The 245,263-nt window shown below is 37.5% G+C and overlaps 2 protein-coding genes, 1 non-coding gene and 1 pseudogene across 19 annotated transcripts; 3 read left to right on the top strand and 1 right to left on the bottom strand.

Annotated features, from left to right (window-relative positions):
• The first annotated feature begins 40,929 nt into the window (after nucleotides 1-40,929).
• VPS54 (VPS54 subunit of GARP complex) lies at nucleotides 40,930-145,641 on the top strand. Of its 14 annotated transcripts, XM_036262673.1 has the most exons (24): nucleotides 44,824-45,022; nucleotides 48,916-48,996; nucleotides 71,243-71,398; nucleotides 72,730-72,971; nucleotides 80,173-80,251; nucleotides 83,040-83,074; nucleotides 85,260-85,391; nucleotides 88,652-89,037; nucleotides 101,128-101,254; nucleotides 102,486-102,593; nucleotides 108,314-108,369; nucleotides 111,521-111,617; nucleotides 115,218-115,558; nucleotides 123,012-123,141; nucleotides 123,775-123,956; nucleotides 124,544-124,656; nucleotides 129,216-129,279; nucleotides 130,932-131,037; nucleotides 131,951-132,038; nucleotides 132,572-132,693; nucleotides 132,808-132,888; nucleotides 137,906-138,013; nucleotides 140,456-140,550; nucleotides 145,003-145,641. In XM_036262673.1, exons 3-24 carry the CDS (start codon nucleotides 71,263-71,265, stop codon nucleotides 145,106-145,108), a joined length of 2,934 nt encoding a protein of 977 aa, XP_036118566.1. In that variant the 5' UTR covers nucleotides 44,824-45,022; nucleotides 48,916-48,996; nucleotides 71,243-71,262; the 3' UTR covers nucleotides 145,109-145,641. The 14 variants fall into 14 exon arrangements, 12 of the variants coding, with proteins under 12 accessions (XP_036118575.1, XP_036118574.1, XP_036118566.1 ...); XM_036262682.1 differs by lacking the exons at nucleotides 44,824-45,022; nucleotides 48,916-48,996 and adding an exon at nucleotides 40,930-41,064 and having other exon boundaries at nucleotides 72,766-72,971; XM_036262681.1 differs by lacking the exons at nucleotides 44,824-45,022; nucleotides 48,916-48,996 and adding an exon at nucleotides 41,046-41,064.
• A 1,595-nt stretch (nucleotides 145,642-147,236) lies between these two features.
• UGP2 (UDP-glucose pyrophosphorylase 2) lies at nucleotides 147,237-209,881 on the bottom strand. 4 transcript variants are annotated; one of them, XM_036262874.1, is made up of 10 exons: nucleotides 209,696-209,881; nucleotides 194,385-194,512; nucleotides 193,434-193,541; nucleotides 156,951-157,136; nucleotides 155,570-155,703; nucleotides 154,167-154,464; nucleotides 152,635-152,832; nucleotides 151,884-152,126; nucleotides 148,811-148,915; nucleotides 147,237-147,689 (listed from the first exon to the last, which is right to left on the bottom strand). In XM_036262874.1, the coding sequence occupies exons 2-10, from the start codon at nucleotides 194,496-194,498 to the stop codon at nucleotides 147,582-147,584; spliced, it is 1,494 nt and encodes a 497-aa protein (XP_036118767.1). In that variant the 5' UTR covers nucleotides 194,499-194,512; nucleotides 209,696-209,881; the 3' UTR covers nucleotides 147,237-147,581. The 4 variants fall into 4 exon arrangements, with proteins under 4 accessions (XP_036118767.1, XP_036118766.1, XP_036118769.1 ...); XM_036262873.1 differs by lacking the exon at nucleotides 209,696-209,881 and adding an exon at nucleotides 208,692-209,031; XM_036262876.1 differs by lacking the exon at nucleotides 209,696-209,881 and adding an exon at nucleotides 208,457-208,504.
• Nucleotides 174,895-175,000, top strand: LOC118631345. Its single transcript, XR_004959815.1, has one exon. It is a non-coding gene; the product is annotated as a U6 spliceosomal RNA (small nuclear RNA).
• A 21,371-nt stretch (nucleotides 209,882-231,252) lies between the features above and the next one.
• On the top strand, nucleotides 231,253-232,044 carry LOC118631228 (annotated as a pseudogene).
• Nucleotides 232,045-245,263: the final 13,219 nt, after the last annotated feature.

The following is a 245,263-nucleotide window of genomic DNA, read 5'->3' as shown; positions in this document are numbered from 1 at the left end:
GCCAAATATAGTTTATGAGTGGTGACTCTTGGATTTCAATATGTAGGCTGTAGTTGTAGATATGTAATATTTATGTCAGCAAAATTACTACAGTGGTTTTTCTAACATATGACCTATTTGCTAAAATTTGTGAATTAATAACAAAAATAACTTGTTAATTTAATTATAAGGAAATCTTGGTTAAAAGCATTTTAAAATTAACATGGTGTTAACTTTCACATGACATATGGACCAGAAATTTTGTCCATTAAATCCAAAGTCCGTTAAATCAAAGTCCATAAAATTGAAGGTTTACTGTATTGTTAAAAGGTGTTTAAGTAAAGACAGAAGAAAGCCAATAAAGATTAGGAAGGTCTATTCATTTTTGTGCAGGTACCCATTCACCCCACTGTGGCTTATGTACTTCAGGGAAAAGTGAACCCCCAGCTTCAGGAAAAGAGGGGGCAGTTGCCTGTTGGTCTAAGCTGGTATTTCTTGGCAGGGGCACTATTAGCATTTGGGGAAGCCAGTTCATCGTTGTACAAGACTGTGCGTTGTAAGACTTTCTAAGCTCCTAGTTCCTACCCACTAAAGACGAATGGCACCCTTGGTCACAACATTTCCAAATATTCCAAGGAGGCATTACTGCTTACAGCTGAGAACCACTGGTCTAAATTAATCATGGTAATTCCATCTCCCTTTCCCTGTTACTGGATTAAGGGTGGACAATTTAGAGCTGAGTGAATTAGCACATGGCAATCTCCTAGTCATCAAGGACACAGAGTCCTTGGTAACTCTGAACTGCAAGCAACCTCAAGGACCTTGCCACTGCTGAATTTTCAGTTATTTGAGTCAATAAATTCCCTTAATATTTAAACCAGCAAGATTTGAGTTGTCTGTTACTTGCAAATGAAAACATATTATTAAAAAGAGGGAAGCAGAGGAAGGTTGAGTCAAGGGATTGAAAATATAGGGAAGGATGTAAATGAGAGTAAGGGATATGATAGATGAATGGAGGGACTCATGTCTTGGGTAGAAACCAAGGAAAGCAGGAAGAAGAGGTATGTGAGTTTGGCCAGATACAAGATTTTATAAAAATTCATCTCTGTTCTCTTGGACTGGGGGTTGGGGGTAATCAGAACAGTTCTAGCATTGTGCTAGGATAACCCAGTGAGATTTGTATTAGCTCCAATGTGTGGAAGAAAAACTTGAGACTCACCCAAGGACTCAGAGATAGCAGCTGGGAGAGATAAGTGCTAGTGAGTTTGCCTGCAGTGCCCAAGTTCTTTCCACTACTTCCCCATTGCTACTCGGTGCCAAAGGGGTAAAAATAACCAGAGTGGGGACAAATACCCCTCATCGATCCTTTCCACACCTCGCTCTAGGATGAAGACAAGACCAACTGGATCAGTAGGATTGTTTTCCCCTGTAGAAGGGACAGCCTACCTACAAGAGGTGTGGTACTATGTATGGGGTACAAACCAAAGGGGGGCCATGGGCTAGCTGGCGAGGCAAGATAGCTTACAAAACCAGTACAAATGAAAGGAACAACCATGGGGTGCACGGAGGAGAAGAAATGGCTCAACAACTCTTATGAGAGAAAATGTATTTAATGTTAACTGTCAAGTGTTAAATATCAGATTCTGTGCATCTACTTTTTTCATTTTAGAAATTTATTTTTTGAATAGTTAATGCTAACACATGGTACAAATGCAAAAGATAAAAGGTGTACAGTGAAGAATATGTCTTTCTCTCTCCTTTGTCCCCCAATTACTCTCCCTGGAGGCAACCAGTGTTGACAGAATCAATCCCTGCCCTCCCCTTTCCTCCCTCCCCCTTCTTTATTATTGGCTGAGGTACATCAAGCAGAGTTCTCTTCATTCAGCAATGATACTGACCTTTCTAATGTAGGTCTGAAATATACACACTAAAAAAATCAGATATACAAATAAATATATATATGAATTTTATTGTCTATAATGACTGCTTATTAAAAAGTACCCATTTCTGCCCTGGCCAGTTTGGCTCAGCGGTTAGAGCATCGGCCTGCGGTCCGGAGAGACCCGGGTTCGGTTCCCGCTAAGGGCATGTACCTCGGTTGCAGTTTGTCCCCGGCCCTGGTCGGTCGTGTGGGTGGCAGCCACTTGATGTGTTCCTTTCATATCGATGTTTCTCTCTCTCTCTGTTCCTCTCTCTCCCTCCCACTCTACCTGAACAAAAAATAGAAAAATGTCCTCAGGTGAGGATAAAAAAAAAAAAAAAAGTACCCATTTCTGCTCTGGCCAGTTGGCTCAGCCATTAGAGTGTTGCCTGCAAACCAGAGAGTCCAGGGTTTGGTTCCCGCTAAGGGCATATACCTTGGCTGCAGTTTGTCCCCGGCCCTGGTTGGGGTTGTATGGGTGGCAACCACTCGATGTGTCTCTCTCACATTGATGTTTCTCTCTCTCTCTCTTTCTCTCTCTCTCTCTCTCTCTCTCTCTCTCTCTCTCTCCCTCTCTCCCTCCCTCTCTGCCTCCCTCCCTTTCTCCCTCCTGCTCTATCTGAAGATAAATGCAAAAAAAAAAAGTACCCATTTCTGAAAACACTTGATCTTGCTGATAAAATTTTCTTAATTGCTTTAGGTTTAAACAGTCTCCCTTAGAAAATCATTCAGTCTTTCAGGATTTCTCCTTTATCCCAGAACTCTCCTTTCCCCCTTCCCTTTCCCAAAATGTGGCCCATGTGGAAGGGGAGCAACAGGGGAGTTACAGGGAAAGTCAGTCAACCTCCAGGCCTTCCCAGCCTCCCTTGATGAAGAAATTGTTCAATTATTCTCTCTGGCCTTTGGGCCTACATTGATTCCAGCTACTGACAGCCACCGTCCTTGCCACCATGCTCAGTGGTCAAGGCCACATGCCTTGTACTTTCTTGACCTCTTCCAGCCCATTCATCCTGTCAGCCTTCATCATTCTTCCACTGGATCCCCTACACAGCGACTGGAAGCACTGTATCAATCACCCCACTTCCTGCCTGCTGCTTCCTTTACAGTCATGAGAAAATGGCTCTGACATCATGTCCTTTGTTCTTTCTGGCACTATCTAAGATCTGTTCAGGGGCAGTCCTCCAAGCTCTGTCTCATTGGTGTATACAAATACATCTTTTTCTTTCAACAAAGTCTGCCTTTTGCTAATCAAAAGCACTTGACTTCAAACTCTTCTCTTGCTATGAATTTTTAAAAATTCTATTTTGAAATTCAAAGCTAAATGATGACTAACTTGTTTTTGGCTGGGTTTTTATTTTCTCCCCATGACTCAATGCATGCCATTGACTCAATGGGTGGGGAGCCAGTGACAAGAGTTTACTGAGAAGGCAAATTGTTGGTTGAATATCTTACAACTATTGTCTCCATTACATCAACATAAGGTTTCCAGGACAGGCTGAAGGAAAGCCAATGTCAGTGTGGTAAATGTTACTGAGTTTTTATGTTGTGATACAGGTACACCCACATCATATGAAAAATTCATGGTCCTCAAAGTGAACATGCTGAAAACTGAACTATTGATTCCACCACTATCCACACAATTATTCAGGTGCAAACTTGAGTCATTGGATTCCTCTCTTTTCCTCACACCCCACATTTAATCCATCTGCTCCTAGGGCCACCAAAGGGAAGGGGGAGACAGTTTCTAATTTTCACAAAAGCACTGTATGGGCCAGCAGTGGCCTCATCGCTAAACCTCTAGGCCAAGCACCGGTGTCTGTCACTGGACTTCTGCCATGGTCTCCTTTCTGGTCTCCCCATTTCTATGTTTGACCTCCTACAATCCATTCTCCACAAAGTAGCCAAACTGGTCTTTTTAAAATATAAAAGAGATTGTATACTTCCCGCTTCCCTTCTTTTTAAACCCTTCAGTAGCTTCCCATTATTCTTTGACCTGGCTCTGCCTCCCTCTTCAGCCTCATCGCATCTTCCTCCCAAGCCTCCCCTCTTACTCTGTTTCAGCCACACTGCCCATATTTTTGCCTTTACACACACCAGGCTCATTTCTACCCCTGGTTTCCTTGCTAGCAGAGCTCTTCCCTAGATGGTTACACTGTTGCCTCCCTCTCAGCCTTCAGGTCTCAACTCAGATGTCACCAAGGAGCCACCATACACCCCGGGTACCATATACCATATTACCGTACTTTATCTTCCTCATATCGCTTTGTTCCTAGAATTCTATTATGTATTTGTTTACATATTTATTACCTATCTCTCCCTCACTTGGAATGCCATCTCCTTGGACAGGGACTTGGGTTCCCTTCTTCAGTACTGTATTTTTTGCATTAAACAGTGCCTGGCACATAGTAAACATTCAGTAAATATTTGTGGTTTGACGTCGACTAATTTCAATCAGAGAGGGAAAGGAAGAAGACTATTTTTTTTTAACTCCACAAGTTCTAGTGGGTACCTTTTTATTACTTTGCCATTTAGAAGAAACCATCTAATTCTACCAGCTTCTTTGTAAGAGAATCATAAGATTAATACGGCTTTCTAGTAAGAAAGTTGGCTGCAGGATGGAACTATCATCTATATTTATGCCACAGAAAAGCAGCTTTTTCAAATAATCAAGTCAGATCAAAGTATAAATTGTTAGTTGTATTTGCCAGGTACAGAATTTGAATGATTGCGTGTGTGTTGGTGTGTGCTTTACCTGCTCCAGATCATCTGCTATTTTAGGGTCCCTGATTGCTAAAATTGTTTACTTGATTTCTTCCATTTTAAGTGTGGCTGAAGAGGCAGAGCTGATTCTAGGTAAAATGTAGAAAGATGCAATGTTAATGATTTTTCAGGCACACTATGAATCAATTACCAACAATCTTTAGGTATTTCATGTACTTTCAAAACTGAAAATGAAGCTCTCCTTGATATATGCTTTAAAAAAATTGAATAACTAATACACTGAAAGTCTGAACAGCTGTACAAACACTGAAGCATGAACTTTTAAACTCTGTTCTAGGTGACATGTTTGAGAACAAAGATGCAGGAAAACTGGGCCTCATTTTGGTCAGAATAGATGAGGTCAAACATTCTTCTCCTTCCTGAAATTTCTACCATTAGCACTTCATTTTTTTTTCATCCTGGAGTTCTCTTTTAAAATGCATGCATTCCTGGAAATATATTTGACTAATTCATTAAGATTGAAACTAATTAGATCCATGTTCCTTCCACTGGGAGAGATTATCAGTAAGAGAGCCCTGAAAGAGAATCAGAAAGATGCATCCGGGGAGACTAGAAACACTAACTATAGTTTTTCTGTACCTAGAATGGACCCAGTATAGTACAGCAGTTGTTGAATGACTTTAGACAATAATAGTGTGGGGCAAATGATTAAAGAGTAAGTTTTGGGATGTCAGTTACTTAATTTGAGAAAATGGAGTTGTTGTTTTTTTTAACTTCAAGTGTTGCTATGCAATATGAATTTTAATGGATTTTTTCCAGTTGGGGTCCCAACAGGAAACAGATGGCATACTTAAATTAGGATAATTTGATGAGAGTTTTTTCAAAGAGATTATTTTCAAAGGGATTGGTGGGGTGTAATGGAAACCAAAGGGATAGTCTAGAACTATGGGTTAGAAGCAGCACATGGATGACTCCCTTAGGCCCTGAGAGAGTGATTATCAGAACTGGGCAAGGGAGGGTTTTGGGATCATTGAGAGGAGCAATGACTGATACAGCCAACCAGAGGCAACCTCACTGGAAAAAAGCCAAGGGTATGAATACCTTGACCTCTTCTCCCTTCCTCTGATCTTCTGCAAGGGCTCCCCATTGGCCTCACCCAACTGGAAGTAAAAGGGGAAAGCAATGCATCCATAAAAGTTCAGCCTCCCTGGCAAAGAGGAATGCAGGAAAGGGTGAAGAGTGGAAGATGGAGCAGAGGGAAGATGTCCAGCATAATGACACTCCCATTCGCTTGACAAGAAGTCCTAAGGAAGAGCCATCCACCATGCCTTCTCCTTCCCACTGCCAGCTCTCAGAATAAAGCCGTTTGGGACTGGAAGAGTAAAGGATGTGTCCTAAAATCAGATTTGGGGTTTTGATTAATATCTTGTACTAATCTAATTTCTGCATCAAGACTGTGTTTACAAATGAAATTGATAATCTTTGATGCCAGAGTGTCTGGAAAATTTAAGGGCCTGTCAGAATTTTCATCCCAAAACAAAGAGAAAGATGAACTTGCCCCACCACCACCACATGTATACCCTACATATATATGTGTGTGTGTGTGTGTGTATGAATAAATGAATAAGGTTGCATTTTTATTAGATCAGAGAACTGTGCTTATTCAGCATACCACTTACATAATCTTTACCAACTTTCTCACTTTGCAAGTAACAAAACTGAATTCCAGAGAGCTTAATTCACGTGCTCCATTTCAGCAAGCCATTTCACACCCAAACCCAAATGAGCAGTATGAATGGAGACATCTATAGGATATGCAGCTATAGGCTTACATAGTAGTTAGCACTGGGGCAGATTTCAAACAGGGTGACAGACATTGATTAGCAGCCATTCTCCTTAGGTGACATTGTAAATGGTGAGTGGGAAGTCTCACTGGCCAGCTTTGTGCCTCTGCTCTGAGGTTTAGACCTGAGCTTTGTGGTTCAGAAACTCAATTTTAGTTATCCACCCAAGAACAACCAGGTCCTGATGAAGTCATGTATTTGTCAACCTCTCAACAGATTCACTAGTAAATCAAAATGTCCTTTGAATTACCCTCAGAAATGTTATTGTCAAAAATACAAGCCTGGTGTCAGCAGGTCAACATTGTATTGACTGAAGTGTTTGGAGAAAGAATATAGACGAATCAGACATTCACTTTTATTATCAAGAAATTAACTCAAAGTATAAGTCCCATTGATAGCAGGTCAAAGGCATAAAAATCACATGTAAATGACAACATAGTCTATTATTATAGTGCTTTCCTGACAGTATGCCCTGAATTTTTACAAATTCCTAGGTAGTTTTGATGTGTATATTCTACAATGTGGTAAAACCTCGGTATCATAAAACTTTAATTCGCCACAACTTAATTAGAACCCTTAAAATAATTTCTTTTGAGCCCTGGCCGGTTTGGCTCAGCAGTTGGAGCATCAGCTTGTGGACCAGAGAGTCCTGGGTTCGGTTCCCACTAAGGGCACGTACCTCAGTTGCAATTTGTCCCTGACCCTGGTTGGGGTCATGTGGGTGGCAACCAGTAGATGTGTCTCTCTCACGTCGATGTTTCTCTCCCCCCTTCCCCCACTGTATCTGGAGATAAATGCAAAAAAATGTCCTCGGGTGAGGATAAAAAAAAAAAGAATTTCTTTTGACACATGTTCCAATTATCAGTTTATTTCTTCTCAGCTCCAAATCCACCCTCCACTGCCTTGCTTTGTGATGCTGGGGCTGATCCCTGCAAACATGTCTCCTCTGTAGCTGGCAGGATGCTTTGCCAATTTGGCTCAGCAGTTAGAGAGTCTACCCTCAGACCAAAGGGTTGCAGGTTCGATTTCCCATTAAGGGCACATACCTGGGTTGCAGGTTTGACCTCCGGCCCTGATCAGGGTCGTGCTCACATCAATGTTTCTCTCTCTCCCTCTCTCTCTCTACTCCCCCGACTCCTCCTTCCCCAAATCTCTCCCTCTCTTTCACTCTGTCTAAAAATCAATGGAAAAATATCCTTGGGTGAGGATCAAAAAACAAACAAACAAAAAACAACTCAGAGCTTTGTGCATATCCAAGTGTGTATCAAATGCCATTAGAATGGCTGCAGATAAAACAAAACAAGAAAACAATAAAGTAACATAAAATAAGACCTCACATAGATGATCATGTGAGGAGGGTGATTAACTCAAGTCTTTGCACTTAAAAGTCCAAACGAAAAAAATAAAAAAGAAAGATTTAAATCTGATCTTTCTTAAAGTGTTTCAATCCATAAATGAGATGCAATGCCTGCTTTTTAAGATAATGTAAACAGCTCTATGAGTAGCTTATCCATGTAGCCAGTTCTTCCAGGTCTCAGGACACTTGAGCAAAGCACACACCCAGGAAAAGCCAGAGGGTGGGAATAAAAGAAACTGGAGGAGCCCTGACCAATTTGGCTCAGTAGCAGCAGTTCTCAACCTGTGGGTCACGACCCCTTTGGGGGTTGAATGACTCTTTCACGGGGGTCGCCTAAGACATAACAGTAGCAAAATTACAGTTATGAAGTAGCAATGAAAATAATTTTATGGTTGGGGGTCACCACAACACGAGGAACTGTATTAAAGGGTCACGGCATTAGGAAGGTTGAGAACCACTGAATAGCATCAGCCTGCAGACCAAAGAGTCAGGGATTTGATTCTGGTCAAGAGCACGTACCTTGGTTGCAGTTTGGTCCCCATCCCTGGTCAGGGTCATGCAGGAGGCAACCAATCGCTGTGTCTCTTTCACATCGATGTTTCTCTCGCGCACTCCCTCCCACTCTGTCTGAAAATAAATGGAAAAATATCCTCGGGTGAGGATTTTAAAGAGAGAGGGGGGGGGGATACACCTGTAAACTGAACTCTAGAAACCAAAGCCTCAGAGCAGCTTTCTTTATGAAACTGGAAGTGCAGTGTGAGACCAACAACAAACATACCATGGTATCAGATGAGTGACCCTGGTTTGGTTATTTCCATGAAGCAAAAAGAAAAGTTATTTGAAATATTTTTTAACTATGAAAAGCAGAATAGTGGGACAAACAGGTAGCCCCAAGACATTTGCAAAAACAATTTAGTAGGCAAAGGTGGATTATTTGGCATCACTGGGCAATATAAAACGCATCTATCCATGTGTGTGAGTGTATACACATGTATACATTTTTTAAAGTGAATTGATCGCAGGATTCTGTTTGCTTCAAAATGCCTGCAAACAGGAAACACAACTCCTGGTTTGATTCCAGGACTCTTTCTTTTTAAGGCTGCCAGGTCTGTCCCCTTGCATGGGCTGAGAGCGAACAAGGCTGAATATTTCTCTGTGTTTCTGAGAAGGGCTTGTCTCCCCGTCCTTGCAGCTGCAAACACCACCTGTGGAATGAATCTGATGCCCCTTTTCAGTTCATTCTTTCCCATCTGCAACTGCTTGCCTAGACAGATGATTGCTGGGAATTCGCCTGTCTTTTGTTTTTCACGAGCTTTAAAACTATAGCCACCTAATTTAAATTACTCTCCAAAGTTAGCAAAAACCACTTTTAAATGGAAGCCTAAGAGGTAGGGACGTAAGGGAATGAGGACTGTATTCTTTATTCTTTGTGACTACATTTTCACTTGATCCTTCTTCTGAGTTATCTTTTGTAATTTAACATCCCTTTATATGACCATTGAAGTGAATGAGTCTATAAACTGTATTCGATCAGGACACTAATTTGAAAACATTTGGAGCTACCATTTTATTTGGCTATTATTTCATAGTAGACTCACCTTCAGGTTTAACTCAAAATATATCAAGCCCTGGCCAGTGTGGCTCATTTGGTTGGAGCATCATCCTGTACACCAAAAGGTGGTGGGTTAGATTCCCAGTTGGGGCAAGTCAATGTTTCTCTCTCACATCAATGTTTTCTTCTCCCTCTTTCCCTTCCTCTCTTCAGAATCAATAAAAATAAAAATAAATAAAAATATATCAAGCTATCCTGTAGTAGCACACCAAATATTATTTATTTTTAATTAAAGGAAACTATTAAATGTATATACACTGAAAAAAATATAACTTTTTATAAGTATATAAAGACATACTACCAAAGTAAAACCATCGCAAAGTCTTAGAATTTTATAGAGGAAAAGAACCTTACTTAACACTTACCACTTCTCAACCTTTTTATTTTTTTCTGCCTCCATTCCCCCACACTCAGTAACATCGCTCCTACATAGTGAGTCTTTCCTGGGAAAGACAAATGTGGTGTAGTTTGAAAAGATACCCCTTTTCCTTTCCCACACCAAGTTTATTCATTTTTAGAGACCACTGGGTGCTAATGGATGATGAAAGTAATACAGGATTACCTCGTTTTATTGCGCTTCACAAATGTTGCATTTTTTTACAAATGGAAGGTGAGACCCTCCACCAGCAAAGATTGCAACTGGCTTTATCTCCATACTCACTTATCACTGTGGTCTGGCAGCAACCCCACAATTTTGCCTACAGTGTGATTCATAGACTTTTCGTTTTATCGACCACACTGTGCTTCATTTAGAAGTGGATGACCTAAGATAGTCATCTACAGAACCATGAACTGAGTCTCCATCTGCAGAGAACCAGTGAGTACCTGGACATTGTTCAGTGCCCTTTTAACCTTATAATTAAATTCCACATTTTCTCTGCTATTGACTGAAATATTTAACATTCAATTTTATATTGGCTATTAGTATTAAAGTATTTGCTATATCATCAAAAGCCTAAAATTTGGTTAATCAACTAGCAATTTTTACAATGCAGTATCCAGGCTTTGATTTTTAAAATTTTATTACACATATGCATGTAGAGAAGCTATAAAATACAGCTGAACAAAAAGAAAAAAACAATTTTTTTTTACAATCTTACCACCTAAAGAAAGCAGCATTTTTCCATATGTACTTCTAGTCTTCATTTTCATCTTAAACAAGTATATTTTACTTCAAAATTTTAACCCCAATAGACTTGTTTCTACAAAGGTGAACTTCTGAGAAACTAATGTCCTTTGTGCAGACAGCAGATTTTGCTTTCGGGGGAAGGAAGTGGCTCACATCCTGGCTAACAGGGGCTCATTGTTACTCTGTCAGAATTGGTATAAAGCCTTCTTCAGCCAGAAAGATAATTATGTGACAGAGAACCCAAGATTTGGGCCTGTCTTAGGAGAAAATGGCTTAAAAGCAAATTTAACTCACACAGAGTGTGGTGGGCATTTTCCACGTCTTCTCTCTAATTATTGCAACCCAGAAAAATGTGTGTTTGAATCTCTGCTGAACCTTTTAAGCTAGGTAACCATGGATAAATTTACAAAGCCCCTGTCTGCCACAGTTCCCTCACCTGTTAAACTGTAGCAATAACAGTACCAACCTCACTGGGTCCTTGAAAAGTTATTACAACAGAGTCCTTAGTGCCTGGCCTGCAATAAGGGTTCCAAAAATGCCGGAAGCTGTATTGTTATGGCCATGGATTGTCATGAGGATTAAATGAAATACTCCATCTGAAACTCCTGCCACACTTAGGAATTATTATTACAATACTTAGTATTATTACAGGGAGGGTTTGTTCTCACCCACCCACCTTTTCATTTAGCAGTGCTCCTGAGTTTTTTCCTCCAGTTCAATGTTATTCAGTAGGACTTTCTGTAATCACAGAAATGGGCAATAATCTGTGCTGTTCGACATGGTAAACACTTGCCATATTGAGTTTAAAATGTCACTAGTACAACTGAGGAATTTAACTCTTAGTTTTAATTTTGTTTAATTTTTATTAACTCAAATAGTCACAGCTAGTCCCTTGATTTCTGTCTGTTCCTATCCCTGTCTCATTACCCTAGTTGCCTTTAGGTACAAAGCAAATCCATCTGTAGGAACTTTAGTAAATGTCTCCTCATTCAAACTGTTTTGAATAACATCATTTTCTGCATAGTACCTTCTTCATAAATGATAAAGTACAATCCTACCGTTTAGAAAGTAGAAACAAATTGGGTATATTTCCAGTACCAAGCTTCTCTACCAAGACTGGCTTTCCACTAAGCACTTTGCAAACTTGAATAGAAGAACTTAATAACCTTTTCAAAAACATTTGGCAGATTAGTTTTAAAGGCTGCTTTACAAATCTGGAATGAAAAGGGGGTATGTCTGCTGTCAAACACCCTCCCTCACAATACACAGCAGGATAATTCTTGCTCTGCTTCCATTCTGTGTTTTGGGGTAAATTCTGCCTGTCCCTGTGGACCCTTGCTCAGCACCCCTTCTGAGCCTCAAGGCCCACCACTCTTGGTGCTGAGTCTGAGTTTCACCAGGCTCCCTGAGGGCAGCCACTGAAAGCAGCCAGTGACTATGGGGTTGGGTCCAGGAAGTGAGCTCACACCCCCTTTTCCAGGCTCCAGGGTCCCTGCTCCTCTTCCCTCTGTTATTAAGCTAGTATTAACTTCGAGTACTAGACAAATCAACTGACATACCAAAGAAAAGCTATAAAACCAAAAACAATTTTTCATTAGGTAAGACTAGCTCTTCTCTCCTGAGGAAAGGCTGCCACCTGCTGTAACACATTAGCATTGGGCTTTTCCAAGGTCACTGAACAAGCACTTCCTTCATGCAAAATTAATCTATGCACAACCCCGCCTGCCTTCGCCTCTGTGTCAGGAGTGTAAAGAGGAGGGCAAACCAGGGGGTATTCCTGTTAATTCCTTAATGTAGGGCAAAGAAATAGACTCGTCCATATAAATAGTGTCCAGAGGAACTGGCATCACTCTAACTCTGAATATGAGTATCCTTTCTTCACCACTCAGCAGCGCTGTTCATAAAATCTCTGCTAAGAGGCTTATTATATCCTCAATGCTTCAAATTTTCTGAATCTTTATCTATTCTTCACAGCCCTGGCAAGTCTTTGGTAGGTAAAGGATGAGAGAAGAATAAAGATTGATCATGTCAGGGCAGCATTCCTGTACCTTGCACTCTGATTTCCTGCAAAAATCCCCAAACTCTCTTCCCCTTTCTTCACTCTCCACCCCCATCCTGCTGCCATTTATCATCCACCAGCTGCTGTGGTCAACTCCCGCACACACACAACTAGTAGTTGGTTTTGCTCACCATTATCTTCCCAGCAAAATGTGCTCACCACTCCCAACCTCTTTCCCTAAATTATGCCTTTGTATCTGGGAACTTATCAAACTTAAAGAATTGCTTAGGGATTCCATTGTTGAGTAAACTCAAATAAAAACAAGCTGACATTTACAACTAAAAATCCAACATCCAAAACATTGGCCATATGAAAAATAGAGAGACAGGAACTGATAACTTTTAAGCAAAAATAGTTGAAAGAATACGTGATCTTAGCTTTCTAGAATTCATGACATTGACATGATTGATACAGATATAAATGTCTGCATAATAATTGCCAGCCTCTTCAGGAAACTATTATTTTCCTCACTGGATAGCTTTAGATTACCACCTAACATCTCTTGCCTGCGTTTACAGGCAGGAAAAAGCAGGCTTTGGAGGCAGGAAAGGACAGAGATGTTTTTGTTGCTGTAATTGAAGGCCTAAATAAGGTTGCATTGATAGCCAAAGAAATGAACCCTTATAGCATCTAATGTTTCTAGATATTTGTGTGGGTTTGTATGGTATTTTTAAAATAAGTTTTTCAGGCAATATTTTATTTATTATGATATTATGACAATACTAAATGTTTAAAATTTTACTTCCCTAGTTTTATTTTATTTTATTTTTGCTTCTACTGTTTTTTTCCAGCTGCATTCCTTTTACATAGAAATTAGTAGTTTATATAGAATGTTTAATGTCTTGAACTATTTCTGCTTTATCAAAACTTACATAATTATTCCCCAGTTAGTGAAGATTTAGTTTCCAAATTTTTCCCATTTTATTTAATTCTGAAACATCTTAGTAGAAAATGCTCTTTTCCTTCACCACCCATTCCAGTGAGGGGGCCTGGAGTAAATTCTCAGCCAGTGTTTGTTCTTTAATTAAATTATTGATAATAAATTATTAAGAATGAGAATAGAAGGGTCAAACATTAAAACAGTTCTGGTGTATACAAACTTAGTGTTTCTTTTTTCCACAAGGTAGTTTTATGTTCTTGCAGCACAAACTTAATGTCTCTTGATATTGATTACTACACAACTTTCAAAAGAATTTTACTTATTTACTTAATACCAGATTAAGTATTCAACATATCACTTCTATCAATACATCTTTTTTAATCTTGTTAATTAACAAGAGCTCAAGTTATGAGTAACACTGCTGAAATCAAAGAGCATAATAGTTTGAATCAATATGGAGAGTGTAGACCTCATTTTTAAATTTTTTTTAAGTCTATACTTGAACATAGTTTAATTTTTCATTTCTTCAAGTCCCCACTCTAACTTGCAAGGCAGAACACGTAATGGATCAATTAACCTCCCAGATTTGAACATCTTAGACAGTTTGGAGTTATTGACTTTAACCCAAAGCACTAAAGTGAGACAGAATTTGTTATAGGGTGAAGTATGGGCAGGAGAGGAAGGACAAGAGGCCCTAGAACTTGGCTCCTCAGACTAGAGTCTGCAGACCAGCTGCATCAGCAACACCTGGGAAGTTGGAAATGCAGAAACCCCAATCTACTGAATCCAAATCTGTCTTTTTAACAAGCGCTCCAGGTGATTCTTCTGTAAATTGCTGCTGCCAGTGGTCTATGGACTTTCAAAGAAAAGAGATCCCACCATGAATATTAAGAACATAAATCTAAAGACAGCAAAGAGCCCTCTGCAATTTTAATTTGAGTGGTTCTTTTTTTTAAAAAAAACAAACAAACTTATTTTTATTGTTGAATTTATTACAGATATTCCTCCTTATTTCCCCCATCGACCCCCTCCTCTCCACTCTTATCCCCTCCTGCCTTCCCCATACTATTGTCTGTGTTCATTGGTTATGCATATAAGTTCTTTGGTTTATCTCTTCCTGACTCCCTCCCTCTTTCCCTTTGAGGTTCTTTTTTTTTTTATCCTCACCCGAGGATATTTTTCCATTTTTTGTACAGATAGAGTGGGAGGGAGAGAGAGGAAGGGAGAGAGAGAAAGAAACATCGACGTGAAGGGACACATCGAGTGGCTGCCACCCGCACGACCAACCAGGGCCGGGGACAAACTACAACCGAAGTACGTGCCCTTAGCGGGAACCGAACCCGGGTCTCTCTGGACCGCAGGCCGACGCTCTAACCGCTGAGCCAAACTGGCCAGGGCGCCTTTGAGGTTCTTGAGGTTCATCACTCTAACACCCAATTTGTACTTCTTAATCTCTTCATCATTTTTGCCCATGCCCTCAACCGACCTCCTATCGGGCAACCAAAAAAGTTATCTGTATCTATGAATCTGTTTCTGTTCTGCTTGTGCATTTAGTTTGTAGATTCAATTATTGATAGATATGTATTTATTGTTTATATTTTTGTTCTTCTTCAAGAACATCCTCCAGTATTTCATATAATACTGGTTTGGTGGTGATGAACTCCTTTAGCCTTTTCTTTTCAGGGAAACTCCTATATGTCCATCGATTCTAAATGACAGCTTTGCAGGATAGAGTCATCTTGGTTGTAGGTCCTTGCTTTTCATCACTTTGAATATTTCTTGCCACTCCCTTCTGGCCCACAAAGTTTCTTTTGAGATATCTGCTGACAGTTCTTATGGGAGCTCTTTTGGAGGTAACTGACTGCTTTTCTCTTGCTGCTTTTAAGATTCTCTCTTTGCCCTGGCCGGTTTGGCACAGCAGTTAGAGCATCGTCCTGCGGTCCAGAGAGACCCAGGTTCAGTTCCCGCTAAGGGCACATACCTCGGTTGCAGTTTGTCCCTGGCCCTGGTTGGGTAGTGCGGTGGCAACCAATCGATGTGTCCCTTTCACATGGATGTTTCTCTCTCTCTCTCTCCCTCCCATTCTATCTGAACAAAAAAATGGAAAAATGTCCTCTGGTGAGGATAAAAAAAAAGATTCTCTCTTTGTCTTTAACCTCTGGCATTTTAATGATGATGTGTCTTGGTATGAGTATAACGGTATGTGTCTTGTTTGGGACTTTCTGTGCTTCCTGGACTTATATGTCTGTTTCCTTCACCAAGTTAGGGAAGTTTTCTGTCATTATTTTTTCAAACAGGTTTTCAATTTCTTACTCTCTCTCTTCTCCTTCTGGCACCCCCATGATGCGAATGTTGGTATGCTTGAAGTTGTCCCAGAGACTCTCCTTACACTATCCTCATTTTTTTTTAAAAATTTTTTTTCCTGTTCTAATTGGGTATTTTCTGCTTTCTTATATTCCAAATCGATGGTTTGCTTCTTGGCTTCACTTACTCTACTTTGATTCCCTATAAATTATTCAATTATTCTTTATTTCAGTTAGTGCATCCTTCATTTCTGACGAGTCCTTTTTTTATGCTCTTGAGGTCTTCACTAAGTTCCTTGAAGTTCTCACTAAGTTCCTTGACCATCCTTATAACCAGTGTTTGGAATTCTGCATCTGATTGATTGCTTATCTCCATTTTGTTTAGTTCTTTTCCTTGAGTTTTACTCTGTTCTTTCATTTGGGACATGTTTCTTTGTTTCCTCATTTTGGCTGCCTCCCTGTGTTTGTTTCTATGTATTAGGAAGAGTTTCTATGTCTCCTAGGCTTTGTAGGGTGGCCTATTATAGTAGGTTTCTTGTAGGATCCTGTGGCACAGCCTCCCTCTTCACCCCAGCGGGGTCGCGAGGTGTACCCCTCGTGTGGACTATACACCTTTTGTTGTAATTGAGTCTTGGTTGCTTTTGGCACCTCAATGGGAGGGATTTACTCAGGCTGATCAGCTGCAAGAACTGGCTGTGCTCACTGACCACTGACCTCTGACCACCTTGGAGGATCAGCTGTGCAAGGGCCCACCACACAGAGCAAAGTTTACTTAAGCAAGGCTCTGGTACCCACTGAGTCCATTCCTTGAGTGTGTTGCTTGTGGAGGTGGTTGGGTGGTGGTTCTTCGATGTGGTCTGAAGCTGTCCACTGGGTGTGCTGGCTCTGGGGCAAGGTCAACCACTGCCTGTGTTCTACCTGGAGCCACCAGGTCTAAGCAACAAAGCAATGTACAGATGGATGCTTCTTGTGCTGGGCTTGGAGATGCCCAGGCAAAGCCAAGCTGTGAACCAAGGCTGGCTGCTTCTAGTGCCAGGCCTGGGGCCACTTAGTGAGAGTTATGGGGCTCGCTGAGGCTAGATACTGTTTGAGAGAATTTTGGAAAATCTGAAGCAGGAGCCAAGACAGGCCAATTCTACAGTAAAGCCACTGGAAACAGTTTAGGTGGGCCAGAAGGTTGGGCGGGACAGGGCCTCAAGGAATCACCAGGGTGGGGCAAACAGTGTGAGCCAGGTTGTTGGAGTCTCAGATATGGTGATGGTCTGCTGGCCTCATGGGAAGGGGCTCACCAAAGGAACAATGGCCTCCGCCAGCATGTCTATCCAGGAGAAAGCTGCCTCTCCAGCTCTCACCCTGATGCCAAACAACTTAGGTCATCCCCATATTTTTCTGGTGCCTTTCAAGCTGCTTCCCCCACGCTGGAGCCTGGTGGGAGCAAGTCCGAGTAAGTCCATGTCCGGGCCTTTTAAGAGGAGCTGCCTGGAACTCCAGAAGCCTCAGCCTCCCTCAGCCTCAGTTCCCACTGCTTTTACAGCCAGAAGTGATGGGGACTTCTATTCCTGGCACTGGAACCCTGAGGTGGGCACTAGGTGTAGGACGGGGACCCCCCTGCACCTCAGGGAGAACTTTCCCAGCTGAGGTGTCCCTCCTGTTTTTTATCTGCCACACGTGGGTGTGGGATCAGCCCATCTGCGCCTCTGCCCCTCCTTTCAGTCTTGATGTGACTGCTTCTTTAATTTTGTACTTATAGGACTTCCATTCAGTTTGATTTCAGGCGGTTCTGAATGATGGTTGTTCTGTAGTTTTGTTGTAATTTTCATGTGGTTGTGGGAGGAGGCGATACCACATTTACCTATGCCACCTTATTGACCACAAGTTTTGGAAACAAGAAAAATATTCATGAGATTCTGAGTGGTTCTTTTGAAAACATTCTTGATAGTATAGCCTGGCTTTTTAAAAAATCAAATATTTTATGGAGAGCTTTAAATATAAGCTTACTTACTGTCTCACAGCAACTCAGACTTCTTCAAGTACAGATTTTATTTAAATCATTCTAGGAGATAACAGACTATCTGATTTCTAAAATCCTCTAGAGGTAATTTTTCAGCACTTGTTGCTGCTGCCAATTAAAATAACTTCCTTCTCTGTGAGATTTAAGTTCCTTGAAAGCAAGGAATTGGTTTACTTATATCAGAGATTGTCATAGTTTGCTCTTTGATTCACTTGTACCAGAATCATCTATCCTTGAGTGACTGTTTTAAAAAATGCAAAGATTTGGACCTTAATTCAGTCTTCTGAATTAAAATCTCTGGGTCTGCGACTTAAGCATCTGCATTTTAAACAGGCTGACCAGTTGATTCTAATGTACAACAAAGTTTGAGGACCATCATCTTTCAGGTTTTAGCAGAAAGCTGAACACCTAAGCAGTGGTTCTTAAACTTGGGTGGACAATGGAATTACTTGGAATACTTTAAAGAAATACTGATAGCTGGGTCCCAGTCCCAAAAATTTTTATTTAATTGGCCTGGGGTAAATAGCCTGGGCATTGAGAACCACTCACTGACTAGGTGCTTTAATAAATATTTGTCTTATTGTACTTGTCATCCACTTTGTATGGAAAGAGAAATGGCCAGAGGTTAGAATATACATAGTGTCATGAGCAGTGGCAAAGGTCTTAGTCAACTGGTCAGGGCCTGGAAGAAGAGAGATTGGAAGATCAGGGATGAGGAGATCTGGAGTGGGTCAGCCATATGGGAGTGGGTTATAAAGTAGGTGGGAAGATTACGTGTTAACACCCACTGGAGAGCGTCTACCACAGAAGGGACATTAAACAAACAACAGACAAAATGACTCAGCTGGTTGACTTCAGTCAGCCTCCACCATTAGCTTCTAGTGATAATATAATAGACATATAAACAGAGCAGCCAAGGCAGCAGGGTGGAGGCCATGCAAGGGCCCAAAAGCCTGGGCTCTCTGTGGGGTTAGCTGAAGCAGCTGAAATTGTACCAGAGCCTCACTTCTCCCTCTGTCCAGTCCTGCCTTCTCTGTTTCCCTTCTTCACATATTGATCCCAAGAACTCCTCCTAATAAAATTCCTGCAAGATAATCTCCTCAGAGTCTACTCCCCAGGGAACTCAACTTGCAACAACTGACAATGCCAAGTGTTGATGATGCTGTGAAACAATTGTAATTCTTTTTTTTTTTTTTTTTTTTATCCTCACCGGAGGATATTTTTTCTTTTTTTTTGTACAGATAGAGTGGGAGGGAGAGAGAGGAAGGGAGAGAGAGAGAGAAACATCGATGTGAAGGGACACATCGAGTGGCTGCCACCCGCACGACCAACCAGGGCCGGGGACAAACTGCAACCGAAGTACGTGCCCTTAGCGGGAACCGAACCCGGGTCTCTCCGGACCGCAGGCCGACGCTCTAACCGCTGAGCCAAACTGGCCAGGGCACAATTGTAATTCTTATACACTACTTGTGGGAGTGTAACTTGGTACAGACATTTTAGAAAACTGAGAGAATCTACTGAAACTGAACATAATCACACCCTATCATTCAGTGATGCTACTCCTAGGTATATACTCAAGAGAAATACAGACGTATGTGCAGCAAAAGACTTGTATAAGAATGATCATAACAGCACTATTTGCAATAGCTAAAAGTTGGAAACACCCCAAATATCCACCAATAGAATGATTAAAAACCAAAGGAATTTTCACACACAATGAAATGCTCTATAGTGATGAAACCAAACAAACTACTTCCTCACATGACATGGATAAATCTTACAAGCATAACATTCAATGAAGTAAGCCAGACACCAAACGATATGCTGCCATTTACATATATAAAGTTTGTAATGTAATTCTATGTTCTCAAAGTTCAAAAACAGGCAAAACTAATTGAAGTTGGTAGTGGTTAACTTTGAGAGTAGGGTAGGGTAGTGATGGAGTTTAGGACACTTACCGCAAAACATAGCACCTTGGCATATTGAATATTTTAAGCTGAGTGTGTTTGAGAAAACAGTAAAAAGGTCACTCTGACCTTCCCCACCTCAGTCACTCCACCTTTCTTCTCTGAAACAGGTCATAAAACACTCCTTCAAGAGATGCCCTCTCTACACCCAGAGGAAAGATCCATTTTTATCTTGGAAGATAAAGGGGTGCCAAGAAGAATACTAACAAACAGACCTTGCTAAGTTTATTTCTGTTTACTATAATTACCTCATACTCTAACCTCTCCTATTCCTCCATGACTGTCCACTCTTTATCAGATGTAGTCTAAATACTCAGGTTTGTTTCTTTGGGTCTTACCTTCCCTATGAAAACCCCATGTCATATGAAACTTACATTAAATAGCCCTAGTCGGTTTGGCTCAGCGGTTAGAGTGTCGCCCTGTGGTCTGGAGAGACCACGGTTCGGTTCCTGCTAAGGGCATGTACCTCGGTTGCAGTTTGTCCCTGGCCCTGGTTGGGTCGTGAGGGTGGCGACCACTCCATGTGCCCCTTTCATGTCGATGTTTCTCTCTCTCTCTTCCTCTCTCCCCCTCCCACTCTATATGAACAAAGAATGGAAAAATGTCCTCTGGTGAAGATAAAAAAAATAATAATAATAAATAAATACATTTGTATTCTTTTCTCCTAATAATCTGTCTTTGTCAATTTAAATTTGAGACCCAGCCAGGGACCCTAAGAGGGTGGTGGAAAACATTTTCCTCCCTTACAGTAGTAACCTGAAGAGGAAAAAAGGGGGCTCTTCAAGTATTGGTAATGTTCTATTTCTTGATATGAGCTGTAGTTACAGGAGTGTTTTCATTTTGTGAAAATTAACTGAACTATAAACTTTAATGTATATATGTTATACATCAATAAATAGTCCTTAATTGTTAGAGAAACATACTAATGTATTCATAATAATATGATACTTGAGTTTTTCTTTTTTTGAAAACTTCTCAAAGAAATGTTTAGGTATGGGACAGATGAAACAAAAATATAGAATGTTAATAATTTTAAGCTGTATGATAGATACATGGAAGTTCACTATTCTATCCTCCTTATTTTTGTGTATTTTAACACTTTTAGAATAAAGAGCTTTTAAAAATCATGGGTGAAATTTTAATCTTAGGTTAGAGAAAGACATAAAACCCAAACAACATAAATGAAAAATATGATTATGCCTTCGACATCCATTCTAGCCCCCTTCAAACTGCCTTCAATTGTAAAGGCTGTAAAGTAAAATGCTGGCTTTGCTAGTCCTCTGGCACTGAGCCTGTCTATGTGACCTAATGCTGGTTATTGAGGGGTAGGCAGAAATCATGCATTAGCTACATGCATAAGCAATACAAATCAAAATATCCATGAGATGTCATCTATTTTTCACCTAGTAGATTGATAAAGATTTTAAAAAATGCTTACTACCAAATGTTGATGACTGTTTGAGGACACAGTTGTTCCCCTATACTGTTGGTGGAAATATAAATTCATATAAAATTTTTTGGAAGAGTAATTTGGAAATATCTATCAAAATTCTCCTAAAAAAAAAAAAAAGCAATATTTGAATGGCAAGAATGGGGATAGAAAGGAGGTGAAAGGTATAAGAGACTAAAGTCAATTGTAGTCATGCCGGGCAGAATGATGGGGATACATTCCAACAAATGTATCATCTTTAGGCTAACATCACAAAGTTAGCACTTACACCAACCTAGATGGGATAGCCTCTTAGACACTTGTCTAAATAATGTAGCCTATTGCTTCTAAGCTACAAGCCTGTACAGCACATTACTGAACAAAAATAACATGAGATTAAATCAATCACAAGAGAAAATGATGCAATGAAGAGACGGTAAACATAAGATGTATGAGTCTGCTGCTGGTGTAACATAGCATACTGCTTTACAGTGAACTTTTTTTCATAAGTAGAAAGAGCATATTCTAAAAGAACAATAAAAAGTATAGTATAGCAAATACATAAACCAGTAATAGTTGTTTATCATCATTATCAAGTATTATGTACTGTCTGTAAATGTATGTGCTATGCTTTTATATGACTGGCAGAGTAATAGGTTTGTTTATACTGGCAACACCATAAACATGTGAGGAATGTGTTGCACCATGACATTATGACAGCTACAATGTCACTAGGTGATAGGAATTTCTCAGCTCTACTATAATCCTATGAGACCACTGTAGTACATGCAGTCCCTTGTTGATTGAAATGTTGTTATGTAGCGCATGACTGTAATTCCATGGCTGACTAAATGTGGAGAAAAGGATTCAAAATTATTAGGGAACCAAAATGTTATTATGCAGCATGTGACTGTAATTATAAGACTGATTAAATGTGGAAGGAAAGGTTCAAAATTATTAGGGACATTAATAGAAATAGGGAGTAATTTTTTCTTCTTCTTCTTCTTTTTTTTGGTACAAATAATGAGGAAGTAGCTGTGAACGTACCAGCTATCATCATTATCAGAACAGATTTGACATATTGACCACTTTGGTCACCATGCTAATTTGCTTCCAACCTTACTTATTATAATAGCTATTATCGTGTTCTTCCAGCAGAGTCTTCAGTGTTAACTCGAAAGTTCTTGGGTTCTAATCACCTGAAATTAAATTTTTGTTGACTTTGTCATTAAATGCTAATATGCATGATTACTCAGTTAAGAATATGTCTTATTTTAGTCTTTTTCTACATGCCCCTCTTTATTATTGTGAATAGTGCCCCTTTTTAAGTGCTGCATGAAATCATACTTACTTTTCTGGTATTTCCATTAATATTAAACTTTATTTTAAATTATCTTGTTCCTGTATTGTTCAACCAGATTACAAGGAGGAACAGATAAATTTTCACTTGCCCTCTGTAACTGCAATTTTCAGTACCTCAATCATGTCCCTTTATAGTCTTTTCTCTTTTGCAAGCAAGCTCAGTAATCACTTGGAGTCAGTAGCTGAGGTGAAATTTGAGACCTGATCATTGGAGAACCCTGCAATTTAGCAGAAAACAGGGCACACACTTCTGCTCCAGCTGCACATTGAGGGTTCTGGCCTTTTTTTGTTTTAATGCCCTTACATTTCTAGTTAGTTTAGTTGCTCTAATTCTTTCCGTAAACAAATGTGCTCTAATTCTTTCCTTAAACAAGTGTGCAAAGTTGTCTTTTAAGGAATAGTATAGTTATCCCCAACTCCTAGGCAGCTCACTATAGTCTTATGATATATCATTACTTTTTTTTTTTTTTTTTTTATCCTCACCCGAGGACATTTTTCCATTTTTTGTTCAGGTAGAGTGGGAAGGAGAGAGAGGAACAGAGAGAGAGAGAGAAACATCGACGTGAAAGGAACACATCGAGTGGCTGCCACCCACACAACCGACCAGGGCCGGGGACAAACTGCAACCGAGGCACGCGCCCTCAGCGGGAACCGAACCCGAGTCTCTCAGGACCACAGGCCGACGCTCCAACCGCTGAGCCAAACCAGCCAGGGCGATATATCACTGCTTTACACAATTTGTGGAGAATGATAAGTGCTAGTTAAATGAAATTTCTGGTTAAGGCATTTATCTTTCAATCTCATTGCCTAATTTGAATTTTGAGTTCCTTCATTTCTGGAAATGATGCTGTTATTGAGAGGAGGACACATGCTGCTTGTTGCTGTTTTGAATGCACCCTAATAATATTGTTTTGTTGTTGTCATTTGTCTCTTTCTACTAAAAGCAAATTCTCTCTCTCTCTCTCTCTCTCTCTCTCTCTCTCTCTCTCTCTCGTGTGTGTGTGTGTGTGTGTGTGTAATTGGAGGTGCCAATTAATACCAGTTAATTGGGTTCTGGTTAATTTGAGCTTTTACTGTTAGCAGACCAAATTACCTTAGCTTTAGAAACACCCAGAATAAATTTTCTTACTTTTCTTCTTGTCCTTTTATACTAAAACATATTATTCACAAGCCTTATTTTCAAACTATTTGTGAAACCAAGCTATCAAAAGACCCTTCTATACTTCAGTTTTCCAAACTGATAGCTGATAGTTCTGAATACATAAGATCCTTTCGAGTATTTAGAGAGAACATAGATTATGGGATCTGAGGAGGATATGGGATATGAGGGCAGATTTAATAATGACTTGCACAGCCCTAAGCCCTAGACAGCGATGGAAATGGGTGACATACCAAAAAGGCACCATTACCATCATTAATTCATCCAGCTATTTTTTTAAGTCTACCATGTGCAAGTCACTGTACTAGGGGCCATGGAGAGGACAAGCCATGGTGAAGTAGTCTAATATGGAAACAAAGTCTACTGATATCTTGAACAGGAGCTAGTGTGTAAAAAATGTCATGTCCATGGTTCGGGAAATAAATGATATGAAATTTTAGAGGCTGTAGACGATGTCACTTCTGGCTAAATGATAAGGGAAATTTTTGTAAAAAAGATGACATCTGGGCTTACCCTTAAAAAAGGGATAAGATTTTAGGAGGCAGAGTTGGCAGAACCTAGCATAAACAAGAGGCAGGAAAACCCAAGTCTGTTCAGGAAAGGTGCCTGAATGTGAATAATGAAGAAAGGCTTACAAAGGCAGGTAGAATCCACTTAGGGAAAACTTTTGCAAGCTAGAATTTGAACCTTATTCCAAGTAAATAAACATTTTTGACCAAGGTAGTGGCTAAGAGCCCAGACTTTGGCACCAGATAGATTCAAGCTCAAATCCTGGTTCTACTTAGTATATACGATCTTGAGCAGGTCATTTACTTCTCCAAGTGGCAGATTAATAACCTCTATCTCATGGGGCTATTATCAGAATTAAATGCAATTGGGATATGAAGCACTCAGTCATTCAGAAAACACTTATTAACCCTCTACCACATATGCCCCAGACAATGAGCTTTGTACTGGTGATATAAAGTCTGAAAGAAGGCATGAAACAATGGGAAAGACAGGCGAGTAAACAGAAAATTACAATACAGTGTAAGTGAGCTCAGACTCAGAGGAGCTCAGTAACTCAGATCAGGAAAGGGGATGGTAAAGAAAGCTTACTAGAGGAGGCAGCCCCTGAGCCACCTGAGAGGAGCCTCTACAGGTGGGTAAAAATAGAACTTATTTTCCAAGGTCTGATCATTTTTATTAATCTTCTTGTTACATTGTAACTTCTAACAGAAACAAGCACTTAAAATTCTAAGATTTTTGTTGTTGTTTGGTAGGTTGATTGTTTTGACTTATTTCAAATCCAGAGAAACAGAGAGGGTGTGGGGGAGAGTGCCCTGTTGCTCAGCTGATTCCATTTGCAGTCACCTGAACAGTGAAAGAAGCAAGCCAAATAACTGAAATGCCTGTGGTAAAATGAAAGCCATTATGGGGCAGTTGACCTAATTTGAAGCAACAAATCTGGGTTGTTGTTTTCAGGAGATGGTTGTGAACATTTGTTGGATTTTCAGCCCACATTTATTTCCTCTTCTGAAATGGAGTCCCAGTTGTTGTTGTTTTCCCTGGAAAATCACATCTTTCCTCATTCTTATTTTATGTTCTATGTGTTCTGGTGAAGTTGACTCCATTGCATTCTGGTTTCAGGGTTGGTTGTGGTTCAGTCCTGATTAATTAGAGCCTCACACTGGCCTCAGTGACTGGGATGGGTGCATCACCCAAATAGAACCAGAGAGAGACAATCTGAGACTTCTGCTGAGCCTGTAAGCATGCCTTGGCTACTGGTTTGAACATGGGAATTTGTAGACTAAGAGCTACTGACAGCCATTTTCCTACCATTTTCTAACACTTGAAGCCTAAAATTGAAGGCAGCCAGCATGGAGGAGAGCAGGGATCCTCACAGTAGACTATGAAGTCCATTAGGCAAGAAGTTTGGCTTTATTTTTAAATCATTTTTTATTAATTTATCCCTCACATACATAAAAAGTACACAAAAGAAATGTTTGAATAAAAAATTATTGCAAAGTTAATACACATACTTAACTACCACCCAAATCAAGAAATCTAATATTACTCTCTCCTCATACTCCTTTTAATCACTAGCTCCTCTCTCCTCTTAGGTATTAACACCATAATTTTTAGTTTTTATATTTTATATAACTGGAGTTATATAGTATGCATTTTTGTGTGTGACTGGCTTCTGTCACTCAAATTTATTGTAAGAGTGTTTGCTAAACATACACATGCATTTCTATTGGATATATTCCTAAGAGTAGAATTGCTAGATCATAGAGTGTACACACACTCAACTTTAGAAGATATTGCCAAATTATATTCCAAAGATATTGTACCAAATTACTTTTCTACTCTGGATATACCTGATGCTCCACATTCTAAGCAACACAGTATTTTCAGTCTTTTAAGTGTGGATATGTAGTATATCATATTGCACATGAGACTGAATACCTTTTCATGTGGCTTATTGAATATTCTTTTCTATGAAGTGCCTATTCAAGTGTCTGGCCCATTTTTCTATTTAATTACCTATCTTTTCTGTTTTGATTTATTTTTTTTAAAATCTTTAGCTGCTACACTAATATCATACTATATTACATTGTAGTTTTATAATAAACCTTGGTAACTGGTAGACTGTATCCTCCTACCTTCTTCTTTTTATGAGTGTTTTGGCTATTCTAAGCACTTTACATTTCCATATACAGTTGACCCTTGAACAGTGTGGGGGTTAGAGTTGACCCTGTGCAGTTAAAAATCTATAAACTTTGACTCCCCCAAAACTTAGCTACCCCCAGTTGTCCCTCAGTATCTGCAAGGGATTGGTTCCAGGAACCTCAGAGATACCAAAATCTGAGGTTGCCCAAGTCCTCTATAGAAAATTTTGGAGATCAATGCATAAAGTCAGCCCTCTGCATCCATGGACTCCCAAACACAGATCAAAAATATATTTAGAGGGCCCTGGCCAGTTTTTCCTAGTGGTTAGAGCATTGGCCTGCAGTCCAGAGAGACCCAGGTTCAGTTCCCGCTAAGGGCATGTACCTCGGTTGCAGTTTGCCCCCGGCCCTGGTTGGGTCATGCAGGTGGCAGCCACTCGATGTGTCCCTTTCACATCTATGTTTCTCTCTTTCTCTTCCTCTCTCTCCCTCCCACTCTATCTGAACAAAAAAAGTCCTCGGGTGTGGTGTTTGCATATAAGTCAAACACCACACAGTTCAAACCTATGGTCTCCAAGGGTAAACTGTACATTTTAGGGTCAGGTTGCTCTTTTACACATATAAACCTGTTGGATTTTCATTGGGATTGCACTTAATCTATAATTAATTTGAGAGACTGATATTGAAATGTCTAATCCATATGGAAAAATGCATAATCCTAATGGAATAATGCATATATTTATATTAGGTTATCTTCAATTTCTTTCAATAAAATGCTATAGTTTTCTGTATAGAGCAGTCTTGCATTCTTTTATTAGATTTATTCCTCTGCATTTGATATTTTTGTGCAATTGTAAATAGTAACAATTTTAAGATTTTTCTTTTTGTTGCTGATATATAGAAAAACACTTGAATTTTTGTATATTGACCTTATATATTGGTTTTCTATTGCTGTATAACACATTGTCACAATCTTACCATCTTTAAAAACAAAATTATTATCTCATAGTCCCATGAGTCAGTAGTCTGGATACAAGTTAGCTGGGTCATCCACTCAGAGTCTCATGAGGTTAAAATCAAGGTGTCAGCCAGGCCTATGATCTCATCTAAGGCTGTGGGTCCTTTTCCAAGCTCTCTGGTTATTGGTGTAATTCAGTTCCTTGCAATTATAGGGCTGAGGTTCACTTTTCATTCTGGTTGTCATCCAACAGCCACTCTCAGCTACTAGAGGCCACTACAATTTCCTGTTATGTAGCCTTCTTTGAAATATGGCATTTGTTTCTTCAAGACCAGTAGGAAACCATTTATCTTGCTTCAAATATTCTGATTTCCGATATCTCTGACCTCTAAACTCTTTTTTAAAGGGGCTTACCTGATTAGGTAGGGCCACTAATATGATCTTCCTTTTAATTAACTCAGGTTTAACTGGTCTTAATTACATCTGCAAAATTCCTTCACCTTTGCCATATACCATAACCTAATCATGTGAGTGAAATCTCATAGTCACAAGTCCACCCACACTTAAGTGAGAGAGAGGATTACATAGAGCATGTATAGCAAGGGACTGGAATCTTGGGAGGCAACTTAAAATTCAGAATTCTACCTACCACACCTTGTACCCAGCAATCTTAGTAGTTAATTAATTCTAGTAATCTATAGATTCCTTGAGATTTCCTAAATATAGTTATGTTATTAAATATAGTAATAGTTTTATTTCTTCCCAATTCTTTTATTGTTTAAATTTCTTTTTCTTAACTTATTGCACTGGCTAGAAACTCCAATACAGTGTTGAAAGTAGAGAATGTGGGCATGATTTGTATTTCCAATACTTTTCAATAAATATTATTAAATGAATAAATAGATGACAGCAAAGTTGAAAGATGAGGAAATTGGTTCCTGCTTGATCATTTGATTTCAATCAAAAGTTTTAAATAATATTAGATCTCCTGACCCACACAATAACACAAGTGAACAAATATTTAGAAGAAAATTAATTATTATGCCTAGTGAAGTTACTTATTTTTCTTTTTGGAAAACACTGAAAATTCAAACATGTTCAAATATCTACCATATTAGGAAAACCCTCCCCCACATCCACTCCCACCTACCACTCCATTTGGCTCCTCTTTTTTTTAAACAACTAAGTGTCTAAATAGTTTAGTCATCCCTTGTTTTTCTCCATAAAACTGCCCTCAATTCACCACTGTATGCTTTCAATTCTAATATCTACTAAATTTGTCTTGCTAGGATCAGTAGTGACCTTCATGCTGATAAACTTAGTGGACAACACACATCTTATTTGCTATAGTTGGCCACTCCTTGCTGCTACCAAAAAATTATTTCCTTTGTTTCTGGGACCCCAGCAGTCTCCTGGCTTTCCTGTTATTTCTCTGCCACCTCTTTCTAGGCTCCCCAGATTGCTTTTCCTCCTCTCAGGACCTACTCCATTAGCCAGAAGGACATGGAGACCACCTGGAATCAGAGCAGTACTTACTAGTATATATCAGCAAGTCAGTTTAATTATAAAAGCAAAGCCATTTATACAAACATTTTGTTTGCTCATTGATTTGCTATATGTTGATATTTGCTTATTGTATGGATCTGTGGCTAGTCATATGTCCTCTTCCCTTTTCTATTCCTTTCCTTTCCCTTCCCTTCACTTCATTTCTTATCTCTCTATACTCTCTCTCTTCTCTCATAAATCTCACACACATCATCCTTCCAATTATTAACTATATGTTGACAACTTCTGAATTTATATTTTCATTCAAGTCTCTCTTCTAAGTTCCAGATCCATATATCTAACTGCCTCTGTAATATTTCCATGTAGCTATTAAAAATATACCAAATTGGACATGTTCATTATTAAACTTGTGCCAAATCTTTTTTCCCCCATTGTTTCCTGCCTCACTAAATGGTTCCACCATCTTCCCAGTTGTTCATGTCAGGAAACTAGGAATCATTCTATTTTTTAAAATTTTTAATCCTTACCTGAGGATATACTTCCATTGATTCTTTTATTTTTTATTTATTTATTTACTTTTTATCCTCACCCGAGGATAATTTTCCATTCATCTTCAGACAGATTAGGAGGGAGGGAGAGAAACATGATGTGAGAGAGACACATCAATTAGGTTGCCTCCTGCACAACCCTGACTAGGTCCAGGGATCAAATCTGAAACTGAAGTATATGCCCTGGACTGGGAATTGAACCCACAACTCTTTGTTTGGTCCATGGGTCAATGCTCTAACCACTGAGCTAAATTATTCTTAAGTTCAGCCTATTTCCTAGTTCCTTCATGCAATCAATCAAGTACTGACAACTCTGCCTCCTAGAATACCTTTCAAATATTGGACACTGTCTTAGCTCGGACTCCTATAACAGAATACCATAGACTGAGCAATTTAAATAACAAACATTTATTTCTTGTAGTTATGGAATCTGGGAATTTCAAGATCAAGTGCTAGTAAATTCAGTTCCTGGTGGGAGCCCTTTTCCTGGCTTACAGACAGGTACCTTTTTGCCATGTCCTCATATGGTGAAGAGAAAGCAACCTTTCTCTCCTTATAAAGACACTAATCCCATCATGGGGATTTCACCCTCCTGGCCTCATCTAAACCTAATTACCTCATAAGGGTCCAATCTCCAACTATGAGCACACTGGAGGTTAAGGCTACAACATATTAAAGTGGAATGGGTGGGGGTGGTGGATTCAAACATTCAGTCTATAACAGATACCCTTCTAACTGTTGGTGCCACACCTTCTCTTGGTTACCTCTACTAACTCATTCTCCACAGAGTAGTCAAACTGATCTTTTAAAAACATGCTTGTTTTATCTACTTGCCCAAAGTCCTATCATACCTCACAATAAAGTTCAAACTCCAACATGACCTATAACTCCCTGTATGGTCTGACTCGGGCCCATTTCTATCTCATTTCACGCCAGCCACATTGCCTTTTCTGTTTTCTCTGCTTACCTACATCCTTCATGCCTCAGAGCTTCTTTCTGCTGGCTGTTTCCACTGCCTGGGACTCTTCAGTACCACTATTTCCCTTCTGTGGCTAGCTCCTATTCATTTTTCAGTTTAAATGCTGATTTCTTGGGCAACGATTTTCTGTTCACCTACATTAAATTACACTCATCTTTCTTTTCTTCTTTTCTTCTCAATCCCTCAACCACCACCCCTGCCACCCAACCTTCCCCACCCCAACAGCTGCCAGCCTGCTCTCTGTCTATGAATCTGTCTCTAAACCTGTATAATTTTGTTGACCAGTGTCACCCCAATAAATTCAATTCAAAAAGAAAAAATAAATTATACTCATCTTAACAAGCTCTCATAGCTATTTTTTTTTTGCCTTTCCATGACACATATCAATCTGTTGTTGAGCAATTTCTATAATTATTTGTGTAATATCTCTCTTCTGTACTCCTCCACCCCCCCCCCAGATTGTGAGTGATATGAAAGCATGAACTAAATTAGTCTTGCTGATTTCTAGCATCTTGGACCCAGAAACATCTTTGATAAATATTCATTGAGTGTGAATGGATGTCTGGATGTCTACTCGAGAATGAGGGTACATTTAGGAGGTTAGAGAATATTGGTGCAGGAACATTTTGTCTACCTCTTCATTATAACAAGAGATTTAGAATCAGAATATAGGTTCTACCATTAAGAGGAATCACAAGTTTGACAAAAATTAACCTCATTTTGGGGCCAAATAGTGAGTAACTGAGGGAGCCTCTAACATACTGGAGCAAAATGCAGGCAGCTCAGGTAGACAGTGAAGAGGCAGACAGAGAGGAGAGCAATTTCTCTCTAGATACCATTAACCAGAGAGATATGCTGACCACCTGGAACTGGAGCAGCACTCACTGGCATGCATCATTGAGCTGGATTAATCATCAAAACAAAGCCATTTATACAAGCTTTTTGTTTGCACACTTATTTGATATATGCTTGTTGTAGGGTTCTGTGGGGAAAAAACTATCAGGAGTTTGACTTTCAATTTGTAATAGACAAAAAATACTTATATTTTGCAAATATGTCCTGTATGCTCACTTTACCATTTCTTTTGCTGTGCATACTGAACTGCACAGTAAAGTTAAGATAAACTTAGAAGAATGAAAATAGGCTTTTGCAACAGGAGGACTACATTAAAATAAACCACACGTTTTTTAAAAGACTGCATTCTTGCAACCAAATATGGGAGCTGTCTCTTGGATTTGAAAACTGCTAAAGAGTACTTAAGATAATACATTAATCTACATTGATTATTTCCAAAGTTATTAAATAGTTATTACCAAGAAAAATCTTCCCTATAAGATTTTTTTTTCCTTATAAGTAATGAGAAACTTCATATTTCATACTTTAGAGAGAGTCTTACCTTTAGAGAAAAGGGGAAATCTGATATATATTTTAATTCACATAACAAGTAATTACACTTAACAAAATTCTTTACTTTTTTGGTAATTTGTTGCTGTAGCATTCCCACAGGATAGTGAGGCGACAAAGTGCATGGGGCTGGAAAAACTTAAACCTGGTGTCTGATTGGAAATAGGCTGTCACCACTGGAGGTTATCTGGCTCAGCCTTTTGATCTCCATTTCCTCGAGGCCTGTTCTATTTCAAAAGTCTTTGATTCCAACAATGTTTTCTTTCTTTTGAGTTTATTATTTTTATCTGATATAGATCCTTAAAAGCTAATAATTAAAATGATGGAAGGGAAAAATACTGTTCTAAACTTAAAGTTAGATTTTTGGAAATAGAACTACTAGATTGAAATCAGATTCTGATTGAGAGCTTTTTTTCATTAACACTCAGGAGTTCACAGAAGTAAAGAGAATAGGGGAGAAAACAGCAATTTCACTTTCTGGTAGAATGGGACCCAAAGTGACCAGACAGTGGCATGAGAATTAAACGACCTTTCTAATGCATTTTGGTATTCAAGGAAAGTCCATTCTATAATTGCAATGCATTGTTATATTAATCTTTTACTTTGCATCATGTTGTGAAATTGTCCTGGTTTCATGATACCCAGTGTTATTGTTTTGTTGTTGTTGTTGTTTGTTTCTGTTTATTTTGCTTGTAAAATATTTCCTCACTGTTTGATTTTATTTTCTATCTAAAAATATTACATAGTGGTCTTGCCCTGGCCAGTTTGGCTCAGCGGTTAGAGCGTTGGCCTGCGGTCCGGAGAGACCCGGGTTCGGTTCCCGCTAAGGGCACGTACTTCGGTTGCAGTTTGTCCCCGGCCCTGGCTGGTCGTGCGGGTGGCAGCCACTCGATGTGTCCCTTCACGTCGATGTTTCTCTCTCTCTCTCCCTTCCTCTCTCTCCCTCCCACTCTATCTGTCCAAAAAAAAAAATGGAAAAATATCCTCGGGTGAGGATGATAAAAATATTACATAGTGGTCTAAGAATTTATATTCCTGCTGCTTAGAGGGTTCTCTCTCAGTGATGGCTGGTGTTGAGTCATGTACCCAGTTGATATAGAAGTGGTTCTGAGGAAGTCCCTGGAGAGGCCAACTACGGTTTCTGTTTCTCTGGAAATGTATGGTTTCTAAATTGCCCATAATTTTAAATAAAATTTCTCTTTTTCCTAGAAAAGTTTTAAATGATTTTTCCCTAATAAATGTTTAACAATTCTGTCCTTATAGTTCTACTTCATTATAGAATTACATATTTAAAAACTAATTTCATATAATTACTTAAAATACTCCTATTGTTAAAAAAAAAAAAAAAAAGCCAAGAATATCATCTTTATCATAAATGTGATAAATGTGTAGTGAGTGGCTTACAAAAATATTGAGCCCTATAAGATCAGTGGCAAATTGTTTTAAAGACATTGGACTAACTGGATACTCATGGTTCTTAGTGTATAGAAGAAAGTGGTTTGTGTTTATAAGCCCAGTTTGTCTTTATCTATCATTCATTATTTTAACAAATATTTATTGAACTCTCAAAATTTTCTGTCCTCATCGACTTGCATTCCTTGGGAGAAAGACAGACAACAAATAAGTAAAACATATAGGAGTTAGATAATAAAGGCTAAGGAGAAAAGGAAAGTGGAAAAGCAGATAGGGCATGATGTTACAATGAGAAATATGGGTATCATGAAATGTCTCACTGAGAAGGTAAAATTTAAATAAAGACCTGAAGGAGGTGAGGAAGTTAGTCTTTTGGATATCTGAGAGGGTGTGGTATTCCAGGCTTCCAGGCAGAAGGAAGAGCAAGTACAGATGCTGAGACAAGACTACGACTGGCATGTCCCAGGAACAGTGGGGAACCCAATATGATTAGAGTAGAGTGAGAAATGGAGGGAATAGAAGATCAAGTTAGAGAGGTAAGACTGGAATGAGACCACGTAGGTCCTTGCAAGGACTTATCTTTTACTATGAATGAGACAAAGCCACTAGAGAATTTTAAGCAAGGAAATTAAATGATCTGACTTAAATTTTAGCAGGATCAGGCTGGTTATTGTGTTGAGAATAGACTGGTGGGGGACAAAGGCTAAGAGACTCTTGCAGTAATCCAGGCAAGTAGGATGACTGCACTACACAACTCCAAGAAGCATCATTCACCCTGCAATTTCTGGAAATGGTGCTTTCTGTAATGAGCAGTGGATAACCCAATAGCTGTTGTTAGGGGTTCTGCCAGCAAGAAGGGTTGGACCAGGTTAGATACATGTGAGTGGTGAGAAGTGTTTAGTTTAGACATATCTGGAAGGTAGAACTAGTAGGATTTGCTGATACAGTAGTTTAGGGATATAAAAGAGTCAAGTATGATTTCAAGGTCATCTATTAATTTTATGAATTATTAATGTCCATATTACCAACTACTATTTACTAAGGGGATTAATTCATATTTATTTATTTATTTATTATTATTTTATTTTTTATCCTCACCCGAGAACATTTTTCCATTTTTTTCCAGATAGAGTGAGAGGGAGAGAGAGGAAGAGAGAGAGAGAGAAACATCGACGTGAAAGGGATACATCGAGTGGCTGCCACCTGCATGACCAACCAGGGCCGGGGACAAACTGCAACCAAGGTAAGTGCCCTTAATGGGAACCGAACCCAAGTCTCTCTGGACCGCAGGCCGACGCTCTAACCACTAAGCCAAACCAGCCAGGGCTCATATTTATTTTTTAATCTAACAAAAACTTATTCAAAATCTACTATGTAGTATATTGTTCCACATTCTGAAGGGATATTTTAAAAACTCTAATAGCAGCAACAACAGAAAACCCTGTCCTGGAAATATTTCTAACTTTGTTAGACAAAGCCTCCATAAATAAAAAAATAAAATGAAACAATGAGAGAACCAAAAACTGTATAAAGCAATATAAGAAAAAATATGATAATGGGACTAATAAAATGGTATATATATATATATATATATATATATATATATATACACACATATATTCCTTTATGGAAATTGTCCAATGAAAATAATTTCACATTAGTCAGGATATGCCCATATTTCTGATTGTTGTGCTTCTCTAATCTATTCAACAACTTAATCACTATTTTCTGATACTAGCATGACTTGTGTGTTTTCTATTTAAAATGCTGGACTAGATAGGCTCTGTGGTTGACTCCTGCTCCAGGAGAAAGTATATAAAGGCTTCATGTCTGAGGTAGGAATTACCTGTTTCAGGTGCTCTTCTCTGGCTGACCTCTTAGGTTGCATTCCTCACAGTTTGGTTGAGAATTCACAATATTACCTTGTTCCCTAGTTCCTATTTGTCCAGTTTCTGACTTGCGACTTTTCATACCCTCTGACCACTCATCTTACTTGCGGTCCTTTGGCTTATGATGAATTTTGAGATCTTGTGTCTTCTCATGCCTCACCTCATCCACCTTATTCATAGCCGTATCTCGCCATTTCCTGTTTTGTGGTTTTCATTAACACAGCCTTCCTAATAATAATGAGATAGTGAAGATTATAATAATGAGTTTGATAGCAACATTTTTTTGAGCACTAACTATGAGCTAGGCACTAAGCATGCTATTTAAGTATGCTTTAAATGTTATCCACTCAGTACATCTATGAAGTGGGTACTATCTTTATTCCCATAGAGAACTGAACTGTGGAGATCCAGAACCTATGAGTAGTATGATGTCATAACATGTCCTTTTGTATCACATGCATAAACATGACTCAGAGGGGAAAAAAAACCCAATCCCAACAAAGTTCCCTAAACTCTGAAAGCCTCTATGTGTAATAATTATGTTTCTAAAATTATGGATTTCTCATTTGTTAATTTTGCTTTGTTCGAGTTGGAGATAACACTTGCAATACAGTCCTATTTTTAAAGGTATTGAGACTGGAGTTTTGCATGGCCTAGACATAGGTATACACATATTGACAGACTATAGAAGTAGCAGTTGAAGGTAGAATGCTAATGGGGACTTCTATCAGACCAAGATCAAAATTAGAGGAGAAAGCTCTTCCCCGGTGCTGCCTATGGAGTTGGCTGCAGTCTTCTACTCCGCACCATGGCTGCCCTCAGACCTCTTGTGAAACCCAAGATTGTCAAAAAGAGGACCAAGAAGTTCATCCGGCACCAGTCAGACCGATATGTCAAAAGAAAAAAAAAAAAAAATGAGAGAAGAGAAAAGAAAGAAAACTAACAAGTGTTTATTGAGCGTTTCCTGTTATCAGTTACTGTGTGAAAATGCTCATTTAATTCCCAAAACTCTATTATTGTCCTCATTTTATATGTGAGAAAAGTAAAGTGTGAAGAGGTCATTGCTCTTATTTGGCAGGTGAGGAAACAAAGGATTAGAAAATGAGATCAAAATCACATTGCTTAAGAGTCACAGCCAAGTTTTTAAAAACCAGGGTTAGCTAAATTCCAAAGCCTGTGAAATTACTTCAGGTGGTAGAGAGATTCTAGAGTAGCCCCCATGATTCCCACCTCCTGGTGTTCACAACTTTGTGCAATTCCCCTCTCCTTGAGTGTGAACAAACCTTGTGACTTGCTTCTAAACCATAGAACATTGCAAAAACGATAGAATATCACTCTGACTTGCTGGCTGACTCACTGTAGAGAGTTTAGAAACACTACTTAACTAGTTTGATGAAGTAAGCAGTCATTTGGGGAAAACCTACATAGTAAGGAGCTGCAGATGTCCTCTGGGAGCTGGGAGTAGCATCCAGCCAACAAGAAGCTAGTGCTGTCAGTCCTACAACCAGAAGGAAAGGAATTCTGCCAACAACTTGACTGATCTTGGAGGCAGATTCTTCTTCAATTTCCAGTGAGAATACAGCCTGATGGATGCTCTGATTGCAGCCTTATAAGACCCTGAGCAGAAGAGCAAGCTCAACTGTGCCTGGACTCCCGCCTCACAGAAACTGTAACATAATAAAAATGTGTTATTTTTAAACTGCTAACTTTGTGGTAATTTGTACACAGCAATAGAAAACTAAAGCACACTACCTTGGGTTTCCTTATGCGTGGAGCATAGTAAAATCTTAGCAAATGGTTGTAGCTATTGTTAAGATAATCAAAATGGGAATTTAGAATATCAGAGTCAAAGAGAAATGAAACAGAGAAACTTAACAGAGTTAAATAATTGTTTCAAAGTAATCAAGCAGCTAATTTAGAAGACACAAAGAGATGATGATATATGAAAAAGTTGTATATTACATACTCCCCAAAACTACTGAGTATGCTATTATCACACGAAATATAAAATTTCTAGTGGTGCTTATACTGATATCTAGTTTAATGTCTTACACCATACTCAAAGTAAATTGGAAAGTTTTCCTACATTAACATAGTCTACATTAGATACGAATAAATATTAAAACATATTCAGATTCCAATCATATAAATCATGATTTTTAAACATTTTAACATTTTTTAATAGCTTACATATGATGGATAAAATAATTCACGACATTGGATCAAAAAACCAAACCCAGATGAAACTACTGTCAGCATAATACTTTCAGTTCTGGAGGGCACATAGATTTTGCTTACCAAAGATAAGTTACACTAAACACAAAATGTAGTTATATATATATGTAACTATAGAGCAGGTAAGATAACTTGAATGGGTTTCCATTTTACATATTTAAGGTTTGCTAATGTGGACAACAGAGGGGCTAGTGCTCATGTCTAACTAAATTGCAAAATGATTTTTTTTTATTGTTCCTTCTACTAGTGACCCCTTTCCCTTCTTTATTTATATTGGCCTGTGAATGTATAATTTCTATCAAACAAGTCATTTAGAATGGTGTTTATTGATTTTTTGATATGTTAACCTCACTACTGTCCGACAAATATGCACTGAACATATAGTAAACATAAGCATAGGGTTTTTTGGGTTTTTTTAATCCTCACCAGAGGACATTTTTCCATTTTTTGTTCAGATAGAGTGGGAGGGAGAGAGAGAGAGAGAAACATTGACGTGAAAGGGACACATCGAGTGGTTGCCACCCGAAGGGCCCAACCAGGGCCAGGGACAAACTGCAACCGAAGTAAGTGCCCTTAGAAGGAACCAAACCCGGGTCTCTCTGGACTGCAGGCCCACGCTTTAACTGCTGAGCCAAACCGGCCAGGGCGGGCTTTTTTTTTTTCTTTTTTTCTTTTTTTATAGGTGTTTCAGAATTTAAAAATTTGCCCATTCTTCCTCTAATGAGAATATATGCCCCTGATAATTATCACTATTCATAATCTTAACAGATTTAATAAATGGTATGCCAAATACAGGGTTAATAAGAAGTATTTTCTTCTTTTTAGGGAAACAATACTTTCTATCAGTTTTTCTTAATTTTCTGTTATCTGTGCTTTCTGGAAATGAACTCATAATATATCTACACATATTTCTGATTTGACTTTTCTTTCTAATACTGAAATGATTCAAAGGATAACAAATGACTATGTTAATTTGAAATTGATCTATTTAAATTAAATTACTTGTCCAGTTAACTGTTTGTTTTTTGTTAGTTTGTTTCGCTTTTGACAAACCTGATCATCAGCATTTACTTCTCTGTTTAGATTTATAATTATGATTTGTCTGTGGAAAAGTAAAAGTAAACATCATGCTGGATCCCTGAAAGAACTGAGCACAATACTGAATGTGTATTTTCTTCCTATGGTATGTTACCTACAGTTGGATAACCAGTCTGTCTTGTTCTAGTGTTTGGCAGATACCTCAAGGCTATTATTTAATCCAAATGCTCATTAGAACAACTTGGAAACTTTTTGGAACAAGGTGGGGTATAAATACAAATAGTTTTTGAAGACTTGACTTGGGGTGGTGAACATACAATGCAATATACTAATGATGTATTATAGAATTGTACACTTGAAATCCATATAATTTTATTAACCAATGTCACCCCAACAAATTAAATTGGAAAACAAACAAATATTCCCAGTTTTTAAAAGGCCAAACTGCAAAATTTTTTTTTTTTTTTTTTTAATCCTCACCTGAGGATGTGTTTTTATTGATTTTAGAGAGAGAAGAAGGGAGAAAGAGAGAGAAACATGCCTTCCAGGGATCAAACCCACAACCTAGGTATGTGCCTGACTGGGAATGGAACCCATGACCTTTTGGTGCACTGGGCAATGCTCCAGCCAACTGAGCCACCTGGCCAAGGTCAAACCACCACATTTAAGGCAGCTTTTGAAATGTTGATTTCCTGATGCAGATTCAAAATATAGGAAGTTGTTAAATCCATTTCTTAGTATAATCTATAAACTAATTCTAGATTTAAAGTGAAATTATTTTCCTCTCTGGCCTTAGATGTCATTTGGTGAATCTTTCCTTAAATTTTCATAATATAAATTCATGTTCTTTTTTTATGAGATCAGAGATTTAGGTGGATTTATTATGCTATAGCTAAATTTATTTCATATTGGGGATTGATATTCTCACTCTCTTTATTACAAAATTGTGGAGAGGCCCTGGCCAGGTAGCTCAGTTGGTTAGAGCATCTCTCTGTATCCAAGATTGTGGGTTTGATCCCCGATGGGGATCGGGGCACATACAAGAAACAACCAATGAATGCAAAAATAAGTGGAACCCATGGATGTTTCTCTCTCTCAAATCAACAAATAAAAATTTTAAAAATTTGTGTAGAATTTAATTTAGAAAAACATAATGTAAGGATTACCCCTCAACTATTTTTGTTTCTTCCTTCTCTTTTGTCCTTGCCTTCCCCCAACTGTAGGTCTTTCGTGGGTAAAATATTTCATTTTAGTTTGCAGTTTTTAAAGTGACTTCTTGGAAGTGAAACTTACATGAACTTTTTTTTTTTTCAATTCCCAACTATAAGAATTACATTTTCACTTTTGATTTGTTAAAACATACTGTCTTATAAACGCCTGAAACATTTGATATTTTTAGACAAGGAAATGGTTTCAAAATTGAAAGAAATCTTCCTAAAATTAAGACAACACGCAAATGAATGAGGGCCCTTTTTTCTCTTTTAAAAAATATTCTAGATATTCCCTCTTTTGCGGATTGTATTTTATTGTTTTAAAGATGGCAAACCCTCTGAAATCAGGCTGAATTGGATTACTGTTAAAAATCACAATGAGGGGGTATTAATAATACACACACACTTCAAGTATCTCCATCAAGTAGCAGGAATAACTGATTTCCGTGCCAGAGAAGAGTGATAGGTGTCTGGGAGGAAGGCCCGAACTAGGGGACAAAGAGGACTCAGTGGGGGGAGAGCCTCCAAATACACACCATGCAGTTTTCAGGGCCCAGTGGGTTGTTAGGAGGGGGTGTGCTCTTACCTTTCAAAGGATATTTATTAGGGAAACTCTGAACAGCGTTCACTTTGAGGGGGGTGAAAGGAGAGGTGGAAGATTGTGGAAATATCTACTGGGTCCTGGGTGATTTCGAGACTTGGAGTCGGAGGGTCCGGGGGGTGGGCGAGGGCGCAGCCCCAGGGAAGGCAGAAGGCGGCAGGCGGCACCTGGGTGCTCCTGAGAACAACTCCGGGAGGGGGAAGGGTCGAGGGGACAAGAAGAGTTCGGCGTGGGTTTCTGTCTTCGCGTGCAGGGCTATGAGAGGAGGTGCAGAGGAACCGCGCGGGGTACCTCCCGCTCCCGGGGGCCGCCGGCCGCGCCAGCGCCGCAGCCCCTCTCCCGAGGCGGCGAGCGCTCCCCCCGGCCCGGGCCGCGGCCCTCCCGCCCCGGCGGTGCCGCGCGGTGGATTGTGGGCTGGGGGCTGCGGCGGCCAGGCGGCGGCCTCCGGCGCTGTCTCCCCCGACCTAGCCGGGCCGAGGCGGGTCGGCGGGGCGAGGGGAAGCAGTGAGCAGGGAGTAGACGCGCTAAGGGCAGTGGTCGCGGCGCGGCGGCGGCTCCTCTGGAGGCTGGGGATGTGGAAGAGGCGGTGGCAGCAGCGGCGGAGGCGGCGCTGCGGACCCGGGGGAAACTGCTGGCTGACAGGACACCCGGGAGAGACGTGAGGGAGCCGCCGCTGCCGCCTCTCACCCCCGAGCGGAGTTGGGCTCAAGAGGGCGGCCCTGTGCTCCCCGGGCTGACGGGCCAGCCGGCGCGGGGCGGCGGCGGGCAGCCGGGCTCGGGCCCGGGCGGGCTGCGGGCGGCGGCGGCCGCGGAGCAGCAGTCTCGGCGCGACGTGGAGGGCTGGAGGCGGCGGCGATGCACTAGGCCTCGCTCTGGGGCGGCTGCCCGAGACCCGGAGGTAGGTCGTCGGGCCCCGCTCGGCCCCCGGCGCTTCGCGGCCCACCCTCCACCCGACCGCCCCTGTGGACAGAGGGACCCAGACCCCACCCCCTCTGTCTCCTCCCCGGCTCCAGGCCGGCAGAGTTTCGGTCCTAACTGCCCCGCGCTGCAGCTCCATTCTCCTCTCGGCCACCTCCTCTTTCTTTCACTCCCCGTCCCGGATCTGCCGGCAGCCGTGCTCGCCAGCTCCCGCCGGGGCCTCACGCGTCCTCGCCCTCTCCCGATCCCGGCTCTGGAACTTCACCACTCGCCTTACGTGCTGCCCCCAAACTTTCATTTTACAGCCGGGCCCTTAGCCCCCTTTTTGATGCTACGGGAATTATTTAAATTTAAAATATCATCTTCCTTCCTGGGGAAGGCTAACCCAAAGGATAATTCGTTGTTTTGCAGTTTGACTATTTAGCTCGCAGTATTTTGTTCAATAATTAATGTTCTTCGGTACTGCTTCTTGCCATCTCTGCTTTGATACAAAGGCAGGCCTCCCCTCGTTGGCAAGGGAACTTTTGACTGCCCATTATAAATGACCACTTGGTCTGTCCATATGCTGAGTTCAGGATGGTATATTTAGAATTTTGGCCGAGGCGGGTTGCATTTTTTAAATATTCCCCTTTAACCAGCTTTAATTTTTGGTCTTTATTGAGGCTCTCCTTACTTGAGAAGAATTAAAATGTTTGGAGTGTTTTTGTTTTTAATTGGCCCTGTTTTTGATTTGTCAAACCCCAGGGCAATCTTAATAATAAATGCTTACAAGGCAAGTGATATTATGATAGTATACTGAGAAGTGTGTTTTTGTGAAAATTGCAGATTTTTATGGACATTCAGGTTGACTTTGATAAATCTATGGAGCGTTTTAATTGGAAAAGTACTTTGAGAGCCTTAATCGTTTCTGAGCATTTATGATAGATCAGAGAGAATGATAGGATTTGTTTCACTGTATTTATATTGTAGTTTGATTTCCTAGCAATAGGTATTTACTTGATGGTTCATAGTGATCATCACTGCTCATGATAGGTTTGGGTAATGATTATCAATATGTGCAAATTTTGATAGTTGTGGTTTTGAGGATTAGATGTTTGCAATTTAATGTGATTTGGCTATTTTTAAATTATGCTCTGGTAACTTCAGAACTACTACATTACCAGGATGGACATTATAGTCTGAGGATCACTTTTAAAAGAAATGAAAACATTTTAATGGTTTTCTTTATAAAGAATGTATCACAACAAAAACTATAAAAACTGTTTATGTTTTGTTCTTGTTGTTGACCATATTCATGTATTTTGTTCTTGTAGAGGTATTGTTACAGTAGCATTTAGCTTTCTGAAATGTTTTTCATTGCTTCCAAATCATCCAAAATTTACTAGGAAAAGATGCTTAAATTTGCATATATTTGTTTTCTAGAAAAGTAAACATTTATTTTTGGATAAGTATTATGTTTTTAATAATTTCAGAATTAAAATAAAATCTGATAACTCATGAAATGGCAAAATTTGCAGAATTTCTTCTTAATCACAATTTCCTGCCAATAACAGTTGATAAACTAATTTTTCCTGCTTTTAGCTTTTTACAAACAACTTTATTGAGTAAAATTAAAGTGTAAAATCCAGTGATGTTTAGTATATTTACAAAGTTGTACAACCATTACCATAATTCTAGAACATTTTCATCACCCCAAAAAGAAAACTTCTCATCATTAGGAGTTACTCTGCATCCGACCCCCCCCCACACACACACACCAGACCTAGGCAACCGCTGATCTACTTTTCACCTCAGTATTTCACTCTGTAGTTCATTTGTAAAAATGGTTATCAGCTCTTAGCTTGAAAAGTTTTTGTTTTAAAATCAATTTACATGTTTAAAATATTTTGTTTGTGTCAGAATAAGCAACTGGTCACTGGTATTAAGCGATGTTTTAAACAATGGACACTTTGGTTGTATTCAACATAGATTAATATAACGTGTGGAGAAAGAAAAAAGTTAGCATGATTGGTTCCAGTGATATTAAGAGGTGGTCTGGTCAGCTAGGAGTCAAGAAGTAAAAGCTGAAAGAATATTTTTGTCAATAAGTAAAAGCTGAGAGTAGTAAGATACTAAGGTAGGAAAAGACCTTAAAGGTTATCAGCTTATCCCCTGCTTGCTTCACAAATAGATGGCAGGAACTAGATGAGGAAATCTGGAAAGTAGAAACTTGAATCTTCAGGATGCATGATCCAAGAACCACAATGTGGCCATGAAGGGCAAGAAATGGGGATTTGTAAGTTAGAATTGTTTAGGTTTCTTATATATGTATGCATGTATGTATGTGCTATATTTGACATTTTACTAGCAGAGGAGGAAGAGAACTGGAAATTTCCCCAATAAGGGAGGACTAATGTATACATATAGATTAGATTCATTTTACAAAATCCTCTAAAAATAGTTTAATCCAGAGAGGATGGCATATATATTATTTGGGTATCTTCGTGAACTATTACCATCTTATTTTTTAAAATTAAATTTAAAAAAATTAATTTTCAAAAATTGTAATTAACAGGGCTGGTTGGAGACCTCCTTTTTCAAAGACCCAGGGCCCTAACATCTAAATCAGTGGTTCTCAAGCAGGAGTGATTTTGCCTCCAAGGGACATTTGGCAGTGTCTAAAAACATTTTTCATTATTACAACCAAAGGTGGGGTGCTTTTGGCACCTAGCCAAGAAATGTTGATAAACATCCTGCAGTGAACAGGACCTATTCTACCTTACCCACCCAACATAGAATTATCTGACCCAAAATGTTAATGGTGTTGTTCTAAGCCTATGGTTTGCATGATTCTGCTAAGGGCCTGAGCTATTGGGAAAATACTCTTAATGGACACTGATTGGTGGATCAGATTAACCCCTTGAGTTCTCTAGCAACTTTCTTTGTAGGGGGAGGCAGTTGTGAGAAAAGTAAAAGGAAATCTATTTGTGACTCAATACAGATATTCTATTATTTTTTGTTGCTGTTAATCCTCACCCTCAGATATTTTTCCATTGATTTTTAGATAGAGTAGAAGGGAGGGAGGGTGAGAGAGAGAAACATCAATGTGAGAGTGACACATTGATTGTCTGTCTCCAACATGGTTAGGGTTGGGATTGAACCTGCAACCCTTGGATCCATGGGATGATGCTCTAACTGCTGAGCCAAACTGGCCAGGGCTCAATGCAGATATTCTTTAGTCTGTTTTGTTGTGTTTAAAGCTGAAGAAAAATATTTTTTCCATTCATTTATTTATTTGAATGTATTGGGGTGACATTGTTTAATAAAAGTGTATAGATTTCAGGTGTACAGTTCTGTAATACATCATCTGTATATTGTATTGTGTGTTCACCACTCCCAAGTCAAGTCTCCTTCTATCACCATCTATCCTCCCCTTACCCTCTTCTTCCCACTGAAGAAAAAATTATTTTCCCTGAAAATGGCAGCCTTATTTTACTGCAGATTTGAGCTACTATTTTGTTTTGAATTGCTGGTTACTGGTGCATAGGTTTTTTGAAATTGGAAACAGCCATAATATAATAGTAGATTGTTTATCTAGATTTTTTCTTTTTTAATTATGGTAGCATCAGTTGCCAAAGAAAAGAGAAGTAGGCTAAGTTTCTTAACTAACTAATTGTGTATTAATTAATGCCCACAATTTTTCAGAGCTTATACATATGCATCTCATTTTTTTTTCTTCTTTTTCTTATAGGCCCCAGTTTTGAATCTTTAATTTGTTTTTATCAGTTCAATTTGGTGGTGAAAGAAGAAAAGATTGACAATGGGGATCACTTTTGCTGTTTATCTGCTCTATGACCTTAGATAAATTATTCAGTCTTTCTGAGCCTCAATTTTCTCATCCATAAAATAGGAATAGTGATAATCCCTATATTATAAGGGTATTGTGAGAAATGAATGAGGTAATGTGTGTGAAGGTCCTATGTCAATTATAAAATATTGTTGTGTAAGAGTTGGTTACTATACCTGAAACTATTGTTGTTTTAATTGAGGTCTTAATTATATCTCAATTAAAAAAAAAGAGTTACTTGTTCAGAAGAATCAAATTAGAAAGGGAGAGAGTGCCAAAGGTAGGAATATAGATAGCAAGGCAGAGAACCATGACTGTCGATAGCCTCTCTAGGGAGAAGAGAGAAATTCTAAATACATATTGATAACAGACTAGCAAAAAAGCTAGTATTACCACAGGTACAAGCTCTTTAATATAGGGATAAACTGACTTCCTTTTCCTTTAGTAGCACCTGAGAGTATCATTATTATAGAACAGTATAAAATTGATTATTATAATGTGAAATTAAGTTATCAAGAAAGGTTACCTTGTTTTCCAGATTATTTGAAAAGTCGTGAAAATATATGGTTTCAGAATTTAATTTTGCAGAAGTTACTTATTTGTACAAAAAGTTCTAGCTTTTTTTTTTAGAGTAAGCTACAGATCAGTTATCTGGGTTAATTTCCTTGTTGGGAATAATTCTGTCTTCATTTACTATTTATGACTTCCTTTATATTTGAAGGAGTTTTCTACCACTTGTAAGTGCTCTTCAAATATGAAGATTTACCTGAACAAATAAGGGTTCTAACCCTACCCTCTATTTATAAATTTTTCTAGATTTGCTTCTTTTTCTACTATTTTTCAACATCTTTTTACACAAAAAGAGATACTTCAATTTTTTGACATGTCCAGTAGTCCATAGTTTGTTCTGTAAGTTTATTTATTTATTTATTTTTATCCTCACCTGCGAACATTTTTCTATATTTTGTTCAGATAGAGTGGGAGGGAGAGAGAGAGAGAGAAACATTGATGTGAAAGGGACACATCGAGTGGTTGCCACCCACACGACTCAACCAGGACCCAGGACAAACTGCAACTGAGGTACGTGCCCTTAGCAGGAACCGAACCCGGGTCTCTCCGGACTACAGGCCGACGCTCTAACCGCTGAGCCAAACTGGCCAGGGCTGTTCTGTAGAGTTTAAAGTTAAATGAACCAAAATACATGAAATGAATGGAGGAAAATGTTATCTCTTACAATTTTGTTAACTGGTCAATTTTTACAATCATACAAAAGTAAGACTGCAGGTAAACAGAACTGGAGCTATTCAGTGAGATTTTTCTCGGGTAGCAGGAGGGTAGAATAGTTAGAAACAATATTCAGAATAAGTCATGTGGTGAACTTGCCCTGGCCAGTGTGGCTCAGTTGGTTGGAATGTCTTCTGTCCTGTGCACCGGAAGGTTGTGGGTTCGATTCTTGGTCAGAGCACATACCTATGTTGCGGGTTTGATCCCTGGACCTGGCGCCTATAGGAGGCAACCGACCCATTTATTTCTCTCACATCTCTCTCTCTCTCTAAAATCAATACAAGTGAATAAATAAAAATATGGTGAACTTAAAAAATTGGAATATGGAGCCCGGCTGGTGTGGCTCAGTGGTTGAGCACCGCCCTATGAACCAAGAGGTCGCTGGTTCTATTCCCTGTCAGGGCACATGCCCAGATTGTGGGCCCAATTTTCAGTGGGGGACAGGTAGGAGGCGGCCAATTGATGTTCTCTCTCATTGATGTTTCTATCTCTTTCTCCCTCTCCCTTCCTCTCTTTCGAAAATAAATAAAGGGAAAAAAAATTTTTTAAATTGAAATATGGAAAGTGGAGGGAAGTTTTCAGGGCAAAAAAAAGCCACCAATTTGGAGAATTTTATATTCAAATAGTTGGCTTTTTGATTGAAGTTCAGAGACTGGGTGTTTGTGTATGAATATTGTGGTGATGCATCATATTTTATGAGGGTTTTTCCCCCCCTCTGGAGTGAATAAAGTAAAATTTGAAAATCAAAATAATTATGTCAAGAAAGTTCATGCCCTATTTTTTTGTTTGTTTTGTTTTTTTTTCTTTTCTTTCACCTTAGCTAAACTTGAAGGATAGATTGGGTTCAGGTTGTGAAGAGTTTTTAGACTTGATTGACTCGATATATACCACTACCAAAGAATACTTAAAGAGAGTGATCTAATCAGATCTGAATTTTAGAAAGATGATTCTGAAGTTGAGTGGGGTTAGGAGGCAAAGAAAGACTTTTGGTAGGAGACTCTGACAATAGTCTAATCTGCAAGTAAAATTCTGAACTAGAGCAGTGGCAGTTGGAATAGAGAACAAGACATGGATTTGTAATGAATTTTGGAGGTAGAATCCATAGGATAGTCCAAGTTAATATAGAAATTGATGAATGTAGAGAGGTTAGAGAGTCAAGAGGCTCTAGGGTTTCCAGCTTGGGAAATTACATAAATGATGTTGCCATTAATTAGCTAGAGAAGGAATACATTTTTGGCAGGGTTTAAGTTTTGGATGTATTGAATTCTAGGTATCTGTGAGACTTTTAAGGGAAAATGCCCAGTAGGCAGTTACAAATTTGGGTGTGAGACACTGAAAAGAGGTTAGGACTGCAGAAAGATCTGGAATCTGTCTAGTTTTTTCCCCATCTTTTCTACCATTATCTGAGCTCAGGCAACACTCATCTGTCACCTTGATTATTACAAGTTTACTATCTGGTCTCTTCTAGTCTTAGACTTCTCTACATTCTCTGTGCCACAATCAGTGATCTTTCTAAAGGGCAATTAAATTACTTCTGTGACTTTTATTCTCAAGATGAAATCCATATTCCTTATTCCTTTAACAGATTTATAAATTCATTTATTTTTTTTTTCATATCTGTAGCCTAAAGACTCTCCACAACTCCTTCCTTCCCCCAAATATATAATTTTTTCAGAAATATTGACTGACAGTTTCTGAAAGTAAGCTTTTTCTTCCCTCCAAGCCTTTGCACATATTCTTTCCTATTTCTGGAGTGTTCTTGTGCTGGTCCCCCCGTTCAGTTGTCTGTCTCGTTTCTACATATCTACAGTTCTTGGTAAACTTTCATTGGTTTGTTGTTGTTATTATTATTATTGAAAAACTTTAAACCCACAAAAAAGTCAAAAGGATAGTAGAGTGAAGACAGCCCCCCCCAACGCATTTTACTTTTGCTAAACCTGAAAACAGGATGTAGATATGATGCTTCACCCTTAAATGCGTAATTATGCATCTTCCCACTGTAGGGACATTTTCTTACACAGTCACAATACCATATGACACCTAAAAATAACAGCAATTGCTCAACAACATAATTCAACATATATCCATACTTAAAAATGTCATTTGTCTCAAAATTCTTTATGGCTTTTTCTCCCCTCTAATACAAGATTCAATCAAGGTTCACACATTTGATTGGTATGTCTCTTTAGTCTCCCTCAATCTGGACTAGTCCCACTGCCTCCCTCTCTTTTTTGGTTTATCTTTTGAAAAGTAAAGGCATGTATTCTCATGTATATTACATATTCTGAATTAATCTGTTTCTTCATGAGTAGATTCTGGTCAGATATTTCTGGCAAGAATACCACACAGATGATATGTATACCATTTGATCACCTCAAGAGGCACATAATGTAAGGCTGTTTGTTGATGATTCCAGCTTGATCACTTGATAAAGGTGGGAACTGATAGAACTCCCAACTGTTTAATTAAATAATTCATAGGATGATACTTTGTGTATCCTGTTTCTAACAGCCCTTTAAACCAGTAGTTTTAGCATCCATTAATGGACCTTGCTTGAATCATTTATTGCATTGGATGAATACAAATGGTGATTTTCTAATTATTTCATTTCATCTACATTTATTATTTTCATCAACTTTTGAGGGCAGTGAGGTCAGGTTAGATAAAGACTGAATATAAGCAATTGAATTTAAAAATCAGGCCATTCTTTGCCTTTTCCAGAGCCAAGTGAGTGCTGGAGATGGAAGACATTGCTAAGGAGGTAGACCAAAGAGAGAATAGAAGTTTACCAATGAAGAGGAGGTAAGAAGAAGTAGCTTAAGGAGATAGGGTTGAGGGAAAGAACTTTAATTTAGTAGTTGAACTTTTTTTTTGATGAGCCAATGAGATTCAAGATAGGAGTAAGGGAATAATTAATAGCTGGTTGGGGGATTAACACTGGAAAAAAGTAGACACCTGTACTGTACTTTAGAAAGTTAGAAGTTGTAAGTGAGAATTAGGTATGTTTGGTTATGAAGGGAAGAAGTCGTATCTGAGAACATTTTGGGGTGGAGGGTATGAAGTAAAAAGTTTACTTTTTAAGCACGGGATTGATGAAGGTAAGCTAGAGGACATGAAAGTGCTGACAGTTTATATAAATACCATGGGAACTGGGAAAGAGAAAGGTTTCACAATAAATAAGTGAAAGGACTGCTGAGCAGGGCTTCATCTGAGATTGGAATGTATAAATTTATAAGTTGCACGATTTACATAAGTTTTCTCTGGCAGTGTTATGCATCCAGGAACAAAGCAAAGACAGATTGTATTGAAGATGCATCAGGGAGGAGATAATTGAAGATATAAGAGAGACTGCTGAAATAACTGACCATGGGATCCAAACTAAGTTGTAAAGCTAGTAAGGCAGAAATGGGCTAAGAGACCCAAATAGTGGGGAGGAGTGTAGAGGTAATGTCAAGCAGCGATTACTTAAAATACTAATTTGTTGTTGGTTTGGAGTTATAGTAGTAATGAACTTCATAGTTACTGACTTTATACCTTAAGCTAACATGTAATATTTTTATTTCTGAACCCCTTTCTCACTCATTGAAGATGAGTTTCTAGCTTTTTGCTTTATTTTCTCTAAAAAGAAAATTCCTTGGAAGCATCATGTTGTTACTTAACATTCATAGAGTACTTGTTAGATTATTTGAAGACTCTGCCCTTTAGGGACCTAGATATAAAATAAAAGATAGACTGTTAACACTAGATTATTTCTATTCTGGAAAGAGGGATAGCCCAAAATAGTGGATAATCCAACTCTCATTTTTGTTCTTATGAATATATTAATACATATACAATTTTTAAAATGTTTTTATTGATTTTTTTAGAGAGAGAGGAAGGGAGAGAGAGAGAGAGAAACATTTATGTGAGAGAGAAACAGCTGTCGGCTGCCTTCTGCACGTCCCCTACTGGGAATTGAGCCTGAAACCTGGGCATGTGCCCTGACCGGGAATGGACCGGAAATGGACCGGGAATGTCTCAGTCCATGGGACAATGCTTAATCCACTGAGCCACACTGGCTGGGCCATATCCAGTTTCTTGTAGCAACTAATTCATGGTAGGGTAGATTATATAGATTTTATTTTAAATTTACTCATTTTGTAGGCATTTTAATGTGTGTAATGGTTTACGTATTTAAGACATATGTATTCTTCAATTACTCTGAATGAGTGATTTTAGGATGTATTTGCTAATCTTTGACCAAGACAAAACAAAATATTAGTGTTCTAATCTGATTCACTTTGACAAAAACATCATGAGTAATATAGTCATTAATGACGCAAAGGAGTAAAATAAAGCATCCAAGTTATATTTGGTTTTCATTGAATTTTTTACATGCTATCGACAGAGTTTTGTCACAGTACAGTTTATCAATCATTTCTAGGCCCATGACTGTTAATTTCAGTGACTGCTCTATTACGATAATAATTTAGTGTATTAAGTCTGATGAGTGCTTGGGGAAAAAAGACATTGCTTTTATTTTGAATAATATCTAGATTTAAAATACATACATATATTGTTTTTGAGGATATTTATGAAAAATTTATTCCTGATAAGGATGTCACACATGAAATATCACTTTTTTTTTTTTTAATCCTACCCGAGGATATTTTTCTATTGAAAGGATACAGTGGGAAGGACGAAGGGAGAGAGAGAAACATCGGTGGGAGAGATACACATTGATTAGTTGCCTCCCACATGGGGTCCAGGAATTGAACCTGCAGTAGAGGTACAGCAGGTGCCCTTAACTGGGATTTGAACCCTGGACTCTGGTCTGTGGGCCGACACTCTAACCCAAGGATGGGGAACAGCCGGCCCAAGGGCTACATAAGGCCCTCAAAATTGATACTGGCTAACAGGACACCCTTCACCAAATTAACCTGATCAAATATAGCAGGCTAATTTTTCTTTTTGTTTTTGGTTAATTCTTACCAGAGGATATTTTTCCATTGATTTTTAGATAGAGTGGAAGGGAAGAAGTGAGAGAGAGAGAAACATCAGTGTGAGAGAGACACATCAATTGGTTGCCTTCCCGCACCACCCCAACTGGGGCCGGGGATCAAACTCGAAACCCAGGTACCTGCCCTTGATCAGAATCAAACCCGAGACTCATTGGTCCGTGGGCCAATGCTCTAACCACGAAGCAAAAAATTTAAGTACTTTTAAAAATTGTGATTAAACTAGATTTTGTCAGGTGATAAATCTTATAACTAAATATTGTATGAGCTTATTGTTTTGTGTATGCTATATGAAAGAAGCTTATTTATACCACTTTCTAGAAATTGGCTCTTAAAATTCCAAAAGTGTTGTGGGATGTGCTTCTTAGAATATGAGCTATTTTAAATTTCTATGATTAAAAAATCTCTATTGATTTCAATTAAATCAGTGTTTGGTAGGACATTATAGTATGCTTTTTTCCCCCTTGCATATATCAGTACTTCTAAATTTGGGGGAATCAAGTTTGCCATTTTTTGTTTCCTTTAAAAAAAAAATTGCATTGAGTATTGAATTTTTCTTCTTTACTAAACTTAAATCCATTATATCAAAAAATGCTACCTCCATCCAGCTCCAGTGTAAAAATATTTCCCACTTTATCCATATCTTCTCAAATTACAAATAGATGTTATAAAAGTTCATTAATGTTATTTATTTAGAATTCCGAACACATTTCCTGTTGAAATTGCTAAAATGATGGCCCCTAGTACCATATTTATCCCACATTGCAGCATAAGAATTATCCCTTTGCTAAGAAAACGTGTTAAATTATACTGATGAAAATGTTTAGTGTACAGTAAAGAATGATTTTTCTAGCACTCCCAGTTTTATAAAATTATTTGAAACTAAAAATATTGAGTCTTAAAAAATTTGTATCACAATCAGATGTTAATTACTGCTATATTTATTTTTAACATAAGATGGACATAAATGATAATTATTAGTATAAATAATTGTTACTGGGTTAGTAATTGGTCTGATAAGGAGGAAAAGAAGAAGAAAGCACTGAAAGGTATGGGAAGCAGTAGTTATAAGTAAAATAATTATTTTTTTAATTTTAATTTTTGGAGAGGCAGTTTAGTGTAGAGACAGAGGCATGGACTTTAAAATCAGAAAATCTGAATGCAAATACCATCTTCACAGTTAACTAGTTAAATGGTCTTGAAACTGATTACTTTTGAACCTATTTATTTATCCACACAATGAGGATCTTTGATTCATTTATTCACTGATTCATTTAGAAATGTGTTTCTTACTATGTTGTTAGGAAGACCCAACAAAATAATCTAAATGAAAAAGCAATTATGAACTGTTTTTAGTCAGATATTAGTGTAATTCTGCTTACTGTCTTTCCATTGGTTCCTTCTCTCCTGTCAATCTTCTTTAATTGATAATATATTTGATAACATATTTTCAATGCACTCTTGATTTTAGGACATAACAGAAACTTTAGAATTAGTAGTGGGAGACAGGCAGTCCAGGTTTGCCCAAATTCCAGTTGATTCCCCGGCTCCTCCAAGGCAACTTTTCTGGATTAGCTTGCTTATTTCTTCACTGTTGCCTGACAAAGTCCTGTCTTTCTCAAGGTGGGGCATAGTCCCAGGTACGTCATAGTTCCTGGGTGTGATTAGTCTGTCTCTTTCTTTCTGCCTCCATCCCTCCCCTTGATCCCAACCCATTCCCATGTGTATCTAACCCCCCCCCCCCCCTCGTCTCCTGTCTCCACCACTTTTTCTTGTTCCTTTTTAATCTCATACTTTGGTTGGTTTCTTGCTGTTTGCCTACAAATATGCTCAGATTTCCCATGGCCTAAAATATTCTTGGTCAACTCTAAGTCTCTTTTCTTTCACCATCAAGGAGATGTCGATCTTGTTGCCTTTATTACTTCATCGCTTACTTAACCTCTTGTGGTATGGCTTCTGTCCCAACCACTGTGCTAAATTTATTCAAATCCAGTATCCTTTTTGAAGTTAGTAACTTCCTTTACCTCTCTCTCTGCAGCATGTTGACACTGCCATTCACCCTTCCCTCCTGGACACTTTTCCTTTGGCTCTTGTAAGGATGGTATTTCTGCTAGCTTTCCTCCTTTCCTCTTTTTTTTTTTTAATCCTCACCAGGGGTATTTTTTCATTCATCTTCAGATAGAGTAAGAGGGGTCAGAAAGAGAGAGAGAGAAACATGGATGTGAGAGAGACACATCTATTGGCTTCCTCTGGTATGCGCCCTTGAGTATGTGCCCTTGACCGCAAAGGAACCCAAGATGCTTTGGTCTGTGGGCCAGTGCTCTAACCGCTGAGCCAAAGCGGCCAGGGCTCCTCCTTTCCTCTTAAATGTATTTGCTCTACCCCCTGCTCTGAGCTCTCATTAGCCCTCTTTTCCCCGCACTTTCTCCCTTTGTAATACTTTTCTGCGACTAGAATTATTTACTCTATTATTCCTGTAAAGTAATTGAACAGAGGCAGGATTCTGTTCACTACAAGAAAGAATTTTTTTCTAAAGCAATTACAGTTGTTTTATAGCAGTAATCTGCTTTTGAAGAAGTCTATTCTTCATTATTGAAGGCTTTCAAGTGGAAGCCGAAAGACCCCATGTAAAAAGGGTTCATATATTAGGTAGAAAGTTGAGCCAGATGATCTTTTAAAGTCCCATCCAATTTAGAGATTTTAATTTTGATATCATCCATTCCAAAGGATTCAACTTTGACCTTTATTTAAATGTCTTCCAAAGCATTATTTCTAGCCTCTCTGCTTCCTCATCCCTCTTTTCTCCCACAAGCACAGTTTGTGTCATCAAAATTACTTCTTCTCTTTTTTTTTTTTTTTTTTTTTATCCTCACCCGAGGATATTTTTCCATTTTTTTTGTACAGATAGAGTGGGAGGGAGAGAGAGGAAGGGAGAGAGAGTGAGAAACATCGATGTGAAGGAACACATCGAGTGGCTGCCACCCGCACGACCAACCAGGGACCAACCAGGGACCAACCAGGGCCGGGGACAAACTGCAACCGAAGTACGTGCCCTTAGCGGGAACCAAACCCGGGTCTCTCCGGACCACAGGCCGACACTCTAACCGTTGAGCCAAACTGGCCAGGACAAATTACTTCTTTTCTAAGCTACCATGTTTTCTAGTTTTATCATCATTTTCCAGGACTCTTTTCTTTCTTTTTATTGGCATGGATTTGAGGACTACTGTTCTATGCTTGGTTAATTTTCTGATATTAAATTATATCTTCTCATATTGGTTTACTGTCTCTTTTTCTCCTCTCCCCCTAAACTAGGGGCATTCAAACAAAGGACACCTATAGAGGAGGCTTGGGATCCTAAAGCTGAAATTGATTTAAAACTTTGTATGGCATAGTCCTAATGTTAATGCTTAAGATGTTTATAATAATAAATAATAAGTGCAATTATTTATTGAATGTCTGCTCTGTACCAAGTATTGTGTCATGAACTTACATAGGTTATGTAAGTTATATTTAATTTAAATCTTACAACATTCCTATGAGGAAGATACTATTGCTGTCCCATTTTATATATGAGGAAACCAAGATTTAGGAGGGTAAGAAAAATGTCAAAGGTCACACAACTAATAAGTCAAAGAAGTCTAACTCATTTTATGGCCAGTTTTCTTAACTAGTGTTACATGCTAGAATTAGATTTTAGAAAGGCAGGTAATATTATACAAATATGATAATGTATTTTTGACTTGGGTTTTTAGATTGTTTTGAATGTGCATGAATCTATATGAGACTTCATTAATGGCTTGTGTGTTTTTACCTCTTTTTCCACGATATTCATTTGTTCATTCATTCATTGAACATTCATGCAGTTTACTGAGGGCTGACTTTGTGCTGGGTGTGGTGTAGGAAGGTGAATGAAACAAATATTAGTTTACTATGTAGTGGGGAGACAGGAAATAAGTAGGTAAATAAATAATCAGTTATAATTTGAGAAACTACTATAAAGATCACAAACTATAATGCTTAGTGGTAAAGAATAACAGGGTGTGTGTATTGAATGGAGGAAAGAGAAAGAGGAGGTTGTGCTTAAATATAGTGGTCAGGAAAGACCACTAAACAAATGTAACCACCATTAAAATTTTGTTGTGTACCTTTTCATACATTACATATAACTATGTAAAGTTTTTATATTAAAATGAAATTGTACTATATATTCTGTTTATATCTCGTAGTTGAGTCTCTTGAAATAATAGGTATTGTTTTTTAATTTCCTCACTTTCTGTTTCACTCCTACTTCTGCAGTCTGGCTCCCTCCCCCTCCCCTTCATTATTGTATGTGACATTGCTTTCTGATGTGACTGTTCTTTTTTATTATTATTTTATTTGTAAACTCTGAGCTGATATTCCTCTCCTGGTTTTTCTCCCACCTTCTATGATGTTCCTTCTTGTCTTTATCACAATCTTTCTTTTCTGTTTTCAGAAATGTTGGCATTGTCTTAGGTTCTGTACTTGGCCCTCCTTACTAATGTTCTCCTAGAGTGATGTATTCAACACCAGTGTTTTCAAGTCTATAATGACTCACCATAGTCTTATGGATTAAATCTAGACTCTTTTGTAAGGTTCCACTCACCTTAAGGAATATTCATTTTTTTTAATCTACAGAAAAAAGAAATGAACCTTTACTAATGTTTATTATGAAAATTGATACCAGCACCTTCGGTCAGTGCATATGTTAACATTTATCAGATGATCACATTTTAAATAAGTAAGCAAGCACAAGGGATTAATAGTGGTATCCTTCACTTAGTTCATCCTTGTGATATCATATAGTTTACATGAGTGGTTAATTGGCTTTACAGATAATGTTATCTAGTTTTAACTAAACCAACTCTCATAAAATGTCCAATTAACTTAAAATGATTCCTGTAGGGAAATCACATTTTGGATGAAGGATAATACTAATAATGGAATCACAAGTTAACAAAGTTCATAGCTGGGTTATTCTCTTACTTAGTACAAGCTCTTCCATAGCCATATATAAAAGAATGCAAAAGAACCCTGGCTGGTTTGGCTCAGCGGTTAGAGCGTCAGCCTGTGGTCCAGAGAGACTCGGGTTCGGTTCCTGCTAAGGGCACGTACCTCGGTTGCAGTTTGTCCCTGGCCCTGGCTGGGTCATGTGGGTGGCAACCACTCGATGTGTCCCTTTCACGTGGATGTTTCTCTCTCTCTCTCTCTCTCTCTCTCTCTCTCTCTCTCTCCCACTCTATCTGAACAAAAAAATGAAAAATGTCCTCAGGTGAGGATAAAAAAAAAAAGTATGTAAAGGAGTTGTCAAACTTAAAAATTGTTGTTCTTTTTTTAACCAAAAAAAAAGAAAAGTATTCCAAATTTGCTAATCTTTTCAGAGATGGCATGTGACTGACAATAATATTTAACCAAACAGATAATTTCACACACATACACACTCTCTTTCTCTCTGTCTTAATCTGTTCCTGAAGGGTGTTTATCTTTTTAAATAATAAGCAAGAAAGTAGTTTATTTTCTAGAAACACTCAAGCTATGGTAAATATATTTTGAAAATGGATGTTTGAAATATTCCATCATTATATGATTTTGTTAAATAGTGAACTCTTTAAAAACCCAGAATAGAGTTTTCTAACTTGCTTTAAAAACCTCAAAATAGAGAGTTCAGAAAGTATAATCAGTGATGCAGTAATGTATGTAGAACCAAATGGAAGAAATAACATTTGTGAGATACCTTTTTTTTTTAATAACAGGCATTAAAATCAGGTATAAAAATAAATTATTTAGAGACAAATCTTTGAAGCACTATTTCATAAGATGTTAAATAAAGATTATTAACAATAAAGCGTAGTCACGTTGCTATCAATTAAAAACAGTAAAAAAGTAATTTTACCATTAATTAGTAAAATAGGTTCTTTTAAAAAGTCTTTCCTTTTTATCTCACCTTTTACATTTTTATTTAGCATAGTTTTATATTACACTTATTAATATAGTGGTACCCTATATAATTTGTAAATAATGATTGATTAAAATTCTTAACTGTTGGGATACAGGATCAAAAAGGTTTGTAGACTGCTGATATAGAAAGTAAGCATCAAAGGAATGCTACTTTTCTGTGGGTTATAGTCATTAGTAAAGGTTCATAGTGAGGTAGGTATAAGGCTAAAGCTGAACTTTTGCAGTTTAATAATTGCATTATTCCTGATTAACATTGTCATAGTTAATTTTATGTCATCTTGACCAGGCTAAGGAAGGGCTCACATAGTATAAAACATTATTTCTAGGTGTGTCTTTGAGGGTGTTTCTGGAAGAAATTAGCAGCGATTCAGCACACTGAGTAAAGAGATCTGCCTTCACCAATGTAGGCATGCATCATCATCATCCAATCCTTTGAGGGCCTGAATAAAACAAAAAGGCAGTGGAAGGGGCAGTTTACTGTCTCTTCTTGAGCTGGGACATCCATCTTCTTCAGCCCTAACACATCAGATCCTTTGGAATCCTGGACCTAACACCAGCAGCCTTCTGGTTCGCAGGCCTTTGACCTTGGACTGAATTATACCATTGACTTTCCTGGTTCTCCAGCTTGCAGAAGGCAAATAGTGGGACTTCTTGGCCTCCATAACTGCATGAAAGAATTTCTTTGATAAATCTCCTTATATCCTATTGGTTTTGTTTCTCTGGAAAACCTGACTAATATACACAAAGTAATTAGATTTTATAGGAGAACATTTGGAAAATTAAAAAAGGACAAAAAAATGTTTTTGTGCCTGATCAGTGTGGCTCAGTCATTGAGCATTGACCTATGCACCAAGAGGTCACTGGTTTCCTTCCTGGTCAGGGCACATACCCAGTGAGGGGCATGTAGGAGGTGGCCAGTCGATATTCTTTTTCATTGATGTTTCCATCTCTCTCTCTGTCCTTCCCTCTCTCTCTGAAAATCAATAAAGAAAAAAATATTAAAAACAATTTTTTTTTGGTCAGTTGGAGGTAACCATTGTTAAGATTATGGTTATGTCCCTGCAGTTTTTTTTGGCAAATAATGTATATTTATTTTAAATTAGAAAGTTGGGATCATGTTGTACATGTTTTGAAAACTGTTTCTACTTAATATATGTTAAACATTTTTTTATCATCACCCGAGGACATTTTTTTATTTTTTGTTCAGATAGAGTGGGAGGGAGAGAGAGGAAGAGAGAGAGAGAGAAACATCGACGTGAAAGGTACACATCGAGTGGCTGCCACCTGCACGACCCAACCAGGGCCGGGGACAAATTGCAACCGAGGTACATGCCCTTAGCGGGAACCGCACCCGAGTCTCTCTGGACCGCAGGCCGACGCTCTAACCGCTGAGCCAAACCGGCCAGGGCTATGTTAAACATTTTTATGTCATTAAATATTCTGCAGTCCTATTAAAAGTTTTAAAAATTGTGACAAAATGCTTATAATACAAAATTTACTATCTTAATCATTTTTAAGTGTCCAGTTTAGTAGTGTTACATATATTCACATTGTTGTGCAGCCAATCTCCAGAACTTTTTCATCTTACAAAACTGAAACCCTATACCCATGAAACAACTCCCTATTTTTCCCTCCCCTAGTCCCTGACAACCACCATCCTACTTTCTGTCTCTATGAATTTGACTACAAGCATACCTCATTTTATTGCCCTTTGCTTTATTGTGCTTCACAGATGTTGCATTTTTTTATAAGTTGAAGGCAAGACCCTCCACCAGCAAAAGGATTTTGACTCGCTTTATTGTGATATTCACTTTATTGCAGTGGTCTGTAACTGAACCTGTAATATCTCCGAGGTATGCCTGTACTTAATAAAATACCTCATGTAAGTGCAGTCATACAGTATTTGTCTTTTTGTGATTGGTTTATTTCACTTATCATAATGTCCTCAACATACTTCCATGTTGTAGCATATGTCAGAATTTTCTTCCTTTTTAAGTCTGAATAATATTCCATTGTGTATGCATACAGTAGTCGCGCTTCTGACGTTCGTGGCTTCACTCTATCACTGTTTTTTCAAATATATTCATTAAAAAGTTGATTGAGACAGTGAAAATGATACAGCGCGCACTTGGTTGTCTGAGTCAATTATACACCTCTGTATTACTATTACAATTAAAATTAACATTACTGTATGTATGGACTGTAGGCCTATGTATTCAAGCACTCCTGCAAATCCTTCAATGCCAGATGCAACCACTCAACCACTCCTTGTGTGTGGGCAATGACTTTTTTCCAAAAAATCAGTTGTGGTGAAACCAAGCCAATCAGAGCATGCTGTTCTCTGATTGGCTATCCTATCCTCTTTCTATCCTGGCCACTGACTGGCTCAGCCTCAAGCAAGTTCGTTTCTCGCATACACACTTCTACATCGCTACGCATAGGAAGCATCTTTGCTCTTGTAAGTGTTTGCAATTTCTGAGAACTTTTATGTAAGCTCCAAAATGTGCTACTTCTTCTGAACCTTCTGACGATGAAACTAAGCACTGGAGGAAGATGCTTACCATCCAAGAGAAGGTGAAACTCTTGGATATGACCAGAGATGGCAAGAAAATCGTGGAGGTTGCCCGCCATACGACTTGAATAAATCTACCGTTCGCTACATCCATAAAGATGAAAAGAACATCGTGCAATGGCTATTGTCTCGTGGCGACAAGTCATAATAAGTTCATAGTGAAAATGAAGTCTGCCCTAGCCGTTTGGATCAGCGACAGCCGCAAGAAAAACATTCCATTGGATTCACTGGTCATCCAGGAGAAGGTGAGGCAGCTCTGTCAGCACTTTATGGCGGACGAACCTCAACCAGGACCCTCTTATGCAACGTTCATGGATTTCATGGTCAGCAAGGGTTGGTTCAAGAAATTCCAGGAGAGGTATCATCTGAAGAGTGTTGTTCTCCACAGAGAAGCTGCCTCTGCTGACCAGCCTGCAGCAGAGGACTACGTGAACAACACTTTCCAGAAGATCCTTAAGGAGGGCGAGTATCATCCAGAACGTGTTCAGTATGGACGAAATAGGACTGTTCTGGAAAAGAATGCCTTCCTGGACATTAATTTTCAAGGATGAGGCCAAGGTCTGTGGCTTCAAGGTGTATAAGGATCGTGTGACTACGGTTATGTGTGGAAATGCTGACGGATTTTTGCTCAAGCCTGCCCTTATCTACAAGGCCAAGAACCCTAGGGCCCTGAAAAAATAAAAACAAGAACCAGTGTATTGGATGCACAATGACAAGGGCTGAATCATGAAGCGGCTGAGTCATGAAGCAGCTATCATCGGACTGGTTCCGTGAGTGCTTCATCCCCCAATTCAAGCTGTATCTCACAGAGAAGGGACTCGAGTTTAATGTCCTCCTCCTCCTCCTCATGGACAATGCTGGAGGTCATGCACAAGATCTATCCTGTGATTGTGTGTGGATTGAATTCCTTCCTCCCAACACCTCTTCACTGATCCAGCCCATGGATCAAGGCGTTATTCGCGCGTTCAAGGCCCTCTACACATGAAACACCCTGCAGCACCTCGTCGAAGGTATGGACCTTGAGGAGAGCTTCTTGCTGAAGGAGTACTGGCAGCAGTATACCATCGCAACCTGTCTGAAGAACATCCAAACTGCGTTGAAGGACATAAAGACAGAGACTGTGAAGGCCATCTAGAAGATGTTGTGGCCTGAAATTGTCCACAACTACAGAGGATTCACCCCAGAGGATATAAGCACCTTGGCAGTGGGTAAGGCAGTTAGGCTAGCCCGGATACTGGGAGACGGTTTTGCGGATATGACCTGTGATGAAGTGGATGAGCTGCTGGAGACACAATCGGATGGATTCCTTAACTGACGAGGATCTGGTGGAGATGACTAAGTCTGTAAATGAGGAGGAAGAGCAGCCAGATGTTCCTGGGGGTCAGGAGGAAGAAGTTGGCCTTACACTTGAGTGTCTCTTGCAAGTCGTGAGAACTATTAAGATAGTACAGGACATGATTGGCAAATGGGACCCACAAATGATGCATGCATTGTGGCTCCAGATTGCACTTGATGGAGTGATAGAACCCTACAAAAGCCTCCTCACGCATATGAGGCAGCACCAGCAACTGCCTATCACAATGTTCTTCAGCCGCGCACCCAGACACCCACTGGCTACTCCTAGTACACCTTCAGCGGAAGACAACGATGCACCTGCTGAACATACTACACCACCTGAAGACTCTCCTACTGAGGTTGTGCCTTCAGAGGAACAGTAACCTTGCTTTTCTTTGCTGTGCAGTACATCCCTTCATCTTCATCACTTCATCATCGAACAAGTTGCACTATTTGCATAGGTTAGTTGTTGTGTAAGAACTGTGTGTGTGTGTGTGTGATTAAATGTACAATAATAATATGATATTTGTAACATCTAATATGTTGTATTTTCTTATTTTGTCTAATATACTTGGTAATAACGAGTGTAATGATGACTAAAGGGTGTTATTTCATGTCTAGAGGGCTCTAATAATGTTAAAAAACGTATTTAGAAGGTCATAAACAGGTTTTCTATGCTCTAACTGCGAAATATTTGATTTATAAATAAGGAATCCTACTTTGCGGAAATTCATTTATCACAGTAGAGTCTGGAACTGATTAACCGTGATAAACGAGGGCCGACTGTACTACATTTGTTTATCTATTCAACTATTAATGGATACTTAAAGTTGTTTCCACCTCTTGGATCTTATGAATAATGTTGCTATGACATGGGGTACAAATATCTCAAGACCTTACTTTCAGCTCTTTTGGGTATATACCCAGAAGTAGAATTACTATATACTATGGTAATTCTATTTTTACTTTTTTGAGGAACTGCGATATTGTTTCCATGATGGCTGTACCATTTTACATTCCCACTAACATTGCATAAGGGTTCTAGTTTCTCTACATCCTTGCCAATACCTGTTATTTTACTTTTTTCTTTTATATAACCATACTGATGGATGTGAGGTTTGCAATTCTATACAAAATTTCCCAGTTGTCTCAAGAATGTATTAGAGCCATTTTTTTTACACATTCCTTCCATATTTTATTCCATGATCTCTTTTTTTAAAACTTATCTTTATTGTTGAATGTATTACAGATGTCCCCCCTTTTTTCCCCCATTGACCTCCTCCTCCCCAGTGCTGCCCCCTCCTGCCTTCCCCACCCTATTGTTTGTGTCCATTGGTTGTGCATATATGCATAGAAGTTCTTTGGTTTATCTCTTCCTGCCCTCCCTCCTCTCTTCCCTTTGAGGATCATCAGTCTAACAACCAATTTAAACTTCTTAATTCCTTCATCTTCACCCCTCCCCCCAACCCCCTCCCATTTGGTAAGCAACAAAAAGTTCTCTGTATCTATGAGTCTGTTTCTGTTCTGCTTGCTCATTTTGTTTGTAGATTCAGTTGTTGATAGATATGTATTTATTGTTCATGTTTTTGTTCTTCTCCTTCAAGAAGATCCTTCAACATTTCATGTAATACTGGTTTGGTGGTGATGAACTCCTTTAGCTTTTTCTTGTCTAGGAAACTCTTTATGTCTATCAATTCTAAATGATAATTTTGCAGGATAGAATAATCTTGGTTACAGGTCATTGCTTTTCATCACTTTGAATATCTCTTGCCGCTCCTTTCTGGCCTGCAAAGTTTCTTTTGAGAAATTAGCTGACACTCTTATGGGAGCTGATTTGTAGGTAATGAACTGCTTTTTTCTTGCTGCTTTTAAGATTCTGTCTTTGGCTTTAACCTTTGGCATTTTGATGATGATGTGTCTCGGTGTGGAACTCTTTGGGTTCATCTTGTTTGGGACTCTTTGTGCTGGACTGGTATGTCTGTTTCCTTCACCAAGTTTGGGAAGTTTTCTGTCATTATTTTTCAGATAGGTTTTCAGGTTCTTGCTCGCTCTCTCTCTCTCTCTCTCTCTCTCTCTTCTGCTTCTGGCACCCCCATGATGCAAATGTTGGTATGCTTGAAGCTGTCCTAGAGCAGTGGTTCTCAACCTTCCCAATGCTGCAACCCTTTAATACAGTTCCTCATGTTGTGATGACCTCTAACCATAAAATTATTTTCATTGCTACTTCATAACTGTAATTTTGCTACTGTTCTACTGTTATGTCTTAGGCAACCCCTGTGAAAGGGTTGTTTGACCCCCAAAGGGGTCATGACCCACAGGTTGAGAACCGTAGTCCTAGAGGCTCCTTGCACTGTCCTCATTGTTTTGGATTTTTTTTTTCTTTTTGCTGTTCTGATTGGGTGTTTTTTGCTTTCTTATATTTCAATTCGATGGTTTGCTTCTTATCTTCATCTGCTCTACTATTGATTCCCTATAAATTATTCTTTATTTCAGTTAGTGTATCCTTCATTTCTGACTGGTCCTTTTTTATGTTGTTGATGTTCTCACTAAGTTACTTGGAGTTCTCCTAAGTTCCTTGAAGGTCTCACTAAGTTCCTTGAGCATCCTTATCACCAGTGTTTTGAACTCTGCATCTGATTGATTGCTTATCTCCATTTTGTTTAGTTCTTTTCCTGGAATTTTGTTCTGTTATTTCACTTGGGTCATGTTTCTTTGTCTCCTCATTTTGGCTGCTTCTCTGTGTTTGTTTCCATGTTTTAGGTGGAGTTGCTATGTCTCTTAGGCTTTGTAGGGTGGCCTATTGTTGTAGGTGTCCTGTAGGGTCCAGTGGCACAGCTCGCTGATCAGCCAAGCTGGACCCTCGAGGTGCACCCCTAGTGTGGACTGTACACCCTTCTGTTGTAATTGAGTCTTGATTGCTGTTGGCACATCAGTGGGAGGTCTTTATTGAGGCTGATCAGCTGTAAGGACTGGCTGTGCTTACTGACCACTGGCCTCTGTCTCCCTTGGAGGATCAGCAGTATAGGGGCCCACCACACAGACCAAGACTTACTTCAGTATGGCTCTGGTACCCACTGAGTCCGCTCATTGAATGTGTCACTTGTGGAGGTGGTTGGTTGGGTGGTAGTGTTTCGATGTGGTCTGAAGCTGTCCATTGCGTGTGCTGGCTCTGGGTCAAAGTCAGCCTCTGCTTGTGTTCTACCCGGAGCCACCCAGCATAAGCTACAAAGTGATCTGAAGATGGCTGCTTCTTATGCTGGGCTTGGAGGTGCCCAGGAAAAGCCAAGATGTGAACCAAGGCTGTCTGCTTGTAGTGTCAGGCTACTTAACAAGAGGTGTGGGGCTCACTGAGATCACATGCTGCTTGTTTAAGAGATTTTAGGAAAATCTGAAGCAGGATCAAGATAGGCCAATCCTATGGTAAAGCCACTGGAAATAGCTTGGGTGGACACGAAGGTTTGTTGGGGCAGGTCCTCAGGGAATCACCAGGATGGGGCAAATAGTGTGAGCCAGGTTGCTGGAGTCCCAGATATGGCTGGTGTTTGCTGTCCCAGGGAAGAGCTCACCAAACGAACGAAGGCATTCCACAGCAAGTCTGTCTAGGAGAAAGCTGCCCCTCTAGCTCTCGCCCCAGTGCTGAACAATTCAGTTCTGCCTCATGTGTCTCTCATGCCTTTCAAGCTGCCTCCCCTCTGAGCTTAGAGGGAGCAAGTCCGAATAAGTCTGTGTGTGGGCCCTTTAAGAGGAGCTGCGTGGGGTGCCAGCAGCCTCAGCCTCCCTCAGCCACTGTTCCTGCTGGTTTTTACAGCCAGAAGTGATGGGGACTTCTCTTCCACCTTAGGTGGGTGCCTGGTGTGGGGTGGAGACCCCTCACTCCTCAGGGAGAACCTTCACAGCTATGGTAGCCTTCCTGATTTTTATCCGCCACACATGGGTGTGGAACCAGCCCCCCTGCCCCTCTGCCCCTCTGCCCCTCCTACCAGTCTCAGTGTGGCTTCTTTAATTGTAGTTGTAGGACTTCCATTCTGCTCAATGATGGTTGTTCTGTAGTTCAGTTGTAATTTCGATGTGGTTGTGGGAGGAGGTGAGACCCTGTTTACTTATGCTGTCATCTTGATCGGAAGTCCAGTTTTGTTTTTAACCAGGATCCAATCAAGGCTTACTTATTGCTTTTAGTTGTTGTCTCTTTATTTCAATATGGATTGGTTCCCCCCCGTTTAAAGATGACATAGATCTAAGTGTCTAGACAAATTTTCTTGTATAATGTCTCATATTCTCAGTTTGTTTGTTTTTCCATGTATGGTTTAACATAACAATCCTATTTCCTGTAGACTGGAAGGTATGTTTAGAGTAGGGGTACTTAACCTTGGGTTCACAGACTCCATAGGATCTGTGAATAGATTTCAGGGAGTCTGTGAACTTTGGATGAGCAAAAAATATTCCATCATTATTTTAATAAAGTGGTTCTCAATTGGGGTGATTTTGTGCCCCCCGCCCCCCTTGATGTTTGGCTTTGGAGACATTTTTGGTTGTCATAACTGGGTGGGAGGGAGCTATTGGCACCAGTTGATAGAGGCCACAGCTGTATCTAAAGATTCTAGAGTGTACTGAGGGAGAGACCCAAATAACAAAGAATTAATGAAATCAAAATGTCATCAGTGCCATGGTTGAGAAATCGTGCTTAATAGGATTTTAACATTTCCTTTTATTATGAAAGTAGGAAACCATTCACAGGGCTATTATTAGCATTACCTATAACTTTGTCATCAACAGGAATTTCAGGTATTTTCATATCACATAAAATTGTTGCAATTATCTCAAAGTATTTATGCTCATTTATTGCTTAGAGAGATTTGTATTAATTGAGAAGCAAAAATATTATTACGTTACAATATAAAAAGATAGTTTGATAGCTATATTTTAGCATAATTGTCCATTGTAGTTTTCTGTACTTTATGAATTATAAATATTATTCTGGGGAGGGGGTCTGTAGACTTCACCAGACTACACTGGAATCCCCAGGACCAAAAAACTCAACACCTGGTCTAGAGGCTTGATTTGATTAGGTTAAATATTTTGGTGCAAATTTTTGGTGCAAATGTTTCATAGGTGATGTTTATTTTATATTATCTTTTCATGAGTCACATACTATCAAGTCATCTTACTGTTTTTAGTAATATAATACCAAGTTTAATGACTTAGTTAAGGTAGTAACAGCCAGATCTTTACATTTTTAAGACACATTTTCCCCTTTGCATTGCTAAGTAATGTGTGGGATAATACTTTTGACATCAAGTGAGTTTTGTTTCTGAAAAACTTTTCGCCTAATGGCTATAGCATACATTGATGATTTTTGCCTGAATTGGATTTTACATTGGGGGTTACAAAATGGTGACTTTCTAAGTCAGTCATTCCTTTTACATTTATTACTGGCATTCGGTAAAGAGTTTTCTTTTTCTCACCTCAGCCAACCCCCTTCTACCTCCTTTTCCTTTTCTCTTCCCTCCACTCGAAGAACACTCTGCATTGATTAATTTTTTATTTATTCAATATGTGGGCCTTCCCTCCTTCCCTCTCTCCCCCTACTCCTGCCCCTCTTACTCCATCCCTCTCTCCCTTCTTTTGTTCTTTCTTGCTCAGATCCTTTCAACTGTTAGCTTGGTCCTTTTTCCTTTTGATATACCCTATGGGTCTGAGCATTTTCTTGTTTTATGACATAACAAGTGTTCCCAGGATCCTGGTGTTTCTTTCTGTGCTATAGGTCTGGAGTCAGATTTCAAAGGACCATGATTTCTTTGTGGGCAGTGGTATTTAGAAACCAAGGTTTTAGTACTTGGTGTGTTCATTGTTTCTGTGGTAACATTGTTTCTAGGCCCTTTTAATAGAAGCTTTTAGTGACCTTTTAACATGAAAAGCTATTTGGAGCTAGAAGAAAGAAAATAAAATGTTTCTGATTTACTCATCCTTGCAGATTCTTTCTTTTAGAGTGGATGAGTCTGTTTATTCCTTTCTTTAATAGCCCAGACCCAGACCCGTGCTATTATCTACTCACTCAAGGATTATTAGTAGCTGTTGAATGTTTTCCTCTTCTGATCTGTTCTACATATCTTCCATTTTATTTATCTATAAAATATTTGTTATATCCAGTCTGTGTGCCATGAACTGGGTTAGGCATGTATAATACATAAGAAAATGGAAACATCAAGAGTTCACAGATTAATAGGGAAGACCCATATGAAAAATTTTATTATGATTGGTACAAAAATATAAAGAATAACTAAATGAGAAACTAAAGGCTTTAAGAGAAGATAGTATTTGAGTATGGTATTTATATATTATGAGAAGATTAATGTGAAGGGTAGAGTTATTTATAGATTTTCATTGTAAGTGACAACAGATGAAATATCAAATTTGTTTCTAGGTGGTAGTTACAAGTGGAAGTATTAGAAATAAGGTATTGCCTGCATTTAGTGCTTAGAACGTTCCTTTCCACCCTATTTTGTATTTTTTTAATTTATTTTTATTTTTTGGTTTGTTTTTATGTGTACTAATTTTTTGCCCAGGTAGATAAACTATACTTGTTTACACTGAAACTTTCTAAGATGCCTCATCATTTCTGTTCCTTGAAAGATGATTTATTTAGCCCTGGCTGGTTTGACTCAGCAGTTAGAGCGTCGCCCTGCAGTCTGGAGAGACCTGGGTTTGGTTCCCGCTAAGGGCACATACTTCGGTTGCAGTTTGTCCCCAGCCCTGGTTGGGTCGTGTGGGTAGCAACCACTCGATATGTCCCTTTCACGTCGATGTTTCTCGCTTTTATCTTCCTCTCTCTCCCTCCCACTCTATCTGAACAAAATATCAGAAAAAAAATGTCCTCGGGTGAGGATAAAAAAAAAAGAAAGATGGCCCTGGCCAGTTTGGTTCAGCGGTTAGAGCGTTGGCCTGTGGTCCAGAGAGATCTGGGTTTGGTTCCCACTGGGGGCACGTACTTCGGTTGTAGTTTGGCCCTGGCCCTGGTTGGGTTGTGTGGGTGGCAGCCACTTGATGTGTCCCTTTCACGTCGATGTCCCCCCCCCCCCCCCCCCCCGCTCTGTCTGAACAAAAAAAGGAAAAATGTCCTCGGGTGAGGATAAAAAAAAAAAGATGATTTATTTATATTTTTTTTGCTGAAATTAGTTTTGAGGCCATGTGAGTTTTCTGTATTTGTTTATACATCTGTGTCTTATGAATAAATTTATTATGTTTTATTAACAATGATTGCACTTACCAAGTGTTTATATCATACTTTTTATGTTGTCATTAATACAAAGTTTGATTCTTACTGTGGGGAGATCTTAATAAACTCAGGATAGTGAAGGAAATAGAGAGTCAAATGATTAGAAATTAGGACTCACCTATGTAGGCAGCCCCCTCATTTTAGTCCCTTTATAGTTAGTTGTAGATTGTTCCTCTTTTCATAAGAAGAATTAGGAGAGGTATAAGAAAGATAGAAAATCTGCATATGTTTCCTAATTCAGAATCTTTAATGAGTATATAAAGTACCCCCCACCCAGATACAAAAATAACTTATAGGAGTCTAGAACTGTTTTTCTACAAGTTCCCATCTCCCCTAGTATTTCTAGCTTCCTAATAGAGCATTTAGAATTTCTTTTTGCTGTAGACATGATGGTAAAAAGAATATATTGAAATTGTAGTGTATTATTGTTAGAATCAATATTTAATTTATCTGACATTAAGCAGTGGGTATTCAATATAAATGCATTTTCTATATATTTGTAGCTTACCACTTAAAGTGTCAAAATGTGTTTATTTTAGCCATTTTATTTGATAAAATTAACCAAATAAAACATACTTAATGTATAATTTAAAATTGTCTTTAGCAAACACTTAATGTACAGTATTCTGTTTCATACAATGTTACCTATCCTTCAGAAAGTTCTTCTCTCTTAAATATGCAAATGCTTTTATACAGAAATAACCATACACTTAATGTGTCTGGATATAAGTGCAGCAAGCCAATGATGGCTTTCAAACCAAGGCCCTGATTAATTTTTCATGATAATTTTCATGGTAGTATTCTTTTGTCCCATAGAACTCACCAGACTAACAAGTCCACAGGACAAAAAAAAATTGTGGATCCTTATTGTTTAGAGACCCAGCTATAGTCTGGCCATGCTGTGGGTGGGTGTAAATATGCTTTATTTGTTATTACTTCCCAATGTAAACATTTCACTCGAGCAGGTCAGTTTCCACATAGTTTTAAGATTATTCCATGTCCCTTAACCTTTATTCATGCTGTTGTTTGCTTTCTGTTCAGGGACCTTGAGGAAGTTATTTATCTTTGTGTATTTTCTCAGTAGCTTTTTTTCTTATCGTCTCAGTGAATGGTATGATTGGAAATGTCTTCTTTCCATTAGAAGGACTGAGACAGGTACGCAAGGAAGTCTGGGAAATGTAATTTTTAGCTTTCCACCAAACTGGAGGGGAATTAGAGTGGATAATTTTTTTGTCACTGATCTTAACCTTGTTTCTGCTTTTTATTTCTTACTTTTATTTTTCTATTCACCAGATTTCCTAAATTGGCTTTTTTTTGGTAAACTTGTTAAACCACATGTGTCTTTGTATAGCAGTCTTCCTAGGTCTTGCTATACTTATCTCCAGTGTGAGAGAATTAGACCAGGTATCTTTAAGTTTTCTTTCAGCTATAAGCTTCTGTTTATATCCATTTATATATTCTTTCATTAAAAATATTTATTGAATGCCTGCTGTTTGATAGATATGCTCCACAATATAAGATTATGTACTCTCTAATAATAAAATACTACATGTTTTTCAGTATCCAGGTTATGTACTGCTTCATTTGTAAAGTCTTAACCTGACACTGTAGCTTATATTATGTTGCCCCTAAATTCTTTTAGTACTTACTAAAGAATGTAGACATAGGTTAACTGGTGTTTGGCTTAGTGTTTTCATTACTTAACTTAATTGCTAACACCTTGAATACTTTTATAATCATTTAATATAGTGACAGTCACAGAGTGATAACAAATACAGTGATACTAACATTTATGAATACAAACTTTGAGGCAGGCTTTGTTTTAAATGCTTTACATATATCCATTTCTTTGCTACAAAATATTTAGGAGATGGGATCTCTTTTCATCCCCCCTTTTTATTTTATCCTTACTTGAGAACATTTTTGCATTTATTTTCAGATAGAGTGGAAGGGAGAAAGGGAGGAAAAGAGAGAGAGAGAGAGAAACATTGACGTGAGAGAGACACATCTAGTGGTTGCCACCTACTCCTGGGGACAAACTGTAACCAAGGCTAGGGCCCCTTTGTTTTCTTATTTCTTTTATCCTAACCTGAGGACTTTTTTTTTTTTTTTTGCATTTATCTTCAGATAGAGCAGTAGGGAGGAAGGGAGGAAGAGAGAGAGAGACACATCAATGTGAGAGAGACACATCGAGTGGCTGCCACCCACACGACCCCCAACCGGGGCTGGGGACAAACTGCAACCGAGGTATGCTTCCTTAGTGGGAACTAAACCTGGGCCTCTCTGGTCCACGGGCTGATACTCTAACTGCTGAGCCAAACCGTCCAGGGCTTCATCCCCATTTTTACAGATAAGGTAAAACACACAAAGGTTAAGTAAATTTCCTCAAGATTATACTGCTGATTCATGAAGCTAAGATATAAACCCAGGGAGTCACATTACTATATACCCAATGAATAAATGAAATGTTTTCCTTTTAAGTATTCATTGGTTACAGCTTTGATAGCTATTTGCACTTTGGATAAAAGACAACAGATAGGTCACTTTGGGGAAGAATACTTTTTAAACAAGGACAAATAACTTTCTTAGCAAATTAAATAAATATTGAGTGATTCACAATAGTGAATATTCAAAGTGTGTATACTTGGGGATTTTGAATAATGTGTCTGTTTTTGAAAGAAAGTTTGCAACATGCATAATACTTATACAGGGTAGGGCAAAAGTAGGTGTATAGTTTGTATGGGAAGACACGTAGGTTATGATTATTACAATAGCTTTATTAACTCTGTATGCCATGTACTCACAACTGTAAACCTACTTTTGCCCCACCCTGCAGATAACTTTTGATTTGTATTAAGTGTCTTGATTATTTAATTTGTTTCTTATCATTTTCAGTTGAGTGGTGATTTTATGCAATGGCTTCAAGCCACAGTTCTTCACCAGTGCCTCAAGGAAGCAGCAGTGATGTTTTTGTTAAAAAAGAGGTAGATTCAACAAAACATATTCGACCTGTGCAGTCACTGCCAGATGTGTGTCCCAAGGAACCCACAGGTAATGTTTTTTTTTTGAGGATTTGTATTATCTTTAAATGAATAGATAAATTTCATGTACTTATCTTAAAAGTAAATTTTATAATGTTAAAACTGAAGAGATAGAAATAATTTGGTAGTAAGTAGATTAGAAAACTGTAGTATAGTTTTTTTCATGCATTTTCATAAAAGAAGTACCTACATAAACTAAAAAAAAAAAAGTTTTGAAAATGTACAGATTGAAAAGCTCTTTAGTTAAACATAATACAGTCAATCCTCATTATTTGTGGTTTCCATATTTTGGCACTTTTGTGATCATTTGTAGACATGTACAGAGGAGTGAAAAATTTAAATCGCCTGATATACACGCTCCCACTTGATATTAAACAAGGCAACACTATGCCTTCTTGTTTCAACTGTCATGGTGTAAACAAGTGTCCTTTTTGTGGTCTATTTAATGCTATGTTTTTTGCATTTTTGTGTTTTTTATTGGTGAATTTGCTTTTTAAAATGTTCCTAAATGTAGTGCTGAAGTGCTTTCTAGTATTCCTAAACACAAAAAGGCTGTAAAGTGCCTTATGAAGAAAATATGCATGTTATATAAATTTCATTCAGGTATGAGTTATAGTTGTATTAGCTGTGAGTTCAATGTTAATGAATGAACAATATATATTAAATAATGTATCTTTAAGTAGAAACATGTATAAGATTCTGTATTGATCAGTTGATGAAAATGTTGTGACCAGAGACTTGTAGGACTCTAACCCTCTATTTCCACTAGGGGTTCAGTATTTGCTAATTAAGTGTTCAGTGACTTTCTAGAACAGAACTACTGTGAATAACAAGAATGAACTGTGTATTTTTCTTTCCTCTATGGTTAAGGCCACAGCAGTTTTTTTGTTTTTTTTTTAATGTTATCTAATTATAAGCCCACCCCCCAAATATTGGAACTAGTACTGTCAGCCATAGTACAATGGAAGAAAGGTCTACCTATTGGGAAAAAGTGGAATATTAAAGGATAGAAGATATTCAATAGAAGGTAGAAGAATTTCAGTGTTGAAAGATAAATTGTATAGTAGGGAAAGGAATTAATGAAAGACTTTCTTTACCACCCAATCTACCCTGTAACTACAGCCCTTAATTTTTTTACATCTTTTATCTTATACATGTTTTTTCTTCCTTTGGCAATTGATGCTGAAAGCTCAAGTTTATTTAATCAGATTGATTTTTATTAAAGCATTTGCTGTAGAAGAGAGTTTATGCTTTGTATAATGTAGGATCTAAGCATTTTTATAGTATGTACTTTCAAACATAGAACTTACTTTACAGAGTTCTCTTGTTTACTTTTTGCAGGTGATTCAAATAGTTTATGTGTTGCCCCATCTCTAGTTACAGATCAACATAGATGGACTATATATCATTCCAAAGTAAATCTCCCAGCAGCATTAAATGATCCTAGATTAGCAAAAAGAGAATCTGACTTCTTCACAAAAACATGGGGATTGGACTTTGTGGACACTGAAGTCATACCTTCATTCTACCTCCCACAGATCAGCAAGGAACATTTTACAGTATATCAACAGGAAATCTCTCAGGTAATATCTAATCTTGAAGTTCGTTATGGTCAGATCAAAGGTGATAGAAAGATTTTTAGTTTGATTTATAATGTATTTTGACCAATAGTCTTTGAAGAACCTATGATATTTTTTTGTTCATATACATTCTGTACTGAGTTGTATTTAATTCTTTGCTTAGATTTCTATAAATATATTTTTCTTACTATAGTGATTTTTCAAAATGACATATTTCTAAAAGTGCTGAGATTCAACATGAAAACTACCCTACCTACCAAGGAAAAAATGGTTTTATTGGGCCTATAAAGCCCAGAAAATTGTGAGTTTGAGAAATGAGCAGAATGGAATTATTTCTATGTACTCATTTACCACAAATAATTTAATAGAGCATCTTAGCTCTAGCAGATAGTCTTAAATATCTCTAGACATGTTGCTGTAAACTCATTTCTGAGAGCATGAACGAGTGCAGTGCAGAGTCTGAGATGGCTTATAATTCATTTTTAGAAAGTGACTTACCAATATAAATCTAGTTACCATTTAAATCTTTTTTAAAAAAGTCATTAAAGTAGTACAGAGGATATTAAAATTTTTTAAAATTTAGGTTATAATTGACATATAACATTATTAGTTTCAGGTGTACAGCATATGCTGTGATATTTGTTTATATTGTGAAATGATAATCATAAGTAGTCTATAGTTCCATCTGTCACCATATATAGATACAAAAATTCTTTTTCCTGATGATGGGACTTTTAAGATCTCTCAGTAACTTTCAAATATACAAGAGTTTATTAATTATAGTCATCATGCTTTATATTACATCCCCATGATTTATTTATAATTGGAAGTTTGTATAGGGGATATTCATTTTTAATTTTATAATCCTTTTTATACTTTTTTTTTTATGAGCAATCCTAATTTGCATTTAGCTCATTTTATTTTACTTGATTACTTTGTTTTATTTTTATGATTTGGAAATAGGCTGAATGTGGCTATATTATTAACATTAATACTATACTGTATCTGGTTTATTTTTAGTACTAATATGTTTGTACAAAAATTGTAAATATTATTTACTTTTGTATGTGTATATTGCCATATATACTCTAGGATTTTTGTGTTCTGTTTTCAATGATCACATCTAACTCTTTGGATGTGTTAAGTGGATAAGGTGTCATTTGTTTTTTTGTTAATCCTCACCTGAGCATATTTTCCCATTGATTTTTGAGCTAAATGGAAGGGAGGGAGGGAGGGAGAGAGATAGAGAGACAGAGAGACAGAGAGACAGACAGATACATCTTTTGGTTGCCTCCTGCATGACCCTGACTGGGGCCGGGGATCAAACCTGCAACCAGGTATGTGCCCTTGACCAGGAATCAAACCTGTGAGTGACCCTTTGGTCCGCTGGCCAATACTCTAACCACTGATCCAAACTGGCCAGGGCTTAAGTGGATGAGTTTTAATATGCTTTTTTGTTTTGTTAATCCTCACCTGAGGATATTTTTCCTTTTTTGTTGATTTTTAGAGAGAGTAGAAGGAGGCGAGAGGAGGGAAAGGGAAAGAGAGGGAGAGAGAGGCACTGATGTGAGATAGACACATTGATTGGTTGCCTCCCTTATGACCATGACTGGGAATCAAACCTGCAACCCAGGTACATGCCCTTGACCAGAATTGAGCCTGCAACACTTCGGTTTGAGGGCCGATGCTCTCAACCTTGACCCAAACCGGCCTGGGCTATTATGCCTTCTTTTTGATGGTTTCTAATATCACACCTCATAACATTCAGTTTGGCTTTTTTATTTATCCATTTATTTATCAAATACTTATTGAGTGCTTTCTGTGTGCCAGACACTGTTCTTTTTTTTTTTTTTTTTTTTTTTTATCCTCACCCGAGGACATTTTTCCACCTTTTGTACAGATAGAGTGGGAGGGAGAGAGAGGAACAGAGAGAGAGAGAAACATCGACGTGAAAGGAACACATCGAGTGGCTGCCACCCGCACAACCAACCAGGGCCGGGGACAAACTGCAACCGAGGTACATGCCCTTAGCGGGAACCGAACCCGGGTCTCTCTGGACCGCAGGCGGACGCTCCAACCGCTGAACCAAACCGGCCAGGGCACAGACACTGTTCTAAGCACGAGAGATATAGCAGAGACCAAAAACAGGCAAACTTACAAACTTACATTTCTAGCAGGGTTATAAGCAATAAACCCTAAAGCAACCACTAAAATAACAAAACAAAGTATTATAGCTAATAAGCCAGTGGAAGAGATAACGTACAATAAAGTAATTCTCAATCCAAACAAAGGCAGAAAAAGATTAAAAAGGGAAAAAACAATAGATGAGAAAAAAAGAAAATAAACATCAAAATGATAGACTTAAACCTAAACCTATCAACAGTTACATTAAAATGTAAATGTTTAAGCACCCCAAGTGAAAAAGAGATTGTGAGATCAGGTGAAAAGCAAGACCCAACTACATGGTGCTTATAAGAAATGCACTTGAGCCCTGGCTGGTTTGGCTCAATGGTTAGAATGTCAGCTCACGGACCAGAGAGGCTGGAGTTCAGTTCACGATGGGGCACATACCTTGGTTGCAGTTTGTCCCTGGCCCCTGTTTGGGTTGTGTGCGTGGCAACTAGTCTATGTGTCTCTCTCACGTCCATGTTTCTCTCTCTCTTCCTCCTGCTCTATCTGAAGATAAATGCAAAAATGTCCTTGGGTGAGGATTAAAAAAAAAAAAAAAAGAAAGAAATGCACTTGAAATACAAAGACACAAAACATTTAAAAGTTAAAAGGATGGAAAAAGTTTTACCAGACTTAACACTAGTCAAAGAAAGCTGGAGTGGCTATGTTAATGTCAAGCAAAGTAGATTTCAGATCAAAGACTGTTACTAGGGATAAAGAAAGTCACTCTCCGAGGAGCTCTTGATAAAGAATATAAAAACACTACAGCTAATGGTGAGAAACTAGAAGCTTTCCCTTTAAGTTCAGGAACAAGGAAGGTAAGGATGTCCCTTCATACCATTCCTTTTCGACATCATGCTGGAAGCCCTAACTAATGCAGAGAGACAAGAAAAGAAAAAAAAAAAGGTATACAGATGGGAAGGAAGAAATAGAACTATCTTTATTCACAGATGACATGATCATACAGTCATCCCTCACCACTTCGTGCTTCGACTTTGGAGGCTTCACTCTACCGCGTTTTTTAAAATACTATACTAAAACCGCGATAGAGTGAGGCTGCGAAAGTCGAAGTATGAAGTGGCAAGGGACGACTGTATAAATAAAGAATCCTACTTCACAGAAATTCATTTATCACAGTAGAGGCTGGAACTGATTAACCACGATAAACGAGGGCCTACTGTATATGTAGAAAATCTCAGAGAATCAAAACAGAAACTTTTTGGAACTAATAAGCAATTAAAGCAAGTTACAGGATACAAGATTACTGTTACAAAAGTTTGCTTTCTTTTATGCTAATGGTGTATAATTTGAATTTGAATTGAAAACACACCACCATTTATATTAGCACCAAAGAAAATGAAATACTTAGGTATAACTCTAACAAAATATGTACAATATCTGTAAGAGAACTACAAAATTCTGATGAAAGAAATCAAAGGAGAACTAAGTAAGTGGAGAGTCCCTGTACATGAATAGGAAAACTCAATATTGTCAACATGTCTGTTTTCCCAACTTAATATATACATTTAGTGCAATTTCAATTAAAATCCCAGCAATTTACTTTGTAGATATTAAGACACTGATTCCAAAGTTTATAAGGGAAGGGAAAAGAGAGTAGCTAACATATTATTGAAGGAGAAGAACAGATTTGGAGGCCTGACACTACCTGATTGCAGGACTTACTGTAAAGCTATAGTAAGTAATACAGACAGTGTGGTATTGGTTAAAGAACAGACCATACAGATAAAAGAAATAGAATAGACAGCTCAGAAATAGACCTACACAAATATGGTCAACTGATTTTTGACAAAGGTTGAAGGGCAATTCATTCAAGAAAAGAGAGTCTTTTGACTAAATGGTACTGGAACAACTAGACATCCCCATGCAAAAATAAAAAAAATCTAGAAACAGACTACCTATACCTTTCAGAGAAATTAGAGCCAAAAGGGTCATGTTCCTAAATATAAAATGCAAAACTGTAAAACTTCTAGAAGATAACATAGGAGAAATTTTATGACCTTGAGTTTGGTGATGACTTTTTAGATATGGCATCAAAAGTAATCAATGAAAGAAAAAATTGACAAATTGGACTTTGTAAAAATTACAAACTTCCAGTCTGTGAAGAAGACTGTTAAGAGAATGAAGACAAGTCAGAGACTAGAAGAAAATGTGATCAATGATAAAGGACTGGTATCCAAAATATACAGATGACTCTTAAGAAAACAAACAACCCAATTTAAAAAATGGGCAAAGGACTTGAATAAATATTTCTCTGGAGAAGATATACAAATGATCAATAAGAATGTAAAAAGGCCCTGGCTGGTTTGGCTCAGCAGTTAGAGTGTCAGCCTGCAGACCAGGGAGTCCTGGGTTCGATTCATGCCAAGGGCACATACCTAGGTTGCAGTTCATCCACAGCCCTGGTTGGGGTTGTGCAAGTGGCATCCAATTGATGTGTCTTTCTCACATTGATGTGTCCCCCCCCCGTCTGAAGATAAAGGCAAAAAAAGGAAAAAAGTCCTTGCCTTTTTGGCTCAGCAGTAGAGCATTGGCCCATGGATCAATGAGTCCTGGGTTTGATTCCAGTCAAGGGCATGTACCTTGGTTGCAGTTCATCCTCGGTCCTGGTTGGGGTCGTTTGGGAGGCAATCAATCAATGTGTCTCTTTCACATCAATGTTTCTCTGTCCCTGTCTTTTCCTCTCTCTCGACCTGAAGATAAATACAAAAACAAAAAAAGAATGTAAAAAGATGGTTAACATACCTAACAGTTTTATTTTATTATTATTTTTAATTCTCATTTGAGGATATTTTTTCATTGATTATTCAAATAGAGAGGGAGAGTGGGAGGGCGAGAGAGAGAGAGAAACATCGATGTGGGGAGAGACTCATTGATTGGTTGCCTCCTACACTACCCCGCCAAGGCCAGGATCAAACAGCAACTGAGGTACGTGCCCTTGACCAGAATTGAACTGCAACTCTTTGGCCTGCTGCTGACACTCTAACTGCTGAGCCAAACCAGCCAGGGCTTAAATGGTAAATTTTATGTTATGTAATTTTACTACTCACACACACACAATGGTCAAAAGATCTGAACAGACATCTCACCAAAGATGGCAAGTAAACATGAAAAGATGCCCATCATCATATGTCATCAGGGAATTGCAAATTAAAACAATGAGATTCACTACACATCTACTAGAATGGCAAAATCCAACACTGACTACCAGATGCTGACAAGGTGGACTTATAGGAATTCTCACTCATTGTGGGTAGGGATGCAAAATGGTACAGCCATTTTGGAAGCCAGTTCTGTAGTTTCTGACAGACTACTATCAGAACTCTGAACACTACTGGCCCAGTGTTCTTTTTCTTACTGCACTCCACCTTCCCTTGTGTCCTATTGGTGGTATCTCTGAAAAGATAACAGTGTTGTTAGTGGTTATCTAATATGAAATCAGAGTGGGATTTTTTTTTTTTTTTACTCAGAGAGTAAGCGTCAAGTAATAACTATCTTAAGTATATTGGTTTTCAAATTTTCTTTCTTTTTTTTTTATCCTCACCCGAGGACATTTTTTCATTTTTTTGTTCAGATAGAGTGGGGGAGGGGAGAGAGAGAGAAACATCGACGTGAAAGGGACACATCGAGTGGTTGCCACCCGCACCACCCAACCAAAGCCGGGGACAAACTGCAACTGAGGTATGTGCCCCTAGTGGGAACCGAATCCGAATCTCTGGACCGCAGGCCAATGCTCTAACCGCTGAACCAAAGCGGCCAGGGTTTCTTTCTTGTTTTTAAAAATTATTTTCTTAATTGATTTCTGTTATGTAAGTAAGGGTTTTTCATTCACTTTCCCACTTCATTCCAAATTTCTAGAGATATTAAGTGTCTCTCATATCCATGTTTCTCTCTCTCTTCCTTCCTCCCTCCCACTCTATCTAAAAATCAATTGAAAAGCCCTGGCCAGTTTGGCTCAGCAGTTAGAGCGTTAGCCTCTGGACCAAAGGGTCATGGGCTTGATTTCAGTCAAGGGCATGTACCTCGGTTGTGGTTCGGTCCCTGGCCCTGGTCAGGGTCTTGTGGGAGGCGGCCAATCGATGTATCTCTCTCACATGGATGTTTGTCTGTCTGTCTCCCTCCTTCCATCCCACTCTATCTGAATATAAATGGAAAAATATCCTCAGGTGAGGATTAAAAAAAAAAAATCAATGGAAAAATAACCTCAGGTGAGAATTGAAAAAAAATATTATGGCCCTGTTCGGTTTGGCTCAGTGGGTAGAAGTATGTCGGCCCATAGACCAATGAGTTGCAGATTCTGTTCTAGCCAAGGGCCTGTACCTCAGTCGTGTTTTGTCCTTGGCCCTGTTTGGGGTCATGCTGGAGGCAACCTGTCTATGTGTCCCTCTCATGTCGATGTTTCTCTTCTTCCTTTCTCCCCCCCCCCTCCCTCCCACTCTATCTGAAGATAAATAGAAAAATATCCTAGGTGAGGATTAAAGAATAAAAAAGTAGCCCTGGCTGGTTTGGCTCAGCGGTTGGAGCGTCGGCCTGCGGTACAGAGAGACCCAGGTTCGGTTCCTGCTAAGGGCACGTACCTCGGTTGCAGTTTGTCCCCGGCCCTGGTTGTTTGTGCGGGTGGCAGCCACTCGATGTGACCCTTCACGTCGATGTTTCTCTCTCTCTTCCTCTCTCCCCTCCCGCTCTATCTGAACAAAAAAAATGGAAAAATGTCCTCGGGTGAGGATAAAAAACAACAACAAACAAACAAACAAACAAAAAAAGAATAAAAAAGTAAAAAATAAAAAATTATGTAAAATGGGATGGGTGTAAGTATATAGGTGTTCGTACATGTCAGTGATATTTAATAAGCATACTTATTTGTATTTAATTTAAAAAGACTAGTGATTTCATGTTTAAAAATCATAGAACTAAGTTGATATATTCTGATATTCTGTTATGAACATTTTGATGCTTTGAATATTCATGTTGCCACATAGCACTGATTACGTTATTTATTTAATTGTCCTTTTATTAGAGAGAGAAGATTCACGAGAGATGCAAGAATATTTGTCCTCCTAAAGATACCTTTGACAGGACTCTCTTACATACTCATGGTATGAATATGTGCTATTTGTAAAGACTATGTAGATGAACATGTGCTATTTGTAGAATAGCATAAATATTAATGAACAAAATCCTAATTTGGGGACCTTGTTGGCTATCCTACCTATATTTTTTATTTTTAGTGAAATTTTATAGCTTACCTTTATAATCTTTTCTAAAAACTTTTGAGAGAAGAATCGTGGGTCTGATGGTAGTATTGTCTTCAATTCAACAAATGCTTATGTAATATCTGTGTACTTGGTACTTTGGTTATTGCTTAAAAATAGATGAATAAGAAATAATCCCTGACTTAAAGAAGCTGATGGTCTCCTGAGTAAGGTTAAATAAATAAACCCCAAATTGCAGCACTGTATATAAAGTCGTAAGATCAGCATGGTAAAATTGTATAGAGCTTCTAACTTAGTCTTAGAAGATTTCCTAGAATTGATGATGATTGCCTGTGTTTTAAACTAGCTATTGAGAAATATTTATGTGGGAAAGACATTGCAGGAAGAGGATAATTTTTACAAAGCTATAGAGTCGATAGATAAATTAGCATGTTCAAGGGACTGCAAGAATTTAGTGATTTGGCTCTACTTGGAGCAAGAAAAGAAGTTGAAGAAATAGGTGATAGTCAGATCAAGAGCCTTGTATGCCATGCTAAGGAATATTTCTTCTCTCTCTTTTTATCCTCACCCGAGGACATTTTTCGATATTTTGTTCAGATAGAGGGGGAGGGGGAGAGAGAGAGAGAGAGAAAGAGAGAGAGAGAGAGAGAGAGAGAAACATCAATGTGAAAGGGATACGTCGAGTGGTTGCCACCCACACGACCCAACCAGGGCTGGGGACAAACTGCAACTGAGGTATGGGCCCTTAGCGGAAACCGAACCCAGGTCTCTCCAGATCGCAGGCCGACACTCTAACTGCTGGGCCAAACTGGCAGGGCTATTTCTTCTCTCTTAAGCAGTACAGAGGTACAAAATATTTTAACCAGACAAAATCATATTTATGGTTATACATTTCTGTGAAAACAGTTGTGGGTAATAAATTTTTGGATAATGATTTAACTAGAGGCAAGGAGACAGTTGGAGGCTATTGCAATAATACAAGTGAAAAATCATGTGGTGCCAAATAGTAGCTATAATGAAGATGGAGAGGAAATTAGGCCTTTGAGAGATTGAGGCACAGATTTTGGGGGTCATTTAGTTGTTGGTAATGGATAAAGTTGATTCAAGAATGACTCCCAGGTTTTTTGCTTGAGCAGCTGCCTAGGTGAGGTACAATTCAGTGAGAAAGGCAGTAAAAGAGAAATTTTGGAGAAGATGGAGGCTGGTTTAATTGAAGTTTTGCAAAGAAGATGTCTGGTATGCAACCTGGAGCTCAGGAAAGAGATCTAAGCTGGAGATGTAGATACAAGTAGTCATGATCATAGACATATGCTAGATAATAGCATGGTAATTGAATCCAAGGGCATGGATGGGATCACCCAGGAAGGATGTGAATAGTGAGAAGAAAATAACTGATAATAGAACACTAGGAACCTGTCATATTTAAGGAGCAGATAGAAAATGAGGTACTTGGGAAGGAGACTATAAAGAAGTAGATTAGAGAGTCAACCAAGGGAGAATTCCACCTTTGGAATGAGAATTTTAAGGAAGTAAAAATAATTAGTCTATAGTGCCAGAATACTTCAGTTTGCACCTTGAGAAGTCTTTGTGGATTGGGTAATTTAGGAGATCTTAGGGAGAGCTTTTAAACTAGAGTCTTAGTTACAGAAACCTCAATACTATATATTAAAGTGTGAATACAAGAGAAAGAAGTAGAGACTACCAGTGTGGATGTTACATAAGGATTTGAGATACAGGGTATTTGACTACAGAAGGAACAGAGTGGGAAAATGTTTTTGCATGGCCAGACTAGATGAGGCAGGAGAGGCATTTGCATAACCCCAAGAGTGATTGCTTTTTAAATTTTTGTACCCAGGGTCCTCCCTTATCTCCATTCAGTCTGGACCCTATGTTTTCTCTCTCTCTCTTTCTTTCTTAATGGGATAGAATGGAACATACTCCTATGCAGAGAGGAAAATGCTCTTAGAAAGGAGGGAGAGGTTGAAGATACGGAGAGAGGCAGGGTAATTGAAGCGAGCTCACAGAAGAGACAGGAGGGGTTGGGGATGGGTTGCTTTTGGAAAGGAGAGTACCTTGTCTGAGATCTTATTGGTGAGATGAAGGTAAAGTAGGTTCAGTTGCAGATAAGTTTGTAGGTGATACAAACAAAGTGTATAAGAAGAAACTTACCATGGTGTTGAAAAAAATCTTTGTTCAGAAGAAATGCTGGCAGGGATGGTGGATGTTTTGAACAATTGAAAAACAGTATTCCTATTTTAAAATTTAATTCATTTTTAAAAACTACATAGCATGCCAGACTTAACCTCACCAAAACTTAGTAAGATAGCATCAAGCTTTCTGTGTAGCTAATCATTGTAGACTAATTTAATTATAGACTAATCATTCTCACTTAAAATGTATTTAGTTTTTTTATTGCTACTATACAATTGATTAAAATTATTTGAGCATATGTCTTATTCAGTGCTTTGTATACTACTAGGGGATATAGGAGATACTTAATAGATACTTGTTGAACAAAGAAACTTAAGTGGTTATTTGGTTGTGACCTAGTAGTATTGAATCTTGTCAAAGTATATTTTATGGAAGCAAAATGAAAACAAGTTTAAAAATCATATTCTCCCATTTCTTTCTTTTCTTTGTTTTTTGTTTGTTTTCTTTTTTCTTTAAATAGATAAATCCAGGACAGATCTGGAGCAAGTACCTAAGGTAACAAAGCTTAAAAAATGAGAATGCTGCTTTTTAATATTTGATCTTTAATTTTGCATTTAAGAAGCTTTCATTTAGCTGTTTTCTGACTCTTTGATCATTTTACCTCTTCTGGAACATTGTTACATCACTTTTCTCTCTCTTTTGCATCATCAATCCCTTCTTCATCACCAACACGTACAAATATGTTTAAGTCTCTTCATTCTAAAAGAAGAATTTTGTTGGTCTTATTATCCTTTCAAATTACTACAAGACATTTTTTTTGTAAGAAAAATTTTGTAGAGATGTGTAATAGATGAGTTTTTTGAGGGGGGAAAGAATCCACTGCATTCATCAGATTCTCAAAGAATCTGGTAATTGTTCTTTAGGATGAAAAGAGACAGATGAAAGGCCTAAACAAAAAGAAGAGGGCAGTCATTTTAAAGTTATTTGATTCCTATGAAATAGAATTCAAACTCTGTAATTTAAGGCCCCTTACTTATTCATTTTCATTCATAGTTACATTCCTAACTTTTGCCTCCTAATCTTTACACATCTTTTACTTCAACTAAACTCTTTTGCTGGCTCCATGCTTTGCTTGCACTAAGACTTTCACGTCATCTCCCCATATCTAATCATTTACAATCTTTTTAAATGGCAATTTTACATGAATACATTTTCCCCCAACTAAAGATAATTGGCTCTTTGCTTAATTCCCTTAGCATTTTATCTAGATCCCAGCCTTCTCTTTCAAGGCATTTGTCACTCTTTGCCTTGTAAGATATTTATGTATATATTTTATCATACCCCTTGGACTAAAGGTGCTTGAGATTAGTACCTCTGTAATAATTTATTTTTCTTCCCCTAGTGCCTAGCATAAGAAAATCAGTGACTGCTTATTGAATTAATCAATACTTTCAATAATACTAAAACAGTGATTAGAAAATATACTTATGTCCCTAGTTAGATTTTCCCTATCACATTCATAACAATTTTTGGATATAGATAAAATAAATCAGTAAATATAATAAAATATAGAAATTAATGAAGTAATTAACTGCTTAAAGCATGTTTTAGGTCTTATGGGGATACAAAGAATAATCATTATAAATTCCAGTTTTACAGGAATATATTCCAGTGGGATATATACATATTAAGTAAATAATTTTTGTGAAGTATGAGATAAAGAAGTATACATAGTATACTTGTGTTCAGAGATAAGATGGTTAATCTCTGTGTCATACAGAGACATATTTGCCCCTTGATTGGGTTGAATTCTCTAGGAAAATAGACAAGGGCATTCTAGGCCAAAAATGATACTTAAGCATAAGAGGGTATAAAATATAATTGAGTACTGCTCAAATTTAACTGTAAATAGTGGGAATGGTAAGATAGATTGGTCAGTAGGTCCCCCAAAAATAAAGGACTCTCAATGCCATTCTAAAAAGTTTGATCTGTGGGTCATAGGAATCCATCGAGCGATTTAAACAGAGAAGTTAATACAGTCATACTTGCATTTTAAAAGGATATCTGACAGCAGGGAAGGACATCATTAAGTGTCCATTTACTGTAATCCAGAGATAATGAAGAGCTGCATTGATGAAATGCTGTGGACATAGAGGAGAGAGGGAATTCAAGCAATATTTAGGAAATATAATGAGTAGGACTTAGTACCCAGATGTATGTGATATGTAAGAGAAAAGGAGTAGGCTTTTAATAAAATTGAATTTGTTTTAGTTTTAAAATTTAGTGTAAATCTAATTAAAAAAACAATTTTGAAAGAATTTTTAGCAGGAGAAAGTAGAAATATAAGTATGGAGAAATTGATATCTGGCATTTAAAAAACAACACTATTCATGGGAAATAATATGGGAATTTTAGGATAAGCATTATATCATCTTTGGTATGTGCCCAGTGGGACTGCATTAGTTCATTTGATCAAGTTGTAATGGAATGATCATCTCCACTGGTAAAAGCAAAAAAACCCACAATTTTTCTATCTTTCATGAGCATGTTTAACTTGATTAGACTTTACTTCTACATTTTTCTACAGATTTTTATGTAAACAACAACCTATTATCACTTGCTTTTGCTGTTATCTTTGAAATCCAAATTCATTATTATTTAATGGCCTTAGGATTTTAGAAGGGATAATGGATGTAAAGAAAATGTTTTTCTAATTGAGGGAATGCATTTTTTTTAATAGATTTTTATGAAACCAGATTTTGCCTTGGACGATTCTTTAACTTTTAATTCAGTTTTACCATGGTCTCATTTTAATACCGCTGGTGGAAAAGGAAATCGTGATGCAGCTTCCTCAAAGTTGCTACAAGAAAAGGTATTTTCTTTTTTACTTTTTCCACATAGAAAATTTTATTCTAGTTAAGTGGTGCTTCTTGACATGGGTTTAGTTTTAGTTATTTAGTAAGCACTACTTATATTAATTTCATTTTGTTGTTACTGGTAATTAATAAGCTTTCAAATCTTTACTGATAAAGAAATAGTCTTTTGATTCAATGGAATACAGGTTGTGCTGGTGAAAAGGAAAAGCTAATTGTTTGAGTGCTTATTATCTGTAACAGTAGTTGATAGACTTTCAATCAAAAGGATATTTTAGATAGCACACACAATTATAATTGCTTTACATTTATCCCAAATACTATATTAGCCAATTTTATATTCTTTATGATTTAAAGCACAGAAAATCTCTCTTTTTCCTCATTTACATAGTAAGGATTATTCTTTTAAAGCAAAACCATCATACCAATATTCCTATTGTATTTTTAGCTTTGCAGAGCCTGATCTTTTGCATGTTATTAGTCAGCAGTTTAAATTTTTTTATAGTGTCCCATGTTTCAGAAGTCAACATCTTGAACATTACTTAAAATGTAGAACTTTGAAAATATCTTAACTCACATCTCAAGAATCTTTTAAAATTTGGATAGGAAGTAAAGACTTTTTTGATCTTTGTTTTTTTCACACTCAGTTTATAGTTTTTCTAAAACCAACTGTGGTTCTTAAACTGAAAAGAAATCATTCTGTTTTAGTCTAATGACATCTCTTGGCCATATGAAAGCTTGTCCCAGGAAGATGATTCAATAAATTAGGTCCAGTCCTCCTCAGTAACTGAAGAAGGGACTAGCTTGGGGAAGATAGGAGAAGAAATGCCGGAAAAGAATCATGAGTATTCCTTTTCTTACAGTTATATTAGGATGATCCCTTAGTAAGTTATGTAAAGTCTAATCACTGGGGTATGTACCTGAAATTAACAAAATAGTGTATGTTAACTGTAATTGAGAAATAAAAATGATTTTTAAAAGAAAATTTACTTTTTGCTTTGGCATCATTTTCACTTATAAAAATTTTCTTTGAGTAAGGACAAATTCATAAATCTGATGAAAATGATGGGTTTATGGACATAAGCTCACTCCCAGACAACCTTTTCACATTCCAAGTATGTATCCTGCTAGAATAATAACTTAAAAGAGAACAAAAAACAAAAACCAATAAAAATCTTACTGACCCATATAGATACTTTTAGGAATACTTTAAAAATTGTTCTCTTTGTAGAATTTTAATAAGAAATGAATTGTGAAAATATTATGCCTTTGAAAAGAATAGATCAATGGAATATTGATAACTTGCTGAAATCTTTGAAATTCAAATGAAACAATTTTCTCACGCTAAATGTTTAAAGTGACTAAAGTAATGGAATTTTTTTTTGTAAGTTGCAAAATCAGGTTTACATTCTGGCTCCTCATTCTGCTCTGTTCTTAGAAAAGTAATGGAAGACAGGATTCTAAGAGAGTAATTTCAAACTGACTTTCTGATTGACATCAGCAGTTTTATCTTGCTAGCTTTAAAGAGAGGGGATGCTACAACCAGGATCAGAGAAATTTATATCCCATCGTAGTGCTACTCAAAGTGTTGGCCTGCGACGAGAGAAGGAGTTTGCACTAGAATGTAAATTACTGCACTGCTTCCTTCATTAAGAAAGTTTTTTTTTTTTGTTTTTGTTTTTTAATAATACAGTGGGCTTAGTGATAAAGTTAATTTCCTTTCCAGCAAAGTTTCTTATTTTATCATGGACCTGCTAAACAGTTCACAGACTGGCAGCAGTTTATAAACTTCCTTCTGAATTGCACTGTCCTGAAGGAGTTACCATGCTCCATTTACTATTCTGAAAATTGAGTCCATTTTAGCTTGCAATGTACCTTGGTACATTTGTCCCCATATTGTTTTTTAGGTAAATAAATGAACAGCTGTATTGAAGATGAAAAGAATAATAACAGAAGGGTATAAATGCAGGAAATTTAAACTATGGGAAAATTTCTCGTTTGTAACCTATTTTATATTGTAATAGATTACTGAAGGAGTCTTACTGAAGATATTGTGATTCTGCATGATTTTAAGGAAACAGGCTAGGTGACCAAATATTTTCTTCCAATCTTATGAGTCCTAAATGTTGAAAATTCATTAACCCTTTAATGCTATGTATTCTTCTGAGATGTTCAGAAATAATGCCTAAATTTTAAGCTATAGGTTGAAGAAACTATAAGTGAAAAAGTGGGAGAGAAGTGGAAAGGCATATGCAGTTAGAAAGGAGAAAAGACAACTCAAGCTTTAGAAGTCCATATTTGAAATTATAAAACATTATTAATATATGTTACTCTGGGAATTCATCTTGGTAGTGTTACAAAAATATATATGAACTAATTGTTTAAGACATTTGTCAACCTTTTAAGAGGTAAGTACCTTGGAAATAAACTGAGTTTTACAAATTGATAATTTTTGAAATGTAAAGTAAGCAGCCTTGAAAAAAAAGATGCCAATGAATTTTAATACTTTTTATAATTTTTGACTGGGCCACCAATCTGTATTTTATGGATGCTTTAACATTTTGAGGCAGTATGGTATAGTAGAAACAGCTTCAGCTTTTTAGTCAGCTTTTGGGTTCAAATTTTAGTTTTTGAATTCAACTTCAGCTTTTGGGTTCAAATTTTAGTTTTGCCACTTACTAGCTACATGACTTTATTGCAGCAATATAATGTCTCTGAGCCTCAGTTTCCTCATCTGTAAAATAATAATAATATTCCAAGATTGTTAAAATTAGAAAATGATGTATATAATATACCAGTGCCTGGTATATAGAAGGAGGGGGTCAATAAATAGTAACTATAATCATCTTTTAGTCAGATAAGTGATTTGTGATGGAAATGTTGTCTTGAGGTTAAGGATATCATTCTCTCTCAGATCTTAGAACTTCTGAAACTAGATTAGAATCTGAGATGACTGTGGGGTACTCTTACTTTCTAGGAAGTGGTTGGTGTATGGAGGGCAATAATGGCAGGAACAGCAGAAGAAGGTAAATCACCTTCTTCTACTGTGTGGTGTTATATTTATTAATCTTTGGGCTATACCTTTTACGTCTCTTCCATTTTGTTATGTCCAATATCAAGGATCCCATAAGCAAACAGTTCACACAATGTGGATTTTAAAATACATGTAGAAATCTTATATCATTTTCAGAAAGTATTTGGATAGTCAAGGAAGGTACACTTATAATACTCCATGATTTTTTTTTCCTTCCCTCTTAAGCTGAGCCATTATCTGGATATTGTGGAAGTTAACATTGCTCACCAGATCTCTCTACGTTCAGAAGCATTTTTTCATGCAATGACCTCTCAACACGAATTGCAGGACTACCTCAAGAAAACTTCCCAGGCTGTAAAAATGCTTCGAGATAAAATTGCACAGATTGATAAAGTAATGTGTGAAGGATCACTACACATTTTAAGACTGGCACTTAGCAGAAATAATTGTGTTAAAGTGTACAATAAACTGAAGTTAATGGCCACTGTACACCAGACTCAACCTACAGTACAGGTGTTGTTATCCGCTTCTGAATTTGTTGGAGCATTGGACTTAATAGCAACAACTCAAGAGGTTCTACAGCAGGAACTTCAGGGCATTCACAGCTTCCGGTATGTCAATTAAGTAAACCATTAAAAATAATGTTAGAAATTTTTAAAGGATATATTTTAGTGTGTAAGGATTAGCTGAAAAAATGTATGTTTAAAGTTACATGGTTATTTTTTCTTCCAGATCAATCTGCTTAGTAATGGTTATTCTGATATCTTAGTCTTAGCTAAACAAACAAAATCCATAAGGACCAGTATTTACAGGGACATTTGGATGGAGAAGCATAATTACATTTTCTAGTAGAGGAAATCAATGAAAGGCAAATCACAACTTTGAAAATAACATTTTGAAAATGTAGAGTTTTTTTTGTCAAGATAATATCAAGGTAGAGAAAGGAATATCTAAAATTAAGTTCCTTTTAAAAGCTCTTGAATAGGTTATTATTAAATAGGTTATAATTATTACATTTATCTCAGATTTTCAGTCTATTTATCACATTACAAAAATTCCACACGGTGTTGTCAAAGACCCAATTTCTCCTCAGTTTTTATTTTAAAATACCTTTAAGGTTAGGGTTTTAGTTATTTTATGTGAGATCATAGCAAAATGTTTAATATATAGATGGACTGACCCATTGCAAGCTATCAAAATTTCATTCAGGTTAATAGGCTTATAGTGTCCTGGATGTTTCTATTTGCCAGTAAATCCATCCAAACCTTACACTACTGAGTAACTACCAGGAAGTTTTATGGAAGATATGTGCTCTGTAACTTAAAGATACTTAATATGATCTGGAAAACTAGCTTCAAGTAAGTTTATTTAAATTATAAATTTTTATTGACTAAGGCTATGCAATTAGAATATTTATTTAGGAAGCATTTTAAAAATCTTGGCCCACATTTAATTTCATAAATGACTGATTGATTTGTTCATTTAAGAAATGTTTTTTGATCACCTATTACATGTCAGACAAAAGACAGAATACTGGAAATATAGCCAGGAACAAAGCAGAGATGTTCTCTATTCTCATTGTTTCTACAATTTATTTGGCAGGAGAAGGGAGACAGAATTTACTGGGTAGTTATAATATAGTGTATGATAATGAATGTACAGATAGCTATGGAGCTCTAACCATAGTGGGGGAACCTAATCATGTTTATACAAAAAGTTTGAATCATAAACCTCTTGGAGAATCTATTGAAAGCTGTGCTTGGACCTTCTTTTCATAAAAATAACCCTGTACATAAAATTTTATAAGCAGTTTGAATGGTTCATAGTACTTTGAAACCTACTTTGGATTTTCCAACATGAAAAATCACCTCTGATAGTTTAAATATTTCTCTTTTGTGAATGTATGTTAAATATATTTTTAAATAAATAATATTAACTTTTGTCACTACTTTAGAAGAATGGACTTTTATAATAACAGAAGCTGTGTTTTTTCATTTATTACTAATATATAATATCATGAAGATTAATGAATAATGGGAGCCAATTTTACAAAGTAAAGTGCTTTATCCTCTGAATAGGACAATGCTGCTGCCTGCTAAACACAAAAATCTAAAATTGTTCTAATTTTTACCCTAAAGATCATGCAGTTTTTAAAATTATGTTTTCCTTGACCCAAGTTTATGCCCAATACCACTGATGAAAAGTAAAGTTATCTAAAGCTACCTAGAAAATATTTAAGAACTGGGTTGATATTTATTCTCAGTATGTCTTATTAGAAAACAGAAGGAAACTTTTATAATCCTCTATTTATGTTGAGCCAAGGAAGAGTATACCTTAATTTTCAACCTTCTTTTTGTTTGTACCTTAATTCAAATGAAAAATGTTCTTCATAAAAAAATGTATAGTAAGTCCTCACTTAATGTTGTTTATGGGTTCTTGGAAACTGTGACTTTCAGCAAGGTGATATATAACAAAACTAATTTTACCCAAGGCTAACTGATATGAACAAGAGTTAAAGTTCCCATGGCATATTTCTGATCACAAAAACATCACTAAACTTCTAAATAAAGACCCAAAACACATCTAATAATAAACATGGAAGTAAATGTGAGCTATACCTACATTAAAGAAAAATTAATAAAAACAAGTAAGATAATTATTTTTCAACCTGCTTATTCCAGTTCAGGGTTGTAGGTGGCCTGAGCCTCCTACCAGTTCAGGGTGCAAGGTGGGAACCAACCCTGGACAGGACATTCTTCCATCTCAGGGCACCCCTTCACTCAGACTGGGACAGTTTAGACATGCCAGGTCACCTCACATGCACATCTTTGGGATGTGGGAAGAAACGAGTACCCAGAGAAAACCTACATAGACATGGGGAGAATATGCAAACTTTATACAGACAGTGGTCCCAGATGGGAATCTATTTTATTTCTCATCGACATTATAAGAAAAGGGTGTTGAACAAAAGGACATTATTCAAGGCCCTGCTGTATATAATTTTTAAAAGGATTTTCGAATATTCTGTTTATCGACATTTTGCTCAGATATTTTTTTACTATTATTTTTATTAGAACCTACACATATGTTGACAGTGTTTATTCTTCATGTAAAACATTTCTGTAAAGCTGCCTATCAAATATCAGTTCCAGTATGGTTATCACTGTATAAAAGTTTCAGAACTGTGTTGAGTTTCTAACTTCTGATAAACATCTTCATATGCAAATAATTTTCAAACATAAGAGTGCTATAAAAGAAAATGTTTTTTCTAGTGAGGAAAGAATACAGTCTTATAGTTGAAATAGTTTAAGGCTGACATATTATAACCCTGTTTTGTTTTGTATAATTACTGTTTTGTTTAAATCCAATCTGATGATTTACTTTCTACACTTTATCATTCCTTTTGCTATAAAGTTGTTAAATATCAACATTTGTTACTTTTATAGCTTCACATATATTTTTAAGGCCATTTAACTTTATTTGGAAACATAAGAATAGTTTTGGACTCTCTATTTTTATCTGATCAATTAGGATAACATGTATTTTAGGTCTCTTGATTACTTATAAGCATTAGTGGTGTAAGCTGTGATCTTAGTTTATTAACATGATTATTCTCTTGTACTTGAATTTCACACACTTTTCTCCTTATTTTCATACCAGAGAACAAAGTTTAGTTATTTTTGTGGGCATATCTTAGAAAAGCATAAGGTCTTACTTAAAATAAGAAATATTTCAGTAGAACTAAAGGACTCTATCAGATTAAGTTATTAATAGTTTTTCCATAGATTTCAGTTCAAGTTTGCTTTCGGCTATACTTTTTTATAATGCTTTTTAAAGGGAAGTTGGATAACAGAATCTTCCAATTACTACAACCATAAATCTCTATTTGTTTAAAAGGAATTTGAATATTCTTTTTTTTTTTTTAATTTCTCACCTGAGGATATTTTTCTACTTATTATGAGACAGAGTGGAAGGGAGGGAGGGAGGGAGGGGGAGAGAGAGAGAGAGAGACAGACAGACAGACAGACAGACAGACATCTATGTGATAGAGCCGCATCAACTGGTTGCTTCCTGCACGACCCCACGACTCATTGGTCCGTGGGCCAACATTCTAACCACTGAGCCAAATTGGCCAGGGCAAGAATTTGAATATTCTTATTTGTGTACAATTTTTCTGAGTACTATTAACCTAATATATATTTTTTAGTCACTAGTAGTAAGATATGGCTTATGTTTTTTCTTATTCTTTCTGTTTTTTTGGGTTTTTTTTTCTTAGAGTGGAAGGGAGGGAGAGAGAGAGAACATTGATGTGAGAGAGACACATCAATTGGTTGCCTCCCGCACAACCTCAACTGGGGCCAGGAATAGAACCTGCAACCCAGGTACATGCCCTTGACCAGGAATCGAACCCAAGATCCTCCTGTCTGCGGGTTGACACTCTAACTGCTGAGCCAACTGGCCAGGGCTCTCTGTATTTTTTCACCTTGATATTATTTTCTGCATAATTTTTTTGTGACTTCCTGAACTCCCAGAAATTTTTGTTTATACTCTGTAATGAAATTTAATAACATTCTTCCATATTTTGTCATTTGTGTTTTTTTTAAATGTTTCTAATGGGCCCTAAATGTCTTGGGGGCAAGAACTATGTCATACATATCTTAATACATATTTATGGAATCCAAATAATACAGAGTATTACCAAGTGTGTTTTTACTCTTTGTATTATTCTTTCATTTATTTCTTTTACTTTTCATAATCACTGTCCCTAATTAACCATTTGTAGTTTATATGTGACTGTAGTTCTTAATCCTGGCTGCATATTAGGACTTTTAAAAAAGCACCCACACCCCATCCAAACCAATTAAGTTAGACTTCCTAGAGGTAAGGCCTGAACACCTGTATTTTTTTTAAAGCTTTCTAGAAGACACTAAAATGCACTAGAACTGAGAAGACTGGTTTTAAATTACATTGGGTACTCTACTTTTTTAGGATTTGGAATTAGAGTGGTAACATAATTTTATTATTTTTAAAACAAATATTTCAACTAAAACATCTTCCTGTCTGTAGTCATAGAGAGCTTTATTAATATGTTGGAGTATAATGTATCAGTGTGGAAATTCGTTTGATTCCCTCTTCTGAACTTCAACAGTAATTTACATAGCGGGAAATTTGGGATCATTGACTAATTTACAATTTTTAAAATGGATCTTTTGTACATTTGTTGATATTATAATAAAAAATTTCTAAATTATTTTACTGCCAAAATTGTTGCAAAATTTAGCAGTTTAATTATTACTACATAAATATTTTTAATCATTACCCATGGAATAAAATTCTGCTATTAGCAATAAAAAAATATGGTAATCAGTGATCTACACTAATTGAACTAAAAGTGTTGTTGTGGTTAATGATATTCAGATGCTTGTTAAGCAGATGTATTACAGAAATCTCATTATAGGCCTAAGAAATATTTGTACCTTGATATCTTACAGGTTTTCATATAGAACATTTTCAGTTACCTTGAAATTCAAGGATGCAGTGTTACTTACTTTCTTTTTTTTTATCCTCACCAGAGGACATTTTTCCTTTTTTTTGTTCAGATAGAGTGGGAGGGAGAGAGAGAGAGAAAAACATCGACGTGAAAGGGACACATCGAGTGACTGCCACCCGCACGACCAACCAGGGCTGGGGACAAACTGCAACTGAGGTACGCACCCTTAGCAGAAACCGAACCCAGGTCTCTCTGGACCGCAGGCCGATGCTCCAACCGCTGAGCCAAACCGGCCAGGGCTGCTCTTTCTTATTGTAAAGATTTATATAGAAACTTTCTGTTTTCACCATTGTTAACTTTTCTTCTTGCTACTTATTACCATCATTACTGTATTACCACCACCACTCTAAAACCTGAGAACATTTTAAAATTTCTTTGGTGTTCTGTACCAGATACGGTGCTAAGTATATATTGCATGTATTATTTTATTACCCCCATTCCCCCAAAAAACCTCTATGAGATAAATAATCTTTTCCCAATTTAATATATAAGGAAACTGAGGCATAGAAAGTCTTAGATAACTTGTTCCAAGTCATAGCAAGTTATAAAATGGTAGAGTTGAGATTCAATCCAGGTCTCATCTGACCCAAGAGCTATGTATGCTTTTTAATGTATTTAATTAAGGATTTATAGGACCCTCAGATAGATTATTTGGAACATGAATACTAATTTTATAGTGTGATATATGTAAAACTGTGGGCAATTGAGTTATAAGTTTGCTGAGCTGGGACCTACTGTGTAATTGATTTTAAAATAAAAATTAATGAAACTAGCTAGTTTTCTAGTCATGAGCCTTTTTTTTTTTTTTTTTTTAAATCTCACCCGAGGACATTTTTGCATTTATCTTCAGATAGAGTGGGAGGGAGAGAGAGAAACATCGATGTGAGAAAGATACATCGAGTGGTTGCCACCCACACTACCCCCAACCATGGCCAGGGACAAACTGCAATAGAGGTACGTGCCCTTAGCGGGAACTGAACCCGGGTTTCTCTGGTCTGTGAGCTGATCCTCTTACTGCTGAGCCAAACTGGCCAGGGTGCTTCTTTCTTTCTCTCTCTCTCCCTTCCTTCCTTCCTTCCTTCCTTCCTTCCTTCCTTCCTTCCTTCCTTCCTTCCTTCCTTCCTTCCTTCCTTCCTTCCTTCCTTCCTTCCTCCTCCCTCCCTCCCTCCCTCCCTCCCTCCCTCTCTCCCTCTCTCCCCTTTCTCCCCTTCTCCCCTTCTCCCCTTCTCCCTTCTCCCCTTCATCCTTTCTTCCTTTCTTCCTTTCTTTTTCTTTCGAAAACATTCAGTTAATTACATGTGCCAGTTTATTGTGTTTTCATTGATCTGAGTTCACCTTGGGATTCCATTTAAGGAATTTTTATTATTGGAAGTACCAAAGGTATGTGACAAAGTATTGGATTCTAATATAATCTATAATTTAGATCTTCAAAACATTATGCTAAGAAAGCATCCACATTATATGCTCTGAGGTGAAGCCAAAAACCAGATTTTCTGTTTTTGATGAAACTAGTATTACTGTAGAGTTTATTGATATATAAGTTTCTCTGATAAAAGCAGCACAAAGGTCATTGTAGTGAACATACAGTTTAGTAGGAGATCTGAATTGATGTGTAAATTGAGGCATGTCAAAATGGGAAGTATTGGAGTTGTTCCAATTTATTTAACATATAAGACCATAAGTACTTTTTCAGAAAGTGATAGTTTAGTTATTTATTGTTTCAGTAAGTTTTTTCACCAATCAAAATTACTGTATGTGATTATTTGGATACATGCTTTTATAATTAACAGATTTATCTATTAAATGTTTTTGATGAGGTTAACAATGTGCAGGTCATTATTCATCTGTTGTCAAAGTAGTTAAGAATATAAAAAACAATTAGGGCAAGGATGAATACATGAATCTTATAGAACATTTTAATCCTGGAAATTTTGTTTAAGGATTTGTTTAGATAAATCTTTGTTGTATATAGTATATACCTGTGATTGTGTAATACTATTTGATGTTAGTATTCATATCTGCTCTTTTTTATTATATTTATCGGACTTTAAAAGTAGTTAAAGAACGCATAGAAATGAAACTACTTAGTTAAGGCAATATGTGGGATCAAATAGAACCTCACATATAAGTTATGCTGAAATTACAGTTTTATTATTTTGATACCCAAACATCAGTAGATACAATCCTATTGACTTCTCACTATAATTCTGTGTTGGAATTTGTTGAACACTATTCATTCGTACCTGAGTGTAACCTCTAGTGTTCCTTAAAAAGGAATCTGATTTTAATAAAAATTGAGAACCAAGCAATAGTAAAATTATGGGTAGATTTATGTCCTATCCTGTTACTGCTTTTAAAAAAAACTTAGTGAAAACACAAACATATTAAAAAATAGAGGAAATTATATGAAGAGAGTTGTATGAAGCTGGATAAGTTGTATATCACCTGTGAGTTGCATACTCATGGCTGTTTTCTCTATGCCTCTCTCCCTACTCTTAGATTGGAAGCAAATTCAAAACATCATTTCAATTCATCCATAAATATTTCATTATGTATCTTTGAAAGAAAAGATTTTAAGAAACATAGCTGTAATATTATTTATATTTTCAAATAACTAGTGAGTTCAGATTTCCCTGTTTGTATTAAATTCTTTTTTATACTGTTTGTTGAAATAAGGATCCAGATAGTATCTATACATTGCAATTGGTTGATATATTTCAAGTGTCTTGATATATAGTTCTCCCTTCTTGTGTTCTCCCTTTCAATATATTTATTGAAGAAATTGAATTATTTATCTTGTAAAGCTGCCTCACAGTCTGGATTTTGCTGACTACATCCTAATGTTTATTATGTTTTTCTTTTGTCTATATTTTCTATAAACTGGTAATTAGATTTAAAGGATTTGACCAGATTTAAGTTTTAGTTTTCATCAAGAGCACCTAATAGGTGTGTATTTCAGTCAAGAAGCGTATATCTGGTTGTCTCTCTGGTTTTTTTTTTTTTTTTGGTACGTGCCCCTAGCAGGAACCAAACCCGGGACTCTCTGGTCCACAGGCCGATGCTCCAACCACTGAACCAAACCAGCCAGGGCAGTTGTCTCTCTTTTTATTATATTAGCAGCCATTTTGATGAGCATTGCCTAGATTTATCATCTCATTATGGGTTTCAAATCATGATATTCTGATTCTATATTTCTTTATTCATTTACTAACTGGAATATTTCCTTAAAGCAGTATTTCTACATAACAATTATTTGATAACTCTGAAGGACATTTCTTTTTTCTTTTATTTTTTTATCCTTACCCGAGGAAATTTTTTCCATTTTTGTTCAGGTAGAGTGGGAGGGAGAGAGAGGAACAGAGAGAGAGAGAGAGAAACATCGATGTGAAAGGGACACATCGAGTGGCTGCCACCCGCACAACCGACCAGGGCCGGGGACAAACTGCAACCGAGGTACGTGCCCTTAGCGGGAACCGAACCCTGGTCTCTCAGGACCGCAGGCCGACGCTCCAACCGCTGAGCCAAACCGGCCAGGGCTAAAGGACATTTCTTATAAGCATAAGCAGAATAAATTCTAGATTCTTTTTCCTTATTTAGAACTTTAAAAAACAATGATTTGAAAATCTAGCATCTTCCACAGGTGACTCGTGAGTTTTAAAAATATATTTTTATAAACACATGAATTTATATTTGAAGTATTTAAATTCTTTGCTGTTTTTATTTTTATAAATGTTCAAATTGTCTTATCTTTTGTAGGAACCTCCAATTCATTCTTGAGTCCTTTTGACATGATTGCATGGGTAGTCATTGATTGTTTTCTTACTTTGTGTTGTGACAAGATATTCATATATATTTTCTGCCCCAGACTTGTAATCTGCCATTTCTCTAAAGAGCTCTAGTTTCTTTTAGTAGGAAATGGTATTTAAAAATTACAATCTGGGTACCAGAGGTAATTTGTAGTGGGAAGAGCTAGAAAAGAATTTTCCCTTTATAAAGAATAAATCTGAACTTATATGCATGTATGCATAACCAATGGACATGGACAACAAAGCTGGAGAGGGGGAGGGGTGGGGATGGGGTGGGGGTGGGGGTAGGGATGGGGTGGGGGTGGGGAGGAGGGTGTCAATGGGGTATAAAAGGAGAAACATCTATAACAAAAAAAATTAAAAATTAAAAAAAAAAGAATAAATCTGAGTTTGTATTGATAGTTTCATTTAAATTCAGGCATATACAGTTTTTATTTTTTTCAGTCTTACTCATGTATCCTTTTGAATAGGCTGAAAACTGGGATTCCTAATGATGTCAACATAATCGCTCATTTCTTTTATCCTACAATATAAATAAAATGGTCTCAGAGCTAACAATATGATTACTGCACACATAGGATTTTTTTTCCTTAAGATATATTCTTTGTGGGATGCATGGATAAATTACTGTATTTTAAAGTCAGCTGAAATAATTCCTCTGTGAGTACATTTACCATTAACTCGATACATAGTTAAGTTCATTTATTTAATTTGGTTTTGATATATAAGGATTGATCTTTCAGGATGTAATATTGTCTTATAACTATGTTAAATAGTTATGTGGTTGCAAACACAAATTCATGAAACAAATGATATTCAGAGAAATTTAACTTCTATCCTGGTCCCCTTCTTCCCTGTCTACCTCTATAAGTCACCATTTAAAAAAGTTTTAGTTTATATTTTTTCATCCATTTATTTCCTCCCTTCATCCATCTATCCATCTATCCATCTCTCTATCTGTTCCTCATCTTGGAAAAGCATTAGCATATTGTACATACTTTTTCCACATTGCTGTTTTCAACTTACAGTATACCCTGGAGATCACCCTACAGTATGCATTTTCAATGAGGGTCAGAGATATCACCTCACTGGGGCAAAATTGGATCTTGAAGGGTGAAAAGGAAATATTGGTTATTACAGTGGTATGTGGCCATGGTACATAAACAGATATGCAGTATATCCGTGATAATAAAATTTCATGGGAGGGGTGGTGGGGTTGATTAGGAATAACAATATCTAAAAAGATTTCTTAGGGTGGCAATATTGAAAAGAGGTTGAGAAACTGCTTTGTAGCAGTATGCTGTATATTAATTCATACTCAATTCTTTTAAAGGTGTGTAGTGTCTGTTATGATATATTCAACTGGCCCCCATTGGTTAACTGTTGGGTGTTTCTATTTCTTTGCAGTTAATAACAGTGCTGCAATGAATGTGTGTTCTTTCGTATTTTTACCAACGTATCTTTGAGAAAGATTTCAAGAAATGAAATTCCTAGGTCAAAGGCTAATTGCCTGGGTAATTTTGCTAGACACTGCCAAATTCCCCTTATGGCAGTGTTTTAGTTTATACTAGTAGATATGTTCTAAATTTGTTTATTGTGAGATGTTGGTGCCATTTATGAGAACCTTATTAGTCTTCTAATTAGCTGTAAGAAATGTAATTTTCATATTGCAGAATGCAAATTTATATGGTATTTTACTCATGAGATTTTTCAAAATTATCATTATACTACTTACCATATGTCATTTACAAAAGAAGAACTATGGATCTGTCTAAAACAGTGGTTCTCAACCTTCCTAATGCCACAACCATTTAATACAGTTCCTCATGTTTGTGGTGACCCCCAACCATAAAATTATTTTTGTTGCTACTTCATAACTGTAATTTTGCTACTGTTATGTCTTAGGTGACCTCTGAGAAAGGGTCGTTCGACCCCCAAAGGGGTCGCAACCCACAGGTTGAGAACTGCTGGAAAAGGTCACGTGGTTGAAACTAATTTTTTTGTTAATGTGCTATATATCAGGGCTTAGTAAAGACAATTGCCAACATGAAGGGCTTGTTTTTCAAGTATATGTAATATGTGTATGTGTGTGTTTTTCTTAGCCCTGGCTGGTGTTGCTCAGTGGTTAGAGCATTGGCCCATGCACCGAAGGGTTACAGGTTTGATTCCTGGTCAAGGGCATGTTCCTGGGTTGCAGGTTCCATCCTCAGCCCTAGTCAGAGCACATACAGGAGGCAACCAGTTTATGTGTCTCTTTCACATCCATGTTCCTCCTCCCTGCCCTCCACTCTATCTGAAAATCACTGGAAAAAATATCCCCAGGTGACGATAAACAAAAACAAAAAAAATATTTGTTTTTATTTAATTATAAATGCTTACATTTAAGATTAAGTGTAAACATTTAAATACAAGTGTTTTTTAATTGTTCCCAAAGATAGAACTTTAAAAAAATTTTTTATCATGGGGTATAGACAGATTTTTCACTTGTCTATTTCATTTAATTTTTGGAAAACTTTGGTCCAACTTGATTACCTAGGTTTCTTCAACTCATTGTTTCTGTAAAGCTATTAGGTTTTGTAGCAAATACTCCTTTGTATATGCAGAGCAGGGACTACATGGGACCATTCTTTTCATTTGGGCAGTGCATGCTCTTTCTAAAGGTTCTAAATCTCTTTAGTAATATTTGCCTTCACTACCCCCACAACTCTACAAAGATTAGAGTCCTTCTCACTTTAATTCTAACTAGTATCTGCAAATATTAGAGGTAGATTAAAAAAAAATTTTATGATAAAAAGTTTCATGAATAGATTGTAGCTCAGTTTTGTTTTTTTTAGTCTTGTGTTCTAATGACTTTCAGTTTAATGACCTGGGGGATATTCGGATTACTCAAATTGATGATGATGGAGATTGAATTGAGTCGATCTCTCCTGATAGCCCTTCAGATACTTATATGCACTCAGAACAGGACCAGGCACAAAGTAGGTGCTTGTATTTGTTGAATAGATGAATGGCTTGGGAGGTACTGGCATTGATATTTCTTAAATGGTTAATGAAGAAAGGACTCAGAATATCTGAATATTTTATCTGTAAAAGAAGACAAAAAATTAGTCATGAAATTTCTAGAACCAGGTTTCCTAAAACACATTTAACTGGGAGTTAAAGAGAAAAATAAAATTTGGGAGGTGACATGAAACTATTTGTTAAGTTAAAGGACTCCATTTTACTAAAACATGACATTATTGTACAAGTACTGCCAATTAGAAAAGTTTTGCCTACTAGTTCCCTTAAACATAGGGTGAATTTGGATTTTTAATGACTAGGAACATTTTCTTTTTCCTTCATAGGCATTTGGGATCACAGCTTTGTGAATTAGAAAAACTGATAGATAAAATGATGATTGCAGAATTTTCTACTTATTGTCACAATGACTTAAATAGACCACTGGAAGACGACTGTCAAATTTTAGAAGAGGTATGTATTTTGAGCTATGAAATGAAATTGATGCCATTACTTAGTGCTAATTTCTAACATTCTTAGTTTAAAACACATTCTTCTCAGATTATAGTGAACAAAATTACATAAATTTCAAGCTCTGTTTGACCTATAAAATCCTTTACTGTCTAGCTTTAGCATGTACCGTAATTGTTTATTATCCTGTGAAATTAGAGACTAAAATAATTTTATAGCTTAATTAGAAATTAGAGTTAAAATTAGGTCTTTATATAGCATACAAACCAAGTTTAAAATATAGATATAGGATAAATTAACATATATCCATGTGTACACATGTCTTGGAGTATGTCTCTTAAAAAAAAGTGATCATTCTTGCCCTGGACAATTTGGCTCAGCTGTTAGAGTGTCAGCGCACGATGAGTTCGAACTGGGTTCGATTTTCTGTTAAGGTCTTGTACCTAGGTTGCAGGTTCAATTCCCGGCCCCAGTTGGGGTCATGCAGGACGCAACCAATTGATGTGTCACTCTCACATGGATGTTTCTCTTTCGGTCTCCCTCCCTCCCTTCCCCTCTATCTAAAAACCAATGGAAAAATATTCTCTGCTGAGGATTAACACCAAAAAAGTGATCATTTTTATATGGTAACTCATCAGTCATTCATCAGTCATTCACATTCACTGAACACCTACTATGAACATGTTTATGCACATGCATATACAAATATATCATATCCAGGCTTTACTTATATGGTAACTTCTCATTGCTAATTACTGCCAAGAACTGGTAAAGAATCCAAAACGCCCTGATAGCAGTCAAAGTAGGTAGGAGATATTTGTTCCTGTTAGCATTGAATTCCCTACAGATAGTCCAGATCATCATTCCAGTCTTCTAGACCACTAATTAAAAAGCACATGGATCATGGGGTATTATTGATCATCAGGGTTTAAGAAGGATACTTTTTAACTACTTGAAACTAGGCCAGAATATACTCTTGTATTGTTTTGCCCCCAAACCAGCTTCATTTGATCCACTCTTGTAGAATAGTATTTACTTGTTTTAGAACCCTGACTCCAAAAATCTGATAATGAGATTGCCATGGAAGGGTTTTTTTTAGGCTTCTAGAAAATACCATATGCAGGATAGAGTTCCGAGCATCAAAAAATAAAACCCTTAATGTTTAATATTTCTACCTATGAGATTATTTGATATTTAAAGTGTGAAGTTACCTAATCTTTTTTTATTTTGATAGGAAAGACTAGTATCTCTTCTATTTGGACTTTTAAAACAAAGAAAACTTAATTTTTTAGAAATCTATAGTGAAGAAATGATTATTACTGCAAAGAATATCATTAAACAGGTAATTATACATTTTTTTGATATATTTTAGTCTAGAATCTTTTGTGAAGTTTATTTTTACATGATCCTAGAAATAATATTTATAGTATAATAGTGCTATTTTTTAATTTGTTTAACAATTGAAAATGTAGAAAAGTTGAAGAAAAACATAGCCCTATAAGCCAAAGGGTTATCATTTAAGAATATTTCTAAGTATAAAGTGTTACTGATGTTTTTATTGTTGCTGTCATACTGTATATATTATTTTGATTTGTACATATATTTCAGTTAGAAACATAAGCACTTTCTCATTATATTCGCCTTCAGAAACATCATTTTTAGTGGTTGTATTAAATTCCATCAATATTATGTTAAACCTACTTAACCTTTTCTTTATGCTGCATGTTTAGGTTGTTTTCAGTTTGGTACTGTAAAGAACACTGTGACAAATGTCTGTGGTATAACGTTTTGTTTGGTTGGTTTTACATAAGACTATTTCCTTATAACTGATTTTCGAAAGTGGAATTATTGGTCAAAGAGTGACCAATTTTTACATTGTTAAAAATTACCAATATATACTGTTACCAGCAGTAGATAAATATTCATTTCATCTTACCCTGATCTCTAAGAAATCATAATTGTAAATTGAAATCCGTGTGTTTTTTTAGTCTTCCCTGATCTTTGATTTGACTTTTTTAACTCAGATAAATCTTAGTCACTGAACTTTGTTTTTTTATTTATGAAAAAGAACAATTTAAAATGTATTTACTTGGCTTATTTGATCATCATCATTAAGTTGAATGTACATTACTGAGTTTTTAATGTTTAAATAAAACCAAATAAAAAGTTACCATCACCCCATCTTTCAAACGCTGACAGAAACACTATTAAAATTGTTAAAACCACTTTCAAAAATTGTTGGCAATATCTACTAGTGCTAAATATACACTTATATTATGACTCAGCTGTTCTACTCCAAAGTATTACCTGATAGAAATGCATACATAAGCTCACCGAAGACACAAGAATTTCATTGCAGCATTATTTATATTAAAAAACTAGAACAAAATTTTGTCATCAATAGAAAAGATAAATAGAATTGTGGTATATTTATACAGTTGAATACTATATACCAATAAGAATGAATAAATTGACTTCCAGTCAAGATGGCGGCGTAGGTAAACGCGGTATCACGTCCTCTCACAGCCACATCAAAGTTACAACTAAACTACAGAACAACCATCATTCAAAACTGCCCGAAATCAAGCTGAATGGAAGTCCTACAACTACGGATTTAAAGCAGCAGCCACATCAAGACTGGTAGGAAGGGCGGAGGCTGACAGGCTGCTCCCACACTCACGTGTGTCGGATAAAAATCAGGAGGGACACTTCGGCTGGGAAGGTCCTCCCTGAGGACTGAGGGGTCCCCGTCCCACACCAGACACCCCGCTCAGGGTTCCATTGCCAGGAAGAGAATCCCCATCACTTCTGGGTGGAAAAACCAGCGGGAACTGAGGCTCAGGGAAGCTGATGTGGCTGGAGCCCAAGGCAGCTCCTTAAAGGGCCCATGCACGGACTTATCAGACTCTCTCCCTCTAAGCTTGGAGGGGAGGCAGCACGAGGGGCACACAGGGAAGAACTGAGCTATTTGGCATTGGAGTGAGGGCTGGAGAGGGGGCTTTCTCCGGGACAAACGTGCTGTCAGAGGCCTTTGTTCCTTTGGTGAGCCCTTCTCTGGGGCGGCAGACATCCGCCATATCTGTGACTCCAGCAACCTGGCTCACACTGGTAGCCCCGCCCTGGTGACTCCCTGAGGCCCCGCCCCACCCACCTTTCAGGCCCACCCAAGCTGTTGCCAGTTGCTTAACCATAGGATTGGCCTGTATTGGATCCTGCTTCAGGTTTTTCCTAAATTCTTTCAAACAAGCAGCATCTGGTCTCAGATAGCCCCATACCTCTCATTAAGTAATACACAGAAACAAACATAGGCAGCCAAAATGAGGAGACAAAGAAACAGGTCCCAAATGAAAGAACAGAACAAAACCCCAAGAAAAGAACTAAGCAAAATGGAGATAAGCAACCTAACAGATGCTGAGTTCAAAATACTGCTTATAAGGATGCTCAGTGAACTTAGTGAGGGCCTCAAGAGCATTAAAAAGGACCAGTTAGAAATGATGGATGCACAGTCAGAAATGAAGGAGGCATTAACTGAAATAAAGAATAATTATACAGCCCTGGCCAGTTTGGCTCAGCGGTTAGAGCGTCAGCCTGCGGTCCGGAGAGACCCGGGTTCGGTTCCCGCTAAGGGCATGTACTTCGGTTGCGGTTTGTCCCCGGCCCTGGTTGGTCGTGCGGGTGGCAGCCACTCGATGTGTCCCTTCATGTCGATGTTTCTCTCTCTCTCTCTCCCTTCCTTTCTCTCCCTCCCACTCTATCTGTACAAAAAATGGAAAAATATCCTCGGGTGAGGATTAAAAAAAAAAAAAGAATAATTATACAGATTCAGTAGTAGAGTACGTAAATCCAAGAAGCAAACCAATGATTTGGAATATAAGGAAGCAAAAAACGCCCAATCAGAACAGCAGAAAGAAAAAAGAATCCAAAAAAATGAGGATAGTGTAAGGAGCCTCTGGGACAACTTCAAGCGTGCCAGCATTCACATCTTGGGGGTGCCAGAAGGAGAAGAGCGAGAACAAGAAATTGAAAACCTGTTCAAAACAATAATGGCAGAAAACTTCCCTAACTTGGTGAAGGAAACAGACATACAAGTCCAGGAAGCACAGAGAGTCCCAAACAAGATGAACCCCAAGAGGCCCACACCAAGACACATCATCATCAAAATGCAAAAGTTCAAGACAAAGAGAGAATCTTAAAAGCAGCAAGAGAAAGGCAGCTAGTTACCTACAAGGGAGTTCCCATAAGGCTGTCAGCTGATTTCTCAAAAGAAACTTTGCAGGCCAGAAGGGAGTGGCAAGAAATATTCAGAGTGATGAAAAGCAAGAACCTTACAACCAAGATTACTCTATCCTGCAAAGCTGTCATTTAGAATCAATGGCCATATAAAGAGTTTCCCAGACAAGAAAAAGTTAAAGGAGTTCATCACCACCAACCATTATTATATGAAATGATGAAGGGTCTTTTTGAAGAAAAAGATAAACTATATGAGCAAACAAAATGGCAATGAATACATATCTATCAACAATGGAATCTACAAACAAAATGAACAGGTAGAACAGAAACATTCTCATAGATACAGAAAACATTTTGTTGGTTGCCAGATGGGAGGGGGGTTGGGGGAATGGGTGAAAAAGGTGAAGGGATTAAGAAGTACAAATTCATTGCCAGACTGACAAACCTCAAAGGGAAAGGGGTTGGGGGATGGGAAGAAATAAACCAAAGAAGTTATATTTATAACCAATGTACACAGACAATAGTGTGGGAAAAGGCGGGAGGGAGGAGGGTGTGGGGAGGAGGGGGTTGATGGGGTAAAATGAGGAACATCTGTAATACATTCAACAATAAAGATTTTTTTAAAAAAGCAAATGTATATGCAAAAAAAAAAAAAAAAAAGAATGAATAAATTATGTAGAACAATGGATGAATATCACATACATAATGTGGAGCCAAAGAAACCAGACACTAATGAATATACTCTGTATGATTCCACTTATATGAATTTCATGCATCGGCAAAATTAACCTGTTGTTTTAGAAATCAGGATAATAGTGACTTTTGGGAGGAAGTAGTTACTAGGCTTATTGGCAGAGTGTTTAGTTTCATGATATGAGTTCTGGTTACACAGGTATATTTCTTTTTTTTTTAATCCTCACCCGAGGACATTTTCTTTTTTTTTTTGCATTTATCTTGAGGGAGAGAGGGAGGAAGAGAAAGAGCAAGAGAGAGAGAGAGAAAGAAACATTGACGTGAGAGAGACTCATCAAGTAGTTACCACCTACACGACCCCAACCGGGTTCGCGGGCAAACTGCAACCGAGGTACACCCCTTAGTGGGAACTGAACCCGGGCCTCTCTGGTCCATGGGCTAATGCTCTAACCACTGAGCCAAACTGGCCAGGGCACAGGTGTATTTCATTGTGAAAAATTATTGAACTATTGACATAATTTGTACATTTTCTGTATGCATATTATACTTTTAAACAATTTCTTTTAAACTGCTGTTTTAATTCCCAGACTTTTCCTGAAGTCTAAGCATTTTTTTCAACTTGAAACTGTTGCATATATTACAAGGAAATATAACTTCCAAAATAAATTTCTTTTGGAATTAAAATTTATTAGACTATGTCTAGTTGGTATACAACATTTTATTGGTTATATTAATTTCAACATTTTTATACCTTACAATGTGATCACCCCACTAATTAGAATAATCATCTGTCCCCATGCAAACTTATAGTATTATATACTGTATGCCTCTTCCCCTTTTCACTCCTCTATTAACCCCCTCCCTTCTGGTATCATTCCTTTGGTCTCTGTTTCTGTGAGTTTATTTTTGTTTTGTTTGTTCATTTGTTATTTGGGTGTTGTTTTTTTTTAGATTCCATAGGTGAAACCATATGGTATTTGTCTTATTTCACTTAGCATAATGCCCTGTAGATTCATCCGTGTTCTCGCAAATGACAAGATTTCATTCTTTTTTATTGCTGTATAATATGCCATTGTGTGTGTGTATGTGTGTGTTTATATCACATCTTCTATAGTCATTCATTTTTTGATATTTTTGATTAACAAAATTGTCAACAAAATACTAGCAAACTGAATTCAACAGTACATTAGAAAGATTATACAACATGATCAAGTGGGATTTATACCAGGGATGCAAGTGCAGTTCAACATCCAAAAAACAGTGTGATTCATCACATTAACAAAACTAAGGATAAAAATCCTGTGATTATGTCAGTAGATGATAAAATTTGAAAAATTCATTTGACAATTTTACATCCATTTATAGTAAAAACATTCAACAAAGTGGGTATAGAAGGAACTATCTCAACTTGTTAAATGAAGGTTGTATATGACAAGCCCACCACTAACATTATACTCAGTGGTGAAAAGATAAAAGCTTTGCCTCTAAGATCAGGAACAAGACAAGGATGCCAACTCTCACCACTATTATTCAACATAGTACTGGAAACCTTAGCCACAGCAATCAGACAAGAAAAAAAGGAGTAAAAGGCACCTAAATCAGAAAGGAAGAAGTAAAACTGTCACTATTTGCAGGTGACATGATACTATATATAGAAAACCCTAGAGAATCAACCAAAAAGTAATAGAATTAATAAAAGCATTCAGTAAAGTAACAGGATACCAAATCAATATACAGAATTTTGTCACATTTTATTTAAGATTTTAATATGGGGCTTATATCTTATTCCTAAGTATTATAATTCTGTGTTCTTTTATTTTTTGAACAGTTTTAAATAATAGAGGATTTTAATTAATGCAATTCAAGCTCTACTGGAATAATTATTTAATAGGGTAAAGGTAATGCTGAAGTGTTTTTAAACATCTTGAGGCATGTATAACAGACACAAGGGAAGTGGTAAGATGATTATCAGAGTCATTGAGGCCCTTTTAATTTAAGTTAATTTTTAAATGTATTTTCAAAATAACACTTAAAAATATTTATTTTACTTTCTAGCCCATTGAGGCCCTTTTAAATATACGATTGAACATCTAGTACTTAGAATTTACATTAATCACATTTTTTTCTTAAATTTTACAGTGTGTGATTAATAAAGTTTCACAAGTAGAAGAACTAGACACAGATGCTGTTACGAAGTAAGTATAAATATCAGTCACAGAACAGCTGACACAGACAAGGAAGAGAGTAGTTAATAGAATTCAGAAGAAAAAAGAAATATGTATAGTGGTTGAAAAAAAAAACATGCAGTAGTTGAAATTAATGTTCACTGGAGGGAGGCAGTTATCTGGAAGCAACCCCTCAGGGAGGGGAGATGGAATTACAATCACCTTTCCTCCTTTTGATCTTTTTTTTTTTTTTAATTGATTTTCTTTTCTTTTAGAGAGTGAGGGAGAAAGATGAAGGGAAAAAGAGAGAGAGAAACAATATGAAAGTGAAACATCCATCTGCTTCCTCCTACATGCCCCCTTCTGGGGATTGAGCCCCCAACCCAGGCACATGCCCTGACCAGTAATTGAACCAGCAACCTTTTGGTACACAGAACGACGCCCAACTAACAGCCATACCAACCAGGGCTCCTCCTTCCAGTCTTTTTAAGAGTTGTTCTTTGGCCAAGCCCAGCAAGTCAGCCTCCCAGTGCAGAAAGAGAGTAGAGATGATATACAATGTAGATATGGAGGGGGGAAGTTGAAGATAATTCATTTCAGAGGATTATGAGTATTAAATTATTTGGCCAAATAATTAAAATTCAGCTTCTAAATGGCTTTGAGAAGTTTGAGTACATAATTTTGAATTGCCCATGTCTATAACTTTTTGTTTTCACTCTTTTTAAAAAAAATTTATTTTCTTTATTGATTTTTGGAGAGGGAGAAGGAGATAGAAACATCAATGAGAGAGAATATCGACTGGCCACCTCCCGCATGCCCCCTGCTGGGGATTTGGCCCACAACCTGGGCATATGCCCCGATCAGGAACTAAACCAGTGACCTCTTGGTGCATGGGTCTACACTCAACCACTGAACCACACCGGCAGGGTGTTTTCACTCTTTTATTTTGAGAATAGCGATAAATATTTTATGACTATGGAATTCTCATTCATATAGATATGTAAACTATTTACTGGCCTAAAATGCGAATAGCAATATGGATAGCTGTGAAACTTCTCTAGGTCAGATTCATAGAATGAGGATGTGGAGTTTCAATTTCCACACTATTTCCTAGTGAAAACTCAGTTTCAGAGTTAGTTGAAGCAACCCTAATAATGTAGTAATCACTGGTACAGTAGTTGTAAAACCTAAGTTATTGGGACTCTGTTAAAAGCCCTAATAGATATGGAGAGTCAGTCATATATATATATATATATATATATATATATATATATATATATATATATATATATTTTTTTTTTTTATTTAATCCTCACCCGAGGACATTTTTCGATATTTTGTTCAGATAGAGTGAGAGGGAGAGAGAGAGAGAGAAACATCGACGTGAAAGCGACACATCGAGTGGTTGCCACCCACATGACCCAACCAGGGCTGGGGACAAACTGCAACCAAGGTACGTGCCCTTAGCGGGAACCGAACCCGGGTCTCTCCGGACCGCAGGCCGACGCTCTAACCGCTGAGCCAAACCGGCCAGGGCAGTCATATATATTTTTAAATATGTTTTTATTGATTTTAGAGAGAGAGGAAGGGGGAGAGAGAGAGAAACATCGATGAGGGAGAAACATCAATCGGCTGCCTCCTGCACATTCCCTACTGGGGATCAAGCCTGTAACCTGGACCTGAAATAGAACCTGCAGCCACTTGGTGCATGGAATGATGCTCCATCCACTGAGCCACACTGGCTGGGTGAGCCAGTTATTTTTAATTTTTTTCTTCCCTAGGGAATTTTTTCAGATAGAGAACTTCCTGTATCTAAAGTATAGGAATATCTTCAGAAAATAAACTCCTAGCTGCAGCAGCATTCATTTAAAATTTAGAGTAATGTCACTGTAGTACTATAAAATATTCTAATGGAACTATTTAGCATTATTTTTTATCTTGATGTTATCGATTGATGTCAGCTATAAAAATATTGGCTGTACTATTATATATTATACTAATATGATAGATAATAATTGCCCAGCTGGTGTGGCTCAGTGGATTGAGCGTCATCCCATAGACTGAAAGGTCCCAGTTTGATTCCAGATCAGGGCACATGCCAGGGTTTCGGGTTTGATCCCCAGTATGGGGCATGCAGGAGGCAGTCGATTGATGTTTCTCTCTCACATCGATGTTTCTATGTCTCTCTCTCTTCTCTCTCTAAAAAATCAATAAAACATGTTTAAAAATATTAGTATAGCCTGGCCGGTGTTGTTCAGTGGTTGAGCGTCGACCCATGGACTAAGAGCTCCTGGTTCGATTCCCGGTCAGGGCATGTGCCAAGGTGTGGGCCCGATCCCTAGTGAGGGGCATGCAGGAGGTGGCTGATCGATGCTGTCTCTCATTGATGTTTCTATCTCTCTCTCCCTCTCCCTTCCTCTTTCTAAAAAAATGAATAAAGAAAAAATTTTTTTAAAAAATTAGTATATATTACATCTGGTATATGTTACATATATATGTATACTAATATGATACTGGCTCATACTTACATAGCACTTTTTTATGCACCATGAATTGTTCTGTTTACTTCTTATTAAGTTATTTAATATTCATAGCAACCATATAAGGTAAGTTCTGTTACTTTCCACATGTTAAGGTGAGAAAATTAGAGCAGAGAGGGGCTAAGTCACTTATCTGGAGTCATAAAACTAGTAAATGGCAGGGCCGGAACTTGAACCAAGACAGTGTGGCCCAAGAGTTCATGCCCCTAGCCACCATGCCATATATGGAAAATTACTTTGAATTTGTAATGAGAGAAGTAGGTTATTAAGTTTATTAAGGGAGATGTTAGTTCCTACTTTATTTATTTCAGAATAAATCTTCTCTACCTTAAACCAAAATTGGTTTATTTCTCTGTGGCTTTTCATCCAATGGTCATAAATCATGCTCACATGGAATTACTATGTAAGATTCATAAGTCAGTACACTTGACTAGATTAGTCTTACAGACATTTGAACAGGGAGGTACTGTTTGGTAATTGACTTCAACTCAATTTTATGATATTAATTAGGTGTCTAGATAAAATTGTATAATTATTCTTTTACCAGATAGTATTTAGTTTCCTTTAATTTGGCAGTTTATTTCATACATCATTTGGTCCAAAGATAATCATTATTTTTGTTTGAATTTTGTTTTTTCTAGGCTTGCAGATCAGATGAGAATGTTGAATTTTCCTCAATGGTTTGATCTGCTAAAGGATATTTTCTCTAAGTTTACAGTTTTTCTACAAAGAGTTAAGGTAAGCTTATGTGATTATCATTTTATCCAGAATATCTCTAAAATTAAGTCAACTTTCTAGATTTATCAATATATGTAGGATCAAACTAGAAGAAAACAATTCCTTTGTTTTTGTAATTTTTCTAAGAGACTTGGATTTAAATAAGATGTGAAGTGTTTCAGAGTATTTTGGTACCTTTTATAATTTGGATGATTTATTTTATATTAAAAAGAAACATTTTTGTTAGCATTAAATATTGTACAATAATATTTTCTCTTATGATTTTGTGATGCTTAAATCTCTCTAAATTATCTAGAGGTCCAATGTTGTGAAACATTAAAAAATCTGTCCTAAACCACTTATATTTTCTAGAGCTTTAATGTTGATAATAATGGTATTTTAAAACATATACTCATATTTAAATTGCTTACTAATATTCTTTATTGCAGGTTTTTATTTCATTTTTCAATCTGGGATCCAAGTAAGGATCATGTATTACATTTAATTGCTTTGCCTCATTAGTCAAACCACTTTTTTTTATCTTTACCTAAGGACATTTTTGCATTCATCATCAGAGCAAGAGGGAGAGAGGGAGGAAGAGAGAGAGAGAAACAATGATGTGAGAGAGACACATCAACAGGCTGCCACCCACAAACTGCAACCAAGGGACGTACTCTTAATGGGAACCTAACCCAGGTCTCTCAGGACTGCAGGCCCATGCTCTAACTGCTAAGCCGAACTGGCCAGGGCCACTTTTATTCCACTAAATATAAGGAAAAGAACACATACCACACAGCATTTTTCAGAAGAAAATATGTCACAGACTCTAATACATATTGATTGGGATTGTGTTTTAATGAGAGAGAGTCATTAGGAATTACTGAGTATAATAGGCTATTTGTGAAAGTAGATAGTTTTTGAATTATCAGATGTCAGTATTGTTTTATATGTGCTAGTTAACATTCCTGGCATCTCCTAAGTATCATGTTAAAATGGTCTTGGGGACTTTGGAACTTATCTATGACATGACTTTTCATTATTGACATTTGAGTAATGCTAAGTCACATGCATAAGCTCTCTAATCAGAGTAGGAAAAGTTTTGTAAAGTGTTATTCACTATACTTAATTTAGACTCCTACCAAATGTTGATCCTACCCATTGACAGTGAGAGATAGCAAACCTGTATCTGTGGATTGTTCAATAACTAGGTCATGTTTTCACTTATCCTTGTATTCCCACCATGATGTCATCACATACACTTTTGTTATTTCATGTCTGGATATAGAGAACTCCCACATCGCATAGAATTGGCCAACTTTTTGCCAGTAATTTTTAAATTTCACTTTTAGGCTCTATACCAATTAAACTAAGTCAAAGTATTATAGTGTCTCTCCCTCAGCTCCCCTTCACAGTTTTGCTTTCCATGGTTTCAGTTACCAATGGTTTATCCCACCTGGGGTGTGAAGCATTCCTTGTTTAGCAGATCCATGCTGTATATGCTCCCCACTCATTAGTCATTTAGTAGCCATCTTGGTTATCAGATTGACTGTTGCACTATTGCAGTGCTATGTTCAAGTAACTTATTTTACTAAATAATGGCCCAAAAGCACAGTAGTAGTGATGCTGGCAATTTGGTAGTGCCAAAGAAAAAACATGAAGTGCTTCTTTTAAGTGAAAAGCTTCAAGCCATAGTGTCTTCAACAATTAAGAGGACTTACTAGCTTGTATAATTGAAAAATATCCAGAGGTACGTCAGCCTTTAGGTTTTTGATAGAAAAGTTGATGATGTTATCTAGTCTTGGTTTTGTTTTTCTGCAATTTCTCTCTGTTTGTCTTATATATGTATCTTCTTGAGCTTTAAGTTCAGGCCATCCATGATGGTTCCACGTGCTGATTGCAGTAACTTAGACCCTTATCCTGTCTTTGAAGACCTGAAGTTGAAATCTTCTTCCCTAGAACCATGTAGATCTTGAAAAAGAAATCAAGAGTTTTGAGAAAGGGGGTAACAAATTATGAGAATGCAACTATGAATATTAGAGTAGGCAAGTAGCTCCTTATTTCCTAATAGTTCATTAAGACTTAATTTACATAAACTTACTCTTAATTCATCTAGCCTTCAATTTTTATTAAGAACCTCTTATGTTCCTGGCACTATTCTAAGCATTAGGATTACAGCATCTCAGAACTAACATTCTAATAGAGACCTAGAATTAAAAAGTTACAAAGATAGCCCTGGCCAGCTTGGCTCCATGGTTAGAGCAACGGTCCGAAGACTGAAGATCTCAGGGTTGATTTCTGGTGAAGGGCACGTACCTGGGTTGCAGATTTGATCCCTGGCCCTGGTTGGGGTTGTGTGGGTGGCAACTAATCAATATGTCTCTCTCATATCAATATTTCTCTCTCTCTAACCTCCACTCCACTTTGTCTAAAAAAATTAATGGAAAAATATTCTCAACTGAGGATTAACAATAACAACAAAAAGTTAAAAAAATAATAACTTTTTAAAAACTGGATCATGGGATAAAGTTTCTGGGAGAAGAGTCAGAGAAGGCCTCTTTGAAGAAGTAACTGCAGGAAACTGAATGATGAGAGGAAATGCTTATGCAGAGATCAAGGTGAAGAGCATTCCAAGCAGAGGAAACAAAGGGCACTGAGATGGGAACAATAGAATTTAGAAGAGTAAAAAGAGAATCAGAATGTTTTCAGAGTGGTGAATGAATTAAAAAAGTCATGAAGTGAGGAGAGGGAGATGGATATAAGTGTAAGGCATGGTAAGAAATACAGATTTTTCTTTCTTTTTAAATGTTTTTATTGATTTTTTTTTTTTAGAGAAAGGAGGGAGAGGGAGAGATAGAAACATCTATCAGCTGCCTCCTACAGGCCCCCTACTGGGGATCGAGCCTGCAACCTGGGCACATGCTTACTGGGAATCCAACTGATGACCTCTTTCTTGGTGCATATGACGATGCTCAGTCGACTGAGCCTCACCAGCCAGGCCATAATTTTTTTTGTTTGTTTTAAGCAAGCTCATTAATGAAGATGATTCTCTGACAGGCAAATTATGTTTAGTGTAATCTATCTAAAAGGTTTGAGAAATCTGCAGTATTTTTAGAGAAATTTTTATTTATTAAATCAATTAAGCCCTGGCCAGTTTGGCTCAGCAGTTAGAGCGTTGGCCGGCGGACCAGAGAGGCCCGGGTTCAGTTACCGCTAAGGGCACGTACCTCAGTTGCAGTTTGTCCCTGGCCCTGGTTGGGGTCGTGTGGGTGGCAGCCAGTCAGTGTGTCTTCTCACATCGATGTTTCTCTCTCTCTCTTCACCCCTCTCTCCCTTCTGCTCTATCTAAAGAAATGCAAAAATGTCCTTAGGCAAGGATTAAAAAAAAATCAATTAAAATACAGAATTTTATTCCTAAGCTTTAGGGAACCCATTTCTCTTGAGCAGTTCTTTTTCACAAGTCACCTTTACAGTGTAATAAATTAAAAAATTGGTAGAAATTCTTACATGCATAACTTTGATCATTTATAAGATGTTCAAAATTATATACACAGAATTCGCTTTTGGGAACTTTAGGTGCAAGATATTTTAGATGCTTTAAAAACGTATCCTGTTTTCTTGTAGGCAACATTAAATATCATTCACAGTGTTGTTCTCTCAGTTCTTGACAAAAACCAAAGAACTAGAGAATTGGAGGAGGTTTCACAACAGAAGAATGCTGCAAAAGATAATTCACTGGACACAGAGGTGGCTTATTTAATCCACGAAGGCATATTTATAAGTGATGCATTCAGTGAGAATGAATTAACACCTATAGCAATTGACACTACCTCTCAAAGAAATGCATCTCCAAATAGTGAGCCCTGCAGCAGTGATTCAGTATCTGAACCAGAATGTACTACTGATTCTTCATCCAGCAAAGAGCAGACATCATCATCTGCTACTCCAGGAGGTGTGGACATTATGTGAGTATGGTAACTGCTGTCAACTTAACAAGATTTTGAATCATCTTATTATTCAGTTTATTGGAAAACCTTGTAAACTTTGGTCTTGGAATTTAATGTAACAAAAGTAAATTAATTTTATGAAACATATATCTTTTTGGAAATGTATGGAAGGTAGTAAGGAGGGGAACGTTGGAAGTAATTGAGAACTGCAGAATTTTAAGGCTAGAAAGGAACCATTTAATTAAATGCCCTCATTTCACGTTTAGATGACTTATTTAAAATCACTATTGGCAGAACTTGTCCTGAAACTGAGGTCAGTATTACTTTGGGTTTATGGTTATTTTTCTTCCTTCTAATATGTTACCTTTGTATTTTGTATATAGTAAAGATCTGTTTGATTTATAATTTTTTATTTTTCAAAGACACAAATTTCCAAGTGGATCACACTATCTTTTTAAACATTATTTTTTTAAACTTTTTATTTTGAAATAATCTCAAATTTATAGAAAAGTTGCCAGAAGAGTACAAAACTCTCATATATCCTTCACCTTGATTCCCCAGTTGTTAACAGTTTACCATATTGTGCTATTTTACTGGCCCTTCCTTTTTCTCACTGCTCCCTTCCTCTCTTTCCTTCTTTGTCTCTCATGTATGTATGTATGTATGTGTGTATATATATATATATATATATATATTACCTGAGGACATTTTTGATATTTTGATATTTTGTTCAGATAGAGTGTGAGGAAGAGAGAGAGAGAGAAACATCGATGTAAAAGGGACACATCGAGTGGCTGCCACCCACACGCCTTGACCCAACCAAGGCCGGGGACAAACTGCAACCGAGGTATGTGCCCCTAGTAGGAACCGAACCCGGGTCTCTCTAGACCGCAGGCCAATGCTCTAACTGCTGAGCCAAACCGGCCAGGGCTCATGTTAATATTTTTTCTGAATCATTTGACAATAGGTTGCAGACTTGATGTCCCTTTTTTCCCCAATATTTAAGTGTATATTTCCTAAATACAGTAACACTGCCTTAAATATCAATTAAAATCAAGAAAACATTGATACATTATTACCATCTAATTCACAAACTGCATTCAGAATTCACCAGTTGTCCCAATCTGTATAGAAAGAATGAAAACAGCCCTGGCCGGTTTGGCTCAGCGGTTGGAGCATCTGCCTGTGGACCATAGAGTCCCGGGTTCAGTTCCCGCTAAGCCCTAGTGGCTAGGGGCACCTACCAGAAAAAAAAGAAAAAAAGAAAGAAAAACAAATAAAGAATGAAAACAAAACAAAGCCAATAAAGTTTTTCTGGTCCAAGAATATAGTTTGGATTGAATTATTGTTAATAATAATAAGAGCTTAGTACTTCTGTTCATTTTCACATAAGTCAACTTATGGTGCAGGAGCTTAAAAAAGGTTGCATTTACAGCATAAAGTCAGCTATATCACCTCCATTCCCCACCAAAAAGAAAACTCCCCAAAACTCTGAGCTACACATTAATAAAAATATTTTTCTGTTTAGGCTAATATTTTCCAATTGACTGGTTAGGGTACAGTCTAAAACAGCTATTAAAAGAGATGTAAAAACCTCTGTAGCTTAAACAAATATGGTCCTCTCATGTAACAACTCGGAGGTAGGCAGTCCAGAACTGAGAAGGCAGCTCTCCTATCCTCATCATGTAGCTTCTGTCTTTGTCTGAGGCAGCTGCTCCAGCTTTTATCATCCTATCTGCATTCCCTAGCAGCAGGAAGGAGAGGGCAAAGAGTCAGTATACCCCCCTTACTTTTTTTTGGTTTAGCTTTTTAATTAGAGTATAATGCATACATACGGAAAGTGCATCCATTGTAAGTGTTCAGCTTAGTTAATTATCACAAAGTGAATACACTGGTGTAACCACCACCCAGGTTAAGAAATAGAACATTATCACTCTCTAGAAGCCCCTCTTGCCTTGCTACTATGCCTTCACTTCCCCAATTCTAAGACACTGTTAGTTTTTCCACTTTTTAAACTTTATAGAAATGGAACCATATTCTTTTGTTTCTAACTTAATTCATTCAACATTGTTTGTGATATTATTTTTCTAAGTTCTTACATGTAGTGGTAGTTTATTTTTATTTATGTACCAAGATTTCACTTTCTGACTATACTACAATGTATTTATTCTTTCTAGTGATGAAATTTTGGTTATTTCCATTTTGATTATTGTGAACATTTTTGTAGATGTTTTTTGTGCACATGTTAAAAGCATTTCTGGCCCTGGCCGGTTTGGCTCAGTGGTTAGAGTATCAGCCTGTGGTCCAGAGAGACCCGGGTTTGGTTCCCGCTAAGGGCACATACCTTGGTTGCAGTTTGTCCCTGGCCCTGGTTGGACCCTGGGGGAGGCAGCCACTCGATGTGTCCCTTTCACATCGATGTTTTTTTTTTTCTCTCTCTCTCTTCTCTCTCCTTCCCACTCTATCTGAACAAAAAATGGAAAAATGTCCTCAGGTGAGGATAAAAAAAAATATGCAAACCTCTTTCTTGAATCTTGTGACAGTTTCTAAAATAAAATGAATTACTTCATTAAACATAATATTTTTTTATTTTTTATCCTCACCCGAGGATATTTTTCCATTTTTTGTACAGATAGAGTGGGAGGGAGAGAGAGGAAAGGAGAGAGAGAGAGAGAAACATCGACGTGAAGGGACACATCGAGTGGCTGCCACCCGCACGACCAACCAGGGCCGGGGATAAACTGCAACCGAAGTACGTGCCCTTAGCGGGAACCGAATCCAGGTCTCTCCGGACCGCAGGCCGACGCTCTAACCGCTGAGCCAAACTGGCCAGGGCTAAACATAATTTTTTTTTTAAAAAAAGCATTTCTGTTGAATATACCTAGGAATGAATAAGATATATGAATGGTCAATTTAGCTAATGCCAGTTTCCCAAAGTGATTGTACTCATTTACAGTCCCCTCAGCAGTGTGGAAGAGTTCCTGTCAGTACAACTTCATTCACTCTTGATATGTCAGTCTTCTACATGTTAGCTATTCTGGTGGGTATGTTGCAGGGATAGTCATTTTGATTTTTATTTCCTTCATGATTGGTATGAGAGCACTTTACATATAGTCATTAGCTGTTTGAGTAGCCTCTTTTGTAAAGTGCCTATTGAAGTTCTTTACATACTTCTCTATTGGTTTGTCTATTTCTTATTGATTTATGGGAGTTCTTTATGTAGTCTCAACATAAGCCCTTTGGCAATTGTGCATATTGTAAATATCTTCTACCACTCTGTAGGTTGATTTTCACTTTTACTGGGGTCTTTAGTGAAAACAAAGTTTTTAATTTTAATACATTTCTATGATTCTTTTTCTTTATGGTTTGTGCTATTTTTGTGTCCTATTTAAGAAATAGTTCCCTACCTTAATGTAAAATGGAAAGCAACAAAGCTCTAGAAGCATGTAGATTGGCAGTCCATCTGGAAATGATTTTTGTATTATAGTATGGATATATTTCTGACCTCATACCATTTGTTGAGAAGATTATTTTGCTGCTTTAGAGTGCCATTCTTGCCTTAAATCTAATATTCATATATGTGTGGATCTGTTTCTGGACTCTGTTTTGTTCATTTGTCTCTTTGCACCAGTACCATTAAGTAAAATTGTCTTAGTTACTATAGCTTTTTCATTAGTCTCAATATGTGGTAGAGTCATTTCTTTTATTGTTCTTCCAGGATTGCTTTGATCATTCTTGGTCTGCTGCAAATTCATTTAGATTTTAGATTGAAATAGATTTGTTTATATTTCATCTATTTTTTTATTTTAAGAGCACAATCTAGATTTTTCACTTATTTCTACCCATACCCTAGTGGCCAGAATATTATCACATGACTATGTCTAGCTATAAGGGAGACTTGAGAAATAAAGTCTTTAGTTTGTTGACTATTTATCAGCTAAAACTATTATAGTGGCAGGAAAGAGATAAGATATTGAAAGATATCAAACAGTCTGCCATGCCATTTGAGATTCCTTTTTTTTTTAAAGAGAGAATGGAAGGGAGGAAGCAGGGGAGAAAGGGAGGCGGAGAGAAACATCGATGTGAGAGAAACACAATGATTGGTTGCCTCTCATAAGTTCTCTGACCCAGGCCAGGAATTGAATTAGCAACTCAGGTATGTGCCCTTGATCAGGAATCAAAACCAAGACTGTTTAGTGCTTGGGCCAATGCACTAACCACCTGGCAATACCGACCATGGCAAGAGAGTTCTTTAAATTGGGTGCAATTTCATAGTTTGTATCCCTGCCCTGCCACCTACATTGTGGCTGACTTTATACTTTGAAGCTTCTCTGGCTTTCCCCAATTATATGCTCTCACAGCATGGTAACATAGGTTCTACAGGTGGTTCCCCCTGTATTCCATAGACACATAAATGTCTGGGAACTCTGCAGCCCTCAGAGGTAATGGATTTATATCTGTGACTCTAACTACAGGTTTTGTACAAGGGCTCTGGCTATTCCTGTATCAAGTGTTTTTACATTGTATAATTGTGTCATGGATGCGGCACATGCAAAAATGATGTCTGACAGTTTATCTTTGTTAGTGGTAGATTTTCTTTCTTATTTTACATTGTCAAAATAATCTGTAATTTTGTACATATATCATAATACAGCCTGGCCGATGTGGCTCAGTGGGACTGAGCGTCGTCCCACGGACTGAGAGGTCCCAGTTCGACTCCTGGTCAGGTACATGCCTGGGGAGCTCGATCCCCAGTGGGGGATGTATAGGAGGCAGCCAATCAATATTCTCTCTAACATTGATGTTTCTATTATCTCTTCCTTCCTCTCTCGGTAAAAAATCAATAAAAACATATAAAAATGTTTTAAAAATGTATTGCAGTGCTGATACAGGCACAGAAGAGTAAATAATCTCCCAGGCAAGAAATAGGAAAGGAAAAATAATGGAAAGAATTAGAAAATTTTGTGGGTTAAAAAAAATATATATATATATTTTTTTTTTTAACTTTTTTTTTTCTATATTGAATTTTAGAGAGAGGGGAAGGAAGAGGGAGAGAGAGATAGAAACATCGATGAGAGAGCATCGATTGGCTGCCTCCTGCATGCCCCTTACTAGGGATCTGACCCACAACCTGGGCACATGCCCTGACTGGAAATCAAACAGGCGACCTGTTGGTGCATGGTTCAATGCTCAACCACTGAGGCACAACGGCCGAGCAAAAAAAAAGGTTATTTTAAATTGTGGTTTTAAAAAAAGCCACAAAATGTACCATCATAATAATTTATTTAGTATACAATCCAGTAGTAATAAGTATATTAATATTGTGCAACCTATCTCTAGAACGTTTTCATCTTGCAAAAGTGGAACTCTATATCTGACAACTCCCCATTTCTTCCTCTACCCACCTCCTAGCAACCACCCTTCTACTTTCTGTCTCCATGAATTGGACTACTCCAGGTACTTCGTATATATGGAATCCTGCAGTATTTGTCCTCTTGTTTCTGACTTATTTCACTTAGCATAATGTCTTCAAGGTTCAACCGTGTTGTAGCACATGTCAGAATTTTTTTCCTTTTTAAGGCTGAATAATATTTCATTGTATGTATAGACAACATTTTGTTCATCCATTCATCTGTCATCTATCTTGGGTTGCTCCCATCTCTTTGCGGTTGTGAATGGTGCTACTACTTGAATGTGGGTGTGCAAACTCTGAGATCCTGCTTTCACTTCTTTTGTATATATATCCAGAAACACATTTCCCCCTATATTAATATGAAAAGTATCCAATTCGACTTAAAATTAAAAATCTTTTTAAAAAGCAAAATTATGAATAATTAAATAAATGATTAAAAAAAAGAACTTCCCAGCTTTTTGAATTGTCACCTAGTTTTTAAAGACTTGAGTTGTTTTTATTTGCTATTTTCTTTTTATATCTTTGTGAATTGGTAGCATATTGCCAGAGTTCTAAATTCTTAATCATTATATTGTTATTTGGGGACAAATTTTAGAAATCCTTCAGAAAATAAAATTTTATTTTAATAGTAAATTTGAACTTTGAAATTTAAGCAGTTTGTAGGAGCTGGTATTGAAAAGCACTGGACCACCTATGTTGAAGTAAATGTTGGAGTAGAGGAAGCTTAGCAGTATAGAAATAAATAGACTAATTCTGTATTCTAGTCTCATTCTCTTCATCTTTGTGACTTTGGGTAGGTCACTTAAACTTTCACAGATTCAGTGTCTTCACGTATAAAGTATATACCTGCCTCAGAATGTGAGAACCAAACAAATTACTGTTCGTGAGAGTACTTTAAGAATATGGATCCCGCCCTGGCCGGTTTTGCTCAGCAGTTACAGCATCAGCCTGCGGTCCAGAGAGACCTGGGATCGATTCCCACTAAGGGAATGTACCGCGGTTGCAGTTTGTCCCCGGCCCTGGTTGGGTGGTGCAGGAGGCAGCCACTTGATGTGTCACTTTCACGTCGATGTTTCTCTCTCTCTCTCTCTCTCTCTCTCTCTGTCTCTCTCTGTCTCTCTCTTCCTCTCCCTCCCACTATCTGAACAAAAAATGTTCTCAGGTGAGGATTAAATAAAAAAGAATATTAATCCCTCTATCATTTTAGAGCATTAGTAAATAAATTTAGTGATACTATAATTTTGAAGGATAGTAGGAAATAAGTTTCTTTAATACCTTACTTCACCCAGTTAGAGTAGTGGTTTGCCTCAAATTAATATACATCAGAACCTTTTTATAATATATTTGAAAATAATTTCAGTTCAACTGAGAGAGAGAAAATGATGCTAAGGCACTAACTTGGTTTATGGTAAACTGAATTGTTGTCATGGAATCAGTGATCTTCACATATGCCCCAGGGGGAAAATGTATAAAAACTGAAAGTCTTATATTTACTTCTCAAAATTGGAAAAAATGCATTACATCTTATAAATATTCCCGTTCAATTTTAAGTACCCTGAGGGCAGTGACCTCCAGTGCCAGGCATTTAAACATAGTAAATGCTCAGATGTTAGTTCAGTTAAACTGAATGTTACCAATACTTCATAATTGTAAGTAAAAAGAGGGCCTGTTTGTCATAAAATAATATTCCTTCCTTTTTTCCACCTCCCAGTGTGTCATCCTCGACACCTGTGCACAACCTACTACAGCTACCACCTTGTACCTAAGCAGGATTTTTTTTTTGGCTGCAGTTTTTGCAAAATTTCCAACTAGAATCTGAACTTAATTATTAAAAATAGTAAAGAAAATTATTCTTATATAAGATTAGGATAAATATATATTTGTATTATCTTGACTTTTGAAAGTGATACTTCACCACAGAAAAGATATTTGATATGTCACAGAACTTTTCCTCAAATGTGAATTTTATAGCATTTTGTTTTTTATTGATATGTCACCTATGTAGAACAATGTGTTCACAACTTTCCCTGATTTAATGTAGTTTTTAATTGTTTTCAGGGCAAATGAAGACATGAAATTAACTGACTTAGAACTAGGAAAGCTGGCAAATAATATCCAGGAATTATTGTATAGTGCCTCAGATATATGCCATGATCGAGCTGTCAAATTTCTCATGTCAAGAGCAAAGGTTAGTTGTTTTGATAAAGCTTTAGATATTTTATACATTGTGTAATTATTTTTAAAATCTGGAATCATATCCCTGCTTATGTCCTTATGTTCCCCATGATGCACATTATATTTTTAACACTTAGTAAGGTTAACGGTATTGGTGTAGTCTATTACGAAAATGTTAAAATAATCCAAATAAGAGAAATAGGAAAACTTATTCAACTATTCTTTTTAAATAAATTATCTAATAAAAGACTTATTTTGAAATACACCTTAATAATTAATTCAAAATTAATAATGCTGTTTTATATGAATGTGTATAACTAGTCAAAAAATTTATTAATAAAATTAGTTGAACTACAATATTGTGAAATTTTTATATAATGATGTGAATTCATTTGAGCAACTGTATTTTAAATGGGTCATAATAAAATTTAGGCATCTTAAGCTTTTTATTTTCAATTTCTGGGACTAAAGTATTGGAATCATTAAAATGATTTCAAAATAATTTTTATGCATTAATATAATTATTGTATATCACAAAAATAATATAATTAGTATTGACATTTGTTAAACTGAGTGGTTTTATAGCATATCATATTTGGTATTATATTAATTCTGCATTGATTTTTGTGTTATCTTTAAAATTTAGGATGGTTTTCTTGAGAAGCTAAATTCGATGGAATTCATAACACTTTCTAGATTAATGGAAACCTTCATTTTAGACACTGAACAGATCTGTGGAAGAAAAAGCATGTCATTACTTGGAGCACTTCAAAGCCAAGCTAATAAATTTGTAAACAGGTTTCATGAAGAGAGAAAAACCAAGCTCAGGTATCATTACCATGTCCATTCTGTTCGTAATTTTTTTCCTTTTACAAAACACAATTTTATTTAAAAGAAGAAACTTAATTGGCCAACCAAAACTCCTGACACATTTTTTTCTTTTTAATTAAAGGCAGATTTGGAATCAAAATCACATTTCTTGTCTTTTCAAAATGGAGTTAGAATATTTCTTTCCATTAAAGTATTTTTCAGGAAGATCCTTAATAGATTGCCTTTTCTTTCCCACTTTAAGTGAGTTTATTAAGTTTCATCACTCTTCTTGGTTAGACTAAGAGATATAAAAGAGAGAAATATTTTCTGAAAGTATTCACACTGTTAATGAATAATTTCAATTTATTAAGGTGTTCTGCACTTTTAAGCCTTATAACAATATAGCAATATAGCTAATAGCTATTACTGTTTAAAACTCAATGTCTTGTAATGCATGAGCTGTACTTAAATTTAACTTATTTGTAGTTTTATTATTATTATTATTAAAGATATAACAAAAGTTTTATGTATTTTCTCAACTCTTTTCAACCAAGGAGGATGACATTAAAATATTAAAGTTTATCTTTTTTTTTACTTTTCAATAGCCTCCTCTTAGACAATGAGCGCTGGAAGCAAGCTGATGTTCCTGCAGAATTTCAGGAACTTGTTGATTCTCTATCAGATGGAAAAATTACTTTACCTGAAAAAAAATCAGGGGGTATGTGTGTTTTTTCACACACTCTCTTCCAATTTTATATTGTTTGTTCATTTTGTAGTAATGCTTAATGTTTCTTTAATTGACAATGCCTCTTTAAAAGCCTAGAACTAACACCCCCAGCTTAATAAGTAGTTGACTGGAAAAGTATCTGTGGTAATTTATAATAATTTCAGATATTTATTGATGGTTACTCAACAATCTTTTATGAAGATGCTATTGTTATATTGTTTAACAGTGAGGAAGTGAGGAAGCATGAAGCTTTGAAGGGGTAAGGAATTTTGTGTAAATGTGATGAGCTGGGATTTGAAACCAGCTTTCTGTAATTTCATAGCTGTGTTCTTAACCACCATACCATATTGTTTAGAGACATGTATTCATTCATTCAGCAGAAGTAAGCTGAAGAAGTGTTACATATTGAAACAGTTATAACAGTTATAGTTGTACTTTAAAAGGGTTAAGTCTAATGAAAAAATATATATATTAGCAAGTAATGTAGTATGCTACGATAAAGAAAATCAAAATGTAAAGTACCATAGAAAAAGAAAACTATGAAGGAGACTAAGAAGGAAGGGCCAGAGAGGTAGGAAGAAACCCAGAAGAACATAGAAGTAAAAAAAAGTAGAGTTTCAAGAAGAGAATTGTCATTGGTATCAAATACCAGTTGGGTTTCATATGAAAGAGATACAATGGCTAAAGTGGAGTTGTCGTGTGATAATAATGTAAACTTATGTACAACTTGTCCTGTAATACCAGATTTGAAACTATAAAGTCCTTGAAAATTTTTAATGGAGGAAGCAGTTGCATTTTCACATTTTATGCATTTAATGAATATTTAATATTTTTACATAAAAATATTTTTAAATTGTATACTTCACATTTGTACAAAATACAATTGTACTACAATAGAAAGACTGAGTAAAATATAGATTGTGATCACTAGTTTTACATGTAGATCATTTGTAATCTTATGAATTCAATTGAGTGATAGAATCCGATTGTAGTTCAGAGCTAAGTAACTTGAAAGGTGAGGAAGGGTAGATAAGTGTAGCGTATTTTTTCAACAAGTTTGGCTGTGAAAGGAAGGTCAGTGATGAAGTGACGGCTAGAGATGCAGTAAACCCTCTATTTTGTGGACCTCAATTTAATGGACTTTGGATTTAACAGACATTTCTGGTCCGTATGTCCTATGTGAAAATTAACACCCTGTTAATTTTAAAATGCTTTTAGCCAAGATTTGCTTATAATTAAATTAACAGGTTATGTTATTAATTCAATGTTGTTGTTAATAAATTTTAGCGAATAGGCCATATGTTGAAAAAAACACTAGTAATTTCACCATCATAAATAAATATTACATATACAACTATAGTCTACATTTTTAAATCCAGGAGTCACTGCTCGTAAACAATGTTCGGCAAATGATTAGCATGTTATCACACTGCATCTCTCAAGGTAATTAGTTGTTGTCGTGTGGTGTGACTTTCTGCAGCAGTGTTAAAGTGTGCCGTCTGGTGTTCAGCTTTTGTTTACTCATGGTGACTGGTGAATGCATCCATTTACTAGACCTATTCAGTATAAATTAAAAACTACTGTAATACACATAGAAAACTTTTCTGTGAAGTTAAACTTTTCATACATACTTAATTTTAATTACACAAAAGTGACTACATAAGTAAAAACAGATAAACTAATTTGTTAGTTTTTTAACATATGCATTTGGAAAACCTACTTTATTATATAATGGGCTTCTAGCTTTTTTTTCTTCTTGTGGTGGTGGTGGCAGCAGACTTTCAGCTTTAATGGACACCCCCTCTCCCGAATTAGTCCATTATATCAAGGTTTTACTGTAAGAGAGAAGTTAGAGATTGTTACCTTAATCCCCTCAGGGAGTTGGGAGAAGAATTTTGAGGTAGAAGAAGCTGAGTTATATTTTCATGTTTAACAGAAAGAGGAAGAAGGTTAATTTAGGAAAAGAATGACATAGTGATTGTGGAGCAGTTCTCCTGGAATTGAATCGAGTTCAGGAGAAAGAAAGGCTGTCTCTTCTACCACAGTGACAAGAGAAAAGGGTTAAAGACAGGTGTAAAATATAGGGCTGAGAGAGGAATGGAAGGAATAAGTAAATTTCTGTTGCCTAGTGACCATTGTTAGTAGATAACAGCAGTGTTAGGTGGTGGTCACAATTTTTTAACTGATTTTATGATAGCAAATCAAAATCATTCAAGTAGCAAAAACTGAAAGAAAAATGAAACATTCTGATCATTCTAAATTTTAAGTTTAAAATTATGAGATTTATTGCTCATCTGCTGCTCTTTTAAGCTCTATTTGATTGACTTTACATTGAGTTAGCTACTATACTAGATGGCAAAAACATGTTTTCTGTCCCTGAAACAGTTCAGTCCTTGAAATCCACTGTCATGTAAACATAATGATTTTTAATTAAATTGATATAATGTGATTGAAGTAACTGTGCATTTTTTCTGCAAAGTGAACTATTTATTTTCATTTCCTGTTTGAAGGGTGCTAACAGAAGTTTCTCTACATACTTCTTGTTCCAGTCCTTTTTTCTTTCCTCTGAGAGAGAAGAAAGTATATGCTATTAGAAATCCATTAACATTTTACTAGTTCTTATTAAGTTAAGGGTCCTTGGTTGTTATTTATCCACTTTACATTTATAGAGTTACTAGCTATTTGGCTAGGCATTGGGGAAATGAAGGTTAATGAATAGCAGTTAATATTGATGCTAGACAGTTTGTTCTAGAACAAACACTTTACATTGTTATCTCATTTACAGGTCCACAAAGTAGTCACTGTTAGTATTCTCAATGAACAGATACGTGAACTGAAGCACAAAGAGGTTAAGCAACTTGCCTAAGGTTGCATAGCTAGGAAGTGGTAAAGCTGAGATCCAGATTGAGGCAGACTAACTTTAGGGCCCTTTTTCTTAACTACTATGCTATGCCTCTTCTCTGCAATGTAGAGAATTGGTTAAGACACAGTCCCTGCCCTCAAAAAATTTAATCTGACATACAGAATGAATTGTGATTAGAAATTATATCACACTGAATTTCTTTACTTTAAAGAAACAAGAAAGTAGACATTTAATATGTCAGCATAAGGAATGTCCAAACCTGTTGAGAATTTTTATAAGAGCTTATTTGAGCCAAAGTGATGGCATTCAAGAAGCAAGATCTCAAATGCTTTAGCAAATGACAGTTTTGCACTTCTTATACATGTGGAATTAAGGAGGGAACATAAGGAAGATTACATGAAGGTAGGAGAAAGCTAAGTATAGAATAGTTAAGATTATGTGCCCTCTGGAGGTTGGTTACACTTTCAAAGGGTCTGAAAACGAGGCATTTCAAAGTTATGTTAACCAAATGTACAAGAACAGTAGACAGGTTTTACTTGACGCCAAGATGACCTTTTACTAGGAAAGTTATAGGCCTGAGACTTGACTACCCACTATGACCTGCTCAGTTTAGATTTTATGATCAGATCACACTGTGGGGTTACTTTCTGTCACTGAACTTGTGCATAGCCCCTGTATTATTCACGAATATCTTAGACTTCAAAGGGGATTTGAAGCTTAGGGAAGTATGATGACTTGCCCTTGGTAATCTAATTAATTGGGCTGATTCAGGACAAAATCCAGTCCACCTTTTTTTTCACCTCAACATGATGAATTTTGTTTTATAATAAATACCATATGCTGAAAATAAAGTAAATTCTGGATTAAAATCTTGAAAATTATTAAATGTATCCTCTCTCTGTGGAATATAGGAATTAACTTGCATTTTAAGAATTATAATAAAAGCCCTGGCCAGTTTGGCTCAGCGGTTAGAGCGTCGGCCTGTGGTCTGGAGAGACCCGGGTTCGGTTCCCGCTAAGGGCACGTACTTTGGTTGCAGTTTGTCCCCGGCCCTGGTTGGTCGTGCGGGTGGCAGCCACTCGATGTGTCCCTTCACGTCGATGTTTCTCTCTCTCTCTCCCTTCATCTCTCTCCCTCCCACTCTATCTGTACAAAAAATGAAAAAATATCCTCGGGTGAGGATAAAAAAAAAAAAGAATTATAATAAAGAAAAGACAACCAGATAAAGTGTAGTTCTGCCTTTCCAAACAAATAACATTTTTTTTTGCTTTACTACTTACTGATTATTAACCATGTGCCAGACCTAGAGAACAGACAGTTTGTAATCACTATCTTTATTATTAACAACAACCCTGAAAGATGTTATTCATGTTAAACATGTTATTCATGTTTAATCGATACAGATATTGAGATTCAAATAAGTTAATTGGCCCAACGTCATGTGTCCAGTAATTGGCAGTACTGGAACTCAAATTCAAATCTCTCTGATTTCAAATTCAGTATACTTTTCACTCTGTGCCAAATTGCTTCCTAAGAAGTAGATGTTTATTTTCAGAAATGAGACGGTTTCAGGCCCTAAATAGGAACTATCTATCTTATTCTGTTTTTTTTCTAGTTTAAATTTTTCTACAGTATTTTGTTTCATCTTGTACCTATGTCTGTCTTGTTTATTTGCTTTACTTTCTAGCTACAGAAGAAAGGAAACCAGCAGAAGTTCTCATTGTCGAGGGACAACAGTATGCTGTTGTTGGGTGAGTGACACATTTTTCTTTATTAGTTGAGTAAATTATTTAAAACACTGGTCTTCTAGTTCCCACTTGATGTGAATTGGAAAATTTGGGTTAACAACTTAAAACCCTCCAAGAGCCCTGGCTGGGTAGCTTAGTTGGTTAGAGCATCGTCCTGAAAACACCAAGGTTTCGGGTTAGATCCCCACTCAGGGCACATACAAGAAGCAACCAAAGAATGCATAAATTAGTGGAACATAAATAAGTTGTTTTTTCTCTCTCTCTTTCCCCCTTCCTCTCTTTCTCTAAAATCAATAATAATTTGTTTAAAAACACTTCCAAATAATTTTAAGTTCTCTTTTCGATTTCTCATATGTCCTGCTAATAAGCTGTTGACTTTCTCATCTTTGGCGAAACTTTTGTGACTACCAGTGTAAGAAGTGTCCAAGTCTGTAGAGAATTTTTATAAGAGTTTATTTGAGCTAAACTGATAACACATGTCAGGAAGCAAGATCTCCAATGCTCCAGAAAATAAGTTTTGCAGCTTCTTTTATGTATTTGAAATTAAGGACGGAGGTGAAGGAAGATTACATGAAGGTGTGAAAAAGCAAGGTGGGGATAGGATTACAAGATAACTAACAAGATTATGTACTCTCTTTAGGGTGGTTAGGCTTATTTCAAAGATAGTTAACCTAGATGCACAGAAATAATGGACAGGGCTTGCTTAAGGCAAAGAAACTTTTTATTAAAAAGTTATACACTTGGCCCTGGCCAGTTTGGCTCAGCGGTTAGAGCGTTGGCCTGCGGTCCTGAGAGACCCGGGTTCGGTTGCCGCTAAGGGCATGTACCTCGGTTGCAGTTTGTCCCCGGCCCTGGTTGGTTGCGCAGGTGGCAGCCACTTGATGTGTCCCTTTCACATTGATGTTTCTCTCTCTCTCTCTCTTCCTCTCTCTCCCTCCCACTCTATCTGTACAAAAAATGGAAAAATGTCCTCGGGTGAGGATAAAAAAAAAAAAAGAAAAAAAAAAAAAAGTTATACACTTGGTATGTGACTACCCACCATGACCTGTCCAGTTAGGAATTTATGATCAGATCACCCTGTGAGAATACTTTGTATAGAACCCTTGGTGTTTTTGTTTGTTTTTTGTTTTGTTTTTTATCCATATGACTTACCAATAAACATTTTAGGGAATATATTGTTCTTAGAAGCCATAGTTTTTCTTTGATCTCACTAAGAAAATCTGGACTAGGTTCCCACCATTAATTCAACAGTTATGACTGAGGACCTGCTACATAATCAGAAACACTGGGTAGGTTTTTGTCAGTGTTTCTGAATTGACCAAAGAATGGGATACCTGCTTTATAGAAGAGACTTACCTGATAAGGATGCCACACAGAGAGTCATGTGCCCACAGCACAAAATTTAAGGAGGTATTCATTCTCAATGTCATGCAGGTACTGACTCTGTAATTGCACAACCCTGAAATTGAACGCCCCCTTAATTTTGCACCCTAGTAATCTCTCTTACCTCAGCCTATTGAGTTCCTGTTCTGCTGTGCTAGTAGGTAAAACACATAATTTAGTAGTTACCAAGATCGTTGTTGATTTTTGTATGCTGAATCAGTTTGATTTGTCTTGTTTTGACTGTCTACTGGATCACCTTTGTTTTCTTTTAGAACTGTATTGTTGTTGATAAGAATTATCCTTGAATATTGCCAATGTGTGGATAATATCCCATCTGTTACTACTGACATGCTTACTCGTCTGTCAGATTTATTGAAGGTGGGTATGATTTTACTCTGTTATGGAAACATAGTTGGAAGAAGTAATTCTTTAGGGTGTGACTTATCTTCCAACTCTTAAGACATTTCAAGGTTAACTTATCTTTAAGACATTAATTTTGTGACATTTAATTATGGTTGAATCACATGTAACTGGAAGAAGGCCGTCTGCTTCCTTCTCACTCTGCACTTAGTGATTCCTCATTACACCTATAGAGTTGTTAATGACATTGGAGACAGGAGATGATTTGTTCGTTAGGTGCCGAACATGACTGAGGCCACTTAGGTCAAGAAACCTGGACTGGTTTCAAATGTGCATGGAAGGAATTCACTGAACTTTACAAAATTCATCTCACTAAGGTTAGAGATTTTTCTTGAATCATTCTTTCAGAACCATTGATGTAAAATAAAAATGTGGTGATACTTTAATTCAGCTATTTCATATTAACATATTTTTAACTGCTAACATAAAAAAAAGGTTTCATTTTTTCAACTGTCTAATCTATCAATTAATTCAGTTCTAAAATTGAGTTGTCATATTTTAGTTGAGAAAGATTTTGTTACCCTTTTGAAATGGACTATCCAGTAAAAATGACTGAGGAAAATGACTGAACTAGTTCTGTGAATGCAAATTAAAAGTTAATTTCTGCACAACTGATTTTTAGAATTTCTCAACGTTTTTTCTACCAGAAAGTAAATATTGTCATTTAGGAATACCCTTCCCCTCCCTTTCTTTTTTTTTCTTTTGGTCATCATTACATAAATAGATTCTAATTGCTCCTCCTAGAAAGTTCATTGGGTCATTAAATGAGCGGAAAGAGGAATGCATTTTTTAGAACTGTTAACACATTGCCAGAAGATGAAGAATAGTTTTTAATAAATTGTTGGATTTTTTTTTCTCCTTTCTTTGTTAGTACTTCAATTCAAGAAGTTGTCAGTTAGTTCTTGGAGCTGGTGCACTGCAAGTTGTTGGACTAAAAACAATAACTACAAAAAATTTGGGTATGGATTCTGGAATTTAATTCACTTGCTGAGGTGTTATAATTATGTTACTGTACTAATAGTGTTTTTAGAATATGTTTTTGTGACTCTAACCAAAGGCTCTAGAAGTAGTAAATGCTACTTCACTCTTTTATGTACCACCATAACTGAAAAATTAATTTCTGGGTAAATGTCATGAGGAATTTCCACTTTAACATGTATGTTATTTGGAAGTTGCCCCACTGCTTTATGTATGAAGTACTTTCGGTGAAGGGTATCTGAATGTCAGAAGAGAATCAGTTGTGCCATCAGCCAATAATGCTTACAACCTGAGTCCATTTGGAAAATCAACATGTTCTTTACATTACTCGCTACCAAATGACTTTTTAAACAAAATGAATATGTTGCTTTCTGTCTCAGTATTCTTCATTTATGAAACAAACTGGGGCCTGTATAAAATTAATTGATGTATTTTATTTAATTTGATATATACTTAAAGTAAACTAATATCCTTTTTTGTTTCTCCATGATATATCTACTACTTGGATCCTCAGCTCTTTCTTCACGTTGTTTGCAGTTAATTGTGCACTACCTTCCTGTGATCCGGGCCCATTTTGCAGCCCGGCTGCAGCCTAAGCAATATAGCATGCTTAGGCATTTTGATCATATCACTAAGGTACTTTTTCATATATTTTTCTACTAGAGTTTTATAAATTTAATTCCTGAATTGTTAAGTATATTTTACATGTATCCTAGGGGCTTTAAAATATAATGTTATTTCTCATTACAGGACTATCATGACCACATAGCTGAAATATCAGCTAAGCTTGTAGCGATAATGGATAGCTTATTTGACAAACTGTTATCTAAGGTAATGATTTATATAAATTATTTGACTTTGCTTAAATGCACTGTGACTTTTTCATAGTTGTGTAACAAATCAAATTCTTCAGGGTTTAGGAAAAAAACTCAATAAAGTCCTCATATTGCCCAAATAGTTGATATACAGAAGTAATTTTATATTAGCTGCATTGACAAATATGTACCTTCCTCAAAAACAGGTTTTAGTTAGAAAGCCTTTTAGAGATGAAATTTAGAGAACAAAGATCAAAATAGAGAAAACAGTAAATAAGTTATTTGTGATAAAATGTGTTACTTTAAAAATGCAGTCTGAGGTGCTCTATTATTTTCCTCATAGATAATCAATTTCAATGTTTGTTTTTGTTTGTTTCCCATTCCCTGTAGGTTATTAAAAGAAACAATGTTTTCCAAAGAATTCTCAATTAAACTGGGAGGATATCTTCAGGAAAATGTCATTTAATCAGCCCCAATCACTTTTGCCCTGTTACTCTTTCATTTCCCTAAGTTTTTCAGCACATACCTTAGGGAAAAAGCAGAAATTTTATAACTTGAAAGTTTGAAGGTTATACTTTTGCCAAAGAGCATGTTTAGAGTAAGCTTATAAAGCAAGGCACTTTTTTATGCTTTTCCTACTACTTGCATCCTTCAGGTTCTGAGATGGCAGGAGCAACAGGCACATAAAAATCATAGAAGGGCAAGATAAAATATTACCCATTCACACATGGAGACATGTGCAAAACCTTTGCAGGTGACAGTAAGAAAGGAGTGCTTGGAAAAAAATGATTGCATTTGTTTAATAATTCTCAGATGCTTTGGTCACAGTACCCCTTTACACACTTAAAAATAATTGACTCCAAAGAACTTTTATTTATGCAAATTGTACTTATCAGTATATACCATATTCGAAATTAAAACTAAGAAAAATTTAAAACACAAGGATATACACATTCACATTCCATTAGCCTTCAAAATGACATCATCACAATTTATCTAAAAATATCTACTATTCAATCAAGAGAGAATGAGAATGAAAAAGATAATAACATCTTAGTATTGTTATGAAAATTATATTTACCTCACGGATTCCCTGAGAGAGTCTCTGACACCCAGGTGTCCCCTTTGAGAACCTCTGGCATAGTACATAGATAACATAGATGTTTTATGCTTCTGTTTTAAAAAGCTTAAGGAATTTATAGTTATGTGCAATCATACCTATATTTTGTTAAGCCTGCTAAATTAGTTTCTAGTTTTGCAGGAAAAAATTATTATTGTTTAGAAATTCTCTATTTTCTTTATGATTGCCACGTATAAGCTAAATTCAAAAGTAGTTCTATTCCACCAATTTCCTTTTTGATACGTGGCATTCTTCCATGTACCAAAAGTTAATACATAAGGCATTGTAACTACCCTCAAGAAGTTTACCGTCCAGTATGGCAGAGGACTATAAACACTTAACAATGTATAATTAGATAAATGTTAATTAGTGGAACCAGTAATATGCTGTGGAATATAATGCAGCAAAACCAAAAAAGTGCCGCTACTCTTAAAACTCACCCTGACTTTATTCTATCATTTTGGTCATCTAAAGCTTTTGAACAAGAATTGGGACTGTGGCTAGACTTTTTCCTGTGACAACTCATATTATTTTCTTCTGGCAAAGAAAAATGAGGGTTCTTTATTGACCTTCCCATATATTTATCACTTATATTGAATAGTCATTAACATTTTGCTGCTTTTGCTAAAATATTTTATAATATATTTGAAACTTTATGATACTTTATCCCTAAATAATTGTCTTTCTAAAAACTAAGGACACTTTCTTATATAACCACTCTACCATATCACAGCTAACAAAATGAACAATATTTTATAATACCTATTTCTGTTTGAATCTTATTCATTGTACCAAAATGTCTTTTCACAATAACCTATTTAAACAAAGACTTCTAGCCCGGCTGGTATGGCTCAGTGGTTGAGCATTGACCCATGCACCAAGAGGTCGCTTGTTCGATTCCTGGTCAGGGCATATGCCCAGGTTGTGGGCCAAGTACCCAGTGTGGGGCATGCAGGAGGCAGCCAATCGATGTTCTCTCTCATCGATGTTTCTATCTCTCTCTCCCTCTTCCTTCCTCTTTCTCTTAATTCAATAAAGAAACAAACAAACAAACAAAAACCAAAGACTTCTATGTGGTCTACATACTGCATTTAGTTATTATGTCTCTTAAGTCTTTTATAAACTTCCAGTGACCCCCCCCCATATTTTATGTCTTTTTTTTTTTTTTTTTAATCCTCACCCAAGGACATTTTTTTTGTTCTTCGTTCAGGTAGAGCGGGAGGGAGAGAGAGGAACAGAGAGAGAGAGAGAGAAACATCGATGTGAAAGGGACACATCGAGTGGCTGCCACCCGCACGACCGACCAGGGCCAGGGACAAACCGCAACCGAGGTACGCGCCCTTAGCGGGAACCAAACCCGGGTCTCTCAGGACCGCAGGCCGACGCTCTAACCGCTGAGCCAAACCAGCCAGGGCTTTTATGTCTTTTTTTTAATGTCAGGAATATGCCTAGACTATTCCAACTTAGTGTTTTCTCTACTACCTTCCCCATTGATGACTTGTTACCCTAACATGTTGTGTTCTTCCCTTATTAACAAGTGTCTCTTTGCTCCTCCTTGTCATATATACTTTTTTTTTTTTTCATGGGTTGCCCAGGAGTTTGGCCCTGTTTTTAATTCATACCAAAATAACAGACAGTGGTTAGTTTGGATTAGCCTCTCACTTTTTAGCTTTTCATTTTCTTATCTGAAAATTTAATTTGGAGAAAGAAGGATAACACAATAATATAGGCCAATTCAAAGAAGCTAATTACATTGCTTGGGTAGAAATAAAACATTAACATCTAATTGTGCTACTGGCTAGACCAATGTTTTAGCCTTCATTCATTCATTCATTCATTCAGTTAAATGGTTTAGGCAACAGGGATATACAAGGGCGAAGAAGCCTTTTATCTTGTCCTCAAATAGTAAATATTTATAATTTTAGATATTAGATACTTACCTAGTAGAAAAAGTACATCAATAACTATAACAGGAGGTAGTATATATAAAGTGTCATATGTAAATAATCAATTTAGTGCTATGGGAGCTTTTAATGCTTTGGAAGAGATGGTTGCCAGCTAGGTAAGGAGACCTGGGAAAGCTTTATGGATGAGGCATGCATTATAAGGTCTGATTTTTTTTTAAATATGTTTTTGCTGATTTTAGACAGAGGAAGATAGAGGGGGAGGGGGAGAGAGACAGAATCTTCAATGAGAAACATTGATTGATTGCCTCCTGCACGCCCCCTACCGGGGATTCAGACCACAACCCAGGCATGTGCTCTGACTGGGAATCAAACCAGTGACCTCTTGGTGCATGGGATGATGCTCAATATACTGAGCCACAATGGCCCGGCATAGGTCTGCTTTGAAAGATAGGTATGATTAGGGCAAATGAAGTTGAGGTGTAGAGATACTCTGAAGTAACATCATGAGCAGACATGTTGATAAGAATCCTAAGAAGGAAGTTTAGTGTCAGGGTTTTAGAATTAGGTATACCTAAGCTCAAGTTACATGCTTGTCACATATTAGCCATTAAAGGACCTTGGGCAAATTATTAATTTCCTTAAACCTCAGTTTCTGTCTCTAAATGGGGATTATAATAGAATCTTATAAAGTTGCAGTGAGGATTAATGAGATAGTATATGTGAAGCCCTTTTCTTTTATCATGTGTCTGACTGTATCAAGTTCCAGTAAATGTTGACTGCTAATGCTTTTGTTGTTAATAACAAAGGTAAGCAATGTCATTTAGCTAATGTGTTAAAGCTGGTGAGCAGAGGAATGGGAGATACATTGGAAAGATAGTAGAGAACTTTACTAGTGAAAAGTTAAGCAATTTAAGTCACGCTTATAGAGGTATAATTTACAGTCAGAAATTCACTCTTTCTGAGTATATAGTTTGATGATTTTAACAAATGCATACAGTAGTGGAACTACCACTGTCAAGATAAAGTTCCATTACTGTTAAACATTCCCTTAGGCACTTTGCAGTCAGGCCTCTCCCCAAACCTTGACAACCACTCATCTGATTTTTATCTGTATAGTTTTACCTTTTCCAGAATATACTATAAATGGAATTACACAAAATATAGCCTGTTATCTCAGGCTCCTTTCATTTAACATATTGCTTTTGAAATTCATGGATGTTACAGCATGTGTTAGTAGTGGTCTTTCCCTTTTTATGGTAAAGTAGTATCTATTGTATGGATGTATTTGTTTATCCATTCATCAGTTATAGACCTTTGGGATGTGTCTAGTTTTTGGCTGTTATGAATAATGCTGCTGTAAACATTCATGTGCATATCTTTGTGTGGGCATGTGTTTTCATTACTTTTGTGTATATACTTTGGAATAGATTGATGGTTGTATAGAAATGTAAAACTTTAACTATAAAAAACTGCCAAATTATTTTCCAGAGTGACTAACTATACCATTTTGTCTTCCTTCTTGTGATGTATAAGATTTCTAAGTGCTTTCATCTTCACCAGTACTTTCTATTGTCTGTCTGTTTTTTAATGTTAGTCCTCTAGTAGGTCTGTGTGAAGTGATAGCGCATTGTGGTTTTAATTTACATGATGACTGATATATTGAACATCTTTTCATGTGTCAGTTTGCCATCCATATCTCTTTTTTTTTGGTCAAGTGTTCAAATTTTTTGCTCATTTAAAAAAATTGAGGTGGGCTCCCTCTGGAGCATGCTCACACCTTTCTTTTCCCTTTCTTTCTCAGGTGTGCTTTTCTGCCTCTCCCAGAGTAGATTAGGATATTTAATGAAAAGTTCTTGAGATTTACATGAGTAGCTCAGATCGTAGTTGAAGTGTGAGCTTGAGCACTATATATCAATTATATGTGTAGGGGCAGAAAACATTTGTCTGTGGGAACAGAATGCAATCCAAAGGACATTAACATAATTCTCACTATTTTTCCCCATCAGTATGAGGTGAAAGCTCCCGTTCCTTCTGCCTGTTTCAGGAATATTTGTAAGCAAATGACAAAAATGCATGAAGCTATAATTGATCTCCTTCCAGAAGAACAAACACAAGTGAGTAGTAATTCCTAAAACCACTTTTTTAATATATATATAACATAATATGTATGTAGAGATAGAGTGTTTTACATACTTTTGGCACAGTTAAGCTTAGTTTATATTCTAATATGATTATTATTTTTTTCAGTTGTTATATTGGCTTAGGGAATATGGATAAAAATTTCTGATTTCAAAGTACCCCTTACTCAGACAGGTCAGAGCAACAATGGCTTTGCTATATGGTCAGCAATTCTAAAAAATTCATTTTCCATTTGTCCCGTGAGTATCAGAGATCCCAGATTCTACTCACTTCACTTGTTACATTATTAGCTTGAATATCAGACTTGGCATTTAGATTGCTAAATATAAATATAAATATGTTACTCATAGTGATTATAATCCAGATTGGATAGGGGAGGAATTAGTGATAGAGTTAATGAGATGGCACATAAAGTAACTCAATCAGTATGTCTTATTAATATTTATCAGATCAGTGTAAGTGATCTATAATAGGCACAAACCAGATAAAAGCAAAATGGGTAGTCTTTAGCTCCTTTCACCTATGAAGTATCCACCCATTGTCCCGACTGTCTTTGTCCACAGAAGAATTATCACAGAGTTCTCTTCACTTTTGAATTTTACTTTTGTTTATCCTCACCTGAGGGTATTTTTCCCATTGATCTTTAGAGAGATTAGAAGGGAGTGAGGGAGAGAGAGAGAGAGAAAGAAAGAGAGAAACATCCATGTGAGAGAGACACATCGATTGGTTGCCTCCTGTATGTGCCCTGACTGGGGCTGGAGATCAGCCTGCAACCCAGGTACATGCACCTGACCAGGAATTGAACCTGCGACCCTTTGGTGCGCAGGCCGACACTCCAACCACTGAGTCTCACTGACCACGGTCACTTTTTTTTTAATAAGAGAAAGTTTATTTAGAAAGTCACAGAGGTAGAAGTAGTATGCTGTAGAAGAAATGGGCTCAAGAAATAAGTTACAGAGGCAAAAGAAGGGCCCTTGGAGTTTAGGAGAAAGAAAGAGGCAAGGAAAATGCACCTAGGGGAAGAAGGAGGGGAAAGGCACTGGCTTGTGGTTGTGGGCGGGGAGGGGGAGAGAGACTGTGAGGCCAAGAGACCCTCTTCACTCTTCAGTAACATTCCTGCTCCCCACTTCCCTTAGTTCCCTCTCCTAGTACTTCAAAGGTTCTAGTATTTCTTGTTTTTCCCAGGTTGTCTTGACCCACTTTAGCTTGTTCCCTCTATACCAGATATGTCATTCAAGGTAGTTTAGAGTGATACAACGTTATAATACAGTCCTAGTTGTTGTATGACATATAAACTTAACTTTCACTGGGATTTTTGCTTTTCGAACAAGTTTGTTATTTTTTTGTCTCTGATTGCATGGAAATGGTATTTGGGAGCAAAGGGTAGCTTTCTTAGTGACTCCTGCCTACTCTTGCTCCTGCAAGATGCCATCCCATCTTATATAGTTATTACTGTTCATGCTTCCCTAAGTTTTCGTTAGTCATACCGACCTCCATGATTTGGTGCTCACTGAGGACTAAGGAGGAACCATAAGATATGGAGTATCCACTAGGGTCTCTTTTTTTTCTTTCTCATTTCTTCCTAGCCAAGCCATCCTTTCCATTCCACACACAAGATCCCCCATCTCTGACTTTCTGACCTTCTGGATTTTCCATCTGAGTTCTAATTCTAGAGCAAGGCTTAACCAGGTCAGGGAGCTGGGCATACAGGTATTTCATATGTTTTTATTTACATTATAATTTAAAGGGTACTCTTGTCAAAGCTAGGCAAAAATGATAGATTTTATGTCAATATTGTCACTTAAACACCAGTAATTCCACAAAACTTTTCTGTAGGTGGCTTTATACATATTTTTCCCATAGAAAATATATGTTATTCCACAAAACAGTTTCCATAAATTATATATAATTTCAGGTCAGGTATTTCCTAAAGAAGTATTGGGTTATTATTGTATTAAAAAAGTGTGCCTGCAGGAGCAATGAAATAATTTCAAGTAATTTTACCAGGTTAGAAGGATAAAGGTATCTTTGCCTCTACCATTGAGACTTTTTGTCTCTCTATCAAGTTTCTAGTTCGTATATTATAGAATTCTCCATTTCTTTGTATTCTTTTTACCTGTCATGATCTATATACCACTTACATATCTCAGAGGACTTCTCCTAAGGGGCACAAAGGCAGTAGTAAGTCTTATCATTAAAGTAAATAATACTGAAAAGGTGAAAAAGAGCTTTTATCCAACAAAAACCAAAAACTGTATTGAAATAGCAATCATATATTTTCAAGGGAGCATTTTAAAGGTACATGCCAAAACAAAGGTTATTTAAATTTTTTTTCTGATTTCAAATTGATAACTCCAGATACTTCTGTCGTCTATTTCAGTAGAGCTTTAAGAAACTTAGTTGTATTTCTTTTTCAGATGTTATTTTTAAGAATTAATGCAAGTTACAAACTCCACTTGAAAAAGCAGTTATCTCATTTAAATGTGATAAATGATGGAGGACCTCAAAATGGGTATGTTTTCAAAATATTTTTACCACATACTCCCATATCGAATTATTTGATTTATTTTATTCATTATACTCTCCCTTTCCACTATAATCGTGCTGGGGCCCAAAAATTATAAAATCAGCAACCTTTTACTTTTTTTCCTCTGTGGAGACGATATATATCTGTCTGTCTATCCACGTGAAATGTTTTATATTTTTATAAGTGGTCAGTTAAGTAACTGAGGCAGTGTGGGGTAGTAGCACCTCCTTAGGTTACACAAGTCTTCCTCTATCCAGACAGAACTCAAAGTCCTACTTTGTAGCTGCGTCACTATGAGAAAGTCAATTAACTTCGGTGCCTTATTTATAAAATGATAAAGTCTGCCTAATTCCTTCATAGGGTTACAAAAAATGTGTAAGTGTGAATATGTTCATATTTTATCATAAGCCATTGTATATTTATTATTGGTGAAATAAATCATATAATATGTAAAAGAAAACATAGGGTTTAGAATATAAAAACTTGTTCTGCTACTTAACTAGCTATGTAACCTTGGGCAGATCACTTACTCTTTCTTGAGCCTTAATTTTCTATGATTTGAAAATAGGAATAATGGTAAAAAGTTCTGTCACTGCCCTGACTGGATGGCTCAGTTGATTGGAGCATAGTCCCATACATCAAAAGGTTATGGGTTCGATTCCCGGTCTGGGCCCATATCTAGGTTATGGGTTCAATCCCTGGTCAGGAGGCAGCCAGTCGCTGTTTCTTACATTGATATCTCTCTCTGTACCCCCTGCCTTCCACTCTCTAAAAATCAATAAAAACATATCCACAGGTGAGTATTTTTAAAAAAAGGTTTTGTCACAGGATTTTTGTGAAGAGCAATGTATATAAAGAAAGATATGGGGAAAAGATTATACAAAATGCAATGATAATGTAGTTACACCTTAATATAATAATCTCCTTAGTGTTACCTGTTCCATGGATTTTTAGGAATACAATATTTTATTCCCTGTTAAAGGAATTTCAGGGTTAAATGTCAAACTTATAGGAACAAATGAAAAATGTATTTTGGAGTCAGAAGTTGGCCTTGCCCTTAAAAAAGAAGTACACTGAAAGCTATCTGGAAGTTTCTGACTGCTGAATTTGTCAGCCAGGCTGAAATTAGGAGTTTTATGCAAAAATCTGATTCCCTTGATTATTACCTGTTTCTTCTGTTTTTTTGTTTAGTTTAGTTTTGTTTAAAGAATTATTTGTCATTTTCAAAAATTTCAAAGCCATGGAAGAGTTCAAAATTAGTATAATGAATACTAAATACCTCTCAGAGACTATCTAAAAAGAGCTAATATTTTTAAGCCCCACTCCACCTTTCTACTTTTATTTCCATAATTAAATCTAGGTTGGCTGTTTTTTTCTCAGACCAGTAGTTCTGAAGCATCCAATCTAACTCATTACCTATTATTATCTTTTGTAATATAACTATATGGCGGTCAGTACAACCTTAAAGATTTTCACTGTCACGTACTTTTCTTTTTTTTTAATCCTCACCTGATAGTATGTTTTTACCGAATTTTAGAGAGGAAGGAAGGAAGAGAGACTCTGAGGAGAGAGAGCAAGAAACATTGATGTGAGAGAAACATGGAATTGGTTGCCTCCTATACACACCTCAACTGGGGATCAAACCCACAACCTCCTTTTTGGGTGCGTGGGACAATGCTCCAACTGAGCCACCCAGGGCTTCCACTGTCACGTACTTTTAAAGACACTAATTCTGTGTAAGTCGATACATGTCTTTGAGTGATCCCTTGAAAGATAGAATTTCCTGAAAATTAACCTCTAGACTCTAGCCAAAGACATAATGAAAATGTACTTTTTCTTTTTTTTTTCAAAGTAAAACTCACATAACGGAAAATGAACTGTTTTCTAGTTAACCACATCTGTGCAGTCACCACCTGTTTAGTTCCAAACATTTTTACTTCTCCATGAGTGATTAAGCAGTTGTCCCTATTCCTCCTCCCCTGTACTGTACTGTTTCTTTTTAATGTAATATTCTCTGTTTTAAGATACTTTTAAAATACAGGCATATAGAGAATATTTGTATTCCTGCTTAGAATTATTAACATTTATCATTTACACTTGCAAAAATGTTTATCATGTTTAAAAAAATGGCATTTATTCCAAATGAAGCTGAAGAACCCCATGGCCCCATCACCAGTCTTATTCTTTTTCCCCCAACCCTTAGGCAATATTTCTAATAAATTTGGTCTATAACTTTTAAGTCCTTCTCATTTATTATCTCTATATCTTTAAAAATATATTTAGTACTGTTCTATGAGTTTAACTTACTTATAGAGTGTATTATACATATTCTACTTGCTTTTTCACTTAATATTGTTACTGATTTATGTATATTGATATATATCTATATTATTCATAGTTTAACTGCTTTATTGTATTGTCCCCCATGAATCACCTATATTTAATATATTCATTTTCCCCTAGTGATAGATTTCTAGGTCAGTACTTTTTCCATTACAACCATTCCACAGTTAAGATCTTTATACATCTCTGCTGGTTTGACCGTTTTTTTTTTTTTTTCCTTTATTGATCTTAGAGAGAGAGAGAAACAAGAAACATCAGTAAGAGAGAACATCAATTGGCCACCTCCTGCAAGCCCCTCACTGGGGATTGGGCCCAGAACCTGGGCATGTGCCCTGACTGGGAATGGAACCGGCGACCTTTTGGTGCATGGGTCAGTGCTCAACCAGAGCCACACTGGCTGGGCGGTTTAACCGTTTCTTTAGGGTATACATCTACAAGTGGGTTAGAGCACATGTACATTTCTGTTCTACTAGGTATTGCCAGAATGTTCTGCAAAATGGCTGTACCAAGTTTTCACTCTCACCATTTCTCTATATCCTGCCAACATTTGCTGGGTTTTTTTTGTTGTTGTTGTTGGCAGTGGGATGAAAAACAGTGGTATTTTATTTTGAATTGCATTTCCTAATGTTATCTTTTCATGTCATTCAGAGGTTCTCATCTGTGATTTTTCCTGTTCACATTCTTTGCCCATCTCTCTCTTGGGTATTATCTTTTTCTTACTGATTTTAGATTTTTCCATATGCCTTCAAACTAATCCTTTGGTGGTTATATGTTATAAATGTCTGTTTTTATGTTCTCTTTTATCAGTTTTGATATAAAACATTTTCATTACACTTTCTTATATAGACTGTAAATAAGATTTATTAAACATAACTTAATATTTTAAAATGGAGACTTATGTTAATATTATTTAATTTTTAATGTAGGGATCTTCCCTTAGAGAAGCATTGTTCTTTTTGAACCATAGCTGTCAGTTTCATTGTACTTACTGACCATATTATTACAAGAAGTATGATAATTTAGAATTTTTTTTTTGGTTTTTTTTTTTTATCCTCACCCGAGGACATTTTTTCATTTTTTGTTCAGATAGAGTGGGAGGGAGAGAGAGGGAGAGAGAGAGAGAGAGAGAAACATCGACGTGAAAGGGACACATCGAGTGGCTGCCACCCACACGACCAACCAGGGCCGGGGACAAACTGCAACCGAGGTACGTGCCCTTAGCAGGAACTGAACCCGGGTCTCTCCGGACCGCAGGCCAACGCTCCAACCGCTGAGCCAAACCGGCCAGGGCTAATTTAGAATTTTTTATAAATTTTAAAGCACCTTGAATAAGATGAATTTCAAACTAAAAATATGGTCCTTAGTAAATTCTTCCATGTGATAAAAGGTGAAACATTAAGTACATAAGTCCAAAGGTATTTATAAATTAGACTGCAGTACATAAATACCTTTTCCCCAAGGTAGTCCAGCAATCCAGAGTTTAAGTGTTCATTACAATATGAGAGCCACACTTCCTCTTGTCTTTTACAGATTACTAAATCAAGGTCTCCTATTTGTTTCTCCATGGGCCTCATCTTTCAAAATATATATTTAATCAGTCCTGTCATTTTTTTAAATGCATGCAGCTTTGATATTTCTGTTTATCTAAGCGTTCTTGCCAGGAGTGTTGTTTTTCAGGTATAGGCATTAATGTGACAGTTCAGTGTAATTCTCTTTTCACCAAGTGTTGTTGTACTGATTATCAGTACTATGATTTTAGTCATTTATATGTACACTCTAGTGACAAGTGATCAAAACTGTTATTTGCTCTATTTTGTTGCATTGTTTTAAGATAAATCTTTTTAATTGGCAGAATTATGAAACTGAGTCCAACCTACATTGGTTTATTCTTTTTAAAGACATTTATTTTTGAAATAGAACATTAAATGATGTAACTATATGATAGTAGGAATCCTGCTAAGGATTGACATTTGATCTCTAGGAAATCTGAATTTTAAGTAACAGTCTAGCAGCTAGGACTCTTTGATTCTGAGCATTGCTACTTTATTTGAATAGAAAGTGTGAGATTAAAAAAAATTTCTCTCCAATGTTTAGGTTGGTCACAGCAGATGTAGCTTTTTACACTGGAAATCTTCAAGCCTTAAAAGGCCTTAAAGATTTGGACCTAAATATGGCTGAGATCTGGGAACAGAAGAGGTGATGATATACTGGAAAACTGGGTAGCCCATCTGACCATGGGATGTATGTGTTTATGAAGAAAATATGGATGCTTATGATTCAAGAACTGAACCTGGAACCCAAAATGAACTGGGGTAGGGAAATGGGAAAAGGAAAGTATCAGTGTTGGGAAACTGGGATTCAGTGGGATCTACAAGGAATGCCAATTTTGTGCTTCCTTCAGTGAGGAATAACTGATCAGGTGTCTATAACATTTTTCATTCTCTCTGGAAACAGACTCAGGTTTCTTTGGACCAAATCCAAAAGAACACATAGCTGTAACACAGCTGTAGTTGACTAGAATGCTCTGTATACTTTATATTAAAAAATGCTTTGCATTTCTTCAGTGCAATGAAATTCATATGGTGTCCCACCTTATTTAATGATGGTACAATTTAAAATATTAAAATCTTAGTCAACTTCTGTAGAAAGTTTTCTCTATGAAAGTAAAGCTGTTTGAAAATTATTTTTTTACAGATCTTTCTATAAAAAATAAACATCTTTTGATTGCTTGGATTTAGGAATTCAGTTTTTGTTTTAGTGACAATGTCAAGTTTCAGGCTTTGTGTGTCTCATATTTAATCTTTCTACTGCTACTACTACTACTGTTCTCTCTCAAGCCTTCCAGAATAGTCTAAATACTTGAAAGGATGATCACAGTAATAAAGAATAAGATATTGGTGTTTATTTATGCAACTAATTTAAATACTTTTCAGAAGTGGTATATTCAGAATTGGTATATGAAAGCCTGCAGTTTAATAGTTGTATTTTTATAAAGAATATATCTAAAGGGATTTTTTTTTGCCTTTTTATTTCTAGCAGAGGTAATAATACATTTTTAAATATTCTGCCTACTTAAGAATTATCATTTTAACATTTAGATAACATAACGGAGTATGACTCCCTTGGGTTGTTGTTTTTAAGTTACTTTTGATGTGTATATGAACAAAGACCAGGGAGAAAGAAGTAGAAAAACATAGATTGCTGTGTTGGGTCCAGAAATATAAGGTGATGAGTAAGTTATTTAAAGACTTGTTAAAAAAAAAAATCCTCACCCGAGGAACTGTTTATTTATTTTAGAGAGGGAGAAAGGGAGTGGGCCAGGGGGGGAGAGAAACATCGATTGGTTGCTTCTTGTACACACTCCAACTGAGGACTGAACCCATAACCTAGGTATGTGCCCTGACCGGGAATCAAACCCACAACCTTTTGGTTTATGGGATGATGCTCCAACCAACTGAGCCACACTGGCCAGGGCAAGACTTTCATAATACCTACCTTCAAAATTAGAATCAGCAGCACTCTACAAATGAAAGTGCCTGTGCCTCACCTCACACCAGGAATCTTGCCTAACCCTGTGCGAGTGCCTAACTTTGTAGTGATCATGTACAATGAAATAGATTTATTTTGTGCTCTTCAGTTTCCTAAAAGGAAAGCCTGGTTTTTTTCCTTTATCATTACAGAGGTATGTCATTGGTTCTTAACTGTCTGTCTAAAATAAAGCTGTAAACAATTATCAGACTTTAAAAGACCTTTTTAATAGTGTGCAGTCAACTTTAAATTAAACAAGCAGCCTACTGAAAAACAAGTATGGGAGAACTGGAAAATGTAATTGAGTCTTAGAGAAAAGCCACAAATTATACTACCAGTAGACCTGATTTGAAATATTATTCATGAACATTTTTCAGTGACAACAAGCAAGCTTTAAGGAAAGGGAACTTTAAAAAAAAAAGTGATAATCCCCACCCACTATACTAGAGAACAAGGATGTGAAAGAAATGCCCTACCTCTACCCACCCCAGCTCTTTCAGCTGGGAAAAGAAACACCACTTTGTTTTAATAAATGGAGAGTCTGTGGGAAGCATGGCAGGCATCCCAGTTTTAGAACTAAATGAAAGGTACTAAATACCTTCAAGTTTAATTCCTATGGAAATAATGATGTGGTAAGATTCTCAGAAATGCAAAAACTTGATTTTTTCGGTAACTGGCCAGTGAGTATAGATATTCCAAGAACAAATCTCCCAAATGATCCAGTAACTATTTAGCAAGAGTATATACCATTTTTCTTCACCATTTCATAAAGTTAGCATTGAAAAGCATGTGTACACATGTATTGCTTCACAGCTTTATTTTTGAAATCACAAGCAAATCAAAGTGACCATCATTGAGGCCTCTCTTAAAGGATTTTCCAGCATAATTGCCCCAGTTTTAAGATTAAACAATATTGCACTTTAAGATGAACTTTCAGGATCCTCTTCCAAGAAGAAAAGTATTGCTTCCATCTGTGCTTTTCTTAGTCTAAAATAAAAGTATACTGCAGAAAACTTACTTTAAAAATTAACACTGCAGGGTACAGTAACACAGTAAAGTACCTGCCTATTTTAGAATCCTAGAGAACATTGCATTGTATAAACTAGCCCATGATTAGTATAAAGTGTACACAGTATTTTTTCATTTCAGTGGTCCAAGATACGAAGGTTCCCAGATACAATCTTGTTCTCTAATACTGCTCCAGGTGGGATGTCAATTCGGTCACCATGATTTGCGATGATGATAACTGTTCCCTAAGTGACAGGGAAAACAAAAAGCAGGAATGTATTTGCAGCTGAAGCTGAAATGCAACTGCTTTTCTTATAATGATATCAAGTTTATGTAGAACTACATTAACAATGGAATAACTATTTATAAACAACGTTAAACTTGAAAAATAACATGTTAAGGAAAATTGTCATGTGTCCTCTGTGACGATCCTGGCAGTAGTTCCAGATTGCTTGCCTCTTTATCAGAGGTGGTAGGAGTGGGAAGCGTACCCAGTGCCACATGACTGGCCCTTTCAAAGAACTACTTATTAGGCCACCAGCATTACCTTCCTTCATAAGGAAACTAAAGGGTGCTTAAGTTTATATTTATATAACGGTTTGGGGTTTTTATTAAGAACAGTTCGCTGGTAAATTTTTCATATCTTAAGTGAGACTGCAGTATCAGTGATAAAAATTCTATATTCTACATGTGTGTATAATATCTTTTTGTTTCTTCAAGATCTTCATTTAAGTAGCTGAAATCTAGGCATGGCATTAAAAGAAAAATTTGATTAGGAAAAAGCTGTTGTATCTTTGGTTCTGACTTTTAATACTTATACCTATAATCCTTCTTATGTTAGGCTGGAATGCTGGTTATAAAAGTACCCAAGTACTAAGTAATGAGAACAACTATTGTTTATAATAGTTGATGACAACCGATCACTTTAACAGGAATAGATTATATTCAGTATAAATGAAGTTGTCATTTTGTTTACTTTTATTTTGATTCAAATAGTCATCTTTAATGAGCTAATGTTAATTTGACAGTGATTCTATTTTAAAGATTGTCCTATTTTCAATAAAATAGTACCAGTCCAATTATTTATTAGTGTTTGCTTTCCATCTCAATGCTCTATTCCACAAAATTCCTATATACAGCTATAATGATTGTATTTTAACTATGTTGTATATCTATGGAAGACAGTGTCAATACTAAATATTGTAGTAAGCTATTTCATATATCTATATCCTATAAGATATATCTATATCTTATAAACATCTGGTATAGACTAGGAAGTAGTCCTTAAAATAAAGGTAAAATGAGGACTAGAAAATGAAACCTGTTTTGTAAAGCTATAAGATCTATAATTTTCATAACAACACACCTTTAATGAAACATTTTTGCCAAATGTCACATCTCCAGAAACTGTGAGGTGATCCAATTCAAGCATATCTGGTATACTTTCAAATCTCCTTAGATAATCCTGAACCTGAAAGAAAAATAGAAATGTATAAATTGTTTCAAATATGGGTTAGGGATTAAATTAACTGAACTGTAAAAACAATTGTTTATGGCCAAGCTCAGGCCCTCTATTGGAAGAACCTATTTGTTAAGCACTCACCATATGTTCCTGTGCAGGAGAGACCAAGGGATAAGAACATTGCCCCTACCCTCAAACAATTTACAACACAGCTGAGCAGATCAGACATTAGAAAAATAAAAAGATAACCAACAAACATGCTAAGAACCAGATGAGTAGTTCAGATAGTCTGGAAAAAGAGAGATCATGGTCTGAAGCAAACCAGATTGGAGCCTGGATTTAGGGTTGGGTAGGATTCAGAAGAAATGGAAGAGCAACTGCACAAATTATCACTGTTTTTGCTTCCTATTTCCTCATATTTACATGCACTGGAAATAATCCTGTATGGCCTTGTTTCTTATTTTGATGAGAAAAACAGAAGCAATCAGAAAATTTCCACTGGCTTCTACCATCACTGCTACCACTGCTGCTATCACACCACCCCTCCTTTGCCCCCTCACCCATTACTCTGTCCCTCCTAGTATTGAGGTCGGACTGTTTCTACTCCAATATAAGACCAACCCTTATGGCCTATTCAAGAATACTGTCCAGCAATTCTTTCTTCCTCTCCAGTGGTTTTCCCCTATTGATTGCATCAGTTCACATCAATTTATAGACATGTTATAAATGTTCCCATCTTTACAAAACAAAACAGCCCAGCTGGTGTGGACTGAGCATTGTCCCATGGACTGAGAAGTCCTGGTTCGATTCCCAGTCCAGGCACATGCCCGGTTGTGGGCTCCATCCCCGGTGGGGGTTGTGCAAGAGGCAGCCAATCAATGTTTCTCTCTCATATCTATGTTTCTATCTCTCTCTAAAAAAATTCAATAAAAACAAACTTTTCATCTTATATCCCTTTCTATCTATGGCTCCATTTTTGTTTTGTTTTTTAAGGCAAAATTCTTGAATTCATATCTCCAATTTCCTTTCCCTTAGTCTCTCTTAAATCCATTCCAGTCAGGCTCCAGAACCTCTATACTGATCAATCTAATAGTGAATTCTCATTCATCTTACTTGATTCAGCAGTAGCACTTGACAAAGATGGTAACTTTCTCTTTTCTTCATTTGGCTTTCAGGACATACAACATTCATAATTCCTTACCTGCAACTCCATAGTCAACTTTGCTGCTTCCTCCATCTCATCCCCATCGTCTAAGCCTTGGAGTACCTCAGGGCTTAGTTCTTGGATCACCCACTTCCAACATCCACTCACTCTCTAGGCATCCTTATCTTATGGCTTTAAATACGTACCAGCTATAAAATGACAACTTTAAAGTTTACCTGTCTCTTCTAGATCTCTCTTCTGAGCTCTAGACTTATACATTCAGCTACTCTACTTGAAGGTTGAATAAGCACGGTATCTCTAAAATTTACTGCTCATCCTGCTACCCACTAAACCTACTCTACCCAAGCTTTTCCCCCGTCTAAGTAAATGGTAAGTCCATGCTTCCACTTGCACAGGCCAAAAACCCTGGAGTCATCCTTACTCTGTTCAGGTTTACTCTCCTACAGGTACAACTTTCAGTATATCTCAGAATGTCAACATTTTTCACTATTTCCACTGCTACTATTTCCTTTTGCCAGGATTCCTGCAACAACCCATTCCCCAGTCTCTCTGATTCTACCACTGCTCCCTGATTCACTCCTCAGCTCACAACTCACCAATGGCTTCTCATCCACAAGAGGGAAAAAAAAAAAAAAGGCCACACTCCGAATACTTAATACAAGGTTCTACATAATCTACCCACCCCCAGTCCCTTACTTGCTCACTCTGCTTCAGCCATATTGTGCTGTCAAATGCTCCTAAAACATTCTTCCTCAGAGCAATTAGCCGTTGCCCACACAGCCCATTCTCAAACTGAGACAGCTAAAGTTATTATCTCTTGCAGGGTGTGGAAGGGGCTAGGGAGAATGGGAGGGAATTGAAGGGAGCATGAGGCCAGGTGAAATATGGTTGGCAATCCCATCTCAGGATGTGAGAAGATGGTGGGTTCTTGTATCACCAGATTTTCCCAGCCCAACCAAGCAGATAAAAGAAGCACCAAATACTGAGGAGACTTCTAAGATGCCAGATGCTCACCTGGAAATTTCAGCCCAGCCATAGGACCTAGAATCATCCCCCATCGATAATATGAGTTAGTACACACATCCACACCCGGTGGCACTAAACCACAACCAATACTAGAGTAGACTTGGATGGCATAGCAGGACTCTACAGGCCAGCCACAAAGGTTCACCCTGTCACTACATTAACCTCTCAACATTTTACATGATTAATTATCATTTTAGGGTAGGTTTGACCTTATGCTATTCCTCCTGCCTGAAATACTTTTCACCCCAGATACCTGCATGACACACTCAATTTCTCAGTAAGGCTGTCTTTGACCACCAGTGTAAAGTGACACCACCACCACCACCCCACCCACCCATTCCTATTCATGCTTTATTTTTCTCCATAGCATTTTCTATCACTACCACTTTCATAGATGCATACTAGCCATTCAATTTATTTGCTTATCATCATACCACTCGAATATCCATGAAGGCAAGGATTTTAGTCTGTTTTATTTACTTGCTGCTAAATACCTAGGACCTAGAACATGGCCCAGCACATGGTAGGGGTTGTTATTTGTTAAGCCAGAATTAACATTTTCCTCCTGATGAAAGTAGTAGTAGTCTAAGAAGAGATATAAGATAAAATATCCAAAAAGTTAAACATTCTTTTCTCCTCTATAGTAATTAAGTTCAAGAGCTACATCTTTATCGTCTAAGGTCAATTCCCTTTAAAAGGCAAAGATGTAGAAATATGACAGGTTAGTAGCAGAAACTAATTAGATTCCAATTCACATATGTGTGTCATAGCTTTATAATTGCATACCTTTGTAAAAGAACTGCCTAGTTTAACCAAGGGAACTGTAGGAAATTCCCGCTTTTCACTCATTGTCAAAGATCCTGCATTAAGGCTGTAGAGGTTTGACATCACAAGCAAGAGATCTGATGTGGTTTTCACAGGTAGAAAACGGCTTCTAGGAACATTGATGCCTAGAGAGTTCTCAAAACTTTTAATGGCAGCTCCTACTGCAGTTTCCAACTGAATGACATTCAGGCCTCCATCCAAAGTCTGTAAGGGAGAGAGGAGGGAGAGACACAGGTTTTAACAACTTAGTTCCATGTTAGTTCATGTTTGGGGAGTGGTTTCAGAGCTCCATTGAGAAATGACATTTATCAAGCACCTACCATAAGTCAGGTACTTATACATGTGTGATCTTTTTTCAACGTCACAGCTCTTCTGTTTAGTAATTATTTCCATTTTATGATAAAGAACCGAAGGTTTACAAAAGTAATGCAAGGTGCCTGTGACCAAAAGGCCTGTAAGTATCAAAGCAACAAGTAAACTGAGGTAGGCCCTCTACTTTTGGGCCCAGTGCTCTTGCCACTACCATAGCCCAGGGCCAAGTAAGGGTTGGATGTTGACTCTGGAAGACAGAGCCAGGAACTGGAGAGGCTGACGAGGCACAAAGGAGTGACCAATATACTAGAAAGGCCAGAGAGAGTGGAGGAGTGGGTCTGTGTGCAGTCTACAGTGATCTCAGGAACCAATGAGCCCAGTGAGTGGCACCTTGGCTTACCTTAGGGTTCACAATGATTTCCATGTCAATAGCATTCTGCTCCTGCAGTCTTTTAACTGCTGCAAGAGAGATCCAGAGGTTGTTTGTGTTAAATATTTTGAATTTTGATACAGACTTGAACTCATCCACATGTGCTTTTGGCACTTGAGCAATTTCCACCAGTCTCAATTTGCCTTCATACTGAGTGAGTGTCCCACCCTAGAAAAGGCAGAGAGAGCGAGTGAGTGACCCACATCTCTCCCAACCACGTCCACACTACACTGTTAATAGCCTATGAATGTTATAGAAAAGACACTGATAATAAAATCCCCTAGAAACAAAAACATTAGCAGTGATTCTATCTGTGATACAAAGCAATATACATATGAAGACAAAACCAACGAAAATAATTTAGGCTGTCTGTCATTTTACACTGTATACCCACCCTCTTGTCCATGATAAAAGCCCTGGGAGTACATCAGAGTCCTCACTTTCTGAAGGCTGGCTACAGGAACAGCCATTCCTCTTATTCCCAAACCACCATCCATCACCAAATAACCAGTCCTACCCACTTCAGACCCTGCTCTGACTGGCTCTAGGATAGGGAAGACAGAGACACAAGTGGATGAGATGTGACCCGTGTGGCATCAGCCTAGATAAGTTATTATTGTCACAGGCTACAGCAGTGTGGGAAGAGGGGAGCATCCACTCAATGTGGGATGGACATTTATAATAGACAGAGAACCCAGCCCAGGGACTGACCATTTTAATATTCACACCCTTCCCACTTCTTTTTTACTCCCTGTGGGTAATTCATAAAACCTGGTATATCATTTCATCAAAGGCCAAATGTCATCACCACTAAACATGCAAAGTTTAAAAATCAAATTTTTAACTGGTGACAGGAAACTTTAGTTGAGGTGATAGACATACAATACAATATACAGATGATGTATTACAGAATTGTACACCTGAAACCTATATAATTTTATTAACCAATGTCACCCCAATAAATTCAATAAAAATAAAAATACATTTTTAAATCAAAATTTTGGTTTGTGCCAAACAATTGCATTTGTTGCAATTACAGAGACATTACAGTGATAAAACACAAAAAAGTATATAGAAATATATATTGGAGAAATAGAAATAGTAAATTTTCATTAAAGGAACAATGAAATAAAAACACTTAAGCATCAAACTAGAAAAATGTTAAAGGTTTGAACAAACTTACTGAAAGTGCTTTCACATGTTTCAGATTTGTTACAAATATATATGGGATTGTTTTCAGTTAAATTGCCCATATAGATTATTCAAAAAAATAAAGATGATTTTACTACTATTACATCTGGACTTATATACACATTGCTACGTCAGACAGAACTTAGGGTACTCTATAGAACACTATCTCACTCTGTCTTACAATGATGTTATCAAGTAGGTAACTGTGTTTTGCTTCACATAGAAACTTTCCAATAAAAAACAAAATAAGTTTGAACAACATAACCTATGAAATGTGAAGATGTGAATCCCCAAACGGCTTCAGTATTTACCTTTACATCTGCACGTGTTTTATTTGTGACTTCCATGACAAATTCACAGGGTTTTCCATTGGGTGGGTTCATGAGATGATTAAGAATATAAAGATCCACTGTGGCACCCAGATTATCTATGTTAGACACAAAAATATACTCTTTGCCTTCTCCTATGAAGATATCGAGCAAACCAGAGTTGTAGAAACTGGCGTAAATATCACCATGACCTGGAGGGTACCAAGCTTCTGTATTTTCCCCTGAGTACGACACATCCTTCGCTACAGGCAGTAAAGACTCTTTATTAATCCTCGGATACCTTTAAAAAAAAAGTTATTTTTCAACATCAACTCTGTAGAGCATTCCAGACCTCCAAGAAACAATGCATTTAAAGTTAAACTTCCCTCGTTTTCAGTCTATCATTAGTAAGTAATTTAATCAGATGTGAAGCCATTTAAGAAAATCTCATCTGTTTTCACAAAATCATTTTCCTAGATAGTGGTATTTGCTGCAAAAATTCTTTTTCCATGGTCACACAGATGGAAGGGCACCTCATGTTTTTAAGATAATATATTTTATGACTCTCCAAGAGGGGGGATATATTAAGTAAGTTTTCTCAAACTTACTTGGTCGTGGGAAAGCTCTTTTCCTGGAAACCTGTATGGGAAAGCTGCCGCTGCTATAAGCAGATGTACTTGAGGGCGGCACGCTTTCTCTCACAGACACCAGCAGCAGGTGCGTGCTCGGGGGACTCTGCCCCTGTCCCTAGTGAGAGCACGTGTAGGGCTGGCGGTGGGGAGGAGCTAGCCCTGTAAAGTCCAAATGGAATATGGAGGCAAGAGTACGTGTGCTCTTTCTGAGCCCTTGTAAAAATAGATTTAGAAAATACCAAAAAACTAAAGGTACATAGAAATGTTCCTTCATACAAGTTTACATACATAGACTAGTGTCTATCCTTAAATGGAAGCCTTATTTCCCCAGTTGCCTGGGCTTTGTCACAATTCATCATCTGAATTCCTTTTTACTTACTTTCCCTTCTCCAAAGTAGAAGATTTTCTCCAGAATTTATTAAATTTCCCCCAAGCCTGTATTAGGATGTTAAGAAACTTCCTTCCCATAGGAAAGAACATTATCAATATGGTGGAATAGAGAACAATTCCCATGGCCCCACCTAGAGCCCAAATATGCTCCCAGAAAGCAAAGACCTAAGTTATCCTCTAGTATTCTGGATATGGAAGAGAATCTCAAACAGATTTGGAAATTACAGACCCACACAGTCACACATCTATTAACAAATGGTCAGCCTCTAAAGGCATCAAGCATTAGTCTTTGGCACATGTACACCTTGAGGCTGTTTAAACAAGACAAAGAAGTCCTTTCCCAGGAGTAATACCCCCCAGAGTTAATTTTTTTACTCCCTGTACCTGCTTTGATTAAAAGTGTAGATTTTCACACGACAGTGACTGTACTTCTGTAGTATTTTTTTTGTATCTTCATCTGTGTTAAAAGAGTTCATTAGAACAAGAGGGACATCTGTATTGTAGGTTTTGTTCAAATGCTAGGGAGGAAAATGACATCATCCAGATTTACTTTTCTTTTGCATAAAGGTATAAAATTAACTCTTAATTGTTCATCACAAAATATCCAAAACATTATATGTAGCCAAATATATTAGTTTTGAAATAATAACTACTTAACATAAGCCATTTTGGTAAGCAATGCATCATGTACTTGCCCATTAAATCAAAACTCTTTGAGACAAACTATTATCTACATTTTACAGATGGCTAAACTGAGGCCCAGAGAGATGGCAGGTCAGCAGCAAAGCAGGGACACCTTCCTCCCCACCACAGTCTGACCCCGGAGCTGTGTGCCCAGCTACAGTGCCCTATGGCCTCAGCAAGTGCTGACTAAGCATTTAGTGTGTCTCCAAAGCACTGTGGGGATGAGAGTACAAATGTTACAAAGACATGGCTCCCTAGTCTCAGGATTATGTCAGGAGCTGTGAATCATACCCCAACTGAGATCTTTTCAATCTCTGGAAAGAGCTAAGAGGCAACACAGAGTGGGAAGAAAACAGGATCTCAGAAGTCATACTGCCCTCTATTCTTCCCTTACTAACTAGCTAGGGAACCCTGGGAAAGTAAATCAACCTCTTTGTGCCTTGGTTTCCTCATCTATAAAATGGGGATGATAATTGTACTTATCTCACAGAGTTGTTGAGAGGAACAGATGAGTCAATTCATGTAAAGAGATCAGAATAATCCTTGGTGTACAATATGTGCTGGATAAATGTTAGCAACTGCTACTGCTAGTGTTACTGTGGTTGCCACCACCGTATTATAAACTAGGGATAAAGAGATGAAAAAGATAGGCCACTGCCTCTGAAGAGCCTATGGTCTATGATTAACAACTTAGTTGTAAGACAGAAACCAAAACAGTTCTTAGCACCCGTGGCATCCAAGCCTCCCGGAGGGGGTTAATAGAGCCATCTCACCCTAGTGTGATAGAGGCTGCCACTAGAAAGAAAGGGGGGAGAGAGGACGGGAGATCAAAGGAGAATCCAAATAAATCTAGAGATTTCAGCGATCACAAATGCTATTTAAAGATCAAAAGCTTTTACATCACCCTAAGGATGTGCCCTAAGGAACACCAAGCTTTTTTATATACTAACCCAGATCTAAAGATAGCAAGCTCCCTGATTAGCTCAAATCCACATCTGTTATTTTATAAGGTAATGCTTATAAGAAGCTAGTAACTGAAAACAATTTTAGTAGCTCCTGAGAAAGGCTAAATGTTACTCACTTCAATTTGCTGAACGGTCAGATCCAAAAAGGTATTCTCATTCCTCACACCAATCAGACTTTTCGGGCCTTTGCAGCCCATGCTGGTTCCCAAACCACCATTGAGTTTTACCACCACCAGCTTGTTTAGCACAGAAGATATATTATCAGGTAAGCCCCTGGCCTTTATCTTTTCGTAAGGTTGAATCTAAAATTAAAAAAAAAAAAAAGAATTATAGAAATAATTCAATCAGCTTTATGAAAGATTAAACCAAACCAATCCCAGGGTTATTTCTAGGCTTCCTTAAAGAGTTTTGCTTTCTCTCAGTTTCAGCTGCATTTCCTATAATGTCACAGGTCCTTCTGGTTCAAAATCAAGTATTTATTGGCAACTTCACTTGCATGCAGAAGTCGTCAGTAGTTTATTTTTATTTATTTATTTATTTATTTATTTATTTATTTATTTATTTATTTATTTATTTATTTTTATCCTCACCCGAGGACATTTTTGCATTAATCTTCAGATGGAGCAGGAGGGAGAGAGAGAGAAAGAGAAACATCCATGTGAGAGAGACATATCAAATGGCTGCCATCCACACGATCCAATCAGGGATGGGGACAAACTGCAACCGAGGTACGTGCCCTTAGCGGGAACTGAACCCAGGACTCTCTGGTCCGCGGGCCGATGCTCTAACCGCTGAGCCAAACCGGCCAGGGCAGTCAGTAGTTTATTTACAGTGGAATACAGGAAGGGGGAAAGTTAGCTTCCAAATATTTGTGTGGCTGGTGAGAATATGCAGTTCTCTCAGACTACCTTCAAAAATGAAGAATTCCCAATTTTAATCAACATAACAAATGGGATACACAAAACCTATCAAGTCTATAAATATATGTGGATCTACTTCAGTTCTGCCAAAGTATATATATGATCACACATTGTTCCTTCTTCAAAGGAGACAAAAATCAAAACCAAAATATTCCTTGCCATTCTCCTCTATTCCAATTGTCCTTCAGAGAAAGATGGCATAGGGTTTTTGTCACATTTCTAGGTATGTACAAGGATAGGATTCCTTCCTTAAGAATTTAAATTTTGAGCATCATTTTATAAAAGATTATATTGCAAAATTAAGTTTTCTCATTGTTCCAACAAATGTCCTGGTAGGGAGAGAGAGGTAAAGATCTGGGGCTTGAGAGAATCCCAGTCCAATCTCCTCCCTACACCCTCACCTATTTCTGTGAGCATAGAGCTTAATCTTCAACTTCTCCCTCATCTGAAAAGAACAGTGACACAGTGGAAGCCCAGTCTTTTGTTCCAAGTAGAGGCACAAGCAAATCTAAACATTTTATAGCAAGAATGAAAGCTTTTATAGGCTGGTGAACACACAATACAGAGTCAGATGATGTGTTGTTGAATTGGGCACCTGAAACTTATATAACTTTGTTAACCATTGTCACCCCAATAAATTCAATACAAAGAAAAAAAAAAAGAATGAAAGCTTTTAAAAAGATCACAATATATTTTCTATTCATTTATGGGACATTTTTGTTGCTGTTATATTTCTTTAATGGAATAGGTCATCAAATTTAGTCTTCAGTTACATCATGGATAGATAAAACATTTGAAGGGACCGAAAAAAATAAAACTACACAGTAAATGCTCAGTGAACACTGATCTGTTTTTATTTTTTTCCACTACTTGTAAGTGTGCATGATGGTGTGTGTGTGTGTGTGTGTGTGTGTGTGATGGAGTCTTTGACTGGGAAAGGAGTTGATGGCTCATACTTCAGTGATTAGGCTGTGGAGGCAAAAATCCCTTTATGCTTGGTCAAACATATATGTCATATGTTAACACAAATCCTGCTGTTAACAGCTCTTTTTCCCTCTACCCTGCAGTACACTATATTAACTGCCAAGTGCAAATGCATACACTTTCATGCTTGGTGTAAATAATGAGGAACACGAATCCCTCTTCTTCAAGACTCTCCACTGGTCATCACCCCTGTTACCACTTATTCTGAATTATTTCCTAATGTGGTAAGATTGCCAATCTTGCCCTGGCCCATTTGGCTCAGTGGCTGGAGCGTGGGCCTGCAGTCCAGAGTGACCTGGGTTCGGTTCCCACTAAGGGCACGTACTTCGGTTGCAGTTTGTCCCCGGCCCTGGTTGGGTCGTGTGGGAGGCAGCCACTCGATGTGTCCCTTTCATGTCCATGTTTCTCTCTCTCTCCCTCCCACTCTGTCTGAACAAAAAATGGAAAAATGTCCTCAGGTGAGGATTAAAAAGAAAAGATTGCCAATCTTCCTGGTAAGTGCCACTCTTCAGCAGTCATAGTGTTCAAAAAAGGGCTGGTAACAGGAAAAGACCAGAAGAGGGGATAGGCCCATGGGCACCATGGCTTTTCAGTGGGTGCTACCTAAATACTGGGATGCTAACCACCAAGGGAAAGGATGGGGAGGGAACACAGAACACACTGTTGCTTCCATTGCAACACTTGGTCCAGAGGAGGACAACATATGGGTGATAACTTGGATGTTTAACACACAACAAAGTGCCCATGGCCCAGGTGACTGACTTTCCTTGAAGGAAATTATATAGCAATGTGTGTATACACCCACAGGAATCCAATTATATAGCAATCCAACTATATAGCAATGCATAGTAGCGCATTGTAATATAATGCAGAGTAATGCATAGATTTTACTAAGAATACAGTGACAGTCAACTTTAATCTCAGAATTTCACCAAATAACCTATATTCAGCTTTAGCCTAAGCCTCAGAAAGACCAAATGCCAACTTCTACATTTAAACACCATTTCAGAAGTCCCTGAACCCATGATGATGTAGGTGCGCTTCATATTTTATCATTACAGCCCTGGCCAGTTTGGCTCAGTGGCTGATCCACCTGCAGACCAAAGAGTTGTGGGTTTGATTTCCGGTCAAAGGCATCTACTTAGGTTGTAGGTTCAATCCCCAGCCCCAGTTAGGTTCTTTCAGGAGGCAACCAGTCGATGTGTCTCTCTCACATTGATGTTTCTCCCCCCCACCCCACCCCCCCACACACATTCTGTCTAAAAACTAGTGGGAAAATATCCTCGGGGGAGGATTAACCAAAAAATAAATAAATAAATTGCATCATTACAATAACAACAACTATTCAATCCAATCGTTGGGATTGACTGGCAGTATTTGACAGCTGAAGTTACACTGGACACACCCAGTGACAGAGATATTTTCAACCTGCTCTTCACTTTCCTCTTCTCAACTCCCTCAGGAGAATGCACAAAGACATCTATTCAGACAAAGATGGACGGTGTTAGTACCATGCACAGCCGGATACAGCTTCAACATTATTCTGATTGAATCATGTTAGTTGATTACTAGTGAGGTCTCTGCTTTCCATCCTAATCACCGTTTCTCTTTCTTCCCGACATGAACAGATTTCAGTGTTGAAAGAAGAGCTCTAGTACAACTAAACATACAGTAGGGCACCCTCTCCAGGTGAGGTGGGGCAAACCCCATGAGGCTCCCTCCAAACGTGCAACGGAAGCTACACCACTCTTGTTCTCTTCTTACTGGGATAAAAGAATTGGTCAAATACCCAACTTCCTCTGGGGAATGAACAAAAGAAAGTAGTTAGCAATCTACTAACGAATGTGCTTTAAACATCATTCTGCTCTCTAGGACTCAATCTAGGTTTTCTGCAGAAGCTGATATTTTTAAAAGATCTTCTAAAAACTGTCTACCATGATCTGTATCTTGCCAAGTCTGTTCACAACTTAGTTTCCAGTTAGAAGAAAAGCTGAATTCATCACACAGTCATGGACACACTGTTCCAATTAGCAACAGTATAACCCAGTTCTTGGTAGCATATTTGTGCTATTCCTGGAGACGGTGCCAAATAGCCCAAACAACCTAACAGTACCTGCCCTGTTACGAGTCACAAGGGTATGATTATTGCAGTCTGAAAGATTTTTTTCCAACAAAAGCTACTTTGCTGGAAAAAATGATCTATGTAAACAGAAAAACAAGTTTGGAATGACACTCCATATGTTTAGGAAGTGTCCCAAGAACATCGGCTTATTCACTCAACCGTCACTGCAGTGTCTAAGTGCCAAGCTCTGTGCCAGGCACCTTTACGTATTATCTCATTTCACATTTCTAAAGGTAATGGCCAAAATCTGGGTCGTTTGAAAGCTCCTAGAGATTAATTTAATGACAGTAAAGTCATACCTAGACTAGATATATATATATATTTTTTTTTTTCTTGAAGGGAAAGCTGACAAATCCTATACATTATCACATGGTCCACCAACAAGTTCACCAACACCCTCTCAGCCACCAAGCTGAGCTAAACTCTTATTTCACTAAGCAAATAAAAGCTATCATATACAGAATGCCCTCAACTTTCTGCCTCCAGATCCTCAGGACCTTCCTGCATCTCCATCTTTGCTTCTTCCCTTTCCTTCTGGTTACAAGAAGAGCTGTCTCCCACCCTAAGGCAATCTCTCCACCAGTGCCCACCTCAAAACCCCATTTCTTCAGTCATCCAGTCTTATCTTCAGCCTTTCCTTCTCCATTTCTTTCCATTGGCATGAACATATTCAAATATTTGCCATAAAAAAAAAATTAAAAAAAAAGAAAAAGAAAACAGTGACATATAATCACTCATTCCTTCCAACACCCACATCTTTTTTTTCCCTCCATCTTCTTAGAGGCAAAATTTCTTGAGAAAAAGTTGCTACATTCACCTCTGCTTCTTCACCTCCCTTACATTCCCCTTCACCCAATGCAATCTAGTTTTCTCCATCACTCAGTGAATTGTTCTTAACAAGGTCGTCAACATCCTCAGAACTGCTAAATCATATCAATAACATCAATACTTCTCTTAGCTTCATTTAACATAACTGACTACTCCCTAAAATTTAAAATGCTCTATTCCTCTTGACTTCTGAAACACCACATTCTGTTTTCCTCCTCTTTCTGCCTGATCCCTTTCAAGCCCATTCTAAGTAGACCTCCTTGGCCCTAGCAATCTTCTCTATTCCCATGGCTTCAATCAACGCTGTCTCCATGGCACCAAGACACACCCAGCTGCTAAGCCAGGAGCTGCTCACATCTGATCAATGACAAAGTCCTGACAGTCTTGCCATCAGTTAGCACCCTGCTAAGCTGTGCTTTTGCAGTGATCTCTAGTGTCTCCTTACCCTCTACCTTGCAGGTGAGTAATTCTTTAAAACAGAGAATTTCTTTACACCATTCACACAAAAAATAAGACATTGAGATGGCATGGCAGAGTTATTGGCTGCCCAACATCATTTTTCCCTTCCACTTTAGAACCTCAATTTTCAGCTGGGCACACCACCATTCCAAATAAAAGACTACATTTCCCAGCCTCCCTGTAGCTATCTGTGCCAAAGTTCTGATCAGTGTGATTAACTGGAAGTGAGCTGAAAGATTTCCAAGAAGTTTCTGTGAAACAGCAGGGAATGTACCATTCTTCCTGCTGTTTGGAATGCAGACGTGAAGTTCACGTAGGTGTCCATCTGGGACACCATGATGAGATATGCTAAGGACGGCAGAGTGGCAAGATAGAGAAGTGGCAAGCCCAGCTGCCATACTAGCTCCGACTGTCTCTGTCTAGATTTATTTTGTTACTCAAAATAGTTTCACTCAAATGTAGCTGAATCTAATCCTAAATGGAAGACAGTTTTTAAAGTTCTTAATGATTTAGCCCTTTAACCTTTCACTCCTTCCTGTCCTATCCCCAACACACAGTGCTCCAGAAACACAGTTAAGTTGCCCCATCTAGTTTGTAGTTCTCTGCACTTTCCCCCTAATGCAGCCTCACTGCGCCGATTACCATTTCATCCCTCCACATCTCAGGTCAGACCAGGGACTCTCAGGCTTTATGAGTTATCAGGCACTTTTAAAAATCATAAGTTAACAGATACTCTTTCAACCCCCCCCCCACACACACACACACAAAATTTTGCATACAATTTACAATTTACTTCACTACAGTGGATATTTCATTCACAGAATATAAAAATACTTTTTATGAGAGATGACATTTATTTCCCAGTGGAAGTTCATATGCAAATAAAACAAAAAATAAACTAACTTTCTCCAAACTGAATTTCAATGAGAAGGCTTCTGTTTGGTTTGAATAAGAAGTTGACACAGTGATGTAGTTTGAAAAAGTTACATGCATGCCATCTTTGTTTGCCATTCCATCTTGACTTTTCCTTTTAATGATCACAAGTACTGAAAACCTCAACTCTCTCCAAAGTAAGTTCTCACAACTGGTTCTCTTGTGCTAGAACACCAGAACTCTCCAGAGTCTTCAAGACTATGAACTCACATTTACTGTGTCTTAAAAAGTCAAAAGGTCATCTTTGGTGAAGTCTTCATCACTCATGCTGGATTGCACCATCTTCAATGACAGGCTCACTGACACTGAAGAGGATGAACTACAGTGATATGTGGCTCTCACTCACCTCTACAGCAGCAGGACCAGGAGTGCTGGCTGGCATCACAGATACTATCTACGCACTGAGCACTGAGACTTCTCTTCCAGCACAAGTTTTGTTTGGCTTAGAAACTTTATCACTTTAAAAACATTTTCAGAAGAGGTTCACTAGTGGTAGTTCTTTGAGGAAACCAGCAGGCACACAAACCAGCAGGAAGAAAACCAGTAGTTGGCTGCCCTGAGAAATGCCTGGCATTGCAAGGGCATGCTAAAGGGATTGATGTAGCTGCTGTTTCCTCCATGACCTGATTCAAATCACTGTAACAGACACTATATTAATTCCAGTGTGAATGGTATCGGCTGATGAAAAAGACTGCTCCAAAAATGAATGAAGCAGTATAGTATAGTAGCTGAGCACAGGCTTTAATGCCAAGCTGCCTGGGTTTGAATCTTAGGCTCTACTGCTTATCACAGCAAATTATTTACTGCTCTAAGCCTTTTTCATTTACTTCATTAATTTGTTATGAGGATAAATGAGACAATGCATATAAAGTGCTAAGCAAAGTATGTGGCCCACAGTAAGAATTCAAATGTTGGCTGGTGTTACCACTACATCACTGATTCAGACACTCTCTCTTACCCGCCCCTGCCCCACCCCCATATTTTAACATTTTGAAAACCAGGATGCATCACACAACCAATAGGATCCTCAAATTAATTGGTTACACTTTTTTTCTTTCTTACTGGTACATAAAAGATGCAACTTAAAATCAATGGCATAAATTTGATAAAATAAGATACTAAATTTCTCTCTCTGCTCCAAGTCACAAAGCAGGTTAATGATCTATCAGGTATAGGTTTCATCCAGTCTCTTTTGTCATATGTAGCTTGAGGACAGTTTAAACAGGTATGAACACACTATAGTCTATGAAACAATCAGGGCTACCACCTGTCTTCATAAAGTGTTACTGGAACAGACACTTTCATTAGTTTACTTCATCTATAGCTGCTTTCATGCTCCCATGGCTCAGTTAAGCAATTATGACAGAGGCTGCATAGCCTACAAAGCCTAAAATATTTACTATCTGGACTTTTACAGAAGAGGTCTGTCAAACCCTGGTTTAAGACAGTCTTCTGAGATGAGAAAAAATGCAAGTTTTGATAATATTTCTCTTTTCAAACTCTGCTTCTACTAAAATGGCTCCATACTGCCTGATGACCTCACAGGATGGCCACAGAGAGCAGGATCTCCCTTAGGCTATGTTGGCTTCATGCTTCCATTGGCAAGAACACTGCTATATAACCATCTCCCAGGCTTTTGTATCTTCTCAGATTTTTCCAGTAAAGTAAAACCACAGCTGTGTAATTGGTAGAACTCAGGGAATTTTCAGAATAACAGAAAGTAAACCTAAGATTTAAAAAGTCTTTTATTCACTTTTATGAGGTATCTAGAGTAGTCAAATTCACTGAGACAAAAAGCAGAATGGTGGCTGCTAGGGTGGGGGTAGGAGGAAATGGGAGTTGTTGAATGGGTATATAGAGTTTGGGTTCTGCAAGATGAAAAAGTTTTAGAGATTGGTTGCACAACAATGGGAATATAACACCACTGAAGTGTACACTTAAACATAGTTTACATGGTAAAATTTATGCTGTGTTTTTACCACAATTAAAAATATTTTTTAATGTTTAAAGTCTTTTGTGTGAGTGTATATGTTCAGGTATACATCTACTCTGTCAAGGAGTCCAAGAACCACAGAGTGAAAACATCACCTGAAGCCTTCTGTGACCCCCATATCCCAGAGCAAATCTGTTACAGCCCCCACTTCTTGCTTCAGTTTCTACGATAGCAATTATTACACTGCCTCCACTCCTGTGTGACTATAAACTCCCTGAGGGCAGAAACGGCCATACTGTACTCCTCCCACCACCATCCATCACTTCAACCAAGTGTCAAGCTCACTGGCGGCACTAATGTATTTGTTAAGTGAATAAATGAATGGAACAAATATAGTTATTAATAAATAAAATCTATTCTCTGGAAATTATTTTTCATCCTACTTTGGATAAGTAACGTTTTTCTTGTTTTATTAAATATTAAGTTTAAAGCAAAAGTGGTTTCATTGCTAATTAGAAACCAAATTAGAAACACCCATTATCTTAATTCAAGAAAAAGTTTTGGATTAGCATACATTATACCAACATATGATGAAGAAAACCTGAATCTAAGACTTTGATTTGCATAAAAAAATGTTTATAGGCCATAATATTAGTGTAATTATAAACCATCTCTCTGTGATAAGTAAACAAATAAAATTAACAATCACATAATGAACATTATAAACTAAGCCTAGAAAAGTACATTTCCTAAGAAAGTTTTTCAGTCTTCTTCCTCAAGGCAAACTATCAAATCAAGCATATATTTTAATTTTGCCAGCTATTAACTCACACATCTTTGTTTTTGTTTTAAATTAATTTTAATTATTCAATGGTAAATGTTACTAAACCTGTGGACAAGTAAACACAAGGGCAATTTTTCCAGTGGTGGAAGAAATCAGCTATCCTATTCATACACTAAGTTCTCACATGTCCAAAGGCAAAAATTTGTAAGAAGAGGTCCTTTCAAAGAACAAGTCAGGAATCTTGACACCAACACTGTTCTCTAAATAATTACACTCATCAGTTCCAACTCAATAATTCATGCTCAATATCCTTTAATACAATCTGCTAGCTCAGTTACCAAAATCAGATTTAGTAAAAACCTCAGCAAGAACTATTACCCAGGGCCAGAATCATAAAAGCCACTTATTTTCATCTTAAGTCTCGTGTTGCCTTCTCTGGGAAGCCAGACTTTAACATTGTGCCTTTTTGTTACATAAAGTTAAGGATCATAGCAATTCAAAATTCAATAACCAATCACTACAAATAATAGTTCTCAATTAAATATTTTAAGCAATTAACAGCCAATAAAAACAAAATTTTAAATAAAAAATTTAAAATATTATCATCTGACCTGGTAAATATTTTTGAAAACAATAATACTTAATACTTTAATAAATGTAGTGAGATCCACAGCACAATAGTTTGTAGGTCTCTATTCAACGTTAACTCGAAAAGACTTCTCTTATTTCTGCCTACTCTGTCTTAAGTATTACCTCTACTCCCTCATTCTCTATACCTTGATCCTTTTTTATTTATAACCATGGCAATTATCACTACTTGAAAAACATTACATATCTTTTATTGTCCTCACCTCCACTGAATTGTAAACTAGAAACTAGATGACGATAGGGCCTTACCAATATGGTCCTCTAATATACAGTTGGCACTAAAAAAAAAGCTATTGAACCAATAAATTAATGAATGAGTACAAACATTTATAGTCCTCTGGAAAGCAATTTGAAATATGTAGCAAGAATCTTTCAAAAGTTCACATCCTCTGAACAAAACACACCATTTCTGATTATTTATTCTAAGAAATAATTCAAATATGCAAAGATTTATGTATAAGAGTGTGTGTGTGTATATATATATATATATATATATATATATATATATATATTATATTTTTTTTTTTTTTTTTTTTTTTTTGTACATGCCCCTAGCAGGAACCGAACCCAGGACTCTGGTCCGCAGGCCGATGCTCCAACGGCTGAGCCAAACCGGCCAGGGCATGTATAAGTATATTAATCACAGGGTTTTTATAATAGCAAAAAATCAGAATCAACCTACATGTCTACTACAGCAGAATCCCCAGAAGTAACACACACTGATTCTCATGTACAAAGTAACACACACTGATTCTCATGTACAAATTACCAACCCTATGTGCCATCAAATATTTCTACTAATACATTTCCTTCAAATGATGACTTGGATTCATTGTCTTGTTCCCCACCATAAAAAATGTAAGGTAAAACATTTCATTTCCAAAGTTTTGCCATGATCAGTAACAGATGATCAAAGAACTAATCCTGTAATGGTCATCAGTCATCTTTCCTATACTTTCACCGAAGATTTAATACTCCAATGCCAAAGACACTCTGCAAAGCCTCCCTAGCTCCCTAAACTTTACACCTCACAATGAACACACATCAATCCTTTAAACACTATACCTCTACAAAGTATAAGAATGAGCACCCAATTCTTTTAATAGCTAAAATAGTCCTCTGAAACAAGGCCAAGCCCTTATATGTTGAGGTTAGTAGATTATACAATTTATGAACATATATGGAGTTGTTGGTTAAAGACAATTCTACATATATCCTAGGGTTTTTACTATGTGGATACCCTTTAATAAAACCCACCAAACAGAATAGTACAGCTAACCCTTTTCATAATGGAAGGTATTGTTTATTCTCACTGACCTGAGAGAGTACAGACCTCCTGTAATACTGAAGGTTTAAGATTTAGCTAAATTTTATCTCTGTAATAAGGAAAATTTGCTGGAATAGATAAGCTTGATTTATTAAAATGAAAACTACAAACTACCAATAAGTCTGATATAAGAGAATTATAGGGATGTAAATCATGATTCTACTTGATGCTAAAAAATTAAAAAGCATTCACAATCAGAAACAAAATATATATTAAGCATACTGATAACAAATACATTAAAATATATTCACAACCAAAGACAAATAACAGAACATATAAGTATGAAAGTAATAGAATTTTTTTTAAAGAAACACCATACATATTCTTAATAAAATCTGTTGTTTCTACTGTGCCCAGGTCAGTACCTAACATCTAGGGAGTACTTAATAAATATTTTTTGAATGCATAACAGCAATAGCAAACTTCTATTGAGTCTTTAGAGTGCCTGGTACATAGTAAGTGCTTTACATCAATTTTAAATAATCCTCACTAAATGGCAATTCACCTCTTCAACTCTAACTTTCTTTGGATTTCCCAAATCTCCAACTGCTTCTTTTCCTGCTATATTTGGTACATATATCAGAAACCTACTTATCTAAAACATTCTGGACAGAAGACAGTTAATTTATAAGTTAAGTTGAAGCACAGAATAATGAAAAAGTTGTAGGCACATAAGTGGACCAAGAATTTATCACCTGTGAAACAATCTACATGCAGAAGAATCATTCTAGACTTACACAATTTTCTCAATCTTTCATACTTTTCTTGCCCACATCTAATTCAACAGATTTGGGGGGTGGGGTGCTACTCATGTTGATTTGATTTTCCCCAAAGCATTCAACTCTTTTATCATATAAATTTTTAAAAACCCATTTCATTGGTTTATGTAAAATTTAATTATATGTGTCAATTTGTAATTACAACAAATACAACTGGCATGAACTGGTTTGGGAATAAACACAGTTGAGTTCTGATGAACAAGCCACTTCCTTAGTGAAAGAAAAACTTATGGTAATAAAGAGCAGACCAAGCATTTTTTTTGTTTTAATGGAGACTACCAGTTCTTCTCTCTAGGTTGTTTGATGGAAGATGGTTAGTGAAGTACCTCTAGAACTACCCTCATAGCTATTATCCCATTGTACTATATACATAGCTTTATGCAAACATCTCCCCACTACACCAAAAATTCAGAACTGGTATGCTATTATTGCATGCCTGTGCTGTTGATTCCTTTAGCCCTCTAGGCAGCTGGGCAGAGCTTGAGAAAGTAAGAGGTCCCCTTCCAGCTAAAGAGCCTCTTGTATTTACCCCCATTCATTTTCTATGTATATTATTACATGGGAAAGGTAGGGAAGCATTGTACAAAGTTGTAAGCTCTTTAAGATCAGTGATTGTCTTTATTTTTTTATTTTTTTGCATTCCCTATAATTAAAATAGTGGATATTAAATGTGTAGAATAAAAGTAATGAATAAGGGAGACTCCATAGCTTTGTGTAAAAAGTAGTGACTACAGGTCAAAGTAGTGACTACAGGTAAAACAGAAAGAGACTTCAGACAGGGAGTTGTGACTGCTGTGGGTAAGCCTGAGCCAGAAGAACAGCAATGGTAAGTTAGTCGTTAAGAGTATCTTACTTGCCCTGGCCGGTTTGGCTCAGTGGTTGGAGTGTTGGCCTGCGGTACAGAGAGACCCGGGTTCGGTTCCCGCTAAGGGGACGTACCTCGGTTGCAGTTTGTCCCCGGCCCTGGTTGGTCGTGCGGGTGGCAGCCACTCGATGTGTCCCTTCATGTTGATGTTTCTCTCTCTCTCTCTTCCTCTCTCTCCCTCCCGCTCTATCTGAACAAAAAGTGGAAGAATGTCCTCGAGTGAGGATAAAAAAAAAAAAGAGTATCTTACTTATTTACACATTTATGTTTTCTCTCTCCCACGAGAACAAAGCTCCATTAGTGTTAGGCCCATTTCTATCTTGTTCACTTGTATTCCAGTGATTAGATAAAAGCCCACCACACAACAACTATTCAATAAATATTTGTTAAATGTGTTGCTGGAAGGACTTCAAAGAGAAGTGAGGGTATTTTAAGCTCTAAGGGAAGGAATAGAGCCTACTCAACAGTTCTACTCAAGATGGAAAAATGATGGAAAAGCCATGCTTTAAAGACTTTCAAGTTTTTTTCAAACATTGATGGCAGCTGGTGACTATAACATACCATAGTGGTTAAGAGTCTGGGCTCAGGCAGATCTGGACCTAAATACTGGTTCTACCATTTATTCACTAGCTAAATAAATTGTGTGGACAACTCAATCCCTCTCAGTCTGAGAGTTTTTCATTGTGAAGCAGGAATAATAGTGAGTTCCTAGAGTTGTTTGAAGATCATGTAAGGAAATGCATCTGAAGAGCTGAGAACAATGCTTGGAACATTAGTACTGAGTGTTTGCTGTTATTTCTATTATTACTATTGTTGATAAGCACATAAGGTACTCCACATGCTTTGCACTAGAGATAAAGATAGGGCTGTACTTCTTGAAGCATGCCATTATTGTTACTAAAGGATACTAAAGAACCAGGTCTTTGGAGCCTGACTACCTAGTTCATATCAGGGCTCTTCCTCTTAAAGTTACTGTGAACTTCATTTCCTCGGTTGTAAAATGAGATGTAGAGCTTTGCAAACATAGGTCTTTACAAATTTTTAAAAATAAAAAATGCTTTAAAAACCTTTGCTTCATTAAAAAAAAATGTTTGCCTGGCCAGAGTGGCTCAGCAGTTGAGCATCGACCCATGCACCAAGAGGTCACTGGTTCAATTCCCGATCAGGGCACATGCCCAGGCTGTGGGCCCGATCCCCAGTAGGGGCATGCAGGAGGTGGCTAATCGATGTTCTCCCTCATTGATGTTTCTGTCTCCCTCTCCCTCTGCCTTCCTCTCTCTCTAAAATCAATAAAAATAAATAAATAAATAAATAAATAAATAAATAAATAAATAAATAAATAAAAACTTTTGGAATGGTGTTTGTTTCATGCTCTTTTGAAATAGAAAACTTTCCAATCTCCTGAGGGCTTTAAGACTTAAAGACACTTGTTTTAAACAAGCCCGTCTATAAACAGAAATCTTTTTTTAATGGCTTATTTACACCTTTTTCCATATTTAGTCCAGTCACAGGTACCCTTCTGGCATTCCCATGTTTCTTCTCAGCTTTTATTTATTTTCCGTTTTGAGTTTGGAAGAAAAATTCTGTCAGCATTTTCATTACTTATTTTGTGCTTCTATCAACACAGTAGGAACTTTAAAAGGGGGATATAGCCCTGACCGGTTTGGCTCAGCAGTTAGAGCATCGGGAGGGGTCTCATGCTCAATTCCTGGTCAGGGTCATTCAGGAGGCAACCAACAGATGTATCTTTCTCACATCAATGTCTCACTGTCTCTGTCTCCCTCTCTCTCCCTCCCACCCTCCTCCTTCTATTCTATCTAAAAATCAATGGAAAAATATCCTGGGGTGAAGATTAACAAAAAAAAAAGAGGGGGAGAGAGAGAGAGAAAGGTAACAAAATCAGCTTGGATAAGCTATATAATGTTTCTGGTTAAAAATGCTGTATCTTTGCAACTTTTCTATAAATCAAACTATTCTAAAGTTAAAATACAGCCCTGGCTGGTTTGGCTCAGCGGTTAGAGCGTCGGCCCTTAGACCAGAGAGTCCCGGGTTCGGTTTCCGCTAAGGGCACGTACCTTGGTTGCAGTTTGTCCCCGGCCTTGGTTGGGGTCGTGTGGGTGGCAGTCACTCGATGTGTCTCTCTCACATCGATGTTTCTCTCTCTCTCTCTTCCTCCCTCTTTCCCTCCCACTCTATCTCATAAAAAAAAATTAATTAAAATACGTATTACAAGTTGCTTGTCACTTATTCCATTCTTATAGTATTTTGTGTCTTACTCTTGATATTTTTGCCTCTTGAGGTCCCAAACCCACTGCCTTCCTTTAAAAATTGCAGCAACTTCGCCCTGGCCAGTTTGGCTGAGCAGTTAGCGCGTCGGCCTGTGGTCCAGAGAGACCAGGGTTCGGTTCCTGCTAAGGGCACGTACCTCGGTTGCAGTTTGTCCCCGGCCCTGGTTGGGTCGTGTGGGTGGCAACCACTTGATGTGTCCCTTTCACGTAGATGTTTCTCTCTCTCTCTCTCTCCCTCCCACTCTATCTGAATACAAAATGGAAAAATTTCCTCCAGTGAGGATAAAAAAAAAAAAAAAAAAAAATCGCAGCAACTTCTTCTCTTTCTAAAATAAATAAAGAAAAAAAATAAAAAAAAATAAAAAGAATTGGCAGAAAACCCAAATGACAAAAACAAGAAACAAAAAAGCAGGGTGGTTACAGATGGCTAATGATCCTACAAAGTAGAAGGTACCTATAAAGAGAAGGTGCTAAGTGCTCCCTAAAGATTACTGTGCTCTAGAATTCTTTATTGAAATTCTAGGAAGTGCAAAGACCTTTGGATATTTTTTTTAACTGCAAAAGGCAAAACAAGTATATACAGATAGTAAAAAAAATAAATTCAAACAATACAAAAGGTAAATATTCATCACCCTTTTATAGAAGTCAGCTAACTCATAAAATTAGTCAATCATGTGAGGTATTTGGATCATATCCTTATCAGCTAAACTGGATTAGAAAGGACAAAGGTAAATGACCCAGGGAACTGGAAAAGAGTTCAAATAGAAGAGAGAGGAGGGTCCAAAAGTTAACCTGCTTATGTAACTAGGACTGTCACATCTTGTGTCTCTCCTACAAGCCAACCTCCTGTTAGTCTAACTGTGAATATAAGATACTTCAAAATAACTGATACTCCTAAATTCCTTTTTTAAAAAACGGAAGCCTCTAACATCATCCTATTTATGCTATAAACTAGTTTTAAACTCTGCAGTACTAAATAGCCAATGACTAAAGTATTGTAAAGTACATTGTTAGCTTAATTATATAATTCACATTGTTAAGGCAGCTTTAGAAAAATGAAGGTAGCAGAGGGGGGAAACACCAGAGGCTATAAAAAAGAGTTTATGGAAGTTAAAGGGCAGGTGTCGGGGGCAGGAGTGACGGGGTGGACAAAGAATAAGGGGAAGGCCAGGTGACATAAAACTGAGAATGGAGGCTGGGCTTTTTCCTTTTGAGAAATCTGAATGAAAGAAAAGGCAGTATTTCAGAAAGGTATATATTTGCTTAGCTTGTATGTTTAAGAGAAGACGGAAGTGGGAACCAAAGCCTTGTAAGGGTTTAAGAAGCATAAGTTAAAACTGCACAGGGAACTGTTAGGATGATGAAAAGTTATGTATCTTGATTGTGATGGTAGTTAAACGACTGTATGTATTTGCTAGAACTTAAAAAACTGTACACTGAAAAGGTTAAATTTTAATATACTATGTAAATTATACCTCAATAAACCAGACATTAAAAAAATAAAATAAAAGCTATTAACAGTTAAAATGCTGATTAGCCTTACAAGGTTTATTTATCACAATGTAAAAAACACAAACAAGAATAAGCACTTTAAAAATATTTGGGTTGATGTTTCACAATACTGAAAATCTAAACAAACTGTTTGAGAAATATAATGAAGCATGGTTTTTATATTCTGTTCCAATCTTCCATCATTAGTGTCTCTCTTAAATGGGAGCTGTAGTTTCTGACATCTCTCCAGTGTAGCCTCAGTCAGTGAATAGGAGTGGCAATGGCAGGCAAAGAGACTCAGTATCTGGCTCTCTCAGGGCTTTTCTTCTGGCTCTAGACTTGGAGAAGCAGACACATCCACCATATGCTCCACAACTAGAGAACAAGCTACATGCTATAAGCCTATTACATTTAGACCCCTACTATTCTTGAAGCTTTTTTTCTCTTTGATTTGCTTCCCGTCCTTAGAGAAGTCTTGCCTCAAGGATAACCCCAGGAGTCTACCTTAACACCAGGAAGTCTTTCCTGAGCCCTGTGCCAGTGAGATGCTTCCACAGTACCCCATGTACTGCTTGCCGTGCTGTTCTACAGTTAGCTGTTTCTGAATCCATTGAGGCCAAAATGCTGAAGAGGGACCAAGACTGATTTTTGTAGCCCCAGCATCCAGCTAGTGCCTTGCAGATATGAGGCATCCTATCAATATTTCCTCAATTAGATTCAAAGACAGTAGTTCTTAACCTTTATAAGTTATGAGCCCCTTTGAGAATCTGATGAAAGCCAGGGAGTCTGCTCTAAAAAATATGTACATTTATACACAATTTTACTTATAATTTCAAGAAATCTATAAAGGACCTATAATCCCTGCAGAGACTTCCCAGGCTGAAATGCCTGGTGTAAACATTCCAGTCTCATCTTGGCTATACAATGGAAGAAGCAGAGAGTCAGCTGTCCACATGAGATCTAAAAAAGGAAAGGATTTAGTAAAATATCCCCAAGGAATTACAGGGCAAAAAGAATTACAATTAAATAAAAGGTAGGCATAGGCCACCCATCTTGTTTTATATAAAAATTCTCTCAGAATCAATCTTAGAGGCTCATGGCTATCCTATATTAAGTAAAGATAATGCAAATTCCTAACAGTTGTACCACAGATGAAGATGTAGAATAGGAGAACCTCACAAACATATTTTTCTCATCCAATTATAAGACACAAAATACCTACATGAAAGGTACACTTGGAGAGTGTAATACTAACAATCTGTATTACAACATGAGCCAAGGTCCAAAAAGACTCTCTGTAGGATAAGGGATAGGGAGCAGGGAATGGTGATATGTTCAAAGAGTAGTACACCAACACCCATACTACAATTTTCCCAAGGAGCTCAATTCTGTGGGACTGGACTGTCCCCTCCAAGGGCAATGGTTAGAGACCTTGGTCCAACATTACCTGGGTCTCTCGAAGTCAGTTATGGAGCTAACATTAAAAAAAGCCATGTATTGACCATAACTATTTATAAAATAAAATAATAAATAAGTAACCAGGATGGAATAAAGAATCCCAGACATGTGGTCAGCCTCCTTAGACATGTACCCTTCCTGAAATAAAGCTCCTGTATATAAAGGCCTGTTTGAAGAAAGGTAGTCCTGGGGAAAATGAAAGACTGTACAATTGAATGTGGAATCAAAATGTAGGGAATTAGTGCTTGCTTTGGCAACACATATATAAAATTGGAACAATACAGAGAAGATTAGCATGGCCCCTGCGCAAGGATGACATGTAAATTCATGAAGCGTTCCATATTTTAAAAAAAAAAGAAGAAGAAAAGTAGGGAATTAGATTTGCCAGTCTATACACTATCATTTTAAAACTTTATGTGAAGAAAAAGATAAGACTCTTGTATCCAGCGATATCCTCAGGGCCATTTCCTTAAATGCCACTACTTCCTTTTATAGAAAGTGTTTACATTCAGGACCTCATTTTATCTTTACACACAAACACACACAGACACAACAAGTCTCTAATGGCTTTACCATTTAGCATGGTGAAGTCTTCACCATGCTCAGAGCAAACCATCCTGTGTTACATCATGTCAGATCCTTGGCCAAACTGTCTCCAGTAAGCCTTTCAAAAAGACGTGCAAACATTAGCTGCACAATATACTATGATTCATCTTCAAAAAAAGAAAACCTATGTATTTTTACTCTGCACATGTACACTGTAACTTTCTCAGAATGTCTTGTCATTTAAATATACACATTTCAATGTTTTTGTACTGATATACTAAGAGGACAAAAAGCTCTCAGTTATTTTATGAATAAAAAAAAAAATCTGTTGAAGCTAAACACCATATTGGTTTGATATTCTGTATGCCAATTTTCTGCCTCAATCAAAGAAAAAAGAGTTGACCAATATAACTCCTCTACCATTTTGAGGACTTTAAAACAGGAACAATGACAATCATAAGTCAACTGGGGGCAACTTGTGTTCCTTATTAAATAAAAAGGCCTTCTATCAAGAACATTTTTCACATAAATGAGAATGTATTGTACTAACAACAGAGATCACAATCAGCCAGGTGGTAACAGGTTTTCAGCTGGGGCTTAAAAGAACCTGTTAGCCTTGGTACCTTCTTGAGCAGGCTCTGCACCTCCTCACTTTTTTTTGTTTTTTTTTTTGCTTTTTTAACGTTGCCAAAGCAAGGCCACCAAAAATTATTGTTTGCCTACCACATGAAAAAAATAGGAGAGAGAGAGAATATCCTCCTCACTTCTTTTATCTATTTTCAATCCTTCCCCCTCCCCAACAGGTACACTCAGACACTGAGCTTATCCTAGAACAAGACACTCTCACAGCCTCTCTAGGAAACAATGAAGTTGTCATGTGAAGCTGTACATGCTGACTAGGACTTCCTTACTCTTGTCTAAGGAAGATCTTAATATTTTTTTAAAAATATTGATCTTGCCCTGGCTGGTTTGGCTCAGCGGTTAGAGCATTGGCCCATGGACCAGAGAGGCCCGGGTTTGGTTCCCGCTAACGGCACATACCTCAGTTGCAGTTTGTCCCTGGCCCCGGTTGGGGTTGTGCGGGTGGCAACCACTAGATGTGTCTCTCTCACGTAGATGTTTCTCTCTCTCTCTTCCTCTCTCCCTCAGGCTCTATCTGAAGATAAATTCAAAAATGTCCTTGGACGAGAATAAATAAATTAAAAACAAAATTGATCTTTTTTAATTGATCATAATTTTAAAAAAAAAAAAACTATCTTTTTATTATATAGTTAAATAATCAAGATAACCTGATTATAACATTCAGATAATGAACATTCACAAAATTGTGGCAGAGTACCATGCATATATAACTCCACAAATTGAGTTCTTCTTAGTCATTATTCATTAAAATATGGACTCAATGGGCTTTTCAAAAACATGCATGTGCTCACCGACAACACAGTACACAACAGTAAAACTTGACAAGATAAAATTACAACACCCATCTCTAGGTATTTATGAAACCAAAATTTTTATCAAAAAAGCAATCATCTAAATTGAAAAAAGTAGGGATTCCAAAATGGCGTCAGAGTGAATGGAAGCTACACAGACCATCGCCAGGACCAAACTGGAATTACAACTAAAATAAAGACAAATCGCTGGGAAAAAGCAACAGAAAAGCAGCTTGAGAGGACCATATAATGAGGGACACTGAATCAATCCTGGAGGATTGCAGAGGTGCAAGAGGGGGGGCTGAAAGCCCACAGACAGCAGCAGTCTTAGCTGTGAGCAGCGCCCACAGGGTTAAACTTCCAAGCCCGCTCCACAGAGCAGAGCCGGGAGAGAGTGCTAAAATAGCCACAGACACTCACTTTGGGCTCCAGCAGAGGGAGGGGAGACTGGACTGGAACTGTGTGGGGACACTCGGGATTTGGAGGGTGCTCAGAGCTTTAGCTGAGTTGCGGCCATGCAGGAGGACGGTGGCCATCTTACTCCTTCCCAGGGCTCTGGGGAGAGGCTGCAGCCCCACCCTCAGAGATTCAAACCCACCCAGGTGGGCCATTAAATTGCAAATTGAGGCTCATTAACAACCAGCATCTATCCCACCCTCAGGAAATCCCCTTACGCTGAACACCTGAGGGAGTTTTTCATTCAACTGAGAACCTAAGGCTCTTGACGAATAGCCTCCAGGCAAAAAATCAGAAGATAAGTGAACCATTCCTAGGCTTGCAACTCTACCCAGGAAAGTAAGACTTGACAGAGGTGTTTAATGTGGGTCCTCCCACACTCATCCACTGCCAGTAGAGGGAGCCAAAAAAAGCACAACACCAACATCCACAGGGAAAATTTGCCAGGCTCCAAAACCCACTGAGATAGCCAAAATGGTGAAACAAAAAAAAAAACAAATGCCAAATGAAAGAACAAGAGACCTCTACCGAAGATGAGATAAATGAAATGCAGTTAAGCAAGTTAACAGTGCTACAATTCAGAGCCATGATCTTGAAGAAGCTCAACAGCATGAGTAAAGACATCAACACCATGAGTAAAGACATAGACACATTGAAAATTAACCAATTGGAAAATGAAAACCACCGAGAAGAAATGAAGAATGACATGGCAGAAATAAAGAACACATTGGAAGGACTATACAGCAGAGGAGAGGAACCTGAGGACTGGATCAGTGAATTAGAAGACAGGGTAGAAAAAAATAAACCAAATCAGAAAACCAAAGAAAAAAACAGTTAAAGAACAGGAAGACAGCTTAAGAGAACTGTGAGACAACTGGAAACGTAATAATATTTGCATCATAGGAGTCCCGAAGAAGAAGAAGAAAATGAGCAAGGGTTAGAGAATATATTTGAAGAAATAGTGACAGAACACTTCCCTAACTTGGTGAAGAAAGAAGGCATTCAAGTTCAAAAAGCACAGAGAGCCCCAAGTAAGAAAAACCCAAACAGGCCCACATCAAGACACATAGTAATTAAAATACCAAAAATTAAAGACAAAAAGAGAATCCTAAAGGCAGCAAGAGATAAGTAACAGGTTACCTACAAAGAAACCCTCATAAGGCTACCAGCAGACGTCTCAACAGAAACACTACAGGCCAGAAGGAAATGGCATGAAACAATCAAGGTCATAAAAAACAAATATCTGCATCCAAGACTACTCTACCCAGCAAGGCTATCATTCAAAATAGAAGGTCAAATGAAGAACTTCCCAGACCAAAAAAAAGGCTAAGGAAATACATTAGCACCAAAACAGCAATGCAAGAAATGTTAAAAGGACTGCAGTAATTAGTAGAAGAAATATGAAGAGAAATATAACCACACTAAACAAAAATGACAATAAATAAGTACATATCAATAATCACCTTAAATGTAAATAGATTGAATGCTCCAATAAAAAGACACAGAGTAGCTGATTGGATAAGAAAACAAGATTCATATATATGTGGTTTACAAGAGACCCACCTCACAACAAAGACTCATGTAGATTGAAAGTGAAAGGATAGAAAAAATCTTCCAAGCAAACCAAAAGGATAAAAAAGCTGGAATAGCAATACTCATATCAGATAAAATAGATTTCAAAATGAAGGCCATAACTAGAGACAAAGAAGGCCACTACATAATATTGAAAGGATCTATCCAACAGGAAGATATAACCTTGGTAAACATACATATATGCACCCAATATAGAAGCACCAACATATATTAAAAATCTTCTGGAGGACTTCAAAGCACACATCGACAGCAATACAATCATAGCAGGGGACTTCAATACCCTGCTGACATCACTGGATAGATCCTCTAGACAAAAAATTTGCAAGGAAACAGAGACTCTAAATGAAGCACTAGATCACATGGATTTAATAGATATCTACAGAGAATTACACCCCAAAACTACATTCTTCTCAAGTGCACATGGAACATTCTCAAAGACAGACCACATGTTAGGACACAAACTAAGTCTCTACAAGTTCAAGAACACTGAAATCATATTAACCATCTTCTCAGATCACAATGGCATGAAACTAAAAAACAACTGCAATAAGAACATGCAAAGACATTTGAACACATGGAAGCTAAATAGCATGTTATTAAACAATGAATGGGTTACCAAGGAGATTGAGGAAGAAATTAAAAACTTCCTGGAAACCAATGAAAATGAACACACAACAATACAAAATCTATGGGACGCAGCAAAATTAGTTCTGAGAGGAAAGTTCATAGCACTACAGGCCTACCTCAAGAAACAAGAAAACTTTCTCATAGACTCTCTAACCTCACAACTTAAAGAACTAGAAAGCAAACAAAAAGAAAATCCCAGAGCAAGTATAAGGAAGGAAATAGTAGAGATCAGAGTGGAAATAAATGACATAGAGACCAAAAAAATAATTCAAAGGAACAATAAAACAAAGAACTGGTTTTTCCAAAAGATAAACAAAATTGATGGACCCTTAGCTTGACCCACCAAGAAACAAAGAGAGAGAACCCAAATACACAAAATCAGAAATGAAAGAGGAGAAGTAACAACTGACACCACAGAAATATAAAAGAGAGTTAACAACTACTATGAACAATTATATGGCAACAAATTCGACAATCCAAGCAAAATGGACAAATTTCTAGAAACACATAGTCTCCCAAAACTGGACCGGGAAGAGACAGAAAACTTGAACAGACCAATAACAACTAAGAAAATTGAATACGTAATCAAGACTCTCCCAGCAAACAAAATTCCAGGCCCAGATAGCTTCATGGGGGAGTTTTACTAAACATTCAAAGAAGAACTAATACCCATTCTCCTCAAACTATTTCAAAATATTCAAGAAGAAGGAAGACTTCGAAACTCGTTTTATGAGGCCAGCATAATTCTAATTCCAAAATCAGAAAAAGACACTACAAAGAAAGAAAACTACAGGCCAATATCCCTGATGAACATAGATGCCAAAATCCTGAACAAAATACTAGCAAATCAAATCCAGCAATACATCAAAAAAAAATTATTCACCATGACCAAGTGGGATTCATCCCAGGGATGCAAGGCTAGTACAATATTTGCAAATCAATAAATGTGATACACCACATAAATAAAATGAAGAATAAAAACGACATGATCATATCAATAGATGCTGAAAAAGCCTTTGACAAAATCCAACATCCATTTCTGATAAAAAAGCTCAGCAATGTGGGAATAGAGGGATCATATCTTGACATAATAAAGGCCATATATAGAAGACCTATAGCTAACATCATACTCAATGGGCAAAAATTAAAAGCATTTCCCTTAAGAACAGGAACAAGACTGGGATGCCCACTTTCACCACTCTTATTTAACACAGTACTGGAAGTCTTAGCCACAGCAATCAGACATGAAGAAAAAAATAAAAGGGATCCAAATTGGAAAGGAGGAAGTGAAACTGTCATTATTCGCAGATGACATGATACTATACATAGAAAACGCTAAAGACTCCATCAAAAATCTACCAGACTTAATAAATGAATTTGGCAAAGTAGCAGGATACAAAATTAATGTCAGGAAATCCACAGCATTCTTATACACCAATGATGAAGCCACAGAAAGAGAAAATAAAAAATAATCCCATTTATCGCTGCAGCAAAAAAATTAAGATACCTAGGAAAAAACGTAACCAAAGAAGTAAAAGACTTATTTGCAGAAAACGATGGGACATTAGAAAAAGAAATAGAGGAAGATATAAAAAAGTGGAAGCACATACCTTGTTCATGGATTGGAAGAATTAACATCATTAAAATGTCCATATTACCCAAAACAATCTATAGATTCAATGCAATCTCCATCAAAATACCAATGACATATTTCACAGAACTAGAACAAATACTTTAAAAGTTCATATGGAACCAAAAAAGGCCCCGAATAGCCACAGCAATCTTGAAAAAGAAGGACAAAGTAGGTGGGATCACTATACTGGATATCAGGTTATACTACAAAGCTACTGTAATCAAAACAGCCTGCTACTGGCATAAGAACAGGCATGTAGACCAGTGGAACAGAACAGAGAACCCAGAAATGGACCCAAGACATTATGCTCAATTAATATTTGACAAAGGAGGCAAGAGCATACAATGGAGCAAAGACAGCCTCTTTAGTAAATAATGTTGGGAAATTGGACAGCTACATGCAAAAAAATGAAACTAGACCACCAACTTACACCATACACAAGAATAAACTCAAAATGGATAAAAGACTTAAATGTGACCTGTGAATCCAAAAAATTCCTAGAAGAGAATGTAGACAACAAAATTTCGGACATCATACACAGCAGAATTTTCACTGATACATCACCTAAGGTAACAGAAACAAAGGAGAAAAGGAGCACATGGGACTACATCAAACTAAAAAGCTTCTGCACAGCAAAAGAAACAACCATCAGAATGGAAAGGCAAGCCACTGTATGGGAGAGCATAACTGCCAATGATACATCAGATAAGGGGTTAATTTCCAAAATATATACAGTACTCATACAACTCAACAAAAGGAAGACAAAGAACCCAATTTAGAAATGGGCAGAGGAGCAAAATAGACACCTCTCTAAACAGGACATACAAATGGCTAAGAGACATATGAAAATGCTCAACATCACTAATAATCAGAGAGATGCAAATTAAAACAACCATGAGGTATGACCTCACACACCTGTTAGAATGGCCGCCGTCAACAAATCATCAAACAACAAGTGTTGGCGAGAGTGTGGAGAAAAGGGGACTCTAGTACACTGCTGGTGGGAATGCAGACTAGTGCAGCCACTATGGAAAACACTATGGTGTTACCTCAAAAAATTAAAAATTGAACTGCCATTTGACCCAGTGATCCCACTTCTAGGAATATACCCTAAGAAGACTGAAACACCAATCAGAAAGAATATATGTACCCCCATTTTCATAGCAGCATCATTTACAATAGCTAAGATCTGGAAACAGTCCAAATGTCCATCAGTAGACGAATGGATAAAAAAAGCTGTGGTACATATACACAACGGAGTATTATGCCGCTGTAAGAAAAAAAGATCTCTTATCTTTTGAGACAACATGGAGGGACCTGGAAAGTATTATCCTAAGCCAAACAAGCCAAGCAGAGAAAGACAAATATCACATGACCTCACTTATTTGTGGAATATAATGAACATAACAGTCTGAGGAATAGGGCAGACCCAGAGACATGGAAGTAGGGTACAGACTGACAACCCTCAGAAGAGAGGGTTGAGGAGGAGGAAAGAGATAAACCACAGAATTTATATGCATGTACGCATAACCAGTGGACACAGACAACAAAACCGGGGACAGGGTGGGAGGGATGTGGAGGAAGGTGTCAATGGGGAAAAAAAGGAGAAACATCTGTTATAAAAATAAATTAATAAAAATAGATAAATAAAAATAATAAAATAAAATAAATTGAAAAAAGTAAGTTTTTTTTGTGGGGGGAACCCAGGAAATAAAGACTAAAGATCTTCTGAAAAGAAACACACTATAATGAGGTCAGCAAACATCTTCCATAAAAGGCCAGAAAGAAAATAGTTTAGGTTTAGTAGGCCATGTGGTCTCGATCACAAATATTCAACTCTGCCATGGTAGCATTACAGGATTGTAACAGCTATAGACACTCTGTGAACAAATGAGTGTGGTTGTGTTCCAATAAAACTTTATTCACAAAACAGGTGGCCAACTCTATACAAAAATACAGATCCTCTGTTATGACAATGTTTATGTGCATACCGTTGATGCAAGGCTGACATGAGAAATGTCACTCTAAATGGCTATTTTCCCACAATACAACTTGTTTTGCGGGTGGGGGTGTGGGTGGGGGTGGGAGGAGCTGGAGAAGTGTAGGGGAAGCAAAGTGAAGGAACATTAGCCAATGCTTTGCATTCTCAGAACTGTTTGCAAAAGCTGTCAACATACAGAGTAGAAAAACACATTTGTGCCCTCACAAAGTTTCATGGCATAGTTAAAAAAGTAAACTTATATTTTGCTTCTACATTCCAAAACCATCAACATTAAGGTTATATGGGATTATAAACTCAAAACCTAGGCTTTAAAATAAAGACATATTTTTAATAAAGATTTACACTTTTATAAACAAAAGAAAAAAGGCTTCACAAAATCATATTACACTCAGATTTCTATTTCCTATTTCTGTTGTTTTTTTTCTATATCAATTCTGCATTCCTATCAGTAGCTATAGTTCACTACAGCAACACAGCCTCCTGAAATAATCTGTCAGAACCTTGTTGGGGACAGCAATACTGAATTGGAAAAATCCCTAACATGGTTCTGATCCCTCTACTCCCTTCCTTCTCCACTCTCCAATCTCCACTTCAAGAAACCATACTATATATCATAATCTTCTCTCAAAATATACATGAAGGCAGACTTCTTCACTGGCAAAGCAGAATCTTGAATTTTAAAATATACTGAAAGTAACAAATCTGCATGCCTTCCTTCAAGGTAGGCTCTGTCATCAAAAGGTTAAGTGTGCATAGGAGAAAACAAAAAATTCCCAAGTCCACAAGCAAGAATTAAGAAGAGCTAAGCTGGCATGGTTCAGTGGTTGAGCGTCAACCTTTGCACCAGGAGGTCGCTGGTTTGAATCCCAGGTTGTGGCCTGATCCCCAGTGAGGGGTATGGAGGAGACGGCCAATCGGTGTTGTCTTTCATTGATGTTACTCTCTCTCCTTCTCCCTTCCTCTCTCTAAAATCAATAAAGAAAAAAAATTTTAAGAAGAAAACCACACCTCTACACCAAGGTCCATCATTAATTAGAAAAGTGAGTTTATTTCAATAAGGAATAAATTTCTATGCAAATTTACTTAAGTATTTAAGGGGAGGAAATACATATGACAGAATTTTTTATTATAATTTTAGGTCTATTCAAAAACTTTTTAAAGTTTAACTAAATTTATAATTAGTTCTTGTTTTAAACTATATACTTATTCAGAAGAATTCACTTATTACTTTTTCAGGAGAAAATATTATTAGGTCTATCACATAAAGGCAGAAAAAGAAATCACAATACATTCACTATGGCCAAGAAAATAAAAGACTATGCCCTGGCCGGTTTGGCTCAGCGGTTAGAGCGTCGGCCTGCGGTCCTGAGAGACCCGGGTTCGGTTCCCGCTAAGGGCATGTACCTCGGTTGCAGTTTGTCCCCGGCCCTGGTCGGTTGTGTGGGTGGCAGCCACTCGATGTGTTCCTTTCACATCGATGTTTCTCTCTCTCTCTCTCTGTTCCTCTCTCTCCCTCCCACTCTACCTGAACAAAAAATGGAAAAATGTCCTCGAGTGAGGATAAAAAATAAAAATAAAAAAAGAAAATAAAAGACTAAAAACAGTAGACCCTAAATTTAAAAAATTAAAGAAAAAAAAAAAAGCAGTATAATTTTCAAGCATTACAGACAAGAGGAATTCTAACTTCAACATAAAAAATGAGAGACTCCTCAAGGTGAATGCTTAGGTGGAATTTTAATTTTAGCTTGTTAATTTTTTGTTATATAAAGAGCATGTAATTTATAATTTTATTTTGTTTTATTCCTCTTTTTTTTTGGTTCAGATAGAGTGGGAGGGAGAGAGAGACACACACACACACACATGTGAAAGGGACACATCAAGCGGTTGCCACCCGCACAACCTCAACCAGGGCCAGGAACAAACTGCTACCGAGGACCATGCCCTTAGCGGGAACTGAACCCAGGTCTCTCTGGACCTCAGGCCGACACTCTAATTACTGAGCCAAACAGGCCTGTAGTTTATAATTTTAAATAGTTTAAGAACTGAAATACATTTTTTCACAGAAGAGGATACAAGTACTACTAAATAGGAATTATGTTTAAGATTTTCTCATTAGGAAAAAATCTGAGGGACTATATTAGCTTAAGCCACTAAGATGATACATAAATGAATTCGTAGTTATGTTCTAATAAAACTTTACAAACACAGCAGTGGAGTAGCCTTTAAGTAATAATTTGCTAAAAACTCCTGCTCTAAATAGCTATTTTAAAATCAGTATTAGATTATCTAAGATTACAGACTCAGAAAAGATAAATTATCTACATACAATAATTCCATTCAATCAAGTCTTTTCTACCTGCAGTGAAAAGTGCTGCAAGCAGCAGAGGTCAAAACTGCTGACAGGAAAGGGAAGAATATCATGATGTTAATAAAACCTATTCCTTAGACAGTCACTTATTATTTTTTTATTTACATATAGTTGGTATACTATACACATTAGTTTCAGGTGTACAATACAGTGATTCAACATTTATATACCTTACTAATTCTAGTAATCATTTATCACAATGACAACTTATCACAATATTATAAACTATATTTCACCCATTCATCCATCCCTCTCCCCTTTGGCAACCATCTGTTTGATCTGTTTATATGAATCTGTTCCTTTTTGTTGGCTTGTTTTAGACTCCACATATAAGTGGAATCATATAGTATTTGTCTTTCTCTGCTTGAGTTATTTCTCTTAGCATAATACCCTCTAGGACCATCCATGTTGTCTCAAATTACAAGATTTTATTCTTTTTATTGTTGTGCAATGTTCCACTGTATATATACCATATCTTCTTTATCAATTCATCTACTGATGAACACCTAGGTTGCTTCCGTACCTTGGCTATAATAAATAATGCTGCAATGATTACAGTGGTGCATCTATTCAAATTAATGTTTTTGTTTTCTTCAGATAAATGCCCAGAAGTAAAATTGATGGGTTGTATGGTCAATTTTAGTTTCTTTGAGGAATCTCCATACTGTTTTCCATAGTGGTTGAACCAATTTGCAGTCCCGCCAACAGTACACAAGAGTTCCCTTTTCTCCACGTCCTCACCAACATATTATTTGTTGACTTTTTTGATAATAGCCATTCTGACTGGAGTAAGGTGGTATCTCATTGTGGTTTTAATTTGCAGTTCCCTGATGGTTAGTGATACTGAGCATTTTTTCATGTTTGTTGGCCACCTGTATGTCTTCTTTGGAGAAATGTTTCTTCATGTCCTCTACCCACTGTTTGATCAGATTTTTTTTATTACTGAGTTGTATGAGTTCCTTACATTTTCTGAATATCAACCCCTTATCAGATATATCATTTGCAAACATATTCTCCAAAGAGATATTACTCAGACTGATGTAAAATACTTTATTATCTATGTTTTCTTCTAAGGAATTTCATCATTTCAGGCCTTACATCTAAGTCTTTAATTCATGTTGAGTTTATTTTTATCTATGATGTAGGAGAGTGATCCAGTTTCATTTCTTTGCATGTATCTGTCCAATTTTCCCAATACCACTTAAAGACACTGTCATTTCTATATTGTATATTCTTGCCTCCTCTGGCGTAGATTAATTGACCATATCAAAGGATTAATTTCTGGGCTCTTTATTCTATTCTGTTGATCTGTGTGTCTCTTTTTGTGCCAGTACCATAGTTTGATTATTACAGCTTTATAGGATAGGCTGAAATCAGTGAGGGTGCCACCTCAAACTTCGTTCTTCTTTCTCAATATTCCTTTGGCTATTTGTGCTTTTTGGGATTCCATATAAATGTTAGGATTATTTGTTCTAGATCTGAGAAAAATGTCATTGGTATTTTGATAGGGAAACTGTAGATTACTTTGAGTAGTGTGGTCATTTTAACAATATTAATCCTTTCATTTTATGAACACAATATATTCTTTGTGTCCTTTACAATTTCTTTCTTCAGTGTCTTAATGTTTTCAGAGTACAGGTCTTTCACCTCATTGGTTAAGTTTTTCCTAAGTATTTTATTCCTTTTGATGCAATTTATAAATGGGATTTTCTTTATTTCTCCTTCTGATCATTATCAGTGTATATTAATTTCTGCTACTTACTTAATTATATTAGATTTTTGGTGGATTCTTTAAGGTTTTCTATATGTATCATGTCATCTATAAATAATGGCAGTTTAACTTCTTCCTTTTCAATTTGGTTGCCTTTTATTCCTTTATCTTGACTGATCGTTGTGGCTAGGACTTTCAATACCACATTAAATAATAGTCATGAGAGTGGGCATCCTTTTCTTGATCCTATCTCAGAGGAAAAGCTTTCACCTTTTCACCATCGGGTGTGATGTTAGTTGTAGGCTAGTCATATACAGACAACCTTTATCATGTTGAGGTTAAATTCCTCTATATCCACTTTGTTGAGAGTTTTTATCATAAATGAATGTTGAAGTTTGTCAAATGGTTTTCTGTATCTACTGAGATAATCATATCATTTTTGTCCTTGGTTTTTTTGATGTGATGAATCACATTTTTTTGCAGATGTGAAACCACCCTTGCACACTAGTAAAAATCCCACCTGATTATGATGTATAATCCTATTAATATATTGTTAAATAAGGTTTGCTAGTATTTTATTAAGAATTTTTATTATTGTGCCCTGGCCGGTTTGGCTCAGCGGTTAGAGCGTCGGCCTGCGGTACAGAGAGACCCGGGTTCGGTTCCCGCTAAGGGCATGTATCTCGGTTGCAGTTTGTCCCCGGCCCTGGTTGGGTCGTGTGGGTGGCAGCCACTCGATGTGTCGCTTTCACGTCGATGTTTCTCTCTCTCTCTCTTCCTCTCTCTCCCTCCCACTCTGTCTGAACAAAAAATGCAAAAATGTCCTCGGGTGAGGATAAAAAAAAAAAAAAAAGAATTTTTATTATTGTTATTTTTTTTATCCTCACCCGAGGAGTTTTTTTTCCCCCATTTATTTTATTAAGAATTTTTACATCTATGTTCATTAGGAATATTGGCCTATAATTTTCTCTTTTGTAGTATCTTTGGTTTGGACATCAGGATAACGCTGACCTCATAGAATAAGTTTGGAAGAATTCCTTCCTCTTCAATATTTTGAAATAGTTTGCAGAGAGGTACTAATTCTTCATTAAATATTTGGTAGAATTCATCTGTAAAGCCATCTGGGCTTTTGTTTGTTGGAAGTTTATTGATTACTGCTTCAATTTCATTGCTAGTAATTGGTCTGTTAAGATTCCCTTCCTGCCCTGGCCGGTTCGGCTCAGCGGTTGGAGCGTCGGCCTGCAGACCACAGAGACCGGGGTTCGGTTCCCGCTAAGGGCACATACCAAAAAAAAAAAAAAGATTCTCTTCCTGCCCTGGATTGTTCGGCTCAGCGGTTAGAGCATCGCCCACAGACCAAAGGGTTGCAGGTTTGATTCTTGGTCAAGGGCATGTACCTGGGTTGCAGGTTCAATCCCAGCCCTGTTCAGGGTCATGTAGGAGGCAACCAATCGATGTCTTTCTCTCACATCAATGTTTCCTTCCTTCCTCCCTTCCTCCCTTCCTCTTTTTCTCTCTCTCCTCCCCCTCCCTAAAAATTAATGGAAAAATATCCTCAGGTGATGATTAACAAACAAACAAATATTCTCTTCCTGGTTTTGTCTTGAAAGGTTATATTTCTAGAAATGTATCCATTTCTACTAGATTGTCCAATTTGTTGGCATATAATTGTTCACATATTCTTTAATAGAGCTTTGTATTTCTGCAGTGTTGGCTTTGAGCTCTCCTCTTTCATTTCTGATTTTACTTATTTGGACTCTCTTTTTTTTCTTGATGAGCCTTGCTAGATTAGAAGTTTGTCAATTTCATTTATCCCTTCAAACAACCAGCTCTTAATTTCATTTATATTTTGTATTGTTTTTCTAGTCTCTATTTTGTTTGTTTCTGCTCTGATCTTTATTTCCTTCCTCCTACTTACTTTGGGTTTTATGTGTTCTTCTTTTTCTAGTTCCTTTAGGTGCAAAGTTAGATTGTTTATTTGGGATTATTCCTGCTTCTTGAGGTACGCCTGTATAGCTATGAAATTTCTTCTTATGATTGCTTTTGCTGTATCCCATACATTTTGTAAAGTTGTGTTTTCATTTTCATTTGTCTCAAGGTAGTTTTTTTTTTTTTAATCTTCACCTGAGGATACTTTTTTTCCATTTTATCTTCAGATAGAGAGAGAAAAACATCAATGTGAGAGAGACACATCGATTGGTTGCCTCCCACACGACCCCCGACCAAGGCCAGGGACTGGTGCACAACCGAGGTATGTGCCCTTGACCAGAATCAAACCCGAAACTCTTTAGTCTATGGGCCGATGCTCTACTGCTAAGCCAAACCAGCCAGGGGTCAAGGTAGTTTTTGATTTCCTCTTTGATCCTATTTTTTTAGTAGCATGTTTTTTAATCTCCATATATTTCTGTTTTTTCCAGTTTTCTTCCTGTTGATAATTTCTAGTTTGATGCCACTGTGTTCAGAAAATATGCTTGATATAATTTCAATCTTTATTTATTGCGGCTTGTTTCGTAACCGAATATGTGGTTCATGCTGCAAAAAGTTCCATGTGCACTTGCTAAAAATGTAAAATCTAAAGTTTTAGGATAAAATGTCCTCTAAATGTCTGTTAAGTCAAATTGGTCTAATGTAGCATTTAAGGCCATTATTTCCTTATTTATTTTCGGCCTAAATAATCTATCCATTGAGGTAAGTGGAGTGTTAACATCCCCAACTGTAGTGCTATTAATTTCTGCATTTACATCCATTAGTATTTGCTTTATATACCTGGGTGCTCCTACATTGGGTACATATTTACAACTGTTATATCCCTTTCTTGGATTGACCCCCTTAATCATTATCTAACATCCTTTGCTTCTTTTTACATTCTTTGTTTTGAAAATCTATTTTGTCAGCCTGGCCGGTGTGGGTCAGTGGTTAAGTGTCAACCCATGCACCAAGAAGTCGCTGGTTTGATTCCCGGTCAGGGCACATGCCCAGGTTGTAGGCCCGATCCCCAGTGGGGGACATGCAGGAGCCAATCGATGTTCTCTGTCATTGATGTTTCTATCTCTCCCTCTCCCTTCCTCTCTCTCTCTAAAATCAATAAATAAAAATAAATAAATTAAAAAAAATAAAATCTATTTTGTCAGATATGAGTAATGTTGCCTGAGCTTTCATGAAATTTCCATTCCTTCACTTTGTCTATGTCTGTCTTTCAATCTAAATTGTGTCTCTTGTAGGTAGTATATAGATTGGGGTATTGGGGTTTTTTACCCATTCTGCTACTTTATGTCTTTTGACTGGAGCCTTTAGTCCATTTACTTTTAAAATAATAATTACAGGTATGTGCTTATTGCCATTATGTTAACTGTTTTTAGGTTGTTTTTGTTGCTCCTCTGTTCCTTTCTTCTCTTGATTTCTTTCCCTTTGATTTGCTGGTTTTTCTTAGTTTTTGTTGTTGTTTTCTTTTTTCTTTTTTCCCTAGCATTTTAATTGGGTTCCTTTCTCTTTCTTTTTTGTGTATTTTTTGTAGTTTTTTTGCACTTGGTTACCACAAGGTTCATATATATCCATATATATTTATAGCAGGCCCTTTTATGTGACTTGTTGTTTCATTCTTGCTTATTTATCCTTAACTTTTGCCATTTTAATTACAGTATGTCTTGATGTGGGCTTCTTTGGATTTATCTTGTTTGGAACTCTCTGTACTTCCTGGACCAAGATATCTATTTCCTTCCACAGATGAGGAAAGTTTTCTGTCATTATTTCTTCAAATATACTCTCTTGCTCCCTTCTCTCTTCTTCTTTTGGAATCCCTATAATGTGAATGTTAGAGCACGTCATGTTATCCCAGAGGTCCCTTATACTATCCTCATTTTTTAAAATTCTGTTTTTCATGTTGCTATGCTGATTGGGTGATTTCCACTATTCTGCCTTCCAGATTACTAATCTGTTCTTGTCTACTAACTAATCTGTTGTCAAATCCTTCTGATGTATTCTTCATTTCAGTTATTGTATTCTTCATTTCTTATTGGTTCTTTACTACATTTTCTGTTTGTTGAAGTGCTCTCTGAGTTCCTCTATTCTATTTTAAAGTCTGTTAAGCATCCTTATGAGTGTTTCTTTTAATTCTTTATTGGACAAATTACTTATCTCCATTTCATTAGAGTTTTTCTCCAGAATTTTTCATGTTCCTTCATTGGTGCTGATTTTCCTGTATACCTATTTTGTTTGATTTTTTGTGTCTGATCTTTTGAGTTAGATGAAATAGTTACCTCTTCCAATTTTGAAAAATTCATCTCTGTGAAGACCATGTCAGATGGTTTTGGCAGGTCACTTATAGTTGGGGTGGGTACCTGATACATTGCCAGGCCAGAAGGAGTGGGTTCTGTGTGGGCAGCCTGGTATGTATGTGTTTCTCTGCTCTTCTGATCTGAGTAGGGATTCCCAGGGTGCACATAGTATGTCCTTTGCTTTAAATGTCTGCAGCCTGGCCCTGGCCGGTTTGGCTCAGTGGTTAAAGCATCGGCCTGCGGTCCTGAGAGACCCGGGTTCGGTTCCCACTAAGGGCATGTACCTCGGTTGCAGTTTGTCCCCGGCTCTGGTCAGTCGTGCGGGTGGCAGCCACTCGATGTGTTCCTTTCACATCGATGTTTCTCTCTCTCTCTCTCTCTCTCTCTGGTTCTCTCTCTCCCTCCCACTCTACCTGAACAAAAGATGGAAAAATGTCCTTGGGTGAGGATTAAAAAAATAAATAAATAAATAAAATAAAAAATAAATGTCTGCAGCCTGAGCCAGGTCTGGCTGAGGTACTCTGCATGTTTGCCTCACAATGTCCTCCTAGCTCCAAATTTTCTCTGGATAGGGCAGCCCTATGTGCGCATACTGCTACACTTTGCTAGCTCTATACTCCTTTGGCAAGGTAACCTCACATGTGCATGAACAGTGTTCCACTATCTCTGCCCTTTCTCTGGATGGCGCAGCCCTGCCTGCAGGTCCACAGCATTTGTTATCACCACACTTTCTCCATGCGAGGGAGTCCCATGTGCATGATTCAGCCATATCTGCTGAATCAATCTCTGGGTGGAGGAGCCCCTTGTATACATGCTCTGGTACCCTCCTATTCCTGTTGGATCTAGCTCTGTAAGGGGTGGCTAGGGATATGCTACAGTGGCCTTGCAGGCCTAGACGGATCTCCTACCTGCTATCCAAGTGCAGAGAAACATAAACAATGGTGTTCCTGGATAGTTCCCTTAGCTCCTGAGAACTCTCGCAGTTCCCCAAACTTCTCTATGCGGTCTCAGTCTCTCTCTCTCTCTCTCTCTCTCTCTCTCTCTCTCTCTCTCTCGTTTGTTGTGCAGAAGCTGTTCAATCAGCTCTCAGATGTCTTTCAGGAGGAACTGCTCTAAATGTAGATGTACATTAGATGTGTTCTCTCGGGAGGGGGTGAGTTCAGTGTCCTCCTATGCCACTGTCTTGGTCTCCCCTCTAGACAATCGCTTCATTTAAATCATCCATTCAACAAATGTTAGATCAGGAAACATAGTCCCCTGGTCTCATAGACTAGCATGAAGACAACACAAGCATACAAACATCTAATACTAATTAGGCCAGCTAAGTGCCACATGATGGTAGAAATAACCATTAACATCTGCAAAATGCTTCAGAGTTTATGTTTCTTAACAAAGTCTTATAACAATCCTGTGAAGAACACAAAGCACTTGGTATTGTTCTCATTCTACACAAAGTTTATAAGCAACAGAGGTAGGATTTGAACCTCTGATATTACTGCACTACACCTCTTCAGTGCTGCTTTCTCTTCAGGGCTGATGATAGAGGTGGGGGCATTTGGACCAAACCTCAAAGAATAAGCAAGATTTTGATAGGGAAAGAGACCAGAGCTTTCCAAGGCAACAACATACACAGAAGTCTAGAAATACAATGTGTGAGAAGGAACTGCTGGGTTGGTTCATGTAAGTCAGGCAGGGGAAATATGGTTATTTGGATTGAAAGCATGGGGAGGGCTTTAAGCAGCTGACTTAGCATCTGTACATGTCCCTACAGACAATAAGAAATCAGATAGTTTGGGAGAGACAAGGAAGAAAAGAACATACATGGAGCCTTATTGTGCGTTTGGTACTTTTCCAAAGAATTGCCTCATAGTCATGGATGTTAAGTTATGAGGTAGTATTAAAGAGAGATTAGACTTTCATTAGTCTTCTCTAGAACTGGAAAGATGGGTCTAACAGAGGGAAAATGGTAGAAGGCTATCTTTGTAGTTTCATCATGAGGGAACAGTAGATGCAAAGCAATATTCCTGTGTCTGAATGACAGTTTCTATAGGACCCTAGACTATTCTATCCCCAAAGTTAATATATTGTTAATGTCCTAAATTACCTTAAATTTTCCTAAATATTATCTAAAACTTACCGAATCTTCTGGAGGTCTCTGGATTTTCCCCCAATCCACAGAAGGTCCCTTTTCTTGCAAAAATCTATGAAACAGCTTACGAAATCCATCCAGATCTTTTTTAGTGTGCTATGAAAACAGAAATCATTGTTACAGTAGCAGAATATTTACTATTTAATAAAAACAGATGCATATTATACACTTAAAATACCTTTCAATGAGATTATTATGCTATTAGAACATGGAGTCTTTTTTTATACCCAAATTTAAAACTAAAGAGGAAGAAAAAGTTAATAGGAACCACACCTAAAGGAATACAAGCAAATAATCTATCCTCCCCACCTCCCACTAGTATCATATAATCTATACACCATTTGGTCCACGGGAATTCCAAATGGTTCTCTATATTTATTCACCAATATCTTTCTCAGCTTCTTTTAAGTGAAAATAAATCTTTACCAAAAGAACAAAAAGGAACAAAACACAACTAACCTCAAAACATTAAATACAAATTGAAATTTGTAAATTGAAAAGGATGATCTATTGATTTATAAGTCGAAAAGTAAATACCTGCCTATTGTGGGACCTCTAGTATAGCTGACAAGTAGCATAGTTCTATTAGAATTAGCTCTTTGGAAAAGGCATTTAGGATATATGGTTCATAAACTAACTTCTCACAATTCTAACTAAACATTGGCATTCATTTCTCCACCCAATGTTATCAAAACACAGCATAAATAAAGTGTAACTTTGCTCTGATTGTTTTAGACTCTAAAAACTTCCTAGAATTAAAAAATAAAAAGACAATGGTTTTACAATGGCCAAATATTGAAAATCCTTAATTGTTAAGTAATCCTAATTTTTTTGTATGTTCTCATTACATATTGTGCTTATTTTAAACTGGATGATCAGCAACAGCAATAGCAACTCAGCATGCAGATGAATGAAAGCAAAACATTGTAGAGTCCTTACCTCAAACTCAGGTGATGGTGCTGTGATGAGTATTTTTTCTAGTTCCTTCTTCACAGATAATTCTAGCTCTTGTCGAATGACCTCTTGGAACTGAGAAGCGCCACCTTGAGACATTGCTTTGGTAAGATCTTAAAACAAAAATATAAAACCACCAACTGTAAAACAAGATACCCATTCAAACCGCTGGCAAGCTATAGCTAATTCATTTTTGGTGTTCCAGCTAATGAAAAGGGCTCAATCCTCTAGTCTCATCATCCTCTCACAGATTTTCAGTATTGTCAACTAGTTAGGACTATATAATCACATGTGCTCAAATCTGACTATTTGGTACATCTCTATGCTTCACTAGTATATCTGAAACACTAAACACTTTGGGAAGATGGGGCAGGTAGAAGTAAAAGGATTAATCTTTATTCATCTCTACTGATGTTTCTTTCCCTCCTAGCCATTAAGTTGCAGTAAAATCAAAATTAGAATAATGTTAATAAGGGTATGTTTTATGGAACATGCCCTTAGGGAACTGTTGCATCATAAGATAACTAAAGGCGTCTAGCAATTTTGCAGAAGCAAAAGACTCCTTCCTCCTCCAGGTCAGATAAAAAATTTAAGGAATCCTTTCCATTTTAGAAGGAGAGCTACTCCAGTTTCATATTCTTCCTAGAGAAACCCCTTGAGAGATAGATAATGGCCATTTCAAGGTGCCTCTACTTCCCTGGCATCAAAAATTTAACTTTAAAAAGAGAAGGGCACAGCGCTGCTTTCTTCCCCACTCTGGTTCTCAATTTCAGCCAAGATTTTTCATTACTTATCTGTGTCAGACAAGACTATCAGGGCTTTTGGCAAAGCTGAGCATCTCTGTGACAGATGGATCTTGCTAAAGGTAACAGAAATGCCTTTTAGATAAAAACAAAAGTAAAAAAATACAGGAAAAAAAATCCCAGGCCCAAGTACCTTGGGAGAAAAATGCCAATACAGATGTTTTATACACTTAAGTAACCAGATAGGAATTACCCCATCTACTTCTTATAAGTGACAAACAGATTATTGTTCACCTCCCCCTTTATCCTCAATACCTAACTCAATCTTATTTATAAATGCATTTGTGAAGATTATGTTCAAACATTTTTTGATAACTAATTAGTTCTACAAATGTTGGTTAATTTAGCAGAATCACATTTCACATATCATATATTCTTTTACTTGTTATCTGGGCAGAAGGAAACATTTAAAACAGAATTAAAGCCAACATAATAAATATTTTGAGAGCAGAAGTTAGTATATTATGTTAACTCCTGAGGCAATATACTTAATATAGAAAACCTCTCCCTGTCCCTAATATCTAAAAATGTTAACAAATGAGATATTTAACGTAGCTCTTCAAAAATCTTTTATACACATTTTCCATCATATTAAAATCCAAGAGGGAAAAAAAAGGAAAATTTGGTGAGAGCACACAATCTAATCCTAAAATAGTCATTTTCTAACTGGTTCTTTTTACAGGCATAAATCACAACACAACTAAATTTATGGACTCCAGTAAAACTACCAAAGTGACCCAAACTGTGGTTCATAAATAAGGTCTTTGTGAGCTAAAAAACAAAAACAAAAAAACCCATAAGAAACACATATGTGGCCCTGGCTGGTTTGGCTCAGTGGTTAGAGTCGGCCTGCGGTCCGGAGAGGCCCGGCTTCGGTTCCCACTAAGGGCACGTACCTCGGTTGCAGTTTGTCCCTGGCCCTGGTTGGGTTGTGCGGGTGGCAACCACTCAATGTGTCCCTTTCACGTCGATGTTTCTCTCTCACTCTCTCTCCCTCCCACTCTAGCTGAACAAAAAATGGAAAAATGTCCTCGGGTGAGGATGAAAAAAAAAGAAAGAAACACATATGTGTGTGTTACATAAACAACCTAAAGATATGTTTCAACTAGTAAGTAGCAATTTGATATAATCTATAAAAACTCATGACAATGGATGAGCATGTTTTTATAACTATGAAAGGTAACTAAACACTCCTCCAGAACATTTGAAACTAAAGTTAATGTGACATCAACTACACATATCCATCCCTTGGCTAAATTACTTATAATTTACAATCTGTCACAGGTTAAGTCCTCCACCCTGTCACCCCATGTATACCTAGGCTATCTCTTCCCCAATTTGTAAGCCAGCTCCCATATTAATGTTTAGAAAATAGTTCGGAAGAAAAATCTACTAAATATAAAACCTCTAAATTAAAGAACACATGAATACTGTGTCACAGATTGATTAAACAGACCAAGAAATTACTATATAATGATTTTAAAAATAAGTTGGGGTTTTTTGGTTTTGGTTTCATTAGACTCAAAGACATCTACAGACATGCCACTTTGTTGTTGAAGTTAGATCATGAAGGCCAACATTCAGTCACATTCCGAAAAAATATAGTGATGGAAACATTTAACTTACTTATAGTCTGGGCAAATGCCAAAATGAGATAAAACTAAATGTAACTGCTAAGTTTAAAAATAACTCTAGTAGCTGTCTGAGATTTGTTTACATGAGAACAGTCCAAAAAACAAAACAAAACCCACACCAAACTTTAGAGACTCTGCAGAACAACAGCATATCAACATACACAACTTAGGGCCAAAATGCACAGAACCCATGACACATCCTCCCTATCAAGCCAAGCTAAGCAGGCTGATGGAAAGGCTCACATTTAATATTATACATGATCTTTGCCAGCTGCAGCAGGTCCAGCCTTCAAACACTATGCAAAAAAAACAGACCAAAATTCAAACGTGAGTTGTGACAAATAGCCCTTTTAGTCCTCCCATTTGTATGACACAGCACCAGATGTAAACAAAGAACAATTTGTATTCCTTCTATCCCCTCTACAAATATGAACAGCTTACACAACCAAAGAACATTACAACACAACTATCACTTCTTCCATGCCATTCTATAGCTATTTCCTCCTCCTCTTCCTGAGGAAAGTGCAACTGTGAAGTTCTATTTTTAAGTGACTAGAGAATAAGGAAGGGCTTTTAAGGAATAAAGAATATTCAAGAATAAAGAATAAGTGTACTTAATCAAGAAGAGTGTCTATCTTTTTGTTGTTGGCGTTAATCCTCACCCAAGGATGTTTTTTCATTGATTTTTAGATAGACTGGAAGGAGAGGGGAAGAGAGAGAAACATCAATGAGAGAGAGGCACATCAACTGGCTGCCTTCCCGACCCCAACCCTGACGGGGATCAAACCTGCAACCTAGGCATGTGCCCTTCAGCAGGAATCAAACCCAAGACCCTTAGGTCCGCAGGCAGACACTCTAACCACCACACCAAACCAGTCAGGGCAAGAGACTCTATCTTGCATAGCTAGGAGGCACACAGCTATAAACCATTTCTCTTTCTAGTGACCTTATCCATACTGAATTTTTTAAGAAAGGTCTGGAATTTTTCGTAGGAAAAGAAGTACAAACATTAGAAACTTTCTCAGGTTACACTTCTGGCAATGACAGCTGAGTTTCTAATGTAAGGTCAATTAAAGAATCCCCTGAATAATGCAAGACTTCTAACCTCCTAAAATGTTTTGTCTCTCATTTCCTAGCAATAGAGAATTGATTCTCCTTGCCCTTAGACAGAGTAGATTAGGAATCAAACATTTCATTACCTCAGTCATAAATAAAAACATTTTTAAAGATTAGAGGGAGCATTTAATCTACTCTCAACATTTTAGATAGAAAAAACAAGTTGAAATAGTTAAATGACTTATCCAAGGTCTCAGAGCAGTCTTTATGGAACCCAGGAACAAAGCCAGTTTATGCTGAGCCCCAAGCCCAACACATATCTTGCTCATTTTTTCCTCCTAGTCAAGCTCTTTAATCATGGCATAAAAATCCCTAAATAACATTCTCCTCCCAAAGCATTTCTATCAGAATGTCTTCTTATACTCAAAGAGATAAAAAAAAAAAAAAAAAGAAAGAAAGTCCCTACCACATAAAAAACTGGGTTTACTAGAATTGTCTTGGTTGCCTTAATTACAATGTAGTCAATTTGCCATAGAATAGGCAGTTAACTTTATTTCACAAATTTCCCCCCATCTCAATTTCCTAATTCTTCCTTGTTCATAAGAACTAAAATTTCCACATCATAGACTTTCTTCTACTCAATTGAAGCCAACAACAACAAAAAGGAGGAGAAGAAAAAGCAACAAATCAAGAGGTAGGAGACATTCAATCTAACAAGTGATTTGTTTCATTTTTTAATTCATCAGATATTTCATTTCATCCATTTCAGCAGCTAAGAAATACACATAACAACCTTCCCTAACATGATACTGGGACAAATAAAACAACTTCACATTCCAAAGTAGAAGGCAAGCTTCACAAAGCAAAGGCCAAAAGGCTGATGAAAGAACACCAAGAGCAACAAAGAGGGTGAGAAGCGCTCTCCAGGCCACAGCCAACCATTCATTATCTCTGAACAGTCCCAACCTTCCTTGGAAACCCACAGTGAGATGTACTCAAAGTTAGATAATTGGAGAGCTCACTTCATCTTAAACCAGGAAATGCCTTGTGATCGATCCAATTAAATATAAAATTCCAAGAACGTAGTAGCAACCGGAAATAACCATAAAGAAAGACATATACATACTGACCACATTTATGGCCAGTTAAAGCTAACCATCCTCTTCTGGTGACACACTACAGTTCTTTAAACTCAGCTATTTGTGAGTATTCCTCCTAGAAAAGTTTTTCTTCTTTGGATTCCATTACCCAATATTATCCTACATCTTCCATATCTCAGTCCAGACCTCAATTTCCATATTATTTTTTTCTTTCATTTTCTACTCCCTGAATTTCCTAATATTCTGCCCCCAGAACATTTTCCCATCAACTTTTCCCTTGCCAATCTCCTTATTAATAATCCCCAAATATGTGCTTCTCATCTCATCCTGATCTTTTTCATGAGCAACAGGCTCACATTCCCTATATAGTCTTCTAGACCTTTTGTATGTGGATACTCAACTAGGTACCTCAAACTCAACATGTTCAAATAGTCTAAATTCATCTCCCTGCCCTCCATGGCAATAACAACATTCTCCTACTTACTCCCCCTAGGTGACCTCGAAATCTCAGAGTTACAATTGGTTCTTCCTTCCTCTCCCCTGAACATTATATCCAACCCAATACTATACTTCTTAATTGAATCACAATTACATTAATTGCTTTCCATTTCCACCGCTACTACCTTAATTCCCCTCTCATTTTTACTCTCCTGGTTAAAATGAAAACAGCTTTCTAACTATTCTGCCCACCTGTCACTCTAATCTGGTGGTACCAAGCAAAATGGACTGGTTCCCCCTAAGCTGCAACCCCAATCATACCACTTCTCTTCCTCATTTGATGGGATTTCATTTAATGGGAAACATGTACAAATTCCTTAGCCAGGCATGTCATAAAAACCAAGTTGAAGTACCCTTCTGCGTAGCCAAAGCTAATGAAAGTGCTAAAGCAGAAGGCCTAAAGGCTGCAATTCCTACTCTGTGACATCTCAGTAGTGCTTCTAAAACTTTAATGTGCATACAAGTCACCTGGAGGGCTTGTTAAAACACAGATCCCTGGGCAAGCTCCCAAAAATTCTGACTCAATGGGTCTGGAGTGGGGAGAATATGCATTTCTAATAAGTAAATGCTGCCAGTATTGCTTTGAGTAGCTCTGATATAGATTATACTCCATCTTACTATGTTTGTAGCAGCCATGCACATTGTTCTCCCTATCCCAATGCTTTTCTGTCACCTATTCTTTGCCCCAAGGCCATATGCTTAAAAGATGGCACCAGGCCTAGATTTTAAAGCCTTCCCAGTGATTGGTTTAAGCATCAAACATATGATTTTGGTCAGTAAGCCAATCAGGATAGTTTGCCAAAGGACTTTGGAGAAAGGTGTTCCTCACTAAGAAATACATGAGAAGAAATAGTACCTTTTCAACCCCTAGACATAATGCATATGTGTCCATCTCTCACCTCCAGTTTCTTCAGCCATTTAGTGACCATAAAGGAAGCTAACCCAAGAATGAGACAGATATGCTTAAGAGAGCAGAAGAAAGGAAAAACTTACACAATCTTTGTACTGAATTAACCAACCCTGGGATATCCTTCAAGATTCATATAAGTTGCTCATTTTTTAAGCCACTAAGTTGGTATTTTTCTGCTCCATGAAATTAAAAGCATCCTAACTATTCTAAGTTTGTTCCAAACACACATCTCAAGTGTCATTCAACACTTAGAAACGGGTTGGCAGAAACGAGGAGAAAAAATTAGAAGTTAATAGCCTAGTGTGAATTCTAAAATCATGAGAATCATCCCAACCTCCAGGAAACCTGATCCCTCAGCCCCCAGAGGCTCAAACTCTGTGACTTGAGCTTCTGTTATTTGGGGAGTGGCAGTCCTAGTGTTCTAGATGATAGCTTCTGAACATTCAAAGAGGCCTGCCTTTCTACTACAACTCTTATGTGAAGGTTTTAATCACTTCTCCATTTGCACTATATCAAACACCCTCAAAACTTTAATTCTTTGCTTAGATGTCTGTCTGCAATACCTTAAGACACGAGCCATATTCTGTTATTCAACTTTTTTCTCCCAATACCTACCTTAGCACCTGGCACACAGTACAGGCACCTGATAATGTGTAAATAAACTGGAGACCAAGACTTAAATTCTTATGTTAGTGGCTTAAACAGTCACTAATATATCATTTGTCGGAGTTCAGTTTAAATGTAATCTCCTCCTAGAAATCTTTCTAAATTAACCAAAGTTGACCATCACATGCTCACATGGTAGATCCTTGTAACACTCCTTTATAACATCATACTTTAAAAAAATATATTCAATGTCTACTTACTCAACAAATTACACTCTGTATAAGAATAAATCATCTCTATTTTGTTCACTATTGTGTTCCTACCACCTAAAACAGAGCTTGAGACATAGTAAATTCTCAAGTAATGCTAATTAAGTAAATGAGGAACAGCCTATTATGATAGTTATGTGCTGGGTACAGACATAGAAGATAGAGTCCAGTCTCATGAAGGTAGTGCCTGATAAGGCCACAGAAAGTCCTTAAGAGCCATATCCAGTCATAGGGAAAGGAGGGCTAAGAAAAGTATGTACTATATCCTGTACTTCTCAAGCAGAGGCTGATTTATTAGTAAAGTATCAGGAATGTGGTCAAAGAAATTCCAAAATGGTAACTAATCTAGACAAAATGACCTCTAAATTTCTTTTCAATTTTTTATTATCCTATATTAATGTTAGAAAAATGTTTTCACTAACTTTAGAGATTAAACAAAACTGCACAATTAAATTTAGGTTTAGTTTGAATTAGAAAATAGCTTTTTGATAACAACAACAAAATGGTACCAGGCCTTTGAAAAGTGTTCCAATACTCCCAGCACTGAACGTGCAGAGCCACTTGCTAATTGAGATTTTTGCTAATCATCTATTGCTTACTTAAAAACAATTTTAACTGTAAGAATTTATACCTAAACTGGACTTCGCATTAATAATTAGAATAACCTTGCTCTCATACAACAAAGTAGCTCTTAAAATCTAAAAAACAGAAAAATCACTTCTGAAAAACAGACCATTCAGAAGAAATGTGTCAACTAGTTAACACTTTGCATTAAATTTATTGGGTGATAAGAAAGAAGGCATGCCAAGGAGCCCATCACACTCATTTGCTGAGAGGAGAAAAAAGGGATACAACATAAAATCACCCACAAGGACCAAAAACTTATTTGGCAGGCCTGCCCTGTAATTTTATATATGTGTACTTAGATTAAACTTTTAAGTTCTGAAAGGCTTTAAGGTCAGTGAGTGAGTCCAATTTCTTTATCTTGAAGAAGAAATGTGGGGGGGTTGGAGTTGTCAGGGGTGCTGACTTGCCTAAAGACACAGTGGCAGTGCTAAACTGGAATCCAAACCCTGCTGCTCCCTGGTGCGCTTCTCTCCAATCTGGAAGGTCTCCCCTTTCTTGGTTACAGTGCATTTACATGGTTTACCAACTTCAGGTGTATGCCACCAACTCAAAATGAAAATTGACAAAAACCAAATTATGTCTATTATGTGAGGTTAAAACTACCTATCAGAGAAAGCATTCCCTTATGCTCTTCAACATTTCCTTCTATTTAGTTTATTTTCTGGGCAATGAAAAATCGAAGAAAGCTTTTATGCACTCTATAAATATTTTATTATCAAGGCTAAGCATTTTACCATTGGTATAAATGAATCCAAAACAATACATAGAGTTGTGTTATTCTGTTTTCTTGCTTAGGAAGCTTTAAAATTCTAGGCAGGGTTATAACATAAAGGAAACATCACATCAGCCTTTGCCAGGGCAGCAACCAGAGAAAAACACAAATGCCAATCACCTTATCCGCAGGTCTTAATAGCCAAGGAACAAGTGGTACTATTGTTAATGGGAGGGTCCTCTACAATAGTATTTTTTACAATTTCGTGACTAATAATTAAAAAGTGGATTAAGCATAATATGACTATTTCATGTGCATGAATACAATGAATAGTACTTTTTGAGCTACAAATGACATTACAAGAAAACAGGAACTCTCATGATTTATATACAAAAAATTAACAAATATCTAGAAGTATTTTGGAAAATGAAACATTTTGTTGTTTATGTAAGTTAACTAAGACAACATAGCCAGTTTCTCCATGGTTCTCAAAAACAGTCCTTAATTATCAAATGGTTTGGGGGCACAATCAATTTCATTTGGCAATGAATGAGAAAAATAAACAATGGAACTGTTGGCAGAGGCAGAATTTGAGCCCTAGACAATTACTGTGCAACAAACTAAAGGAGATGCCTGCATCACCAATCAAGAGAACTGGGAAACAGCTTTCAAACCAAGTATTATCCCCATTCTCGCACATGAGCCCAATAAAAAAACACAAAGTTTAATTTTCTTTTAGTAGCTTAGCAAGCCAACTTTCAAATAATTTAATAAGTTATTAATAAAAAGATGCATGCCTGGTAGTAGATTTTAGAGATTTAAGGCATATGGTTTCAACTAATACTCATTGTGCCTGAACAACCCATTAAATGACCCAAGATGTTCACAATTCAAACACTAGTATACCAAGTTTAAATATATTTTAGAAAAGAAACTGTAGGCTGTGTCAAAAGGACATCGGTCTTTAGAAAAATTCCCGTTTCTGAAGTGATCCTAAGCAATCAAAAGGTGATAAGTAAATTACCTCATTCACTAAATCCTAAACCCTCAGAGGATCTCCCCCCGCCATACAATTTTATTCTAATATTGCTGGAATTTTCTCCACTGGTATAAATACTAGATATCAAAAGGAATAGATTATGGAAAGTTAGTATAGTCAACTCTTAATTATTCATTTTTACAGACAATCCTGAATTGTTTTGACTTTCAAATATTTGCTTATATTAACTTTCCAATAATGGATATATCTGACTTTCCAGGAACTCATCACACTTCCACAAAAAGTACCAGATACAACTTGGTGGAAAGTGGAAAACTATAGTATAGTTATTCTTTTATAGAATATTTTCATTATTAGGCCAACTAATGTTCCTCGCATAAAATTAATTATCCTATTATTTTAATTAAAGTTACTAAAACTGTCTATGAAGACAAAAATAACACACAGAGAATGTGTATAAATCCATATTATAAGAAAACATGTACTGTCCAAAAATTAACATCTCAGAGTAATTTCCTCTTAAAGTTATTTTTCAAATTATCTTCAGAATATTAAATGGTACTACTGAGAAGTGTACCAGCCAGTATTTCTTATTTCTCTAATGCTCCTTGTCAATTTATTTTTTTCCCCTCAGTTGGCTTTCACAAATGAAAATCATCCATCTTAATAGAAGAAAGACCCGGTTATCAAGAACAAAGGCAATACACATTCCAATGTTTACACATTGGAAAACAAAGTTTTCATCAGCTCAACTCTTCATTTTGAGTTTCTTTTCATTTTCCATTTATAACTGCTACTCTGAATTTAACTAAATCCCTCACTTTCTAACAACATAATGAATCCTAAGCCACATCTTTAAAAAAATGAGTGTGCCTTAGCCATTGCTTTGCCATCTTTAGTCCTGCCTCAAATCCATGCTACAATGCCCCTGAGATAAAAGCATCCTAGTCCTCTAAATAATCAGCAACAGGCTAAATTTGGTCTTAGGATTTGAGAAAAACCAGGCCAAAGTCTGACTTCTACAACCTGGCCCAAAATGTTTCTCAACCCTGCATTTATCTGAGACCCCTCCAGTTATAATTAGCTCAGCTAATCCTCCCTGGCTAGCTGCCATCTACCAAATAAGCATCACCAAAAAAAGTCATAAAAAGAGAATTCCAACAAATGTGAAAGTTAACAAGCCTCAAATATTTAACAGAGATATTCAAATGGCTTGCCCTGAAGTATAAGAAAAGTACCTCAATTTAAGAACAGTAAGAGACATGTTTATATAATTTAGATAATGGTCTGTTAAAAGTTGTGTTTTTTTTTTAAGTCCTTCTAATATTATCATATAAGCATATAACATGGCCTTAGCTGGATAGATGACAATAGTCCCTGCATCATTTATAAGATTCCAGTCATGTAGGGAGATTACCCCATAGCAATAAGAAATTTTAAGAAAGGAAAATCCCAAATGGCACGGAATGACAAACCTGGCAAAAGTCACAGTTGCTGTTGACCACCTAGTACTGCCAACAGTAATAAGAAGCACCTTCTCACTCAGTTAGTACTTACATTTATTTAAAATAATTGGGGGCCCTGAACCACCCCTCAAGGGGAAAAAACTAACAAATTGAGAAGTAATATCACAGACAGGCAGAAGGTGACCTGAAGGCAGAATACACCAAACTAAGGTATGCCCTAGAACCAGTAAAGAAGAGTCTTCCTATGAAAAGGAATCTTAAGTGCCTGAGGAACATAGACTTGGGAGATGCACAAAGAAAGATGAACCTTTTTTGGGTCAAGGAATACATATACTAAGAACTCTCTTGACATTTCAGTAGTATGGCGCAATGGTTGAGTATCAACCCATGTACCAAAAGGTTGCCGGTTCAATTCCCAGTTAGGGCACATGCCCAGGTTTCAGGCTCTATCCCTAGTAGGGGTCGTTTAGGAGGCAGCCAATGAATATACCTCTCTTATCAATGTTTCCATCTCTCTCTCTCCTCGTCTCTCTCTCTAAAAGTCAATAAAAGCATATTTTTTCAAAAGAGAGAGAGAGAGAATGGAGATGCCCAGCTTTCCTGTAAAAGCACATTGTCTAGATTTGGGGGAAAAGACTCAAGCCAAGTATAGCGGCCCCAATTTCTGAGAAATTAAAAAAACAACACATCTGTATTTCAAGTTCCCACCATAAAGAATACACAAGAAATCCCAATATAGTACACTGTACTTTGTAAGCACTCAAAAAATTTTTTTATTGACTGGACTGAAACAAAAACTGTCACCAACTGTGTATATTTACATCACTATTAAGCTTCTCTCATATACTCCACACTTCTTTTTGTTGTTGTTGTTAAACATATCACCTCCCACGTGCTGGGAGCCTGAACACCAAACCTGGAAGAGGAAAATAAAGACCTGTCATACCTGCCTTGTTTCTGTTAATGACATGTGGTTATCCTATGGTGATGATGCTGTCTGAAAGGCCACTGTCATTTTAAGAAAGAAAAGTAAAAATTACTGGCCATCTAGTGTGTGACTAGTAAATTCATATAATTCATCTCATTTCAGCTTCTCAATAACCCTATGGTATAAGTAGCAACTGAGGTTCAGAAAAGTTGTGTGTCTAAGGTCACCTCTTAGCAATAGGATTCAAACCTAAGTCTATACCCTTTTATCTTTCTCAATATTTATGTAATCTTAAGAGTTGTTATTAAAAAAAAAACCAAACAAACAAAAAAAAACTATAACCAAAAATGTAGGCTAACCTACTAAAAAGTACAGGGAAAGTGCTGAGTTTCTCATTTACCATATAGGGTAAATTCTTTTAGAGCATCAACCACTTCAAAATACTGTATTTCCCCCAAGGATATGATACTATCATTGCCCAGAGGGAACTGACAGTCAAACTGGAGAAACAAGCCATTTAGATAAGTTTTTAATGTAAAAGGAAAAAGGTATTGGAAAGGACAAGGGTTTTAGACACATCAATATATATATGAATTTCAGTGCTTACTAGCTGTGCATTTTAGACAAGATACTTAATTTCCTCAGCTGTAAGGTCATGACAAAAATCTGCTACCTCGAAGGGCTCTTGTAAAGCTTAAATTAGACAACATATGAAAACACTTAGGGGCCTAATAGTTATTCAATCATTTCCCTATGAGTGGCACAACCTAAGTATCAATAAGTTGAAATATCAATAAGTGCTAGAACAAAGATAAAAAAATTGGATCTACTACAAAAAAAATCAAAAACAAAAATCCCAATCTTACACTTAAAAACTTACCTGTAGAGACAGCCAAGTCATTACCCATTATGATTTATAAGAGCAAGAGTTAATTAGACATAGAAAGGGTTTACACTTGAAGTACACAATTTAAACAATGATAAACAGGAGCACAATCATGTTAATTTGGGGGCAATGTCATCTCTGTACAAAACTGCCAATTTAAAAGGAAAACTACCACTTAAAGCAAAAGTGTATCACAATAAATGCAATGTTGCACTGAGTCATGGAACAGTAGTCTGAGTAAGTCTAGTTTAGTTAGTAGTGATGTACCTATGAAACTTCTTAGTTTTGACAAATGTGCAACTTTCCTAGAAATTTAAAAGCATTCCAAGATAAAAAGATTTTTTTTTTTTAAGTAGATGACAACAGAAAGGAATGACAATATTCACAGCAACTCTTAGTCACTTGATGAGAATCTCCTGAAGACAGCTATTAACAGTAAAGGCTGTGAAATCAGTTAACACTCACCACCTCTGCAAGCCATTCTAAAGTACACCTACAAGGAACAGCTGGAGTTTAACTAATATTCTTAGCTTTTAAAGAGAAGTGACTTGTCCACTTTTACCTGGCATATTCTCGCAAAATACTGGTTTTCTGGTAACTAAATTTTCTTACTGCTGTTACAAAACCAGACAATTTCTAAGTTACTTCTCTGCCTTGCTATTTTTGACTAAGACATTTATTCAGTAAGCACGTAAGAAGCATCTCTCACCACATATAAGGTATAACATGAATTTGAAAGACTAATGATAAGTGACATTTCTGAGGCAGGCATATGTCCCCCCTTTCCATAATAAGGCAGGCCATCAAATTCTCTTGCTTTTTATACGAAACACAAAGAACAGTTCATAAAGTGATGTTAAATTTACTAGGGCATTTTTATTCCCTGGGTCAAATAAGGGCCATTACTGACACAATTTTTTAAGTACATCTATATTTATGGAAAGTCACATTAAGAGGTTGTGAACTTTACTGGCTGTGTGTTCAACAAGATGGCTGAAGTTTTCCTACTCTGGGGTCTGTATGAAAGGGTTTACTTGCAAAGCAGAAGGCGAATTCTATCTATAAACTGGTGACACGTTTAAGAGAGCACCAATTTCAAAGTGTACAAGGTACACGCACATACATGCAATGTTACTGCTTAAATCGGCTTTATCCCCTTTTTAATAAACATGTAGAATTTAGAGGGCAATTTTCAAATTTCAAAGAAATCTTAATCTTTTCAGATTTTAAAGAAGGGAAAAAATAAACACAGCAATGCAGCAAAGTCATTTCTCCTGCTGAAATGACCTCCAGCTTCTATGAGCTACTCCTGATTTCGCAATACATGAATCTGAGACTCAGACCAAGTACACAAACGGAGCAGGAGCTGAGAACACTAAAGCTTCCCTCAACAGTCCTGGCAAAACCCACCTGCCTTCCCTCAGCCCTCCCAGTTCCCCATTTTGTCTGCACGCACAGTTACCTTAACTTCGACCAGAAAAAGAAAACAGATTAATCAGCATCAAAATCCTGTTTTATCATCATTTATAGTCACTATCTCCAGGAGTCATAGTGCTACTAACCTGATTTCAGGGAGGCAGAACTAAACCCAGCAGAGCACAGAGGTATAAATTATACGTATCTGAAACGCCAGCCCAGCAGCTCAAGGAAGCTCAAATGTCAATTGAACGAAAAGGGTTTCCGCAAATATTATCTCATTTGAGCATTTCCACTTCCAAACTACCCACCAACCCTCTCGAGTGCCAGTACCCAAGTTCAGCTGAAGCAACCCGGGAAATAAGAAGAAGCGCGTCTTACCTTGTACAAATCTCGACATTTTAGGGGTTTATTAAAATACCCTGGTTTATGTATATGTTAATTTCTAGAGAAGTCACGCTATCAAGGTAGTGATTTCCTCCCCAGCTTTAACAACCGACGTGTTCTTTCTCCTCTTCCTATGTTTAGTCACTTAAGTGAGTATTTATTCAAAGCGATTAGCACTACCTCAAAAAAAAAAAAAAAAAAAGGAAAAACCTTCTCCACTTCCAAAGACAGAAACTTGGTGCGACTGAGTCTGCTTGTAACTCCTGCCTACACCACGCTCCTGACACAAATGAGGGCCAACTGGAGACTCCCAGGAAAGGTAAAAATCACACGAACTTTAATTTCATCAATGAAAGAGGCGGATCTACAGCGGCTATTTCGCCACCCCCGGGTCCCCACGCCCTCGGAGGCTGGACGGCTGCAGACACTGGCGGGCCGCGCGCCCGCCTCTCCCTCCCCTCAACGCTGTCCAGCCTCCGGCCAGTTCCCCACAAAACCGGCCAACAGCAGCCCCCGCCCCAGCGGGGTTCGGAGAGGCGGGTGAGGCCGGGGGTGGGGGGGGAGAAGCAACCATTTTTACCAGCCTGTAAATATCCTGGGACTAGGAGGCGCTAAGAATGCCCCAGGCGGGCGGGCCGGGGCCTCCAGCTCCCCGCCTTCCCACAGCAAGCAGCGAAAACCCTGCCGCTGCATTTTCACAGGAGGAGGGAGGAAGGGAGGGAGGGCGGAACGCTACATCGCCCCTCCCCCGCGGCGCACTCCGGGGAGCCCGTGAGCCGCCCCAAGTCCCACCGACTGGAGCTCGGGAAGGCCCCATCCTCCTCGCACGCGTTCCAGTCCCTCCAGCCCAGCGCTCTTCCAAACCCCAAATTCGGCCTCCAGGGCCACACAGCTGCTAGAGGAGAGAGGCTCTACCCTTCCCAGAGTGGAAAACACACCCTCCTGGTTGGGGGGCGGAAAACCCGTCCCCCCCCCCCCAAGCCACCACTGAGACCCACCTTCTTCCTCTTCCTTTAGCAGCTGGGAAGTTGGGGGCGTTTACGGCGCCCCGAGAAGAAGGCTCGCAGGCTGAGAGGATGTCACCTCAGAGGCACCCTTCGCTCGCCCTTCCTCCCCTCACACCTGCACACCTTGAATTCCTCGTCAGCGGTTGCAGCCCAGGTGCTGACCCCCTCCGCCCACCCAGCTGCTGGCTCCGGATACCTTAACCCCCCCAACTTTTTCAGTTCCCCTCCCCCTCCACTTGGAGCAGCCCCCTCGATGCGGAAATGTTCCTGCCGCGCAGACGGACAGAAGCAGAAGCCAGTCAGGAGCCGAGGCGGTGCAGGGCTCAGCCAATGAGATGCGCAGAGGTGTCAGGGGGCGGGGCATCTGCGACCCTAGGCAGCCCAGCCTGGATAGGCGGGGAGCCAGACCAGGGAATTCCGCGCGTGGGACCCTACTTGAGGGGGCGCAGCAGGGATGTTTCACCAGTAAAATACCCAGCTATCTACAGCTACTTCATGAAGGGAGTGGTCATTTTTCAGTCCATAAAAATGTTCCCGCTTACCAGAGGTTGAAGATAGATAGTATCCGGCGCCTAGAGCCAGAGCACCCACAGCTACTACCCCGAGAGAGCCCAGGCCCTTCTCACAAACTCTGCTCACAATATCTGGTCTGGAAAGGGTGAAGATGCCTTAAGGTGTAAGCAGTGAGATGTATGGTGTCCACTAACAGGAGGAGGGATTTAGAGCGTGGGAAAAAGTGCCACATGAAGACTCTCCCACCAGAACCACCACCTCTGGTTCCTATTCCTGTAGAGTTTTCTGCTGTGATAGGCGTTTACTTTTCTGATCGAAGTGGAAATGGCTCAAATTACCCCTCAAGGGAAGGTAACCTTTTAATAGATTCTTGCAGTCCTCAAGGAATGAGACTGTTAAAAGACAGAATATTGGCAGTGGCCAAGGGCTGCAAGAGGCCTGCCCAGTGCCCTACAACCCCGCCTTACCTGTAAGACCGCACCAGTTAGTGGGTCTTAGATTTTATAGCTCATGATCCAACCAGCCTACATCAGGACAAAATGACTTGTCAGCACTCTTGGTTGCCTTCAGTAAACCAAGTAATTCCAGAAGAGTTTGGACAACAATAATCAACAAAGGTAAAGTGAAAATGTTCACATGATTCATTCTCTAAACAAACTATTTTTTTTTTTAGTGCCACATATTTATATCGAAATGTTATTAGACAAGTAACACAGAAAAAGCCAGTGATTCATTTGTCATACTAGAAAGTGGCAACCATTGTTACTATATTTCTTATGTGAAATCCAAAAAGATTACACACAAACACACACCTATCAGCTATAAAGTAATTTCCCCAAGTCAAACCAAAGAAGTATCTAAAATCTGATACTTACATTTTAATAATGGCATTTGGAGACTGAAAATCTTAACCAGAATCTCCACATCTTTTCTGTACAGTAGAGAAATTTTTCCAGCTCTAAATAAGTAGTATTTATCAATCAACATTAACACCAAAATAAAATGCCACTCAAAAAATCATTGAAGTAGGATACAGACTGACAAACCTCAGATGAGAAAGGGGAGGAGGGGAGGAGGATGGAAGAGATAAACCACAGAACTTATATGCATATATGCGTAACCATGGACATAGAGGGGATCTGGAGGAGGGTGTCAGTGGGCAAAAAAAGGAGAAACATCTATAACAAAAATAAATTAATAAAAAAAAAATTTTAGCCCTGGCCAGTTTGGCTCAGCGGTTAGAGCGTCAACCTGCAGTCCAGAGAGACCTGGGTTCAGTTCCCGCTAAGGGCATGTACTTCAGTTGCAGTTTGCCCCCGACCCTGGTTGGTCATGGGGGTGGCAGCCACTCGATGTGTCTCTTTCACATCAATGTTCCTCTCTCTCTCTCTCTTCCTCTCCCTCCCTACCACTCTATCTGAACAAAAAATGGAAAAATGTCCTCAGGTGAGGATTAAAAAAAATAAAATTATTTTTAAATTGGGGGCGCATAGGGTTGCATAGCCTGCACTAGATAAAGGACAATGAAGAGTCTTTAATTATACAAGGTTTATTGTCAGAAGGAAGGTCAGTTATTTTCTACTTTTGCAGAAGATTAAGAGAGAGGAAATGAGCTTCAATTGCAGCAAGAGCATTTGGTAATACCTAACAATGACTTGGAGATATGATACCAAAGGATGTTGTACATGTGCTGCCTCAAGAAATCTCAAAAAGAAATAAGTACCCGTCTTGACTGGTTACATCTATAACCACCCTGATACTGGCTGCTAAGAGAACATTACAAGCTATATTCCCAAATATTATTTCTAAATAGTGCTCTGTAAGTGTAATTTCCTTATACAGTGGCTTAAATTTTAATCCTGAACCCCAAAAGATTTTGTAAGAGAGCCTCCCACTCCCTCAGAACCACTAGAAACAACCTCACTTGGCAGATCAGGTGGGGTTAGAGAAGAAAGATCATGGCCATGGAGCAGTTTCAAGTTGGCTTAGAAGGCAGTTGCCTATTCTCTCTCTATTTATACATTTAATACCTGAAATCAATCTCTCTCTCTCTCTCTCTCTCTCTCTCTCTCTCTCACTTTCTCTCTCTCTCGTGTGTGTGTGTGTGTAAATCTTTTTTTTTTTCCATAATATACTATTTTGAAATTACTCCTCAAGGTTGATGATGCTGATATCTGTATCATTAGAAACCTGTAACATGGATAGATAGGTTTACAGATTACATGTTGGGAGAAACTTGGGGGTATATAAAGGAGGATGAAGATAAGGGGAGGGGACTGGGAAGGAGTGTGTGTGCAGGGATGACTTGGAATGGATTGTAAACTAAAAAAAGAAGCCTGGAAGACAATTTTTCACTGATACCATATGCTACCATCTGAGGATGATATAAATTCTGCCTATAATTTTCTCTTTTTTTCTTTCTACTTCCCCAGAGAAACTTGAGAAAATTCAGTCTCATTTAACCAATCCTATGTCCTGGCATGTATAACAACCTTGCCATATCATTTTTCTTTTCTTTACATAGGAACATTCTATCAACAACAAGGAGACAATGACTATTGCCCTATTTCAAAGCATCCTTTTTTGTGCCTTTTTACATTTAGTGTTTGGCACAGTGTCTGGTACATAGCAAACAGTGAGTATATACTGAATGACCAGTTTATTGCCACTAAATCTTTTTTAACTCTCAGTGTCATATCTTTTACTCTTTGAGAGCTGTAAACAAGATTTTAAAATTTTATATTTAGAGGTGTTTGTTTCAGTTATTTCTACCTGGACTATGAACTTGGGCTGAAGTACAGTATAAGAATAATAGCAGCGCCCTGGCCGGTTTGGCTCAGTGGTTGGAGCATCGGCCTGCGGTACAGAGAGACCCGGGTTCAGTTCCCGCTAAGGGCACGTACCTCAGTTGCAGTTTGTCCTTGGCCCTGGTTGGTCGTGCGGGTAGCAGCCACTCGATGTGTCCCTTCACATCGATGTTTCTCTCTCTCTCTCTCTTCCTCTCTCTCCCTCCCGCTCTATCTGAACAAAAAATGGAAAAATGTCCTCGGGTGAGGATAAAAAAATAGCAGCAGCAAATGGAACATACTGATGACTTTACAGTAAGCTTTGCTAACTGCCCACCATAGTAATTATCCAATAAGGGGTGGTTTAGAAATTGCTAAAATATGAAATAAGCGTACAGATCAACAATGTGTGTGGGTTTGGAGTTTTGTTTCTTTTTTCTTGTCTATCCTATCCCTATTCCCTACACACAAGAAAATAAAGCAGAGCAATTTTGGAAAACATGTTAGAGACATAAAAATGTCAGTGTCATGCCCAAAGTGTTTAGCCAAGAGGCCAGGTAACAATTATACACTAGACTGTTGCCCACACTCTATACACTTAATATTGGTTCCCACCACTGTATCCATCTTAAATCTAGGCTACTCACATGAAAGAGGAAAGAAGGAGGATATTAGTCAGAAATTGCCAGTTACTGATTAGATCTAACAAGAGGGTATTTCACTTGAGTCAAAAGATAAGCAATCAGGGCCTGGCCTCAGCAGTTAGGGCAACAGCCTGAGGTCCGAAGCGTGAAGGTTCGATTCCTGGTCAAGGGCACGTACTTGGGTTTCGGGTTTGATCCCTGGCCCCAGCTGAAGTGCAGGAGGCAACCAATCGATGTATCTCTCTTGCATCCATGTTTCTCTCTCTTTTCTCTCTCTCTCCCTCCCTCCCTTCTACTCCATCTAAAAAATCAGTGGAAGAATATCCTCAGGTGAGGATTAACAACAACAACAAAAGAGGTAACCAAACAGGGTTAACTGGAAAAAGATATCAAACAATATCTGTGAGATGGACTACTAATAAATGAGTAGTTTAAAAAGTGAATGGCATTTCCAAATACTTGAGGAAGAGAAAGACTTTATTCTTTCCTGTTGTTAACGAATCAGAAGTTTGCTGAAACAAGTTATGAATTTAAATTATGACATATCCTTCCATTTGTTCATAGCATGAAATTAAATTACATTGGAAGGTTATATAACTTTTATATCACAACAGTACCAATGATTTCAAATAACTAAGCTGCTTTACAAACAAGGTTGTCTCACATTACAGATAATTATCTAAAGATTTAAAAAAACAACCTTCTAAGTAGTTTTAAACATCATCAGTCTCTCAAGAATGCAGTTTAACCACAACATGCATTATCTTGTTCACATTTATCAATAATTCTCTAGGTTCTCCTCTGAAAGTTGCTTAGAAGACAGGTCCATACTATGGTGTCTCCTGTTTCTCCTGTTCTGCATGTTGCCCAGAGGACAGTGTTGATGAGGATTGGTGATGCCCATGAAATTTTATCTCACTTATGTGTCAAACTACATGTCCAGACCCACCTTGATTGTATAGACAGAGGACTTATTGCACAGAGTAGGGCCAGTAATAACCATTTGAAAATTCCTATATTCACTCAGGGTTTCTCATAAACATAGATTATTATGTAATCATAATTTGGACATAAAAAAAAAAAAACAACACACTTAGAAGTAACACATCTCTTACTAACCTCCTAAAATAGAATAAACATTATTCTTTTCTGTGGTGATGTATATGTATAGATGATGAGGTTGCTTATTCTTAGAGACTTTGAAATCCTCATAGAGAAGAGCCATGAAATAGAAAAGCATTCAGTTTTATTCTATTGTTTCCCTCTTTCAATCATGTTAAAGATGCCCTGTTGTGCATTCCATCAAATGTCTTTTGATGGTTTTCCAAACATCTCCGCCTCTGGTCTAGCTTACTAAATTTCCTGCCAGTGCCACCACTGGAAGGAAAGGATAAAGAACGTCTGTTTCCTAACTTAGTCTCAGGGGACTTATTTAAAGCATGTCACACCCACCACTCTAACTAAATATTAAAGAGATCCTCAGGATTATTCTTTGAATGAGGCCTAAATAATTGGGTAATTATATGTCATTAAATGTGTAATATAATTAGAGAATAAAACGTAACGGTATTCTTCCCTTTCTAGAATGAAAAGGAGAATGTCATATTTAGAGAAAACACCACAGGAAAAACTGAGGTATAATAATGTTAAGTTCTGGTGGCATTTTTAACTGACTTACAATTTTTTAATAGGACATTTTACTTGAGTCAAAAGGTAACCAAAAAGATATTAAAATATATCTGTGAGGTGGAGTACAAATTTGAATGAGTAGTCTAAAAAACAAAGTGGTTCTTAAAAAGAAAAAATCTAACACCAAAATGCCCATAATAAATAAGTCATCTCCTATCTTACCTCTCTTTACTCCAACCCTGCACCCCAGAGGCAACCATTTTTCTTCTGACAGTTACCTCAGTTATATATACCTGATAGTTACTTCTAAATGTTTATATTGCTATTTCTCTGGATTTTAGGCATTGTATGTTTTAACTTTTCTATTATAATAAATAAGGACTCTGCTCACTTATACTCCTAGCCTTCTTTTTTCCATTATATTAGTTTCCTAAACTTTGTAGAGCTATATTTTCCAACCTTTTCTTCATCATGACACAGAGAGAAAATGATAATATTTGTATGGGATCTGGGTAATCCAGAGGGAATTTGTGGATATCTATATTGGACATGGTGAAAAATTAATTGCTTTTAAAGATACATAAAATTATGAAAATAAAAATAAATGCAAAGTAATAGGGGAAATATTAAATATTGAATTTGTATAAAACTTTTGAGACAAAAATCTTTTCAAATTTTTGAATGAGAAATTTGAACTTTTCCACATGAACATAAACTTTTTGAATTGGGTTTTATGTTTGAAATAGCTACACATAGTTTCTGATCAAAACTTTCAAATGATAATCTCTTCAAATTCTCAATAGCACTGTGGTTGACTGAATAATGGCCCTCAAAGATATCAAGTTCTTAAACCCCAAGACCTGTGAATGTTACCCTATATGATAACAAGAATTTCAAAAATGTGACTAGATTAAGGATTTTAAGATGGAAACCTTATCCCAGATGGGCCCTAAATGTAATCACCAGTGTCCTTATAAAATGTAGACTGAGAGAGGTTTGAAGACAGAGAAGAAAAAAGTAATGTGATGATGGAAGCATGGGGAGAAAAGGTGATGTGATTTGAGGCCATGAACTAAGGAATGAAGACAGCCTCCAGAAACTGGAACAGGCAAAAAAATGATTTTCCCCTAGAGCCTCCAGAGGTAGTGTGGCCCTGGTAATACCTTGATTTCCACCCAGAGAAACTCATTTCAGACTTTGGGCTTGCAGAACTGTAAGAGAATAAATATATGTTGTTATAAACCACCCAGTTTGTGGTAATTTGTTTCGTCATCATGCATGAGAAGTGCTGCATGATAAAAAAGTGGTGATAAAAATATTTTTTAATCATTTCTTTCTTTTCTAAATCTTCAGCCAAGGATATTTTTCCATTGATTCTTTTAGATAGAGTGGAAGGGAGAGGGAGAGAGAGAGAGAAACATCGATGTGAGAGAGACACTTCGATTGGTTGCCTCCCACGTGACCCCAACAGGGGCTGGGGTTTGAACCCACAATCAAGGTGCATGTCCTTGATCGGGAATTGAACCCACAATTCTTTGGTCCCCAGGTTGACACTCTAACCACTGAGCAAAACCAGCCAAGGCTGAACCATTTCTTTTGCAACCACTCAAAAATGTATAATGGGTGAAATTATAATCAAATACAATGAGGAATTCTGATAATAAGGTGACTATATTTTGAATTCAACTGAACTTTTTTCTTTTTTTTCTTTTCTTTTTTTATCCTCGCCTGAGGACATTTTTCCATTTTTTGTTCAGATAGAGTGAGAGGGAGAGAGAGAGAGAGAAACATCAACGTGAAAGGGATACATCGAGTGGCTGCCACCCGCACAACCCAACTAGGGCGGGGACAAACTGCAACCGAGGTACATGCCCTTAGCGGGAACCAAACTCCGGTCTCTTTGAACCGCAGGCTGACGCTCTAACCACTGAGCCAAACTGGCCAGGGCTGAACTTTTTTCTATTAAGATAAAAGGAAGATATTTTAAAATATCTTTTGTTAACACATTCTGATAATAAGGTGACTGTATTTTGAATTCAACTGAACTTTTTTCTATCAAGATAAAAGGAAGATATTTTAAAATAATGACAAAGCTTTAATTTGTAAAACACATGTGCATTGTTGGAATAGTCAGACCAAAACTATTTTGGATGCTAGTAAAAGGACATATCAGCTGCAAACAATCAGAAGTATCTGATGTCTGTGAAGTCAAAGTTTGAAAGCCATCCGAGTTGCACCATCCAGGAGCACCCTGCTGGATGTAATGTGCTGAGCACAGCAAAGGAGGTACTCTGCTGTCTGGACATCTACATCAGCTTACTGTGTTCATGCTATTATTTATCTTGGGTGAGATGCCTATGGAACTACTGGATGTTTTCATCATCCACACCTGTAGATATGCTGTCCCTTTTGGGCCGCCCTCTGATAAAGGCTACTAGCAACTTGAGGCAACCAGTCTGGGGTATCCCAATATCATGGGATTTCACAGTTATAAGCCATTCAAAACATAGAATTAGAAAATTCTGTTCTTTATTACCCTACTCATCACTGCTGGGCAACACACCAAGGAAATGAGAACTTGAAGCAGAGCATGGTGCTGGAAGAAAGAGAGAGAGAGAGAGAGGCCATTTTAAATTATCAGTGACTTTGAACCAGAATTTTAAAGAGAAAAACGTTAGAGATTGGCAAACCTACTGAAGTGTTGGCTTTGCAAGGATCTGTATGGCAACGAATTGAAAACTGAGATTATTTGAATAATAGAAATAAATGTGTTGAAGACTAATGTCTGGGTTTGGAGCATCACAGACAGATTAAGAGACTTTAAACTCTTTGATATGTATGCAATGAAACCCAGATGAAGCAAAAAATGGAATAAGAGGACAATGAAAGAAAAAAAGATTCAGATAGACCAAAACTTTCCTTAAGCTGTGTTAGCTTGAGGCTTTTACCAGTTTCCTAGTGAGAAGGAATAAAACAATTCTAAAGTCACATTGATAATTATTTGAAATTTTTGTGTGCATGTATATATACATATGTATGTTGGTATACATTACATATGTCCATATATTTATTTATAATTCATCTTTCTTATTCCAAAAAGAATTTGAAGCCAAGACATGTATATTCCTGATTAAGCTTATTGCTTAGTAAATTGGATATAGTATAGTTCTTTCTACAATAGAAATTCAGTTTAGTCAATTCTCATCTAATTCTTTTTGTTGACTTTAGTTAGTCATGTTAAAGAGCCCTTCAATTACTATTTTTTAAATGGCTGTTTCTCAGCCTAGTGAACTCAAATTATAACAGTCTAGATTCTACGGTAGAGAGATTTAGGAAGTAAGCAGAATTCCTTGTTGTATAGGTAGGTGTACTAGATTAAGCATGTTATACATTACATGATCAATTTTGAAATCTAAATACTGAAGTTTCTTCAGAATAATTCATACAAAATATGTATATAAGGTGTGTCTGTGTGTGTGTGTTGTTGTTGTTGTTTTTTAATCCTCACCTGAGGATATTTTTTCCATTGATTTTAGAAAAATGGAAGGGAAGGAAGGAAGGGGGATAGGGAGAGAAACATCGATGTAAGAGAGACACTTCAATTGGTTGCCTCCTACATGGCCCCAGCCAGAACTGGGGATTGAATCTGCAACCCAGATACAGCCCTTGACCAGGAATCAAACCTGTAACCCTTTGGTCTACGGGCCAATGGTCTAACCACCAAGCCATACTGGCCAGGGCCATATAAGGTTTGCTTTTTTTTTAACTTATTGATCTTTTTTCTTGAGCTCATAACAATATTGGTTTCTAGGGAGGCAGAAGAGTATATTGGAAAAAACAGACTTTGGAAAATAGCCTGGTTTTGTTTTTATTCTTGTTTTTGTTTTTTATTTCTGCCCTTTAGAATATGAAAACTTTGGATAAATTATTTGGTTAACTCTATGAGCCTTACTTAGTTTCCTCACCTAAAGATAAGACTAACAACTAATTACCTGTTACAAGTTATCATAATTACCATCTCACTCAGTGTTGGCACAGAGTCTGACTAATAATTATTTCCTCTGATGTCTTGCCATAACATTAATCTCAAATTATTATTATTTGATTGTTATTACCTATTAAATATCTATTTTTTTTCCTCCATAAACTGTAAGCTTTTTGAAGGAAAGGATCATATCTGTCTTGTATCCCAAAGTATATTGGTGTGCTTGGCACATAATTAGCACACAAAAGAAATTTGTTGAATGAATTATCAAATGAGATATTTATTATGAAATTTAAAAGCTGTAGAGTGCTATGTAGGTATATATTAGAGTTTTCCCATTATTTCTTTAGGAAACATGTTTTAGATGGCTAATAGTCAACGTATAAATTTACTTTTAGGAACACTAAATAAAGGAGGCATTTCAAAATGAGTTCTGTGTGATAAAGTGTTTGCAAAGATGGCTATAATCTTCCTATCCCTGTGCCATGCTTCTTTGCAATATGACCTTGTCACTCCTCCCATTAAGAGGTAGACAGAGTCTTACCAATTGGCCTGGTGACTTTCTTCAACCAATAGAATGAGGCAGAAGTGATGTGTGATGTCCAAGCCTTAGCCTCAGGAAGGTTTTCAGCTTTCAGTCTTCCACTTTGGAATGCTACCCTAAGACCACCAAGTGAAGAAGTCCAATCTAACCTACTGGAAAATGATAGGTCACTTGAAGTACAAACAGGTTTTTCCAGCTGAGGCCCCCTGGACCAACCAGCACTAACTGCCAGACATGCTTTGGAGCCCATCTTAGGCTTTCTAGCTCTAGTCATAGTACCTAATTAGTCTAACTGGCTACATGAGTGACCCAGGTAAGACCAGTAGAAGAATTGCCCAGCTGAACTATGTCTAATATTATGTATTGTTACACAGTACAAGATAACTGTACATGTAGTGTCAAAGAAAAATCAAGCCATGCTCATTTACTCTTTGTTTAGCCCCAGAACTGCCCTTGATCTTTCCACACTGGGACTGTGTTTTCAATCCACTATTTCTCACCTCTAAACTCTATTCTCCAAACCCTTATGAGGAAGAGATTTCCTGTGAACACTTTCCTTATAAAATCAATGTCCCTAAACTTAGATACCTGTTTTTCAGTTAGAGCTTTTGAGATTCTTTAAGTGGAAAAAAGACAGGTTTTGATTTTTAAATATAGTTGAAAATATAATGCTTTGAAGATGCACTGTATATACAAGACTATTTCTTGTAGTGTTTTAATAGTAAAACAGAGATATAACTCAGATACACCAACAGGGGAGTAAATTATGATAAATACATTTGGAATCAATATAAAAGGATATTATCCATCATTCATAGATATGGTGGTAATGTATATATTGCTTGACATGAAAAATATTCCCTATATCCTAAGTGGGGCTAAATCAGGCTAAAGATAGATAGATAGATAGATAGATAGATAGATAGATAGATAGATAGATAGATATCAAGTTCTTTAAAACTTTTGTTAAAAGAAAAAGTTCATTTGCTTGTTTGTTATTTAGGGCTGGATGAAAATATACCAAAAAGTTAATGCTTGCCTTTGGGTGGTGAGATCATTGATGAATTTTGTTTTCTTCTTTTTGATTATTTTTATATAGTACTACTTCTATTATGAACAGGTATTATGTAATGAATATAAAAATACTGACCTACCCAACAACAAAGAATACCTATATTCCAATACCAATATTAATCAACTTAGTTCCTCATTTATGAATGTAGAAAATCAAGAATCACTAGATATTTGAGGAAAACCAACTGCAGCAAAGAAAAGGACAATAAAGCCCTGGCCAGTTTGGCTCAGTGGTTGAACATCAGTCTGCGGACCAGAGAGTCCCGGGTTCGGATCCCGCTAGGGGCACATATCACAAAAAAAAAAAAAAAAGAAAGAAAGAAAGAAAGAAAGAAAGAAAGAAAGAAAGAAAGAAAAGGACAATAAAATTGAAAACTTTTTATAAAGGACATGAAGATTAGTTCACAGAATTAAAGATCCTATATATATAAAACAAGGACAAGCTATATAAAAATGACAGAGTACAAGAAATAATGCTTGAGAATTAAAAATCTGATTGCCACAATTAAAAATCTGATAGAAGGGATGAAAGGTAAATTTCAAGAAATTCCTGAAGCATACAGCTAAAAGACAGAAAGAAAATATGAGAGCAAAGTTATGACATGTGATGTATCAGTCCAGGAATTTCAGTATCTATATATGTCTATTTTATTAAACTGTTGAAACTAGTTGTGTCACAAACACGAAACTTTCTAAATACTTCTTTCAGTTATGACCTATCAAATTGCCCTTTTCTGCCTTTTGACAACATCTCGGGCAGATTCTGTAGTTTTCTAGTTACTTTGGGCTTTTAAGACTCAAGTAGTCCTATTTAAAATTCCAATTTTATATCCCTTTGAAAGCTCATCTCCTCTTCCCCACCTCATTTTACGCCGGGCTTTACCTGTGCTGGTTCCAGGGACCTGCAGTGGAGAGGGAAGCATGGTCTTCTTTCCACTCCTCTTCCCTCTCCTGGTTGTAGCTTCATAGGAGTTAGGAGACTGGAAGGAAAAATAAAGAAGAAATCAACAATGCTGATGATTTCTCTTTAGTTCACTGGGTTTTCAATTATAGTTCTGTTGTTATTGCTTTCCTTCTAGATGGCAGAGATGCAAATGTTAGCTTTCTAATGCAGAGCTTATGTGATTTGTAGGGACCAGGAGGAGGGTGCTTGCAAGGCCTTCCAGTTATATAGTTCCCTGACCTGGGAGATGTAATGCAAACTTGACTTCATTCACCCTACCTCAGCTCTTACAACTGGCAGTACACCCTATTAAACCCTTGCTACAAGGATCCCCTTACCCAAAGACTACTTTCTAATATGGGACATTAGCAAAATGGCTTAAGCCTTGCTACCTTCTAAGGAGTTATTGGCTAATGAGAAATTCCTACTTGCTTGCCATACCAGAGAGTCCGAGTGCACACTTCTCTGCTTCCTGCTTTCCACTCTGCCATCTCTTTTATTTCATCTTTCCCCGCTTACCTTGGTACTACAGTTGATCAACAAGTAGGCTACCTAAAAAATATCCAACAATTGAGGTTGATATTGGTCTTTTGGTGAGAAGTGATTTTCAGTCTTCATACCTCATCTGTTTTGGGAAGTAGGAAACACATTGCCCTACTCCCCAAGGAAAAGGTGCTGCACTCTAGTCTACAAGAATGCTGATGATTTCTTTTTTCACTATTCTTCAATCTTATAGTTGTAGATACTGGGGATAGGTGGAGGAGGGGGATTGAGGTACTGGAGGAAATACCAAAGATCCCAACTGTTGAGGCTTTCTCTTTAAAATGAAAGATACTGCCCTGGCTGGGTGACTTAGTTTGTTGTAGTATCATCCCATACATGAAAAGGTTGCTTGTTTGATCCCTGGTAGGGGTGCATGTGGGAAGCAATTGGTCAATGTTTCTCTCTTTCTCATTCCCTCTCTCCCTCCCTCCCACTCTTTCTAAACATCAGTGGAGGTGAGGATTAACAACAACAATAACAAAAAAGAGGCTCCAGGAAACAGAAGACAGAAAAATTCAAGGGGTAGAAATGGTAGAAATAAATAAATGGTAAAAGAAAATGTGAAGAAAAACAAGTATTCAGATAAATGTGTTCATGAAAAACTGGTGACATAAAACCATTTTCTTTTTACATCCTTATGAATTTCAGAGCACAATTTTATTCGCTTATTCATTCAACAAATATTCACTGAACACCTACAATATACCAGGCACTTGTAGGCCATAGGTTTTATAATAGTGAACTTGACAGAGAAGTTCCTAACCTAAGTAGAAGTGACAGATCATAAACAAGTATATAAAATAATAATTAGTTAAATGATTGTAGACTGAATGAAAAGCTATGGAAGAAATAAACAGAGGTCTGTGATCCAGAAGAACAGGGAGCATTAATTTGATAAGGTGGTCAAGAAAGTTCCTCTGAGAGGTGACATTTAAACTGCTGCCTGTGGCAGCTAAAATCCAACCTACACTCTGCTCTCCAGAAGGGAACCTTGAACTAAAAACTGAAGTATAAAAAGGGGTCAGTCGTATAAAGACCTGTGGGCAAAGTACACCAGATAGAATAGCAAATTCTCTGTGGTTGAGAGGACATTGTGTATTTTAAGAGATGGCAAGAGGCTGGCATGAGGAAATCATGAGTGGAGAAAGGCAAGAGGTAAGACATTATTTTGGAGAAGTAGAAAGGAATCAGACATGCCAGGCTGGCTTGTATATGTTTTGGATTTTATCCTAAATGCAGTGAAAAGTAATCTGGTCAGCCTGAGCAGTGGATTGAGCATCGTCCTATGCACCAAGAGGTCACCGGTTCAATTCCTGGCCAAGGCCCATGCCTGGTTTGCCGACTTCATCTCCAGTGGGAGGCAGTCAATCAATGATGTTTCTCTCTCATCGATGTTTCTGTCTTTCTCCCCCTCTCTCTTCCTCTCTCTCTAGAACTCAATAAAAACATTAAAAAAAAAAAAGCAATCTGGTCATTTAAAGCAGGGAAATGATGTGATCTGGTTTACATTTTAAAGACATATTTTGAAGGTTGAAATAACAGGAATTGGTGAAGGATTGGATGAAGAGGGAGGAATCATGAAGAGTGAATGAAAGAGAAGAGTAAAGGAAGACAAGTTAATCATAGGGCCATTTATTGAGCTGGTAAAGGCTGAAGGAGATCTAGATTTAGAGAGAACCATTTTAGTCATGTTAAATTTGAAATGCCTGTGAGACATAAAAGAGAGATGACAAATAGACATATAAAGATGTGAATCTGGAGCTCAGAAAGGAAGTATAGCCTACCAATATAAATTTAGGAATTGTCAGCAGATTTAAAAGCATGAGAATGAGTAAGATTATATAGGAAGAAGACAGAACAGAAAAGAGGGTACAGTAACCCCAACACTTACAGGTCACATAGAAAAAGAAAAAGAAAAAAAAAACATGATGGAGAAAAGGCAAGAGTAGCTAATTATTTAAGAAAACCAGGATAGGGATTCCAAAATGGTGGCAGAGTGAACAGAAGCTACACAGACCGTCTCCCAGAACCAAACTGGAATTACAACTATAACACAGACAAATCGATGGGAAAAACCAACAGAAAAGCAGCTTGCGAGGACCATATAACAAGGGACACTGACTCAATCCTGGTAGGCTTGCGAAGGCACTAGAGGGGGGCTGGGAGGCCACAGTCAGCAGCTCGGCAGCAGCCTCAGCTGTGAGCAGCACCCTCGGGTTACGCTCCCAAGTGGCTCCACAGCGCAGAGCCGGGACAGAGGTTAAACAAGCCATAGCCACTCACCTTGGGCTCCGGCAGAGGGAGGGTGGACTGGACTGGAACTGTGTCGGGACACTCGGGATTTGTAGGGCACTCAGAACTTTTGCTCAGTGGCAGCCACGCAGGACGGTGGCCATAGTGCTCCTTCCCAGGGCTCTGGGGAGAGGCAGCAGCCCCTCCCTCGGAGATCCAACCCCACCCTGTGGGCCATTGAAGTGCTAATTGAAGCTCATTAACAACCAGCATCTGCCCAACCCTCGTGAAATCCCCTGATGCCAAGCACCTGAGGGAGTTTTTCAATCAACTGACAACCCAAAACTCATCAAGTAACCTCAACTGCTAGCCTCCAGGCAAAAAGCTAGAGGATAACAGTACCTTTCCTGGGTTAGCAACTTTAACCAGGAAAGTAAGACTTGACAGTCATGTTTAACATGGGGCCTCCCTCGCTCATCTAAACCCAGGAGAGGGAGCCACAAACAGCAGAACACCAACACCAACAGGGAAAACTTGACAGGCTCCAAAGCCCACAGTGATAGCCAAAATGGTGAAACACAGAAACAGAAGCCAAATGAAAGAGCAAGAGACCTCCACCGAAGATGAGATCAATGTGGAGCAATTAGGCATGTTAACAGAGCTAGAATTCAGAGCCATGATCTTGAGGAAGCTGAACAGCATGAGTAAGGACATAGAGACACTGAAAATAAGCCAATTGGAAATTAAAAACCATCAAGAAGAGATAAAAAAAATGACATATCAGAAATGAAAAACACATTGGAAGGTGTAAAAAGCAGAGTAGAGGAAGCTGAGGACTGGATCAGTGAATTAGAAGACAGGGTAGAAAAAATGAACCAATCAGAAAAACAAAAGGAAAAAACTATTAAAAAAACAGGAAGACAGCTTAAGAGAACTGTGGGACAACTGAAAATGTAATAATATTCGCACCATTGGAGTCCCTGAAGAAGAAGAAAATGAGCAAGGGATAGAGAATATATTCAAAAAAATAGTGACAGAAAACTTCCCTAATTTGGTGAAGGAAGAAGGCATTCAAGTTCAAGAAGCACAGAGAGTCCCAAGTAAGAAGAACCCAAACAGGCCCATACCAAGACACATAGTAATTAAAATGCCACAAATTAAAGACAAAGAGAGAATTCTAAAAGCAGCAAGAGATAAGCAACAGGTTACCTACAAGGGAAACCCCATAAGGCTCTCAGCTGACTTCTCACAAGAAACACTACAGGCAAGAAGGGAATGGCATGAAGTAATCAAAGTCATGAAAAACAAGGATCTGAACCCAGCAAGGCTATCATTCAAAATGGAAGGTCAAATAAAGAGCTTCCCAGACAAAAAAAGGCCAAGGGAATACATTAGCACAGAACCAGCACTGCAAGAAATGTTAAAAGGACTGCTGTAATTGGCAAGAGAAATGGGAAGAAAAATAGAACCACACAAAACAAAAATAGCAATAAATAAGTACATATCAATAATCACCTTAAATGTAAATGGATTGAATGCTCCCATAAAAAGACACAGAGTAGCTGATTGGATAAGAAAGCATGACTCATGTATATGTTGTTTACAAGAGACCCACCTTACAACAAAAGACTCACATAGGTTGAAAGTGAAGGGATGGAAAAAAATTTTCCAAGCAAATGGAAAGCAAAAAAAAGCTGGGGTAGCAATACTCATATCTGATAAAATAGATTTCAAAATGAAGGCCATAACTAGAGACAAAGAAGGCCACTACATAATATTGAAAGGATCTATCCAACAGGAAGATATAACCTTGATAAACATACATGCACCCAACATAGGAGCACCAAAATACATTAAAAATCTTCTAGAGGACTTCCAAAGAGAAATCGATAGCAATACAATGATAACACAGGACTTCAACACCCCTTTGACAGCACTGGATAGATCCTCTAGACAAAAAATTTGCAAGGAAACAGAGACTCTAAATGAAGCACTAGACCAAATAGATTTAATAGATATCTACAGAGAATTACACCCCAAAACTACAGAATACACATTCTTCTCAAGTGCACATGGGACATTCTCAAAGATAGACCACATGATAGGACACAAACTAAATCTCTACAAGTTCAAGAAGATTGAAATCATATCAAGCATCTTCTCAGATCACAATGGCATGAAACTAGAAATCAATTGCAACAAGAACATGCAAAGACATTTCAACACATGGAGGCTAAATAGCATGGTATTAAACAATGAATGGGTCACGGAAGAGATCAAGGAAGAAATTAAAAACTTCCTGGAAACCAATGAAAATGAACACACAACAACACAAAATCTATGGGATGCAGCGAAAGCAGTTCTGAGAGGGAAGTTCATAACACTACAGGCCTACCTCAAGAAACAAGAAAAATTTCTAATTGACTGTCTAACCTCACAACTTAAAGAATTAGAAAGCAAACAAAAAGAAAACCCCAGAGCAAGTAGAAGAAAGGAAATAGTAAAGATCAGAGCAGAAATAAATGACATAGAGACCAAAAAAACAATTCAAAGGATCAATGAAACAAAGACCTGGTGTTTCAAAAAAATAAACAAGATCGATGGACCCTTAGCTAGACTCACCAAGAAACAAAGAGAGAGAACCCAAATACACAAAATCAGAAATGGAAGAGGAGAAGTAACAACCAACACCACAGAAATACAAAAGATCGTTAACAGCTACTATGAACAAGTATATGGCAACAAATTCGACAATCTAAACGAAATGGACAAATTTCTAGAAACACATAGTCTCCCAAAACTGGACCGGGAAGAGATAGAAAACTTGAACAGACCAATAACAACTAAGGAAATTGAAGAGGTAATCAAGACTCTCCCAGCAAACAAAAGTCCAGGCCCAGATGGCTTCACAGGGGAGTTTTACCGAACATTCAAAAAAGAACTAACACCCATTCTCCTCAAACTATTTCAAAAAATTCAAGAAGAAGGAAGACTTCCAAACACGTTCTATGAGGCCAGCATAATTCTAATTCCAAAACCAGAAAAAGACACTACAAAGAAAGAAAACTACAGGCCAATATCCATGATGAACATAGATGCCAAAATCCTGAACAAAATATTAGCAAATCGAATCCACCAATACATCAAAAAAATTATTCACCATGGCCAAGTGGGATTCATCCCAGGGATGCAAGGCTGGTACAATATTCGCAAATCAATAAATGTGATACATCACCTAAACAAAATGAAGGGTAAAAACCACATGATCATATCAATAGATGCTGAAAAAGCATTCGACAAAATCCAGCATCCATTTTTGATAAAAACGCTCAGCAATGTGGGAATAGAGGGATCATATCTTGACATAATAAAGGCCATATATGAAAGACCTACAGCCAACATCATACTCAATGGACAGAAACTAAAAACATTTCCATTAAGAACAGGAACAAGACAGGAATGTCCACTTTCGCCACTCTTATTTAACATAGTACTAGAAGTCTTAGCCACAGCAATCAGACAGGAAGAAAAAATAAAAGGGATCCAAATTGGAAAGGAGGAAGTGAAACTGTCATTATTTGCAGATGACATATTATACATAGAAAACCCTAAAGACTCCATCAAAAATCTACTAGACTTAATAAAGGAATTTGGCAAAGTAGCAGGATACAAAATTAACGTCAAGAAATCGACGGCATTCTTGTACACCAATGATGAACTCACAGAAAGAGAAACTGAAAAAACAATCCCATTTACCATCGCAGCAAAAAAATTAAGATACCTAGGAATAAACTTAACCAAAGAAGTAAAGGACCTATTTGCAGAAAACTACAGGACATTGAAAAAAGAAATAGAGGAAGATATAAAAAAGTGGAAGCACATACCCTGTTCATGGATTGGAAGAATTAACATCATTAAAATGTCCATACTACCTAAAGCAATCTATAGATTCAATGCAATCCCCATCAAAATACCAACGACATATTTCACAGAACTAGAACAAATATTTCAAAAGTTCATATGGAACCAAAAAAGACTCCGAATAGCCACTGCAATCTTGAAAAAGAAGGACAAAGTAGGTGGGATCACAATACCAGATATCAGGTTATACTACAAAGTGACTGTAATCAAAACAGCTTGGTACTGGCACAAGAACAGGCAGATAGACCAGTGGAACAGAACTGAAAACCCAGAAATGGACCCAAGGCAATATACTCAATTAATACTTGACAAAGGGCAAGAGCATACAGTGGAGTAAAGACAGCCTCTTTAATAAATGGTGTTGGGAAAATTGGACAGCTACATGCAAAAAAATGAAACTAGACCATCAACTTACACCATAGACAAGAATAAACTCAAAATGGATAAAAGACTTAAATGTGACCCGTGAATCCATAAAAATTCTAGAAGAAAATGTAGGCAACAAAATTTCAGACATCATACGGAGCAGAATTTTCACTGATACATCACCTAAGGCAACAGAAACAAAGGAGAAAAGGAACACATGGGACTACATCAAACTAAAAAGCTTCTGCACAGCAAAAGAAACAACCATCAGAATGGAAAGGCAACCCACTGTATGGGAGAACATCATTGCCAATGATGTATCAGATAAGGGGTTAATTTCCAATATATATAGAGTGCTCATACAACTCCACAAAAGGAAGACAAAGAACCCAATTAAAAAATGAGCAGAGGAGCTGAATAGACACCTCTCTAAACAGGACATACAAATGGCCAAGAGACATATGAAGAAATGCTCAACATCACTAATCATCAGAGAGATGCAAATTAAAACAACAATGAGGTATCACCTCACACCTGTCAGAATGGCCGCCATCAAGAAATCATCAAACAATAAGTGTTGGCGAGGGTGTGGAGAAAAGGGGACTCTAATACACTCCTGGTGGGAATGCAGACTGGTGCAGCCACTATGGAAAACACTATGGTGTTAACCTCAAAAAATTAAAAATTGAACTTCCATTTGACCCAGTGATCCCATTTCTGGGAATATACCCTAAGAAGTCTGAAACACCAATCAGGAAGAATATATGTACCCCCATGTTCATAGCTGCACTATTTACAATAGCTAAGATCTGGAAACAGCCCAGTGTCCATCAGTAGATGAATGGATAAAAAAGCAGTGGTACATATACACAATGGAGTACTATGCAGCAGTAAGAAAGAAAGATCTCTTATCCTTTGAGACGACATGGAGGGACCTGGAAAGTATTATCCTAAGTGAAATAAGCCAAGCAGAAAAAGGCAAATACCACATGATCTCACTTATATACGGAATATAATGAACATAACAGTCTGAGGAATACGGTAGACCCAGAAACATGGAAGTAGGGCACAGACTGACATCCCTCAGAAGAGTGGGTGGGGGGTGGGGTGGGAAGAGATAAACCACATAACTTATATGCATGTATGCATGACCAACGGACATGGACAACTAAGCCGGAGACGGGGCGGGGGTGGGGTGGGGAGGGGGGTGCCAATGGTGTAAAAAAGGAGAAATATCTGTAACAAAAATAAATAAATAAAATATATTTATAATAAAAAAAGAAAAGAAAACCAGGATAGTGTGGGGTATAGAAGGCCAATTATGAGAATTCAGTTAAACTGAGGACAGAAAGAGTCAGCCAAATAGAGGCTGTCAGCTACTTTTATAAGAGTGATAGAGCCCTGGCCGGTTTGGCTCAGCGGTTAGAGCATCAGCCTGCGGTCCGGAGGGACCCAGGTTCGGTTCCCGCTAAGGGCACGTACCTCGGTTGCAGTTTGTCCCCGGCCCTGGTTGGTTGTGCGGGTGGCGACCACTCGATGTGTCCCTTTCACGTCGATGTTTCTCTCTCAGTCTCTTCCTCTCCCTCCCTCCCACTCTATCTGAACAAAAATGGAAAAGTGTCCTCGGGTGAGGATGATTAAAAAAAAAAAAAAAGAGTGATAGAGAGATGGAAGTAGATTGAAGTTTGCCATTTACCTTATCAGCAACATTGAATATTAGAAGACAGTAGAGCAATACCTTCAAAGTTCTCCGGACCGCAGGCCGACGCTCTAACCGCTGAGCCAAACTGGCCAGGGCCCTTCAAAGTTCTGAGAGAAACTTATGCTGAACCTAGAATTCTATAGACAGACAACACTTTTAAGGATGAGGACAAATTAGGGACTTCTTCACTTTTTTGATCTCTCTTGCATCTTTAAAAATTGCTCTCAGAAATGTTCTAGAAGAATAAAAAGAGAACTCAAGAAAGTAACATGGGAACCCAGTAATCAAATCTGTTCTAATAGTGCAATAAAAAGGTGTTCAGCAAAAATTCAGGTCTTGCCCTGGCCAGTTTGGCTCAGCGGTTGGAGAGTCAGCCTGCGGTCTGAAGAGACCCGGGTTCTGTTCTCGCTAAGGGCATGTACCTCAGTTGCAGTTTGTCCCCGGCCCTGATTGGGTCATGTGGGTGGGCAACCACTCGATTGTGTCCCTTTCACGTCGATGTTTCTCTCTCTCTCTCTCTCCCTCCCACTCTATCTGAACAAAATATCGAAAAATGTTCTCGGGTGAGGATAAAAAAAAAATCAGGTCTCCAAGGTAATCAACAGTAATAGAACAGGAAGTTAGAATGAATGTCATTAAGAAAAAAGTTGAGGTGTGCTTGGCTACCTGGTGGTCATGGAGGTAGTCTTGGCTGAAGGGCTTGATGAAGAGGAACAGCTGGTGAGAAGAGGAGTTGGCAAGCCAAAATTCAAGGTTTGAAGAATGCTGTTCCCAAGAATGACAAAAAAAGCAGAAGCAACTCACTGAAGATGTTGCTAAGTTGGAAGCAAAAATGGAACATAAACGGAGAGAGGAAGTGGAGCAATTGAAGCTGACTTCTTAGGAAAGTAAAAGAGATTCTGCTGCTGTTAACATTTTAAACTTGGTTCCTGAGAATCAGCTGCATCAGATATCAAGAGCACAAAAGAGACCAGACAAAAAAGCTGCACTGGAAGCTGAAATTGAGAATTTATCTGGAGCTAGACATGAAGAAAGTGAAAAACTTGCTCAAATATTGGCAGCTAGACAGTTGGAAATTAAACAGATTTCACCTGATGGCCACTGTATGTATGGAGCCACTGAAGATCAACTGAAAGAACAGAAATGCCCTCTGACTAGCTGCCTTAAGAAGCCGTATTGCTAAATATATGCAAAGCCTTTTTTAACAAATCTTAATACAGGAGATATGTAGACTCCACTGTGATGGTATTCTAAATGCAGCTGCATGGGGAGGTCAGCTTGAGCTGACCATGCCTATTTTACAAACACTGAGAGGCAGATTCTCCTCCTATTGTAGTTGCTGAAGAATATCCAAAAATCCCATTAATACTTATATGTATGAGACATGCATATGGCCTAGGAGAACATTACAATCCTGTTACATGGTTGGTGAACGGAGCTATTAAAAATTGCAGCTAGTTTACAAGATGTTGCACAATTATGTTTTAGTATAGTGTGCTGATATGAGTCTTCATACCAAGTGCTGGATTGTTCTAAACGTTACTGAAATACACAGCTACCTTAAATCAGTTTTATGGCAAAGCTGCTAACAATTTTTTAAAAAATGTGTCAGAGATAAACTTTAACTAGTGTCCCTTTAAGTGGTATTTTAAAAATACTTACAAAGTGGAACCCCAGTTTTTGAACTTAATTCACTCCAGAAGGCTGTTTAAGAAGCTATTTGTTCAAAAAACCAAATTATTATTTCTCATTAGAAATCATGTAAATTGAATTAATCTGTTCCAGATCCTCAAATGATTCCCTGTTTTAACGTTTCTTATATGCAGTACATGTCTAATGTACTGTTTAATCTATAAACAGACAGTTCTTTTCTTAAATTTATCGAACCACCCACTACTAGCCTTAAACAAATCACTTTCAGCACTAGTTCCAGGGGTGGCTTTCAGGTCAGCATCTTCACTTTTTCACATATTTCCTCCAAAATGCTCTCACTGGATAACTGCTCTTTGTTTATCCAAATCAACAATAGTTTTTCTACCTCTTCAATTGCCTGTGATCATTGTTTCTTTCACACCCTTAGCAACATTAGCACTCTTGATGACTTCTTTATGTTTTAAAATTGGGTTAATTGTCCATTTGCCAGCAACAAAATTGAAATAATACACAAAAATATTCACAGTTAGAAGCAAAGCCAGCATCCAAAGTATACTTTCCATGGTGGGGCTGGGTCCAGTACAGTCAACTGTATTTTTTTGTTGTTGTTTTTAGTTTATTTTTCACTGTTGAAAGTATTATAGATGTCCCCGCCTTTTCCCCCATTGAACCCCTCTTCCCTCCTCCCACCCCCCTTCTGCTTTCCCCAACCTAATCTGTGTCCATTGGTTGTGCATATATGCAAAAAGGTTCTTTGGTTTATCTCTTCCCACCCCTCCTGCCCCACATCCCTCTGAGGTTTATTAGTCTGTTCCCTACTTCCATGACTCTGGATCCATTTTGATTGACAGCTTATTTTGTTCATAATGTCCCATAAATACATGAGATCATGTGGTACTTTGTCTTTTTCTCACTGGCTTATTTCACTCAGCATAATACTCTCCAGGTCCCTCCATGTCATCTCAAAGGGTAAGAAGAGATCTTTCTTACAGCTGCATATTATTCCGTTGTGTAAATGTACCACAGCTTTTTTATCTATTTGTCTGCTGATGGACACTTGGGCTGTTTCCAGATTTTAGCTATGAACATAGGGGTGTATATATTCTGATTGATGTTTCCAGTCAACTATATTCTTTATAGCAATACACTGGTTTGATTGAAACATCTGGGTCAAACCCTGGCCAGTGTGGCTCAGTTGGTTGAGCATCATTCCGAGCAACCTGGGCACATACCCAAGTTGTGGTGGTTCGATCCCCGGTCAGGGAGGCAATCAATCAATGTTTCTCCCTTTCCCTCTTTGTTCTCCTCTCTCTAAAATCAATAAAAACACACATATATATATTTTTTAATTGATTTTTTTATTTTTTAAAAATAAATCTTTATTGTTGAATGTAGAATGTATTACAGATATTCCTCATTTTCCCCCCATTGAACCCCTCTTCCCCACTCCCGCCCCCCCTCCCACCTTTTCCCACACTATTGAGTCCTTTGGTTATGCATATAAGTTCTTTGGTTTATTTCTTCCCACCCCCCCCCAACCCCTTTCCCTTTGAGGTTTGTCAGTCTAGCAATGAATTTTTACTTCTTAGTTCCTTCACCTTTTTTACTCATTCCCCCAACTCCCCTCCCATAGGGCAACCAACAAAATTTTTCTGTATCTATGAGAATGTTTCTGTTCTACCTGTTCATTTTGTTTGTAGATTCCATTGTTGATAGATATGTATTCATTGCCATTTTGTTTGTTCATATATTTTATCTTTTTCTTCAAAAAGACCCTTCATCATTTCACATAATAATGGTTGGTGGTGATGAACTCCTTTAACTTTTTCTTGTCTGGGAAAGTCTTTATATGGCCATCGATTCTAAATGACAGCTTTGCAGGATAGAGTAATCTTGGTTGTAGGTTCTTGGTTTTCATCACTCTGAATATTTCTTGCCACTCCCTTCTGGCCTGCAAAGTTTCTTTTGAGAAATCAGCTGACAGCCTTATGGGAACTCCCTTGTAGGTAATTAGCTGCCTTTCTCTTGCTGCTTTTAAGATTCTCTCTTTGTCTTGAACCTTTTGCATTTTGATGATGATGTGTCTCGGTGTGGGCCTCTTGGGGTTCATCTTGTTTGGGACTCTCTGTGCTTCCTGGACTTGTATGTCTGTTTCCTTCACCAAGTTAGGAAAGTTTCCTGCCATTATTGTTTCAAACAGGTTTTCAATTTCTTGTTCTCGCTCTTCTCCTTCTGGCACCCCCAAGATGCAAATGTTGGCATGCTTGAAGTTGTCCCAGAGGCTCCTTACACTATCTTCATTTTTTTGGATTCTTTTTTCTTTTTGCTGTTCTGATTGGGCGTTTTTTGCTTCCTTATATTCCAAATCGATGGTTTGCTTCTTGGATTTACGTACTCTACTATTGAATCTGTGTAAATTATTCTTTATTTCAGTTAATGCCTCCTTCAATTCTAAATGTGTATCCATGATTTCTAACTGGTCCTTTTTTATGCTCTTGAGGCCCTCACTAGGTTCACTGAGGTTCTCACTAAGTTCATTGAGCATCCTTAAAAGCAGTATTTTGAACTCAGCATCTGTTAGGTTGCTTATCTCCATTTCGCTTAGTTCTTTTCTTGGGGTTTTGTTCTGTTCTTTCATTTGGGACATGTTTCTTTGTCTCCTCATTTTGGCTGCCTCCCTGTGTTTGTTTCTGTGTATTACTTAACGAGCGGTATGGGGCTAGCTGAGACCACATGGTGCTTGTTTGAAAGAATTTAGGAAAAACCTGAAGCAGGATCCAAGACAGGCCAATCCTATGGTTAAGCAAGTGGCTACAGCTTGGGTGGGCCTGAAAATTGGGTGGGGAGGGGCCTCAGGGAGTCACCTGGGCGGGGCTACCAGTGTGAGCCAGGTTGCTGGAGTCTCAGATATGGCGGCTGTCTGCCGCCCCAGGGAAGGGCTCACCAGAGGAACAAAGGCCTCTGACAGCATGTTTGTCCCAGAGAAAGCCCCCTCTCCACCCCTCACTCCAGTGCCAAACAGCTCAGTTATTCCCTGTATGTCTCTGGTGCCCCTCGAGCTGCCTCCCCTCCAAGCTTAGAGAGAGTGAGTTCATACGCAGGCCCTTTAAGGGGCTGCCTGGGGCTTCAGCCGCTTCAGCCTCCCTGAGCCTCAGTTCCTGCCGGTTTTTCCAGCCAGAAGTGATGGGGACTTCTCTTCCTGGCACTGGAACCCTGAGCGGGGCACCTGGTGTGGGACGGGGACCCCTCAGTCCTCAGGAAGGACCTTCCCAGCCGAGGTATCCTCCTGATTTTTATCCGCCACACGTGGGTGTGGGACCAGACCATAGCGGCGCCACCGCAGCCTCTCGAGCCTCACCCCCTTCTACCAGTCTGGATGTGGCTGCTGCTTTAATTCCGTAGTTGTAGGCCTTCCATTCAGCTTGATTTCAGGCGGTTTTGAATGATGGTTGTTCTGTAGTTTAGTTGTAACTTTGATGTGGTTGTGGGAGGACGCAATACCGCCTTTGCCTACACCACCATCTTGACTGGAAGTCTAAAAACACACATACATGTTTTTAAAAGAAACATTTCAGTCATAGTAATATTTACATCTTTTGGATGCTCTAAGAAAAAACAAAGAAACAGTTCTACCATGTTTTATTCAATAAAACCAAACCTGAAGGATTGAGGAGACAATGATGTAAGGTCAGAAGGAAGCTTTCATTTTGTTAGCCAAGTAAGGATGCATAGGATTGTAGAAAATTAACTCTTGCTTCATTGATCAGCTGCCTCCTGCACTCACCCCACTGGGAATCGAGCCTGAAACCTGGGCTTGTGCCCTGACTAGGAATCGAACTGGGAGCTCTCAGTCCATGGGACGATGCTCAATTCACTGAGCCACACTGGCCGGTCCAATTTCTGTTTCTTAATTCCTTCACCTTTTTCACTCATCCCTGCAACCTGCTTCCAAACTGGCAACCATCAAAATGTTCTCTGTATCTATGAGTCTGTTTCTATTCTGCTTGTTCATTTATTTTGTTTTTTGATTCCACATATAAGTGAAATCATATGGCATTTGTCTTTCTCTGTCTGACTTGTTTACTTAGCACAGTACCTGCTAGGAGGTCTGTCCATGTTGTTGCAGATGACAAGATTCCTTCCTTCCTTCCTTCCTTCCTTCCTTCCTTCCTTCCTTCCTTCCTTCCTTCCTTCCTTCCTTTCTTTCTTTCTTTCTTTCTTTCTTTCTTTCTTTCTTTCTTTCTTTCTTTCTTTCTTTCTCTTTTAATGGCTGAGTCATATTCCACTCTATGCACCATTTCTTCTTATCCATTCATCTATTGATGGACACTTAAGTTGCTTCCATATTTTCGCTATTGTAAATAATGCTGCAGTGAACATATGGATGCATACATCTTTTTGATTTAGTGTTTTGGGGTTCTTTGGATAAATACCCAGAAGTAGAATTGCTGGGTCTTCTTTTTTAATTTTTATCCTCACCCTAGGACATTCTTCCATTTTTTTGTTCAGATAGAGTGGGAGATAGACAGAGAGAGAGAAACATTGATGTGAAAGGGACACATCGAGTGGTTGCCACCTGCACGACCCAATCAGGACGGGGGACAAACTGCAACTGAGGTACGTGCCCTTAGTGGAAACCGAACCCAGATCTCTCTGGACCACAGGCCGACGCTTTAACTGCTGAGCCAAACCAGCCAGGGCTTGCTGGGTCTTCTTTGTCTCTTGCTATAGCCTTTGTTTTAAATTCTATTTTGTCTGTTATAAGTATTGCTGCTCCAGCTTTTTTTTTTTCTGTTTTCATTTTATAATATATCTTTTTCCATCCCGTTACTTTCAGTCTCTGTGTGTTTGTCTATCTGAAGTGAGTCTCTTGTAGACAGCATATGTAAGGGTCTTATTTTGTTATCCATTTAGTCACACTATGTCTTTTGATTGGAGCATTTAATTTATTTGCATTGTTGATAGATACATATTTATTGCCATTTTATTATTCATATTTTTTATCTTTTTTTTTCTTTAAAGAGGTTCCTTTAACATTTCTTGTAATACTGGTTTGGTAATGATAACTCTTGCTTTTTCTTGTCTGAAAAGCTCTACATCTGTCCTTTAATTTCAAATGATAGCTTTGCTGGGTAGAGAAAGCTTGGCAGTAGGTCCTTGCTTCTCATCACTTCTACTATTTTGTGCTAATCCCTTCTGGCCTGCAAAATTTCTGCTGAGAGATCAGCTGACAGTCTTTTTCTTTTTTCTTTTTGAGAGGAGGTGTGCACCCTCTTGTTGTATTTGAGCCTTGATTGCTGTTGGCATGTCAATGGAAGGGCTTGATCTCCAGGCCAGTCAGCTACAAGGATCAGCCTTGACTACAGCAGAGGAGCTTCTGTGCAGGGACTTACCCCCCAGAGTAGAACTCACTTCACCAGAGCTCTTGTGCCCGTTGAGTCCACTCCTTGAATGTATCGCTCATGAGGTAGTTGTATGGTGCTCTGGCATGGTCTGAAGCTGTCCACTGGTGTGCTGGCTCTAGGGCCTCCTGGGAGGTGCAGGCCAAGGTCAGCCACCACCTGTGCCCTGTCCAGGGCCACCCAACATAAGCTACAAAGCAATTTGAAAATGGCTGCTACTTGTGCTGGGCTTGGAGGTGCCAGGGAGAGGCCAAGCTGTGAACCAAGTTCGGCTGCCACTAGTGCCAGGCCTGGAGCTACATAGCAAGCGGTAAGGGACATACTGAGGCCAAATGCTTCTTGTCTCAGGTTTGTGAACATTTGAGAGAATTTAGGAAAGTCTGCAGCATGAGCCAAGACAGATCATTTGTATGGGAAAGCCACTGAAAGCAGCTTGGGTGGGCTGGCAAGTTGGGTGGGGCAGGATCTCAAGGAATCAACAGGGTGGAGCTAACAGTGTTACCCCAGGTTTTTGGAGAGTCAGATATGGTGCCTGCCCATACATTCAGAGGGAAGGTGAGGCAAAGGAACTATGACTTCTGCTAGCACTTCTGCCTGTGAGAAAGCTGCCCCTCCAGCCCTTACCCTGAAGCCAGACAATTCAGTTCCTCCCCATATGTCCCTGGAACCTTTTGAGCTGTTGTCCCCATTCTGGAGCTTAGAGTCAGTGAGTTCGAATAATTCCATGCACTGGTCCTTTAAGAGGAAGCCTGGGACTCCAGAAGCCCTCTTTCACTCAGCCATAGTCTCAGCTAGTTTTCATAGCCAGAAGTTATGGGGGCTTCTCTTCCTGGCATTGGAAGCCTGAGCTGGGGAGCCTGGAATGGGGCTGGGACCTCTCTTTCCTCAAGGGGGTACCCAGGGACCTCTGCAACTAAAATATATCTCCTGATTTTTTAAAAAAACGCTTACCTGAGGATATTTTTCCATTGATTTTTTTCAGATAGAGTGGGAGGTAAGGAGGGAAACAGAGAGAAACACTGATGTGAGAGACATATCAATTGGTTGCCTCCTGCACAACCCCAACTGGGGCTAGGAATCAAACCTGCAAACCAGGTAAATACCCTTGGCCAGGAATCAAACCTTCGACTCTTCAATCTATAGGCCAATGCTCTAACTGCTGAGCCAACTGGCCAGGTCCTGATTTTTTTTTTTTTTTTAAAATCTTCACCCAAGGATGTTTTTATAGATTTTAGAGCGCGAGGAAGAAAGAAGGAGAGAGAGAGAGAAACATCGATGTGAAAGAGAAACATCAATTCAGTTGCCCCCCATATGCGCCCCTATTAGGGATCAAACTTGTGATCTTTCAGAGCACCAGTTTACGCTCCAACCAACTAAGCCACATTGGCCAGGGCATCCCTCCCAATTTTTAACTGCCACACTTGGGTGTGGGACCAACCTGGTTTGCATCTCTACCCCTTCTACCAGTCTCATTGTGGCTTCTTCTATATATCCTTACTTATAGGACTTCTGTATATATCCTTAGTTATAGGACTTCTGTTCAACTAGATTTTAGGCAGTTCTGGATGATGGTTCTATAGTTTAGTTATAATTTTGATGTAGTCATGGTAGGATGCCAGTACTGTGTTTACCTACTCTACCATCTTGACCAGAAGCCAAACAACAGCTATTTTAAATTGATATTTGATTTATTGAATTTATGAATTATCTTTTTATAGTAAAATTAAATTCAAATTTGGTGATGCAAAATGAAACTTTGAAAGTTTTTAAATACATTGAAAAGTCTACAAACTCGAATTTCTTTGAGTCTTTAATAGTACATAAACCTATTGCCTAGTGTTTTGTTAGCATTTCCTATGATTAATAGTATAAAATTATTATCCCAAACACTTTTGTGTGTTATGTAAATTATGTAATAGTTATATATAACTATTAATATTATTCCTTATATTTTCCCTTTTAAGGGTTAAATTGATTGATTCACAAACCCCAATTCTCTTTTCTACTTCTTTTAATAAAATATTTAATTGTTCCACATTATGTCCCAACAATTATACTCCCTCTGCTCTCACACAAAGATGGTCCAGGTTTTTATCTTATGTTAATTAATTAAGCTGCTAAGAAGGATTTTATGGACCACTAGAAATACACCTATCTTTATTCCTTAACTTCATACCTAATGTGTGTGTGTGTGTGTGTGTGTGTGTGTGTGTGTGTGTGTGTTTCTGAAATCCTTTCATGGATCCATTTTAACTGACAGTTTATTTGATATACTTGATTTCGCACTTTTATTTTGAACTTTAGGCCTTTGGATAGGGCCTTTAGTTTTCATTCATTTTCAGCAATTGTTCCATTTTGTATAATATAACAATTTAAGGCTTCTGTCAAATCATACATTTTGAAACAATTGAGTTCTACATCCTGAGGACTGTTGTGACTGAATTCTAACATGACTTTTTGTGGAAGTAGTTCACTCTCTGTACTGTGACCCTAATGTCATTGTCAAAACACAAATCTGATCTTATACCTCTGCTGCTTAAAAAACTTCCATGGCTCCTGAAACCTATAGGAAAGATGAGAACTCCTTAGAACAGAAAGAGAGCCTTTTGCCATCTGGCCCCACCTAACTTTTTATCTAATTTGCACCCCTCTTCAAATGAACACTGGAACTGTAGCTACAGAGCGGTGCTTGTCCATCTCAACAATTATGTTCCATGCCAGTCCTTTTGCACTTGTCTTGTTATTTCCATTTAAAATGTCCTTCCCTTACTTCTGCTTCTTTGCCCCGATTCTTAGTGTTCTTCAAAATACAATTCAAAGTTCATTCCTCAGTGAAACTCCAGGTTCATACTTCCAGGCAGAGGTAGTCAATTCCTCCACTAGGGCATAGACAATCTAGAGGAGGAATAGTCTAGAGAGGGAGAGGGACAAGGAAACAATGAAACACTCGGTCAAAAGGACCTCATCATTTATTCACCTCTGTTCCCTGCATCTACTAGTCACACGATAAATAAATGTTGAATTGAATTTAACTGAATCATAAAGAACAAGCTTAATAATTTCATTTTCACTCTTAAGAACATTGACTATGGCCTGACCAGTGTGGGTCAGTGGATTGAGCATCGTCCCATGAACTGAGAGATCCAGTTCAATTCCCGGTCAGGGCACATGCCTGGGTTGCGGGCTCAGTCCCTAGCAGGGGACATGCAGGAGGCAGCCGATCGATGTTTCTTTCTCACATTGATGTTTCTATCTCTCTCTTACTTCCTCTCTCTCTAAAAAAAAAAAAAATCAATAAAGACATACTTAAAAAAATAATATTGACTATATAGATTTTCTAAAGTTATAGGTTCATAATTGGACCTTAAAAACTACAAAATTGTTGCTAAAGTTTTATAAATAATTATACATCTTATAATTTTTAATAAATTTTCGTTATTTACTATAGTTTTTTGTTCACTGTTTTTTTTACTTTAAGTGAAGTCTGTATAATTCATAGAACCTATGTAAATGTTTCCAGGTAATTTGAAAGTATGTAAAGTGTAGAAATAAAATTGGAATGGATAGCTGAGATACAAAGTATAGAAATGTGCCAAAAAGAAACTCTTACCTGAAAAGAATGTTTTGTTTCATTTCCTTTTGCAGAAAGAAAAACCCTCGTATTTAATGAGGCATTGCAAAATCTCACACCCCCTTCCCACCCCAGAGGCAAAGTTAAAGTTCATACTGAACTTTGTTTGGAAACTTTGGAACCATGTGTTTAAAGAATGAGAGAGATTTGTCAAGACTTTCTGCCAAAGCACATCACAAGCTTAACATGTGCTTACTGCCTGCTCTTCAAAACGAGTGTCTATCCTCCAGCCAGCTGCTAGCCATTGGGATACCCTCTAGCTAGTCAGGTCTCAAACTGGGTCACAGAGCTATTTCCCAAAGGAAGCTCCAGAAACTTTCTGCTGTCTCCTTTGTTTCTCATTTAACTTGTTGGCTGTTTTATAAAATTCCTCAATTTTAACCTTAGAGCCAAGTTATTAAAATTTATAAATACGAAAATACAGATATTAAAATATTTCTAAGCTAATCACCTTCCTATAAACCTGCTCATTCCACATACTCTGTTATGATGCAGCCATCTTTGCAAACATCCACCTCAAAATAGTTGAAGTCATAACAAAACAGCTAAAATTGTTATGCTCTTAATGTCCCAGGCACTATACTTTTTTTTTTGTAATCTCCTTTAATTCTCAAGGAATTTCTGGGAAGAAAGTGTCTTGAACACACGTCCTTTACCTCTTCCTTCTCTCCTTTCCTCCCCCTAACTCCTTATTGAGCAATTCAGCATCTAAAAGCAATAGAAGTCCTTAGAGGTAATCTGTGTTTCTGAGGCCAACCACAGGAGAGGGAGAGAGTAGATATAGGACATTATGAGGTCTATAACTTGGCAAAGCCAACTCCCATAAGGAAAATAAGGTAGAGAGAGTCACTCTCCTTCCAAGTGTCTGAGAAAAGAGTGTCTCTCTCTCCCTTGCTCTTGGAAAGCCTGAGACCAAAGAAGCTATCTTCTGCCTCCTTTCAGTGAAGGGTTCCAGTTTACCAGCCTGTCTGCTTTGAGCCAGAATAGTGGCTTTCAAAATGTCATCCCTGGACAAATAAAAATGGCATCACCTGGGACCCTGTTAGAACTTTAGATAATGCAAATTCTCAGGCCTCACTGTAGGTCTATAAATCAGAAACTCTAAGAGTGAGACACAGGAAACTGTGCTTTAATATAGCCTCTCCAGAAGATTGTGAACTATGGGGCTTGGATAGCAGACAGCTTAATATCCTCCACCTGCTGGAAACCCAGCCACCTGACCTATAAAGGAACTGAGGGACTTATAGCCATTCATAGGACACAGGAAATTACAATGCATTTAATGAACTCAGTAATTTGAGGGAGGTTTAACCAACTGATCATTCTGAAGGGGTGACTCCTTTAGGGGAAAATGATCAAACAGAAGATAACTTTAATTTTAATAGCAGTCCTGTTAGCTCCCCCTAATAAAAATTGAGACTTAGAGAGGTTAAATAACTGTTCAAGAGTACGCCACTAATAAATAACAGAACCAAGATTTTAACCCAGGGCTATCTGACTCCAAGTCCTCTCTCTTATCTTCCCTCATAGAAGTCCTAATTACTTCTGCCTCAACTGATTCCGTAGAATTCATATTTTTTTTTGTTTGTTTTGTTTTGTTTTTATCCTCACCCGAGGACATTTTTCCAATTTTTGTACAGAGAGAGTGGGAGGGAGAGAGAGGGAGAGAGAGAGAGAAACATCGACGTGAAAGGGACACATCGAGTGGCTGCCACCCGCACGACCAACCAGGGCCGGGGACAAACTGCAAACGAAGTACGTGCCCTTAGCGGAACCGAACCCGGGTCTCTCCGGACTGCAGGCCGACGCTCTAACCACTGAGCCAAACCGGCCAGGGCGAATTCATATTTTTTTAAAAACTGTGTTTTAAATTGTGGTATAAAATACATACAGCAAATTGTATCAGCAGTACCTGTATACCTCTCTCTCTTCCCTTTGGAGGCAACCACTATCTTTATTATTATGATCATTTTTTCCTTGCTAGTCTTTATTAAACCACATCTATAAGTAGTCTAATAAACCATAGTTTTTTTTTTTTCTGTTTTGAACTTCATATGAAAGAAATTATACGGTTTATATCCTTTTGTATCCTGCTTCTTTTGCATGTTTGTGACACTCATCCATGTTGTTGTATTACTGTAGTTTGTTCATTTTTGTTGTTATACAGTATTTCATTGAGTGAATAATAAATATTTTACTTATCCTGGAATTCATCATTTTGTTCATTCCCACTGTCACTCTCTTACTTCACGGATTCATTAAATGATCTCTTATCGTTTAAGTTATCCCAGTGGTCCCTAACTGTTGTTCTCAATTTCAGGCTCTTACCAACTGCTGCCAAAAGAATCTTCTGAAGGTCATCACAAATCATGTCCTTTCTGTTAAAAAAAGTTGTGCAAGGAGAAGAAGAAGAAAGACTGAGAGGTAGGCAGTGACATATTATTCAGGGCCTTAGAGACCAATTTAAGGATTTTGGTTTTTATTCTAAGGGCAATGAAAAACTTTATCTGGCTGATAATTTTTTACTTTCTAAGCTTAGAGACTCTTACTGAGAGTCCCTAGACCATCCTAGACCCCTTAGGGAACTATGTCTGCAAGAATCCAAACAAGTTGTCTAGACCCTCCTTAAGCTCTGCCCCATGGTGCCTTGGGATCACTTCAACTGCTAGTTAAGGTCTCTCAGCTCATCTGTTAATGATTCTCTCCTTCATTTCTCTGTAATCAACTGTCAAGTCCTGTGGGGACAGAAACTTTTACCTTTACTCTCTTAGGTCCTTTTGGCTGGGCCTTTTTCCTTCTTTTTATCCTCACCCGAGGACATTTTTGCATTTACTTTCAGATAGAGCAGGAGGGAGAGAGAGAGAGAAACATCAGTGTGAGAGAGACACATCAATTCCAGGGCCGGGGACGAACTGCAACCGAGGTATGTGCCCTTAGCGGGAATTGAACCCGGGACTCTCTGGTCCACAGACTGATGCTCTAACCGCTGACCCAAACTGGCCAGGGCTTGGCTGGGTCTTGAGAATTAAACTGACATAGATAGATCAACAGAAGGAAAACATTCCAATTTATTTAATACAAGCTTTACATGATACAGAGGCTTTCATAAGGAATGAAGACCTAGAGAAATGGCAAAACTTACTTGCTTTTTTATTAGGTTGAACAGAGAGGCAATGATTGAAAGTGACTAAACTATGGGAGGCCAAAAGAAGATAAGAATTATTTTGACGAGGTTTGCTTGTATAGAATTCTCTTGATCCTAACTTCTTGTCTTTGATGATAACAATGCTATTTTCCTTCTGGTATAGGGAGGACATCTCTCATATAGAAATTTCATCTTCTACTTTTAAGAAAAATAAGTAGTCAGAGTGTTTTTCTTGAATATGTTGTATTTCTGAGTGCCTTTAACTCAAAATAGTTAATATGCCAGAGTGGCATATTTTTGGTGGAATGTTCTGAACTCCTTCAGTTCCTCGCATACCACACAGAGGCCATATAAGTTAATGCACATATAGATTAAAGGCCATGACTTTGAACAGCCTATTAGTGACCTATTAATTGTGCTGAAAAATGGCAAATTAAAGAAAAATGAACTAATGCACCAAGAATCATAAGATTTGGCTCAAAATCTTACCTAAGTGCCTAGGGAGAATGACATTTCAAATGTCTTAACAAACCCTGCTAATTCTGTTGAGTATAATGAGAATTACAGAATGTTGGACAAGAAAGAACCTCCATTGCTATAGACATAGTTATAGACTGTAATTTTAGTGCAGGGGTTGGCAGACTTTTTCTGTAAAGGGATAGACAGTAAATATGTTCAGCTTTTCAGGCCATACGGTCTCTGTCAAAATTACTCAACTCTGACTTTGTAGGGTGAAAGCAGCCATAGGCAATATGTAAATGATTGGACCTGGCTTTGTTCCATTAAATTTTTATTGGCAGCAGGTCACATTTGGCCTATTGGCTATAGTTTGCCAACCGCTGCCTT

This window comes from Molossus molossus, unplaced genomic scaffold (assembly GCF_014108415.1).
Source record: "Molossus molossus isolate mMolMol1 unplaced genomic scaffold, mMolMol1.p scaffold_m16_p_15, whole genome shotgun sequence".
Classification (NCBI taxonomy): domain Eukaryota; kingdom Metazoa; phylum Chordata; class Mammalia; order Chiroptera; family Molossidae; genus Molossus; species Molossus molossus.
This window is presented reverse-complemented; position numbering and strand designations above follow the sequence as displayed.

Coding starts and splice junctions, on each gene's coding strand:
- UGP2 (XM_036262873.1), bottom strand. Junction 157,137..193,433: donor AGAGACCTCCAGAAGATTCG/GTAAGTTTTAGA, acceptor TTTTAATTTTAG/ATTCAACCTTACGAAAAGAT. Junction 152,127..152,634: donor AAATCATTGTGAACCCTAAG/GTAAGCCAAGGT, acceptor TCTCCCTTACAG/ACTTTGGATGGAGGCCTGAA.
- VPS54 (XM_036262681.1), top strand. CDS start 71,263: ATGGCTTCAAGCCACAGTTCTTCACCAGTGCCTCAAGGAAGCAGCAGT. Junction 132,039..132,571: donor AATAACTACAAAAAATTTGG/GTATGGATTCTG, acceptor TTGGATCCTCAG/CTCTTTCTTCACGTTGTTTG. Junction 132,889..137,905: donor TTGACAAACTGTTATCTAAG/GTAATGATTTAT, acceptor TTTCCCCATCAG/TATGAGGTGAAAGCTCCCGT.